At 46.2% G+C, this 265,557-nt stretch overlaps 2 protein-coding genes and 1 pseudogene across 4 annotated transcripts in view; 1 reads left to right on the top strand and 2 right to left on the bottom strand.

Moving 5' to 3' along the window:
* Window positions 1-22,595: 22,595 nt before the first annotated feature.
* On the bottom strand, window positions 22,596-152,785 carry mmd2a (monocyte to macrophage differentiation-associated 2a). 2 transcript variants are annotated; one of them, XM_070901284.1, is made up of 7 exons: window positions 152,747-152,785; window positions 84,579-84,660; window positions 50,982-51,142; window positions 46,853-46,927; window positions 31,300-31,401; window positions 23,586-23,655; window positions 22,596-22,799 (listed from the first exon to the last, which is right to left on the bottom strand). In XM_070901284.1, exons 1-7 carry the CDS (start codon window positions 152,776-152,778, stop codon window positions 22,596-22,598), a joined length of 726 nt encoding a protein of 241 aa, XP_070757385.1. In that variant the 5' UTR covers window positions 152,779-152,785. The 2 variants fall into 2 exon arrangements, with proteins under 2 accessions (XP_070757385.1, XP_070757386.1); XM_070901285.1 differs by lacking the exon at window positions 152,747-152,785 and adding an exon at window positions 86,503-86,516 and having other exon boundaries at window positions 84,579-84,678.
* Window positions 152,786-154,624: 1,839 nt separating this feature from the next.
* On the bottom strand, window positions 154,625-154,826 carry LOC139225983 (U2 spliceosomal RNA; annotated as a pseudogene).
* Window positions 154,827-223,067: 68,241 nt separating this feature from the next.
* wipi2 (WD repeat domain, phosphoinositide interacting 2) overlaps window positions 223,068-265,557 on the top strand; it is a 60,355-nt gene continuing 17,865 nt past the window's right edge. For both annotated transcript variants that reach the window (XM_070901283.1, XM_070901282.1), the window contains exons 1-5: window positions 223,068-223,341; window positions 254,337-254,419; window positions 256,670-256,839; window positions 260,204-260,300; window positions 261,061-261,158. In XM_070901283.1, the coding sequence (XP_070757384.1) occupies window positions 223,268-223,341; window positions 254,337-254,419; window positions 256,670-256,839; window positions 260,204-260,300; window positions 261,061-261,158 (522 nt within the window). In that variant the 5' untranslated portion in view covers window positions 223,068-223,267. The remainder of the gene's footprint in view (window positions 223,342-254,336; window positions 254,420-256,669; window positions 256,840-260,203; window positions 260,301-261,060; window positions 261,159-265,557) is intronic.

Here is a 265,557-nt window from a genome sequence, read left to right as displayed (position 1 = left end):
CATAGTCCTGTAATTTTTCCCCCTTCAAGTATTTATCCAATTCCCATTTTAATGTTACATTATTTCAAGTTTAAGAAACATTGGTGCAAATATTCTTCGACAACACCTCCCAAACCCGCGACCTCTACCACCTCAGGCACATGGGAAGACCAATACCTCCACATTCCCCTCCAAGTCACACCGGTACCGGTCCATCTTGGAAATATATTGTCATTCCTTCATCATCGCTGGGTCAAACCCCTGCAACTCGCTCCCTAACAGCACTCGGGGAGTACCTTCATCATCATCATAGGCAGTCCCTCGAAATCAAGAAAGACTTGCTTCCACTCTCAAAGTGAGTCCTCAGGTGACTGAACAGTCCAATACGGGAATTACAGTCTGTCACAGGTGGGGCAGACAGTGGTTGAAGGAAAGGGTGGGTGGGGAGTCTGGTGCTCAGCGCCCTCCCGGATGCTCTTCCTTCACTTAGGGCAGTCTTTGGCCAGGGACTCTCAGATGTTGGCGGGGTTGTTGCATTTCATCAAGGGGGCTTTGAGGGTGTCCTTGAAACGTTTCCTCTGCCCACCTGGGGCTCGCTTGCCGTATAGGAGTTCCGAGTAGAGCGCTTGCTTTGGGAGTCTTGTGTAAGGCATGTGAACAATGTGGCCCGCCCAATGGAACTGGCCGAGTGCAGTCTGTGCTTCGATGCTGGGGATGTTGGCCTGATCGAGGACACCAACGTTGGTGCATCTGTCCTCCCAGGGGATTTGCAGGATCTTACGGAGACATTGTTGGTGGTATTTCTCCAGCGATTTGAGATGTGTACTGTATATAGTCCGTCTCTCTGAGCCATACAGGAGGGCGGGTATCACTACAGCCCTGTAGACCATAAGCTTGGTGCCAGATTTGAGAGCCTGATCTTCAAACACTCTCTTCCTCAGGCGGCCGAAGGCTGCGCTGGCACACTGGAGGCGGTGTTGAACCTCGTCGGCGATGTCTGCCCTTGCTGATAATAGGCTCCCGAGGTATGGAAAATGGTCCACGTTGTCCAGAACCGCGCCGTGGATCTTGACGACTGGGGGGCAGTGCTGTGCGGCGGGGTCAGGTTGGCACACATGGACTGCAGCGGTTCAAGAAGGCGGCTCACCACCTCAAGGGCAATTAGGGATGGGCAATAAATGCTGGCCTTGCCAGGGACGCCCGCATCCCAGCAATGAATAAAAAAAATTGTTTGTAAATGAAGTGATTATCAAACCTATTGTTATTATGCCTGTTAGGTATTATTTACATTTCATATCATATTTATATTCATTCAAAATATTAAAAAAATTAGATCATAATTTTTTCAGTCTTTATTATTAGAAATATTTTAAATCCCTTCTCATATTTGTGTATAGTTTTTCTTTCTTTTAGTTTCCCCTTTTTAATCCTTTCTGTAAATAAATTCCGCTCAATATTCCAAATAAGGTGTTCCAATAAAAGATGGAATATAGGAAGACTATTTAACTCATCTTAGCTGGTCCAAGCAGAAAGCACTTGAGTGTTAGCCATGGATCAGTGGGCAGCACAAGGCTGACACTCCAGTGCAGTGCTGAGAGAATGCTGTATTGTCGTTAAACCGAGGCCCTGTCTGCTCTCTCAGGTGGACGTAAAAGATCCCATGACACTATTTCAAAGATGAGCAGGGGAGTTATCCCCGGTGTCTTGGTCAATACATAGCCCTCAATCAACACACTAAAACAGATTATCTGGTCATTGCTGTATGTGGGAGCTTGATCCACCTGTATAAAGAATCTCCTGACATCAGTCTTAAACTTGACTTTTGCTAGTTTGCACCTGTGTCCTCTGATTCTACTGTCACAGTGTGACAGTACTATTTAATACCATTAACTATCTTACATGATATCACCTCTCAGTCACCTCTTTTCAAGGCTGAAAAGTCCAGGTTTCTCCAAACTTGCTTCACAACTCAGCCCCCTGGTGCTGGGAATAGGGAATAGACGTGGATAGAGAAATGGTTGGCAGACAGGAAGCAAAGAGTGGGAATAAACGGGTCCTTTTCAGAATGGCAGGCAGTGACTAGTTGGGTGCAGCAGGGTTCAGTGCTGGGATCCCAGCTATTTACAATATACATGAATGATTTAGACGAAGGAATTGAATGTAATGTCTCCAAGTTTCAGATGACACTAAGCTGGGTGGCAGTGTGAGCTGTGAGGAGGATGCTAAGAGGCTGCAGGGTGACTTGGACAGGTTAGGTGAATGGACAAATGCACGACAGATGCAGTATAATGTGGATAAATGTGAGATTATCCACTTTGGTGGCAAAAACAGGAAGGCAGATTAATATCTGAATCGTGACAGATTAGTAAAAGGGGAGGTGCAACGAGACCTGGGTGCCATAGTACATCAGTCATTGAAGGTAGGCATGCAGGTACAGCAGGCGGTGAAGAAGGCAAATGGCATGTTGGCCTTCATAGTGAGAGGATTTGAGTATAGGAGCAGGGAGGTCTTACTGCAGTTGTACAGGACCTTGGTGAGACCACACCTTGAGTATTGTGTGCAGTTTTGGTCTCCTAATCTGAGGAAGGATGTGTTTGCTATTGAGGGCATGCAGCGAAGGTTCACCAGACTGATTCCCAGGATGGCAGGACTGACATATGAGGAGAGACTGGATCGGCTAGACTTATACTCACTGGAATTTAGAAGAATGAGAGGGGATCTCATAGAAATGTTTAAAATTCTGACGGGTTTAGACAGGTTAGATGCAGGAAGAATGTTCCCAATTTTGGGGAAGTCCAGAACCAGGGGACACAGTCTAAGGATAAGGAGTAATCCATTTAGGACTGAGATGAGGAGAAACCTTTTCACCCAGAGAGTTGTGAACCTGTGGAATTCTCTGCAACAGAAAGTTGTTGAGTCCAGTTTGTTAGATATATTCGAAAGGGAGTTAGATGTGGCCCTTACGGCTAAAGGGATCAAGGGATATGGAGAGAAGGCTGGGGTGGGTTACTGAGGTTGAATGATCAGCCATGATCAAATTGAATGGCGGTGCAGGCTCGAAGGGCCGAATGGCCTACTCCTGCACCTATTTTCTATGTTTCTATGAATCAGTCACTCTTCTTGGAAACATCTTATTTGTCTGTCTCAGTAACTAGAGCTGGGCAGAGTATGCAAAGGTGTAGTCTGACCAGAACACTCCACAGAGCTGTGCACAACAGCAGGCTTGCTAGCTTGGATCTCTGGTCTGTGCTGTGTAGCGAACTCACAGTGTGGGGACCCCAGGTGTAATATATTTACTTCATGGGTCAGCATGGATTTATGAAGGGGAAGTCATGTTTGACAAATTTGCTGGGATTCTTTGAGGATGTAACGAACAACTGGATAAAGGGGAACCAGTGGATGCGGTGTATTTGGACTTCCAGAAGGCATTTGACAAGGTGACACATAAAAGGTTATTGCACAAGATAAAAGTTCACAAGGTTGGGGGTAATATATTAGCATGGATAGAGGATTGGCTAACTAACAGAAAACAGAGAGTCGGGATAAATGGTTCATTCTCTGTTTGACAACCAGTAACTAGTGGGGTGCCGCAGGGATCAGTGCTGGGACCCCAACTATTTATAATCTATATTAACGACTTGGAAGAAGGGACTGAGTATAATGTAGCCAGATTTGCTGATGATACAAAGATGGGAGGAAAAGCAATGTGTGAGGAGGACACACAAAATCTGCAAAAGGACAGACAGGCTAAGTGAGTGGGCAAAAATTTGGCAGATGGAGTATAATGTTGGAAAGTGTGAGGTCATGCACTTTGGCAGAAGAAAAATCAAAGCGCAAGTTATTATTTAAATGGAGAAAGATTGCAAAGTGCTGCAGTACAGCGAGACCTGGTGGTACTTGTGCATGAAACACAAAAAGGATAGTATGCAGGTACAGCAAGTGATCAAGAAGGCCAATGGAATCTTGACCTTTATTGCAAAGGGGATGGAGTATAAAAGCAGGGAAGTCATGCTACAGCTATACACCTGGAGGCCACACCTGGAATACTACGTGTAGTTTTGGTTTCCATATTTATGAAAGAATATACTTGCTTTGGAGGCAGTTCAGAGAAGGTTCACTAGGTTGATTCCGGAGATGAGGGGGTTGACTTATGAGGAAAGGTTGAGTAGGTTGGGCCTCTACTCATTGGAATTCAGAAGAATGAGAGATGATCTTATCGAAATGTATAAGATTATGAGGGGGCTTGACAAGGTGGATGCAGAGAGGATGTTTCCACTGATGGGGAGACTAGAACTAGGGGGCATGATCTTAGAATAAGGGGCCCGCCCATTTAAAACTGAGATGAGGAGAAATTTCTTCTCTCAGAGGGTTGTAAATCTGTGGAATTCGCTGCCTCAGAGAGCTGTGGAAGTTGGGACATTGAATAAATTTAAGATAGAAAGAGACAGTTTCTTAAACGATGAGGGGATAAGGGGTTATGGAGAGTGTGCAGGGAAGTGGAGCTGATTCCATGATCAGATCAGCCATAATCTTATTGAATAGAGGAGCAGGCTCGAGGGACCATATGGCCTACACCTGTTCCTATTTCTTATGTTCTATGTAAAAGGTTTAACAATCACACTGCACATTACCAGTTCAACTATTTTAGTTGTGCACTTTAAACAAATGCCCCCTGCAAGGGGGGTCACACTCCAAAATACATTTTTTTTCCAATGCCCCCCTTTTTTTGCTTTTTTTGGAGGGGTTTTTTAGGGCACTAAAAACACAAATTATACAAGTGTCCCCTGGCTAAAAGGGGTGGGGGGGGCACTAAAACCGGCAAATTAAACAAATTAAACTTTAAACAAATGGTCAAATTAAAATTTGGTTGCCGGAGGTGATGATGCACTCCAGTCCCTCCGGCACCCACCTCTCGCAGAAGGCCCGAGCGTACTGATGGACACCGCCTGCTCCATCTCCAGGGACTCCCTGGCTCGGATGTAACCGCGGAAGAGAGGCAGGCAGTCGGGTTGAACGACCCCCTCGACCGCCCGCTGCCGGGACCGGCTGATGGCCACCTTGGCCATGCCTGGAAGCAGTCCTACGAGGAGGCCTTCCGACCTGCCCTCTCCCCTCCGCACAGGGTGCCCAAAGGTCAGGAGTGTGGGACTGAAGTTCAACCAGAATTTGAGTAGCAGCCCCTTCAAATATTGGAAGAGGGGCTGCAACCTCACACATTCGATAAAAACGTAGAACACGGACTCTTCCAGACCGCAGAAATTGCAGGCGGCCTGGGAGCCCGTGAACCAACTTAAAAACTTATTGCACGGGACTGCTCCGTGCAACACCCTCTGTCATGTATGTAACCTTCATGTAACTGTAACCTTCATGTAACAACACTATACACTGTATACACCTAAGAAATGCACACCTTGACCACAGGGGGTGAACTTGTGGGAGACACTCCTCACCTGGTCATCCAGGTATATAAAGGGAGGTCCCACGCAGGGTCATCACTTCTTGGTCCTGTGAATAAAGGTTCGGGTCACAGAGTGACCTTGTCTCTAGTATGTGCCTCGTGTTGATTTACAGTAGAGTGTAAGGACACAACACCCTCCAGGCCAAGTCCCCAATAAATAGAGGGAGGAATAAAATGGAGACAGAAGCAAAAGATAGAAAAGAGAATAGTAAAAGTGGAGGGCAGAGAAACCCAAGGCAAAAAACAAAAAGAGCCACTTTACAGCAGAATTCTAAAGGGTCAAAGTGTGTTAAAAAGACAAGCCTGAAGGCTCTGTCCCTCAATGCGAGGAGTATTCGGAATAAGGTGGACGAATTAACTGCGCAGATAGCAGTTAACGGTTATGATGTGATTGGCATCACGGAGACATGGCTCCAGGGTGACCAAGGCTGGGAACTTAACATCCAGGGGTATTCAACATTTAGGAAGGATAGACAGAAAGGAAAAGGAGGCGGGGTGGCGTTGCTGGTTAAAGAGGAAAGTAATGCAATTGTAAGGAAGGACATTAGCTTGGATGATGTGGAATCGGTATGGGTGGAGCTACGGAATACCAAAGGGCAGAAAACACTAGTGGGAGTTGTGTACAGGCCACCACATAGTAGTAGTGAGATTGGGGACAGCATCAAACAACAAATAAGGGATATATGCAATAAAGGTACAGCAGTAATCATGGGTGACTTTAATCTACATATTGATTGGGTTAACCTAACTGGTAGCAATGCGGTGGAGGAGGATTTCCTGGAGTGTATTAGGGATGGATTTCTGGACCAATATCTCGAGGAACCAACCAGAGAGCTGGCCATCCTAGACTGGGTGATATGTACTGAGAAGGGACTAATTAGCAATCTTGTTGTGCGAGGCCCCTTGGGGAAGAGTGACCATAATATGGTAGAATTCTTTATTAAGATGGAGAGTGACAAAGTTAATTCAGAAACTAGGGTCCTGAACTTAAGGAAAGGTAACTTTGATGGTATGAGGCGCGAAATGGCCAGATTAGACTGGCAAATGATACTTCAAGGGTTGATGGTGGATAGGCAATGGCAAACCTTTAAAGATCATATGGACGAACTTCAACAATTGTACATCCCTGTATGGAGTAAAAATAAAATGGAGAAGGTGGCTCAACCGTGGCTAACAAGGGAAATTAAGGATAGTGTTAAATCCAAGGAAGAGGCATACAAATTTGCCAGAAAAAGTAGCAAACCGGAGGACTGGGAGAAATTTAGAATACAGCAGAGGAGGACAAAGGGTTTAATAAAGAGGGGGAAAATAGAGTACGAGAGGAAGCTTGCCGGAAACATAAAAGATGACTGCAAAAGCTTCCATAGGTATGTGAAGAGAAAAAGATTAGTGAAGACCAGCGTTGGTCCCTTGCAGTCGGATTCGGGTGAATTTATAACGGGGAACAAAGAAATGGCAGACCAATTGAACAAGTACTTTGGTTCTGTCTTCACAAAGGAAGACACAAATAACCTTCCCGATGTAGTAGGGGTCCGAAGGACTAGTGAGAAGGAGGAACTGAAGAATATCCTTATTAGTTGGGAAATTGTGTTAGGGAAATTGACGGGGTTGAAGACCGATAAATCCCCAGGGCCTGATAGTCTACATCCCAGAGTACTTAAGGAAATGGCTCTAGAAATAGTGGTTGCATTGGTGATAATTTTCCAACAGTCTATCGACTCTGAATCAGTTCCTATGGACTGGAGGGTTGCTAATGTAACACCACTTTTTTAAAAAGGAGGGAGAGAGAAAACGGGTAATTATAGACCAGTTAGCTTGACATTGGTGGTGGGGAAAATGTTGGAATCGATCATTAAGGATGAAATAGCAGCGCATTTGGAGAGCAGTGATAGGATTGGTCCAAGTCAGCATGGATTTATGAAAGGGAAATCATGCTTGATAAATCATCTGGAATTTTTTGAGGACGTAACTAGTAGAGTGGACAAGGGAGAACCAGTGGATGTGGTGTATTTGGACTTTCAAAGGGCTTTTGACAAGGTCCCACACAAGGGATTAGTGTGCAAAATCAAAGCACATGGTATTGGGGGTAATGTACTGACATGGATAGAGAACTGGTTGGCAGACAGGAAGCAGAAAGTCGGGATTAATGGGTTCTTTTCAGAATGGCAGGCAGTGACTAGTGGAGTGCCGCAGGGCTCAGTGCTGGGACCCCAGCTCTTTATAATATATACTAATGATTTAGATGATGGAATTGAGTGTAATATCTCCAAGTTTGCTGATGACACTAAACTTGGTGGCGGTGTGATCTGTGAGGAGGACACTAAGAGGCTGCAGGGTGACTTGGTTAGGCGAGTGGGCAAATACATGGCAGATGCAGTACAATGTGGATAAATGTGAGGTTATCCACTTTGGGGGCAAAAACACAAAGGCAGAATATTATCTGAATGGCGGAAGATTAGGAAAAGGGAAGGTGCAGCGAGACCTGGGTGTCATGGTTCATGAGTCATTGAAAGTTGGCATGCAGGTACAGCAGGCGGTGAAGAAGGCAAATGGTATGTTGGCCTTCATAACGAGGGGATTTAAATATAGGAGCAGGGAAGTCTTGCTGCAGTTGTACAGGGCCTTGGTGAGGCCCCACTTGGAATATTGTGTTCAGTTTTGGTCTCCTAATCTGAGGAAGGACGTTCTGGCTATTGAGGGAGTGCAGCGAAGGTTCTCAGACTGATTCCAGGCATGGCTGGGCTGTCATCTGAGGAGAGACTGTATCAACTGGGCCTTTATTCACTGGAGTTTAGAAGGATGAGAGGGGATCTCATAGAAACATATAAGATTCTGACTGGACTAGACAGGCTAGATGCGGGAAGAAATTTCCCGATGTTGGGGAAGTCCAGAACCAGGGGACACAGTCTTAGGATAAGGGGTAGGCCATTTAGGACTGAGATGAGGAGAAACTTCTTCACTCAGAGAGTTGTTGACCTGTGGAATTCCCTGCCGCAGAGAGTTGTTGATGCCAGTTCATTGGATATATTCAAGAGGGAGTTAGATATGGCCCTTACGATTAAGGAGATCAAGGGGTATGGAGAGAAAGCAGGAAAGGGGTACTGAAGGAATGATCAGCCATGATCTTATTGAATGGCGGTGCAGGCTCGAAGGGGCTAATGGCCTACTCCTGCACCTATTTTCTATGTTTCTGTGACTCCCACGTAGAGTGCACTCCATTGGGGACCCCCGCTCCTCACGGATGGCAAGGTGGTGCACCATGGCGTGTCCGGACGACAGACAAGGATGGCAAAGTGGAGAGTGTGCAAGAGCAACCTGTACAGGAAACCCCTCCGTGCAGAACTGAAAGGCACGGAGGGGATTTCCCTGAGGAGGCTCAAGTTGTGAGGCGCCGGCTCCCGAGGAAGGTTTCAGGGCTTGGCGTCAATGAGGAATTCCATCCGGACGGGGGTCAGTTCGGACGGGATCTCCCCACGTGCTTGAGCCTCCTCGACGCACCTAATGGAGTCAGGGCCCAGCGCTGTTCTTAGCGACTCGATGGCATTGGCCGCGCGACGGACGTTGGCCCAGGATAGGTGCCATGCCAGCACGTCTGGCGTCATCCAGCCTGCTCCTCCACCATTGAACAGATCCATGACCCAGGTGCATACATTAGAGTTGTGTGCTGCTGGTGCAGTGGTAAGCATGGATGCCTTCCAAGCAGTTGACCTGGGTTTGATTCCCAGCCATCACATCTCTTACTTTGGCTGAAGTGAACAGGATGGGCCAAAATGGCCTCCTTCCATGCTGTAAATTTCTATGATTACACCAGGATGAAAGATGCGTCTGATCACTCCGTCACACGTGGCTCTGCACCTCCAAGCACAATAGCTTATTTTTCGTCTACTGACTCGCTGCTGTGTAAACTGTGACGGGGAATCATGGCGTTGGCAATGTGTTTAGATAGGCAGACAGCAATGCCACTTTCAATGAATTGGAAGAAATATAACTTTTTTAACCCCCTTGTACATTTTTATTTGCGAAAATAAGCAGCGTTCCACATTCGAGCTGAGACCACTGACTATATAGACCATGCTGCTGATTCAGCCCACTCCAGTCCCACTCCAACATGGTCGACTACTAACCTCTCTCCGAGTTGTATGAAACCACTGGATATAGAAGCAAGAAGCAAACTGGACGGACCACTCGACTGTGACCTAGGCATCGAATCAAGACATGACAAAGGAGGCACACCCAGTCCAGTCCACCCTGCAAAGTCCTCCTCTATGTGCTATGTCCTTACTATACAGTACAAATGCACACGGGGCCCATGCTTGAGAGAAGGTCACTCTGTGACCAGCAACTTTTATTCCAGCACTGAAGTGATGAAGGTGGGTGGAGCTTCCCCTTGTATACCTGAAAGACCAGGTTAGGAGTGTCTCCCACAAGTTTACCACCTAGTGGTCAATGTTCTCACAGTGTACAACTGGTCAGTTTATACATGGGTTACAATGACAGTTAAATACATGACATCACCTCCCCCCAAAGTCTTATTGGGATCACAGGTTAAGTCTCTCTGGTGGTTTACGCTCCCTTGTAGAGCATCTGAGTTGGGGCTCCGGTTGTTGGGCGCTGGCCTGAGTGTCTGCTGTTTGTGGTGCCTCAGGTCTGTCCGGACTGCCCACAGTGACTGGGCTCTCCTCCACTTGGTTCCAGTGTTCAGCCACCTGTGGAGGAGTGAACTCTACATCGTGTTCTTCCTCTGCTTCTTCTATGGGGTTGCTGAACCTCCTTTTTGTTTGATCCACGTGTTTGCGGCAGATTTGTCCACTGGTAAGTTTAACTAACAGAATCCTATTCCCCTCTTTGGCAATCACAGTGCCTGCGAGCCATTTAAGCCCTGCAGCGTAGTTGAGAACAAAGACAGGGTCATTGACATCAATACATCGCGCCTTCGCATTCCCGTCGTAGTCACATTGTGACTGGCACCTGCTCTCAACAATTTCTTTCATGGTGGGGTGTATAAGGGATAACCTGGTTTTGAGCGTCCTTTTCATTAGCAGCTCTGAGGGTGGGACCCCTGTGAGCGAGTGTGGTCGGGATCTATTGGCCAACAGGAGGCATGATAAGCGGCTTTGTAGGGAACTCCCTTGGATTCTGAGCATCCCCTGTTTGATTATCTGCACTGCTCGTTCCGCCTGGATATTTGAACGGTGCTGTTCTGACATGGTTGATACCATTACCTGCCATGAAGTCCTGGAATTCAATGCTTGTAAAGCACGGGCCATTGTCACTGACCAAGACGTCAGGTAGACCATGGGCGGCGAACATTGCCCGTAGACTTTCTACCGTGGCCGAGGATGTGCTTGAATTGAGAATGTCACACTCGATCCATTTGGAGTAGGCGTCTACTACAACCAAAAACATTTTTCCCATGAAAGGACCTGCGTAGTCCACATGGATGCGTGACCATGGTTTAACATGTTGCAACACACACCCGACCCCATAGGACGACATATCGCACGTAAAAACAAGTTTCTTACTTGGGTCATATAGCGTTAACAGATTGTTGGAGCATAGCAAATTTTGTGCTCTATCAAAAGCCTTTTCCTGGCTGTCCCCGCAGACCAATTCACAACCTTTGCGTAGGAGCACGTGTAGCAGCTCTAACAGCGTGCTCAATTTTGGAAGAAAGTTACCAAAATAGTTCAGGAGCCCGAGGAACGAACGCAGCTCTGTCGCGTTACGGGGTCTGGGTGCTCTCTGGATCGCCTCTGTTTTGGACGCAGTAGGTCTGATCCCGTCTGCTGCTACCCTCTTCCTCAGGAATTCTACCTCTGGAGCAAGGAAGACGCACTTTGCCTTTTTCAGTCGCAGACCTACCCGGTCCAGTCTGCGTAGCACCTCCTCCAGTATCACAACCCTGATGAGGATGTCGTCTTGAAAAACCACTGTCCTTGGAATCGACTTGAGGAGGCTTTCCATATTGCGTTGAAAGATCGCGGCGGCCGAGCGAATCCCAAACGGACATCTGTTGTACTCAAACAACCCCTTGTGTGTCATGATGGTGGTCAACTTCTTCGATTCATTCGCCAGCTCCTGGGTCATGTAAGCTGAGGTTAGGTCCAATTTTGAAAAAAGTTTGCCACCGGATAGCGTCGCAAAGAGGTCCTCCGCTCTCGGTAGCGGGTACTGGTCTTGGAGTGACACCTGATTGATGGTGGCCTTGTAATCACCACATATCCTGACCAACCCATCCGCCTTGAGCACCAGCACAATCTGGCTCGCCCAGTCACTGAATTCGACTGGCGAGATGATGCCTTCCCTCAGCAGGCGGTCCAATTCGCCTTCTATCTTTTCCCGTATCACGTACGCCACCGCTCTGGCCTTGTGGTGTACTAGCCTGGCGTCCGGGTTTATGTGAATCACTACCTTGGTCCCCATGAAAGTGCCAATGCCGGGCTGAAATAGTGAGTCAAATTTGTCCAGAACCTGTGAGCATGATACTCGCTCCACAGAAGAAATTGCATTGACATTGCCCCATTTCCAGTTCATGACAGCAAGCCAACTCCTCCCCAGTAGTGCAGGACCGTCCCCCGGAACAATGCAGAGTGGCAACCTGTTCTCCGAATCTTTGTGGGTCACGACTTCCGTGGCGCTGCCTAGCACCGGAATGATCTCTTTTGTATATGTCTGTAGCTGTGCGTCAATCGGCAATAATCTTGGCCTCCTGGCCTTGGACGCCCACAACTTGTCGAACTGTTTGATACTCATCAGGGCCTGGCTGGCCCCTGTGTCTAGCTCCATTGATACTGGGATGCCATTGAGGAGCACTTTTATCATTATCAGTGGTGTCCTGGTGTATGAACTGTATATGTGCTCTACATGAACTCGCTGAACTTCAGCTTCCAGCGATTTCCCCCAGTGTTCATTTGGCCTCGTAGGACTTACGTCGTCCCTTCCTCCTCGTACATCAACCTGGCTGCAGGCTTCCTGCACATACGTGACCGCTGACGTTGCAATTTCTGCAGGTATATTGCTGATACCTGCAAGCTCTGGCTGTGTGTTTGCCTCCACACCTCCAACATGAGCTGTTGTTGGAAACAAAAGGCCCATTACCAGTCGATCATCTCTGACGGTCTGTGTAACTGTTTTTAAGCACACCATTAACAGGGGTTGATGGCCCCATTACTGGCTGCATTGTCCCTTGTGATGGCGTAAATCGCCGTTCAGCTAGCCATTGTCTCTGTTGAATTCCCCCTTTGGGTTCGACTACATGCTCGGGCATATCTGATTGCCACTGTCTGCCTGGAGAACTGACTCCCTGTCCATTTGCTGCATTTAAACCAAGATTTTTGTCAAACATCATTCTGGTCTCTTCCTCCCTTGAGATAAATGTCTGGGCCATCAAAGCCGCTGTTTCCAGGGTCAAGTCCTTGGTCTCAATCAGTTTCCTGAAAACCCCAGCGTGCCCGATGCCCTCAATAAAAAAGTCTCACAGCATCTCCGCTCTGCATGCATCTGGGAACTTACATAGGCTCGCCAATCGCTGGAGGTCTGCCACGAAGTCTGGAACGCTTTGCCCTTCTCGCCGCCGGTGGGTATAAAACCGGTGTCTCGCCATGTGCATGCTGCTCGCCGGTTTAAGGTGTTCCCTGATCAACTTACTGAACTCTTCAAAAGTCTTGTCCGCCGGTTTCTCTAGCGCTAGAAGGTCCTTCATCAGGGAGTACGTCCTGGACCCACAAACCGTCAGGAGATGAGCCCTGCGTTTGTCGGCCGAATCCTGTCCCACCCATTCCTTAGTGACAAAACTTTGCTGCAGTCTCTCAATAAAATCGTCCCAATCATCACCAACACAGTACCTCTCGTCTGTGCTGCTAGTGGCCATGCTCGCGTGGTTTAAATCCCAGCTTCTCATCGCCAATGATATGTCCTTACTATACAGTACACGAGGTCCATGGTTGAGAGAAGGTCACTTTGTGACCAGCAACTTTTATTCCAGCACTGAAGTGATGAAGGTGGGTGGAGCTTCCCCTTTTATACCTGAAAGACCTGGTTAGGAGTGTCTCCCACAAGTTCACCACTTAGTGGTCAATGTTCTCACAGTGTACAACTCGTCAGTTTATACATGGATTACAATGACAGTTAAATACATGACACTCTGAGTGTCAGCCAGTGGCTCAGTGAGTAGCACTCTTGCCTGTGAGTTAGAAGGTTGTGGGTTCAAGTCCCACTCCAGTGACTTGAGCATGTAAATCTAGGCTGACATTGCGGTGCTGTTTTTCGGATGAGATGTTAAACTGAGGTACCGTCTGCATTGTCAGTTGGACATAAAAGATCCTATGGCACTATTTCGAAGAAGAGCAGGGGAGTTAACCCTATAGCCAATATTTATCCCTCAACCAATGTCATTTATCACTTTGCTATTTGTGGGAGCTTGCAGTGCCTAAATTGGCTGCCTGTTTCCTAGATTACAACAATGATTACATTCCAAAAAATTCATTGGCTGTATAGCACTTTTTGGGACGTCTTGTGGTCATGAAAGGCGCTATATAAATGCAAGTCTTTATTTTTATTTTCTCTCACCAGCACCTGGGGACTGGTGCCCAGGGTGGTAGAGCTTGTCCCACAGACTAGTCAAACAACACCTTGCATTATTATAATGCTCAAATCCAGAAATGGTCTCGGCCAGCCGGTAACTTGCTTTCTATGAAATGCGATTTTAACCCGACTTGCTCAGCAGAAACCTGGCGGGTGGGCAGTTAAAATCGACCTGGCTCTTACCTCTCCGAAAGCTGCCATGATCGCAACATCTGCAATTTTAACCTGCTCTCCTGAGCAGGCAGCAAGGACAGGCACCCGGAGCCAACGGGGTCCTTCTTTACATGTGCACATTGCAGCCCAATGACATAATTGAGACCCGACTGTAATTTTAACTCGGATCTGAGCGAGGAATCCACCTGGAGTTAAAATCGGGGCCACATGTCTCCGGGGAGAAGGTGCTGGTAATCAAATTCATCAAACGATCCTGATGGCAGTTTACATCACGGCCCAGTTTACTGGACGTTACGTGGAGTGGCTTCTACACCAGCTTTCTTTCTCCCCGTGTCCTGGATTGTGAGGGTGGAGGTTTTACACTATAGCCCAAAGCCAAAATTACCCCCCCCCCCTCCCCAAAGTCTGTGCGCCAATCCATTCCCACAGCCTCGTCCGAACCGCGAAAGAATATTCTTCGTGTAATACTGAACACTTTTCGCTCCCTTCAAACACCATCTCGGCAGCAGGAATTAGTGAGGTATTCAAGTTTAATCTCCGTACATTAATAGGAACAACTGTTACAAGAGCCATAAATTATCTTGAATATAAAATACACAAGTCACCAAAACAACATATACATGTGGTCGCAGAAAACATTCATCTCGTACATTTTAGTCAGGTCTGAAGTCAGTATCAAAGTTTCATAGGACATTCAGATCACACAAAGTTAAAATTCAACAATACCCTCTGGTCGACAGTACAAAACAGTAAAAAGCAGGGACTGCAGATCAGTCCAAGTTATAGGCAGCACGGTTAGAGGTTCCTGAAGTGAGTTACATGGACTGTATTAAGAAAATAAGAAATCGGAGCAGGAGTAGGCCATTTGGCACCTCGAGCCTGCTCCGCCATTCAATAAGATCATGGCTGATCTGATCTCCATTTCCCTTGACTCCACTATCGTTCAAAAATCTGTCTATCTCCACCTTAAATATATTCAATGACCCCGCCTCCACAGCTCTCTGAGGTAGAGAATTCCAAAGATTCACGACCCTCTGAGAGAAAAAAATTCCTCCTCATTTCCATCTTAAATGGGCAGCCCCTTATCCTGAAACAATGCCCCCTAGTTCAAGATTCCCCCACGAGGGTATTCTTTCATTTATCAATTTTTTCCTCTGGCCTTCGATGTTGATGGTGCATTATGGGATTGTCCTTCCTTGGAATCGTCAGTGGCTGGCAGGCTGAGATTCCCATGATGCACTGCGCAAGCTGAGCGCGCTCAGTCCCGCACAGGGCAACTACAGGCAGTTCTACACAGCATTCTCTTTTGCCGCAGTTCGATGTGCGATTCAGGGCAGTGTTGGTGCCGCAGAAACATTTATTTGTGTCCCATCAACATGTAATGACAACTTTTTAAGGAAAGCCGATTGCAATTTTTTTTATTGACACACATCTTTTATGTGTATTTTTTGCACGAGTCCTGTCAAGCCTTGACAAAAAAAATTGGACGTTCTCTCTTTTGCAGCACAGTGACATTTTAAGACAATCAGCGAATAAGACTCGAGAATAATTCTTCCAGAATGAATGGGTAAAATCCCAGAAACGTTGATGTCAAATTGATGAGGGATGGGATAATTCGGGGCCTTTTGAACTCAAAGGTCTGTATCAACTTGATCTGATAGCCCGACCCCAAACTACTCAGGACAATTGTTCACCATATGGTTTAAAGGTTCAAACATCAGGAGACATAGGATCAAATGGCAGAAGTTATAGAGTAAGCAGCATGTTGGTATGAACTCTTATGTCCCAAAGGGGAAAAGACTTGTGGGATACTTTACCAGGTAAAGTCACTGAAGTCGACAGTATAAACTGGCAGTTAGAGGTGTCTCTGGAGAGAAGGGGTTGAGGGATATGGTGTGATGGTGGGACTGATCTCTCAAAAAAAGTGATAGACATTTTGGGCTAAGTGGACTTTTGCCATTGCTAAAAGTTCTTATATACCACACAGGTTTTTCATAAGAGCGTTAGATTCCCGTGTAAATTTGTAGGTCAGCTAAATAGGTCCACATAATGATTTTGTGTTGTCTATCGGTTCACAGTTTCTGATCGAACCTTTTCACGCTGGGTTTTGGCAGCGAGGTAAAGGATTTACTAATCCTCAGAGGGCAGTGGTGGGGTCTGGAACTCACACCCTGAAAGGGTAGCAGAAGCAGAAGCCCTTACAGCATTTTAAAAAGTACTTGGAGATGCACTTGAAGTGCCGCAACCTACAGGGCTACGGACCAAGAGCTGGAAATTGAGATTAGGCCGGATAGCACAGACACAGTGGGCCGAATGGCCTCCTTCTGTGCCGTACAGTTCTATTATTAATCCCTACATTACTGGCTGGAAAGACGATTTCACTCCCTTGACAAATCAGGTAAACAACTCTAAATTAACTGGCCAGAATTAATGTTGGGGAATTCAGTGAAAAGTATGAACTATCTACATTATTAAAAAGCTAATGTTCTTGACTGACGCTTGAGAGACTTGTATACAGGAAAATTAATTCTGCTTCTCTGTGAACCAGATGTCGCAGTGTTCTAAATATTACTACTTCTTTTGAAGTAATTGAATCGAAATAAATCATAGCTCGGTAATTACTTATGTGGGGGTCTAATTTCCCCTGCTGGTACACTGATCCTGTTACACGCCTTTGTATATTACTTCAACAGAGTCATTAACCTGTTTTTTCTTTTAAATGGGCTAATGAGTGCATTAAAATTTTGCACAAAAGATATTAACCGGTGTAATGCTAAAGGGAATTCAAATCCTATGGGCTGGATTTTCGGGTTCGTTAGCGCCTCTGTTTTTGCTCTGGAGGGGCGGTAATGGCGGCGGGAAGGACTTCTGGGCAGGCGACCAGCTTCCAGTGCGCCGTCGGGACATTCGGTGCCGGGTTTGCGGAGCGCGGAGCAGTGCTGCCCGGGAGAGGCGAGCCGGTGTGCAACATCCCTGCTCGCGACACTGGCTCGATATTTGAAACTCCCCCCCCCCCCCTCAGCGCCCCCTAGTGGGACCGCCTGGGAAAGCTGGTGGTCCGAGCTGCAGTGAGGGAAGGAACGTCTACCTGAGGTAAGTGTCATCGTTTGTTTTTTCTTGCGATTAATGTGGGTGTGGCATCAGGAAATTATTGGGAATGTTTTTGGTAGGTGTTTTTCAGATTTTTTTTTTTCTTCCACGGACTGGTAATGGAGCCTGTTTAACTTGGGATTTTCGTTTGCTCAGCCGGCCAAGCGCCCTATGAGAGGTGTGGAACGCCTCCCTTAACGCTCCGCCCCACACTCAGGGCCCAGCTGGTGAATTTTGTGGCTGGCGACGCAAACCATTTCCCAGCACAAAATTTACCGCTCCGCCCGGGTTAACGTCGCCACAGAGGCGCGATCGAATTTCCAATCCCGAGTGTTTTAAGCAACACTGATAGGTCAATACTGTATGACCAATACTTCGGGTGATTTCAGCCCTCGATTCTGTAACAAAAATGCTCACCATCATTGAAGCTTTGATGGGGAAGAGGCCAGTTAAAACCAAGGACTGGTAATGGAGCCTGATTAAACAAGTAAAGCCATCGAGACATCAGAGGTTTGGTCCAACATCCCCGAGCAAAGATGAAGTCGGAAGTAACTAGAGAAGTTGGGATTATTCTCCTTCGGGCACGGAAGGTTAGGGGGAGATTTAATAGAGGCGTTCAAAATTATGAAGGGTTTTGATAGAATTAAAAGGTCGGTAACCAGAGGACAAACATTTAAGGTAATTGACAAAAGAACCAGAAGGGAGATGAGGAAATTGTTTTTTTTTTAAATACACGAGTTATGATGATCTGGAATGCACTGCCTGAAAGAGTGGTGGAAGCAGATTCAACATTAACTTTCAAAAGGAAATTGGATAAATACTTGAGAAGGGAAAATGTGCAGGGCTATAGGGAAAGGACATGGGAATGGGACTAATTGGATCGCTCTTTCAAAGAGCCATGCCAAGGAAGAAAATTATTAGGAGATGGCTTGGTCAAAGAGGTAGGTTTTAAGATGGTGGAGGAGACAGAAGTGGAGAGGCAGAGAGGTTTAGGGAAGGACTTCCAGAGCATGGGGCTTAAGTGGTTGAAGGTGCAGCTGCTAATGTTGGGCTAAAGGGGTGGATAGGATACACAAGAGGCCAGAGTCAGAGGAATGGATTATTCATAGGCGGGGTTGGGGGCGGGGGGAGAATTGTCAGGCTGGTGGTTGTTACAGAGATAGTGAGGGGCGAGGCCACTGAGGGAGTTTGAGAATTTAAATTGAAGGTGTTGAGGAACACGGGAGCCAATGTAGGTCACTGTGGATGGGGTGATGGGTGAGTGAGATTTGTGTAGGGTAGGATATGTGCAGCAGAGTTTTGGATGATCTGAAGTTTATAGAGGGCGGAGTATGGGAGCCTGGCCAGGAGAGCATTGGAATGTCACGTCTGGAGGTGACAGGCCATGGCCGAGGGTTCCAACAGATGGGCTGAGATAGGGGTAAAGGTGGGCGATATTACAGAGGTAGAAATTGGTGGTCATGTGATGGAGAGGGTATGGGGAAGGTCTATAAATGGGTCTAAGTAAAAGGTTCTCTATTAAAGAGACAATCATTTTTTTTTAAACTTGCTTACATTCTACCCTTCGTAAACTAGAGTTGATCCAAAACTCGGCTGCCCGTGTCCTAACTTGCACCAAGTCCTGTTCACCCATCACTCCCCGGTGCTCGCTGACCTTCATTGGCTTCCGGTTATGCAACGCCTCAATTTTAAATTCTCATTCTTGTTTTCAAATCCCTTCATGGCCTCACCCCTCCCTATCTCTGTAATCTCCTTCAGCCTCACAATCCTTCCCCCCCCCCCCCTCCCCCACCCCCGAGATATCTGCGATCCTCCAATTCTGGCCACTTGACCATCTCTGATTATAATTGCTCAACCATTGGTGGCTGTACCTTCAGCTGCCTGGGTCCCAAGCTCTGGAACTCCCTCCCGAAACCTTTGCGCCTCTCTCCTCCTTCAAGAATTTCCTTAAAACCTACCTCTTTGGTCACCTGTGCTAATATCTCCTTATGTGGCTTGGTTTGTTTGACAATGCTCCTGTGAAGCGCAAGCAGTCAGGGCTCCCCCTGGTGGAGTGGTGTGTAAAGGCACTGCCCGACACTGTGAACGTGTTGTTTCGTTAAAGGTGCTATATAAATACAAGCTGTTGTTGTTGCTTAAGCTGAAAGCTGCCATTTAAAAAGCACTTTGAAACATTTCATAGAATGTCAGAGTGATTTGTGAAGGTTTCTTCCATTTGTCAAACAAGTGAGCTTGTTCAGGAAATGGGGGCTATAACTGTGTAGGCCCAATTCTCTGACCTACCCTGGCTCCCGGTGAGGCCTAAGTGGCCATTTTCACTGCACTGCTCATGTAGGTATTTTCAGATTCGCTATTTTTAAGTATGACGGAACTCCAAAAAAAGTTCGATAAAAACTTATAGGAACGTGGCCAACTTCTGTGTGCTAAGGCAAGCAGGCAGGGCTCCCCCTGGTGGAGTGGTGTGTAAAGGCACTGCCCGACACTGAGCTGAACAGACCAGCATGTCTGTGGTTCGATTCCTGATCCGTGCTGCGTTGCCCAGGCTCATGGGTGTACGGCTGTGACTACTGGTACCGCAGAGCTGCTGAACCCAGTGCAACACTGCTGCAGAAGAACTGGGCCCTCTCAAGAGGGGAGAAAACTGGAAGCAGAAAGTAGGCGTTAAAAAGCCCCTGATGTTAGTCATCTCTTAAAGGGCCCAGGGCCAACATTCCGTCTAAGGAAGCCCGCCGGTTCCTTTTAAGGAAGCGTAACCCGGGACCGGTTTTTACCGCTTTGCGGAACACCTCCGTTCAGTCCGTAAGCGCGATCCCCAAGCTTCCGGTTGCCTGTCACTTTAATTCTCTGCTCCACTCCTACTCTGATCTCTCCGCCCTCAACCTCAACACAAGCTCGAGAAACAGCACTTCATCTTTCGTTTAGGCACTTTACAACCTTCGGGACTCAACATCGAGTTCAACAATTTCAGACCATAACCTCTGCCCCATATTTATTCGTTTTTTCTGGGGTTTTTTTCTCTTTCCCACAGCAGCTGTGGATGATTCTGCCATCTTCATTTAGACTCATCTTTTGTTTCCTAACTTGTCCCATTATCATCTCCTTTCGCCTTGCACCATCATCCCTTTTGTCTCTAATCTCTCCTACCTTCCACCCTATCACAGACCTTGCCTTTTGTTCTTTCCTCCCCACGCCCTTTCCCTTCCCCCACCACCCACATTTGCTTAAAAACCCTGTTACATCTCTAACCTTTTCCATTTCTGACGAAGTGTCATCGACCTGAAACATTAACTCGGTTTCTCTCTCCACAGATGCTGCCTGACCCGCTGAGTATTTCCAGCATTTTCTGTTTTTATTCCGGCTTTTCCAAAGTTAGGCTTGGCGCTGTGAATGAGGCCCCAAAAAAAGCAATTAGGGGGAACCCTGCCCAGGGCCCATTGAATCTCTCGGCTAAAGATTCATGATGGCCGGTTTTCAGCCGTTCTGGAAGCAGGAGGCCCGAAAGTGGGCCTCGGGCCTCACTTGAATAATGGGGATGAGCTGCCTCTGGAGGAGCGAGGGACCCCTGAGGCCTGATCCAATTAAGGCCACTTGCCTCAAACGGCAGTGGCTTGAAGGCAAGTCCTGGAAGTGGCTGGGGGGTGGGGCGGGAGATGAATAGGAAATGGGTGGGCAGAGGCTCTCAGAAATGCTCTGGGGCTGGGAGCAGCGCTGCCGCTCCACAGGAAGGCAAGAAAAACAAGACTATTTGATTTTTGGTGGCGGTCACTGGTCAGGCCACGGCAGTCCCACCAAATCCCGAGGGAAGGGGTGATGGCAGGGGGGCACGGAGAACAGGTTCAACGCCTGCACTGACGAATTTTGCCGCGGGTTCTCAATGGCACGTGCAATGGGACCCAACACCTTCTTAAGGCGGCCGCTCGAGATGCTCAAGAAAATTCTCTGAGGCCAACACAGAATCCGAAGTATTTTGGGTGCCCTCAAGACACAAGGCTCAGCCCTGGCCTGGAAAACAGCCGCACCAAGGACCAATATCTACCCTGTCCTTGTCCAGCCCGACAGCCGTTCTGGAGCCGAGCGTATCTACAATCGCCCACATCAATAACTGAAGGCCAGACTCCCCAACTCCGACAGTTACACAAAACGGTTAAGACGCCATAACAGGTTTTCAACGGCGCCAAATTTCTGGCAAATCCAGCCTCCGTTACCTGGTTCGTAGGTGAATAACGAATGTTCTAGAAAACACGATCTGCACTTGGTACTTTTCACAGAAAAATAATCTATCAAGGTGCAACTGTGTCTGGCAAAAATACACAGCCAACGAGAATTCAAGTTTTTGCGGGAGGAATCTGACTATAAAAACTCTGTGGTTAGTGGAATATTATTCAGACGGATGCAGCTCTGAAAGCTAGTCCGGTCAATAGTTCAAAGGAATGTGCGTGTGTGTGTGGAATGTGCGTGTGTGAGAGGAATGTGCACGTGTGAGAGGAATGTGCGCGTGTGAGAGGAATGTGCGCGTGTGAGAGGAATGTGCGCGTGTGAGAGGAATGTGCGCGTGTGAGAGGAATGTGCGCGTGTGAGAGGAATGTGCGCGTGTGAGGAATGTGCGCGTGAGAGGAATGTGCGCGTGTGAGAGGAATGTGCGCGTGTGAGAGGAATGTGCGTGTGTGAGTAATGTGTGAGAGGAATGTGCACGTGTGTGAAAGGAATGTGCACGTGTGTGAGAGGAATGTGCGCATGAGAGAGGAATGTGCACGTGTGTGAGGAATGTGCACGTGTGTGAGGAATGTGCACGTGTGTGAGGAATGTGCACGTGTGTGAGGAATGTGCGTGTGTGAGAGGAATGTGCGTGTGTGTAAGAGGAATGTGTGTGTGTGGAGAATGTGAGTGTGTGAGAGGAATGTGCGTGTGTGTGAGAGGAATGTGCGTGTGTGTGAGAGGAATGTGCGTGTGTGTGAGAGGAATGTGCGTGTGTGTGAGAGGAATGTGCGTGTGTGTGAGAAGAATGTGCGTGTGTGTGAGAGGAATGTGCGTGTGTGTGAGAGGAATGTGTGTGTGTGGAGAATGTGCGTGTGTGAGAGGAATGTACGTGTGTGAGAGGAATATGTGTGTGTGTGTGTGTGTGTGTGTAATACTGGCCTTAGGATTGGCAATTCACTGCTGAGAGACCTACAAAAGTTGCTGGAATGTTGGGCTTTGATCTTCAACTCCTCGGTATCATGGCCCAGAGATCCTTGCAATGTCCTTCGCTTTGCGATCATCTTTTGTTGTTGAAGATTTCTTTGTGCACTGCTCCGCACGGATCGCGATCCCCTCACTTGGAAGTCCTCATTCCCAGCATGCCCGGGCGGTACAGGTACCTCCAGATGGCGTAGTAGTGGACACCCGCTCCGATGGCCACGAAGAGGTGCCAAATCGCGTGCGCAAACGGAATCGTCCCGTCGCTCTTGAAGAACAACATTCCCAGGCAGTAGAAGAATCCACCCACCAGCAGCTCAAATAGTCCGTCAGTGTTCGGCTAAGGCAAGAGAAGCACATTTATTTCAATAAAGCACTTTGCTAAGCAACCCCCTCGTCAGCGCTTTGGGGGCCTAGATAGACTGGATAGGACAGACCTATTTCCCTTAGTAGGTGAGTCAACAACCAAGGGGCATAGCTTTAAAGTAATTGGTAGAAGGTTTAGAGGGGATTTGAGGGGAAATTTGTTCACCCAGAGTGTGGTGGGGGTCTGGAACTCACTGCCTGAAAGGGTGGTAGAGGCAGAAACCCTCACCACATTTAAAAAGTACTTGGATGTGCACTTAAAGTGCCGTAACCCACAGGGCTACGGACCAAGAGCTGGAAAATGGGATTAGGCTGGATAGCTCTTTGTCGGCCGGCGCGGACATTATGGGCTGAAATGGCCTCCTTCCGTGCTGTAAATTTCTATGATTCTATGAAGCCTTTATTTTTCTTTTACATAGGTGCCTTTGAGCAATTAGTTCCCAATTTTATTTTGTTGGCACTGGGGATGGGTCAAGGATATTCCTTCATGTGGTACCACATTTTAGGCGGTGCCTTTTATGGGTTTACAAATATTGACTGCAGCGGTTCAAGAAGGCAGCTCCCCACGACCTTCTCAAGGGCAATAAATGCTGGCCATGCCAGGGACACCCACATCCCATGAACAAATAAAGAAACTTTCAGACTTTATTGGTGTAGAATTTCACAGACCTCACTAAGAAAGTGCACTGATAACACTATCACACACGCGCGCGCGCACACACAGTAAGCACTTATATTAGTAAAATGAACCACCTCTTACCATCGATAGAATGACGAGTGCAGGAAAGATGCCCATTACCAGGTAACAGATCAACTCCACAATTTTATACCTACACAAAGAAAAGGATCAGAGGGGTAAGGGGAGTAGGGGAGAGAGAGGGAAGGAAAGTGCACAACATTGAGAAGGAGATCGTTACTATATCACGGGGGCAACGAAACACTAATTCCACCTTCCACAGAAGAACCGACTTGCTCTGCATCCATCGGAAGCTACCTAACGACGAAGGGTTAGGGTTCTGCGCGCTCACTGACTTTACTGACGGTTTCACACAGTGACTGCTTCAGCTGAGGCTCAGTGGGTAGCATACTCGCCAAAGGATTGTGGGTTCAAATCCCACTCCAGGCACTTGGGATTAGATTTTCCCCAGCCTAACGCACGATTTATTCCCGTTAAAAGTGCTTTTTGTTCTCAATTTGAATTGCACAAAATTCCCCAAACCTTAAGAATGGCTTTTTCAAAATATCCCCAAAAAGCGGGTCGCCCTGGTGCAACGCGAAAGAAAACTGCACCACCTAAGTTTGGCCGTTCGGCGAACCCGTTTATAGAAGGAAATAAAAACGCACGCGAAAAGCAGGCGTTGCAGTTTCAGCAAGGTCGGTAAGTAGGAAGACCTGCCAAAAAGGTAAGTTAAAGTTTTTATTTTTTAATTCTTTTGCAACAATTACTTAGTTAAGGGTCTTGTAAATGTTTTGTGATTTTTGATTTTTTGACGAATCGTCGGGGAACACCATTTTTTTAACGACAGGCGTATTTTGTGGCAAAATTTACCCCCTTCAAAAACGACAAAATTTGTATTCTTATTTATTCACTATTTTGTCGTTATTTATCAAATAACGAAAGGCTGGGGAATTTCTAGCCCATGAGCACAGAAAAATCTAGGCTGACACTCTAGTACAGTGCTGAAGGAGCGTTGCACTGTTGAAGGTGCCGTCTTTCGGATGAAACGTTAAACCGAGGCCCCATCTGCTCTCTCAAGTGGAGGTAAAAGATCCCACAGCACTATTTTGAAGAAGAGCAGGGGAGTTATCCCCAGTGTCCTGGCCAATATTTATCCCTCAATCAACAGAACAAAAAACCAGATGATCTGGTCATTATCACATTGCTGTTTGTGGGGGCTTGCCTGCTGTGTTTCCCACATCACAACAGTGACTAAACTCCAAAAAGTACTTAATTAGCTGTAAAGTGCTTTGAGACGCCCGGTGGTTGTGAAAGATGCTATATAAATGCAAGTCTTTCTTTCTATTTATTGTCGTGGTAGCAATAGAGGCTGATCTGAATAATTTAGTTTCTCATTGGCAGTGCCGAATTGAGGAATATTGCTGGCACACTTGGGAAGCGCCCACGCCCCCCCCCCCCCCACCCCCCTCCCGGCTCAGCATAATACACTGGGCACCCCCAACACATCATACTGCTCTGAGCTCAAAGGGCTGGCTGACTATCTGTGGCTAGCAAGTCTGGGGCACATCAAGTACACGTCTCCCTAACACTGGTTCCAGTGCAGACTTCGCACCACACTTGCTGTAACCTTTAATTCGGCGCAGAAATCAACCAGAAATCAACTAACTGGTCATAACCAGAACCAATCAGAATAACTGGGTCATAACAGTGAAGGAAATGGCTACCAGGCAAGGAGAGGCAATATAAACTAAAGAGGGTGCAGGAACAGAGAGACTGGGGGAGTATGTGTGCACAAATCGTCGAAGATGGTTGAGAAAGCGGTTAAAAAAGCTTACTGGGTCCTGGGTTTCATAAATAGAAACATAGAAACATAGAAACTAGGTGCAGGAGCAGGCCATTCAGCCCTTCTAGCCTGCGCCGCCATTCAATGAGTTCATGGCTGAACATGAAACTTCAGTACCCCCTTCCTGCTTTCTCGCCATACCCCTTGATCCCCTGAGTAGTAAGGACTTCATCTGACTCCCTTTTGAATATATTAAATAGAGGCATAGAGTACAAAAGCAAGGAAGTTATGATGAACCTTTATAATACATTGGTTCAGCCTCAACTGGAGTATTGTGTCTAATTCTGGGCATCGCGCTTTCGGAAGGATGTGAAAGGCCTTAGCAAGGGTGTAGAAAAGATTTACAAGAATGGTTCCAGGGATGAGGAACATCAGTTACGTGGATAGAGTGGAGAAGCTGGGGTTGTTCTCCTTAGAGCAGGAAAGATTGAGAGGAGATTTGATAGAGGTGGGGTACTGAAGTTGCATGTTCAGCCATGAACTCATTGAATGGCGGTGCAGGCTAGAAGGGCCGAATGGCCTACTCCTGCACCTATTTTCTATGTTTCTATAAAATCATGAGGGATCTGGACAGAGTAGATCGAGAGAAACTGTTCCCATTGGCGGAAGGGTCGAGATTTAAGGCGATTGGCAGAAGAACCAAAGGCGACATGAGGAAAAACCTTATTACGTAGCGAGTGGTTGGGATCCGGAATGCGCTGCCGGAAAGGGTGGTGGAGGCCAACTCAATCGTGGCTTTCAAAAGTTAATTAGATAAGTACCTGAAGGAAAAACATTTGCAGGGCTACGGGGAAAGGGTGGGGGAGTGGGACTGGCTGAGGTGCTCTTGTAGGCAGCCGGCACAGACTCGATGGGCTGAATGGTCTCCTACTGTGCTGTAATGACTCTATGATTCTAGGCGTTAGGTCCATTTTGAGTTAATTAATTCAATGACTGCCACTCCTGAAACGTGATGCAATTCTACTTCAGATCATCCATTTCCAATCACTGCAGCTTGTCCCATGGTTAAGAGAAATTCTGTAACACCAATCCCACTTGAGATCAACTTTTAAGATCGCAATGATAGTCCGCGGTCATTTTCCGATCAAGCTCTATCCCGACCTCTCCATATCACACTGACTCGTTTGTCACTGTGTAACCAGGCCTTGATATCAATCAAATGTAGAACTTTTGTATCTCTCTCTACACTGACCAACTGGCTACTGTTTGACTAATGAGCAGGTACAGGGATGTGCAGAGGCATCAATATCCATCTGGTGCCGTACTCATTCAGTTTTCATGTGTCTTTACTGCACTTTGAGGATTACTGACAGTATTTGATACCTATAAAGCGATCTAGCATTGTACATAGCTGTATTCAGCATTGGCTTCTAATTTATTATTCAACCATTACCTCTGGAAATCTGTGACAATTAAATCCTGCTTGAAGATTACGACACATCGGAAAAGATCAAATGAAGACGGGATCGATGCACTGGATCCGGGCCAAACCCATCCGAACACAAGCCTCTCCAGCAAACCCCTAATCCAATGGGATTTTCCAACAGGGATCCCTCCATCATTCTCACCCTCCCAGACAACTGTGCGCGGAACAGTCTCGAGGGGCTGAATGGCCTCCTCCTGCTCTTGTGTAATATTAAATCAGAGGGCAGCGATGAAGATTATAAAAGCAACAATTAAAAATAACCGTAAAAATCAAAGAGAAGGAAGTTACGTACTAAGAGACTGAAGGAAAGACTTACATTTATATAGCGCCTGTCACAACCACCGGACATCTTTACAGCTAATTAAGTACTTTTGGCGAGTAGTCACTGCTGTAATGTGGGAAATGCGGCAGCCAATTTGCACACAGCAAGCTCCCACAAACAGCAATGTGATAATGACCAGATAATCTGTTTTTGTTAGATTGATTGAGGGATAAATATCGGCCAGGACACCGGGGATAACTCCCCTGCTCTTCTTCGAAAAAGTGCCGTGGGATTTTTTATGTCCACTTGAGAGAGCAGGCAGGGCCTCGATTTAACGTCTCATCCGAAAGACGGCACTTGCGACTGTGCAACGCTCCCTCAGCACTGCACTGGAGTCTCAGCCTAGATTTTGTTGTGCTCAAGTCCCTGGAGTACCTGAACCCACAATCGTCTGACTCAGAGGTGAGAGTGTTACCCACTGAGCCGCAGCTGAGAGAGGAGGTTGAAATAATATTGGAAAATGGGAGTGAAGAAATGGTTAGGCTTATTCATGCGCTACTATTCATGAGAAAGCTGATAGTGCAACTCACATTTAAATGATGTATAAAGAGGGTAAGGCATGTTTTATAGTGATGTGTATTAAATTCAGGTTGGTTGTGATTACGATCCATTAACCTAGAAAATGCAGCATTAAAATGGCTCTATCATACGGTAGAATAAAATAAATTGCAGGAATAAATGGGAAATGGTTTTTATCATGGTTCTAATAAGAACTGAATTATAATCATTCTGGGTTGTTATCACTGAACGAGCCCCATGAGTGCAGTGATGTTTGTCCTATCCCACAATTCAAGAGGAGTTATAATTCAAAGGTATTGTCCCCTGGGGAATGCACTTTTACATAGACGTTTGGCTGCAGCAGGGATGATATCCTCTACCGGGACCCAAGATTGGTGCCTGAACATGACTGGTATTGGAACAAGTTGATGGTTTGGTTCCGCTGCGGTAATTTGCCATCAGAGTTATTTCATCAGGCGGTACTGCAGGAGCGTCAAGGTCGGGGCGAAGGAGCGGCAGGTAATTTGTAGAGGGACGTGATCGGGGCCCAGAAGAGGCGAGGGCCCAGGGGCAGCATGGACCAGCCCACACTGCGATATGTGTGCACACTAGGTCCGTGCAGCAGAGCTGGTCTCCAGTCGTCTTGATTAATCCTTGCCACTGGACCAAGACCTAGCTCTGTCAAGCCCGTGTGGTGGCTGGTGTGCAACGACCACCACACGTTAAAAAAATCCACGCACAGGCACCTTCCACCCTTCAAGATTTAGTTCAGGACCTGGAATTCTAGGTCCTTCATTGAAACACCTGTGAACTTTTTGACGTGGAAACAAGTCATCCTCGATTCAAGGGCCTGCCTATGATGACAATGGCAAAAGCCATTTCTACAGTGCACTTACAGAGCAACAAAGCAAACCAGCAATTGCAATCTTTTTGCCTTAAAGCAACGTAACAAAAAAGAGAGGTTCGACTGGGCGGTACAGTGGGTAGATGACAATGTGGTTTCACCTCTTGAACGGCACTCAGTCCAGCTCACAGAGGGTACAGGTCCCCGCGGGTACGGTAGCATAGTGGTTAAGTTATGGGACTAATAATCCAGAGACATGAGTTCAAATCCCACCATGGCAGCTGGGAAATTTAAATTCAGTTATTTAAATAAATCTGGAGTAAAAACTAGTATTAGCAATGAAATAACTGGATTGTTGTAAAAACCCCTCTGGTTCACTTTAGGGAAAGAAATCTGCTGTCCTTACCTGGTCTGGCCTATATATAACTCCAGACCCATAACAATCCTGTTTACCCCTAAATGCCCTCTAAAATGGCCCAGCGAGCCACTCCGTTATTGGCAGCTCATCATCACCTTCTCGAAGGCAATTGGGGATGGGCATTAAATGCTGGCCTTGCCGGTGACGCCCACATCCCATGAATGAATGCATTTTTTAAAACTGCAAGGGTCCTAAACTGAAAGACTTTGAGCTCGAACTCCTTGGGAACTAAATGGATCCAGTCAAACGTAAGCATAGCAGGTGAAGTGGGCTATCGAGCTCTGTTATAATTAAAGGGTTAAGAATGGATCTCGGAACTAAAACGAGCTGACATAGGGTTTTTTAGTGGTCAACTTTCCAAAGGTGTTTAAAGGGAAATTAAATGTGGGAATGATTAATTGCTATAAGATATGTCATCTGAGGACAATTACAAGGTGGCAAAACTGTTGAACCACAGGAAGCCCAGAGGGGCAGCTAAACAGAGCAGGGCACGTTGGAAAAACTCCATCTGGTACGAGATATAGGCGACTGATTGTGATGTGAAAGGGGATTCGTCAAGCAGCAATTGTGCATGCAGGCTTTGGGCCAATTAAATGGCATGGGGGGGCCGGGCACAAGGCTGGCATACATCATTAAGTGTATAAAAGGTTGCTTGGAACTTTGTATCACTGGAGAGGCCTGGCTACAGACAACCAGCAGGCAGGCTCTCCACCGGTGCAAAATAAAGACTACTTGAATCTTCGAACTCAGACCTGATGTTGGGTGTTTATTTTAAATACTCCACTACAGTGGGTATGGGAAATAGATGGCATCAGGCCATTTAAGGCAGAGTTGGTGCAAAGTGAAGAGTGCTTTACTCCACTGCCTAGACCATGCAACCTGGGAGAGCTTGCATTATGGCAAAAATGTGCTCCTATCCCCCAGCAACGAGATTCCCTACTTTGATGAGCTCAAAATTCTGTCTGCCCGCAAAATAAGTTTTAAACTCTTAGTTACTTTGTAAAATATTAATACGGTGCTGAAGAATTAGAAATGATTGTCCTCGCAGATGCACTATTGTTGCTCAAGAGAGAGGGGCAATGGAGAACAGTCAGTCTGCAGTGTCCACCACCGAGACCATCACTCAGCAAGGTGAAGTCCAATCAGAGGTGACCTAGTTAGTTATATAAAGCTCTGGTTAGACCCCATCCGGAAAACTCTGTTCAGTTCTATGCACCGCACCTCACAAAGGATCTATTGGCCGTAGAGGGGGTGCAGTACAGATTCACATTGACTAGACTTGTATTCCTTGATTATAGAAGATTAAGGGGCAATCTAATGGAGGCGTTTTGAGATGATTGAAGGATTTGATAGGGTAGATAGAGAGAAACGATTTCCTCTGGTGGGGGAAGTCCAGAACAAAAGGGCACAACAGTAAAATTAGAGCCAGGCGGTTCAGGGGAGATGTCAGGAAACACTTCTTCACACAATAAGCTGTTGAAGCTGGGGGTCAATTGAAAATTTCAAAACCGAGATCGATAGATTTTTGTTAGGCAAGGGTATTAAGGGATATGGAAGCAAGGCGGGAAGATGGAGTTAAGATACAGATCAGCCATGACCTAATTGAATGGTGGAACAGGCTCGAGGGGCTGAATGGCCAACTCCTGTTCCTACATCCTGCAGCTCATCCCATGCCGGAGTTCAGGCTTAGTGCCTGGTTGTATTAAAGTACCTGTCTGGTAACATTCAGCACGAGTTTCCATCTCCTCTGTGCTCTGCGCACCTCCGACACCTACTAGTGTTTACTGACTCCCACAAATGTAACTCCAGGAGAGGGCTGCCTGCTTTTTTTCCGATCCATTTTTATTCTTTTATATTCTCCTAGCCTTGTCATTCCAAATGGAAGTTCAAGTCTTGGCTTGGCTGCAATATATATTAGAATTCGGAAATTTTAAAGGAGTACATTTAAAAAAAAACTCTCCCCTTCTTTGAATAGCCCGCCCTCAACCTTCCCCACCAAGTGGAACCCGCTACTACTCCCTGGTTGGCAAGGCAGACTGATGTTGATAGATTTTTGTGAACCAAAGGTATTAAGGGATATTGGGCAAAGGCGGGTATATGGAGTTAGGCGCAGATCAGCCACGCTCTCACTGAATGGCGGAACAGGCTCGAGGGGCTGAATGGCCTCCTCCTGTTCCTATGTTCTGTGCCAGGTGCTGTTCCTGGGCCATCCACTAGGGGACACTGCAGGCTAGGCCTTCGGTTTGTGCTGTTGGGAGGCGGAGAGTGGACTGGGGGCTGGGATGGGATCAATATCCCACACGCCATGGAATAGTGAGTTAGCTGCGTTGTTAGTGAGTTTTAACTAAACAGGTAATAACTTTTGCACGGTTATAAATACATACCAGCTCCTCCTCACTATGCCCTTCATTTCTGTTTCACTTTCAGTCAGTCTAGGTACTCACCGCTCATGAAACAGAAACACATAGACGGTCCCTACACAGGCCATTATCCATATGATCCAACGCATGTGAGATGTCCAGGGGCCCAGCTCCCGCAGGTTCAGCCTATGGAAGGGAACAGCAGCACATTAGCTTGGTTCAATTCAACATGGGGTGAGGGGAATTGGGGGCTTGCAGGGCAAAGCCAGGGTCTTGTTAATGGAACGGGCGCTTATTTTAGAGGTTGCTGTGACACAGGAGTCACTCAGTCGGCTCTGAGCCGGTTAGGGGCGCGAGATTTGTTCATACGATGCCACGACCCGTGAGGGCAAAGTTCAAGTGATTCTGAACTCCATGATTGGACTGCTGTCTTATATTCTATGAGTGGCTATGGCAGTAGGTCTGTCAACTCTGGGGAAATAGGATAAGGCAATACCTTTAGCCCTGAGTATTTGACAGAGTGGCTGTAGATAGGAGTTGTGAGGGATGTTACCAACACTAACCCGGAAATGAGGAGGAATTTCTTCTCTCAGAGGGTCCTGAATCTTTGGAATTCTCTGCCCCAGAGAGCTGTGGAGGCTGGGTCACTGAATATATTTAAGGTCGAGTTAGACAGATTGTTGAATGATAAGGCAGTCAAGGGTTATGGGGAGCGGGCAGGGAAGTGGAGTTGAGGCCACGATCAGATCAGACATGGTCTTATTGAATGGTGGAGCAGGCTCGAGGGGCCAAATGGCCTACTCCTGCTCCTATTTCTTATGTTCTCATGTAACCCTTTTCACCTTTGATTAACAGCTCTATCGATTTAAAACTGTCGGTATGAAACTGAGGAGATATGTAGGGAGCAATTTGTTTATGTAGAGAATTGCTGGAGCAGGGAATGTGTTGCCACAGTTGTCGAGACCATTGCAATTTTTAAGGGAGCGGTGTGTTAATATTTGAAGCAAAGCAGGATAAAGTGCTATGGGGAGAGCGCAGAGCAGTGGGAGTGGTTTGGGATTGCTCTAAAATAGAACTGACACGCAATCTGACGGGCTGAATGACCCCCTACTGCGCTGTAAACTTTAGGGTCCTATGGTAGTCCTTTGCTGGCTGTCGCACTTTGTAACATTTGTCCCTGAGCTTACACTATCCCTCATCTTGCTCCTCTCATTTGCAGTGGGCAAGTACCCCAGATGGTGGCAGTACTGAGCCATGCACGCTGAGAATCCCAGTTCAAATTCCTGGTCTTCCCCGAGTTAGAGATCTCAGCCAGGGTGGTGGTAGGGAAGGCTTTATCACAATCCGGAGACCCCCCCCACCCACCCCCACCCCGCTGGAAAGCACAGACCGGGTCACGGAGCCAGAATGGGATTGGGCTCAGCTGCAATGCCTTCCATGGTCGAATAACCAGGTGAAGCACATCACATAAACGAACCTGTACCACCAGCACGAGTCAAGAACAGTGGGAAAATCCGCATAAAACCTCCTGGAATGGGACAGTGGAGACAAAAACCTTGGAATCATTCAAGAAGCACCCTGGGTGGGGGAGGGATTTTAACCCACCTCGCTCAGCGCCGTTAAAATCACTTTGAAAAACGTTCCATATCCTTCCCACTCCATTCCTGCCCAACTGGGCCCTAACTCTTTTTAGGCGGCCGACGTGCCCGCCTGACACGGTTGGGAGCTGCGGGCCGCCCCACTCAGGAAGAAGAGAACCCTCCCCCCTGCCGGCCCTGATTAAGGTTTTTGTCTCAACTGTCCCATTCCAAGAGGTTTTATGTGGATTTTCCCACTGTACTTGACTCGAGCTGGTGGTACAGGTTTGGGTCAGGAGGAGTAGGAGTGCTCCTCCGAGCCCCACAAGGAAAGTTTGGGCCTTTGCAGCCCACTCCCTCTTCCCACCTGTGAGACCCTACCTGGGCCCCAAGCTCCGGAACTCCCTCCCTAAACCTCTCCGTGTCGCTACCTCTCTCTTTCCTCCTTTAAGACGCTCCTTAAAACCTACCTCTTTGACCAAGCTTTTGGTTACCTGCCCTAATTTCTCCTTGCATGGCTCGGTGTCAAGTTTTTGGCCTTATAACATAGAAACATAGAAAATAGGTGCAGGAGCAGGCCATTCAGCCCTTCTAGCCTGCACCGCCATTCAATGAGTTCATGGCTGAACATGAAACTTCAGTACCCCCTTCCTGCTTTCTCGCCATAACCCTTGATCCCCCGAGTAGTAAGGACTTCATCTAACTCCCTTTTGAATATATTTAGTGAATTGGCCTCAACTACTTTCTGTGGTAGAGAACACTCCTGATTTTACTGCGTTAAAGGTGCTATATAAATACAAGTTGTTGTTAAACCCCCCCTTGCCCCACACGACTTACCTGATGACAAGCGGGCCACCTATTGGCTCCCATCTATCTGTAGCTGTTTCGAGCGGGCAGGCTGTAAATGAGGCCCAGGTGTTAAACTAGCCTGGACTTCACATTGATGACATCGGGGGGGGGGAGGGGGAGTTCTAAAGCTCACTCTGGCTCCCCCCCATCCACCTAAAACCCACTCCCAGTTAAACCCCCCCACCCGATGCTGTGGTTGGGGCCAGGATGGATAACTTAGATTGAACCGATTAGCCTTCCTCGCCTGCGCCAATCGTGAGATCCCATGGCAAGAAACGCATCCCTCGGCAATAAAATAAAAAGCCGGACGCGGCAGAGAACTTTACGGGCTCGCCGTTCAACACACTTCAAAACCTGCTGCCTGCTAAATTGAGCAAATTAATTCACATCCGCGTTTCCTAGGAGACCGGCTCGTACATTGTTGCAAATCTGAGTAACTCCTTAAATCGGAGAAGATGAGAAAGAACTCCTGCTGTAGATTCAGGGCAATCTCGCGAATTTAGCCTCAAACTCTTATTTAAATCAATTTGATAAATAAAACATTCCTTCCGCTGGTGACCGCTCCTGGAGCTGTGGGCGTTCATCAAATTCACACATTTAAAACAAAAATTCCCGTCCCAATAAATCACCGAATTCAGGCAACATTAAAAGTGGAAGAAAAAAACCAAGAAGAATGGTGTCTTATGCATAAATCTGCCCTCACGATCCACTCCAGCTGGTTCTCGAACTTGCTGCCCAAGAATGAAGCTGTGTGATACTACGTGTGAAATTATTTTAACAGGGTGTGATCCCGGGCTGGCTTTTTAGTTTAAATGAGTTAATGCCTTACTTAAAGGGGTACTCGGAGCTCCCTCACGGAAAACGAGCCAAAGGTGGGCAGCGGAAACGCTACAAGGACACCCTCAAAGCCTCCCTGATAAAGTGCAACATCCCCAGTGACACCTGGGAGTCCCTGGCTCAAGACCGCCCTAAGTGGAGGAAGTACATCCGGGAGGGCGCTGAGCACTTCGAGTCTCAACACCGAGAGCATGCAGAAATCAAGCGCAGACAGCGGAAGGAGCGTGCGGCAAACCAGTCCCACCCACCCCTTCCCTCAACGACTATCTGTCTCACCTGTGACAGAGTCTGTGGCTCTCGTATGGGACTGTTCAGTCACCAAAGAACTCACTTCAGGAGTGGAAACAAGTCTTCCTCGATTCCGAGGGACTGCCTATGATGATGAGGTCGGGACTCTGTGCGATCTTGTTAAACGGGTGATAGCGAGTGGGGAGTCCAATTTACAACTGCCCCTATTTTTATTTCTGTTTACGTCTGTGGGCATAAAAATGGGGAGAGAAGTAAAACAGGATGCCAACTCGCTTTCACCCGTGTCACCCCATCACACAAAGTCAAGATCTACCCCAAAGCATCAGACAGAAGAATCTCATACAAGTGTAATAAGCAGGGACGCATTAACCATGGGGCTGCAGCCAAATAAATGTAGGAAAAAAAATATAAGGCTTCCCAAATAGACTGAATAGAATAGACAATAAGATAGGAAAAACAAGACTGGGTAAAATAGATTCACTTGTTTGTACCTATATACAGAAGTACCGATATACACGAATGTACCTATATACAGAAGGATCTATATACATTAATGTACCCATATCCAGAACAGAGTATGTACAAGCCTGTTTTATTTCACATGTTATTGAGAGAAATTTGCATATATGTACAGAAATCTAATATTGCAATGTTGCCAGAACCAGAATATATACCTACTTGATACAGAATATATGCTTTCATCGTTGAATATACTGGCCTATGTTTTGATACTCAGAATCAGAATCATGTATGTAATGTAATGAACATGAACAAACATAACTATCGGCCCAGTTGGATCAGTTTGCCCCAGGCCCATCAGGCCCTTAGTCTGGCCCTGGCATTAAGTATATATGACAGAGTCATTACTAGACAATTAATCCTTACTACCCCCACTAGACCTGCCTATTCCTGAGTTTAGAAGAATGAGAGGTGATCTCATTGAAACATACAAAATTCTTACAGGGCTTGACAAGGTAGATGCAGGGAGGATGTTTCCCCTGGCTGGGGAGCCTAGAACCAGGGGTCAAATCTCAGAATAAGGGGTTGTCCATTTAGGACTGAGATAAGGAGACATTTCTTCACACAGAGGGTGATGAATCTTTGGAATTCTCTATCCCAGAGGGCTATGGAGGCTTGGTCCTTGAAATATAGAAACATAGAAAATAGGTGCAGGAGTAGGCCATTCGGCCCTTCAAGCCTGTACCACTATTCAATATGATCATGGCTGATCATGCAACTTCAGTACCTCATTCCTGCTTTCTCTCCATACTCCTTGATCTCTTTAGCCATAGGGTCACATCTAACTCCCTTTTGAATATATTTATCTAACGAACTGGCCTCAACAACTTTGTGATAGAAGATTCCACAGGTTCACAATTCTCTGAGTGAAGAAGTTTCTCTTCATCTCGGTCCTAAATGGCTTACCCCTTATCCTTAGACTGTGACCCCTGGTTCTGGACTTCCCCAACATCGGGAACATTCTTCCTGCATCTAACCTGTACAATCCCGTCAGAATTTTATATGTTTCTATGAGATCCCCTCTCATTTTTCTAAATTCCAAAAAATATAAGCCTAGTCGATCCAGTTGAGTATATTTAAGACCGAGATCAATAGATTTTTGGATATTAAGGGAATCAGGGATATGGGGATAGTGCAGGGAAGCGGAGTTGAGGTAGAAGATCAGCCATGATCTCACTGAATGGCAGTGCAGGCTCGAGGGGCAGAATGGCCTACTCCTGCTCCTGTTACATGTGTTCTTATGTTTGTCGCACATCCCTTCTCCCCCACTTGTTTCATGACTCCAGGCCCTTGCTCTCACCCAAATAACCAGTCTTCACATCTGAACCCAGGCAGTGAGTGATGGCAGTCGCTTTACCACCGCAGCCCAGCTTGATCTGCTGCTCGCCTGGAACCAACACACATGCACGTTTCCAGCAAGGGTTGTAAGATAGCAATCAAGAGCGTGAACCCTAGCTGATATGTATTCACCCCCCTGCCCTGCCCCGCTCAAGCCCAGCAACACTACTCAGACCAATTGTACGGCCCCCCCCACCCCTGCCCACCCCTTCACTGTCCTGGCTGAGGTAAGCTAACTCAGTATAGGACAGGGATTGAACATGGAACCTCCCTGGTCTTTAAGGCTCAGTACCACACCGTGCGGTTGATTCAGCATTGGGCCATTCCTGCTCAGAACCTGGTGGATGCACTTTTTCCTCTGTGTTCACTAGGTCTTGATGCAATGCACTTCTGAAGATGGAGTCCAAATGGGGTTGCTAACTCTGGTTGGACGGATTCCTGGAGGTAGCGTTACATGACCCTCCCGCCTCCAACTGCCCCACCCCCACACTCCCGCCATTGGTCGCCCGACATAATCATCCGCACATTACATCACCAATTGAAAGCCTGGGGACTCTTCCTTACCCGATTGGATGATTCTTGACTGTCAGTCAAATGGCTCCCCACCTCTCCCCAACCCCCCCCCCCCCAAATCTCCCAATACTTATATAACTAAGAAATTAAAGTGTACAAAAAAAATTTGGAAAAAAACTTTTTTTAATGCCCAATAACTGTTTCTCCAGGGCTGGTGGAAGCGGTATCCAGGAGATTAATCTTTAAATTCCTGGAGACTCCAGGACAATCCTGGAGGATTTGGAACAATGTTAAGAACATAAAAACATAAGAAATACGAGCAGGAGTTGACCATTTCCCCCTCGAGCCTGCTCCGCCATTCAATACGATCACGGCTGATCTGATCTTGGCCTCAGTTTCACTTTCCTGCCTGTTCCCCATAACCCTCAACTCCCCTATAGTTCAGGAATCTGTCTATCTCAGCCTTGAATATATTCAATGACCCAGCCTCCACAGTTCTCTGGGATAGAGAATTCCAAAGATTCATGACCCTCTGAGAGAAGAAATTCCTCCTCATCTCCGTTCTAAATGTGCGACCCCTTGTTCTGAAACTAAGCCCCCTAGTTCTAGATTCCCCCATGAAGGGAAACATCCTCTCTGCATCTACCTTGTCAAGCCTCCTCAGAATCTTATACGTTTCAATAAGATCACCTCTCATTCTTCTGAATTCCAATGAGTATAGGCCCAACCTGCTCAACCTTTCTTCATGTGACAACGCCTTCATCCCAGGAATCAACCGAGTGAACCTTCTCTGAACTGCCTCCAACGCAAGTATATCCCTCCTTAAATAAGGAGACCAAAACTGTACGCAGTACTCCAGGTGTGGTCTCACCAACACCCTGTACAGGTCCCAAGAAGGTGTGCACCGCGCGTGGCTGGACAGTAATCCGTAAGGTCCCGCGCAGGCCACTCACCGGTTTTTACATTGTAAATACTGCGCATGCGCAGAAATTTAAAGGGACCGCGCATTAAAAGAAACAGGCCGGGCAGAACAAGGTGCAGTTAACAGGGAACATTGGTTCCCAACCCTGAGTCCTAGGCATTCAAAGCCTTCATTTTCAACAGTATTTCAAGAGACTGTGAAAACAAAGAAAGAACTTGCATTTATATAGCGCCTTTCATGAACACCAGACGTCTCAAAGCGATTTACCAAAGCCAATGAAGTATTTTTGGAGTGTAGTCACTGTTGTAATGTAGGAAACGCGGCAGCCAATTTGCGCACAGCAAGCTCCCACAAATAGCAATGTGATAATGACCAGATAATCTGTTTCTTTGTTATGTTGATTGAAGGATAAATATTGACCAGGACACCTGGGATAACTCACCTGCTCTTCTTCAAAATAGTGCCGCGGGATCTTCCACCTGAGAGAGAGCAGACAGGGCCTCGGTTTAACATCTCATCCGAAAGACGACACCTCCGACAGTGCAGCGCTCCCTCAGCACAGCACTGGAATGTCAGCCTAGATTTATGTACTCAAGTCCCTGGAGTGAGACTTGAACCCACAACCTTCTGACTCACAGAGGAGTGTGCTACCCATTGAGCCATAGCTGACTGTGGGACTTTGGCTGAATGGCAGCAAAAAAACCCTGAGGTATTAACAGTGGTGAGAAAGTCATTTCAACTGCTGTGCCCATCAAGGGGATGCTGTCAGTGTGTCACAGTCGACAGCATTGATACATCCAGATGAGTTGAACTAGACGAGGGAAAGAGTCTGGGTAAAGAACAGAATTGGCAGGAACCTGCGAGCCAGTCAGTCATTCCCAGGGAAAAGTGCTGGGAAAACCGATAAGGGAAAGGGATCATTTACGGAAATGTGACAGGGAATTAGAGATGGGTGGGGTGGGGGGGGGGGGGGGGGGGAGGGGTGAGAAAGGCAGGAAAAAAATTAAACGGAGAGTAGGGAACAGAAGCAGAGTTTGAAAAGTGTAAAAGACATTCAATAAAGTATGTTAAGAAATGCATACATCATAGCAACATAGGACTACAGGATATAGTAAAAGCACTGCTGTCAAAAGTGGGGAATCCCATTCAGGGTTAGTTTTTGCCACTCTCCCATCCATATACATGTCTTTTGCTTTCATAAATCGTCACCCTTTTTTGTATAAAGCCTTCTTCACACAACAGTCAGTTTACCATGGCAACCAGGGTCACTTTTTATCAGGATGAAGATTTGGTAACGAAACCCAAATTGAAGGCTGGTTTGCTTTTTGTTGGGAGAATGTGATCATTTTGAGAAGTGTGATCAGAAATATTATGTTCCACTATATTTGGTGGTTGGAGTTTTAATCTGTGGTGTCATGGGTTTCAACACCTACAACTCCTACCTAGTAGGGCTCTGATTTAATCTGTTTTGTGTGTGCACGGATTTATGAAAGGGAAATCATGCTTGACAAATCTTCTAGAGTTTTTTGGGGATGTAACTAGCAGAGTGGACAAGGGAGAACCAGTGGATGTGGTGTATCTGGACTTTCAAAAGGCTTTTGACAAGGTCCCACACAAGAGATTAGTGTGCAAAATTAAGGCACATGGTATTGGGGTTAATGTATTGACGTGGATAGAGAACTGGTTGGCAGACAGGAAGCAAAGAGTAGGAATAAACGGGTCCTTTTCAGAATGGCAGGCAGTGACTAATGGGGTGCCGCAGGTTTCAGTGCTGGGACTCTAGCTATTTACAATATACATAAATGATTTAGACAAAGGAATTGAAGTTTGCAGATGACACTAAGCTGGGTGACAGTGTGAGCTGCGAGGAGGATGCCAAGAGGCTGCAGGAGGACTTGGACAGGTTAGGTGAATGGCCAAATGCACGGCAGATACAGTATAATATGGATAAATTGAGGTTATCCACTTTGGTGGCAAAAACAGGAAGGCAGATTATTATCTGAATGGTAACAGATTACTAAAAGGGGACCTGGATGTCATAGAAACATAGAAACATAGAAAATAGGTGCAGGAGTAGGCCATTCGGCCCTTCTAGCCTGCACCACCATTCAATGAGTTCATGGCTGAACATGCAACTTCAGTACCCCATTCCTGCTTTCTCACCATACCCCTTGATTCCCCTAGTAGTAAGGACTTCATCTAACTCCTTTTTGAATATATTTAGTGAATTGGCCTCAACAACTTTCTGTGGTAGAGAATTCCACAGGTTCACCACTCTCTGGATGAAGAAATTCCTCCTCATCTCGGTCCTAAATGGCTTCCCCCTTATCCTTAGACTGTGTCCCCTGGTTCTGGACTTCCCCAACATTGGGAACATTCTTCCTGCATCTAACCTGTCTAACCCCGTCAGAATTTTAAACGTTTCTATGAGGTCCCCTCTCATTCTTCTGAACTCCAGTGAATACAAGCCCAGTTGATCCAGTCTTTCTTGATAGGTCAGTCCCGCCATCCCGGGAATCAGTCTGGTGAACCTTCGCTGCACTCCCTCAATAGCAAGAATGTCCTTCCTCAGGTTAGGAGACCAAAACTGTACACAATACTCCAGGTGTGGCCTCACCAAGGCCCTGTACAATTGTAGCAACACCTCCCTGCCCTTGTACTCAAATCCCCTCGCTATGAAGGCCAACATGCCATTTTCTTTCTTAACCGCCTGCTGTACCTGCATGCCAACCTTCAATGACTGATGTACCATGACACCCAGGTCTCTTTGCACCTGCCCTTTTCCTAATCTGTCACCATTCAGATAATAGTCTGTCTCTCTGTTTTTACCACCAAAGTGGATAACCTCACATTTATCCACATTATACTTCATCTGCCATGCATTTGCCCACTCACCTAACCTATCCAAGTCGCTCTGCAACCTCACAGCATCCTCCTCGCAGCTCACACTGCCACCCAACTTAGTGTCATCCGCAAATTTGGAGATACTACATTTAATCCCCTCGTCTAAATCATTAATGTACAGTGTAAACAGCTGGGGCCCCAGCACAGAACCTTGCGGTACCCACTAGTCACTGCCTGCCATTCTGAAAAGTCCCCATTTACTCCTACTCTTTGCTTCCTGTCTGACAACCAGTTCTCAATCCATGTCAGCACACTACCCCCAATCCCATGTGCTTTAACTTTGCACATTAATCTCTTGTGTGGGACCTTGTCGAAAGCCTTCTGAAAGTCCAAATATACCACATCAACTGGTTCTCCCTTGTCCACTCTACTGGAAACATCCTCAAAAAATTCCAGAAGATTTGTCAAGCATGATTTCCCTTTCACAAATCCATGCTGACTTGGACCAATCATATTACCTCTTTCCAAATGCACTGCGATGACATCCTTAATAATTGATTCCATCATTTTACCCACTACCGATGCCAGGCTGACCGGTCTGTAATTCCCTGTTTTCTCTCTCCCTCCTTTTTTAAAAAGTGGGGTTACATTGGCTACCCTCCACTCCATAGGAACTGATCCAGAGTCAATGGAATGTTGGAAAATGACTGTCAATGCATCCACTATTTCCAAGGCCACCTCCTTAAGTACTCTGGGATGCAGTCCATCAGGCCCTGGGGATTTATCGGCCTTCAATCCCATCAATTTCCCCAACACAATTTCCCGACTAATAAGGATTTCCCTCAGTTCCTCCTCCTTACTAGACCCTCCGACCCCTTTTATATCCGGAAGGTTGTTTGTGTCCTCCTCATTGAATACCGAACCAAAGTACTTGTTCAATTGGTCCGCCATTTCTTTGTTCCCCGTTATGACTTCCCCTGATTCTGACTGCAGGGGACCTACGTTTGTCTTTACTAACCTTTTTCTCTTTACATATCTATAGAAACTTTTGCAATCCGTCTTAATGTTCCCTGCAAGCTTCTTCTCGTACTCCATTTTCCCTGCCCTAATCAAACTCTTTGTCCTCCTCTGCTGAGTTCTAAATTTCTCCCAGTCCCCGGGTTCTCTGCTATTTCTGGCCAATTTGTATGCCACTTCCTTGGCTTTAATGCTATCCCTGATTTCCCTTGATAGCCACGGTTGAGCCACCTTCCCTTTTTTATTTTTACGACAGACAGGAATGTACAATTGTTGTAGTTCATCCATGCGGTCTCTAAATGTCTGCCATTGCCCATCCACAGTCAACCCCTTCAGTATCATTCGCCAATCTATCCTAGCCAATTCACGCCTCATACCTTCAAAGTTACCCTTCTTTAAGTTCTGGACCATGGTCTCTGAATTAACTGTTTCATTCTCCATCCTAATGCAGAATTCCACCATATTATGGTCACTCTTCCCCAAGGGGCCTCGCACAACGAGATTGCTAATTAATCCTCTCTCATTACACAACACCCAGTCTAAGATGGCCTCCCCCCTAGTTGGTTCCTCGACATATTGGTCTAAAAAACCATCCCTTATGCACTCCAGGAAATCCTCCTCTACCGTATTGCTTCCAGTTTGGTTAACCCAATCTATGTGCATATTAAAGTCACCCATTATAACTGCTGCACCTTTATTGCACGCACCCCTAATTTCATGTTTGATGCCCTCCCCAACATCACTACTACTGTTTGGAGGTCTGTACACAACTCCCACTAACGTTTTTTGTCCTTTGGTATTCTGCAGCTCTACCCATATAGATTCCACATCATCCAAGCTAATGTCCTTCCGAACTATTGCCTTAATTTGCTCCTTAACCAGCAATGCTACCCCACCTCCTTTTCCTTTTATTCTATCTTTCCTGAATGTTGAATACCCCTGGATGTTGAGTTCCCAGCCCTGATCATCCTGGAGCCACGTCTCCGTAATCCCAATCACATCATATTTGTTAACATCTATTTGCACAGTTAATTCATCCACTTTATTGCGGATACTCCTTGCATTAAGACACAAAGCCTTCAGGCTTGTTCTTTTAACACCCTTTGTCCTTTTAGAATTTTGCTGTACAGTGGCCCTTTTTGTTCTTTGCCTTGGGTTTCTCTGCCCTCCACTTTTCCTCATCTCCTTTCTGTCTTTTGCTTTTGCCTCCTTTTTGTTTCCCTCTGTCTCCCTGCATTGGTTCCCATCCCCCTGCCATATCAGTTTAAATCCTCCCCAACAGCACTAGCAAACACTCCCCCTAGGACATTGGTTTCGGTCCTGCCCAGGTGCAGACCGTCCGGTTTGTACTGGTCCCACCTCCCCCAGAATCGGTTCCAATGCCCCAGGAATTTGAATCCCTCCCTGTTGCACCACTGCTCAAGCCACGTATTGATCTGCGCTATCCTGCGATTCCTACTCTGACTATCACGTGGCACTGGTAGCAATCCCGAGATTACTACTTTTGAGGTCCTACTTTTTAATTTAGCTCCTAGCTCCTTAAATTCGTTTCGTAGGACCTCATCCCTCTTTTTACCTATGTCGTTGGTACCAATGTGCACCACGACAACTGGCTGTTCTCCCTCCCTTTTTAGAATGGTAGATCAGTCATTGAAGGTAGGCATGCAGGTACAACAGCAGTAAAGAAAGCAAATGGCCTTCATAGCGAGGGGATTTGAGTATAGGAGCAGGGAGGTCTTACTGCAGTTGTACAGGGCCTTGGTGAGACCACACCTTGAGTATTGTGTGCAGTTTTGGTCTCCTAAGCTGAGGAAGGACGTGCTTGCTATTGAGGGAGTGCAGTGAAGGTTCACCAGACTGATTCCCGGGATGGCAGGACTGACTGGAGGAAAGACTGGATTCGGCTAGGCTTACAATCACTGGAAATTAGAAGAATGAGAGGGATCTCATAGAAACATATAAAATTGTGATGGGACTGGACGGTTAGATGCAGGAAGAATGTTCCCGATGTTCCCGAAGCAACTCTGACGAGACCATGAGTAAGATTGGCGGAGTTTATAAGGATCAATATTACCCGTAATGTTTTCTGGGCTGCGCGGCTCATTCAGAGGTCTGCGTTTTTTTCAATTTAAATCCGGCTCACCAGCTGCGACAGCACCCTGGAGCGCTACACAGTTAAAGGGAACATTGATAAGGATCGTATCAAACATATAAAGGTATGAGATATTGACTCATAAGTGTGGAGCCTGAATGAAAAGCTTAATTAAATCCGAAAGATTTGAAGATTTTGATGGAGACACATCTGCATGACTCCAATTGGACTGAATTCCCTGATTTTGCCTTTCAAAAGGGAATTGGATAAATATTTGAAGGGGGAAAAGTGACAGGGCTACGGGGAAAGAGCAGGGGGAGTGAGACTAATTGGATCACTCTTGCAGAGGCACAGGCACAATGGGCCGAATGGCGCCTTCTGTTCGTATCATTCGATGATTCTGGCAGTGAGGAGGTAGGTTCAAGAAATGCGTGTTTCTCCAACAACTAGAACATCATGTCTTGGATGTTATTTTAGGCACATTCATCACTAATGTGACGGAAATACCATCCAAGACATAAGGCTCTATTTTGGGTTTTGAGACAGGAAGATAAGAAAATGTGGAACAAGGGCTAGTGATGTGGCATGTTGGAGCAGCGGAGTGGTGTCATGGAATGGCTAGATGCAACATCCCCACCGACACCTGGGAGTCCCTGGCCAAAGACTGCCCTAAGTGGAGGAAGTGCATCCGGGAGGGCGCTGAGCACCTCGAGTCTCGTCGCCGAGAGCACGCAGAAAGCAAGCGCAGGCAGCGGAAAGAGCGTGCGGCAAACCTGTCCCACTCACCCTTTCATTCAACCACTGTCTGTCCCACCTGTGACAGAGACTGTAATTCCCGTATTGGACTGTTCAGTCACCAAAGAACTCATTTTTAGAGTGGAAGCAAGTCTTGCTCGATCCGAGGGACTGCCTAGGATGATGAGATGCCAGGCTCTAATCTCTACAGATGCTGCGGCAAACCAGCGAGAAAAAGGCAGGTGCTCTCCCCTGGCATAGAAACAGGTCACTGGGTAAAGTCATTGCTGGTCAGGTGTGAAACAAGTGGAAAAAGCAGATCCTGGGAGTGGGCCACCTCCTCAACTCTTCAGCAATAGGAACGGCTGTGTCTGGCGAGATCAGAGAATGAGATGGAGGGCAGAGTGAGCTACGAAGGGAACCTTAAAAAAAATACATAACAGGAATGTAAAACCTGTATTGGACTCTCAGACACTTGTTCAATCTCCAGTGGTAATGTGCTCTGACCCTGAGAAGGCGATGAGACCTTTGGTGGTGCCAATGGTGGAAACGAGTGTGCACTGGTTGTCCCAGCTCCTTGCTTAGCTGAACTCTATAACAAAACACTAAAGCAAACTTAGAAAAAGCTCCTTCAAGGATCTTGCTAACTATCCGTGTCAGCTGTGGCTCAGTGGGCAGCACTCTCGCCTCTTGATCAGACGGCTGTGAGTTCAAGTCCCACTCTAGAGACTTGAGCACAGAAATCTAGGTGGACACTCCAGTGCAGTGCTGAGAGAGTGCAGCACTATCGGAGGTGCCACCTTTCGGATGAGACATTAAACTGAGGCCCCATCGACTCTCTCAGGTGGACGTAAAAGATCCCCTGGTACTGTTTCGAATAAGAGCAGGGGAGTTGTCCTGGGATCAATATTTATCCCTCAACCAACATAACAAAAACAAATTATCTGGTCATTTATCACACTGCTGTCTGTGGGAGCTTCTGTACACAAACTGGCTGCCGCGTTTCCTATATTACAATAATGACGACACTTCAAAAGTAGTACATTGGCTGTAAAGCACTTTGGGACATGCGGTGGTCATGAAAGGCGCTATATAAATGCAAGTTCTTTCTTTCCTTTTCCTTTAACTCCATTAGTCACGACTAGAGTTGGTACAATGGTACACCGATACAGCATTACCCAGTTCCTAGGACAGGGACAATCTATTTATAAGCTGCATAAAAACCCAAAACTGCAAAGTAACGTTGCAACATCTCTCCATGTCCTCACCCCTACCCATCCCTAACCTACCTCTACAACCTCCTCCAGGCCTTTGCTTCTCTTTTCTTTTTTACAAAAAAAAAGACAAGTTATCGATTGGGTTATCTTGCACTCACCCATAGAGGATCTGTAGATCTCCTAGCAGCTGACTCTGGGCAGCAGTGGCATAGGCCTGGGGAGAGGTTGCTGCACCGGCTGCAGCTGGCAACTAGCTTGGGGAAAGCAAGGAACTGAGGAGAAAATAGAGGGATTTCATCCGCTAATAGTCATTTCTTTACCGTGTGCCCCATTTGCCACGATGAATTCAACTATCCGCGTGCAACCGAGGGAGGTGGGGGTGTGTTGCGAAAACGTTTTTCTGTGACACTATGTCGGTATATAATCATGCAGCACAGAAGGAGGCCATTCGGCCCATTGTGCCAGTGCCGTATTCTGAGCAGCGAGACATTTATGAAATATAACCCCGTCGAAATTACGTTATTCCATCATATCATGATCTCACAAAAAAATAAGTCGCAAGATGCTTTGGATGCCAGGGAACAGTTTTCACTGTAGAATCCGTTGCCTAGTGTTTGAAACGACCAATATAGTTGCTGCCCCTCCCGTGTACCAATCCCACCAAAAGCAGACTATTCACTGAATTTGCTGTCTGTGGGATCTTGCTGTGTGCAGATTGGCTGCTGTGTTCGCCGACATAACAACAGCGACTACTCCATGAAAATAATTTACTGGATGAAGCACTTTGGGACATCCTGGGGATGTGATGGATGCGCTATAAATACATGTTCTTTTCTTTCTTTAGGTCAATGGCATGAAATATCTGTTTTCAAGCACGATCAGTCAGTGCTGTTATGAATTCACAAATGTTACTTCTTTGTTGACTCACCAGGGGGCATAAGATGCAGCAATGAAGAAGTAGATCACCATCCTGTCGAACATGTGGAAGCAATGCTCTATTGTTCTGGATAAAGAAAGGAAAGAGTCGGGTAGAATTCCACTGGGTGCAGTAGAGGCACAAGCTTACATCGGATTCTAATACATCCACGTGCTTCGCAAAGAATACGTAGGGCATCCTCACTCTAAATGTAATCTTAGCTCCAACATAGGGTCATTGTCATTTGTCAGATTAAAACTCTTGTAATCAGAACCATATCCCCCCCACCCACAAAACAAAAATATCGGGCAGGCTCTTTTGTTTTTGGGTATGGCAACCGGGCTAGAACTTCTGAATTCAGTTACACATACACACATAATCATATACACACACACACACACACATAATCATATACACTCACACACACCCATACACTCACATACTCATAATCATATACACTCACATACTCATAATCATATACACTCACACACACAGACACACAATCATATACACTCACACACACACACACAATCATATACACTCACACACACACACATAATCATATACACTCACACACACACTCACATAATCATATACACACACATACACATAATCATATACACTCACATACACATAATCATATAGTCACACACACACACACAATCATATACAGTCACACACACACACACAATCATATACAGTCACACACACACACATAATCATATACACTCACACACACACACTCACATAATCATATACACACACATACTCATAATCATATACACTCACACATACACTCACATCATCATCATCATAGGCAGCCCCTCGGAACGAGGATGACTTGCTTCCACGCCAAAAAAGGATCAGTTCACAGGTGTTTCAATGAAGGACCCGAACTACATCCTGAAGGGTGAAAGATGCCATTGCGTGGATTTTTTTTAATGTGTGGTGGCCGTTGCACACCAGCCACCACACGGGCTTGACAGAGCTAGGTCTTGGTCCAGTGACAAGGATTAACTAAGACGACTGGAGACCAGCTCTGCTGCACGGACTTAGTGCGCACACATATCGCAGTGTGGGCTGGCCCGTGCTGCCCCTGGGCCCTCGCCTCTTCTGGGCCCGAACTCACGCCTCCCCTGGGCCCCGATCACGTCCCGCTTCAGTCTCTCGCCTCTCCTTCACCCCGACCTCGCCGCTCCTGCAGTACCTGCCCATGTTCCAATCACCGAGCTGGACCTCGCTGCCGTTGCCCTTGTGCACCAGCTCGCGCTGCTCCCTGGAGTGGTATACCGCCACGGACTGCCACTCGCAGCTCCTTTAATGGCCGCGACCTGCTGCTAATGGTCTCTCGCAGGTCCTCACATACACACATAATCATATACACTCACACATACACACACACATACACTCACTCACACACTCACTGCTCCAGAAATCAGGCCTGGGCTATTTTAACTCCTGGGCCTAATTTCAATCTGACCGGACGACATCCCAACGCATTCCAGATGGGAACCTGCAAATAATCGGCCAGCCTGGTGACCGCCCGATCACACCAGGTAGGTGGCAGGATTGGATTCAGCAGTCAGAAAGGAAGGGCGAGTCCATGTCGGGGGTGGGCCTATGCTTTCCTGGTGGAGCCCGGCGGAGCACTCTATTACCTGTTTGGGCTTCTCCTGGCCCTGGCTTTTCTTCACCACTGTCTTTACCTGAAGGGAAAACCACAGCAGTTCCCACTCAGGCCATTACAGTCAGGTTCCACTGACACCATCAGGACCTGACATGCGGTTGTAAAGAAGGACCCTGCCGGCTTTGGCCGGCATCCTTTGCTGCCTCCTTAGTAGAGCAGGTTAAAATTCAGAGCTCGGAGCCCCTGGCAACTTTCCAATGGGTAAGTAACCTGGGCGATTTTAACTGCCCACCTGCCCAGTTTCCACCATTCGGATAAGGTTAAAATTGCCATCCTTGTGCCTCAGGGTCAGAAAGTTGTGGGTTCAAGTCCCACTCCAGGAACTTGAGCACATTAATCTAGGCTGACACTCCCAGTGCAGTGCTGAGGGAGCGCTGCACGGTCGGAGGTGCCGTCTTTCAGATGAGACGTTAAACCGAGGCCCCGTCTGCTCTCACAGGTGGATGGAAAAGATCCCATGGCAATATTTCAAAGAAGAGCAGGGGAATTATCCCCAGTGTCCTGGCCAATATTTATCCCTCAATCAACATAACAAAAACAGATTATCTGGTCATTATCATATTGCTGTTTGTGGGAGCTTGCTGTGCGCAAGTTGGCTGCCGCGTTTCCCACATTACAACAGTGACTACACTCCGAAAAGAACTCCATTGGCTGTAAAGCACTTTGAGACGATCGGTGGTCGTGAAAGGCGCTACATAAATGCAAGTCTTTCTTCTTTCATAGTGGTAGCACGCTTGCCTCTGACTCAGAAGATTGTAGATTCGGGCCCCATTCCAGTTATTTGGGTATATAATCCAGGCCGACATTCCAGTGCAGTACTGTGAGAGTGTTGGAGGTGCTGTCTTTTCGATGAGATGCTAAAGAGGGGATCCGTCTGCCCTGCCAACCCCACGGCAATATTCAGCCAGGAGCAGGGAGTACTCCTGGTGTCCTAGCCAACATTTTATCTCTTAGTCAACATCGTTAAAAACAGATTAATCTAATTGCTGTTTTTGGGACCTTGCTGTGTGCGAATTGGCTGCAGCATTTCCCTACATTAGGCGACACTGACAAAGTGCTTCACTGGCTGTGAATTGCTTTGGGATGCCCTGAAATTGCGAAAGGGGATATATAAATGTAAAATTAAGGTATACCTGTCACTCAACAAAATAATACAGATTGTAGGAAAATATTAATTGCCTTTGTAATATATAAAAATTAAAAATATTTTCCAACAAAGATTTTAAAATGGCTTTATCTTCTAGAAAGTGACTATATAATGTTGATTTTTTTTAATACTATCTGAACAGAGATCTGCCTTTCTGTCATCTGCAGAGTGCACATGGAGGACATCAGTGGCCCTATTTACATAAACATCAATAAGGTTGGCTGCTTAGTCAGCGCAATGAAGTGTAGTTATTATTCTAGCCTATGCCCATGTAGTTGATGGTTTACGATTAGTATTTAATTGATCAATTGACAAGTGGCAGAATATCAATGAACAAAAACCCAGTGACCGACATTGGCCAGAAAACTGATAATCTCAGTGACTGGTTTCCATTTGTTGACACACTGTGACTTAGATTCTACTGCCTCCCACAGCAAGGGTAAGTGCGATCCGGTAATTCAAGGAGTGTGAGATGGAACCTGCATTTCCCACTCTGACAGCATAACCTCGGACAACAACCTGCATCCCCCCCTTACCCATGTCCCACCGAGACATACCGTCAATCAGATCTATTTAGTGGCGAATATGAGGCAGCTTTGTGAAGGACGTCGTCTGAAGAGAATCTAAACCAGCAACGAAGGTACAGTGCCCTCGTACACCATGCCACCAGTTGTCCACCTAAAAGAGGAGATCTTCAACTTGTCTGCCTTGGCTGGTTTTGAACCAACTCTTGGCACCCCATTTATCCACCGTCAACATTCATTCCCTCCACCACCGGCGCACCGTGGCTGCAGTGTGTACCAAGTACAAGATGCACTGCAGCAACTTGCCAAGGCTTCTTCAGCAGCAGCTCCCAAACCCGCCACCTCTACCACCTAGAAGGTCAAAGGCAGCAGGCGCATGGGAGCACCATCACCTGCAAGTTCCCCTCCAAGTTACAAACCATCCTGATTTAGAAATATATTGCCGTTCCTTCTTCGTCGCTGGGTCAAAATCCTGGAACTCTCTCCCTAACAGCACTGTGGGAGCACCTTCACCACACGGACTGCAGCGATTCAAGGTGGCGGCTCACCACCATCTTCTCAAAGGCAATTAGGGATGGGCAATAAATGCTGGCCTTGCCGGCGACGCCCACATCCCAGGAACGAATAAAAAATAAAGTGCTTTACACAGTGTTACTCAGCACCGCCCCCAACCTCAACTAAAATGAAACCCTTATGCTATGTGCTCTGTGTCTGGTAACTCGATGCACAGATGCCATTAAATACCCTGTGTCAGTGGTCAAATTGTGACAAAACGTGGCTTACCGCAAGTGGCTTTTCTTCCAGGAGATGGTGTGAAAGACGGTGGAGACAATGAAAAGGCCGCACAGCCCGAAACCGTAGATCCAGGCCGAGATCATCTCCCATTGGTCGTCGGAAAGGCCGTAGAGGATGGAACTGCCGAGGATGCTGGGAATAATCCAGAACTGAAAGCAAGAACAGGTGCAGTAAGGACACGCGAGGTCACTGGCTTGGTTGCTCACATATATTCCGCTGCTGCACATATAGGCAGTGAGATTTGGATGTAAAATGTGAGTTATGCCATCTATGCTTGTTACTTCTTTCTTGCTTAGTTCCTTTATGTTGTCCACCTTTCCCCTAAGGGCATGGCCTGCTCACAGACCTCTGCTGGCGTTGCCCCGCAACTGGGCAGGATGGAAGCCACACAACAAAGAGGATACCTGGACGAGTCACTGTCGCATTCTCCCTTCCCCACCTCCATCTCTGCGTAGAAACCTCACCACTAACATAACATAACCCACCCACTCGGGGCCTGCCTGAGATCAGAATCTCACTTGGTAAGGAATATATGCCGGTTTATGTCCTCTGGTGCTATTGTACCAATGCCCCCTAACGCTCGGCCAACCTATTATTTCCAAAGCTTTGTCGACATGCCCATGTCGAACAATTGCACATTGAAAAGCTGCCCAAGGCGACCTGAAGTTGTTGGCAGTCAAACAAAACCTGGGACGCCTTCTGTTCGTTTAGACCAGAATAGCTCGGAAGGAACATAGGAATTGCTAGACGAGAAAAGACTACCTAGTTCGCCTTCTACCATCCCAGTAGAGGCATGACACAACGATAATGGAGTGGTTGATTAATCATAGCAATCAATCTCTATCAATTAATCATGGCTGAACTGGCAAACTGGTTTCCTGTAAATCCTAAAACCTGCCAATCATGGAGTCTAGTTGACAGCATCGCTGATGTATCATTGGTGCATTAGCCAGGAGCAGTGGGCACGCCCATGTCTACAGTCTCGAAGCTGCTTGACAAAGCAAGTGTTTGCAAGTCAGGCATCTCTGTACTGACTGGCTCGCAATCAATGATTAGGAGCAAATCAGCTTGATTTAGCCTATTACAATAAAGTTCATGACATCCCCCACAGCTTAAAGTACTGATTAAGGGAGAGACACAGAGGCTAATGTTTAGAAAATGCGTCATCTAATTTGTTCATTTTTAGTCCAAATCTCAGTCTCGGTGCTCCAGGATGAATACATTTATTCCATTACTGGTTTAACCTAATGAACAATAGTTGCTGTGGAGCAAAGGTATTTTCTTAAAGGAAAATTCCAACCTCCAATCTGTGTCTAACTAATGCACCCAAAACTCCCAGGAATTAGTTCAATTTTATAACTTCATCTGGGCTTGAAGAATTTTTTTTTTTTTTCCGTAGCCAATCTTTCCAATTCTTTGTCAGATCACAAACGCCAGAGGTCACCTTGCACACATCAAGGATCACCCTGTGCTAATGCTCTTAGCCAAAAGGCCTAGAGCCCAAGCACCATTCCTGGAAGTACTGCAATACCAGGTTCGTGCCATGGAGGTGGATGGGTCAGCAACCCCACACACCTCCTATTTCAGAAGAATTAATTGAAAAATGTGTGAGTTAAGTTGCGACCTAGATATTCGGGAAGTGTTTAATGTGTACAAACGAGGGTTCAATCTTCTTTTAATATTAAATGGCTGAGGAGGATTTTCTTTTGTCTATTTATTAATGCAGGAATTGACTTCTTTTGACCGACTTAGGTTTCAACATTTCATATAAACCCATTGAAATTACAGACATTTCACAGAGGTAGTGCTTGGAAATGTGTATGAAAATATCCACAAATTATGTATTTGCATAACTCACAGAACAACAGACTGCTACAGGTTGAACCTCCCTGATCCAGAACTCCCTTATCCAGAACCACCCCTCGTCCAGAACCATTCCCGGCCACCGGGTGACGCATGCGCAGAACTCCGACATGAACAAATTGAAGTCCTTCCTTGCTGCCGACTCCCGCAATCGCTGGCCTGACCCCGCGATCCACCGACCCACCTCCTCACCCCCCCCCCCCCCAATTCCACAATCTCTCTGCCGCACTCCCAGCCCCAAGCCAGCCAGCTCCAATATCCCCTTGCTCAGTACCTGTACCATCCAATTTAACATGACCTCCCCTCGTCCAGAAAAATCCCTTATCCAGAACAGGCCAGGTCCCAAGTGTTCCGGATAAGGGAGGTTCAACCTGTACTGGTTTCAGTTTTTTAAAGTGTAAATAATTTTGAATTATGGGGTCTGTGGAGTAAAATATTCAGTAATGTCAGCCCTTCATTATAACACAAGTGTGAAAAAAATAGCAGGATAAACAGGTAAGCATGTCATACATTTCTTAACATGCAGGCTGGCATATGTTGTATGTGAGATTACATGCAGACTAGAATGTGTTACATGTGAGATAGCACGCAGACTAGAATGTGTTCCACGTGAGATAACACGCAGACTAGAATGTGTTACATGTCAGATAACACACAGACTAGAATGTGTTCCACATGAGATAACACGCAGACTAGAATGTGTTACATGTCAGATAACACGCAGACTAGAATGTGTTCCACGTGAGATAACACGCAGACTAGAATGTGTTCCACGTGAGATAACACGCAGACTAGAATGTGTTACATGTTAGATAACACACAGACTAGAATGTGTTCCACATGAGATAACATGCAGACTAGAATGTGTTCCACGTGAGATAACACGCAGACTAGAATGTGTGACATGTGCGATAACACACAGACTAGCATATATTCCATGCGAGATAACACACTGACTAGAATGCTTTATATAAGCTAACATGCTGCGATATTGGATGTGTGCAGCTGTGCCACTTTTGGTGTGGTTACAGTGTGTGAGGCTACAGCAAGTGCTGTAAAACAAGCATGTACAAGAGTGGTTTGAAATGATCTTTCCTTGTACCTCCCATTTTGCTGGAAAGTACCACTCCCTCCCTCGCAGGCAGTTTGGGGGAGATTGCAATGTAAGAATTGGTTTGCAATGTGGGTATTCATTAGCAGGAATCCCCCTGCTAGTAATCCATATCCCGACTTACCTACCGGAGGAAACCGGCCTATTCAAAGTGTTTGGTTCGCCTGATATCTTTAGTCTAAAGTTACTGTCAAATTCAATGCATAATTCATTGCCTATTTTCATGCCACTGTTTCTGATCTGTAAACCTGTGGTGGGAGCCACTTGCAGTAAAGTCCTTACACAATACCACAAATCCATACGAGGCACATTCTATGGACAAGGTCACTCCATGATCTGAACCTTCATTCACAAGACCAAGAAGTGATGACCCTGCGTGGGACCTCCCTTTATATACCTGGATGACCAGGTGAGGAGTGTCTCCCACAAGTTCACCCCCTGTGGTCAAGGTGTGCATTTCTTACATATATACAGTATTGCAGTGTTGTTACATAAAGGTTACATACATGACATCACCTCCCCCTCAATATCTTACTGGAATCATAGGTTAAGTCTCTCGGGTGGTCTGCGCTCTCTCATGGAGCGCCGCAGTTGGGGCTCTGGTTGTTGAGCCTTGGTATGCGTGTCTGTCACCTGTGGTGATTCCGGCCTGTCCGGGCTGGCCGCAGGGACTGTGCATGCTGTTGAATGTTCTTGTTGCTCGTTCACTGGCGGTGGTGTGAATACCATCTCATGATCTTCCTCAGGTTCCTCAGTATCCATGCTGAACCTTTTTTTTTACTTGGTCCAGATGCTTGCGGCATAGCTGCCCATTGTTAAGTTTAAACACTATGACCCTATTCCCCTCTTTGTCTATTACAGTACCTTCAAGCCATTTGGGCCTCAAAGCGTGATTGAGAACAAATACGGGGTCATCAATTTCTATACATCTCCCCTTTGAATATCGGTCATGGTACTCATTTTGGGACTGGCGCTTGCCCTCAAAAATGTCGGACAGGACTGGATGAATGAGGGACAGCCGAATTTTGAGTATTCGTTTCATGAGTAGCTCTGCAGGCGGGACCCCCGTGAGCGAGTGCGGTCGGGACCTATAGGCCAGCAGGAGGTGCGATAGGCGGCATTGAAGGGAGGGTCCTTGAATCCGGAGAATGCCTTGTTTTATGATTTGGACTGCACGTTCCACCTGGCCATTGGAGGCCGGCTTGAACGGTGCTGTCCTGACATGGTTAATGCCATTACCCGACATGAACTCCCGGAATTCGTAGCTTGTGAAACATGGGCCATTATCGCTAACAAGGATGTCCGGCAAGCCGTGGGTCGCAAAGACCGCACGCAGACTCTCCACAGTGGTGGATGTCGTATTCGAATTCAAAATGATGCACTCGATCCATTTCAAGTACGCATCAACCACAATGAGAAACATTTTTTCCATGAACAGGCCCGCGTAGTCTACGTGAATACGTGACCATGGCCTGGTGGGCCAGGGCCACGGGCTGAGCGGGGCCTCCCTGGGGGCATTACCCAGCTGGGCCCACGTCGTGCACCTGCGAACACAGTGTTCCAGATCTGAATCAATTCCTGGCCACCACACGTGACCGGGCAATGGCCTTCATCAGCACGATGCCTGGGTGCTCGCTGTGGAGTTCCCTGATGAATGCTTCCCTGCCCCTCTGGGGCATGACTACCCGGCTGCCCCATAGTAGGCAGTCGGCTTGGATGGAGAGCTCATCCATCCATCTGTGAAATGGTCTGACCTCCTCGGGGCATGCTCCGTGTGCGGGCGCCCAATCCCCAGTCAGGACACATTTCTTAATCAAGGATAGGAGGGGATCTCTGTTGGTCCAGATTTTGATCTGGCGGGCTGTGATGGGGGAGCCTGCGCTGTCAAAGGTATCGACCATCTCAGCGCTTTGCTCAGTGGTGGCCAGTGGGAGCCTGCTGAGCGCGTCAGCAGTTTTCGGTGCCGGGCTGGTGCCGGATGGTGTAGTCATACGCAGCGAGCGTGAGAGCCCATCGCTGTATGCGAGCTGACGCATTGGCATTGACGGCCTTGCTGTCTGACAACAGAGGTGTTAATGGCTTGTGGTCCGTTTCTAATTCGAACCTCCTGCCAAAAAGGTACTGATGCATCTTTTTCACCCCATCGAGTGCTTCCTTCTCAACCATCTCATATCCCCATTCAGCTTGAGAGCGAGACCTGGAGGCATAAGCCACAGGTTGTAGTTGGCCCTCAGCGTTACCCTGCTGCAGCACACACCCAATCCCATAGAATGATGCATCGCAGGTCAGAACCAATTTCTTACGGGTGTCGTACAGGGTCAACAACTTATTTGAACAAAGTAGGTTCCGCGCCCGATTAATAGCCCGTACCTGACAGTCCCCGCAAAACCAATCGCAACCCTTACGCAGGAGCATGTGTAGCGTCTCCAACAATGTGCTTAGGTTCGGTAGAAAGTTCCCGAAATAGTTCAAGAGTCCCAGAAATGAACGCAACTCCGATGTGTTGCAGGGCCTGGGTGCTCGTCAAATCGCCTCAGTTTTGGATTGTCTGCAGCAACCCTCCTGCCCAGAAACTCAACCTCGTGATCCAAAAACACACACTTCGATTTCTTGAGTCGCAGGCCTACCCGGTCCAGTCGGCGTAGCACCTCTTCCAGGTTGTGGAGTGTTCCTCGGTGTCACGACCCGTGATGAGGATGTCCTGAAATACGATCGTTCCGGGAATGGATTTGAGCAGGCTTTCCATGTTTCTTTGAAAAATAGTGGCCGCTGATTGAATGCCAAACGGACACCTGTTATAAACAAACAGTCCCTTGTGCGTGGTGATGGTGGTCATTAGTTTAGATTCGTCGGCCAGTTCCTGGGTCATGTAGGCTGAAGTGAGGTCCAACTCGGTGAACAGCTTGCCACCTGCCAGCGTGGCAAAAAGGTCCTCCGCTCTCGGGAGCGGGTATTGGTCTTGTAGGGACACCCGGTTGATAGTGGCCTTGTGGTCGCCACAGATCCTGACCGAGCCATCCGCTTTTAGGACGGGAATGATGCGGCTCGCCCAGTCGCTGAATTCAACGGGCGAGATGATGCCCTCTCTCAGCAACCGGTCCAACTCACTCTCAATTTTCTCCCGCATCACATATGGCACAGCTCTGGCTTTGTGGTGCACTGGTCTGGCGTCCGGGATGATGCGTATCACTACTTTGGTACCTTTGAACGTCCCAATGCCAGGTTGAAATAGTGACTCAAATTGCTGTAGGACCTATGAGCATGAACTTCGCTCCACAGATGACATTGCGTGCACATCCCCCCATTTCCAGTTCATCTCAGCTAACCAGCTCCTCCCCAACAGTGCGGGACCATTGCCCGAGACAATCCAGAGCGGCAGCCAGTTCACCGATCCATTGTGTGTGACTGCCAACATTGCACTGCCTAGCACTGGAATGATTTTTTTCGTGTACGTCCGTAATTGCATCTCAATGCGTTCTAGTTTGGGTCTGCTGGCTTTGAGTGGCCACAGCTTTTCGAATGTTGAACACTCATGAGTGACTGGCTGGCCCCCGTGTCCAGCTCCATGCGTACAGGGATGCCGTTTAATAGGACTTTCATCATCATTGGTGGCGTTTTGGTATATGAGCTGTGAATGTTTGTCACATGAACCCGCTGAACTTCAGCGTCCATTGATTTACCCCAAGTGTCATCCTGCCTCACAGACCCCTTTCTGCACATTCTGGCTAAATGGCCACTAAGGTTACAATTTCTGCAGACGAACTGTTGAAACCTGCAAGTCCTGGCAGCATGTCTGCCCCCACACCTCCAGCATGAACTGAGATTCCCATTGTTGTGAACAAAAGAGCTGTTACAAGGCATTCCTTGCTGATTGTCCCTTTGACTGCTCTTGAGCACCCTGTTAGTGGGTGTCAATGGCCCCATCCCAGGCCACATTGTCCACTGGGGGTTGCGTAAATGTTCGTTCAGCCTGCCATTGTCTCTGTTGGAGACTTACTCTTGGGTCTATTGCTGCCTGGGGTGTGTTGAACTGCCCTTGCCTGCCTGCGGGGCTCTGTGTCGCGTTTATGATATTGACTCCCTGATCAATAAAAATCAATCCCACTGTCAGCAAAGTTTGCAGACAGGTTTCTGCTACATTCACTGGAACGGAAGTCCTCAGCAGAGTCCAGTTGACACGAGGTGCTGTGCAACTGTATCACGGAGTTCTCTGTTAAAAAAAAACAAAACCAAACACAACAGAGAAGCATTACAGTTAAAAAAGGAATAAAGTGTATCCAGTGATAGAGTAGTGATGCTTTGGTTTACATTAAACCAGTCAAAAACATTGGAGGCAGAATTGCGCGCGTATATTATCTTGGTTTCCTCCTCCCCCGCCATAAAAGTCTGAGCCATCAACGCCGCCGCTTCCAAGGTCAAGTCCTTGGTCTCAATTAGCTTTCTGAAAATCCCAACATGACCGATGCCCTCAATAAAGAAATCCCTTAGCATCTCCCCCCTGCAGGCGTCTGTGAACTTAGAGGCTGGCCAAGCGCCGGAGGTCCGCAATGAAATCCGGTATGCTCTGTCCTTCCCACCATCGGTGGGTATAGAATCTGTGTCGGGCCATGTGTACGCTGCTCGCCGGTTTGAGGTGCTCACCGATTAGTTTACTGAGCTCTTCAAAAGGTTTTGTCTGCCGGCTTCTCGGGTGCTAGCAGGTCTTTCATGAGCGCGTAAGTCTTAGGTCCACAGCTGGTCAGCAGATGAGCCCTTCGCTTGTCGGCCGCTGCGTCTCCCAGCCAGTCCTTCATGACAAAACTCTGCTGGAGCCTCTCAATGAAATCGTCCTCACCAACACAGTACCGTTCATATGTGCTGCCGGTGGCCATTCTCGTGGGTCGTTGATTCCCGTTTCTCGTCGCCAATGTAAAGTCCTTAGACAATATCACAAATCCACATGAGACACATTCTATGGACAAGGTCACTCCATGACCTGAACCTTTATTCACAGGACCAAGAAGTGATGACCCTGTGTGGGACCTCCCTTTATATACCTGGATGACCAGGTGAGGAGTGTCTCCTACAAGTTCACCCCCTGTGGTCAAGGTGTGCATTTCTTACGTATATACAGTATTGCAGTGTTGTTACATAAAGGTTACATACATGACACTTGCGAATTTTCTCAACTGCTAAAAATAAATCTCAGATGGAAAATTGACACTACGTCAGATTTAGTGATGCGTTTTTAAAAATATGCTGAAAAATTGATACCTGACATTTTGAAACATATTCTCCCTTAATCTCTGATAATTTAGAACGTTATGTTTGTTTTAACATTTTTGCAAACTTGTCAGGAATTCTGAGTAATTCCCATGGTCTGCCGTGCCAACTCACTTTCATACAATCATTTTATAGCTTCTTTATCTTTTGGAGTTGGATTATGAGTTTAAATGAAGCAGCATTTTTAATTAGGTCAGAGGATTACTCACATTCGGGTATACTATACCTGGCTGAAATAAGAGATGGGCTCTAAGGTAGCTCTCACAAAAGAATGTAACTACTGAGCTGCTGCCAGTACTGGCTATTCTATCAGTTCTACACTTGTGAACACAATCAAATTATTAGGGTTAAAGTCAGCTCGGAGAATCATTCCCTTCCCACGTTTGGACTGCCAGCTAATCTTTCCTTGCTATCACAAGAGACAACAGGTAAGTAGAGTTTTGAAGCATTGGAAGGTTGGCATCTATTCCAACCCAAATATCTTCAGGCAAAAAAGAAACTCGTCCTAACTGAGGGGTTCCTCTCCTTGCACTCGTAGGAGAACCGTTAACACCCACCCCTCCCCACCCCCGCCTCCCCCCTCCATCCCACCGCCCCCCTCCGCCCCCCCTCCCTCCATCCCACCGACCCCTCCCTCCATCCCACCGCCCCACCGCACCGCCTCCATCCGCTCCCCACCCCTGCCTCCCCACCGCCCCCCTCCATCCCACCGCCCCCCTCCGCCCCCCCTCCCACCACCCCCCTCCATCCATTCCACCGCCTCCCCTCCATCCCACCGCGCCCCCTCCTACCCACCGCCCCCCCTCCTACCCACCGCCCCCCCTCCATCCCACCGCCCCCCCTCCATCCCACCGCCCCCCCTCCATCCCACCGCGCCCCCTCCTACCCACCGCCCCCCCTCCATCCCACCGCCCCCCCTCCTACCCACCGCCCCCCCTCCATCCCACCGCCCCCCCTCCTACCCACCGCCCCCCCTCCATCCCACCGCCCCCCCTCCATCCCACTACCCCCCCCTCCTACCCACCGCCCCCCCTCCATCCATCCCACTGCCCCCCTCGATCCCACGCCCCCCTCCATCCCACCGCCCCCCCTCCTACCCACCGCCCCCCCTCCATCCCACTACCCCCCCCCTCCTACCCACCGCCCCCCCTCCATCCCACCGCGCCCCCTCCTACCCACCGCCCCCCCTCCATCCCACCGCCCCCCCTCCATCCCACCGCCCCCCCTCCTACCCACCGCCCCCCCTCCATCCCACCGCCCCCCCTCCATCCCACCGCCCCCCCTCCTACCCACCGCCCCCCCTCCATCCCACTACCCCCCCCCTCCTACCCACCGCCCCCCCTCCATCCCACCGCGCCCCCTCCATCCCACCGCCCCCCCTCCATCCCACCGCCTCCTGCTTTATATCATGTGGTCATTCAGACATTGTCGCTCTCATCCCCAACACATGGCTTAACAAAAGTATTCCCTAACCCAACATGATAGAAAGACTTGCATTTATATAGTGCCTTTCACAACCTCAGGACGTCCAAAAACGCTTTACAGCCAACGAAGTACTATTTGAAGTGCTGTACTGTAGGGAACAAGGCAGCCAATTTGCGCACAGCAAGCTCCAACAAACAGCAAAGTGATAATGATCTGTTTTAGTGATGTTGGTTCCTTGATAAAATGCAACATCCCCACTGACACCTGGGAATCCCTGACCAAAGATTGTCCTAAGTGGAAGAAGAGCATCCGGGAGGGCGCTGAGCACCTCGAGTCTTGTCGGCGAGAGCATGCAGAAAACAAGCGCAGGCAGCGGAAAGAGCGTGCGGCAAACCAGACTCCCCACCCACCCTTTCCTCCAACCTGTGACAGAGACTGTGATTCCCATATTGGACTGTACAGTCACCTGAGAACTCACTTTTAGAGTGGAAGCAAGTCTTCCTCAATTTCGAGGGACTGCCTACGATGAGGACGATGGTTGAGGGATAAACTTTGGACCGTGTGCCAACTCCCCTGCTCTTCTTCAAATAGTGCCTTGGGACATTTTACATCCACCTGAAAAGGCAGACGGGGCCTCGGTTTAACATTTCATTCGAAAGACGGCACCTCCGACAGTGCAGCACTCCCTCAGTACTGCACTGGGAGCTTCAGCCTAGATTACGTGCTTAAATCTCTGGAGTGGGGCTTGAATCCATGACCTTCTGACTCAGAGGCGGGAAACATAGAAACATAGAAACATAGAAACATAGAAAATAGGTGCAGGAGTAGGCCATTCTGCCCTTCGAGCCTGCATCGCCATTCAATGAGTTCATGGCTGAACATGCAACTTCAGTACCCAATTCCTGCTTTCTCGCCATACCCCTTGATCCCCCTAGTAGTAAGGACTACATCTAACTCCTTTTTGAATATATTTAGTGAATTGGCTTCAACAACTTTCTGTGGTAGAGAATTCCACAGGTTCATCACTCTCTGGGTGAAGAAGTTTCTCCTCATCTCGGTCCTAAATGGCTTACACCTTATCCTTAGACTGTGACCCCTGGTTCTGGACTTCCCCAACTTTGGGAACATTCTTCCTGCATCTAACCTGTCTAAACCTGTCAGCATTTTAAACGTTTCTCGGAGATCCCCTCTCATTCTTCTGAACTCCAGTGAATACAAGCCCAGTTGATCCAGTCTTTCTTGATATGTCAGTCCCGCCATCCCGGGAATCAGTCTGGTGAACCTTCGCTGCACTCCCTCAATAGCAAGAATGTCCTTCCTCAAGTTAGGAGACCAAAACTGTACACAATACTCCAGGTGTTGCCTCAACAAGGCCGTGTACAACTGTAGTAACACCTCCCTGCCCCTGTACTCAAATCCCCTTGCTATGAAGGCCAACATGCCATTTGCTTTCTTAACCGCCTGCTGTACCTGCATGCCAACCTTCAATGACTGATGTACCATGACACCCAGGTCTCGTTGCACCTCCCCTTTTCCTAATCTGTCACCATTCAGATAATAGTCTTTCTCTCTATTTTTACCACCAAAGTGGATAACCTCACATTTATCCACATTATACTTCATCTGCCATGCATTTGCCCACTCACCTAACCTATCCAAGTCACTCTGCAGCCTAATAGCATCCTCCTCGCAGCTCACACTGCCACCCAACTTAGTGTCATCCGCAAATTTGAAGATACTACATTTAATCCCCTCGTCTAAATCATTAATGTACAATGTAAACAGCTGGGGCCCCAGCACAGAACCTTGCGGTACCCAATTGTCACTGCCTGCCATTCTGAAAAGTACTCATTTACTCCTACTCTTTGCTTCCTGTCTGCCAAACAGTTCTCAATCCATGTCAGCACACTACCCCCAATCCCATGTGCTTTAACTTTGCACATTAATCTCTTGTGTGGGACCTTGTCGAAAGACTTCTGAAAGTCCAAATACACCACATCAACTGGTTCTCCCTTGTCCACTCTACTGGAAACATCCTCAAAAAATTCCAGAAGATTTGTCAAGCATGAATTTCCTTTCACAAATCCATGCTGACTTGGACCTATCATGTCACCTCTTTCCAAATGCGCTGCTATGACATCCTTAATAATTGATTCCATCATTTTACCCACTACCGATGTCAGGTTGACCGGTCTATAATTCCCTGTTTTCTCTCTCCCTACTTTTTTAAAAAGTGGGGTTACATTGGCTACCCTCCACTCCATAGGAACTGATCCAGAGTCTATGGAATGTTGGAAAATGACTGTCAATGCATCCGCTATTTCCAAGGCCACCTCCTTAAGTACTCTGGGATGCAGTCCATCAGGCCCTGGGATTTATCAGCCTTCAATTCCATCAATTTCCCCAACACAATTTCCCGACTAATAAGGATTTCCCTCAGTTCCTCCTTCTTACTAGACCCTCTGACCACTTTTATATCCGGAAGGTTGTTTGTGTCCTCCTTAATGAATACCGAACCAAAGCACTTGTTCAATTGGTCTGCCATTTCTTTGTTCCCCATTATGACTTTCCCTGATTCTGACTGCAGGGGACCTACGTTTGTGCTGTACAATGACACCTTTATTTATTTGAATGTGCATTGGCTGCTGAGGATTCATTTTCCATAACTGTTTCTCATATCATTCATAGTTTATCTTCTCCTCTCTGTTTGGGTGTTCCCAAGGCATGTATCATTATGCAGCTCTGTGGATGGGTGACCTGCTCCTCACCTAAACCAATACATCTCCTGAATCAGTTACACAAAATCCGCCCCAGCTGAGATACACTTCCATCCCTTTCATCCTCTCTTCTTTCCTGTTGAAATGAGGAACGTATTAAACATTTGTTCATGGGATGTGGACGTCACTGGCAACGCTGGCATTTATTGCCCATCCCTAATTGCCCTTGAGAAGGTGGTGGGGTGAGCCGCCTTACTGAACCGCAGACATCAGTTAAGAGTCAACCACTTTGCTGTGAGTCAGCACTGCAAAGAACGGCCCATAAAGAGGTCTACCACAGCACTATGGAACTTTGCAAAGTTAAATTTGCATTTCGGTCACTGCACAATTTGTCACTTTGCATTGCCTGTCATGCAACCCTTTTCGGCATAGAGCTCATCAGAACATAAGAACATAAGAAATAGGAGCAGGAGTAGGCCATACAGCCCCTCGAACCTGCGCCGCCATTTAATATGATCTTGGCTGATCCGCTCATGGACTCAGGTCCACTTCCCCGCCCGCTCCCCATAACCCCTTATTCCCTTATCGGTTAAGAAACTGTCGATCCCTGTCTTAAATTTATTCAATGTGCTGGCTTCCACAGCTCTCTGAGGCAGCGAATTCCACAGATGCAGTTCATCGGAGAGGCGGGAGTGCGAGCAGCGGGAGTCCGGGGACAGCGGAGCGGCCTATAAAGGCCCAGCGGGAGTCCGGGGACAGCAGAGCGGCCTATAAAGGCCCAGCGGGAGTCGGGGGACAGCGGAGCGGCCTATAAAGGCCCAGCGGGAGTCGGGGGACAGCGGAGCGGCCTATAAAGGCCCAGCGGGAGTCCGGGGACAGCGGAGCAGTCTATAAAGGCCCAGCGGGAGTCGGGGGACAGCGGAGCGGCCTATAAAGGCCCAGTGGGAGTCGGGGGACAGCGGAGCGGCCTATAAAGGCCCAGCCGGTGCAGCTGCAGCAGGGAGGCAAAAAAGAAGTAGAAATAAATCGAAAGGTGACGTCACAGCCAAGAGGGTAAGTGATTGGTAAGTAGTTTTTTTTTCTATATCAGTAAGTAACATTTAGCATTGTTGTTGCCAATTTAAGTTTGTCTCGGGGTTAAGTCATGGCAGGACAGCTCGGACACGTGTTATGCTCCTCCTGTACCATGTGGGAAGTCAGCGATGCTTCCGGTGTCCCTGAGGACTACGTGTGCGGAAAGTGTATCCACCTGCAGCTCCTGACGGACCGCATTGTGGCACTGGAGCTGTGGGTGGATTCACTCTGGAGCATGCACGATGCTGAGAAAGACGTGAATAGCACGTTTAGTGAGTTGGTCTTACCACAGGTAAAGGGTACACAGCCAGATAGGGAATGGATGAGCAACAGGAAGAGCAGTGCAAGGAAGGTAGTGCAGGGGTCCCCTGCGGTCATCCCCCTGCAAAACAGATACACCGCTTTGGGTACTGTTGAGGGGGATGACTCATCAGGGGAGGGCAGCAGCAGCTAAGTTCATGGCACCTTAGGTGGCTCTGCTGCACAGGAGGGCAGGAGAAAGAGTGGGAGCGCGATAGTGATAGGGGATTCAATTGTAAGGGGAATAGATAGACTTTTCTGTGGCCGCAATCGAGACTCCAGGATGGTATGTTGCCTCCCTGGTGCAAGGGTCAAGGATGTCTCGGAGCAGGTGCAGGACATTCTGAAAAGGGAAGGTGAACAGCCAGTTGTCGTGGTGCATATAGGTACCAATGATATCGGTAAAAAATGGGATGAGGTCCTACGAGATGAATTTAGGGAGCTAGGAGCTAAATTAAAAAGTAGGACCTCAAAAGTAGTAATCTCAGGATTGCTACCAGTGCCACGTGCTGGTCAGAGTAGGAATCGCAGGATAGCTCAGATGAATACGTGGCTTGAGGAGTGGTGCACAAGGGAGGGATTCAAATTCCTGGGACATTGGAATCGGTTCTGGGGGAGGTGGGACCAGTACAAACCGGACGGTCTGCACCTGGGCAGGATCGTAACCAATGTCCTAGGGGGAGTGTTTGCTAGTGCTGTTGGGGAGAAGTTAAACTAATATGGCAAGGGGATGGGAACCTATGCAGGGAGAAAAAGGGAAGTAGAATGGGGGCAGAAGCAAAAGATAGAAAGAAGAAAAGTAAAAGTGGAGGGCAGAGAAACCTAAGGCAAAAAGCAAAAAGGGCCACATTACACCAAAATTCTAAAGGGGCAAAGTGTGTTAGAAAGACAAGCTCTGTGCCTCAATGTGAGGAGTATTCGGAATAAGGTGGACGAATTAACTGCGCAGATAGAAGTTAACGGGTATGATGTAATTGGCATCACGGAGACATGGCTCCAGGGTGACCAAGGCTGGGAACTCAACATCCAGGGGTATTCAACGTTTAGGAAGGATAGACAGAAAGGAAAAGGAGGCGGGGTGGCATTGCTGGTTAAAGAGGAAATCAATGCAATAATAAGAAAGGACATTAGCTTGGATGATGTGGAATCAGTATGGCTGGAGCTGTGGTATACCAAGGGGCAGAAAACGCTAGTGGGAGTTGTGTACAGACCAACAAACAGTAGTAGTAAGGTTGGGGACAGCATCAAACAAGAAATTAGGGATGCATGCAATAAAGGTACAGCTGTTATCATGGGTGACTTTAATCTACATATTGATTGGGCTAACCAAACCCGGGAGCAATACGGTGGAGGAGAATTTCCTGGAGTGTATTAGGGATGGTTTTCTAGACCAATATGTCGAGGAACCATCTAGGGAGCTGGCCATCCTAGACTGGGTGATGTGTAATGAGAAAGGACTAATTAGCAATCTTGTTGTGCGAGGCCCCTTGGGGAAAAGTGACCATAACATGGTAGAATTCTTTATTAAGATGGAGAGTGACACAGTTAATTCAGAAACTAGGGTCCTGAACTTAAGGAAAGGTAACTCCGATGGTTTGAGGCGTGAATTGGCTAGAATAGACTGGCAAATGATACTTAAAGGGTTGACAGTGGATAGGCAATGGAAAACATTTAAAGATCACATGGATGAACTTCAGCAATTGTACATCCCTGTCTGAAGTAAAAATAAAATGGGGAAGGTGGCTCAACTGTGGCTAACAAGGGAAATTAAGAATAGTGTTAAATCCAAGGAAGAGGCATATAAATTGGCCAGAAAAAGCAACATATCTGAGGACTGTGAGAAATTTAGAATTCAGCAGAGGAGGACAAAGCGTTTAATTAAAAGGGGAAAATAGAGTACGAGAAGAAGCTTGCCGGGAACATAAAAGCTGACTGCAAAAGCTTCTATAGATATGTGAAGAGAAAAAGATTAGTGAAGACAAATGTAGGTCCCTTGCAGTCGGATTCAAGTGAATTTATAATGGGGAACAAAGAAATGGCAGACCAATTGAACAAATACTTTGGTTCTGTCTTCATGAAGGAAGACACAAATAATCTTCCAGAAGTACTAGGGGACCGAGGGTCTAGTGAGAAGGAGGAACTAAAGGAAATCCTTATTAGTCAGGAAATTGTGTTGGGGAAATTGATGGGATTGAAGGCCGATAAATCCCCGGGGCCTGATAGTCTGCATCCCAGAGTACTTAAGGAAGTGGCCCTAGAAATAGTGGATGCATTGGTGATCATTTTCCAACAGTCTATGGACTCTGGATCAGTTCCTAAGGACTGGAGGGTAGATAATGTACCACCACTTTTTAAAATGGAGGGAGAGAGAAAGCGGTTAGCCTGACATCAGTAGTGGGGAAAATGTTGGAATCAATTATTAAGGATGAAATAGCAGCGGATTTGCAAAGCAATGACAGGATCGGTCCAAATCAGCATGGATTTATGAAGGGGAAATCATGCTTGACAAATCTTCTGGAATTTTCTGAGGATGTAACTAGTAGAGTGGACAAGGGAGAACCAGTGGATGTGGTGTATTTGGACTTTCAAAAGGCTTTTGACAAGGTCCCGCACAAGAAATCGGTGCGCAAAATCAAAGCACATGGTATTGGGGGTAATATACTGACATGGATAGAGAACTGGTTGGCAGACAGGAAGCAGAAAGTCGGGATAAACGGTTCCTTTTCAGAATGGCAGGCAGTGACTCGTGGAGTGCCGCAGGGCTCAGTGCTGGTATCCCAGCTCTTTATAATGTACATCAATGATTTGGATGAACGAATTGAGCGTAATATCTCCAAGTTTGCAGAAGACACTAAACTGGGTGGCGGTGTGAGCTGTGAGGGGGATGCTAAGAAGCTGCAGGGTGATTTGGACAGGTTAGGTGAGTAGGCAAATGCATGGCAGATGCAGTATAATGTGGATAAATGTGAGGTTATCCACTTTGGGGGCAAAAACACGAAGGCAGAATATTATCTGAATGGCGGCAGATTAGGAAAAGGGGAGGTGCAACGAGACTTGGGTGTCATGGCTCCTCGGTCTTTGAAAGCTTGCATTCAGGTACAGCAGGCGGTGAAGAAGGCAAATGGTACGTTGGCCTTCATAGCTAGAGGATTTGAGTATAGGAGCAGGCAGGTCTTACTGCAGTTGTACAGGGCCTTGGTGAGGCCTCACCTGGGATATTGTGTTCAGTTTTGGTCTCTTAATCTGAGGAAGGACGTTCTTGCTATTGAGGGAGTGCAGCGAAGGTTCACCAGACTGATTCCAGGGATGGCAGGACTGACATATGAGGAGAGACTGGATCGACTGGGCCTGTATACATTGGAGTTCAGAAGAATGAGAGGGGATCTCATCGAAACATAAGATTCTGACAGGACGGAACAGGTTAGATGCGGGTAGAATGTTCCCAATGTTGGGGAAGTCCAGAACCTGGGGACACAGTCTTAGGATAAGAGGAAGGTCATTTAGGACTGAGATGAGGAGAAACTTCTTCACTCAGTTGTTAACCTGTGGAATTCCCTTCCGCAGAGGGTTATTGATGCCAGTTCATCGGATATATTCATTGGATATATTCAAGAGGGAGTTAGATATGGCCCTTACGGCTAAGGGGATTAATGGGTATGGAGAGAAAGCAGGAAAGGGGTACTGAGGGAATGATCAACCATGATCTTATTGAATGGCGGTGCAGGCTCGAAGGGCCGAATGGCCTACTCCTGCACCTATTTTCTATGTTTCTATGTTTCTATCCACAACCCTCTTAGAAAATAAATTTCTCCTCATCTGAGTTTTAAATGGGCGGCCCCTTATTCTAAGATTATGCCCTCTAGTTCTAGTCTCCCCCATCAGTGGAAACATCCTCTCTGCATCCACCTTGTCAAGCCCCCTCATAATCTTATAAGTTTCAATAAGATCACCTCTCATTCTTCTAAATTCCAATGAGTGTAGGCCCAACCTACTCAACCTTTCCTCAGAAGTCAATCCCCTCATCCCCAGAATCAACCGAGTGAACCTTCTCTGATCTGCCTCCAAAGCAAGTATATCCTTTCATAAATACCCTGTATAACTGCAGCAAGAGTTCCCTGCTTTTATACTCCATCCTCTTTGCAATAAAGGCCATTTCCTGATCACTTGCTGTACCTGCATACTAACCTTTTATGTTTCATGCACAAGTACCCCCAGTTTCCGCTGTACTGCAGCACTTTGCAATCTTTCTCCATTTAAATAATAACTTGCTCTTTGATTTTTTTCTGCCAAAGTGCTTGACCTCACACTTTCCAACATTATACTCCATCTGCCAAATTTTTGCCCACTCACTTAACCTGTCTATGTCCTTTTGCAGATTTTTTGTATCCTCCTCACACATTGCTTTTCCTCCCATCTTTGTATCGTCAGCAAACTTGGCTACGTTACACTCAGTCCTTTCTTCCAAGTCGTTAATACAGATTGTAAATAGTTGGGGTTCCAGCACTAATCCCTGCGGCACCCCACTAGTTACTGATTGCCAACCCGAGATTGAACCATTTATCTCGACACTCTGTTTTCTGTTAGTTAGCCAATCCTTTATCCATGCTAATGCTAATATATTACCCCCAACCCCGTGAACTTTTATCTTGTGCAGTAACCTTTTATGTGGCACCTTCTCAAATGCCTTCTAGAAGTCCAAATACACCACATCCACTGTTTCCCCTTTATCCACCCTCTTCATTACATCCTCAAAGAATTCCAGCAAATTTGTCAAGCATGACTTCCCCTTCATGAATCCATGTTGACTCTGCCTGACCGAAGTATGCTTTTCCAAATGTCCTGCTCCTGCTTCTTTAATAATGGACTCCAACATTTCAACAATATCACTTATTTTCATCACACAACAGAGTAGTAAAATAGACTGCAATAACTCTTAATAAACCTCCTTCAGCATCTCACAGACTCTGAGTATCTCAGTCAGCAACGTAATGGGGTCAATAATGTGATGGCGGGCAGCTGCTCCCCATATTATGGGGTGCTGGAGCCTGAGGCCTTCAATGTGCTTGTTAGAGATTAAGATTTAAAAAAATATATATATTATTATTAGTTCCTGGGATGTGGGCGTCACTGGCAAGGCCAGCATTTATTGCCCATCCCTAATTGCCCTTGAGAAGGTGGTGGTGAGCCGGCTTCTTGAACCGCTGCAGTCCTTGTGGTGAAGGTACTCCCACAGTGCTGTTAGAGAGGGAGTTCCAGGATTTGGACCCAGCGACGATGAAGGAACGGCGATATATTTCCAAATCAGGATGGTGTGTAACTTGGAGGGGAACTTGCAGATGATGGTGTTCCCATGCATTTGCTGCCCTTGTCCTTCTAGGTGGTAGAGCTCGCGGGTTTAGGAGTTGCTGCCGAAGAAACCGTGGTGAGTTGTTGCAGTGCACCTTGTAGATGGTACACACTGCAGCCATGATCCATCAGTGGTGGTGGGAGTGAATGTTGAAAGAAAGATATGCATTTATGTAGCATTTTTCACGACCACCACATGTCTCAAAGCGCTTTAAAGCCAATGAAGTACTTTTGGATTGTAGTCACTGATGTAATGTGGGAAACGCGGCAGCCAATTTGCGCACAGCAAGCTCCCATAAACAGCAATGTGATAATGACCAGATCATCTGTTTTTGTTATGTTGATTGAGGGATAAATATTGACCAGGACACCGGGGAGACACCCCTGCACTTCTTCAAAATAGTGCCATGGAATCTTTTACATCACCTGAGAGGGCAGACAGGTCCTTGGTTTAACATCTCATCTGAAAGACAGCACCTCTGACAGTGCAGCACTCCCTCAGCACTGCACTGGAGTATCAGCCTATATTAATGTGCTCTAGTCCCTGGAGTGGAACTTGAACCCACAACCTTCTGACTCAGAGGCGAGTATGCTACCCACTGAGCCACAGCTGACACCCAAGGTAGTGCATGGGGTGTCTATCAAGCGGACTGCTTTGTCCTGGATGGTGTCGAGCTTATTGAGAGTTGTAGGAGTTGCTCTTATCCAGGCAAGTGGAGAGAATTCCATCACACTCCTGACTTGTGTCTTGTAGATGGTAGAAAGGGAGTCAGGAGGAGAGACAAGATAGAGGAATTTATCTTGTATGAAGAAATGTATTTATATAAAGCTCCATGTCATAATAAGCTCTATAGTTAAATATAGCTGACAGTAATGAACAATACAATTGCTGTACAGAGGTCGTGAGCAGCCTGCTTCCGGGTCAGGCTACACATTGTTTACATTTAGGGCTTAAGTTATCTGTGACTAACCACAATAATACATTCTGTGATTTAACACTAAACACCAGTCTTGGGACGTCAGATGGAGATAAATGTTTGGAATGCCAAGAACCACTGGATAAGAATGGTGAGAATTGGTGCATAGTTCATCCAGATCGTGTGAAATAATGTAGTTAGAAAGATATAAAAATGGCAAAATTGTAATGTGTGGTTGGAGATGAAGGCGGCAGACACGTGGAGGATTGAGTTCACGGGACTGCGATGTGCACATCTTCTGCGGCAGAAGCACCTTCTGTAATCTTGGAGTTTGCCGTGCATAGGTAACATTTAACTTTTAATAAACTGCAAGTGTGTGACTCCATGTCATAGAATCATAGAATGGTTACATTACAGAAGGAGTCCATTCGGCCCATCGATCCCGTGCCGGCTCTCTGCAAGAGCATTTCAGCCAGTCCCACTCCCCCGTCCTTTCCCCGTAGCCCTGCAAATTTTTTTCCTTCAGGTACTTATCCAATTCTCTTTTGAAAGCCACGATTGAATCTGCCTCCACCACCCTTTCAGGCCGTGCGTTCCAGATCCTAACAACTTTCCTCATGTCGCCAATGGTGCATCCACCTTAAATCTGTGTCGTCTGGTTCTCGACCCTTCCGCCAACGGGAACAGCTTCTCTCTGTCTACTCTGCCTTGACCCCTCATGATTCTTAACACCTCTAACATGTCTGTAAAACCCCCTTTACGCTACACTAGTTGATGCATGACTACAATGATCGCACAAATAACCATCTTTTACAGAACGGTCATGCAAGACTACTGAACAAATGTATTCTGCACAGAAATTGTTCTACAAGATTTTGGGGTCCAAGAACGAATTCTTGGCATTTAGGCAAAATATTATTACAAAAGTACATTTCTAACACGCTCCATACAGACAACTGTAGGTAGCCATCACACAGGGCGATAGGTTTCTGCACACAACATGCTCGCCAGGCTCATTAGGGCCATAAAATGTATTAAAATTAGGGGGCCACCCATTATGCAACTGGAGTACCTCAGCAGAGTTACACAGAAACAGGCCTTTCAGCCCGACTAACATAAGAACATAAGAAATCGGAGCAGGAGTAGGCCATTTGGCCCCTCGAACCTGCTCCGCCATTCAATAAGATCATGGCTGATCTGATCATGGACTCAGCTCCACTTCCCTGCCCGCTCCCCATAACCCTTTACTCCCTTATCGCTCAAAAATCTGTCTATCTCCATCTTAAATATATTCAATGACTCAGCTTCCACAGCTCTCTGGGGCAGCGAATTCCATAGATTTACAACCCTCTGAGAAGAAATTTCTCCTCATCTCAGTTTTAAATGGGCGGCCCTTTATTCTAAGACTATGTCCCCTAGTTTTAGTTTCCCCTATGAGTGGAAATATCCTCTCTGCATCCATCTTGTCAAGCCCCCTCATTATCTTATAAGTTTCAATAAGATCTGTGCTATTCTGCACTGGTGTGTATACTCCACACGAGTCTCCTCCCATTCCATCTGTCTCATCTCAGCCTTTCTGTTATATATGCATAGTATAGATATACTCTTTGTGTAGTCACTGTATAGTTGCATAAGGTGGAGACTTGTTTACCGGAGGTACCATCAACAAGGTGCGCACTGTATACACTATGCTGGCAGTACCAGAGGGCGCAACTGGTGGAGGCCCAGGGGTCACCTGTACCCCACAGGTACCCAAGTATAAAAGGGAGTCCACCATGTGGTATCCTCACTCTGGAGTTATATTAAATGGACTAAGGTCACTGCAGTTCAAGTGCAATACCGTGCCTCGTGGAGTCATTATCAGAGCATCTAAAGACATAACATTTTCAACATCTTTCTCTTCCCTTTTCTCTCATGTACTCGTCTAGTTTCCTTTGAAAACAGCTAAGCTATTTGGCTCAACCACTATCTGTGGTAACGAGTTCCACATTCTAATCACTCTCTGAATAAAGACAGTTCTCCTTATTTCCCTATTGGATTTACTCGTTACTATCTTGTATTCATGGCCCATAGATTTGGATTCTCGCACAAGTGGAAACATTCTCTCCACATCCAGAATTTTAAAGACTTTTATCAGATTACCTTTAAGTCTTCTCTTTACCAAAAAAAAAATTGTTCAATCTTTCCTGATAGCTGTAAACTCTCATTTCTGATACCATCCTTCGAAAAAATTTTTTGCACTTGCTCCAGTTATTCTATGTCCTTTTTACAGTATGGAGACCAGAACTGTGCACAGTACTCTGTGACCAGGGTCTTATACAAGTTTAACACAACTTCACGACTTTTGAATTCTATATCCCTAGAAATAAATCCCAGTGCTTTGTTAGCATTTTTAATTGCTTTGCTGACCTACAATATACTTTTAATGATTTGTTCACCTGTATCCCTAGATCCATTTTCTCTTCCACCGCATTCAGTTTCTTATTGTCTAAACAGCGGGTGATGTTTCTATTTTTCCTTCCAAAGTGTATCACCTCACTTTTATCTATGTTAAAGTTCATCATCATCATAGGCAGCCCCTTGGGATCGAGGAAGACTTGCTTCCACTCTTAGCATGAGTCCTTAGGTGGCTGTACAGTCCAATACGAGAACCACAGTTTCTGTCACAGGTGGGACAGATAGTCGTTGAGGGAAAGGGTGGGCGGGGAGTCTGGTTTGCCGCACGCTCCTTCCGCTGCCTGCACTTGCTTTCTGCATGCTCTCGGCGATGATACTTGAGGAGCTCAGCGCCCTCCCGAATGCACTTCCTCCACGTAGGGCAGTCTATGGCCAAGGACTCCTAGGTGTCAGTGGGGATATCGCACTTTATCAGGGAGGCTTTGAGGGTGTCCTTGTTGTGATGTATGTAGCACTCAAATCACTAAATCCACACAGTATGGTGTTGTAGTAACTGCTGTGACCTTAGTCCTTTATTGTGTAACTCCAGAGTGCCCCTCAGGTGTGGTGGGCAGCCTTTTATACTCTGTCTTGCAGGTACTTTCGGGTCTCCCCCCACAGTGCCCCTTGTGGCGCACCATTGTAACTATACATTTTATGTGCCTGGACAATACATGACATTTGTAATGTTTCCTCTGCCCGCCTTTGGCTCGTTTGCCATGGACGAGTTCCGAGTAGAGCGCTTGCTTTGGGTGTCTCGTGTCTGGCATGCGAACTATGTGGCCTGCCCAGTGGAGCTGATCAAGTGTGGTCAGTGCTTCAATGCTGGGGATGTTGGCCTGGACGAGGACGCTCCTGTGTGTGCGCATCTGTCCTCCCAGGGGATTTGCAGGATCTTGCGGAGACATCGCTGGTGGTATTTCTCCGGCAAATTAAGGTGTTTACTGTACATGGTCCACGTCTGTGAGCCACACAGGAGGGCGGGTATTACGACTTAATTTACCACTTAACTGCCCAGGGTTTGACAGGGTAGATACAGGGAGGATGTTTCCCCTGGCTGGAGAGTCTAGACCCAGGTGTCACAGTCTCAGATTAAGGGATCGGCCATTTAGAACTGAGAAGAGGAGAAATTTCTTCATTCAGGGAATGGTGAATCTTTGGAATTCTCTACCCCAGAGGCTCAGTTGTTGAGTATATTCAAGACAGTGATCGACAGATTTTTGGATATTAAGGGAATCAAGGGATAGTGCAGGAAAGTGGATTTGAGGTAGAAGATCAGCCATGGTCTCATTGAATGGCGGAGCATGCTCGAGGGGCCGAATGGCCTGCTCCTGCTCCTAATTCTTATGTTTACACAGGCTGTTTCCATTATAAACATGGATATAGAAACTTATCCAAGACAAAGGTGTAGTGAATGGTGACACATAAAAAGGTACTTGCCACAATGGTGACGAGTGACAAAGGGCCAGCAAACTCATCAAAAACTTGGTAAAATGGAAAGTGCCTGGTTAAAATCCTTTTAAATACCTTTAAAGTAACCGTTAAGCATCATAGTTGACTAGTCCGCCGCTTGCTGTCGGGTCCGCAATCCGCATGCAGACCTGCCACTTGAGAAACGGACACGGAGGTGGGTTCAGAGAAGACTTTCAACCCGCTGTCAATCAGGGCCATTTTGACAGGGGGCCCGCCTCCAAACCCACACTTGCGGGGCTGGTAAGTTTCCCGCCTGACAGCGGCAAACTGTCCCTCCTCGTCCTCCTCAACCTGCCTGCAGCCTTTGACATGGGTGACCACACCATCCTCCTCCAACGCTTCTCCCCCGGGTGGGACTGCACGGGCCTGGTTCCATTCTTATCTATTCAGTCGTAGCCAGAGAATCACCTGCAATGGCTTCTCTTCCTGCTCCAGCACCGTTACCTCTGGTGTCCCCCAAGGATCAATCCTTGGCTCCCTCCTATTTCTCATCTACATGTTGCTCCTTGGTGACATCATTCAGGAATTCAACATTCAGGAAAGATAGAATAAAAGGAAAAGGAGGTGGGGTAGCATTGCTGGTTAAGGAGCAAATTAAGGCAATAGTTCGGAAGGACATTAGCTTGGATGATGTGGAATCTATATGGGTAGAGCTGCAGAATACCAAAGGACAAAAAACGTTAGTGGGAGTTGTGTACAGACCTCCAAACAGTAGTAGTGATGTTGGGGAGGGCATCAAACATGAAATTAGGGGTGCGTGCAATAAAGGTGCAGCAGTTATAATGGGTGACTTTAATATGCACATAGATTGGGTTAACCAAACTGGAAGCAATACGGTAGAGGAGGATTTCCTGGAGTGCATAAGGGATGGTTTTTTAGACCAATATGTCGAGGAACCAACTAGGGGGGAGGCCATCTTAGACTGGGTGTAGTGTAATGAGAGAGGATTAATTAGCAATCTCATTGTGCGAGGCCCCTTGGGGAAGAGTGACCATAATATGGTGGAATTCTGCATTAGGATGGAGAATGAAACAGTTAATTCAGAGACCATGGTCCAGAACTTAAAGAAGGGTAACTTTGAAGGTATGAGGCGTGAATTGGCTAGGATAGATTGGCGAATGATACTGAAGGGGTTGACTGTGGATGGGCAATGGCAGACATTTAGAGACCGCATGGATGAACTACAACAATTGTACATTCCTGTCTGTCGTAAAAATAAAAAAGGGAAGGTGGCTCAACCGTGGCTATCAAAGGAAATCAGGGATAGCATTAAAGCCAAGGAAGTGGCATACAAATTGGCCAGAAATAGCAGAGAACCTGGGGACTGGGAGAAATTTAGAACTCAGCAGAGGAGGACAAAGGGTTTGATTAGGGCAGGGAAAATGGAGTACGAGAAGAAGCTTGCAGGGAACATTAAGACGGATTGCAAAAGTTTCTATAGATATGTAAAGAGAAAAAGGTTAGTAAAGACAAACGTAGGTCCCCTGCAGTCAGAATCAGGGGAAGTCATAACGGGGAACAAAGAAATGGCGGACCAATTGAACAAGTACTTTGGTTCGGTATTCACTGAGGAGGACACAAACAACCTTCCGGATATAAAAGGGGTCGGAGGGTCTAGTAAGGAGGAGGAACTGAGGGAAATCCTTATTAGTCGGGAAATTGTGTTGGGGAAATTGATGGGATTGAAGGCCGATAAATCCCCAGGGCCTGATGGACTGCATCCCAGAGTACTTAAGGAGGTGGCCTTGGAAATAGTGGATGCATGACAGTCATTTTGCAACATTCCATTGACTCTGGATCAGTTCCTATGGAGTGGAGGGTAGCCAATGTAACCCCACTTTTTAAAAAAGGAGGGAGAGAGAAAACAGGGAATTACAGACCGGTCAGCCTGACATCGGTAGTGGGTAAAATGATGGAATCAATTATTAAGGATGTCATCGCAGTGCATTTGGAAAGAGGTAATATGATAGGTCCAAGTCAGCATGGATTTGTGAAAGGGAAATCATGCTTGACAAATCTTCTGGAATTTTTTGAGGATGTTTCCAGTAGAGTGGACAAGGGAGAACCAGTCGATGTGGTATATTTGGACTTTCAGAAGGCTTTCGACAAGGTCCCACACAAGAGATTAATATGCAAAGTTAAAGCACATGGGATTGGGGGTAGTGTGCTGACATGGATTGAGAACTGGTTGTCAGACAGGAAGCAAAGAGTAGGAGTAAATGGGGACTTTTCAGAATGGCAGGCAGTGACTAGTGGGGTACCGCAAGGTTCTGTGCTGGGGCCCCAGCTGTTTACACTGTACATTAATGATTTAGACGAGGGGATTAAATGTAGTATCTCCAAATTTGCGGATGACACTAAGTTGGGTGGCAGTGTGAGCTGCAAGGAGGATTCTATGAGGCTGCAGAGCGACTTGGATAGGTTAGGTGAGTGGGCAAATGCATGGCAGATGAAGTATAATGTGGATAAATGTGAGGTTATCCACTTTGGTGGTAAAAACAGAGAGACAGACTATTATCTGAATGGTGACAGATTAGGAAAAGGAGGTGCAACGAGACCTGGGTGTCATGGTACATCAGTCATTGAAGGTTGGCATGCAGGTACAGCAGGCGGTTAAGAAAGCAAATGGCATGTTGGCCTTCATAGCGAGGGGATTTGAGTACAAGGGCAGGGAGGTGTTGCTACAATTGTACAGGGCCTTGGTGAGGCCACACCTGGAGTATTGTGTACAGTTTTGGTCTCCTAACCTGAGGAAGGACATTCTTGCTATTGAGGGAGTGCAGCGAAGGTTCACCAGACTGATTCCCGGGGATGGCGGGACTGACCTATCAAGAAAGACTGGATCAACTGGGCTTGTATTCACTGGAGTTCAGAAGAATAAGAGGGGACCTCATAGAAGCGTTTAAAATTCTGACGGGGTTAGACAGGTTAGATGCAGGAAGAATGTTCCCAATGTTGGGGAAGTCCAGAACCAGGGGACACAGTCTAAGGATAAGGGGGAAGCCATTTAGGACTGAGATGAGAAGGAATTTCTTCACCCAGAGAGTGGTGAATCTGTGGAATTCTCTACCACAGAAAGTTGTTGAGGCCAATTCACTAAATATATTCAAAAAGGAGTTAGATGAAGTCCTTACTACTAGGGGAATCAAGGGGTATGGTGAGAAAGCAGGAATGGGGTACTGAAGTTGCATGTTCAGCCATGAACTCATTGAATGGCGGTGCAGGCTAGAAGGGCCGAATGGCCTACTCCTGCACCTATTTTCTATGTTTCTATGTTTCATCCAAAAACCCAGCGTCAGTTTCCACATGTACGCTGATAACACCCAGTTCTACCTCACCACCACTTCTCTCAACCCCTCCATTGTCTTTAGGTCGGCAGACTGCTTTGTCTGACATCCGGTACTGGATGAGCAGAAATTTCCTCCAACTAAATATTGGGAAGACCGAAGCCATTGTCTTTGATCCCTGCCACAAACTCAGTTCCCGAGACACTGACCCCCATCCCTCTCTCTGGCAACTTTCTGAGATTGAACCAGACTGTTCACAACCTTGGAGTTGTATTGGACCCTGAGATGACCTTCCGACCACATATTCGCACCATCACGAAGACCGCCTATCTCTACCTCCGTCACATCGGCTGACTCGACCCTGCCTCATCTTATCTGGTGCCGAAACCCACATCCATGCCTTTGTTACCTCTAGACTTGACCATTCCAACGCTCTCGTGTCCAGCCTCCCATCTTCACCCTTTGTAAACTTGGGTTTATCCATAACTTTGCTACTTGCACCCATCACCCATCACCCCCTGTACTCGCTACATTGGCTCCCGGTTAAGCAACGATTTTAAAATTCTCATCTTTGTTTTTAAATCCCTTCATGGCCTCACCCTTCCCGATCTCTGTAATCTCCTCCAGCCCCCCAACATTCTGAGATATCTGCGTTCTTCGAATTCTGGCTCCCTGTTCATTCCTAATTTTAATCTCTCCACCTTTGGTGGCTATACCTTCAGCTGCTGAGGCCCAAAGCTCTGGAATTCCCTCACTGAACCTCTCTATCTCTCTTTCCCCCTTTAAGATGCTCCATAAAACCTACCGCTTCTGCCCTAATATCTCCTTATTTGGCTCATTCATAATCAAAATATGTTTGATAACGCTCCTGTGAAATGCCTTGGAACATTTTACTAGTTAAAGGCTCTTTATAAATACAAGTGGTTGAAATGCGTCAACCAATTTGCACACTGCAACGTTCCACAAACAGCAATGAGAGTCAACGACAGCAATATTGGGCAGGACACTGGGGAGAGTTCCTCTATTTTTCCTTCGAAATATTGATAACAGCTCATTTGAAAGATGGAACCTCCGACAGTGCAGCACACCACGGCAGTGTCAGCCTAGAATTTTTTGCATAAATCTCTGGAGCAGGATTTGAACCTACATACCTTCTGACTCAGAGGCAAGAATGCTACCAACTGAGCAATAGTGCTACTAATATTCGTGCCACATAAGTGCCAGGCAATGACTATCTCCAACAAGTGAGAGTCTAACCACCGCCCCTTGACATTCAATGGCATTACCATCACTGAATCTCCCACCATCAACATCCTGGGGGTCACCATTGACCAGAAACTTAACTGAACCAGCCATATAAACACTGTGACAATAAGAGCAAGTCAGAGGCTGGGTGTTCTGCAGTAAGTGCCTTATCTCCTGACTCCCCAAAGCCTTTCCATCATCTATAAGGCACAAGTCAGGAGTATGATAGAATACTCTCCACTTGCCTGGAAGAGTGCAGCTCCAGCACCATTCAAGAATCTTGACACCATCCAGGACAAAGCAGCCCGCTTGATTGGCACCCCATCCACCACCTTCAACATTCACTCCCTCCACCACTGGCGCACTGTGGCAGCAGTGTGCACCATCTACAAGATGCACTGCAGCAACTCGCCAAGGCTTCTTCGGCAGCACCTCCCAAACCCGCAACCTTCACCACCTAGAAGGACCAGGGCAGCTGGCGCATGGGAACACCACCACCTCTAAGTTCCCCTTCAAGTCACACCCCATCCTGACTTGGAAGTATATCACCGTTCCTTCATTGTCGCTGGGTCAAAATCGTGGAACTCGCTCCCCAACAGCACTGTGGGAGTACCTTCAGCACAAAGACTGCAGCGGTTCAAGATGGCAGCTCACCACCACCTTCACAAGGGTAATTAGGGATGGGCAATAAATGATGGCCTTGCCAGCGATGCCCACATCCCACGAACGAATAAGCCACAACTGACTGGCTCAGAGCTGCCAAGTGTTTTATAAGAGACAAGCATTTATTTCATATTTGGAGAGTTGTACATGGGTTTATATTTTAAATTGAGAAACCTGGGTGAAGGACCGATCTCCATAGTGACGGACACGGCCTAGACAGAAAAGGGCTGGGGAGCGACGAGGCAAATCGAGAGGCTCAGTGATGCCAAGCTGGGGTGTTAAGAGCGTACCGATTTTAGAAAGAAGGGAAGTTTGAGGGAAGTAAGCGGCGCTGCAGTTTTGCAGTCCAAATCAAAGGGTGAGTTAGAGCAGGGAATTGGTGCAAAGGATGTGGGATAATGGAATATTTCATGTCCTTTGATCACCTGGTTAAAAATAGGAAACGGATTCAAATGAGAGAGATGAGGAAGGACTTGCAGCTTATTGACTGATTTTTACCCAAAAGCGACAATCACAGTCGAGGCACAATTTCCTTTTGCTCCCCCACTACAAGCAATTTGGGACATAATTCCAACCACAACAATCTACTTAATGATAGGAGCAGACAAATTTTACATCACTATCACTTCAGTGCTGCCCGTGGTCTGTTGTTTATTCGCTCCAGCTTGTTCCAACTCGACAAATATAATCCACTTGATTAATATTAAATCAGTTGATTTGCTTTAGTCTTAAACAGAGCAGCGCTCATGCTTCTAAAGGTTAATAAATTATTCAGTGAGAATTTTGCTGAGAATTCTAATGTACAAACAGCTGCCTGATGGGAAGCACTGTGGTTCTAATGTTAAACCTTTCCATTATCTTTTCAGTCTCATACGCAATCGATCTGGGCTGTGCATCATTGGGTGGGGTGTGTTCGTCAGTACTGGGGTATCTGTAAGTCTCACTCATCTCCAGTGACTATCATTCGGTTGTGCCTTTCGTGAAAAATTATAATCCCTTTTCTGTGCGCCTCACAGTAAATCAATATATTTACCACCTGGCTTCATTTCATTTCATTTCAATGAGATTGTGATCCACCTCATTTTTTTCTCAAACTATTCTTCACTGCTTCTAGTTTGTGTGTCTGTGCAGCCAAACTCGAGTGCACAATCTCACTGTTTCCTGTGATATGACTTGTCAAGTATTTTTTTTATTCGTTCCCTAACTGCCACAAACTGCGATCCCTAGCCACTGACTCCATCCCCTCCCTAGCATCTATCCAAGGCTAAACCAGACTGTTCGCAACCTAGGTGTCATATTTGACCCTGAAATGAGCTTCCGGCCCCATATCCGCAGCATAACTAAAACCGTCAATTTCCACCTCCGTAACATTGCCCGCCTCCATCCCTGCCTCAGCTCATCTGCTGCTGAAACCCTCATCCATGCCTTTGTTGCCTCTAGACTTGACTACTCCAACGCACTCCTGGCCGGCCTCCCACATTCTACCCTACGTAATGCTGCCCGTGTCCTAACGTGCACCAAGTTCCGATCAACCAGTACCCCTGTGCTCGCTGACCTACTTTGGCTCCCAGTTAAACAACGCCTCGATTTCAAAATTCTCATCCTTGTTTACAAATCCCTCCATGGCCTCGCCCCTCCCTATCCCTGTAATCTATTTCAACCTCACAACCCCACGAAATGTCTGTGCTCCTCAAATTCTGCCCTCTTGAGCATCCCTGATTATAATCGCTCAACATTGGTGGTCGTGCCTTCAGCTGCCTGGGCCCTAAACTCTGGAACTCCCTGCCTAAACCTCTCCGCCTCTCTTTCTTCCTTTAAGACACTCCTTAAAACCTACCTCTTTGACCAAGCATCTGCTATAATTTCTACTTATGTGGCTCGGTGTCAGATTTATTTGTTTTGACTTATAACACTGCTGTGAAGTGCCTTAAGACGTTTTATTATGTTAAAGGCGCTATCTAAATAAACGTTGTTGTTGATGGCTGGTGGTTAGACTCTCTCTTGTTGATCATTGCCTGGCACTTGTGTAGCGCGAATGTTACTTGCCGCGTATCAGCCCAAGCATGAATGTCTTCCAGGTCTTGCTGCATGCGGGCATAGACTGCTTCATTATCGGAGGAGTACGACACATGTGTTTACTATCGTCTCTTTGAACACAAAATTTGTAAAGTCTCCCGCTGATCAGGATCGAAGGATCTAAGAGCTGAGAAATGGAGCACGTACTTGTTTCAGCATCAAGAACTGCAAAGCCAGGTATAGTGTAGAAAGAGCCAATTTTAACCTGACGGGATCGGGCGGAACGTTGGTTTTGCACCCCGCCCGATTTTCCTCTGCGTTAAAGTCAACGGAGTTGTCTTGTAGCTCACATTACTGTATATAACTGTATCTTAACATGCTATACATGACTGTAACTGGATATGACCTGTAACAATAAGCATACCTTACCACCAGGGGTGCACTTGCAGGAGACACTCCATACCTGTCTCACTGTGGTATATAAAGGGAGGTCTCAGGCAAGTGCAGCACTGGGAGAGCTGGAATTAAAGGTGCAGGTCCTGAGTGACCTTGACTTCAGCATGTGCCTCGTATAAGTCAGTATATTAGAGTCAGGACTTAACAGTAATATTGGATGGGAGTAAATTCAGCATTTCACCCATATCCCGGTGGTTTCCTGCCCGGTGAGCTCGGTTACAATGACCCCCATAAGATTCAGAGTAATTCTCCCTCTACATTGACCCAACAACATGCCTTAAACCCACCCTTAGATGAGAACATCTGCTGTACCCATGTGACATTTTCTGTTCCAATCGTCCTTATGACATCTCTGACTAAAATGGCCAATTAGAGCAAGCTATGCAGCTTGGGCCAACAATTAATAATAAACATTGTACGGATTAGCCAAATTAATTTCACACAGGGCCCTTACAGAGAACAATTGCTACAATTGTACAGGGCCTTGGTGAGACCACACCCAGAGTACTGTGCACAGTTTTGGTCTCCTTATCTAAGGAAGGATATACTTGCCTTGGAGACGGTACAGCGGAGCTTCTCAAGATTGATTCCTGAGAGATTGTGTAGAATGGGTCTGGACTCTCTGGAGTTTAGAAGAATGAGAGTTGATCTCATTGAAACATACAAGATTCTGAAGGGGATTGACTGTGTGGATGCTAAGAGGTTGTTTCCCCCTGGCTGGAGTGTCTAAAATGAGGGGGCACAGTCTCAGGATAAGGAGTAGGTCATTTAAAATTGAGAAAAGGAGGAATTTCTTCACTCAGATGGTTGTGAATCTTTGGAATTCTCTGCCCTAGAGGGCTGTGGATGCTCAGTCGCTGAGATAGATAGATTTTTGGAATTTAGCGGCATAAAGGGATATGGGATCGGGCAGGAAAATGGAGTTGAGTTCGATGATCAGCCATGATCTTATTGAATAGCAGAGCAGGCACGAGGGCTGTATGGCCTACTCCTGCTCTTATTTCTTATGTCTTATGTCTTAACAAGCGGAGGATTGTTCCATTCTATCAGCTGGATTTGAACCCAGGTTCCAGATGTGTGGCAGTCACCATCCCTTTCTTTAAAACCCAATTCATTGTTGTTGAATCTTGCCGAATTGTGCTGCATTTACAAATACCAACCCTGGGCTCCCATGGTTACGGTGTGCCAAGATGTGGACGAGTTGAACAACATAAAAATTACAACCAACATTGGCGCTCCTGACTTTGAATGTTGGTGAAAAGGAGCTGGCGTGGGGCAGACCTGCAAATGGGAAAGCTTATTTAAAACAAAATGATGACCTATCTGGGACTCACCTACATTACCATTTCTAAGCATTACCTCCTACAGCTAGCTTTCAACTTTAGAAATGGTTGGATAGTCAAATAGTTAAGCATTCAAAGAAAGAGCTTGCATTTATATAGCGCCTTTCCCGACCTCAGGCCATCCCAAAGCGTTTTACAGCCAAGATCCCCCAACAGTGTGGTCACTGTTGTAATGTAGGAAATGCAGCAGCCAAAGTGCCACAAACAGCAACGTGATAACAAACAGATGCTTTTTAGTGATGCCGACTGAGAGATAAAAATTGACCAGGGCACCAGAGAAAACTCTGCTCTTCATCCAATAGTGAGATCTTTTACGCCTCCCCCCCAAGAGAGTAAACGGGGCTCTCGATTTAATGTCTCATCTGAAAGACGGCACCTCCGACAGTGCTGGCACCAGGCGTGTTGGTCTAGATTATGGGTTCAAGTGCCTGGAGTGGGACTCAAACCCACAACCTTCTGCCTCAGAGGTGAGAGTGCTGCCAACAGAGCCCTGAGTGACATCTATTCTGTCAGCACTGATTCGATCTTTCAGAATACACATTTACTGTCAGTTTAACACAACATTGTTATACTTTTAACCAAACACCTTTCTGTTTGAATCATTTAGATGACATTCAATGAACTAGATTTGTCACCATACATGTAACTTACTGCATGAGTGGCACAGTTTGCTGCATGTTCATACTCTGTGGGTTCATACCTTCGATTGGCGGGCACTCTGTTATTCATAAACCTGTGAAGAAAAAGAAATCTTGGTCTGTGACAGGCCATCTCAGTAGCAGGTAGCTTTATCTTGCCTTAACTATCGTGCATTTCTGCCATTTCATAACTGCTCCCATTTTCTTCCTCCTTTTCGCCCACACGACTGCTCTCCTTCAAACGGACACTGCCAACTGAGCAGCAAGACGCTTTATTCTCCAGTTTGGTATGAGGTGCAGAGAAATGCCAATGCTGAATGTAAATTAGATGTTAATAGAGCTGGCCTGTGTGCTAATGCAACACACAAGAGACAGTATTACAGAGTGCGAGAGCATGAGTTCGGTACAAGTTCCCAATATCAGAGTACAGGTACTGCACTGAGATGCTCAAATTGAGGACCAGTTTGCCCTTTTCTGGTGGTTTGGGCTTCATTTTGTTTTATTACACTTGGAACATTCTCCGATGTTAAAGGTGCTGTATCAATGCAATTTGTTGCAGTAAAGATTTGAAGATGTGCAGGGAGTTCTTCTGGTGTGCTGAGCAAAATTCCTCTCTTATTGTACTTGCTTACTATGGAAGTGCTCTAATAAAGTGTCATTGAGGGGACAGGTCTTTACAGTGGAGAATGAAAGAAGAAAGAAAGACTTTCATTTGTATAGCTCCTTTCACAACCGCAGAATGTCCAAAAGTGCTTTACAGCCAATGAAGTACTTTTGAAATGTAGTCACTGTTGTAATGTAGGTATCGCGTAAGCCAATCTGCACCATAACCAGGTCCCACAATCAGCAATGAGATTGTGACTGGATCATCTGCTTTAGTGATGTTGGTTGAGGGATAAATATCGGCCAGGACACCAGGGATAACTCCCTGCACTTCTTCGAAATAGTGCCATGGGATCTTTTACTTCCACCTGAGAGAGCAGACAGGACCTTGGTTTAACGTCTCATCCAAAAGAGGCGGTGATTGTCATACAGAAATCTACATTGGCCCAGAATTCCCTTGGAGCCATTCCCGCTATTCCGACGTAACCTCTTGTGTAAATGTGGTTTCCGCCGCACTTCCGGCGCGGAGCGAGAGCAACTCCGAGGAAATTCAAGGCCGTTATCTCTCTTCTCTGGTGCAAAAGTCCTTAAAATGTTATCAGAGGCTGGGCCGACCTGCTTCCCATCAGGCAGGTCCCAAAAGTGAGAGAATGGATCCCGAACCCAGCCCCACTCTACTGAGTTCGGCTATTTAATCAAAAGTATCCCAAAAGGAAAGCTCCAAAGCATTCGGGTTAAGTCTGTTGACCGTGTTATTCAAAGCAAATAAACTGAGCGTCTTTTCGGGAGCATGACTGAATGAAACCAACTACTCCACATGATAACTCCAGTGAGGCTTACGGGAAAGCAATCCTTTTTGGTCAATCAGCACGAGTTATAGCTGCTTGAACTGCAGGTAGTGAGACTGACATTATTCCATGTGTCAAGCCACCTTGCTTCTAGCTCTTTAAATCATTGTCAAGTTAGTCAATACTTGCAGGCTGCCTAATGGCTGTGGTTGACGACAAAGTGAGACTGATCCTGCGATAAGTCTACAAAGTCATGACATTGAATTTCCATTCCTCGTGCCTTGGCTTTATATCAGGATGGTAGTTTTAGTTGAAAAGCTGTCTGCAAGAGACATTTTTCTTTTCCGTGAACTGTTTATTTTGCGGTAATGGCAGCGTGCCAATCCTCAGTCAAGAGTAGCCGGCCGATGTGTCACCCTGTAGCACAACACTCCCTGAGGGTGGTCAGGGGTTAGGAGGGAGACCTTCTATCTCAATCTGCTCCGTGCACCTCCTGTCCAGGATTGTCCTGGAGTCTCCCGGAATCGGAGATTAATCTCCCAGAACTCTACTCCAAGCATAGGATATATGACACAGAAACAGGTCATTCAGCCCAACCAGTCCATGCCAGCATTTATGCTCCACTTAAGCCTCCTCCTGTCTTTCCTCATTTATCTCTATCAGCATAACCCTCTATTCCCTTCTCCCTCATATGCTTGTCTAGACTCCCCTTAAATGCATCTATACGATTCGCTTCAACCACTCCCTGTGGTAGCGAGTTCCACATTCTCACCACTCTCTGGATAAAGAAGTTTCTTCTGAATTCCCTATTGGATTTCTTGGTGACTATCTTATATTGATGGCCTCAAGTTAGCCCTTTCCCCACAAGTGGAAACATTCTCTCTGTATCCACTCTATCAAAAGCTTTCATAATTTTAAAGACCTCTATTAGGTCACCCCTCAGCCTTCTTTTTTTGAGAGAAAAGAGACCCAGCCTGTTCATCCTATCCTGATAGGTGTACTCTTGTATTTCTGGTATAATCTCTCCAGTGCCTCTATATCCTTTTTATAAGATGGCGACCAGAATTGTACACAGTACTCCAGGTGTGGTCTAACCAAGGTTCAATACAGGTTTAGCACAACTTCACTACTTTCAATTCTGTCCCTCTAGAAATAAACCCTCGTGCTTGGTTTGCTTTTTATTAAATGGCCTTGTTAACCTGTGTCACTGCTTTTAGTGATTTGTGTTTTTGTACTCCAAGATGCCTTTGCTCCTCTACCCCACCAGGACTCCAAGCAATAAGTGACCTTCCTATTTTTCCTACCAAAATGTAATAACTCACATTTATCTGTGTTGAAATTCATTTGCCAATTATATGCCCATTCTGCTATCTTTGAACATTCCCATTGATTGGTTGTAAAAATATTGGAGATGGGGGGGAAAGGGCTGTTTCAATAACAGTCAAGGTTAATCCAATTGGGTAACAAAGCCTACTTTTCACATGGTCCTCACCAGGCTAGATATTCAACCAGGACCAATGTCTTTTGGTGTACATGGATATACTGCAGAAGGTTCTCAATAGGTTAAAAGATTATTGAAAGAAGTATAAAAACCTACAGCTGGGCACATCGGACAATGGAAGGGGATACCAGCTTTGGTTCCAGAATTTATTATGCAATCATTATAAACCCACTTGCTCTAACATAGGAACAGGAGCAGGCCATTCTGACCCTTGAGCCTGTTCCGCCATTCAATGATATCGTGGCTGATCTGTATCCTAACTCCATTCATCCACCTTGGCTCCATATCCCTTAATAACCGTTTTTGGAGAAAAATCTGTCGCCCTCCAATTAAAAATTATCAATTGAGGTAGCATCTACTGCTTTTTGTGGGAGAGTTCCCTTGTGTGAAGAAGTGTTTTCTAACTTCTCTCCTGAATTGCCTGGCTCCGATTTTAAGATTACATCTCTTTGTTCTAGACTCCCCTATCAGCTTGGCATGACTTTGTTGGCTGAAACCTCTAATGTCTTGAAATTAGACTCTTTTTCTTTCTCTCATCATCGATCATTGTCTCCCATTACCGTCTATTGGAGTTGTAAGACTCGAGCTGGGTGCCAGTGAGAGCAGCACAAGCTCATTATGTGGTGTGGGCTCCAAACTGAAGAGGAATTTGGCTTCAAGAGCTGACGTTTCTGACCTGAAGCCAATTCAATAATCCTCTGCTTGGATGCTGCAGTCAATGAACATTTCAGCTGGAGAGAGATTGGGTCCCGACATCTTACTATTCACAGAGATTAGCATTTTCAGCCTGTAAAAAAAACATCAATATTTGGGCAGATCAATGGTGGTAAAGGAAGGAAAATGGGGCAATAAGGCATTCCACCTCAAACACCGCTCTTTGGGAACCCGCCAGTGATGTTGGTCACCTGCCCTGGGTGGGTGGTCATGTTCAAATGGACCCCCACTACTATAATGCGTAATGAGTATAATGTGGAGAAATGTGGAATGATTCTTTGAATGCACGCTGAAGCCATATGAATATTGCTTTAATCAGAATATCTGCATTTGCATTTTTACTTTTTCACTAAGTTTATTTGGTACTTTGTAAAGGACATGACGGGTACATGTTTTGCTAGCAGTATGACTGATGTTCCTCTCAGTGCTGTACCCAAGCGATACTTAATACCAAACACCAAAGACAAAAATCTACCCTACTGAGTCACTTTGAAAGCTGTGGTGAGATAGATCAGCCCAGTTATCTCTCTCAGTGTAAGTGTTTATAAAGGCTAACTATAAACTAATAGTTTACATAAGAAATAGGAGCAGGAGTAGGCCATTTGGCCCCTCTAGCCTGCTCCGCCATTTAATAAGATATTGGCTGATCTGATCATGGGCTCAGCTCCACTTCCCCGCCCACTCCCCATAACCCTTTATTCCCATTTTGCTTAAAAATCTGAATATATTTAAGGCGGAGATAGACAATGACCCAGCCTCCACAGCTCTCTGGGGCAGAGAATTCCACAGATTTACAACCCTCTGAGAGAAGAAATTCCTCTTCAACTCAGTTTTAAATGGGCGACCCCTGATTCTGAGACTATGCCCCCTAATTCTAGTTTCCCCTATGAGTAGAAATATCCTCACTGCTTCCACCTTGTTGAGCCCCCTCATTATCTTATATGTTTCGATAAGATCACCTCTCATTCTTCTGAACTCCAATGAGTATAGGCCCAACCTACTCAGCCTATCTTCATAAGTCAACCCCCCATCTCCGGAATCAACCTAATGAATCTTCTCTGAGCTGCCTCCAATGTAAGTATATCCTTCCTTAAGTACGGAGACCAAAATTGTACGCAGTGCTCTAGGTATGGCCAATATCCTGTACAGTTGTAGCAGGACTTCTGTTTTTATACTCTATCCTCCTTGCAATAAAGGCCAACATTCCTTTTGCCTTCCTGATTACTTGCTGTACCTGCATTCTCACTTTGTGTTTCATGCACAAGGACACCCAGGTCCCTCTGTATTGCAGCACTTTGCAATTTTTCTCCATTTAAAAAATAATTTGCTTTTCTATTCTTTCTGCCAAAGTGGATAACCTCACATTTTCCCACATTATACTCCATCTGCAAAATTTTTGCCCACTCACTTAGCCTGTCTATATCACTTTGCAGATTTTTGAGTTCTGCTCACAATTTGCTTTCCCACCCATCTTTGTATTATCAGCAAACTTGGCTACATTACACTCAGTCCCTTCATCCAAGTCATTAATATAGATTGTAAATAGTTGAGGCCCCAGCATCGATCCCTGCGGCACCCCACTTGTCACTGTTTGCCAACTGGAAAATTACCCATTTATCCCGACTCTCTGTTTTCTGTTAGTTAGCCAATCCTCTATCCATGCTAATATATTACCCCCAATCCCATGAACTTTTATCTTGTGCAGTAACCTTTGATGTGGCACCTTATCGAATGCCTTCTGGAAATCCAAATACATCATATCCACTGGTTCCCCTTTATCCACCCTGTTCGTTACATCCTCAAATAACTCCAGCAAATTTCTCAAAGATAATTTCCCTTTCATAAAACCATGCTGACTCTGCTTGATTGAATTATGCTTTACCAAATGTCCTGCTACTGCTTCCTTAATAATGGACTCCAGCATTTTCCCAACAACAGATGTTAGGCTAACTGGTCTATAGTTTCCTGTTTTCTGTCTGCCTCATTTTTTAAACAGGGGCATTACATTTACTGTTTTCCAATCTGCTAGAACCTCCCCAGAATCCAAGGAAGTTTGGTAAATTACAACCAATGCATCCACTATCTTTGCAGCCACTTCTTTTAAGACCCTAGGATGTAAGCCATCAGGTCCACCCTTAGTCCCATTATTTTGCCGAGTACTACTTCTTTAGTGATGAGGATTGTTTTAAGTTCCTCCGTTCCTACAGCCCCTTGATTATTAGGATGTTTTTAGTGTCTTCAACGTGAAGGCCGATACAAAATATTTGTTCAAAGTCTCTGCCATTTCCCTGTTCTCCATTATTAATTGCCCCGTCTCATCCTCCAAGGGACCAACATTTATTATAGCCACTCTTTTCATTTTTATATACCTGTAGAAATTCTTACTATCTGTTTTTATATTTCGTGCCAGTTTACTTTCATAATCTATCTTCCCTTTCCTTATTATTTTTTTAGACATTCTTTGTTGGTTTTTAAAATGTTCCCAATCTTCTGGCCTCCCACTAGTCTTGGCCACTTTGTATGCCGTTGTTTTCAATTTGATACCATCCCTTATTTCCTTAGTTATGCACAGATGGTTATCCCTTCTCTTAAATTCTTTCCTTCTCATTGGAATATATTTTTGTTGAGAGATATGAAATATCTCTTTAAATGTCTGCCACTGTTCATCAACTGTCTCACACTTTAATCTATTTTCGCAGTCCACCTTAGCCAACTCTGCCTTCATACCTTTGTAGTCTCCTTTATTTAAGCTTAGGACACTGGTTTGAGATCCAACTAGCTCACCTTCCAACTGAATTTGAAATTCAACTATACTATGGTCACTCATTCCTAGAGGATCCTTTACTAGGAGATCGTTTATTAGTCCTGTCTCATTACACAAGACCAGATCTAAGATAGCCTGCTCCCTGGTTGGTTCCGCAAAATATTGTTCAAGGAAACTATACCGGATACTCTATGAAATCTTCCACAGGGCTTCCTTGGCCAATTTGATTTGTCTAATCAATATGAAGGTTAAAATCGCCCATGATAATTGCCGTTCCTTTTTTACAAGCCTCCATTAGTTCTTGATTTATACTCCGTCCAACAGTGTAGCTACTTTTAGAGCCCTATAGATTATGCCCACCAGTGACTTTTTCCCCTTATTATTCCTTATCTCCACCCAAACTGATTCAACATCTTTCTCTTTTGAGCCAATATTGTTTCTCACTATTGCACTGAACTCATCCTTTACTAACAGAGCTGCCCCACCTCCTTTTCCTTTCAATCCGTCCTTCCGAATAGCGCTGAAATTGCAAGCATTTATTACTTACCTATCGAGGGACTAGCTTATTATGAAGAGTGGAAAAGCAGAATATTTTTATAAAAGGTGAGAGACTAGTAAATGTTGGTATTCAGAGGATTTGTGTGTCCTTGTACACAAAACACAGAAAGTTAACATGCAAATATAGCAAATGATTAGGAAAGCGAATGTAATATCAGCCTTTATTGCAAAGGGATTAGAGTATAAGAGTCTTGCGGCAATTATATAGGGCCTTGGTGAGACCACACATGAAGCACAGTTTTGGTCTCCTTACCCAAGGAAGGATATACTTGCCTTTGAGGGAGTGCAACAAAGGTTCACCAGACTGATTCCTGGGATGGAGGGATTGTGCTAGGAGTTGGGATTGAGTAGAATGGGCCTATATTCTCTGGTGTTTAGAAGAATGAGAGGTGATCTCATTGAAACATAAGGTTCTGAGGGGGATTGACAGGGTAGATGCTGAGAGGCTGTTTCCCCTGGTTGGAGAGTTTAGAACTAGGGGGCATAGTCTCAGGATAAAGGGTTGGCCATTTAGGACTGAGCTGAGGAGAAATTTCTTCATTCAATGGGTTGTGAATCTTCAGAATTCTCTAGCCCAGAGGGCAGTGGATGCTCAGTCGTTGAGTATACTTAAGACAGAGATCAATAGATTTTTGGATATTAAAGGAATCAAGGACTATGGGGCTAGTGCTGTAAGGTAGAGTTGAGGTAGAAGATCAGCCTTGATCTTTTTGAATGGCGGAGCAGGCTCGAGGAGCCGTATGGCCTACTTCTGCTCCTATTTCTTATGTTTTTTTAACAGCATTGCATTGTGGTAGTATGGTGTCCCAGAGGTGGGACAATGGAGAGAATGCCATCATTTCAGGAAAACTTTCTTACTTGCAGTTCCTTCAGAGACTGAGAGGGCACTATGAATTTTGGAACCTTTTTTGATTACTAACCAGCCACTAATGGTTTGCGCCCCCAGTGGGCCTCTAATGAATTTTCCGTCAGGGCGCTAAAAGCTGTGCACTAGTCGCTAAACTCTAACGCTCGCGTTAACGCCGCCTCTGACCACTAACTGAGGCTATAGACAATCGAAAATCCAGCCCTCGATGCTTTACACAGCAGCAGATCTTCCCATTATTGCCTTGCTTTGCTTTTTCTGTTGCTACTGTTAAACGTACTAAATCAACAACGCATTAATGGACTTTATCAGAGGGTGCTCCGGTGTGACTGTGTAATATTCTACCGCTAAGGGACAAACCTTCTGAGCTTGCAGCCCTGGGCCAAGGGTCTTGCTAAACGGGAAGACAGATTGGACAGTCAGGCATGGAGACCAGCGCGCTCAATCCGATTTTCCGGTCATAAAATTTATTGACCGGAAAATCAGGAGGGCAGTGAACCTGATGTACTGCCTTTCACACCCCATTGTCCAATATACCCTGCTGTCACACAAGGCTCTGTGGCTGGGACTGCTCATTTATCAGAGGCACCCGTCCGTTTCCCTGATCTTTTCTCAGAGAGACGGTGCAAGAGGCGAGGAGGTGGAGGCGGGGTGGGGGATATTTCATCTGTTTGCTAAATGTTAACGGCATTGAAACGTATCGTTCCAGAGAATCATGGGGCGAGAAATTGCGCAGCGGCCCGGTTGGGGCGATAACTTTTGCTGGGGGCGTAGAAATACCGCCGGAGGTTACACAAGTGAATCTGACAAGAAATTCCGGTTTAGCGCTCCAGGAGGGAAGCGGAGCACTAAATCAATCGCTACCACTACCTGTGGAGCGTTAAACGGAGCAAGATGGGCGGTACCGGCAGAGCGCGGCACAATGTTCCGTGCAGCGCTGCCGGGATCACAGGCTCAATCCCTCCCTGAAAAGGAAGGGCCAATGCTGAGGTCGGTTCAAGGTAAGGCTGGGAAAGGTGGGCGACGGACCCTGCGATTGGCGAAGAGCGATCCTAAGCACTCCGAGAGCAGGGCTGATCAATCGCGGCATGGAAAAAATTGAACAGACAGCACACGGGTCAGGATAACATTTTGGCCTACCTGGCCACCAATGCCTTTAATTACCGCTCCCCAAGCGGGCGGCCGAGGTCACAACGCCTCCTGCAGCTGCCGTTGCTGACGCCCGGCGATGCTGCAGGGGGTGGAAGTGAATATTGCATCCGGGGCGGTAACGGGGTGCTGCGCACCGAATGACGTCACAACCTGCGGGGTGCAGGAGATCGCGGCGGTAAGGTGTGGCATCAGTACTAACTGGCCATGCAATTCATGGGCGGTGGTAATTTCGCTGCGCCCGGTAAGTAAGCCATCAGCGCCCCGTTATTGCCCCCCTCCCAGGAGGCGCTAAGGGGCGGCGCAAAGGAGGCCAATTTCTCCCTCATAGAATCATGGACATTTATGGCACAGAAGGAGGACATTCTGCCCATCGTGTCTGTGCCGGCCGAAAAAGAGCGATCCAGCTCTTGGTCTGTAGCCCTGCAGGCTACGGCTCTTCAAGTGCACATCCAAGTATTATTTAAATGCGGTGAGAGTTTCTGCCTCTACCACCTTTTCAGGCAGTGAGTTCCAGGCCCCCACCACTCTCTGGGTGAAAAATGTTCCCCTCAAATCCCCTCTAATCCTTCTGCCATCTGCTCACTATTCTAAAAGCGCTCTAACAGAACACGTTGATGATCTCAGTGGAAACAGTCTTCAGATGGAAAGTACCTGCTTTGCTCTCCTCCCCAGCTGAGTTACAACTAATTCTGGCTGAAGGGGATTTCACCCTCTCTCTATTTCAGGAGACCAAAGTTCAAGAATCAAGCGAGAGACACGGTCGTCATTTTCTAGTTCTGATGCGTTTTATTTGCCATTCAGACGCAACAGTTTTTACCGAAAGAGAAAGCATAGTGTTATGTATGTAATAACTCGACAGACTGAAGACTATAAACTCACACGTACAAATCTGGCTCGGCTTTATTGGTGCCCAAAGTGATTTCTTTACATGATGGCTTGCCTTTTATACCTGGGCCGCACACACGTGCGTACAGCCCAATGACCTTCGACAGTGGCGCCACCTGGTGGCTAGTAACCCCAAGCATACATACATGACACTATCCCCCTTTAAGATATTAGTAACGGTCTTTTTACAAATTGAGATGGACCGGGGCTTTCTGCTCCAGAGTTGATCGTCTCAGTTCAACTCCAGCCTTGGGTGAGCATTCTGAGTCTGTTATGACTGGGGGCTGGGTAGCCGATCTGATGGGAGTGGCAATGACCATGTCAGGGATTGAAAGTCCGGATTCATTGATGACAGCAGAGTCCTCTGATGACTGAGGGTAGGTTGGTTGATCACTGATTGTGTCTTCCTCAGACTGTTCCGCTTCATCCGTGTGCCGCAGCTTTATCTGATCAGCATGTTTCCTGCATGTTTGCCCATTATTGAGCTCGACGATAAACACTCTGTTACCCTCCTTGGCCGTAACAGTACCGGCGATCCACTTGGGACCTTGACCATAATTTAGTACATACACAGGATCGTTAACAAAAATGTCGCGTGGCATAGCAGCGAGATCATGATACCACTGCTGACTTTGACGTCTGTATTCAACATGATCGTTCAAGTCAGGGTGGACAAGAGAGAGCTTGGTCTTGAGACCTCTCTTCATCTATAGTTCAGCAGGGGGTACCCCGGTAAGCGTGTGGGGTCTTGTCCTGTAACTAAGCAATATGCATGACAAGCGAGTCTGCAGTGAACCTTGAGTTACACGTTTCATACTCTGCTTGATGGTTTGGACAGCACACTCTGCTTGACCATTAGCTGCAGGTTTGAATGGTGCTGACCTCACATGTTTGATACCATTGAGTTTCACGAACTCTTGAAACTCCAGACTAGTGAAGCAAGGTCCGTTGTCGCTTACAACGATATCGGGCAGACCATGAGTGGCAAACATGATACGAGGGCTCTCAATGGTAGCTGTGGATGTACTGGATGACATGATTATACACTCTATCCACTTGGAATATGCATCCACCACAACTAAAAATATATCTTTCCCAGGAAAGGGCCCGCAAAATCGATGTGGATCCTCGACCATTGTTTAGATGGCCATGACCAAAGACTCAACTGAGATTCCCCTGGTACTTCACTTAGCTGCATGTAAGTATTGCACTGATGCACACATGATTCCAATGGCTTTCATCATGACAATACCAGGATGAGTGCTATGTAGTTCACGTACAAATTTCTCTCTACCTTCCTTAGGCATAACAACATGATTACCCCACAGTAAACAATCTGACTGAATGGACAGTTCATCTTTGCGACGGTTGTAAGGTTTGGTCTCATCACACATCTCCATAGATATTGCAGACCAATCACCACTGAGGACACAACGTTTCACAACCGATAAAATAGAGAGTCATGGCTGGTCCAGATCCTAACTTGTTGAGCAGTGACAGGAGTTCCTTCACTCTCAAAAGCATCCATTACTAACAGTAGATCTGCAGGTTGAGGCGTCTCCACCTCAGGTGTGGGCAACGGCAGACGACTCAGTGTATCGGCACAATTTTCAGTGCCAGGTCTATGACGAATAACATAATCATAGGCAGACAATGTCAACGCCCACCTCTGGATACGAGACGATGCATTGGTATTAATCCCTTTATTTTCCGAAAACAATGAAATGAGTGGCTTGTCATCCGTTTGAGTTCAAAACGAAGACCAAACATGTACTGATGCATCTTTTTGACCCCATACACATAGGCCAAAGCTTCTTTTTCTACCATGCTGTAAGCTCTTTCTGCCTTTGACCAACTTCTCGAAGCATATGCAACAGGTTGTAGCTTACCCGACTCATTTGCTTGTTGGAGTACACAGCCAACCCCATATGAAGAAGTATCAAAGGCCAATACAAGATGCTTACGCGGATCATAATGAACAAGCAACTTGTTTGAACAGAGCAGATTCTTAGCTTACTCAAAGGCTCTATCTTGAGACACACCCCAGATCCATTTGTCGCCTTTTCTGCACGTGCAGTGGCTCTAACAAAGTGCTCAATCTGGGTAAGAAATTACCAAAGTAGTTGAGTTGTCCAAGGAATGAACGCAGCTCTTTCACATTCTGAGGCCTGGGTGCATTTTTGATGGCCTTGGTTTTCGAATCAGTGGGCCTGATGCCATTAGCAGCAATCTTTCTTCCCAGGAATTCAACTTCAGGTGCCATGAAGACACACTTCGCCTGAGTCCCACTTTGTCCAGATGATGTAAGACTTCAAGATTGTTCAAATGTCCAGTAGTGTCATGACCTGTGACCAAAATGTCATCTTGAAACACGGCAGTTCTAGGAACGGACTTCAGTAGACTCTCCATATTCCTCTGAAATATGGCTACAGCCGAACAAATTCCAAAAAGACACCTGTTGTAGACAAACAGTCCTTTGTGTGTGTTGATGCAGATGAGTTTCTTCGAAGTGTCGACAAACTCCTGTCATATAGACCGACGTCAGATCCAGTTTAGTGAATGACTTTCCACCAGCTAGCATGGTGAACAGGTCATCAGTCTTCGGTAACGGGTACTGATCCCGTTTCGAAAATCGGTTAATCGTAACCTTGTAGTCTCCACAAATCCTGACAGTGCCATCACTCTTCAACACAGGAACAATAGGACTGGCCCACTCGTTAAACTCGACCGGTGATATGACCCCTTCACATTGGAGTATGTCAAGCTCAATTTCAACCTTCTCCCTCATCATGTAGCGAGCCTTATAGATAAGCCTTGCATCAGATTCCAGGTGAATCTGCACCTTGGCTCCAGTAAAATGATCAATGCCCGGTTCAAACAAAGAAGAAAACTTCTTCAACACTTGAGCACACGAAGTATCATCACACTGATGACAACGCTTTAATATCATTCCAATTCAACTTGATTTTCTCAAGCCAATTCCTGCCGAACAGCGTTGGACCGTTACCTGGGACGATCCATAAAACCACACCATCATATGACACCTTGACTACTGCACTGCCAATCACCGGTATGAGTTCCTTAGTGTAAGTACGCAACTTGGCATTTACTGGACTCAGCTTAGGCTTCATAGCCTCAGTGTCCCACGACTTGTCGAATGTCCTTTGACTCATTATCGACTGAATCGCACCCTTGTCCAGCTCCATTGATGCAGGCACGCCATTCAGCTTCACATTAACGTTTATCGGCTGGCTCTTTCTCAAGAATGAATACAGGCCATACACTTCCTCCTCGGGTTGTGTATCCGGGCCAGCACTTGACTGGTCATCATCAGCAATGTGATGAGCGGCAGCACGCTTGCTCAGTTGTGGGCACATTCTCTGAAGATGCCCCACTTTTGAATAGCCATTACAGGAGTACTGTTTAAACTGACACTGATGAGGCTGATGATTGCCCCCACAACGCCAACAGGGTGAAATCGGATTCATACCAGTTGGCGGACTTTGAGCAGCTACAGGTTTCATGTAAGCAGTCGAGTAGGCCCTGCCATAAGCAGCTCTGCCAGACAACGACACAATCTTGTTTCAGTACTTTCCTTGGAGCTCCAGCTCTTCAATGATATCTGCCTCAAATTATCATCAGTAGTCATGCATGCCTGGGCAGTCGCGATGGCCTTGCTCAAATCCAGCTTCTCTTCGGCCAATAACTTCCGAAGAATCACATTATGGTTGATGCCTATCACAAAGAAATCTCGCACCATGTCTTTCAACAGGTTCCTAAACTTACACGGCTCAGCAAGAGGTCGCAGGTCGGCGACGCATCCCGACACATCCTGGCCCTCAGCACGAACATGCGTGTAGAAGCGATAGCGTGAGATGATGATCCCCTCTTTTGGCTTAAGATGGTCACGCACCAAAGTACACAAATCCCCATATTCTTTGTCCGTTGGACGTAAAGGCGAGAGAAGATTCTTCATAAGGCCATAAATTTTTGGATCACAAACGGTGAGGAAAACCTCTCTGCGCCGAACTGCGTCAGCATCTCCCTCCACTTTGTTGGCCACAAAATATTGATCCAAGCGGTCGATAAAATCCGCCCAATCCTCACCACCTGCAAATCTCTCCAGAATTCCAATAGTGCCCATTGTACATGCGAAGGTTCTTAAGTTACCTCGTCGCCAAATGTAATGAATGGTAATGACTTAAAAGACTGGTCACTGTAAACTGCCTCAGGTGTAAACCTGATCCAACTTTATTCACGCCCAAAGTAACCCACGTGACACATGGTACCCGCGCTTATATACCAGTGACCGTGCATGCGCGCGTACAGCCCGATGACCTCCGACAGTGGCGCTCCCTGGTGTCTGGTGACCCCAAGCATAAATACATAACAACTCTTAGCTGCATTACTGAGTGTTCTAAAGGACAAGGAGGAGAAATTCGGGGTGCTTGCGCCTCCCGTCAACGCCTCCGGTCACGCTAAAGGTGCGCAAATGACTTTTCGCCTGGATGCCGCTGCCGACTCTCACGAAATTCCACGGGAGTTTAGCGGCGGCGGTAACTGGTGGTGCCCCGCTCCACCAGCAATGACGACGTCATCACCGTGCACAGCGACCCGTTTTCGCCCCGAAACGTAAATTCATTAGCGCCCGTGAAGCTGCGTCTGTACCGGGGCTGTCGGCCGCTTGCGGGGCAAAAATTAAAGGAGAGGTGGGGAATTGTTTTTAAAATGTCCGACTTACCGGCCTTCTTCCTCCCACGATTGCAGGGTCGGTGCTGCGATCTTGCAGACTGGCACTCTGCCTGTAAGCCGGCCTGCTGCCACAGCACCCCGTTCCCTGGTGGTCCAGGGATGGAGCCCATTTCCTGCCTGCAGAGTCGGCAGCTTGGCCCTCCCCTTTAATGAAGGGGCGGGCCCTGTCTACACGGCAGCACTACGCGTCCCATCGCATAGCGCTGCTCCCTTCACAGAGTCCTTCCGCCCTGCTCCCACACCGCTCGCACCCCACAGCACAAGTGGAGCGCAACATTTTGCCGGGAGCGGTAAGCCGAAGATAGGTCGCGGGATGGGACAACCACACCTGCTGCAGAGACTCCTCCCTCACAGCTGTGACTGCCCTCAAATGGGACGCTATGTTTGAATATATGCCCAGTCTACTCAATCTCTCAATGTGAGGAAAAAATTGAAATTATTCAACAGTAAATTGAAAGCAGATATTAGGAAGGATTCTTTACTTGAAGGATGACAGATAAATGTTTGGAATCATTTGTCAAAGAAGGCTGTGGAGGAAAAATACCCATTAGGATTGCTAAAAAGGCAGCTGGTTGCTATAATGCAAGAGTCAGAGGACCAGGGAAGATGCATTTCTAAGGGCCTTTTCTCATTCTTGACTACTGTTCTGTGCCAAGTCTCTGTTTCTCAGTATTTAAGGAAGGATATACTTGCATTGGAGGCTGTTCAGAGAAGGTTCATTAGGTTGATTCCGGAGATGAGGGGGTTAACTTAAGAAGCTAGGTTGAGTAGGTTGGGCCTCTACTCATTGGAGTTCAGAAGAATGAGAGGTGATCTTATCGAAATATAAGATAATGAGGGAGCTCGACAAGATGGATGCAGAGAGGATATTTCCACTCATAGGGGAAACTAAAACTAGGGGACATAGTCTCAGAGTAAGGGGCCGCCCATTTAAAACTGAGATGAGGGGGAATTTTTTCTTCTCTGGGGGTTGTAAATCTGTGGAATTTTCTGCCCCAGAGAGCTGTGCAGGCTGGGTCATTGAATATATTTAAGGCGGAGATAGACAGATTTTTGAGCGATAAGGGAATAAAGGGTTATGGGGAGCAGACAGGGAAGTGGAGCTGAGTCCATGATCAGATCAGCCATGATCTTATTGAATGTGGGAGCAGGCTCGAGGGGTCAGGTTGTGGATATCTGAACGGAATATATGGAATTAAGGACAGTAAAGTAAACGGGATATATGAAAATGTATAAGCCATGGAAGAATAGCTGGGAGAATGTCAGATTGCAAATAGTGCAACATCAGCATAGCTAACAGTCTGTCTCAAGGTTTCAAGTCACTAATCCTGCCAATAATATATAATTGTAACATGAAATACATCTGCAGAATTGCAAGGTCTCAGTAAATAGTCACACCATTAGATTGAAACATTTAGAGGCAATACTTGAGCTTTCAAGAAGAACATCTCATATAGATTGACTAATGAGTGGCTGAGTTAGACTGTCAATCCATTTGTATTTTGTTATCTTATTTCAAAACTGTATAACTGTTAACGCTTTACGATGTAACTTCACCTATCCGTAGGGAGTGTGTACGCTCTATCCAGAGAGTATATCTTCTGTCTGATAGGTCTTACTGGCCGGTAATAAAGACTGCTTTGTTCAAAGCACAAGAGGTATTCGACTCAGTAATTTTACTGAACCAGATTGAAGTAAAAGAATCCAGGAATTAACATTTGGTGTCAGAAGTGGGATCTCAACGGACGACTGCCGAAAACTTGCGAATTAAGAGCCAGACTAGCCTTGGACGAGACGAGGGGAAAATGGCCACTGGAGTAAGTATGATTTCAATACTGCTCCAGTTTCCCCCGGTTTCAAAAGTCTGAGGAAAGTTTTGCCACTCGCTGGTTCTCAGGTAGTGTCTGAACGAGATCCAGGACAATCTGGTGAATACCTTTCAAACTTAGAATAGGGATAGAGATAGGGAAATTGCGCGATGACGCAAACCAAGCGGCGACTTGGAAAGGGAAAGATAGTTAGAGCTAGATAGGGATAGATGATCAATCATGGATCAAAAAAAAAAAATTAATAGGAAAGAAAAGAGACTCTTGTGAATGTCTGTTTAAATGCTTCTGTGACTTTTACTGTAAAAAAAAAAGCCGGGGAGTTGTGGTTTGTTTTATCTCAAACAGAATGAAAGTTTGTTTTAACCCTTCGTAGTGTTGTCCTGTATGTGGGAAGTTTAAGAGTGTGAGCCTTATTGAATTACGTATATTCGGATGATAAGTTACGGAGCCAGGAAATGCCCAAAGGATAGGTTTGTTAAAAAAAAAAAGAAAAAATTACATGGTCCCGGTGGTTAAAAAAAAAAAGAAAAACTTGTTGAAAGCAAACATTCAGAGAAGGCACAGCAAAACAACTGAGATGGATTCAAAAGGATTTAAAAAAAAAAATTATATTAAATAACACGACCTTGAGGCTGGAACAATTGAGATAACGAAAAGCAGTCCACAGCCTACGTGCCAGACTTCTCTCTAGTTATAAAAAAAAGTAACGTACTAAATAGGTGCTGAAAGAAAAAATTTTTCTGAGATTTTAAATTATGAAAAATATAAAATCACTCCTGTCCAATTGGCAGAAAAACTCCATTAAATTAGGGCTTTCATTGACTGATTGAATTTAAACTGCGCAGTAACGCGAAAGGATAGGGAAATTTGGAGACTGAAAGAAATTAATTGAGGCTCATAAGAAATCAAAATTAGAAAATTAGGCTCACAGGGAATAAAATGGGGATTTAAATAGAAGATAGGTGTTCAACTCAGGTACGACGTCGACCTTGTATATCACTTGGCCCGTCTAGGCTCTGATTGAATTTAAAAAAAAAACCCCGCAGCAACTCGGAAGGTAGGGCCGACGCGAACGCGCGGCCGAGAGGAGAAGGGCCGAAGCGAACGCGCAGTGACGTAAACGCGCAGTGAAGCGAACGCGCAGTGACGTAGACGCGCGGTGACGTAAACGCGCAGTGACGCCGACGCGTAGTGACGCAGAGGCGCAGCAACGCGAATCGCGAAAGTCAGTGCTAATGGCAGTAAGTCTGTAAGTCTTAAAGTGTTTAGAGTTTTAAGTAACGTTTTAAGTATTGAAATCGCGCGGCGACGCGAACCGCGCGGCGACGCGGGTAAGTGTTAGAAGTCTTTGTCTATTTTGTAAATCACGCGGCGACGCAAATCGCGCGGCGACGCGGGTAAGTGTTAGAAGTCCTTGTTTATCTTTTAAAGTTTAAAGTATCTTAACTCGCGCGGCGACGCGAGCCACGGGTCGACGCGGATTGCGCGGCGACGTGAACTGCGAGGCAACGCGGATTGCGCGGCGACGTGAACTGCGAGGCGACGTGGTAATTTAGTATTGAAATCGCGCGGCGACGCGGGTAAGTGTTAGCATTAGTAAAGTTTGGTTATTTGGAGTTAGTTAAAGTCCGTGTTAGTTCTGTAAAGTCTGTGTCTATTTTTAAGTTTGTTTAAATTGCATGACGACACGAACGCGTAGCGACACAGTAATACGAGGGGCAGTGTGAAAATGGGTAATCAGTTAGATAAAACCACGGATGCGGATAATCCGCTACAAAAGCTATGTGAGGAATTCCCTGAAAGAGCTGAAGACTTTAGAAAATTATCAGGAGCCCTGAACAAATTATTAGGGGATGACCAGTGGCCTCTAAGTGACACTAGAAGCGTAGAGGTAAAAAAAAAGCACAGGGATTAATTTGGAGAAGGGGACGAGGAAAAGGCGATAAAAAAATTTAATTGCAACCTGGCGACATTATTGTCAGAAATTAAAAGATGCATCACTTCTATCGAGTTGGCAAACAAATGCTATTAAATTAGGACTTGCATTGACAGAGGGAACACATGTTAAAACTGTAGACGTCTTTAAAAAAAAAGAATGAATGTGCGCACGAGAAACTTGCTAAGAGATCCTCTGGGACCTCTGAGAAAGGTATTGATCAACTACAAGTTAAAATGGCTGGCTTTGTGTTAACCGAGGCTGATGATGAAATTGATGAGTGGCCACTGACTCAGCGCCCAACGGCGCCTCCCGCACCCCCTGGCCTCTTGCTCCAGTCCTCTTCCCAACACCCTCCACCTAACACTCCGGTAAAAAGAGTTAGGAACAACCACATATCACCAAAGCAACAAACCCAAACTGACTCCTCATCCTCTGATAGCGATTCGGATCCCCAGTTCACAGGCAATATAGCCGAAAGGACCAGATCTCACACTCGAAAGGGCAGAACTATATCTCAACATCACAAACAGTCCCGTAAATCTTCTAGTCAACCTACCAGTCCAAGTTGTGAAAGACATAGCAAACACCCCCGCCGATCGAGACGCAGAACTGTCAAGCAGTCAGACAGCTCTGAAACATCCTCCGGCCTCGAAATGATTTCCAAGATCCCAAAGTCCCGACACCAATTCCCTGTCAGACCAATGCCAAACCCTGATGCACAACAAGCTGCAGACCACCTCTCTATAGATGTCTGTGATCTTCAAACAACTATTTGATTGCTCACGCTATCCGGACAGATGGAAAGGGCAGTTAGATATTATTGGCAGAAAAAGAAAGGGAGGGGGGAGGTGCGCCTCCAACCCGGGTCAAGACTGAATACGTGACTAGAAAGGAAGAGCCATCTCGGGAGGAAGGATCAATAGAACCGCAGTGTTGCATACAGGATTGGATGGATAAGCAAGGATACGGTTATACTAAACAACCAAACGGCCCGAGCCCTGCTAATAAACCTCCCTATTGTCCCCGGCATGGTATGGGAAGAGGCCGGGACTGGGTAAGAGGAATTGACTGTTTTAATTGTGGGCAGGAAGGACATTGGAATAAAAATTGCCCCTACCGTCAGCATGGAAAAGGAAGAGGAGGAAGAGGAGGGGGGCAAGGGGGGAGAGGAGGATCTTACACTAACTTCTCCCAGAACAACCCCTTTGGTCAATTGTCCCCCGATTGACTACGCAGCTTGATTGTGCAGGGATCCTCCCCGGACGACGAACCCATTCTGAATGAGTGGCAACCCTTTTTGATAGATACGGGAGCCTTCATGTCTTCTGTACAATCAAAGCTTAAACTCCCTGCTTCTACTGAAACACAGGAACTTTCAGGATTCCTGGGACAAATCTCGACATTCCCGGTGTCAGAACTAGTTAAAGTGGGTTACCAAGAAGAATTGGTAGAACATCGATTTGTCATCACTACCAATCTGGACTGTAACTTGATGGCTAGAGACCTCCTTTGCAAATTCCAGTTGCATTTGGAGTATGGAGATTATTGTAAAACAGGAAACCCTTAAGCGGCAGTATTATACCACTAGAACCCCTCAGTGGTGGTCTCTGGACCTGCCGCAGGCACCCTATCACGTGACCCTAGCATACGATCCCAGTGGAAAGAATCAGGACCTGCAGAACTTTTATCAGGATCACGAAGGGGAAGTGAAGGGAATTCTATTAAGGGCTAGAGTGACTGGACTGGAAAGAGAGGCAGATTTTGTGGAAGTGGATAAGAATCTGTGGAAACAGCCCCTAACAATGGCACCGTATATTGCTCGTGAAGTATTAGCCCCTCACCATGCTAAAGATTTGGGAGTTATGGTACGCAAGGCCATAGATGAGGCTGACCCTACCAGCCGGGATGTGCAAATTGTAAAACATGGCCGAACAGTCCAATTTAATGGGGACCCCGAGAAAGTATTAACAACTCTACGGCATCATACTGGCTCGGACATACCTGACTATGTGGATCCTCATGTGTGGGCAGAGGACCCCTTTCCAAGTGGGTTATACTCCCATTAATTGAGATCCCAGTGCAGGGCAATGTGGACTGGCCCTCTATCCGACAGAACCCACTGAAATCACAGGTAATCCTAAACTGACCTTTCGGCACTGTACTGCAATTAATCCGGCCTGTTTCCTTACTGAGCCACCCCAAGATGAGGAAGAATCCAGTCATGATTGTTTATGTTTGTTGACGGAAGTACTTCTATTAATCCAGAAGATACACGAATCTCAGGATAAGCCATAGTAAACCAGGAGAATCAGGTCTTGGAATCTGCTGCTTTGAAACCGCCTATTCTGCTCAACAAGCTGAACTATTCGCCCTCACCCAAGCCTGTATCTTGGCCAAAGATCTCAAAGTCAATATCTATACCGACTCTAGGTATGCCTTGGGGTGGCGCATGATTTCGGACAATTATGGAAAAATAGGGGATTCCTAACCTCACAGGGGAATGAGATATCTCATAAACAGCTAGTATCTGATTTGTTGCAAGCCCTCATGTTCCCCAAACGCATTGCCATTGTACCAAGAGGCCAAACAGGCCTCTCGTGACCAACAGATGGTAGTGCCCAAAATTATGAGTCAGACTAAAAATCCTGCGAAGGATAAGTTAGCCTCGGAAAAACCAATGCCAACCATCCAAGATGTTATAAAAGCACAGGGGGACGCTCCTGAAAAAGATAAACTGTTGTGGAAATATTATGCATGTACTTATGACAATGTTTCTAAACTCTGGACCACTCCCGCGGAACAGACTTGCATGTCTGACGAGTTGGCCTCATGGGTTATAGAATGTCTGCATTTTGCTACTCATTGTGGAGCAAGGACCACGAGTGACACACTTTTGGCTACTTGGTGGCACCCTAAACTCCAGGCGCTCACCCAGAACATCAGTAGTCGTTGCCTGGTTGGCCAGCAACATATTCCAGGGAAGGGAGTCCCCTGTGATTGGGGTAAAACGCCCCTACCCGAAGGTCCCTTTGAGACATTTCAGTAGAACTACATTGAGTTGCAAAAAGTTCAGTGTTACAGATATGTGTTAGTAATAGTAGATGTGTTTAGCAGATGGATTGAAGCCTACCCTAACCTGGACAATAAGACTCAGACTGTTGTTAAGGTGTTAATGAGGGAAATTGTTCCTAGATATGAGATCTCAGCTAGACTGATGACCACCTATGTTCTTTCTCTGACTCAGGCTCTGCGACTAGTTCACAACCAGGTTCAAGATGCTCACCTCGACCTCCCAGTTTTACCCGAATTGTCCCTCGTGGCACCAGGGAAGTATGGATTCGGAAGGGATTAGAGCCACAATAGGAGGGGCCTTTTTAGGTGTCACTCACTACCCCCACTGCAGCCAAGGTTGAGGGGAAAAGTGCCTGGGTTCACCTGCACCACTGCAAGCTCATCACCATTTAAACAAATTTTGCTGGTTAGTCTAATTCCTGTTTCTGTTCCAGATCTCCTCCTCCCTATAGCTGAACAAGGCAGTTGAAGGAGGATCAGTTTGAACTCTTACCTGTCAGACAGCCAAATACACTGACGGAGACCTGAAGGGAAACGTGAAAACAGAACTCTTTTTATCAGCTAAATAATTGGACTATTTATAAGATGAGACTGTGTCTGTATGCTACTGTCTGCATAATAGTGTTGATATATGACAGTTTTGGCGCACGGGAAGGAAGACAAAGGCGAGAGCTCCATGTAAACACCTTTTTGTATATGTCTTACGTTTATGCGGAAAAAGGGCACTTCGCTAGATGCTGGGTGTGTTCACATATCCCTATACATTCTAAAGGGGGAATTCCTTTGCGCACCGTTCCCCTGACCCTAACTGAGACTGTTAGATGGATTCAAAGAAACGATATTGGAACAGGTAGCTAACCGCACTGCTGAGGCTCTGGAGGGCATCACAGCTGAAATGCTAGCGATAAGGACCGTAGCATTACAAAACCGAATGGCCCTCGATTACCTGTTAGCTGAGAAAGGGGGAACGTGTGCCCTGATAGGATCTGAATGTTGCACTTACATTCCTGATAGTTCAGAAAACATAACCCACCTTGCCGATCACATAAGGAGGGAGGTGAAGAAGTTATCCACACCAGCAAAGGAACTTAGCAGGTTTGATTAGTTTCTGGGTGGATCTTGGAGATCCTATCTAATACATGGGGCAATTGTTCTCATCATAATAATTACCTGCTGTTTGATTGTTGGTTGCCTTAACCTCTGCTGTAAAGCAATGACAAGGTTAGCAGACCCTCTTGTGGTCAAGGGTTCCCGGGTTATGATCCAACAAACTAGAGAACTACTCAACAATGCAATACTCATAGAATGATCCTAAATGTTATCATAGAATGATAAAAGGGGGGATGTGGATATCTGAACGGAATATATGGAATTAAGGACAGTAAAGTAAACGGGATATATGAAAATGTATAAGCCATGGAAGAATAGCTGGGAGAATGTCAGATTGCAAATAGTGCAACATCAGCATAGCTAACAGTCTGTCTCAAGGTTTCAAGTCACTAATTCTGCCAATAATATATAATTGTAACATGAAATACATCTGCAGAATTGCAAGGTCTCAGTAAATAGTCACACCATTAGATTGAAACATTTAGAGGCAATACTTGAGCTTTCAAGAAGAACATCTCATATAGATTGACTAATGAGTGGCTGAGTTAGACTGTCAATCCATTTGTATTTTGTTATCTTATTTCAAAACTGTATAACTGTTAACGCTTTACGATGTAACTTCACCTATCCGTAGGGAGTGTGTACGCTCTATCCAGAGAGTATATCTTCTGTCTGATAGGTCTTACTGGCCGGTAATAAAGACTGCTTTGTTCAAAGCACAAGAGGTATTCGACTCAGTAATTTTACTGAACCAGATTGAAGTAAAAGAATCCAGGAATTAACAAGGTGGCCTACCCGTGCTCCTATTTCTTATGTTCTTATGTCAATTAAAGTGTTTCAAAAGTAAATTGGTCAGTTTGCCGTAAGTAAAACATTCCTATGTTTGACGGGGACTGAAACAGTAACAGTGCCATGATTAAATCCACAGTGCTACATGAGATAAGAACACCCACGTGACACAGGCATAAAAAACGAACTGTATAAGTTCTGGGATAAGCTTCAAGCAGATTACTAAATAACCGAAACAAAGCCTTTCCCCGTGGCAGGCACGGCAGCCTGGCAACAAACCCTCAGCGAGGCATTGGGAATTATCAGTAGCCGCTTTTAAGGAAGAAAAAATGGACTTGGTAAAAGAGCGGAACTTGGTTAAAGCTAAAGGAAAGAATGCAGGACGGTCACCTTGGCTCAAACCAGAGTGCTTGATGACCTTTGCATCCTGTCCAGGATGCTTTGGAGAGAATGCACAGTCAGCAAGCCTGACTGGAGGCCTCATCCGGCAACAAGACCAGGATATGGTACACACGCTGGCTGCTACAGAGATAAGAGACAAGGCCTGAAGATCTGTTAAAACCGGAAACCATACCCGAATATGAACATAAGGAACATAAGAAATAGGAGCAGGAGTAGGCCATCTGGCCCCTCGTGCCTGCTCCGCCATTTAATAAAATCAGGGCTGATCCGATCATGGACTCAGCTCCACTTCCCCGCCCACTCCCCATAACCGTTCACTCCCTTATTGCTCAAAAATCTGTCTATCTCCACCTTAAATATATTCAATGACCCAGCCTCCACAGCTCTCTGGGGCAGAGAATTCCACAGCAGAGAAGAAATTGCTCCTCATCTCAGTTTTAAATGGATGACCCCTTATTCTGAAACTATGGCCCCTGGTTCTAGCTTCCCCCATGAGGGAATACGTTAGTATGCCAGCAGCAGACCAAGCAAGGGAGAACATAGAAAAACAGCCCATTCTGCAAAGATTGTGATGAGAACCACATGCGACTTTTGAACAAGACGGCGTAAGGGGAGACACCTTATCGCCCCGAAAAAAATAACTTGATACTTCCTCCGTTCTCGAGTTGCACTCGCTGTAAAGGTTGTACGAGAAGCTAAGCTTTCTTTTTCGGTAAAAACTGTCAAGTCTGAATGGCAAATGAAACTCTTCAGAACTAGAAAATAGCGACAGTGTCTCTCGCTTGATTCTTGGTTCCCGAACGAGAGGGTGAAATCCCCTTCAGCCAGAATCAGTTGTAACTCAGCTGGGGAGGAGAGCAAAGCAGGTACATTCCATCTGGTGACTGTTTCCACTGAGATCATCAACGTGTTCTGTTAGAGCACTTTTAGAATGTCCCTGGAAAATAGTGTGAAGATGGCAGAGGATTAGAGGGAATTTGAGAGGAGCATTTTTCACCTGGAGGGTGGTGGGGGTCTGGAACTCACTGCCTGAAAGGGTGGTAGAGGCAGAAACCCTCACGCATTTAAACAGTTCTTGGGTGGGCACTTGAAGTGCCGTAACCTACAGGGCTACGGACCAAGAGCTGGAAAGCTGGATCGCTCTTTGTCAGCCGGCACAGACACGATGGGTAGAATGGCCTCCTTCTGTGCAGTAAATGTCCATGATTCTATGAGGGAGAAATTGGTCTCCTTTGCGCCTCCCATTAGCGCCTCGGGGGGGGGGGGGGGCAATAACGGGGCGCTAATGGCTTACTGACCGGGCGCGGCGAAATTACCAACGCCCGCGAATTGCATGGCCAGTTAGCTCTGACGCTGCATCTTACCGCCTCGATCTTCTGTGCCCCGGAGATCGTGACGTCATTCGGTGCGCAGCACCCCGTTACCGCCCCGGATGCAATATTCACTTCCACTCCCTGCAGCATCGCCGGGCGTCAACAACGGCAGCTGCAGGAGACATTGTGACCTCGGCCGCCCGCTTGGGGAGCGGTAATTAAAGGCATTGGTGGCCAGGTAGGCCAAAATGTTATCCTGACCCCTGTGTGCTGTTTGTTCAATTTTTCTCATGCTGCGATTGATCAGCCCTGCTCTCGGAGTGCTTAGGATCGCTCTTCGCCAATCGCAGGGTCCGTCGCCCACCTTTCCCAGCCTTACCTTGAACTGACCACAGCATTGGCCCTTCCCTTTCAGGGAGGGATTGAGCCTGTGATCCCGGCAGCGCTGTACGGAACATTGTGCCGCGCTCTGCCGGTACCGCCCATCTTGCTCCGTTTAACGCTCCACAGGTAGTGGTAGCGATTGATTTAGTGCTTCGCTTCCCTCCTGGAGCGCTAAACCGGAAGTTCTTGTCGCATTCACTTGTGTAGCCTCCGGCGATATTTCTGCGGCCCCAGCAAAAGCAATCGCCCCAACCGGGCCGCTGCGCAATTTCTCGCCCCATGATTCTATGGAACGATACGTTTCAATGCCGCTAACATTTAGCAACCAGATGAAATATTCCCCACCCCGCCTCCACCTCCTCGCCTCTCGCACTGGCTCTCTGAGAAAAGATCAGGGACACAAGACGGGTGCCTCTGATAAATGAGCAGTCCCAGCCACAGAGCCTTGTGTGACAGCAGGGTATATTGGACAATGGGGTGTGAAGGGCAGTACATCAGGTTCACTGCCCTCCTGATTTTCCGGTCATTAAATTTTATAACCGGAAAATCGGATTGAGCGCGCTGGTCTCCATGCCTGACTGTCCAATCTGTCTTCCCGTTTAGCAAGGCCCTTGGCCCAGGGCTGCAAGCTCAGAAAATGTGTCCCTTAGTGGTAGAATATTACACAGTCACACCGGAGCACCCCCTGATAAAGTCCATTAGCGCGTTGTTGATTTAGTTCGTTTAAGGGTAGTAACAGAAAAAAAGAAGACAATAATGGGAAGATCTGCTGCTATGTAAAGCACCCAAGGCTGGATTTTTGGTTGTCTGTTGCCTCAGTTAGCGGCTGGAGGGAGCGTTAACGCGAGCGTTAGAGTTTAGCGACCGCCGCGCAGCTTTTAGTGGCCCGACGGAAATTCATTAGCAGCTCACGGGGGGGGGGGGGGGGGGCAAACCATTAGCCTGGTTGCTGACGATCGCTCCGATCATAATGTATTCCTGATGCAAAGTGCACGCTTGCACCCCAGTTGCTAAATTCGGTGCGTGCGCCTCATTGAGCGCCCGTCAATGACAAACGTCTGGAAAAACAGTCGGTACAGGCTTGCAGAGTCGTTAATTGGATATATCCAAGAGGGAGTTAGATACGGCCCTTACGGCTAAAGGGATCAAGGGGTATGGAGAGAAAGCAGCAATGGGGTACGGAGGTGAATGATCAGCCATGAACTCATTGAATGGCGGTGCAGGCTCGAAGGGCCGAATGGCCTACTCCTGCACCTATTTTCTATGTTTCTATGTTAACTGGTGGCTACTTAAAAGGGATGAGAAAGCACTTCCCTCGGAGGTCACAGTCAGTGCAACGTTTACACACAGCGCGGTGCGGGAGCCTCCGAGTTTGCAGCAGCAGACAGACATAACAGTGCAGGTTGGAAACAAGTGATTTTGAAAACTTTAATGGGTGCATTACTATAAAAGACTCGGCTTTTCCCGGGATCTGATTCAGAGTTCTGCGCATGCGCAGTGGGTCTGCAAAATGTACCGACCAAACTTTCATTATCGCTCTCCCCCCCCCCACTCCCAGCCACCTCCCCCCCCCCCAAGCTCTGGTGTGCAACGGCTGATTTATCGCCCTCGTCAATTCTTTGACCAATTCTGACGAATTTCTAGGCGGAGACGCAAACATTTTCAAGGCACTAAAATGACCATTCCGCCTGGATTAATGATGGAACAGAGGCGCAACCGAATTTCTCCCCCCCCCCCCAATAATTCCAATATACAGCTAAAATCACATGGGGAAACTCGCACAGCAGCAGTGCATGCAAGTAGGGGTCGCCAACCCTCCAGGATTGCCCCGGAGTCTCCAGGAATTAAAGACAACCTGGGAGAAAACAGAGACATTGAAAAAAAAAAATTGCGCTTTTTCATTTTCTTTACATGCTTTATTTTATTATTAGGTATGTAAAGATTGGAGATGGGGAAAAAAAGACTGTTTGACTGGACGGAGCAGTTGGGAGGCAGGAGATCATGTGATTGAAACCTCCGGGAACATGTCCAAGCAGAGTTGGTAACCCTATCTGCCTTACATGTGTCATTGCACGAAGAGTAATTTTACACCTGCAGAGTTAAGTTGAATAATGGCTGCACAATGTACTCAGCAGAGGGGTATTCCTGCAAACTCTGTACTCCAAGGGATTAAGAGCTACCACAACATACGTATATGTGTCCAAACACCAGTTAATTTTCCCTTGGGGACCTCACTGCCTTCTGCGTTCAATTTGCTCAGAAACTAAGAGCTAAGCTTAGACAAAATTATTAACTTTTTGGCATTTACAGCAACCCTTTATAAGAGGAAGTTCACCTCTCAGTGGAGTCCATGGTGCAAAGAGGTGAGAGTTGGAGACAGTTACTGTTATGTTCAGAATAACTCCACAAGACTCTGTGCTGTAAGCTCAAACTGATGTGACCTTAGTCTCTTTAATCAAACTCCATAGTGAAGAATCAGCATGGCAGACAACCTTTTATACTTGCTTGCACAAGATGTGCAGGTGACCCTTGGGTCTGCAGCAGGTGCACCCCCTGGTGGCAAGTCTCACACTATTATAAAGTTTACATACATAACAGTTACTATAAAGCAGCGCCAATTCTCCAACTTAATTCTCCCTGCAAACTCCAACTACCCACTGGGAGCACAGAAGTGCTGAATTTTACCCTAACTTCCCAGTTTTACCCTTCCTGCCCGCACTCTGCCCCTATTCACCATTTTGGCCAGAGTCAATGCTGGCAATATTGACCAGCAGTTAACGTGCATTATGGTCTTAGACCTGTCTCGCTAAGCACTGATTACATAGAAACATAGAAAATAGGAGCAGTAGTAAGCCATTTGGCCCTTCGAGTCTGCACCGCCATTCAATATGATCATGGCTGATCCTCTCTCAACACCATATTCCCGCTTTTTCCCCATACCCCTTGATGCCTTAATTAAATATTCAATCCTCCTGTGACAAGGAGCCATTCGCCTTCCGGCTGAGAACTGGCAAAAGTTGGCCAAAAGTTGGAGAGTTGGAGAGTTGCCAAGTTTGATGGGGATTTCTGTTCCTCACCATTAGCAGGGAAACAGCAAACATGAAATGAAAGGGGCATCCTATTACCCCTCCATGTAGGGGTTACGGTAGCATAATGGTTATGTTATTAGATTAGTAATCCAGAGCCTGGCCTAATGATCTGGAATCATGAGTTCAAATCCCACCACAGCAGCTGGGGAATTTAAATTCAATTAATTAAAGAAATCTGGAATTTAAAGCTAGTATCAGTAATGGTGACCCTGAAACTGCCACATTGTCATTAAAAACCCATCAGGTTCACTAATGTCCTTACCCTGTCTGGCCTCTTTGTGACTCCAGACCCAGAACAATGTGGTTGACTTTTAACTGTCCTTTGAAAGGGCCTAGCAAGCCACTCGGCTGTATTCAAGAAGGCAGCTCACCACCACCTTCTCAAGGGCAATTATGGATGGGCAATGCTGGCCTTGCCAGCGACACCCACATCCTGGGAATGAATAATTTTTTTTTTTAAATGCCATAAAGGCACTGGTACAGCAATAAATTGTGGCATCAGGCCATAATGTGTCAGAGTTACTTTAAAATCAACATTTATTTTTCATCAGTCTTTTGTAGTGCTAGGTTTTCCTCTTGAACCGCTGCAGTTCATGTAATGAAGGTGCTTCCACATTGCTTTTAGGGAGGGAGCTCAGTATTTTGACCCAGCGACGATGAAGGAATGGCGATATATTTCCAAGACAGGATGGTGTGTGACTTGTAGGGGAATGTGGAGGTGGTGGTGTTCCCATGCACCTGCTTCCCTTGCCTTTTCAGGTGGTGGAGGTTGCAGGGTTGGAAGGCCTTGCTGACTTGATGTAGTGCATCCTGTTGACAGTACACACTGCAGCCACGGTGCGCCAGTGGTGGAGGGTGTGGATATATAAGCTGGTGGATGGGGTGCCGATTAAATGGACTACTTTCTCCTTGATGGTGTTGAGTGTTGTTGGAGCAAAGCTGGCTGATTCCAGTTAACAGGACGTTCCCATGTTACTCCTAACTCTTTCCAGCAGGAGAAGCACTTGACTGGTATTGAATGTCGATGAGGCTTCCAACCCATTCTTTCACTGGGAAGCTATCAGGAAGGGGAGACCCATGCCGGGGAAATACAAAAATACATGACAAAAATAGATGGACAATTTATTATTTTCATTCCTTCACTCTATGCTTCCCCGTTCCTGCATTATCCCTGTTGGAAAAGGCAGATACACTGGAGACAAAACCGTTCTACCATTGGCCATTAAATGGAGCATGAGAGCAGCTTTCATTCGCTAATCATCTCAATGAAATGGCCACCTCATTAACCTCAGTGGCCATTGGGCCAATCTACACCAATCAAAACTCTGAGACTTCTGCCAATCAGCCCAATTGCTCCAAATGGAAACCACTGCACTGTTTGAACCCAGAGTGGTCTAGAGTGCATCAATAGAAGTTCCAGTTCACACAGATTTCAAAAGAGTCAATCAGTGGAAATCAGATCAATGTGATGTCTCTTTAAAGTACTGATGCCGAACAGAAGGTTTATGAATCTGCATCAGTGTCTCCTCGAACTTTTTTTCATGCAAAAATTATGTTGTTCCCCATAGATTATTCCAGAGACTTTCTGCAGAGGCTATATTTATGATAATTACCCATAATTGTAGCAGGAAGAGAGTTCATGACAAGTAGGTGGCCCAAATATGCTCTGACAAAAGCAACGAGAGACTACTAAGAAAAGATCACAGTCACTAAACAGAGAAAAGCACAGTGCACAAAAGCAGTAATTATATCACTGTGGATTAGATTCCCTTTCAAAAACCTGAATTTGGGCAGAAGGTGATGCAGCGTTCTGGATTTCCAACATGCTCTGAAATCACGTGGTAATGTCGCTCGCTCATGGATGCCAACACCAGGGGGTAGTTGGGATTATGTTTCGGTGGAGGGGAGGGGTAGGAGGGGTGTTTGGATACAAGTTTGCCAGACCAAACAAACCACTGCAAAAGGTCTATTTTACAAACATGAATTTCACTGTAAGGTTCAAATAGAAGCATTATTACTTCCATTAGACACAGGTTAGCAAGGCCATTAAAAAAAGCAAACCAAGCACTAGGGTTTATTTCAAGAGGGATAGAATTAAAAAGTAGTGAAGTTATGCTAAACATGATTTCGAACCTTGGTTAGACCACACTTGGAGTACTGCATACAATTCTGGTTGGCATATTATAAAAAGGATATAGAGGCACTGGAGAGGGTGCAGAGAAGATTTACAAGGATGATACCAGAAATGCAAGGGTATACATATCAGGAAAGGATGAACAGGCTGGGTCTCTTTTCACTTGAAAAAAGAAGGCTGAGAGGTGACCTAATAGAGGTCTTTAAAATTATAAAAGGTTTTGATAGAGTAAACTAGAGGCCATCAATATAAGATAGTCACCAAGAAATCAAATAGGGAATTCAGAAGAAATGTCTTTACCCAGAGAGTGGTGGGAATATGAAACTCGCTACCACAGGGAGTAGTTGAGGCAAATAGTATAGATGCATTTAAAGGGAGGCTAGACAAGCATATGAGGGAGAAGGGAATAGAGGGTTATGCTGATAGATTTAGATGAGGAAAGACGGGAGGAGGCTCGAGTGGAGCATAAACGCCAGCATGGACTGGTTGGGCCAAATGGCCTGTTTCTGCGCCGTTTATCCGATGTAGCAATTCAAATAAAGCAAATGAAGAGAAAAACAGTCTTGTTGGACATAAGCTCTAAGGTCTACGTGCCAGCTACATGGTTGGCTATCAATAACTATCAATGCTACTAATCACTACAATAACCCAGTGGTCATTTGGAAGCGCAAGTCAAACCAATTGGATTTAATTTGTCGAATTGTAGAACTGACCAGCTCTGGAAGAACACCTGTTGTTTCTGTGTTCTAAGGTACGTTCTTTTGCAAGGAGGAAGGGTAGATTAGACTTTGTGCGATAATGTAAAATGGGTGGTTAGCAAGTCAGCAGCCCGTTTTACATCTCTCCCAATTTTTATATCCATTGGCATCAATAAATATCCATTGACTTTAATAAGCGGCCCTGCCTAAACCACTAACTAGCACTCGGCTCTTCTTTGCAAGAGAGTTAGGTTTACAACAATAATGTGCATTTATAAAGCACCTTTAGCATTGTAAAATGACCTAAGGTGCTTCTTAGGTGCATTATCAGACAAAACTGGACACCGAGGACAGGTGATGTTTCCTCTGGCTGGGGAGTCTAGAACCAGGGTCACAGTCTCAGAATAAGGGGTCGGCCATTTAGGACTTAGATGAGGAGAAACTTTTTCACTCAGAGGGTGGTGAATCTTTGGAATTCTCTACCCCAGAGGGCTGTGGATACTCAGTCGTTGCATATATTCCAGACAGAAAATCGATAGATTTTGAATATTAAGTGAATCAAAGGCTATGGGGATAGTGCAGGAAAGTGGAGTTAAGGTAGAAGATCAGCTATGATCTTATTGAATGGTGCAGCACGCTCGATGGGCCGAATGGCCTACTCTGGTATAATTCTTATGTTCATATCTGACCAAAAGCTTGGTCAAAGAGGTAGGTTTTAAGGAGCATCTTGAAGGAGGAAAGAGAGGCAGAGAGGTTTAGGGAGGATATCCCAGAGCTTAGGGCCCTGATTATTTGATGGTGTGGGCCACATGGAAGAAAAACATCCAGGCCTGCCGTGCCCATCTTGTAGCTCGGTGGAGCATTGGTATTGGGGGTGTGGGGAGGGCAGTAGAGGCCCACACTGTCAGCTCATCCATGGAACAGACAGAGGAGAGAGAGAGAGAGAGAGAGAGAGAGAGAGAATGGTCGCCTCCCCCTCGCTTTTACAGAGGATTTGCAGAAATAACGCTCAGGAATAATGAAAGCAATAGAATAAAAAAGTGGAAGGCAGCCAAAAGTAATGAATCAAGAACGAACAGGCGGGAGGCCCTGTGGGCGGGGAGGGGGGGGGGGGGGGGAGGAGAAACGATGTTGTAAATGGGGCAAGGCTCGAAAGAAAAATTAATATAATTATTGCGTCTTCTCCCAACTCGCTAAAAAATAAACCGTGCTTAAGTGACCTCAATGCATCTTGTTTAAGCCAGTTGGAGTCAGATCATAGGCTCAGCCAGGATTTAAGTGAATGTACACCATAATTGCAACCCACTATCCTTCTGCCAATCTGCAGTCTAATCACATAGCCCTCTCTCTATCTATTTAATACCAAGGCAGTAAGACAATTGCTCCCTCGCCCCTCAATCTGCGCTATTGTTGCCAAGCAACCGCTTTAAAACCCTGCTTCAGTTTCATTTCGGATCCAAGGTTTTTTGTTCCACCACTTTATTCAAGTGTCAAAAATTCTGAATTGCTGTAATTGTTGCTATAGTAACCAAGCTAAGGTGACTTTTTTTTCCCACAAGCCCTTTTTTTTGTGTACTTTATCTCTGAGTGGAAGGGTTTTGAAAGTGCAACAATAAACCCCCCCGATTAGATCTACACTTGGATTCACACTGCTTTGAACCTACCTTTTACTTCTTTTTAAGTTTGTTCCTGGGATGTGGCAAGGCCGGCATTTATTGCCCATCCCTAACTGCCCTTGAGATGGTGGTGGAGAAAGTTAGTACAGGTACAGCGTCCCAAATCCAGAGTTCAGAAAGACGTTCCAAAGTCCGGAAAATCGCAGAATCTGGAACGGCCTCGGTCCCGAGGGTTCCGGATTTGGGACGCTGCACCTGTATGCAGGTACAGCAAGTAATCAGGAAGGCAAATGGAATGTTGGCCTTTATTGCAAGGGGGATAGAGTGTAGAAACAGAGAAGTCCTGCTACAACTGTACAGGGTATTGGTGAGGCCACACCTTGAGTACTGCGTACAGTATTGGTCTCCGTATTTAAGGAGGGATATACTTGCATTGGAGGCTGATCAGAGAAGATTCACTAGGTTGATTCCGGAGATGAGAGGTTGACTTATGAAGAAAGGTTGAGCAAGTTGGGCCTATACTCATTGGAGTTCAGAAGAATGAGAGGTGATCTTATTGAAACATATAAGATAATGAACAGGCTCGACAAGGAGGATGCAGAGAGGGTATTTCCACATAGGGGAAACTAAAACTAGGGGACATAGTCTCAGAATAGGGGGCTGCCCATTTAAAACTGAGATAATGAGGAAATTCTTCTCTCAGAGGGTCGTAAATCTATGGAATTCCCTGCCCCAGAGAGCTGTGGAGGCTGGGACATTGAATATATTTAAGGTGGAGATAGACAGATTTTTGAGCAATAAGGGATTAAAGGATTATGGGGAGTGGGCAGGGAAGTGGAGCTGAGTCCATGATCAGATCAGCCATGATCTTATTAAATGGCAGATTTGCTCTGATTTCTTATGTTTTTGAACCACTGCAGTCCGTGTGAAGGTACTCCCACATTGACTTTGTTGTAGCGATTTGATACAACTGAGTGGCTTGCGAGGCCATTTAAGAGTCAACTACATTGCTGTGGGTCTGGAGTCACATGTAGGTCCAGACCAGGTAAGGATGGCAGGTTTCCTTCCTTAAAGGACATTAAAAACCCATCTGGTTCACTAATGACAAACCAGTCATTTCATGGTCCATTACTGATACTAGCTTTTATATTCAAGATTCATTTAATTAATTGAATTTAAATTCCCTAGCTGCCATAGTGAGATTTGAACTCATGTCTGCAGATTATTAATGCAGGCCTCTGGATTACTAATCCGCTAATATTACCACTATGCCATCGTTCCCGCTAATCTGTGGCACTCCTGAATGGGCAACCAAATCATCTGCTTTCTTTTAGCCTTCAGTTCTAGAACTCCCTCTCTCACCCTCTCTATCTCTCTCTCCTCCTTCAAGATGCTCCTTAAAACCTACTTCTTTGACCAAGCCTTTGGTCACCTGTCCTAATACCTCCTTATGGCGTCAAATTTTGTCTGACTGCACTCCTGTGAAGCACCTTGATCGTTTTACCACATTATCTTGGTTTACAAATCCCTCCATGGCTTCGCCCCTCCCTGTAAAGTCCTGTCCCTACAGTACAGACTTACACGAGGCACATGCTGAAGTCAAGGTCACTCAGGACCTGCACCTTTATTTCACAGCTCTGGAATACCACACTTGCCTGAGATCTGCCTTTATATACCTGTGTGGAACAGGTATGCAGTGTCTCCTGCAAGTGCACCCCTGGTGGTAAGGTATGCTTGTGGTTACAGATCATATCTAGTTACAGTCATGTATAGCATGGTAAGATACAGTAGTGTGAGATACATGACACTCCCCATCTCAAATCTCCTTCAGTCTCACAGCCCCCCACCTCCCTTCCCCCCCCCCCCCCCCCACCCCCACCACCACCACCCTGAGATATTTTCGCTCCTCAAATTCTGCCCTTTTGAGCATCCGTGATTATAACTGCTCAACCATTGGTGGCTGTGCCTTCAGCTGCCTGGGCCCCAAACTTTTGGTCACCTGCCGTAATTTCTTCTTATGTGGCTAGGTGTCAATTTTTTTTTGTCTTATAACACTGTTGTGAAGCGCCTTGGGACGTTTTACTTTGTTAAAGGCGCTATCTAAATACAAGTTGTTGTTGTTGAAGGTGCTATAAGGTAGGAGGAGGTGCTCCATTCCTACGGCTCAGACACTGCAGATGGCTGGTGGGAGGTATGAGACTAGACCACTAGACTTGCCTTCTCTCCCTATGGTAGGGGTTGTCAAGGATTGTCCTGAAGTCTCCAGGAATTGAAGACTAATCTCCAGGAAACTGCTGCCAGCAAACCCAGGGAGAAACATCATACAGGCATTAAAAAATTGTAGGTTTTTTTCATTTTCATTTAATTAGTTGCAAAGCTATTGGAGGTGTGGAAAGGCAGTTTGACCAACGGTCAAGATGAATCCAATGGGTCATCATCATCATAGGCAGTCCCTCGAAGCGAGGATGACTTGCTTCCATGCCAAAAAAGGACGAGTTCACAGGTGTTTCAATGAAGGACCTAATATTCCAGATCCCAAACTACATCCTGAAGGATGGAAGATGCCTGTGCGTGGATTTTTTTTTTTAACGTGTGGTGGCCGTTGCACACCAGCCACCACACGGGCTTGACAGAGCTAGGTCTTGGCTCAGTGGAAAGGATTACTCAAGACAACTGGAGACAACTCTGCTGCACAGACCGAGCGCGCACATATCGCAGTGTGGGCTGGGCCCGTGCTGCCCCTGGGCCCTCGCCTCTTCTGGGTCCCAGATTCACGCCTCTCCTGGGCCCCGGTCACGTCCCTCTACGGACTCTTGTGGCTCCTTCGCCCCTCCTGCTGTGCCTGCCCGCACTGCAACCAGCGACCTGGCTTCGCAGCCGTCGCCCTCCTGCAGCAGCACGCGCTGCTCCCTGCAGTGGTACGCCGTCGCACGCTGCTCCCTGTAATGGCCCCGGCCTGCTGATGGTCTTGCAGGCCCGGAGGATGGGCCAATGGCGGGAGAGCGGGAGCAGCGCAGCTCGAGGAGAGGGGTCACTTGATGAATCCTCCAGGAAAACATCCAACCAGAGTTGCCAACCCTACTCTATAAGGAATCACGGCACCTCCACGCTACAACTTCTCTGCTGGAAGAAGAGATTGCCTGGGGTGTGGGGGGGGGGGGCTGATTTCCGTCTTCGCCACCTGGGCAGTAATCTGGTTGAGCGCATCACCCGCCCATTGCAGAAACTGCCCAATTTCCGCTCCATTGAAAATCAACAGAATGAAAGTCAGGCGGGTTCTATAAAGGGCGAGCGATCCGCTCAAGAAGATTACTGCCCAGACATTGAGGACAAAATTCTACGAGCCCCCCGCCTCCACCTCCCGATCTCATCTGCCCGCAGGAAAGTCGCAGTGTGTAGGCGCCAATGTAGTTGGTCGTCCAGGAATTCCAGGGTTTCAGGCGCCAATTTATGAAGAGAAAATGCAGATAATGGCAGCTGTTTTTAAGCACCGTGAAGAAGCTCGAGAGGGGACACGATACACATCGTCTGTTGCTTCAGGTGGGTGAGGTTGCAAATGGGGAGCCCCATCGTAAGCTCGCTCGATTGGTCAAGACCAGAAAAATCTAAAAGCAGCTTTAAACATGCTGAGAGCCACGGGTCTTCTTGAACGTTAGCAGGTTATTTAACTTGGAGTTTGAGCTCAATGCTGGGACGACAAAGATACCAAAGAGCTGAGATTAGTAGGTCCCAATTAAAAAAAAACACTAAATGTCCACATTATCATCAATCATCTCATTAGTGTCAGCTGTGGCTCAGTGGCTAGCTGAGTCAGAAGGTTGTGGGTTCAAATCCCACTCCAGGGACTTGAGCACAAATAAATCTAGGCTGACACCCCAGTGCAGTGCTGAGGGACCGCTGCACTGTTGGAGGTGCCGTCCTTCGGATAAGACATTAAACCGAGGCCCTGTCTGCTCTCTCAGGTGGATGTAAAAGAACCCGTGGCACTATTTCGAAGAAGAGCAGGGGAGTTATCCCCGGTGTCCTGGGCCAATATTTACCCCTCAATCAACATAACAAAAAAAAAACAGAGTAACTGGTCATTATCACATTGCTGTTTGTGGGAGCTTGCTGTGCACAAATTGGCTGCCACATTTTCTACATTACAACAGTGACCACACTTCGAAAGTACTTCATTGGCTGTAAAGCGCTTTGGGATGACTGGTGGTTGTGAAAATCGCTATATAAATGCAAGTCTTTCTTTTACTCCCTCATTTACTTAATCAATCAGCTGAGAAATTCGGTAACGCCGCAACAGATGCGAGGCAGGACTTCCTGCGCCCGGCTGCGAAATTGGGTTCCCACATTGTCGGGCGCTCCATTTCCTTTCGGGGGGCAGGACCTGGTCACTAAGCGCGGGAATTTTGATGGAAGGGGAGGGGCGCTGTAGCGTGGCCTGCTCGGCATGGCGCTGGACTCAGCGGCACGCTACTGCCCCGGGAGCGCCCCTCAAAGGTATCGCAGCACCAGAGACAGCACTCGGCTTCCGTTGACTGGCGTACAGCCTAATTCCGTGTCGGGAGCGGGAAGTCCCAGCCCCGGAATGTTACCGGCCCCAGTCTGGGCGAAGGGCAAATAATTTCTAGCCCTCAGTCGGAACTTTTTTTTCCGTGTAAGATGTCTTACATGACAGGAAATATTGTATTGAAATATTTTTAGCAGTATTTAAATATAGCTTTTGTAGGCCACACACAAAATTATCCTCACCGTCTCTTATATAGATCACAATCTATCTTAAGCAATGCTCAGAGGTCAAGCACAGTCAACACTTCTCTGTTAAAAATGCTGGTATTTTAATGAGTTTGGTGTCACAGATTACAATGATTGAGAACCCGAGCTGTGGTTAAAATGGTGGTGAGTCAAAGACGACTCCTTCAGTTAATATGGGCTCTGAGTGCAAACTGTATCCGTCAGTATTCTCACACTGGTGTAATGGAGCTCAAGATATTATCTCGAGGCACAAGCCAAATTTGAAAGGGCAAAATCTATAATTGTATGGCTGGATGTTTTTGCAGTTCAACTGGACATAGTGTGAAAATTATTAAACTTTATTGAAGTTCCAATGAGAACACCATAAGACATTGGCCACAAGTCCTTCCCATTTACACCTAGTCGATAAATAGGTTTATGTCAAAGAACGTGTCTGGTTCCATGCATTGCAAGGAGTAAATTCATGAACGCTGGTCTAAGATATCGGGGTAAATTTTCACCTTGTCGCCCGGGCCCAGAGCTGATATTCGGAACATAGGAGGCCATTCAGCCCCTCAAATCTGTTTTGCCATTCAATGAGATCATGGCTGATCTGCGATCTAACTCCATATACCCACTTTTGGTCCATATCCCTTAATATTTTTGATTAACAAAAAGCTATCAATCTACGATTTAAAACAACAATTGATCTAGTATCAATTGCCATTTGCAGAAGAGAGGTACAAACTTCTAACACCCTGTGTGTAGAAGTGTTTCCTAATCTCACTCCTGAAAAGTCTGGCTCTAATTTTTAGACTATGCCTCCTAGTCCTAGAATCCCCAATCAGCGGAAATAGTTTCTCTCTATCTACCCTCTCTGTTCCACTTAATATCCTGAAAACGTTGATAAAATTAACCCTTAACTATCTAAACGCCAGAGAATACAAACCGATTCTGGATTGGCTGCCCCTCATAATAACTGCCCAATCTTCATAACTTCAGTGAAAATGTAAAATCGGGCAGTTTCTCTCACAGCAGCCGATCTGAACGCAGGGTTTACTGCCGAGCAGCAAGTTGAAAATCTACCCTTTGAATTCACTCGAACTTACTGAGCTGCCACTGTTTTGAGAATTCAAACCAGCAACTATAGACACTTTTATATGTCAGTCAGTAGTCAGTCATAGGCAGTCCCTCGAAACGAGGATGACTTGCTTCCACGAATTTATGATTGTTTGGGTGTCTGTCAAAGGAGACCATAATCTTTATGGACTCTTTTCCCCAATTTTCCTGTCTTCCTCCAGCTGCTCTTGTTGTAGGCCTGTGGGCACATCTGGGATCTGCCTACAGGCTGTGAGTGTGAGAGTGCAAACTAGACAATGTCACAGGCCCAGCCATGTTGGATTGCATGGTGTCACGTGAAGCAAGCTCAGATCGGGCCGGTGTAAAGCTAACGTTGCCCCCGATCCAGTCGGGTGGGTGAGGTTTAAATTATACCACCTGTCGCATTGTAACACAAGAACATAAGAATTAGGAGCAGGAGTAGGCTATTCGGCCCCTTGAGCCTGCTCCGCCATTCAATAAGATCATGGCTGATCTTCTACCTCAACTCCACCTTCCTGCACTGTCCCCATATCCCTTGATTCGCTTAATATCCAAAAATCTATCGATCTCCGACTTGAATATACTCAATGACTGAGCCTCCACAGCCCTCTGGGGTAGAGAATTCCAGAGATTCACCACCCTCCGAGTGAAGAAGTTTCTCCTCATCTCAGTCCTAAATGGCTGACCCCTTATTCTGAGATTGTGACCCCTGGTTCTAGACTCCTCAGCCAGTGGAAACATCCTCCCTGCATCTACCCTGTCAAGCCCTGTAAGTATTTTGTATGTTTCAATGAGATCACCTCTCATTCTTCTAAACTCTAGAGAATATAGGCCTAGTCTACTCAATCTCTGCTCATAGGACAATCACCCCATCCCAGGAATTCAGTTTGGTGAACCTATGTTCCACACCCTCTATGGCAAGTATATCCTTCCTTAGGTAAAGAGACCAAAACTGTATACAGTACTCCAGGTGTGATCTCACCGGGGTCCTATATAATTGCAGCAAGACGTCTTTATTCTTATACTCAAATCCTCTAGCGAGGATCTATGCACAGCTTGACGCAGCCGCATACAAAGGTGGCCATCAGGATGAGGGCGCCGTTGAGTACGTCCTTTCCCCCTTTATCTGGAGATTTGTACATTGTATCCCTGCTCTCGACATTATTAAGTGACGCGACAGGCACACATGAAGATGCAGGGAATGGAGTTCAGGTATTGAGCTGGCGAGACAGGCAATGAGGAATCACGTAGCACCTCATGGGGCCTGTGAACGTATGGCTTTCTTATACCATCAGGAATTAGGGGTTGGGACCTTTGTATTAGAGAGTGCTTCTGGCAACACTTTATGCCAAATACCAAGTGCTTTGTGCTTGGCATCGGCCGTGCTCTCTCAATGTGCATGCTGAAACGCCCCCCCCTCCAAAGCCCTTTTGTACTGGTGTGAAATGCCATTAGATGCCAATCAAGAGAAGAATTACGTTGCCAGGATGAACAGTAACTTCACAATTTTTTTAACAGTAAAGCTCCTTCCCTCCAGTCTGGGTGATCTTTACAACTCAGATCCATCGGATTCCTTGGACGTTAAAATACACAATGCATTCAATCTCAAACAATAGCGGCAGACAGTTGATGAATACCTCAACAGACCGAAATGCTATTGTTAAAATTGCATTAGCATAGTGCAATTGGATCAAGGTATTTTGTTCCTTCAATCAGCAACCATTATGTATCAGGCCTGCAACAATTGAGGAAAAAAAACAACCAAACTCGGTGCATACGTTACAATGGGGTGCAGCACGACATAAAAATGCTGTTTTATTTTTCTGGCAAAAGAATAACCAGCTTTTGCCAGGACCCACACAGAGAGGAGGTGGAATAGAGGGAGGCCAGGGGGTGGGATCCTGGATTGAATTCTGTGCTGTGCCTTGCTGATAATGAATATTCATTGAAAATCCCAACAACTTTTTGGGGGTTAAACCCAATAATCGCCCCCCCCCAAAAAAACAATTGCCAAAATTAGGGGTAAATCTGTTAAAGGCCAGAAACAACAATGCCAGTCTACTGCCATTCTGGCATTGCACAAGCAGCCAACTTCACTATTGGTGCGTAACGGCATTCATCTACTTGGTGCACTGACCTGCATCGAGGTGCAATGCACCTTTAATCATCTCTGTCAGCTACCAACGGCCAAATTAAATTCCATTGCTAAGGAGGCACTGAGGATCCTCGCAGCTTCTTTCTTGCATTATATTTAGCGCAGACTGTTATAAGCGTTTATTATTTCAAAGTATTTTACTTGTTGTTTTGCTGGTTAAACCCAAAGTTTTGCGATGACATGTAGGCCCTGATTTTAAAGGGCAGGGGGGTACAGTCCGCGTGAGCCCCTGTAGCGGGCGGTGAAACCCGGCGATTCCAGGAACATGGAGCCCTGTCCGATCATCACGGCTGGGCCTCATCGACATAAGGACATAAGAAATAGGAGCAGGTGTTGGCCATTTGGCCCCTCGAGCCTGCTCCGCCATTCAATATCATGGCTGATCTGATCCTGGCCTCAACTCCACTTCCCTGCCCTCGCCCCATAACCCTCGACTCCCCTATATTCAAAAATCTCTATCTCCGCCTTAAATATATTCAATGACCCAGTCTCCACAGCTCTCTTGGTGGAGAATTCCAAAGATTCACGATCCTCTGAAAGAATTCCTCCTCATCCCCATATTCTGAAATTTTGCCCCCTATTTCTAGATACCCCCACGAGGTACATCCTTTCTGCATTTACTTTGTTGAGACCCTCAGTATCGTACATGATCACCTCTCATTCAATAAGATCACCTCTCATTCTTCTTAACTCCAATGAGTATAGGCCCAACCTGCTCAGCCTTTCTTCACAAGACAGCCCCTTTATCCCAGGAATCAACCTCGTGAAACTTCTCTGAACTGCCTCCAATGCAAGTATATCCATTCTTAAATACGGAGACCAAAACTGTACGCAGTACTCCAGGTGTGACCTCACAAATACCCTGTACAGATGTTGCAGGACTTCTCTGCTTTTATCCTCTATCCCCCTTGCAATAAAGGCCAACATTCCATTTGCCTTCCTGATTACTTGCTGTACTTGCTTAAATTTTCCTGCCGTCCCGCCCAAACCTGGCTAGATCTTTTAACGGGCAATTTTTCCGACTTTCCACTACCAGCAGGGAGGGAGACTCGTCCACCAGCAAACAAAACTATCAGGAACTCCGGCGTGTGCTATCCATGAATTTCCAACCATTTAAACGAATGGTCAGAAAATGGCAAATTTCCAAAGTTGGAAAATATCCCCTTTATGGTGACCAGCTTGCATTCTTGAAGGCAGCAGACTCAAAAACAGACACGGTGTCTGAATGGACCAAGTATGACAGCAGCAGACCCCTGCCCTTTATCAATATTTGCCCCAGCATTTAATAATTTATGCTGATTATCAGGTGGGGGGCATTTTGCCATGCAGGGCTTGTGTCGAGAGTGGCCATTTCATCCCCTGCACTGCTGCAGAATAAATGTCACCAGAACATTTAAACTAAAAACTTGTAATATTCTTTCCATGGTGTGCAAATGCACATTATGCTGCCAAGTCAAACACAACTCTTTCACTGGGCTGCTAAGCAGCACTATTTGCTGCATCAGTCAGGCCAACACCAACAGTGAGAGCACACGGTTCCCGATAATGTCAGCCTGTCGCGTTATTGTAACACGCTGCCTGAACTCTCGAAACCTAATCTCAGGACCGCCGGACAAAAGACTGAGGTCCACCTACAGCGCCCTCTCATCATCATCATCATAGGCGGTCCCTCGAAACGAGGGTGACTTGCTTCCACGCCGAAAACGGATGAGTTCACAGGTGTTTCAATGATATTCCGGATCCCGAACTACATATTGAAGCGTGGAAGATGCCTGTGCGGATTTTTTTAAATACGTGGTGCCCATTGTACACCAGCCACCACACGGGCTTGACAGAGCTAGGTCTTGTTCCAGTGGCAAGGGTTAACCAACTGGAGACCAGCTCTGCACACACATATCGCAGTGTGGGCTGATCCGTGCTGCCCCTGGGCCCTCGCCTCTCCTGGGCCCCGATCACATCCCTCTACGAGCTCTTGCCGCTCCTGCGTTCCGATCTCGCTGCTCCTGCTGCACCTGCCCGCACTGCAATCAGCCGTCGCCCTGCTCAGCAGCACGCGCTGCTCCCTGCAGTGGTATGCCACCGCATGGTGCTCCCTCTAATGGCCCCGGCCTGCTGATGGTCTTGCAGGCTGGGACTGTGCCGATTTCTGGGCCGGGCCCCAGAAATTGGTGTGGTTCCGGCCTGCAAGACCATCAGCAGGCCGGGGTCATTAGAGGGCCCTCTACCATCCTGGTAGTCGCATGATGCAACGGCAATGGAGCTGTTGACCAATCGTAGCAATCAAACTCTATCACTGATTCTACAACAGACCCAGGCATGAGGCGAGGAAAAAATAAACTGTTAGAAAGCTTTGGCAACCATAGGTCCAAAGTGTTTGGGGTTATTTTCTTCCCACCAATACTTAAGAAATAATCAAACAAAAACAACAAATATTGTTCAAGGACAGTCAGCACGGATTTGTTAAGGGAAGGAAGTGTCTGACGAACTTGACTGAATTTTGAGAGGTGGTAACCAGGAGGGTCGATGAGGGCAGTGCGTATGATGTAGTGTATGTGGATTTTAGCAAAGCTTTTGATAAGGTCCCACATGGCAGACTGGTCACGAAAGTAATAGCCCATGGGATCTAGGGCAAAGTGGCAAGTTGGATCCAAAATTGGCTCGGGGGCAGGAAGCAAAAGGTTGATAGGTGTTTTTGTGACTGAAAGGCTGTATCCAATGGGGTTCCGCAGCGCTCAGTGCTGGGTCCCTTGCTTTTTGTGGTATATATCAATGACTTTGACTTAAGTGGTGGGGGTACGATTAAGAAGTTTGCAGATGACACTAAAATAGGTTGTGTGGTTGTCATCATCAAAGTAGGCAGTCCCTCGGAATCGAGGAAGACTTGATTCCACTCTTAGCATGAGTTCTTAGCTGGCCGTACAGTCCAATACGAGAACCACAGTCCCTGTGTTGTGTGGTGATAATAAAGAAGAAAGCTGCAGACTGCAGGAAGATTTCAATGTACTGGTCAGGTGGGAAGAACACTGGCAAATGGAATTCAATCCAGATAAGTGTGAGGTAATAGATTTGGGGAGGTCTAACAAGGCAAGGGAATACACATTAAATGGTGCGACACTGAAAAGTGTAGTGGATCAAAGGGATCTTGGAGTGCATGTCCACACATCCCTGAGGGTATCAGGCCAGGCAGATAAGGTGGTTAAGAAGCATATGGAATGTTTGCCTTTATTAGTCAAGGCATGGAATACAAGAGCTTGAACAGTATAAAACACTGGTTCGGCTGCAACTGGAGTATTGTGTGCAGTTCTGGTCACCACATTACAGGAAAGATGTGATTGCACTAGAAAGGGTGCAGAGGAGATTTACAAGAATGTTGCCTGGACTGGAGAATTTTAGCTATGAGGAAAGATTGGAGATGCTGGGTCTGTTTTCTTTGGAGCAGAGGAGGCTGAGGGGAAACCTGATAGAGGTGTATAAAATTATGAGGGGCCTGGATAGAGTGGATAGGAAGGATCTGTTTCCCTTGGCAGAGGGATCAACAACCAGGGGGCATGGATTTAAAGTAATTGGGGGGAGGTTTAGGAAAGATATGAGGGGAAAATTCTTAACCTAGAGGGTGGTGAGGGTCTGTAACTCACTGCCTGAAAGGGTGGCAGAGGCAGAAACCCTCACCACATTTAAAAGATACTTGAATGTGCACTTAGAATGCCGTAACCTACAGGGCTACAGACCAAGAGCTGGAAAGTGGGATTAGGCTGGATAGCTCTTGGTCGACCAACGCGGACATGATGGGCCGAAATGGCCTCCTTCCGTGCTGTAAATTTCTATGATTCTATAATTCTAATACTCTCCCAAGAGCCAAATGAGCCATAGCACATATATTTCGCTGGTGAACATAGTAGATTAAAATTAACAACATAAGAACTAGGAGCAGCAGTAGGCCATTTGGCCCCTCGAGCCTGCTCTGCCATTTAATAAGATCATGGCTGACCTAACCTTGGGCTCAGCTCCACTTCCCTGCCCGCTCCCCATAACCCTTCAAAAATCTGACTGAATATATTTAAGGTGGAGATAGTCAATGACCCAGCCTCCATAGCTCTCTGGGGCAGAGAATTCCATAGATTTATGACCCTGTGAGAGAAGAAATTCCTCCTCATCTCAGTTTTAAATGAGCGACCCCTTATTCTTAATCTATGCTCCCTAGTTCTAGACCCCATGAGTGAAAACATCCTCTCTGCATCTGCCTTGTTGAGCCCCCTCATTATCTTATATGTTTCATTCTTCTAAACTCCAATGAGTATAGGCCCAATCTGCTCAACCTTTCTTCATAAGTCAATCCCTTCATTTCAGGAATCAGCCTAGTGAACATTCTCTAAACTGCCTCCAAAGCAAGTATATCCCTCCTTAAATAAGGAGACCAAAACTGCACGCAGTACTCTAGGTGTGGTCTCACCAATACCCTGTACAGTTGTAGCAGGATACCCCTGCTTTTATACTCCATTCCCCCTTGCAATGAAGGCCAACATTCCATTTGCCTTCCTGAATACTAGCTTTTTGTGTTTCATGCACAAGGACCCACAGGTCCCTCTGTACTGCAGCATTTTGTAATCTCTCTCCATTTAAATAATTTGCTTTTCTATTTTTCCTGCCAAAGTGGATAACCTCACACTTTCCGACATTATACTCCATCTGCCAAATGTTTTCCCACTCACTTAGCCTGTCTATATCCCTTTGCAGATTCTTTGTGTCCTCCTCACAACTTGCAAATTGTGAATTGAACACTATTCTAAGACAGACAGGTAGACTTGGCATCCTATTATCGCGACCCAGAAAGGTGCACTTGTTCATTGTCAAATCAGCCAAGAGGACCCATGGCCTGTAATGAGGACGTAGATTAATGACTCTGGCGGTTAACGTGGCCTTATAGGGAGCAGTGTGCTCTCACTGCTTTGAGTGCTTGTAATCCGTGCACAAATTGGGGTTTACAAGGGCATACGTCAACTCCAAACAATTCGGCTAGAACCCTTGCAGTTGAGAAAGCATCAATGATGTTGCATGTGCTGCGAGAAGAGGAGGCTTAGCCACTCAGGCTCCGCCCTGCTGGCAACCGCCGAGACTTTGGTGTCAGTGCTCCAAGGTAAACAAAATGGCGTCATTGGAAGGCCCGAGTTCCACCTGAAGAGGCTATTTCTGCCAACACCTCCCGTGGGCACAGCATGTCTGGCAGCAAAGGCGAATCCTGGCAATGGAGGGAGAACCTGCTTTCTTTCCTGGTTGTTAGGACAGAAAGCTCAGCCTGCCATACAAGCCGGAGAGGCAGCCTGGTGGACCTGTTAACACAGTTGAGCAGGTATGAGCCTAAGTCACAGGGCTGGGTGACATTTGGCATGGAGGAGTTTGGTTTTAATTTGTGGCAATGTACCTCACCATGAGCAGATGCTCCACCTCCAAGCCTGAAGGGAATGACTGCTATTAGTTAACGACAAGGATGCTTCCTTCTCCGGCGAGAGCAGAAGTAGGCCATTCGGCCCTTTGAGCATGCTCCGCCATTCATGGGCGATCTTCTACCTCAACTCCACCTTCCCGCACTATCCCCACATCCCTTGATTCTCTTAGCATCCAAGAATCTAGCAATCTCAGTCTTGAATATACTCAACGACTGAGCCTCCACAGCCTTCTGTGGCAGAGAATGCCAAATATTCACAACCCTTTGACAGCTGGTGGCAACTGGAAGCAAATTCGCCACATGGATCGCCTCAAGCTCTTGGCTGATGGAGGTCGAGTTGATCCTATTGATCCTTAAAGCTGTGCTTAAAAAAATGTAGTGTTAACCTTTGACACGAACAGGTCTCTTTAAAGCAAGTGGAATCTGTCATAATATATCTGCTTCCTTAATTGATGAACCTCATCAGTCTGTGGTAATCACAGAATAATCACCGGTGGAAGCAGAACTGATCTTTGCAGAACTTCAATGAGAAATGAGTTAAAGGTGTCAAAATAATAGTGAAGAATTTTAGGATGAACCGTTAATGGAAGCATCAAGCTAGAGGGAGCATACTGAGATTGGGGCTGATTTCAGAACCCGAGAGCCTGAAGATAGAGAGGACAAACTCATGGGCTGCTCATGTACCTGGTATTGTGTTTGACTGCTAAATGCTAATGCACAAGGCATCAGCAGCAACAACAAATTTGCATTTATATAGCACCTTAAAATAGTAAAACGGCCCAAGATGCTTCACAGGAGTATTATCAAAACAAAATTTGACACCGAGCCACACAAGGAGATATCATGAAGGTTAGTCAAAAGCTTAGTCAAGGAGGTGGGTTTTAAGGAGCATCTTGAAGGAGAAAAGAGAGAGGTAGAGATGCGGAGATGTTTAGGGAGGGAATTCCAGAGCTTAGGGCCCAGGCAGCTGAAGGCACGGCCATTAATAACAGAGCGATGAAACACCAGGAGTGCGCAAGGGCCAGAATTGGAGGAGCGCAGAGATCTGAGGGTTGTGGGGCTGGAGGAACTTCCAGAAATAGGGAAGGGCGAGGCTGTGGAGGGATTTGAAAACAGGGATGAGAATTTTAAAATTGAGGCGTTCCGGACCGGGAGCCAATGCAGGTCAACGAGCACATTGGGTGACGGGTGAACGGGACTTGGTGAGAGTTAGGGTATGGGCAGCAGAGTTTTGGATGAGCTCAAGTTTACAGAGAGTGCAAGGTGGGAGGCCGGCGAGGAGAGCAATGGAATAGACGCGTCTAAAGATAACAACAGCATGGAGCATTACAAGGCACAGAGCAACCCCAGTCCACTTAGCTACTCTTGTGACATTGATAACTGGAAGTGTAGAACTTTCCCTACTGGAATGGAAATTGGTATAGCTTAAAGGGATAAAAATTCTAAGTTGGCCAAACCAACAGGTATAGTTTCAGTGGATCCTTCGGTATTTTGTAGGAAGTCACTCCTTACTCCGACAGTGAGAGATCAGATCAATGTTCCCCGTAAACTGAATGGCCGTGCAGCGTCCGGGGAACCCGCGCAGCCGGCTTCAATACATAAACTGCGCATGCCCCGTATTTTGAATGGCCCTTAAAGGGGCCGCGCAGGGCCAAACAAAATGAGAGAGAATAAAAACAGAAAATGCTGGAAATCTCAGCAACATCTGTGCAGAGAGAAACAGAGTTAACGTTTCAGGTCGATGACCCTTCGTCAGAAGTGGAAAAAGTCAGAGATGTAACAGATTTTAAGCAAGTGCAGGGGCAGTGAATTAGAGGGAACATTGGACTGGATGGACCCCACGAGTCGTACATACTTATAATTGCCACATAAAGCTCCTGTAGAACTTTAGAAGAGGTTACAAGACTAAGGTATTGCGTTCAGTGCAGTAAAAGATTTAAGGAGTAGCTCATGCAATAGGTCAAGATATACAAGACTCCTCAATCAACAGAAGTGACCGTTTACATCATATTTACAACAGGAGGTATAGTGTAAGTGTGTACGCTATTTTATAAAAAATTTACACACTTAGACGGATGCAGAGACTTGGACCATTTTCACATTTGTACCCAAGTAATGTTCACAATTGTGTCTCGTCCACCCACTTGTCCCAACTCCTCCCACAGCCCTCTTGACAGCTACATCTGAGAAGATTAGCGGAGTGAATTTTGGCAGGCTTACTTGTGTTCATAGTAGTTTTGAGAAACGATGTAACCTGGCCCTGTGATCCATCAGTAAATCAAGCTTTATTTGGGCTGAGGTGGCCTGGGTTAAGTTTGATATTTCATCCCTGTTTGGGAATGATTCAAAATAGTGTCTTGTCATTCTCTGGCGAGATGAGAGGCCATTCATGTGGCTTAATGGGGAACATTAAAGCACACCGTGTGCCTATAACTCATTAAAATCCAAAATGCCTTTTAAAATAATTGAATTATTTTAGACACATGACATTAATTGAATATATCTCAGCCAACTGTGAAGTATGATTCGTAACTCTGGTTTTTTGAGACTGAGCAGTAGGCTGCACTGGAAGTCACTGCTCCGGAGTTACTGGATGAGACGCACTAATTTCACGGCTGCTTATGAGCAATTTTCGGTTTGTTCTGGTCTGAATGTTGCTGATTTTACTGCTGCCGATACATTCATTCGCCAACCTTAATCCCTTCTCTTGGATTGGCGCCGGAAAATAATTTGCACCAACGTGTAGTTAATGATATAGGGGGGAGAAATTCGGGCACGCCTCTGTTGCGGCGTTAATCCAGACGGAGCGGTACTTTTAGCACCTTGAAAAAGTTTGCGCCTCCTGCCCAGAAATGTGTCAGAATTTTCAAAATCACTGTTATGTCTGTCTGCCGCTGCAAACTCGGAGCATCACACACCGTGCTGTGTGTAAACTTTGCACTGACTATGATCTCCGCGTGAAGCACTTCCTCGTCCCTTTAAGAATATAAGAAATAGGAGCAGGCGTAGGCCACCCAGCCCCTCAGCCTGCTCCGCCATTCAATAAGATCATGGCTGATCTGATCAACTCCACTTCCCTGCCTGCTCCCCATAACCCTTTATTCCCCTATCGCTCAAAAATCTGTCTATCTCCACCTTAAATATATTCAATGACCCAGCCTCCACAGCTCTATGGGGCAGAGAATTCCACAGATTTAAAACCCTCTGAGAGAAGACATTCCTCCTCATCTCTGTTTTAAATCGGCGGCCCCTTAGTTTTAGTTTCCCCCATGACTGGAAATATCCTCTCTGCATCTACCTTGTCGAGCCCCTCGTTATCTTTTATGTTTTGATAAGATCATCTCTCATTCTTCTGAACTCCAATGAGTATAGGCCAAACCTGCTCAACCTATCTTCATAAGTCAACCCCCTCGTCTCCGCAATCAACCTAGTGAACCTTCTCTGAACAGCCTCCAATGCAAGTATATCCTTCCTTAAATACGGAGACCAAAACTGTATACAGTAATCCAGGTGTGGCCTCACCAATACCCTGTACAGTTGTCGCAGGACATCCCTGCTTTTATACTCCATCCCCTTGCAATAAAGGCCAACATTCCATTTGCCTTCCTGATTACTTGCTGTACCTGCATACTCACTTTTTGTGTTTCATGCACAAGGACAACCAGGACCCTCTGTACTGCAGCACTTTGCAATTTTTCTCCATTTAAATTATAATTTGCTTTTCTATTTTTTCTGTCAATGTGGATAATCTCACATTTTCCCACATTATACTCCATCTGCCAAATTTTTGCCCACTCACTTAGCCTGTCTATATCGCTTTGCAGATTTTTTGTGTCCACTGATTTCAACTGTGCTCCGGCTAAATGGATACTCCAGTTTAATGTATATTTTTAGCTGGCAAAATCAACATCAATTTAAAGCATGTTTCACTGTACCACTCAGATGTTAATGTGGGAGGTCTTTTCTTTAATTGGAAATGACATAACTGCAGCCCTTTGTAACCGCTGACTAAGCAGAAGAGCTTTTTGTTAAAATTAAAACATACAAAGCCAGATTGTTCCCCCCCATTATCTAAAGGTCTGCAGCCTCCAGGACGCCTGCTTGGTGCAGTGACAGAAAGTAAGATGGATACGGAAGACTACCCCAAAGAAATGGGGATGTCCAGTCCGCTTGAGCGCCCCTCCTCTAGGATCCCACATGTCTGCATGTCATTTCCATTATATTTGCAGTATCTGTGGGAGGCCTGAGAGTCCACTCAGGCACTGAGACGCTTTCACATGCTCTCCCTATTGTTATGCTAAATGGCCCACTGCTTTGCCCAAACTGTTTCTGTGAGTTGCCCAGGGTTTCTAAGCTTCTTTTTTTTTTAAATTCGTAGCCAATCTTTCCAATTCTTTGTCAAATCACAAACGCCAGAGGTCACCTTGCACACATCAAGGATCACTCTGCGCCAATGCTCTTAGCCAAAAGGCCTAGAGCCACTGCACCGTTCCTGGAAGTACTGCAATACCAGGTTCGTGCCATGGAGGTGGATGGGTCAGGCCCCCACACACCTCCGTGGAGGTGGATGGGTCAAGCCACCCCACCCACCTCCTGTTTCCAAAAAGCATAGGAGAACCACCTTCCTGATCCAGGGAGAACCACTTTGGGGTCATGGTTACTCCCCTGTCAGGTCAGTTACGCATGATCTTAGCCAAAAGGCCGAGCTGAGGGGGGTGGCGGGTATTGTTTGCAACATTTTCTGCTGCTGTCTCTTGACTTAACCTGTTTGAAGAGCACTTTTACTCTGAGCATGGTGGCTAAAAACAGCCTAACTGTTACAGTAGCTGCATCAAATAGTCAGTCAGCTTTAACACCAGTCTGAATTGTTGGTTAAAAAGGAAGGTGGGGATGTGGCTTGTGACACCAAAGGACAACACTAACCATTTTATACCCCAAGTAAGACAAATTAAACTTAGAATCACAGCGGCAATCATGGTTCCCTTGCTCCATATATCTCTCTTGCACACGGGAATACGGTAGCATAGTGGTTATGTTACTATACTGGTCATCCAGTGGCCTGGACTAATGATCGGGACCAAAGAAGTTGGGAATTTTAAATTCAGCTAATTCAATAAAATCTGGAATTTTAAAGCAGCTAGCAATGGTGAGTACAGTATGAAACTACTGGGGGGGGTAAAAACCCAACTGGTTCATTTTAGGGAAGAAAATCTGCTGTCCTAACCCGGTCTAGCCTATGTGATTCCAGACCCACAGCAATGTGGTTGAATCTTAACTGTCCTCTGACACGGTCATCAGTTGTACCAAACCGCTATGGCAAAGTCAGAACTATGGCAGTACCCTCACCACAAAGACTGCAGCGGTTCAAGAAGGCGGCTCACCACCACCTTCTCAAGGGCAATTAGGGATGGCCAATAAATGCCGGCCTTGCCGGCGACACCCGTATCCTTAGAACGAATTTTTAAAAACACATCTGTAATGTTGCTCCCTCCCTCTCTCTGACAGCTCACTCAGACCAAGTCCAATGGTGTCCTATTTGACCCTGAACTGAGCTTTGAATCCCACATCCTAGACACTACCCATTTCGACCTATTCTACCTCCACAACGTTGCCTATCTCCACACCTACAGAGGAGGAGAGAGCGAGAGACTGACTTCCATCACTGGCAGGAGGTTGTACAGGGCTTGATAGAGTAGATGCAGGGAGGATATTTCCTCTGGCTAAGGAGTCTAGAACCAGGGGCCACAGTCTCAGAATAAGGGGTCGGCCATTTAGGACTGAGATGAGGAGAAATTTCATCACTCAGAGGGTGGTGAATCTTTGGAATTCTCTACCCTAAAGGGCTGTGGAGGCTCAGTCGTTGAGTATATTTAAGACAGTGATCGATAGATTTTTGGGAATCAAGGAATATGGGGATAGTGCAGGTAAGTGCAGTTGAGGTAGAATATCAGCCATGATCTTATTAAATGGTGGAGCAGGCTTGAGGGGCCGAATGGCCTACTCCTGCTTCTTATGTTTACACAGGCTGTTTCCATTATAAACATGGATATAACAACTTACGATTGAACCTATGATTTTATAATGGGGAGTCAATTGTGTCTGTGTACCCTGGTCCAATTGGTTTTCACTTGAAGACCACAATTGATGTTCCTGTGTGAAACCCCAACACAGATCGATCAGTGGCAACATAAGGACGAAATGTACGATTTTAAAATGGTGACAGCATTAAATCGGCACTGCCTGGTCCAATTATCCCTGGCCCTCTGACCTTATTTCACCTGAAGACTACTCTCGGTCTCAACTCTCAGTGTGCAACACTCAGGCAGATCTAACAGAGTATTTTGTGGATAATATAATACATTGGGCCCAAGTTTCCACATGATAAAAAACGGGCGCCTCTCCGAGCTGGGCGCCCGTTTTTCGCGCCTAAAACGGCGCCGGGAAAAAAACGAGCGATTCTGGAGCGTTCTGCAGCTCCTTGTCTGCTTGGCGCGGCGCCCAGGGGGGCGGAGCCTACACTCGCGCCGATTTTGTAAGTGGGAGGGGGCGAGTACTATTTAAATTAGTTTTCTCCCTGCCGGCAACGCTGCACGTGCGCGTTGGAGCGTTCGCGCATGCTCAGTGTGAAAAAAACATTGGCACTCGGCCATTTTTGTAGTACTTTGTAGCTGTTTAGTTTTTGAACATTTTTTAACAAAAGTACATTGCCATCAGCATAGAGGCTTCTTGTAGCAGTGAGAAGGGTGCAGGAAGCCTCAGAAAGTTGAGGCAGCCGTTTCCCGACGACCTCCCCCTTTTGCCGTCGGGAAATAATCCTCAATTTCTGAGGCTTCCTACAGCCTTCTCTCTTTCCCGCCAGCCGTCTGGAACGGCTCCATTCCCTTCCCCCCACCTCGCGTTCGGTCGGCTCCCTCCTCCCCCCTCCCCAGCCCGCGTTCGGTCGGCTCCCTCCTCCTCCCCCTCCCCCCCCGGCCCGTGTTCGGTCGGCTCCCTCCTCCTTCCCCCCCCCCCCCCCCGGCCCGTGTTCGGTCGGCTCCCTCCCCCCCCCCCCCTCCCCCCCCCCCCGGCCCGTGTTCGGTTGGCTCCCTCCCCCCCCCCCCTCCCCCTCCCCCCCGGCCCGCGTTCGGTCGGCTCCCTCGTTTTGTGAGGCTTGCTGCACCATTCTTCCTGGCTGAAGCACTTTCACACAGGTAGGAAGATGGTTTATTTAATCTTTTCTTGGCTTATAAATGTTTATTCAGGTTGGACTTATTTGTATAATATTTGTAGAAGTATAAATAAGGATTAATGTAGAATTTAATGAGTTCCCTTCCCCACCCTTCCCCCCCCCACCTCGTTCTGGACGCCTGATTTGTAACCTGCGCCTGATTTTTTAATGTGTAGAACAGGTTTTTTCAGTTCTACAAAAATCTTCACTTGCTCCATTCTACTTTAGTTTGGAGTACATTTTCACTGTGGAAACTTTCAAATCAGGCGTCAGTGGCCGGACACGCCCCCTTTTGAAGAAAAAATTCTGTTCCAAAGTAGAACTGTTCTACCTGACTAGAACTGCAGAAAAAAAATGTGGAGAATTGCAAATTCTAAGATAGTCCGTTCTCCACCAGTTGCTCCTAAAAATGAGGCGCAAATCATGTGGAAACTTGGGCCCATTATATCTGTATAGTCACTTCATAAACTATATCCTGCGCAAGATGCTTTATGAAATGTAATATATTATACACCATATTAAATGCTAAAAATGTAGTAGTATTCTGCACTATATAATTGAAAGAATAGTGGTCACTACTGATTTAGGTTTTACTCAATGTTTTGAATGAAGATTGTGCATGGTACAGTACAATGAAATAAGGACAAAAGGAGATGTAAAGCCATTTAACATGGGAATGTTACCTACTGAGTTGCTTCCCATCACAAAGACGACCTACTTACACCTCCATAACATTGCCCCTTCTGCCCCATCTCAGCCCATCTGCCAATGAAACCCTCATCCATTCCTTTGTTGTCTCCAGACTTGACTATTCCAATGCTCTCCCGGCTGGCCTGCCCTCCTCCACTCAAATTTCAGCTCATCCAAAACTCTGCTGCACACGTCTTGCCCCCCACCAAGTCCTGCTCGCTCATCATCCATGTCCTCCCTGGCCCAGTCCCTCGCCACAAATTCTCATCCTTCTGTTTACATCCTTTCATGGCATTCCTTCCCTATCTCTCTAACTTCCACCGACGCAAGAACTACTCCTTGAACTCTCCATTCCTCATACTCCAACCTCTTGTGCATGCCCTTTGCTCAACCCTTGACAGCCATGCCTGCAATGATTAGGCCTCAGCTCCAGAATCCCCTCCCTAAACCCCTTTTCTTCTCCACCTCCCCCTCAACCATTAAGTCTCTCCTTAAAACCCACCTCTCCAACCAGACTTTGGGTCACCTTCCTGATTTCGCCTTCTTTGGCTCAGCATCTATTTTTGTTTGACAATGCCTCGGCAAAGCACGTTGGATCAAAACGCAAGGCGCTATATAAATGCAAGCTGTGTTATTGGGCCTATTTTGCTACTTATATCACTTAAGTTAATCCATTCCCTTGACTTACTTTGTGTTCTTTTAGTTATTATAACTGGTTGACTCAGCCACTTTCACTATCATTGAATTTTCAGTATGAGGAACATGAGTAGGCCACTCAGCCCCACGAGCCTGTTCCACAACTCAATTAGGCTGATCTGTACCTCAACTCCATTTATTCGCCTTAGCTCCATATCCCTTGATATGGAAAGTGTATACAAGAAGCTAAGGTTCCTGTTATTCATTTAGGGAGAAACATGTTCTGAGCCTCTAAAAGCAGTAAAAGATTGGAAAGATCATTCACTAGCAGCTTGATCTATCTTCCAAAGAAGTGATTAATTTGGGTGAAATGTCAGTCCTATTTTGCCTAGTTGTCCAGTGAGGCGCTGTTGGTCAACCGTCCAGCCCACATTACTACCCGGGCTGCTTACTATGAGCGAGCGCCAGAAAATTAGCTAATGAGCAAATTGGTCACAAGAGATTTGGAGGGTCTGCAGAGACTCTGCATAAATTGTGTGGATTTTAATAGTGATGCACCTGTGAGCATGTTCACAGGCGTGTGGATCTGTTGCACTGTGAGTGGCTTAGCCAGTCACGTGATGTTCACAGGACTCAATGAAACCCCGATTAATTGAGTTCAGGTTCTCCACGATGAAGCGTGTTGTTGTGAGCCTGGTGGATGAACTGGTAGTGTTCAGTTTGATTGTTAAACCTTTGCTAATAAACCAGCTAGTTCTTTACAGCAAATGTGTAGCTATGAATTCTTAAGCAAAGAACCCATGAAACAAATACACTACAAACAGCTTCCTATATACCTGTTTAGATCAAAAAATGCCGTTGGTTTAAACGGCACAGAATTCCTGTTAAAATCTCCAAGATCATGTTCATGAGGGCGTAATGAAGATTTTTACTTACCTTGCAGACTTCAAGTATGAGTTGTACTGATGTCTGGGGCTGGTGCAGTTGTACAGGCACGTGCACGGTAGGGTTGTCAACTGATTGGACATATTCCTGGAGGTTTCATCACACGACCTCCCATCTCCAACCCCGCCTGCACCCCCACCAGTCAAACCATCCCCATTGTTTCTATAACTAATAAATGGAAGTGTTCAAAGAAAATGAAATAGAAAGTACACAATTCTTTTTACTTCCCCTATGATTTTTCTCCCGGGTTTGTTTGCGCCAGTGTCCAGGAGATTAATCCTGGAAGGTTGGCAACCCAAGTGATCCAGTGAGTTCTGGGTTTGGGCTCAAATCCAGTTGAGACTATCTGCTGGAAAGTGTACGTGTGGGTTCCAGATCAGGCTTGGCTGTGGTGTCCCATGGTTGATTGCCCATCGACTAGGCTGTACACATGAAGAATGGAAACATCAATGAACTGGAGGGTGGGCCATGTCTTTAGAATTGTAACTTGAGGAAAAGACAGGAAAAAATTGGGGAAAAAATGTTTTGGGCAAAATATTCATTGAACTGGTAATTTAATATGGCCAATAGAAAACAATGGACGTCGCTGGGAAAGCCAGCATTTATTGTCCATCCATGGTTGACCTGACCCGAGGTGGGCCACCTTCTCGAACCTATGCAGTCTAGCTGTTTGGAGGCTTGCTAGGTCACTTCAGAGGGCAGTTAAGAGTCAAGCACCTTGGCGTGGGGGATTGGTGTCATCGGCCAGACTGAGTAAAGACGGCAGGTATCCTTTCTAAAAGGGCATTAGTGTACAAGTTGGGTTTCTGCAACAAGCCAATAGATTCATTGGGATCTCTTTTTTACTGATATCAGCTTTTTATTTCCAAATTTTTTTAATGAGATAAAATTCTCAAACTGTCCAATTCTGGGCACTGCACTATCATAGGTGGTCCCTCGAACAAGGATGACTTGCTTCCACAAGAGTTCATAGATGTTTCAATGAAGGACCCGATGTTCCAGTCCTGAACTCCAGTTGAGGGGGTGGAAGATGCCTGTGCGTGGATTTTTTTAACATGTGGTGATCGTTGCACACCAGCCACCACACGGGCTCGACAGAGCTAGGGTTAACCAGGACGTCTGGGGACCTGCTCTGCTGCACGGACCTAGTGCCCACACACATCGCAGTGTGGACTGGCCCGTGCTGCCCCTGGGCCCTCGGCTCTTCTGTGCCCCGTACCCTCATTCACCGCACCTCCGCCCATGATGTTCCAGGGCCCGGCGCTCCAGCTCTATTTATAGCCCCGACCTGCGGTGGTGGTCTCACACAGGTCGGTGCGGCCCACAATGTTCCAGGGCCTGGCACAAGGGAATTATAGACCAGTTAGCTTAGCATCGGTGGTAGGAAAAATAATGGAATCCCTTGGTGGGAACTTCAGGAAGGATGTGAAGGCCTTAGCGAGGGTACAGAAAAGATTTACGGGAATGGTTCCAGGGATGAGGGACTTCAGTTACGTGGACAGACTAGAGAACATAACATAAGAACATAAGAATTAGGAACAGGAGTAGGCCATCTAGCCCCTCGAGCCTGCTCCGCCATTCAACAAGATCATGGCTGATCTGGCCGTGGACGTGAAGCTGGGGTTGTTCTCCTTAGAGCAGAGAAGGTTGAGAGGATATTTGATATTTGATAGAGGTGTTCAAAATCTTGAGGGGCATAGACAGAGTGGATAGAGAGAAACTGTTCCCATTGGCGGAAGGGTCGAGAACCAGAGGACACAGATTTAAGGTGATTGGCAGAAGAACCAAAGGCGACATGAGGAAAAACTTTTTTACACAGCGAGTGGTTAGGATCTGGAGAGAGGGTGGAGGAGTCAGACTTAATCACGGCTTTCAAAAGGGAATTGGTTAAGTACCTGAAGGAAAAGAAATTGCAGGGCTACGGGGAAAAGGCAGGGGAGTGGGACTGGCTGAAGTGCTCTCGAAGAGAACCGGCACGGGCTCAACGGGTTAAATAGCCTCCTTCTGTGCTGTAACCATTCTATTATTCTGCCAAGGTGGAATTTGAACTCATATTCTCTGGAATACCATTCCAGCCGTCTGGATTACGAAACCAGTAACAATTGCCGAGTCACAGAAAGTAGGTACCGGATTAAGCCAACCAACAGCAGACATTAATCGGTAAGTGTTCTGACTCTGTTTCTACCCCCGATGGCACATTTAATCCGTCCTTAACGTCAACAAAAAAAAGTCAGGGCATGGTAAAAAAAAACAGGCTTTGTTTTATATACACACTAACTTTGTGCACAAATTAGAGACTAGTGTAAAATATACCCCCAGAAACATCCGCTGCTTCTAAATCCTTGGTATCATAAACTAAAGGATGAAATATCTGCTCTATGTAAACATGGGCTGTCATAACAATTTGTCTGATTTTCCTGTTAGGGTTCGAACTAGTCAACAAAAACACACATTATTCACTTGATGTAAACAGAGGCACAGTGGCGAGCTGTTCAGCATAATATTATTCAACCAGATACTGAGACGAGGGCCTACACAACAGGAAGATACATATCTCAAAAACTTTCCTTAATATAAACCAATCTGTGGCTCCTGTCTGCGCACTGCATCATTCACTGCTCCAGAATCATCTCAAAAGAGAAAAGATTATCTCTGACTTTGTTTCTCCGCTACCTGCCATCTGCTTAAACCCCTCTCCCCTCCAACAAGTGCAAGGAACTCCTGGGCTTCTTGATACTATGTTTGAGATCTTCCATTCAGCTGCCTTTACCACATCCGCTCCTTCCTCTTGCCCACCAAGCGAAACATCCCCCAAAGGTTGTCCCCATCCCTGAGCTATGAACTGCATCTTTCTCTAGTTTCTCTCCTATCTCCCCTCATACTCTATCCAAGCTCGCCTTGTTCACTAAATCCACCTCCTGCTCCCTTGGCCCCATTTCCACTAAACTACCAATCACCCAACCTGATCATCAGTTCCCCATGGGAACACCATCACCTCCAAGTTCCGCTACAAGTCACACATCATCCGGACTTGGAAGTATATCGCCGTTCCTTCAACGTCATTGGGTCAAAATCCTGGAACTCCCTCCCTAACAGCACTGTGGGAGTGCCTTCACCATGCGGGCTGCAGCGGTTCAAGAAGGTGGCTCACCACCACCTTCTCAAGGCCAATTAGGGATGGGCAATAAATGCTAGTTGCCAACAATATCAACATCCCACGAACGAATAAATAAAGTTCCATATAATGTGGATAAATGTGAGGTTATCCACTTTGGTGGCAAAAACGCAAAGGGAAAATATTATCTGAATGGCGGCAGATTAGGAAAAGGGGAGGTGCAATGAGACATGGGTGTCATGGTACATCAGTCATTGAAAGTTGGCATGCAGGTACAGCAGGCGGTGAAGAAGACAAATGGTACATTGGCCTTCATAGCTAGGGGATTTGAGTATAGGAGCAGGGAGGTCTTACTGCAATTGTACAGGGCCTTAGTGAGGCTTCACCTGGAATATTGTGTTCAGTTTTGGTCTCCTAATCTGAGGAAGGACATTCTTGCTATTGAGGGAGTGCAGCGAAGGTTCACCAGATTGATTCCCGGGATGGCAGGACTGACATATGAGGAGAGACTGGATCGACTGAGCCTAGAAGGTTGAGAGGGGATCTCATAGAAACATATAACATTCTGATGGAACTGGACAGGTTAGATGCAGGAGGAATGTTCCCGATGTTGGGGAAGTCCAGAACCAGGGGACACAGTCTAAGGATCAGGGGTAAGCCATTTAGGAATGTCCTGAGGAGAAACTTCTTCACCCAGAGAGTTGTTAACCTGTGGAATTCCCTGCCGCAGAGAGTTGTTGATGCCAGTTCATTGGATATATTCAAGAGGGAGTTAGATATGGCCCTTACGGCCAAAGAGATCAAGGGGTATGGAGAGAAAGCAGGAAAGGGGTACTGAGGTGAATGACCAGCCATGGTCTTCTTGAATGGTGGTGCAGGTTCGAAGGGCAGAATGGCCAACTCCTGCGTCTATTTTCTATGTTTCTATGCTTGCTGACATTGTAAATAGTTCCCTCTCTGAAGGTACTGTCCCCCTCCCTTCAGAACCGCCATCATCACCCCCACCTCAACAAACCCACCTCGACACCTCTGCCCGTGCAAACTACCAATCCAACTCCAACCTCCCTTTCCTCTCGAAGTCCTTGAACGTGTTGTTGCCTCCCACATCCATGACCATCGTTCCTGCAACATTGTTTGAATCCCTTTCTGTTCCTTCACTGAAATGGAAGTCACAAATGACTGACTGTGATGCACTATCCACCCTCGCCCTTCTCAACCCATTTGTAGTCTTTGATGTGGTCAACCACACCTCTGTTATCTAGCTTAGTGGGGCTGCCCTCACTTGATTCTGCCCTTACCAACATGAACATAGCCAAAGCATCTCCAGTAATATCTTCTCTTCTTGCCCCCAGAGGGCTGTGGAGGCTCAGTCTAGAGAGTATAGTCAAGACAGAGATCAATAGATTTTTGGATATTAAGGGAATTAAGGGATATAGGGACAGTGCAGGAAAGTGGAGTTGAGGTCGAAGATCAGCCATGATCTTATTGAATGGCAGAGCAGACTCGAGGGGCCGAATGACCTACTCCTGCTCCTAATTCTTATGTTCTTATATTCTTATCCTATCCCACAGCAAGTCCTGCTCACCCATCACCGCTATATAGATGAAGTTGTTATTGTTGAAGCACATGGGATTATAGTTTACTTCTGACAACTTCAACATGTGTTAAATGTCAACTATAATAAACAGTTAGGAAACATTGCTCATTCTGGTGTCTGGATCCTGGTTGAGATGTTTAGTTGCCAAACTGACCTTTCTCTTTAGGACTTCAAACAGACAAATCTAAGCAATTATAGCTATTTATAAAGTAGGCAGTTGTAACAAAATGTAACTTTCGGGTTCAAGGTCAGTGAGTAACTTTCTTGTTTTTGTTAAGATTGTTTTGCCTGTGTAACAATGTGCGACACGTTGAAACCTGTCATCTGGTGTGTGATGGACACATACTATGTGCAAAATGTTTCGATGCTACAGAATCTCCCATGGTGTAGCTCAGAGGAAACGACGCACAGTCTTATAGGAGAGTTAGTGCAGTAATATATTGCACTGCTGTTCCGATGAAGCTGTGTCCCTTTAGGGCCGCATCGAATTGCTGTTCTCCACACTACATGAGGTGATATTTTGATTGTTCTTCTGGCTGCAGACGTCAGTGTGATTGTTAAGCCTGTCTGAGATTGCAGCTATAATGGGATAAATTTTGAACTTACTGCTGGAACGTAAAGGTGGTGCACCCGATATGGAAACCACTGATTATCCTGGTCAGTCCTGGTCATTGATTTTAATGGAAAGCAAAATCAGACGGTTTCTATAACGGGCGCCTGACAACGCTCCATCTTTTTTTCTTGGCATCGCACGGTCCCTTTAAGGGGCTGCGTGGGCCATTCAAAATACCGTGCATTCGCAGTTTTTGCATTGACAAGCCGGCTGCACAGGACCCCTGGAGCGCTGCACAGCTTAAAGGGAACATTGGCACCCAACTCCACCCCACCCCCAGTTTATCACTGCAGTGGCCAGTTGAAAATTACCCCCCACCGCCTCATGGCTCCTTCTGTCAACTGAAGTATTTTCAATTGCTGCTGGATGGATGGATAGTTAAGCATGCAGAAATCAAGCGAAGGCAGCGGAAAGAGTGTGCAGCAAACCAGTCTCACCCACCCCTTCCCTCAACGACTATCTGTCCCACCTGTGACAGAGATTTAGTTCTTGTATTGGACTGTTCAGTCACCTAAGGACTCATTTTTAGAGTGGAAGCAAGTCTTCCTCGATTCCGAGGGACTCCTGTGATGGATAGTTAAGCCTAGATAGAAATGATTGGCCATGTGTTCTTTATGGGTAAAATGATTTTAAAAATGGAGTAAATAAATAAAATGTTCTAATGAGCATTGCAGGTTGATAAGGAAATAAATGTGTGCCTCTTGCATAATGTAGTTTGTGTGTACATCTGCTCTGTTTCTGGTAATTACGATATATAATAACTATAAATGGAACCGACAGCATTATAAAATGCAAAACATATGCCAGCTTCTAAACAAAATATACATGATATAAAAATAATATATGTGTAATTGTGTAAATATATTGCTGCTTTTAGGATTTTAATGGGACTAGATAATTAACCAATCGCACTAACTAACGTCTGCAGCCAGAAGAACAATCAAAGCCTCACCTCATGTATGGCCCAAGTTTCCACATGATTTGCGCCTGATTTTTAGGAGCAACTGGTGGAGAACGGACTATCTTAGAAATCGCAATTCTCCACATTTTTTTTCTGCAGTTCTAGTCAGGTAGAACAGTTCTACTTTGGAACAGAATTTTTTCTTCAAAAGGGGGCGTGTCCGGCCACTGACGCCGGATTTGAAAGTTTCCACAGTGAAAACGTACTCTAAACTAAAGTAGAATGGAGCAAGTGAAGATTTTTGTAGAACTGAAAAAACCTGTTCTACACATTAAAAAATCAGGCGCAGGTTACAAATTAGGCGTCCAGAACGAGGGGGGAGGGGGGGGAGGGGGGCAGAAGGGAACTCATTAAATTATACAATAAATCCTTATTTATACTTCTACAAATATTATACAAATAAATCCAACCTGAATAAACATTTATAAGCAAAGAAAAAATTAAATAAACCATCTTCCTACCTGTGTGAAAGTGCTTCAGCCAGGGAGAATTCTGCAGCCGTTCGTTGCCGCTGAGCGCGGGGGGGGGGGGGGGGGGAGGAAGAGACAGCCGTTCGTTCCCGGGGGGGAGGGAGGAGAAGGAGACAGTGAGAAGGCTGCAAGAAGCCTCAGTGCTGATGGCAATGTGCTATTATTAAAAAATGTTCAAAAATTAAACAGCTGCAAAGAACTACAAAAATGGCCGAGTGCCAATGTTTTTTTCACACTGCGCGTGCGCGAACACTCCAACGCGCACGCGCAGCGTTGCCGGCAGGAAAAAAACTAATTTGAATAGTACCCGCCCCCTCCCACTTACAAAATCGGCGCGAGTGTAGGCTCCGCCCTCCTGGGCGCCGCGCCAGGCAGACAAGGAGCTGCAAAGCGCTCCAGAATCGCGATTTTATTTTTAGGCGCCGTTTTAGGCGCGAAAAACAGGTGCCCGGCTCAGAGGGGCGCCCGTTTTTTTTCGTGTGGAAACTTGGGCCCGTAGTGTGGAGAACAACAATTTGATACGATCCTAAAGGGACACGAGATGTCTCACCTTGTCCAGAACAATTTAGAACAATGAGAGCTGATCTTATTGAAACATATAAGACACTGAGGGGGCTTGACAGGGTAGATGCAGAGAGGATGCTTCCCTCTCGGGGGAATCTAGAACTAGGGGCATAGTTTCAGAATCAGGGAACTGAGATGAGGAGGAATTTCTTCTCTCGGAGGATCATAAATCTGTGGAATTCTCTGTCCCAGAGAGCTGTGGAGGTTGGGTCATTGAATATATTTGATGTGGAGATAGACAGAATTTTGAACGATAAGGGAGTGAAGGGTTATGGGACGCGGGCAGGGAAGTGGAGATGAGTCCATGATCAGATCAGTCATGATCTTATTAAATGGTGGGTTCGAGGGGCCGTGTGGCCTACTCCGGATTCTATTTTTTATGTTTTTATGTAACTGTAGAACCAGAGGATACGGCTTGTGCTTGAAAGGGGGTAAATTCAAAACTAATTGTGAAAATAACTGGGCTAATGTTGACCTACTGCCCATCAGGAAACTGACAGGAGTGGGTGCAATGCTGGTTTTACACACGGCCTGATTTCACTCTCTATTCAACTCAATGGATAGTATTATTAGTTTCCCAGCCTGTGGGTTAGTTTTAAATTATCCCCAATATTTCAGTGAGTGAGTGGTCAATCTATGGAACAGGCTCCAGAGGGAGATTGTGGAAGCAGATAGCATTGATTCGTTCAAGTATAAAATTAGATAGATAACATTTTGGGGCACAGCATGTGTGTAATTTGAGACATGACATGTGGTAACTATCACATGCTAGGGAGAAACAAGGTGACTTTGTACCTATGGTTCCCAAAGCTCTCATAAGAACATAAGAAATAGGTAGAGGTATTTCGGGCCTGTTCCGTCTTCAACAAGATCATGGCTGATCTTTTATCTCAACTCCACCTTCCCACACTATCCCATATCCCAAAATCCCCTTAGTTCCCAAACATTTATGGACCTCTGTCTTGAACATACTCAACGACTTAGCATCCACAGCTCTCTGGGGTAGAGAATTCCCAAGAATCACAATCCAACATCAATGAGCTAGACTTGAATATAGGGGGTATGATTAAGAAGTTTGCAGATGATACTAAAATCGGCTGTGTGGTTGATAATGAAGGAGAAAGCTGCAGACTGCAGGAAGATATCAATCAACTGGTCAGGTGGGCAGATGGAATTTAATCCGGAGAAGTGTGAGGTAATGCATTTGGGGAGGGCTAACAAGGAAAGGGAATACACATTAAATGGTAGGATACTGGGGTGTAGAGGAACAAAGGGACCTTGGAGTGCATGTCCACAGATCCCCGAAAGTAGCAGGCCAGGTGGATAAGGTGGTTAAGAAGGCATATGGATTGCTTGTCTTTATTAGCCAAGGCATAGAATACAAGATCAGGAGGGGTTATGCTTGAACTATATAAAACACTGGTTAGGCCACAGCTAGAGTACTGTGTGCAGTTCTGGTCACCGCATTACAGGAAGGATGTGATTGCACTGGAGAGGGTACAGAGGAGATTTACGAGGATGTTGCCAGGAGTGGAGAATCTAAGCTATGAGGACAGGTTGGATAGGCTGCATTTGTTTTCCTTGGAACAGAGGAGGCTGAGGGGAGACCTCATTGAGGTGTATAAAATTATGAGGGGCCTAGATATAGTGGATAGAAAGGGCCTATTTCCCTTAACAGAGGGGTCATAAATTTAAAGTAATTGCTGGAAGGTTTAGAGGGGATTGGAGGGGAAATTTCTTCATGCAGAGGGTTGTGGGTATCTGGAACTCACTGCCTGAAAAGGTGGTAGAGGCAGAAACCCTCACCACATTTTAAAAGTACTTGGATGTGCATCTGAAGTGCCATAATCTGTAGGGTTATGGACCTAGAGCTGGAAAGTGGGATTAGGCTGGATAGCCTCTTGTTGGCTGGCTTGGGCACAATGGGCCGAAATGGCCTCCTGCCGTGCTGTAAACTTCTGATTCTATGATTCTATGAAGAAATTTCTCCTCATCTCAGTCCTAAATGGCTGACCCCTTATTCTGAGAATGTTTTCCCTGTTCTAGATTTCCGCAGTCAGCGGAAACATTTTATCAGCATTAACCCTGTCAAACCCCTGAAGAATTTTGTATGTTTCAATGATATAACCACTCATTCTTATAAATTCCATGGAATATAGGTCCAGTCTGCTCAATCTCTCCTCATAGGACAATCCCCTCATCCCAGGAACCAGTCTAGTGAACCTTCGTTGCACTCCCTCTAAGGCAAGTATGTCTTTCCTTACGTAAAGAGACCAGAACTGTGCACAATACTCCAGGTATTGTCCACCCTGGGGTTTTCCTCGCATCATGTCTGGGTCTGTTGTAGACTATTTGATAGAGATTGATTGCTGTGATTAGTCAACAACTCCATTATCATTGTATCATACGACTACCGGGATGGTAGAAGGCAAACTAGATGGGCCTTGGTCTTTTTTCATCTAGCAGTTCCTATTGTCCTAGGTAAGGGTATCAAGGGATATGGAGCAAAGCCGGGTAAATGGGGTTGAGGTACAGATCAGCCATGATCTAATTGTATGGCAAAACAGGCTCGAGGGGCCGAATGGCCTACTGCTGTTGCTATATTCCGACTAGAGAGCCATGTGTGGCAACATAGCAGCAGGGTATGAATGGATTGTGCTCTGGAAAAATTTATAACCCTTCTATTTTATCTTCACCCAACTTCAAACTCTGACAAAGTCTCGCCCTTACTTATTTTGCCTCACAAAAATACTCAAGGGCCATTTGCTGCATATCCAGAATCTCTAGAAGCTATAATAAAAGCAGAAAATACTGGCAATGCACAACAGGTTAACCAACATGTAAATGAGAAAGGTAAGTTGTCGCTGAGTGAAGTTGGTTCTGATGAAAGTCCCATACGAAACATCGACCTGCTGTACGTCTCAAATAGTTTCTATTTTTAGTTCAGATTTCCGCCATCCACAATTGTCTCTTTCATCTGTAGAAACTAAAGCCCCAATTTTAACTCTGGGCGGGAATCAGGAGCAACCAAACGTTGAACCATCCAGTCCCCCTGGAGTCAACACCTGGGAGACTTTACTGCCTGAACCTCATTTCACTGAGTCAGTGTTGGGGATGTGAAATCAGGGGGGCGGGGGGGGGGAAGGGGGCAGTGGAATGCAGCGGCAGCCAATGTTCCCCATAATTTCCTTTTGGGTGGGCGGCCCCTTTATTGGGCTGCGTGGTCCATTCACAGGTTTGCGCATGTGCGAACTTTAACATTGCAAAAGCCGATTCCGTGCTGCGTGGGACCAGCAGAGAGCTGCGCGGCCGTGTAACGTATAGGGAACATTGGCACCAGCTCACCGCCATCTTAACCCCCTATCCTGTTCCATCGCAGCTGAACGGGAGGTCAGAATTCTCTTCTATGAACCTACCGATTAACTTCAAGCTGTCTTTAAACACACATTTGCTTGAGGCACACTGTCGAGGCAGAAGGTTGGGACCTTCACCCTGCTCTCCCTGACCTTGCACTACTTCATTCTGGCACTGGTGCACAAGCAAAAAACGATCCGAAATCAATAGTGCTGGCACCTCAAACTTTGATGAACAAATAAGGATACCCAAGTACGGAAACTATTCTCTATAGAAGGCTTAAAATAAAATTACATCAACTTGATACACAACTAACTGTTCCACATGATAAAGGAGTAATTTTACTTTTTGTGTACTTGATGCAGTGCTCTCGCTCAGAATGCACATTGGGATATTGGTGCATAAAGCAATGTGCCCATTATGCAGTGCCAGATTTACCAGATATTATTTCTAAGAGGAAGGGAAATTGGACAGGCTGCATATTGGGAGCACAATCCTTCATGTTGAATATTACGATGTGTCCTCCCAGTGTGTGCTGCAAATGCAAGAATGCGGGAAAAGTTACCCTACATTTCTTGATCTCAGTTGTGATTGCCTGTAGAAGTGCAAAGCACAGGTTAAGCAGCTCTTCGGATCTAGATGGATGGAAAGTGAGTGACCACCCCTCCACAACCAATTATGGATGCGGCAGATTGCCAGAGTTAGCGATTGAAGCAGGGACCATATCAACATTTAGCTGTTGGTCAAAGGAAAGGGGCATAATGGGATATGGGATTATGGTGGGCACTTGGAATTAGGAATACCGCTCATGCCAGGGACAAACACCAATATAGTTGGACAGTTTCTATGTAATTCTACGTAAACAACTGCTGATCCATTTGATCACATCCTTCCAGAACTCCAGCCAGTGGCTCAGTGGGCAGCACTCTTGCCTCAGCCTCAGACAGTTGTGGGTTCAAGTCCCACCCCAGAGACTTGAGCGCATAATCTAGGTTGACATTTGAGTGCAGTACTGAGGGAGTGCTGCACTGTCAGAGATTTTGTCTTCCAGATGAGACTTTGAACTAAGTCTGCCCTTGTCAGGTGGATATCAATGATCCCATGGTGCTATTCTATTACAGCAGTGACTACACTCCAAAAGTACTTAATTAGCTGTAAAGACATCGGATGGTCGTGAAAGGTGCTATACAAATCCAAGTCTTTCTTTTATTTTGAAGAGGAGTGGGGAGGAAGTTCTCCCTGATGTCCTGGCCAAAATTTACACCTCAACCAACAACACTAAAACAGATTATCTGATCATTATCACATTGCTGTTTGTGGGAGCTTGCTGTGCAGAAATTGGCTGCTGCCTTTCCTTCATTACAACAGTGACTATACTCTAAAAGTACTTCAGAGTGTAGTCACTGTTGTAATGGAGCAAAGGCTTTGGGACGTCCTGAAGGTGCTATATAGACGCAAGTTCTTTATTTCAATTAAAAGCAAAACTGGAAACATCTTCTACCTTTATCAAGGAAATGGTACAACACCTTCAAATTAATAAAGCAGAACTGTAAAATGGATCACGATTTAAATGGGCACACAGGCAGAAATAGTTATGTCCCATGTGTATATATATATATTTGAATGAACTCCAAAATAATCTTACCTTGCAAACTTGGTCTTCCGAAAGTTCATCATTTTTGAGGTGGGTAAGCTTTGCCGATCCCAGCAGCATCAGTGGTGTCGGCAAGCTCTCGCCTGCTCCAACATCCCTGCTCAGAGAAGGAAGAGGAGGAGGACCCGGACTCTCAGCTCCATCGTGCCCACTTTCGGAACTCAAATCCCGGCTCCTGACTTTAGACCCTGCCGCTCCTTCTTCCCACCTCCAGTCCAACCCTCTCTGGCATCTCGTTTGGCGGGTGGTCAACCCCTGGCCGATCACCTCGCCCCTGCAAATCACAATAGTTTGAGAAATCCCACCCTGTGTGGTTAAAACAAATAGCCATCTCCTTAATTTGGGGAGACCCGGTGTGCTGTCCAACTGCCCCAGAGCGGCAATACTTCGCAGCGCTGCTGTTTCTCTCCAAGCTGAGGTTAAAAATTCTCAAAGCTAAAGTAACCAAAAAGGCTCTCTGTTACAAAATTGCAAAGCTGCACCGCACCGCCCCCAAAAAACTGCATTCATTCAATTGCAAAGCTATTTCCTGCAGGAGGTCCCAGAATTTGATACACTTACCAATTGCAACTGAAAGTAACAGAATAACAAAAATGCAACACTTTCCCGGAGAGCGCTGCGGGGAAATCTGTGCTTTGCCGACACAATGGGCTTCAGTCCCGCTGTCTGCTTTTTGTTACATCCCCCGTGAGATTCTTTACGCTGCTTGTTTCAAATGAGAAATTGAACACGGCAGAAATCAGCATATTTCCCCACAAATTTCATGTTGATCCGGAAGTCTTGTATATATTGTACTCCTGGGGGGACATCAGTCCTTCCTGTGATACTTGCTATAAATGGGTGTCTTTAAATAACAGCTATTTTTTAAAAAACACACACACACACATAGAAAGGTGGGGTGACAGTATAGATCAGAGTTAATCCGCTATTTAAAGCGACCAATGCCTGGCCGGCGGGCATATGCGTTGCATTTGCCGTTTTAATGTGTTTGTTCATAGAAAATTTATACAATACATTGCGATCAGCAATTCCATCTTGAGTTTCTTTTCGCTTGCAATCAGGACGGCTTCAAAAATGTTTGTTCCCCCTTAAAGAAATAATAGCGTAGCATTAGAGTTCGTATCAGTTATAGTCCATGGACCAAAATTGTATCTGGTTACTTGGTAACTCACTTTAAATGCACAGATAAAATTAATATAGAAAGAAAGACTTGCATTTATATAGCACCTTTCACAACCAATTGATGTCCCAAGGCACTTTACGGGCAATAAAATACTTTTTGAAGTGCAATCACTCTCGCAATGTGGGAAACGTGGCAGCCAATTTGCACACGGCAAGCTCCCACAATCAGCAATGTGATAATGACCAGATAATCACTTTTTTGTTATGCTGATTGAGAGATTAATATTGGCCAGGACACATGGGATAACTCCCCCGCTCTTCTGCGATCTTTTACATCCACCTGAGAGGGTAGACGGAGCCTCGGTTTAACGTCTCATCCAAAAAACAGCACCTCCGACAGTACTGCACTCCCTCAGTACTGCACTAGAGTGTCGGCCTAGATTTACATAAGAACATAACAAATAGGAGCAGGAGTCAGCCGTTTGGCTCCTCGAGACCGCTCGCCATTAAGTAAGCTCATGGCTGATTTGATCATGGACTCAGCTCCACTTCCCTGCCCGCTCCCCATAACTCTTTACTCCCTTATCGCTCAAAAATCTGTCAATCTCCCCCTTAAATATATATATATATATTTTTTTTAAATTCGTAGCCAATCTTTCCAATTCTTTGTCAAATCACAAACGCCAGAGGTCACCTTGCACACATCAAGGATCATTCTGCACCAATGCTCTTAGCCAAAAGGCCTAGAGCCACTGCACCGTTCCTGGAAGTACTGCAATACCAGGTTCGTGCCATGGAGGTGGATGGGTCAGGCCCCCCGACCCACCTCCTATTTCCAAAAAGCATAGGAGAACCACCTTCCTGATCCAGGGAGAACCACTTTGGGGTCATGGTTACTCCCCTGTCAGGTCAGTTACGCATGATCTTAGCCAAAAGGCCGAGAAGCGATATCTCCCCCTTAAATATATATATATATATTTTTTTTTTTAAAATTCGTAGCCAATCGTTCCAATTCTTTGTCAAATCACAAACGCCAGAGGTCACCTTGGGCCCATTCAAGGATCACTCTGCGCCAATGCTCTTAGCCAAAAGGCCTAGAGCCACTGCACCGTTCCTGGAAGTACTGCAATACCAGGTTCGTGCCATGGAGGTGGATGGGTCAAGTCCCCCACACACCTCCGTGGAGGTGGATGGGTCAAGCCACCCCACCCACCTCCTATTTCCAAAAAAGCAAGCATATACCTTCCTGATCCAGGGAGAACCACCTTGGGGTTATGGTATGACCCAGCCTCCACAGCTCTCTGGGGCAGAGAAATCCACAGAGTCACAACTTTCTGAGAGAGATATTCCTCCTCATCTCAGTTTTAAATGGGCGGCCACTTAGTCTGAGACTATGCACCTAGTTTTAATTTCCCCTATGAGTGGAAATATCTTCTCTGCATCCACCTTGTCAAGCCCCCCATTATCTTATTTGTTTCGATAAGATAACCTCTCATTCTTCTGAACTCCAATGAGTATAGGTCCAACCTACTCAATCTATCTTCATAAGTCAACCCCCTCATCTCCGGAATCAACCTAGTGAACCTTCTCTGAACAGCCTCCATTGCAAGTATATTCTTCCTTAAATACGGAGACCAATACTGTACGCAGTACTCCAGGTGTGGCCTCACTAATACCCTGTACAGTTGTATCAGGACTTCTCTGCTTTTATACTCTATCCCCTTGCAATAAAGGCCAACATTCCATTTGCCTTCCTGATTACTTGTTGTACCTGCATATTAACATTTTGTGTTTCATGCACAAGGACCCCCAGGTTCCTCTGTACTGCAGCACTTTGCAATTTTTCTCTATTTCAATTATCATTTGCTTTTCTAATTTTTCTGCCAAAGTGGGTAATCTCACACTTTCACACATTATACTCCATCTGCCAAATGTTTGCCCACTCACTTAGCCTGTCTATATCCCTTTGCAGATTTTTTGTGTCCTCCTCACAATTTGCTTTCCCACCCATCTTTATAACATCAGCAAACTTGGCTACGTTACACTCAGTCCCTTCATCCAAGTCATTAATATAGATTGTAAATAGTTGAGGCCCCAGCACCAATCCCTGCGGCATCCCACTAGTTACAGTTTGCCAACCGGAAAATGACCCATTTATCCCGACTCTCTGTTTTCTGTTAGTTAGCCAATCCTCTATCCATGTTAATATGTTACCCCCATGAACTTTTATCTTGTGCAGTAACCTTTTATGTGGCACCTTATCGAATGCCTTCTGGAAATCCAAATACACCACATCCACTGGTTCCCCCTTATCCACCCTGCTCATTACATCCTCAAAGAACTCCAGTAACTTTGTCAAACATGATTTCCCTTTCATAAAACCATGCTGACTCTGCTCGATTCAATTATGGTTTTCCAAATGTCCCACAATTGCTTCCTTAATAATGGACTCCAGCATTTTCCCAACGACAGATGTTAGGCTAACTGGTCTATAATTTTCTGCTTCCTCTCTGCCTCCTTTTTTAAATAGGAGTGTTACATTTGCAGTTTTCCAATCAGTGAATTTTGATAGATTACAACCAATGCATCCACTATCTCTGCAGCCACTTCTTTTAAGACCCTAGGATGCAAGCCATCAGGTCCAGGGAATTTGTCTGCCTTTAGTCCCATTATTTTACTGAGTACTACTTCTTTAGTGATAGTGATTATATTAAATTCCTCCCTCCCTATAGCCCCTTGATTATTGGGGCGTTTTTAGTGGCTTCTACTGTGAAGATCAATACAAAATATTTGTTCAAGTGTTTCTGAGCTCTGTGTTCAAGTATCTGGAGTGGGACTTGAACCTACAATCATCTAACTCAGCAGCACGTTTGCTACCCACTGAGCCACTGTTGACACTCTATGCAAAATTTAATATGCAATATGGAATATCATTGAGAATGCTAATCCTTTGAATTGAAAAGATTTGGATTGTTGCAACATTTTCAATTTTAGTAATAAGTGCAGTGGAACATGCAGGATCCTATAATATTCCCAATGCATCATTAATTTAATAGGATTTAATAATAACCTAAGAACCACACACATCACTAACCTGTCAGATATTTATAATAAAAGCCTGCTGCACATTCTTATTGTTACATGTGTCTGAAATATTACATTGAAAGAGCTGCCATTTAAAAAAAATCAACTGTGTAATTTTCTATGCAAGACTTATACTAAAAAAAGAAATAAAGATAGAAAGATATTGAATTTCTATAGCGCCTTTCATGACCTAAGGATATTCCAAAGTGCTTTACTGCCAATTAATTACTTTTGGAGTGTAGTCACTGTTGTAATGTAGAAAATGCAGCAGCTAATTTGCGCACAGCAAGCTCCCACAAACAGCAATGTGATAACAACCAGATAATCTGTTTTTTTAAATGTTTGATTAATTTTGATAAATAATGGGCAGGACACCAGGGATAACTTCCCTGCTCTTCTTCAAAATAGTGCCATGGGGCCTCAGTTTAATACCTCATCCAAAAAACGATACCTCTAATAATGCAGCACTCCCTCAGCACTGCACCAGAGTGATACAGGCTTTTGATGCTCAGACACAGAAGATTGTGTTTAACTTGAGCAGAATATGCAATGTCATTGTGAAACTGTCCAAAATCGGCACAGAATGATAGCTATCACAGTATCATGGTACAACATAAATCACTAGGATCATTTCATTATTATCACTTGATAAACAATTTTTCATTTGTTTTCGACACTGATCTTTCACCTTTTGATCCCTGGGTTAGAATCCAATCAAAATGGGTTTGGCCAGTCCCAAGCTAGTCCCAAATGGCAGCAGGGCACAGCTCCGAACTCGGCATTGAACCGGCAATCTCACTCAGAGAGGCGACAAGGATTAGTGGTATGGGAAATGAAGAAAACTCACACGGCTGCATTCTGGGGGAAGGTTGGGGGTCATTTTAACATCCTGGGGATAGTGAACTGGCAGGCATTATATACCTCTCCCGATTCTTATTTCCATTGAAGCCCACATTACGGCCACGATTTTGCCTACCGTGGCAGGGGTGAGGCGGGCGACGTTAGTGGCGGGGTCCAACCCCACTCCTGTCTCCATCCCGGCTTCCCACATGACTTTCCCCTTGATTGGGCTTGTTAATCCCGCCCAGCGAGGTTCCTGGCCAACTAAAAGGAAGCGGGTCTGATGATATCATTTGATGACGTGTCATCAGCCAGTTTCTGTAAAGGGACCATGTTCACATTCATTTTGACAGTTGTGCTGTCAGTGTTCTGCAGCATTGAGGTGCTGCAAACACTGACAATGGCTGTACAGAGGTGCACAGCTTCACCCAGGCGCTCCCATGACTCCCTCCATATGCTTCTGAAGGGAGTCACAGCACACAGAGAGGTTCTCTTCCTTTCCAATGGGCAGAAGAGACCTCCCCAGGACACCAATGCAGCCTGGTTGCACATTGCATAGGAGGGCACAAGCAGGGATGTCATCAGGAGGAGCTGGCTGCAGTGGCGCAAACCTTTCAATGGTCTCAGTAGATCACGAAATGTTCCATCAAAGCCACATTCAATCTCATCCTGCTGTGCCACTCATCAGATCCCCATCACTCTGCCTTGTCTACTCTACTCCTGCACATCTTTACTCACACCAACTTACCTTGCATTTTCACCCATCTCTCTCTCTCTCTCTACCTAAATTATCACATTCCCATCTCACTAGCTACCCCTCACACTCACCCTCATCCTTGCCCAATCATACCAACTAACAATACACAAGGGTAAGCACTTGGGTCTTTTAGCCAATGTTCATATAAAGTTTCTGTTAATGTGTTGTCAAACATTGAAATCTTTATTTTGAACACTTTGCGTTCTTGGACAGATTTTTGTGGACCTTTGGAAGTGGCTTAGTGAGTTGCAGTGAATGGTGAGACATAACGGTACCCCCCGCAATGGTGATGAGTTGTGAAAGGAATGGCTTGGGCATTGCAGGGGTACTTTATGGTGCTGGTGTGAGGTTGTGCCAATCTGGTGCATCAGAGTGTACAGTCAGGGTGTACAGCATCAAGTGAAGTAAATGTGGCCATGGTGAGACAATCCCTGGCCTCCGGGCAGCAATGTGTTCGGGTGCTGATGCCCTGTGTCCTGTGCAGCATCAGGAGAAGGATGGTGTTGTTGTTAGTGATGCTGGTGTGCTTGGTGATGCTGGTGTTGGGGTTGATCGTGGTGGGATTCTGAGGACCAAGGTGAGAGAGTTTCAAGGGCACCGATGCTGATGCAGCAGATGCCAGCTGAAGTTGAGATGACAGAAGCAATCTGTCAATGGTGAGAGAGGTTGCTCCAAAGAGGTGACAGTGGACAGAGAGTTTACTTCAAACACACAAGCTGCAGATTGTAAAGTGAACAACTATGAAATGATAGCTTTTACACCACTTTTGCAACTGTCACCTATTCAAAGCAATGGCGAGACATTGAAAACCCGGCCTACTTACCTGATCCCCGAGCACCGTGAAAAAGCTGAAAAAATAGTAAGTACATGGTAAAGTGCTGTTTAAGTACCCTTTAACAAGCTCTTAACAATGTCAATGCCTCCCCCGCTGCTTGGTGTCAGGTCTGCAAAGCGCAGTTGGCCCCAACACTTGGGAAACTGAGGTGGAGGTGGGTTGTAAATGGGCTCCCGGCCCACTGTCAATCATTTTCATTTTGACAGCTGTCCTGCCTCCAAACCCGCCCTCTCAGTAAAATTCCGACCTATTTGTGCTACAAAATCAAAAGTTCTACCGGAGTGATTTAAGCACTAGCCTAATCCACAGATTGATGGGTGGGTGACAAATTGCTCAGATTTTGATCTTGAATTAGTCTATTTGTAGCCTAATTGTAGGAGTCAGATAACATCGTGACAGGAAAACGCTAACAATTTATAACAATCACTTGAACCCTGCGATTAGGTGATGACTTTTAATTCTTTACATGCTGGGACTGTTGTAGTTTTTTTACTGTATTTTAAAGGGACTATTATAGTGTTCCTGTTCAGGGAATGTCATTCAAGCAAGATTCTATTCACCGTTATGGCAGGTTTAAAGTAGCTTTGAGGATAATTTCACTCATAATATGTAGTACATCATGATTATGTTTCCTTTGTTTTCAGAAACTTTGTTTCTATTTTCCCCCTCGCCCATGCCACACACTAAAGTCTGGCTAAGACACAAGTTGGGGCCTGCTCGTCGTCCTCGGAGCCTGCTCTCACATGCCTCCTAGTGGCAGGTCACAGAACAACAACGGGAGAGATTGCTGAGGATTGGCAAGTGGTTAACACCACTCGCATTATATTAAAAGAAAAGACTTGGATTTATATAGCACCTTTCACGACCACCAGACGTCCCAAAGTGTTTCCCAGCCAATGAAGTACTTTTTAGAAGCATAGTCACTGTTGTATTGTAGGAAACGTGGCAGCCAATGTTTGCACAGCAAGCTCCCACAAACAGCAATGTGATAATGGCCAGATAATCACTTTGTTATGTTGATTGAAGGATAAATATTGGCCAGGACACTGGGGATAACTCCCCCGCTCTCCTTCGAAATAGTGCCATGGGATCTTTTGCATCCACCCGAGAGAGCAGACGAGGCCTCGATTTAAATATAAAGAACTCGCATTTATATAGCACCTTCAATACATCACAAAGCGCTTTATAGTCAATGAAGTAGTTTTGAAGTACAGTCACTGTTGTATTGTGGGAAACGTAGCACCCAATTTTTGCACGGCAAGCTCCCACAAACAGCAATGTTATAATGAACAAATAATCTGTTTTAGTGATGTTGATTGAGGAATAAATATTGGCCTGATAGCAGGGATAATGCCTCTGCTCGTCTTCGAATAGTAACTACAGACAATAAACAAGTCATTTTAACAGGTTGTAAGAGAAACTATTAAAACAATTTTGAGAGATGTAGTGGGTGAACACTGGGAAAAGGACAATTGGCACAGATTCAGGAAAGAGTTCCTGCCAGAATTCGTTGAAGGAAACCACAACACCAACTTGTATTTATATAGTGCCTTTAACGTAGGAAAATGTACCAAGAATTACTGACATTATGGACAAAAGGAACTTAGTTGATATATTCTTGGTTATCGACAAAGTTCCAAATCCGCAATTAATGGAATAGATAGAAGGAGAGAAAGAAATAATTGCATTTATATAGCACCTTTCATGACCTCAGGACATCCCAAAGTGCTTTACAGCCAATTAAATACGTGTTTTAAAGTGCAGTCATTGTTGTAATGTAGGAAACACAGCAACCAATTTGCACACAGCAAGTTCCCACAAACAACAATGAGATAATGACCAGATAATCTGTGTTAGTGATGTTGATTGAGGGATAAATGTTGGCCCCAGGGCACCGGGGATAACTCCTCTGCTCTTCTTCAAAATAGTGCCACAGGATTTTTTACATCCATCTGAGAGAGCAGACGGGGCCTCGGTTTAACGTCTCATCCGAAAGACGGCACCTCCGACAGTGCAGCACTCCCTCAGTACTGTACTGGAATGTCAGCCTAGATTTTTGTGTTTAAGTCTCTGGAGTGGGACTTGAACCTACAATCTTCTGAGAATGCTAACACGGCTGACACAAGTCTCTGAGACTATTGTTGGTATCAGAAGCTGCATGACTCTGAACGTTGCATAACTCTGAATGTCGTACACTGAATAGATCATAATGATAACAGCAGACCGTCGAGTTGGTGAAATGCAGCTCAGCAATCAAAGTTTTCCCATCAATAAATACTCCGTCTTGGAGAGGGAGCAAAACCTGTCGGCATGTCGAGTCAGGTCACTGTCAGTCTGATCATAGTGAGGGTCTCAAGAGTGGAGGAATGAGGAGTTGGCCCCCTTTCCACTCCTCACTCCCCCCCTCCCACCCCTTCACACCCTTCGCTCAACTAGGGATTAATACTGGAGCAAGGAGGGGAGAAAAATATATGTTAAAGGGAGAAGAAATGTACTGAATCGCAGAAGATGTCTTCTTTAATAGATCTCCTGTTGTTTGGTCTGTGTGTGGTTAGTTTGTGGTACATGTGGTACAAGGACACCCTCAAAGCCTCCCTGGTGAAGTGTAACATCACCACTGACACCTGGGAGACCCTGGCCGAAGACCGCCCGAGGTGGAGAAAGTACATCCGGGAGGGCATTGAGCTCTTCGAATCTCGACGCTGCGAGCGTGAAGAGGTCAGGCGCAGGTAGCGGAAGGAGCGTGTGGTAAATCAGTGCCACCCCCCACTTCTCCCGATGAATATCTATCCCACCTATGACAGGGTCTGTGGCTCTCGTGTTGGACTGCTCAGCCATCAAAGAACTCACTCTAGGAGTGGAAGCAAGTCTTCCTCTCAATTTCAAGGGACTGCCTTTGATGACATTTGTAAGGAGGTTCATTGCCCAATAGATTAAGCTAAAAACTGTAACCTTCTTGTGGCTTTATCTTGTTCCAAAAATGCTAACAGACCAATGCCTCTTGTATTTTTCTTTCGTTTCATGACAAGATATGAAGAATTATCAGTACTACAAGTGCTGGGATGAATGCAAGGCCATTTTCTTTAATTGGAAAAGAATGTGAATTGTAAGATGTAACTTTTTAAATTTATGTTGCATAAATTTATCTCAGCATAAAACGTATGCTGTACGTTCGCTGTAGATATAATGCATTAAGTGGCGATTCTGCAATCTCGCAGGCTACTAGCGAGCAAGGTTCAGAGAATTGGGGCTGCAATGTTGTAGCTGTATCTCCAATGAACACTTCATGTGAGCACGGTTTCTCTGTTGGGAGTACAGGATCAGAAAGTCACCCCTTGTACAGTACTCTCCACCTCTGTCTCCTCCTTTAAGACGCTCCTTTGAACCTACCTCTTTGACCAAGCATTTGGTCACCTGCCCTTATGTATAAGAACATAAGAACATAAGAACATGAGAAATAGGAGCAGGAGTAGGCCATTCGGCCCCTCGAGTCTGCCAAATTTTTGCCCACTCACTTAGCCTATCTATGTCCTTTTGCAGATTTTTTGTGTCCTCACACATTGCTTTTCCTCCCATCTTTGTATTGTCAGCAAACCTGGCTACGTTACACTCGGTCCCTTCTTCCAAATCGTTAATATAGATTGTAAATAGTTGGGGTCCCAGCACAGATCCCTATGGCACCCCACTAGTTACTGATTGCCAACCCGAGAATGAACCATTTATCCCGACTCTCTGTTTTCTGTTAATTAGCCAATCCTCTATCCATGCTAATATATTACCCCCAACCCCGTGAACTTTTAACTTGTGCAGTAACCTTTTATGTGGCACCTTGTCAAATGCCTTCTGGAAGTCCAAATACACCACATCCACTGGTTCCCCTTTATCCACCTTGTTCGTTACATCCTCAAAAAATCCCAGCAAATTTGTCAAACATGACTTCTCCTTCATAAATCCATGCTGACCCATGAAGTAAATATATTACACCTGGGGTCCCCACACTGTGAGTTCGCTACACAGCACAGACCAGAGATCCAAGCTAGCAAGCCTGCTGTTGTGCACAGCTCTGTGGAGTGTTCTGGTCAGACTACACCTTTGCATACTCTGCCCAGCTCTAGTTACTGAGACAGACAAACAAGATGTTTCCAAGAAGAGTGACTGATTCATAGAAACATAGAAAATAGGTGCAGGAGTAGGCCATTCGGCCCTTCGAGCCTGCATCGCCATTCAATATGATCATGGCTGATCATTCAACCTCAGTACCCCACCCCAGACTTCTCTCCATACCCCTTGATCCCTTTAGCCCTAAAGGCCACATCTAACTCCCTTTTGAATATATCGAACAAATTGGACTCAACAACTTTCTGTTGCAGAGAATTCCACAGGTTCACAACTCTCTGGGTGAAAAAGTTTCTCCTCATCTCAGTCCTAAATAGCTTACCCCTTATCCTTAGACTGTGTCCTCTGGTTCTGGACTTCCCCAACATTGGGAACATTCTTCCTGCATCTAACCTGTCTAAACCCGTCAGAATTTTAAACATTTCTATGAGATCCCCTCTCCTTCTTCTAAATTCCAGTGAGTATAAGCCTAGCTGATCCAGTCTTTCCTCATATGTCAGTCCTGCCATCCCGGGAATCAGTCTGGTGAACCTTCGCTGCACACCCTCAATAGCAAGCACATCCTTCCTCAGATTAGGAGACCAAAACTGCACACAATGGCCCCAAGTTTCCACATGATTTGCTCCTGATTTTTAGGAGCAACTGGTGTAGAACGGAGTATCTTAGAAATCGGAATTCTCGTCATTTAGTTTGCCTCAGTTCTAGTCAGTTAGAACAGAATTTTTTTTTCAAAAGGGGGCGTGTCCGGCCACTTACGCCTGTTTTCAAAGTTTCGTCAGTGAAAACTTACTCCAAACTAACTTAGAATGGAGTAAGTGAAGATTTTTGTACGCTCGAAAAAACCTTGTCTACACTTTAGAAAATCAGGCGTAGGTTACAAATCAGGCGTAGGGAATGGTGGTGGGGGGGGGGGGTTTAAAGGGAAGTTTACAAACATTAAACACTTCAGTTTTACAAATAAAGAGCCATCATCAATAATAAATGATAAATACATCAATAAATCAACCAATAACTCAATCAAAAAAAATGAATAGGAAATAATTTTTTTTTTTAAATCAATAAATAAAAATTTTCTACTTACCGACTGCAGCACCGGGAGCCCTCCAACAGCGTGCTGGGATGCCACCCCCCCCCCCCCCCCAGTGTGTCTCTGTCAATGTCTCCATCTCTCTGTCTGTCTGTGTGTCTCTCATTCTCTGTCTGTCAGTGTCTGTGTTTCTGACAGCGAGGGGAGGGGGAGGAGGGGGGTAGAGGGAGAGAGGGGGGAGCAGAGGGAGGGAAGGGGGAGGGATGGGGAGAAGGGGGAGGGGAGAAGGGGGGAGGGGGGGAAAGGGGATAAAGGGGAAAAGGGGGAGAAAGGAGATGGGGGAAAGGAGATGGGGGGAAAGGAGATGGGGGAAGGAGATGGGGGGAAGGAGATGGGGGGAGGAGATGGGGGGAGAAGGAGATGGGGGGGAGAAGGAGATGGGGGGGAAGGAGATGGGGGGAGGAGATAGGGGGGGAAGGAGATGGTGGGGGGGAAGGAGATGGGGGGGGAGGAGATAGGGGGAAGGAGATGAGGGGAAGGAGATGGGGGGAGAAGGAGATGGGGGGAGAAGGAGATGGGGGGGAAGGAGATGGGGGGGGGAAGGAAATGGGGGGGAAGGAGATGGGGGGGAAGGAGATGGGGGGGAGGAGATAGGGGGGGAAGGAGATGGTGGGGGGGAAGGAGATTGGGGTGGGGGGGAAGGAGAAGGGGGAGGGAGGTTGAATGGGCCGGGCCCGAGACTTCGGGCAGGGCCCATCCCCAGCACCAGATTTACAGGTAGGTGGCGTTGGGTCGGGTCGGGGGGGTGATGGGAGGGAGGGAGGGAGGGAGGTTTGGTTCGGGACAGGGGGAGGGAGGGAGGGAGGGAGGGAGGGAGAGGAAGGTCAGGTCGGGGAGAGGGAGGTCAGGTCGGATCCAGTCCGGGGGCGGGAGGGAGCGGGAATCGGGTCAGGTCCAGTCGGGGGGTCGGGGGGCAGCGGGAGTCAGGTCGGGTCGGGTCTGGGGGGGGGGGGGGGGGGTGAGCGGGAGTCGGGTCAGGTCATGTCCGGGGGGGTGGAGCGGGAGCGGGAGCGGGAGTCGGGTTGGGTCCGATCCAAGGGGGGGGGGGGGAGCAGGAGTCGGGTCGGGTCCAGTCGGGGGGGGGGGGGAGCAGGAGCGGGAGCGGGAGTCGGGTCGGGTCCGATCCAAGGGGGGGGGGGAGCAGGAGTCGGGTCGGGTCCAGTCGGGGGTGGGGGGGAGCGGGAGCGGGAGCGGGAGTCGGGTCGGGTCCAGTCGGGGGGGGGGAGCGGGAGCGGGAGTTGGGTCGGGTCCAGTCCGGGGGGGTGGGAGCGGGAGTCAGGTCGGTGTCGGGTCCGGTCCGGAGGCGGGAAGCGGGAGTCGAGTCGGGTCGGGAGGAAGCAGGAGCTGGCCATGGGAGGAGCCTTATTCACGCAGCCCCAGTGAGGCCATTTGGCCAGGGCTAGGGGCTGCATGCTTCGGGCCCCTCCCATACAGTTTCGGGCGCCTGAAGTTACTGCACATGCGTGCCCACTGTAGCGCGCATGTGCAGAGGTCCCAGCACTGTTTTCAGCGCAGGGACCTGGCTCCGCCCCCTACAGCTCCTGCTGCGCTGCGCCAAGGGCCAGAGGACCTGCAGGGAGGTGGAGAATACAGAGGGTTTTTTTAGGCGCACTTTGTGGCGCGCAAAACGGGCGTCCAGGTCGGGACTGCGCCGTTCTAGGCGCGGCTCGAAACTTGGGCCCAATATTCCAGGTGTGGTCTCACCAAGGCTCTGTACAACTGCAGTAAGATCTCGCTGCTCCAATACTCAAATCCTCTCACTATGAAGGCCAACATGCCATTTGCCTTCTTCACCGCCTGCTGTACCTGCATGCCTACCTTCAAGGACTGATGTACTATGGCACCCAGGTCTCGTTGTACCTCCCCTTTTACTAATCTGTCACCATTCAGATATTAATCTGCCTTCCTGTTTTTGCCACCAAAGTGGATAACCTCACATTTATCCACATTATACTGCATCTGCCATGCATTTGCCCATTCACCTAACCTGTCCAAGTCACCCTGCAGCCTCTTAGCATCCTTTATCCACCCTGTTCGTTTCATCCTCAAAGAACTCCAGCAAATTTGTCAAACATGACTTCCCCTTCATAAATCCATGCTGACTCTGCCTGACCGAATTATGTTTTTCCAAATGTCCTGCTACTGCTTCTTTAATAATGGACTCCAACATTTTCCCAACCACAGATGTTAGGCTAACTGGTCTATAGTTTCCTGCTTTTTGTCTGCCTCCTTTTTTAAACATTTGTAGTTTTCCAATCTGCTGGGACCTCCCCAGAATCCAGGGAATTTTGGTAAATTACAACCAATTCATCCACTATCCCTGCCGCTACTTCTCTTAAGACCGTAGGATGCAAGCCATCAGGTTCAGGAGATTTATCCACCTTTAGTCCCCTTGGGGTCAAGTTTCGGGCCGTGCCTAGAACGGCGCAGCCCCGACCTGGATGCCCGTTTTTCACGCCTAAAAGTGCGACAGAAAAATACCTTCTTAATTCTCCGGTTCCTTGCTGGTCCCTGGGAGCTCGGCGTGACGCGCGCACAGCAGCGGGGGGCGGAGCTACAGAGTTGCGCCAATTCTGCAAGTGGAGGGGGCGGGGCTAAGTTAAGTGAGGCAACGTCGTGCCGGCAGCCCTGCGTGTGTGCATTGGAGCATGCGCGCACGCGCAGTAGCCCAGAAACATTGGCACTCGGCCATTTTTAAAGGGACTTAAAGAAAAGTGTTGATTTGCCTCATGGACCCCTGGAAAGGCTTGGGATTGAATTTTGGAGATTTTTTTGTGTCTGAAGGAGTGCTTTTAGCAGCATCTTTGAATAAATCACCTGCTGAAATCAGTGAGTGCTGCTTTTCACTGCTAAACGTCCAGAACAGGTGCTGCATTGGTGCATGCAAATTAAGGACTGTGTGTTTTGAAAAATAAGAGGGTCAATTCAATACAGCAATGGAACAAGGTCCACCAAGAACAAAGAATTTCTTGCATGAGGAAGTGGAGATATTAGTCAACGTCATTGAGCAGAGATGGCAGGAGCTGCATACCAGCAACAGAAGTCGCATAAAAGTGCCACCTAAAGAAATGAAGAAACGCTGGAACCAAGTTGCAGAAGATTACTGCGCAGTGGTGCATACCAGGAGATCTGGAAGCCAGTGTAAAAAGAAATGGCATGACCTTGGTCAAGTAGTTAGTGTAAGTAATATTTTCCATTTTTAATGTAATCGTAATTGTAATGTGACTATCTGTATGTCCCACCCTGCAGAAAGACGCACTCTGTAAAAAGTTAGATTTTACTCTTTGCAGAAGAAATTGGCCCACAACAAAAGAGAAGCAACTCGAACAGGAGGAGGCACGCCCAATCTGCATCCACTGACAGCCTTTGAACAGAGGGTAGCTGCTATGATGAGTCGTACATGGAGAAAAGCAATCAGTACAGCACAAGCTGGGCCCGCACGCGAGGAAGAGGGTAAGTCCTGAAAATGCATCGTGGCCCTTCAAATCAACCTGCTGCCTGGCCTGCTATGTGTGAGAGTACTCATGCCACCCATCCGGCCCCCTCCCTTGCTGTTAAACATTTGACTGTTCTGATGTATTTTGCAGAACATGATAATGATGATGATGATGCTGCCAACCTGAGGATCCTGAAGATACAGAACAAGAACCAGTACAACCAGATGCAGACGATCCAGACTGGATGATGGCGGCGATGACTGAAATGTCTACAGGGGAGAGCTTCCAAATTAATGTTTATGAGCCCCCATTAAGGGGCATCAGAGTTTCAACCCCTTGCATAGGTTCTGGTTCCACCTTCCATGGTTTTGATTCCGATGTTGCGGGTCCCAGTGGTGCTGCTGGTGTAATGCAGCAGTTTACAGCCAGTGCACCACCATTCGAGCCTGCGCCTCCCACTCGTACAGGTTCTGGTTCCACCTTCCATGGTTTTGATTCCGACATTGCGGGTCCCAGTGGTGCTGGTGATATAATGGAGCAGTGTACACCCATTCACCCACCATCCCAGCCCACGGCTCGCACTCGAGTGCTGTCGTCTGGAACACCGAGCGCCCCACCATCCCAGCCCGAGCCTCTCTCTCTAGTACTGTCGTCTGGAACACAGACCATCTCATCATCCCAGCCCACGCCTCTCTCTCTAGTACTGCCGTCTGAAACACCGAGCGTCCCACCATCCCAGCCCGCGCCTCCCTGTGTAGTGGTGCCATTTGGAACACTGAGCTTCTCACCGTCCATGCCCGCGCCTCCCAGTGCAGTGGTGCCGCGAGGCAGACCCAGGCAGAGGAGAAGGAGATTGGAGACACGCTCTCCTGAGATGCAGCGTGCAACAGATGCGGCTCAGGTTGTGGCATTGGGTATGGAGACCAATGAGCTTACCCGATCACTCATCGGTAGCGTCAGTGCAGTGGGTGAAGAGGTGACGGTCCTGACGGGAGAAATAGCAGTAAAGACACGGGAACTTAGGGAGGGAATGTCCAAGGGAGTGCAATCGACGGCACAGGCCGTCAGGGAGGGCATGCAAGTGACGGCACAGGCCCTCATGGAGGTAGCTGCTGCAATAAGGGCACACAGCCCCGCCAATCAAATGACACCTCCATGAAGAAGTGAACATTCACTGAGATGTGGATGAGACATGGTTGCAGCCTTTCTTTGCTGCTTTTGTTCTTGTTCTTGATGTAGCTGTAGTAACGTTTTTCAAATTGAAATTGTTTTGTAAGTTTTGTAACTTTACAACTTATAAGTGATCTTCGGGTTTTTAAGTGATCTTATGGTGCAAATTCTCTCTCATTTTGAATCTTATTTAATTTTGCACCTAAAAAGTGATCCTGAAGTTTAAGTGATCTTGAGAGTGTAAGATTTTTCAAATTGAAATTGTTTTGTAAGTTTTGTAACTTTACAAGTTTATAAGTGATCTTAAAGTTTTTAAGTGATCTTCAAGAGTCATATTAAAAAGTAAAGTTTGATACAACAAAGATTTTATTACAGTGACGTTAACTTTTCAATAAAATATTTTTTCATTAAAACTGATTCATCTTACATCAACATAACACAACGTAGGAACAATTGCAAAGAATAAACGTGTCCATGCACAACAGTGGTCGCAGAGCCCCCAGGCATCAGTAATTGAAGCGTTCACGGATGAGCTGCTGGCGCAAGGCTCGAGCAATCGTTAAAGGAGCACGATGGATGGCCCTCCTCCGACCTCGTGCTCCGGCATCAGTCACTTGCATACTTTCCTGACCATCATCATCATCCTCATCCTGCTCTTCCGTAATACTATCATCAGGCACTGGACTCTCACGTGGGTCTTCTGGTTCCACTACCAGCTCCTGCTGCCTCATGATGGCTAAGTTATGGACCATGCAGCACACAACAGTGAAGTGACCGACAATCTGAGGAGAGTATTGCAAGTGGCCTCCGGAATGGTCCAGGCATTGGAAACGCTGTTTCAATATGCCAATGGTCCTCTCAATGATGCTGCGCGTCGCAATGTGCGCCATGTTGTATTGACGGTCAGCTTCTGTCAGTGGTCAGGCCGTACCCTTTGTCTCCCAGTAGCCAGCTCTGCCCTTCTGGCTGCTGCTCAAACATGTCAGATATAACGCTGTCGCGTAGGATGAACACATCATGGGTGCTGCCAGGGTATCTCGCATCGACTGACATGATGCGCTGCTTGCCGTCACACACGAGCTGCACATTGATGGAGTGGAAACCTTTTCTATTCCTGTACTGCTCGGGATCCTCCACAGGTGCTCGCAAGGCTATGTGGGTTCAATCAATGCAGCCCTGTACCTTTGGGAAGCCGGCAATCCTGAAGAAGCCCACAGCCACCTCATGGATCGCTTGTGCGGTCATTGGGAAATTGATGAAGTCATTCCTCCACACATAAGGTGCAGCCGTGACCTGGTAAACGCAGGCCCATATTGCACGTTGAGAGATGGCGCACACATTGTAGCCTGTTGTAGCCTGAAACGATCCCGAGGCATAGAAGGCAAGTGCAGCTGTTACCTTCACTTCAACAGACAAGGCAGTTGGCGTTCTGCTTCTAGGCTGCAAATCTGCTCTCAGCATATCACAGATCTCAACGACAACTTCTCTGCGGAAACGCAGCCTTTTGACACAATCAGCCTCGCTCATGTCCAGGTACGAGCGCCTGGCTCGATATTGCCGACGTGGGTAAGGTCTCCTGCCCATCAGCCTACGGGCTATGGCATTCTTGGTGCGGTGAGCTCTAATCAATTTTCTCCTATTCAGTGAATTTCTGGCGAACCATTGCATAATCCGTGGTGTTGACAATGCAGCACCCATTCTGCAAATTTAAGTTTCAACCTGGCTATCTGGCTGTCTCTCCCTGTCCCTGGCCGAATGGCCTCAGTCTCCCTTGCAGCTCGAAGGCTGCTTGCTGTGTCTTCGGCTGCCGTCGAGCCACTGACGTCGCCTCTGTCTCCTACATGGAAGGAAGGCCTGCCTGAAGCACCGCAGCTCGAAGGCTACTGCTGCTTCTCACAGGTCGGAATATTCAATATTTTGTCTTTGCTTTGTTTATAATTTTTTAGTCAGGATGGCTCTTTATTTGTATGTTGAATGTAAGACTGTTGAATGCTTGTAGAATTTAATTACTTCCCTTCCCCCCCCCCCTCGTTCCCTACGCCTGATTTGTAACCTACGCCTGATTTGTAAAGTGTAGGCAAGGTTTTTCTGAGCGTACAAAAATCTACACTTACTCCATTCTAAGTTAGTTTGGAGTAAGTTTTCACTGCCTAAACTTTCAAAACAGGTGTAAGTGGCCAGACACGCCCCCTTTTGAAAAAAAATCTGTTCTAAAATGAAACTGTTCAAACTCACTAGAACTGGAGCAAACTAAATGCCGAGAATTGCAATTTCTAAGATACTCCATTCTAAACCAGTTGCTCCAAAAAAATAGGAGCAACTCAGGCCGAAACTTGACCCCATTATCTTACTGAGTACCACCTCCTCAGTGATTGTGATTGTATTAAGTTCCTCCCCCTCTATAGCCCCTTGACTATCCACTGTTGGGACATTTTTAGTGTCCTCTACCATAAAGACTGATACAAAATATTTGTTCAGAGTTTCTGCCATCTCCATGTTCCCCATTACTAATTCCCCGGTCTCGTCCTCTAAGGGATCAACATTTACTTTAGTCACTCTTTTCCTTTTTATATACCTATAGAAACTCTTGCTATCTGTTTTTATATTTCATGCTAGTTTACTTTCGTAGTCTATCTTCCTTTTCTTAATAATTTTTTAAATCATTCTTTGGTGGCTTTTAAAAGCTTCCCAATCTTCTATCATCCCACTAGTTTTTGACCACTTTGTATGCCCTTGTTTTTAATTGGATACCATCCTTTATTTCTTTAGATAGCCACGGGTGGCTGTCTTTTCTTTTACACCCTTTCCTCCTTCTCCTTCGGTGTCAACCTTTGTCTGATAAAGCTCCTGCGAAGCGCCTTGCACGTTTCACTACATGAAAGGCGCTATATAAATGCAAGTTGTTATTGTTGTACTGTGGGAATGAAATTCAAAACAAACTAAATACACTAAAACTCACTGGGATTAAGCTTGTGAAACATTGTAAGAGTGGCATTAGACTAGAAGTACCTCTCTGGGGACTGCTATCTGCTTATATGGAGTCAGCTTAACCTGAGTTATGCAGGCCTCACTGCAAACTGATACAACACCAACTTACCTGTGCTTATACCAGCTGTGTGTCTCAGTGGAAACATAGCAACAGGAGTTGGCCATTCAGCCCCTCAAGCCTGTTCTGCCATTCAATTAGATCATGGCTGATCTGTACCTCAATCCTGTTTACCTGCCTTTGCTGCTAATTCCTCATCGTCCAGCATAGACTTGTTGGGCCACATGGCGTGATTTTGTGCTGTATGTTCTATATAACTAATAGCTGTGGCTCAGTGGGTAGCACTCTCACCCCTGGGTCAGAAAGTTGTGGGTTCCAATCCCACTCCAGAGACTTGAGCACAAGGCTGACACTCCCAGTGCGGTACTGAGGGAGTGCTGCACTGGCGGAGGTGCCGACTTTCGGATGAGACGTTAAACCGCGGCCCCGTCTGCTCTCTCAGGTGGCTGTAAAAAAAAAATCTCATGGCACGATTTTAAAGAAGAGCAGGGTGCCCTAGCCAATATCTATCTCTCAACAAACATCACTAAAACAAATTGCTGTTTGTGGGATCTTGCTGTGTGTAAATTAGCTGCCTTGTTTCCTACATTACAACAGTGACTACACTTAATTGGCTGTAAAGTGCATTGCCATGTCCTGAGGTCATAACAGCCGCTATATAAATACAAGTCCTTTCCTTATACCACATCGGGAAGGATGTAGTCAGAGCATGTGTGACGCTTCTCCCAATCTAAGGATATAGGGACAGAGTTTCTGGTTCCTGAGCCTGAGATTATTGGAGCAAATTTGGGGCAGTGATTACAGGAAACTTGGGCGGGCTCTGTTAGAGACATATGCTTCTCCCTATCAAAGATAAATGAGACTTGCATGTGTATAGAGTCTTTCACCATCTCAGCCAATGAAGTACTTTTGGAATGTAGTCACTGTTGTGATGTGGGAAACACGGCAGCCAATTTGCGCCCAGCAAGCTCCCACAAACAGCAATGTGATAATGACCAAATAATCTGTTTTTAGTGATGTTGATTGAAGGGAAAATATTGGCCAGGACTCCAGGGATAACTCCCCTGGTCTTCTTTGAAATAGTGCCATGGGATCTTTTATGTCCATCGGAGAGCAGACATTTTGGTTTAACATCTCATCCGAAAGGCAACGCCTCCAACAATGCAGCACTCCCTCAGCCTAGATTTTTGTGCTCAAGTCTCTGGAGTGGGACTTGGGCCCACAACCTTCTGACTCAGAGGTGTGAGTGCTACCCACTGAGTCACGACTGACACTATGGGACTAGAACCTCCACTTTGGTGCTTATCGCCCAAAAATGGACATTATTTCCGGCGTGGGTGGGAAAAAAGGGTTTTCAGATCGCCGGCTTCTCACCCATTCTCAAAACACCAGTTTACATTTTTGAAAATGGGCATTACCGTGAGCGATATCAAATGGACGAAAGCGGTAATTTTTTTTGACCATCTGCCGTAAAGTGTGGCCCTCCTTAGCAACGGCATGGCAATGCTCAATTCCCGAGATTCTGGAGGTCAAGGATCACCATGACATGTGAAGAAGAGGAGACAGAGACAAGGGGAGCTCAGAGGGACTGAAGGCATGGCTGGGTGTGGTGTGGCTGCTTTGGGAGAAAGGAGGGAGACTTTAGAGCTTCACAGCAAGTAGGCAAACAAAAAGTAGCTGTTACCAACCACATATTTGACCGAATTTGGCCTATAATGGAGGGAGAGGAGGAGGCATTACAGCACGCTGTGGAGACTGACGTTGGAGAGAGCAGTGAGATGGGAGAGGAGCACATTGGAGGCCGCAAAAGAGCCAGGAGGTTCTCGGACGAAGCAAATGCCTCCCTCCTGCAGGAGGTCGAGTCACGCTGGGGTGATTTGACACAGAGAGGGCTTGGGAAGCCCACCCCAAAGGCATACCAGATGATATGGACCGAGATAGCAGAGGTGGTCTCATCAGCGACCAATGAGGTGCGTGAGGGCAACCAATGCCGCAAACGATGGAACGGCCTTGTGGGATCCGCAAGAGTAAGTATTACATTGATTTACATGTACTTATGTATTTATATAATTTGATTTGTAACATTCATGAGTGACTATCATCAGATGTGAGGTCTTGCACTTTTACCGGGAATGTTTTACTCAAAGCCTGCGGTCACGGTGTACGCCTTTAGGTAAAGAATGAAAATAATCATAATAATCATGATTACATCTGTCAGTTATGTGTTGTATCAGTCTCTGTGACAGTACCGAGCAATGATCTCATGCCATGTCACCCTGTCACCTTTTACAGAAGAAGCTATCGCCGATGAGGTCCGTGCAGAAGCGAACGGGTGGGGGGACCACCAGTCCCCAGCGACATCACAGAGATGGAGGAGTGAGAGCTCACACTCGTGGGGAAGCACCCCCGGACAGCCATGGATGCACCTATAGACCCTGAAGTGATACCATGTGAGTAAAGCTTACACCATTGTGTGATGTAAAGTCAATAGATGCCACACCAACTCATATCCAAACAATCATATATGGTAGATGATTTCTAAAAGAGTCATAGGAATAATGCTGGCCTAATGAAAATCATTGCAATGCACAATGTGTTGATGGTCATGAAATGCGATGTCTGAGATGATTTTGAGAGTGGTGGTGCTTTTGTCGTGCATATGCTGTGTGTAGCGCTGGATTCAGTTTGTCACCCTAGCACCTCCTTCTCCTCTAATAACCTCATTTGTGCCTTGCACCTCAGCCAGCAGCGCCGCCCCAGACAGGGCCATAGAAGCCAGAATGTGGGGGCGCGGGGCAGGAGTCGGCGGACTATCCGACTACATCTGGTGCTGAGGAGCTCCGATTGTCGCCCGTCAATCCGCTGGGTCTGTTCTCCACGGATGAGAGCGCGGACTTCGAAGAACCTGCATCGCCACGCTCCAGAGCCCATTCTACCCCAAGGCCATCTAGTGGTCCTCCGGTCATTCCCGCCTCCACTCTGGAGGTGCTGGCCCCAAGCACCACTCCACAGGGCATCCCATTTGTCCCCAGGATGACGCCGAACCCATGCAGGCCTCGTGGACGTGGCAGGTCTGTTCCACGAGCGCGTCATGACAGCAGAGAGATGGTTCAGTTGTCCAGGAGAACTGTAGACATTGATGACCAGCTCATCGAAGCATTGGGGGGCATATCCCGACACCTGGCCACTATGTCCGAGTACATTCCGCGCATGGCGGAGTCCCTGGATGCAATAGCCAGAAACACTGCTGCCACAGGCCTCCCAGTGGTCCAGAGCGCACTCCACCACTAGGTTCCGCATCACCACTGCGAACGACAGATGAGAGCAAGGATCAAGATCCTGCTTCTGCATCAGAGAATGTTGCCCCCTCAGCACCCCCCGCTCCCGCACGTGCAACCAACGCATCTGCCTTCATCCCCACCAATGAGGCACCGCCTGAGGAGCAAGGAGGGGAAAGGGTAGAGGTGGGGAGAAGAAGGGGAGGGGGCGGGAAAGTGAGGTGCATGTCCGCAGGTGATGGCTGTGTTATATCTCCATCTGGGTGTATGCAATTTGTTGCAATGTATGGGGGCTGGGAATCACGCTCCTGCTTTGCCTTTGTATTCTGTGTTGCTGGACATGTTGAACATGTGATTTATGTCAATGGTGGAAAAAGCGGGGTGTGGGCGGGGGTTGGGTGTTATTGCCTGTGTTGCTTATGATTTCAGACCAATGTTTGTATTAAACTTTTGTTATTGAACATAACCTTGTTGCGCATTGTCTCAGATAGCTGGACCTGGTGATTCCTTACCATGAAAGGATTAACTGGCACCAAGGTGATGGGTACCATTGATGTCTGAGCTGCACAAGCACAGCATTGTGTCAGCGTTGTCATTCACATCAGCGCTCTTTCAGGCAAATCTTTCCGATATCAGCTCCTCATGTAAGAGTGGGATTTCACAAATGCCAGCTACGCCGCTGGCATTCGTTCTGGTTAGTTCCACTTTTTGTGGGCAGCTTTTTGAGCGAGCGGTATTGTGGGCGATATATATGCGAGGTGGTGAAATTGAAGATGGGCGATCTCCATGGCCGCTAGTTTGGGTAAGTATGCTCTTTACGACAAAAAACAGTGGGCGGGCGTTAATATTGAATCTCGGCATTAATTCCGTGCGGAAAGTAATGCTGGGCGATATTATAGGCTTTGAATTCGCCCATTCTGCTGATTCCACCCAAAATAAGTGGGCGGGCCATGATATTTTTTCTCGGTGTTAAGCCCATTGGGAAAATAACGCTCGATGATAAGTCTTCTAAAAAAAGCCCGTCAGTTTCCATTTTGTGCCAGAATGGGCGATACGTGGGCGTTATACGTCATTTCAGCGGTAAAATGGGCGTTAAGTGGGCATTAAGCACACAAAAAAAGTGGAGGTTCTAGCCCTATACCTTTCCAGATGGTTCCCACTCCCAAGTGTTTACATGTTGTTGTGCTTCTGACATGATCGCATTTTCGTGTCATGGTTTTGCTCAACAAACAAAAACATTTGACGTTAATCAGTCCTCACTTCTTCAACTCATCTTGCTTTTGAAACTGAGGTGCCGTCCGGGACTTGGTGTCTTTTGCCCGTGACAAAAAAAAATCTCAATTGTATTCTTTCTTGGTGGTGACGACACAATTGGGTTAAAATTGGTTGCTGGTCGGTATGTCCGCAGGCTGCGGTGAATACACGTCCCAGCCTGGTCGATGCGCGTAAATTGTCTTTGGATGGGAACCCATGTGAAATGTCACTCAAAAGTGTTTAGAACTGATCAATGGCTCAAGCTATTCCATTCAATTACGAGCAATTGTGAGGGCCTATTCACAGTACATGTTAATAGCGGCATTTATTTGGCTAAATAGGAAGAAAAAAAGACTTGGGGCCCGAATTTGATGGACTCACCGCCCCCTGCCGCCGACTGCCGCCGACTTTCCTCTTCGGTTCCGCCCAGTGCCACTTTTGATTTCAGCCGGAGTGGGCGGGAGGGGAGAGCCGCCAGGAACCGCCCGCTGACGTCAGCGGGCGGCCGAGTGGCGTAAGTGGACTCCCGCCCGCCGAGCTGCGATATTGATGCGGGCGGGAGTCGGCGGCAGAACGGCGGTGAACGGCTGCAAGGAGGCTGGTCTGTCTCCGACGGTCGGTATGAAGAGCTGGGAAAAAAAAAGGTGAGCAAACATTTTTTACTTTTTTAAATTTACAGGGACTTACCTGTATGGGGCGCCCTGAAGGTGCTCCGCTGTTTTTTTTTAATGCTTTTTCTTTGCAGGTCTTCGACCCTCCATGGGCCCTGAGCGGCATTTGGGTGGCAAGCGCCTTTGCCGCCAAGAATGGCAGCTCCCGCCGGCTGCCGCCCAGATTGCCGCCCGCCAACCTTCGAGGGACCTTTTTGATGAAAACCCCGCCCAAAGTTATGGGTTATGGGGAGCGGGTGGGGAAGTGGAGCTGAGTCCATGATCAGATCAGCCACGATCTTATTGAATGGCGGAGCAGGCTCGAGGGGCCATATGGCCTACTCCTGCTCCTATTTCTTATGTTCTTATGTAAAGTGCCGTCAGGTACCTCCGTGACCATCGGCGGTCCTTTGGACGGCACTTGGGCAGGCGGAGACCTTCATCAAATTCGGGCCCTTGGATTTATAAAGCGGCTTTCATGACCACCGGATGTCTCAAAGCGCGTTTGCAGCCAGTGAAGTACTTTTGGAGTGTCATAGGCAGTCCCTTGAAACGAGGATGACTTGCTTCCACGCCAAAAAAAGGACGAGTTCACAGGTGTTTCAATGAAGGACCCGAACTACATCCTGAAAGGCGGGAGATGCCTGTGCGTGGATTTTTTTAACGTGGGGTGACCGTTGCACACCAGCCACCACACGGGCTTGACAGAGCTAGGCCTTGGTCCAGTGGCAAGGGTTAACCAAGACGACTGGAGACCAGCTCTGCTGCACAGACCTAGTGTGTACATATATCGCAGTGTGGGCTGGCCCGTGCTGCCCCTGGACCCTTGCCTCTTCTGGGCCCGAACTCACGCCTCCCCTGGGCCCCGATCACGTCCCTCTTCAGTCTCTCGCCTCTCCTGCTGTATCTGCCCATGCTCCAATCACCGATCTGGATCGTGTAGTTTGGAGTGTAGTTACTGTTGAAATGTAGGAAATGCAGCAGCCAATTTGCGCACAAAGAAGCTCCTGCAAACCGCAATGTGATAATGACCAGATAATCTGTTTTTTTGTTATGTTGATTGAGAGACAAATATTGGCCAGGACAATCCTGCTCTTCTTCGAAATAGTGCCATAGGCTCTTTTACGTCCACATGAGAGAGCAGACAGGGCCTCGGTTTAACGTCTCATCCAAAATTTTGAAGCATGTGATTGGCCGACCATTAATTATATTAAAAGTTTTAAATTCCTTTTATTTTGGGACGTTTGGTGTTACAACCTGGCTGTATTGCAGAGGATAGATCACACCAACTATTCCCTGAAATTTAAAGGGTTAAGGGGTGATTCGATGAAAGTTCTCCAGATATTAAGGGAAACAGAGAGAGATAAACTATTTCCACTGGTTGGGAATTCTAGGACTAGGGGGCAGAGTTTAGAAATTAGAGCCAGGCCTTTCAGGAGCGAAGTTAGGAAACACTTCTGCACACTCTGGGCTAGAATTTCGTCAACTTTGCGACGGGTTTTCGCTGCGCTTTGACCCTCCACTAAAGTTTTTATTTTTTAATTATTTTTCGGCGATTTTGTGAATGTTTTGTGAATGTTTTTTGCAATTTTTTGTTTCTCGCCCCTCCCAAGGCCTCTCTCGCAGCGCTACCGGCCCTAGACTAAAGTTGCTGAAACTCGCGGTTTGCGCCGCGAATCTTCGTGCAACGCCAACTTTACTGATGGCGCAGACCTAAAGGCCGAAATTTAGGCCTAAAAACGGTAGCACATCGAAAACGGTAATTTTGACTTAAAACTACCATTTTCGCCAACATCCCAAATCTAGCCCAAAGGGCGGTAGAAGTTTGGAACTCTCTTCCACATACGGCAATTGATGCTGGATCAATTGTTCATTTTAAATCCGAGCTTGATAGCTTTCTGTTAACCAAAGGTATTAAGGGATATCGACCAAAGGCAGGTTACATGAAGTTAGATCGTAGATCAGCCATGATCTCATTGAATGGTGGGACAGGCTCGAGGGGCTGAATGGCCTCCTCCTGTTCTTATGGTCCTATGTTCCTAATATTATAATGGGATCATCAAGAATTAGATATTGAATCCTGCGTATGTATCCAGAGTATGTAAACTATGATTGGCATAATAGGGTCACATTCTTTCCTATTGTGTTGCACTAATATTTTGCTCCCTCTTTCCTTATTTCATCTTTTTCTCTGGTAGCTAATGGCAATAAAGTTCAATGGCCAGAGCAGTTTTGAGTTTAATTATTCAGTGCGATTTGAGTTTAATTATTCAGTGCGATAGTACGCACATCTGCCACTTGATGGTGTCAGTTAGCCCCTTATTAACAACCGGCAGTAATCGTGCACATTGTAACCGAACAGTACTTTGATATCAACATCATCATAGACCATCCCTCGGAATCGAGGAAGACTTGCTTCCACTCCTGAAGTGACTTCTTTGATGGCCGAACAGTCCAATACGAGCACCACAGTCCCTGTCACAGGTGGGACACATAGTCGTTGAGGGAAGGGGTGGGTGGGACTGGTTTGCCGCACGCTCTTTCCGCTGTCTGCGCTTGATTTCTGCATGCTCTCGGTGTTGAGACTCGAGGTGCTCAGCGCCCTCTTGGATGCACTTCATAAAAATGAACAAGAAGGCAAAGTTAATTTGTTAAGTATATTTAAGATGTAAGCACGGACGTAAAGCAAGTCGAACACAGGAGATGGAAAATACAACTTTCTTTCCCAAGTTATAACCAATGCTACGGAATTATGTGAACCTGGAGTTAGGTTGGTTCCTGAAGCTTTCGGATCGTGTGACAGTGACAGAGTGGTCAGAATGGGAACAGGACAGGGAGTGAAAGCGCTGAACCACACTTAGCTCGAGGTCGCACAAAGCTGTCCGGAAAAGTGGGCACTTGATTTGCGAGTCGTAAATACTCAGCTAGAGGAACAACCAGTAAATTGTTGTGTCATACACAAGAAGTGTTTGGGGCCCTGGACCATGTACAGTAGATGTGGAAGAAAATGATCTAAGCCCTATTTTTAAGGAAAGGGTTAAGTTCACTTCTTGCTGAGTTAATTAAATTAGTGGAGCTAGAAAAAAAAACACCCAAACCTCTCAGATCTTGGAACAAAGAATGTTGTAAATACATGACTGTCTAGTGTTTACATGAGTTTCCAGATACCCTGCTTATCAGAAAACGGACAGGGAGAAACTATGGAAGGACAAGATAAAAGTCTGCCTCCTGAAATTACCTTTGTATTTACAGGATGTATGATTAATGCTCATATGAGGTGTTTTAGATAAAGTTCTTGCTTTGATTGCATTTACAAGAATGTATGATTAATGTACTTGTGTGGTGTGTTTTAGATTCCTGTTTCAACTCTATAAAGATAGAGCGAGTTTTCCTGTAAAGGTCAGAGTTTTCTGCCTTGGTACGGTCCAAGCAGGCTCTCCGAGATATCTCGCTTTTTTAAATAAAATTCTCTCGAAGCACGGCTCTGAAAGCCTCCGCCTGAGTTAACTTAACTTAGAAATTTCCTCGACAGATTCTGGCATTGTCAGGCAGGATCTCTAAAAAACGAGATCCAAAAGAACTAAATTTAACTTTTAAAGAGAAAAGAGGAATTTTAAGGACCTTCCTAGCTGAAAGGAGGAAGGTGCCTAGGCCGTCCTAGCTGAAAGGGGGACGAGCTGCCGAGATCCCCTGGAGGGTGAGGCATAATTTAAGGTAGCTACCGCAAAGAAGCTAAGATAACAAAAAGGCAAAAGGAGACCCCGAGCTAAGCGGATAAGTGAGCGCTTTGTAAATTATTGTATATTTTGTAGGATTGTCCTAACTCTCATTTCAGAAAAGATCGCGAGACGTTGCACCCGGAAGAATGGGAAACGGCTCTAGTCGAGCCGGGCGCTCGCGCCCAGCTCCTAGAAAAGGAAAGAAAGACGACCTCTCGACTGAAAGAATGAAAGTACATCCTAAGACCGAGAAAAGAATCTGTAAGGTAGTAAAGCAACGAGAGAAGGTAGGAGATCCCATTGTGCCACCCGGCTCGCCGGCGGACACTGTAATTAAAGAAACAGGAGATGACAGATACGCGGTAACGTTTAGTAGCGATTTGTACGGTTGGTCTGATGGGGATTGGCCATATGGAGGAATTTTTAAGTTGTCTTTGATTGAAGAGTGGAGAAAAAAACCAAGGAAGGAGGGGGAGACCCCACTTGGGATAGGGACTACATGGAAAACTGTTTTAAAAAATGGACAGAGGTTGCTAAAAGGCATCAACCCCCTAAAAATAAATCAGAAGAAAAAGAAAGAGGGGAGAGTGAAAAACCTCCCTCTTATAGTCCTCCGGGTTTTCCTATCCCCTCAGCACCAGCAGTAGGACTCTATCCTCGTATAGAACCCCCAAAACAAGATAGCTGGCTGGAACTTATAGAAATAATCGCTGCCCATAGAAATCAAGCTCCGAGGGAACTAGCAGCCCCTCCAGATCAGCCACCTAGTGGAGGAGCCGATGGAGGAGACCCGGGAGCATCTGGGTCACGGGAAGCCAGAGCCTCCGGAGAAGAGGGCATAGACCACAGATCTGGGGTAACAACAAGAGGGCAAGTGGCTAAAAGAGAAGCCGCCGACTCTACTTCCCAAACCCCCGTCGGCCAAAATCCTAGGGTAATGATAGGAACTACGGCAGTCTTAAAACCATGGTCCCCTGGAGAAGCCAGAGATATGATCTCGGCCACCCCAAATCCGGTAAGGAAACCGGTAGCATTTCACAACTGGCTTGAGCAAACATGTACAATTTACAATCCACTCCCAGGAGATGTTAAATTATTATTGCAAGCGGACTATGGATCTTCCTGGCAGGGGGTAAAAGATATGTTCCCCATCCCAACAGGGGAAAATGGAGACTGGAGAGTTAATGATGACTTGCTGGATGCCGGCAACGAGTCATTAACCCATTGGCTGAAACACCGAGGAAAGAACGCAATTCTGCAAGGGGCTAAAAAGCATGGGGATATAGGGGAAGTCACCCGCTGCTTGCAGAAAGCAGAAGAATCAATAATAGATTTTGCAGGCAGATGGAAAAATAGTTGGGACGAGCATGCAGGAATACCAATGGATCAAAATGAACCTTTGGCAGTGCAAACCTTGTTAAATTGTATGTTGCCGCAACACGCGAGAACCTATAAAATTAAGGTTTTGGACTGGCAAGGAAAAAGTTGGAAGGAAACAATTACAGTCTTGGCCAACATGGATAGGGAGGGACTATTCACCTATAAGGAAAATAAGGCTTAAACAGCAGGTCAGTACTATCAGCAAAAGGGAAGAGGACAAGCACAGAATAATAGAGGAGGGTTTGGGGGACGAGGATGAGGAAGAGGGAGAGAACAGTGGCCCCAACGAGACCGCTCCCAAGATGAGTGTAGAAATTGCGGAAGGAAAGGGCATTGGACTCGCGATTGCAGATGCCCCCCGAAACAGGGTGGAGGGTTGCAAGGGGATTTCCCCGAACCTCCACCTTCATTGGCCCCTCAGTTTTCGTTCTCTAACCCCAACCCGCACCAATCAGCATAGGGATGCCCCGGAGGCTTAGTGGTACAGGCGGCAGCCCTCCGCTTATCAGCAGACATAGAAGAAAACCCTTTGGTAGTAGTAAAAGTAGGAGACACTTATGTGAAATTCCTGGTGGATACCGGTGCTACTATGTCTTCTGTACCATCCTCTGTGGGACTACCTGTAAGCAACACCACCGTCTTAAGTATGGGTGTGGCCGGTATCCCCATGAAAGAATTTTTATCTGAACCTACCAAATTGATAATTGAAGGACAACCAGTTAATGATGAGACTTTGATAGTCTCTAAAACAACACCTCTCCCTTTATTGGGAAGACAGACTTTGTGCAAACTAGGAGCCACAATTTATTGCACAAAGGAAGGAATGTTCATGGAGCTCCCTCCAAATAAAATTCATCAGTTCTTTAATGGGATTAAAGAAGAGAAAAGGGAGGATAACAAAGAAAAGGCTGCCCTCTATTGTTGGCAATTGAATGGCAACTTCTACTCCCCTTTGATACATGAAGTTATACAAAATTTAAAAGCTAAAATCGACCCCAATACTGAAGAATTGATGTATATAATTTTGACAAGCTTTGAGGCAGTTCAGCTTCATTGTACAGCCTGGTACACTCGACAAAAAGCTGAAACTTACCAGTGTCTGGTACAATCCTTTTTTAAAAAAAAAGAAGAAATAGTAGAAGCTACGCCCCGCATTTATTTTGGACCAGAGGTTGGGGGTAGCCATTGATTTGACACCCTTACAGCAGCAGCGGTTTAGAGAAACGAACTCGACACCCCATCTGACATTGGCTACAAAACCGCCAGCGAAACCTAAAGATATGGGTCCGATGATTGTAGGAATAGAAAAAGAAAAACAGCAACAAGGCTATCAACCTTGGGCAGTAATCAAGAAAGTCAGTATCTGTTTGCTTTCACTCACAAGAAGCAGCAGTACACATGGACCAGATTGCCCCAAGGATACACCGAAAGCCCCGCAGTATATGCAGCAGCAGTAAAAAGAGACCTTGAAGACTGTTCATTATCAGACCAGTCTGTGCTGTTGCAGTATGCGGACAATTTGCTTGTGGCTTCTAGCCACGGATACAGGTGCATGCAAGATTCCCTGAAACTGTTACAGCACCTATGTGAAAGAGGGCACCGAGTGTCGTTATCAAAGTTACAATTTTGTCAGACTCAAGTCCAGTACCTGGGTTTTCACATATCTCAAGGGCAGAGGCAGCTAGGACCAGAAAGAATTCAGACAATTCAAAGTGCCACCATACCAAAGACAACGAAGGATATCTTGTCATTTTTGGGGATGGTTGGGTACTGTAGACAATGGATCCCTGATTACCGAGAATGGGATGCAGTCCTAAGATCAGCTGCCCTGAATGATGCCCCACCCAAGGTGGAGTGGACCCCAGAGAGAGAGGAGGCATTTAAACAGTTAAAGAAAGCCATTACTAATGCTCCGGCGTTGGGACTTCCGAATTATGGTAAACCTTTTCAGATGTCTGTGAATGAGAAAGAAGGATTTGCAACCGCAGTGCTAACCCAAGAATATGGTGGGGGAAATAGACCAGTTGCTCATTATTCGGTTTTGCTGCCTCCAGTAGTAAGGGGAATGCCAGCATGTCTACGTGCTGTAGCTGCTACTGCGGTCATGGTGGAGAAGTTGGTATCTATTGTTTTGGACTATCCATGTACTGTCATTACAGCCCATGCTGTGTTACTTTTGAATTCAGCTGCCACACAATACTTTACAGCGTCTAGAAGAACAGGTTATGAAGTATTACTGCTGTCACACCCTAACTATACCTTTCGACGCGCACCGGTAGTGAACCCAGCCACCTTTCTCCCTACTAAAGAAGTAGAGGATCCAGACCAGCATGATTGTCTGTTAACAGTGGAAATAGCCACCTTACCAAGACCAGATTTGCTCACAGAGCCCATGGACAATCCAGATCTTATTCTCTATACGGATGGATCATCGTACAGGCCATTGGATGATTTGCTTTTGGCAGGCTATGCTATTGTAAACCCCCACGAAACTGTTGAAGCATTTGCCCTGCCTCCCGGAACCTCGGCTCAGGCTGCTGAATTGTTTACCCTCACTAGAGCTTGTATAATAGCTAAAGATCAAACTGCTAATATCTATACTGATTCTAGATATGCATTCGGTGTGGTCCATGATTTTGGACAACTGTGGAAAAACAGAGGCTTTATCACCTCTGGTGGAAAGCATATTAAGCACTCTCAACTGGTGCTTAATCTATTAGACGCCATTCAGTTGCCAAGTAAGGTAGCCGTTATCAAATGTGCAGCTCACACAACCGGTGAGGATGAAGTATCAGTAGGAAATAGGAGGGCTGACGCAGCAGCCAAACAGGCCGCTTCGGCACAGGCAGACTGCCTTCAAGCAGTCTCAATCTCCCCTCCACAGATGCTTGACATCCAACAACTTAAAACAGCCCAACAACAAGTTACTATACAAGAAAGAAGGACTTGGGAACACCGAGGTTGTTTTCTCAAAAACGACATTTGGTATCACCCTGATGGGCGAACTGTTTGCCCTAGGTCTCTATTTTTGCCCCTGTCTCGCCTAGCACACGGTCAGGCTCACATGGGCAAAGGAGGGATGATACATGCTATTAATGCACAGTGGTATGCACCAGGAATAACAGTAGTAATTGAAAAAATTGCTAGAACATGCCAAATTTGTCAACAAAATAACAGAGGTAAAACACCTGCTGAATATGATCATCTACCCCAGCCAAGTATGCCCTTTGAAAATTTGCAAATTGATTTTGTCCACATGCCTCCAGTATCAGGTCTCAAATATCTATTAGTTATAGTAGATATGTTCACAAGATGGGTAGAAGCGTACGCCACTAGGAGAGACGATGCCCGTTCAGTAGTAAAAATTCTATTTAAAGAAATAGTACCAAGATATGGGATACCTATGGGAATCAACAGTGACAGGGGAACACACTTCACAGGAAAAATAGTGCAAAATCTTGCAGAAGCATTAGGATTCCAGTGGAAGTTACATCTACCATATCAACCACAGTCCTCTGGAATTGTAGAGAGAGTAAATGGGATAATAAAATCTACCCTCACCAAGGTATGTCAGGAGACAGGACTAAAATGGCCAGATGCCTTACCATTGGTACTGTATACAATGAGAAACCAAAAAAAAACGAAACACTGGTTTGACACCACATGAAGCCTTGTTGGGAAGACCAATGCCTACCGGTGTAAAACCACCATTGGTGGCTGAAGAAATAGCATTAATTTGGAATGATGAAAAATCACTAAAGTATGCTCAAGCCATGTGTTAAATAGCGAGGAGTCTGCACGAACAAATAAAGCAGACACAGGTGCCCCAGTCAGAAGGAAATATGCACCCTTTCAGGCCTGGAGATCAAGTGTTAGTAAAAACATTAAATAAAGAATCCTTTTCTCCTAGGTGGAAAGGACCGTATCAGATAATTCTCACAACACGAACCACTTTGAAGTTGGAAAAACACCCGAACTGGGTGCATGCAACCCGCTGTAAATATTATTTCCCCGACGAATCACAGCCGAAAGAAAAGGCATTGAACCAGGACGAGCTACGGTCGCCCGACTAAGAAAACCAGCCATCTTCTCGCTAAAGAACTGTACCTGTCCTTATTTTGTGTTCACTCCCAATTGTGTATTGTGGACTTAAAAGTATCTATAGTTACTCAAAAATCCAGGGACGAATGTCAGAACTCATTTGTGCGCCAGCCTGGGCATTTATTATTTTGATTACGGTTACCATCGTGCTTGCGTGTTATTATTGTAACGAATTAGTTCAAGAGTGTTATAGAAGAAAACAGAAAAGAGAAGATGAGGTGGGACTTTTGGAAAAACTATAAATGGACATTGGGCGTTCTGATCATTTTAGCAGTAAGGAGAGTCAGACAGGAGGAAGAATTACTTGAAGAAGGAAAAGTATGGAAGGGAGATGTAAAGTGGGAGAAAACTGATAAGGCAACGCAGCAAGGTAACTTTACATGCCCAGAGGGAAAAAATTGTAAGATAGGGAATTTCACAGTGATGTGTAAAGCTTGCAGAGTAGGAATAGATCAGCGATCAGGAGAAGTGAAAGTGACCAGTGAGGAAGGATTTAATATATCCCTGAACTGGAAGGTGGACATGACTTGCCTGACCAGCACAGACCAGGGTGAGAGTCGGGAGACCAATGGAACATTGTATGACCCTGAAGAAAAAAGAACTTATACCTTTGGGCAATGGCAAAATGTAGAAAAATATCTGTCTGTGCACAAGATTGAACCCTTACCCCCTGTAATTAATTTGACCAGACTGCACAATTTGATACATAATGTCAAGCAAATTGAGGAAGCTCTGTCAAAAAGAGGCAGAGACATCCACCAATTTAGAGTCGAAATGAGTTACAAGAAGGGGCAGCTAGTAAGAATTGCAGATGAAGTTACCTTTTGACGGTACACCACTGGTGGGATGTGTTTTTCGGATGGTCCCCAAAAGCTTCCGCAGTACTGAAGCTAGCTATATACCACATAATAATCATGGGTGTAGTGATGCTTACATTATTAATAATCATTTGTGGAATATGGATAAAGTTGAAAAAATTAATTAGTCAAGTAATGAGCCTGGTATCCAAAGTAGAAAGGAAAAGTGCGTCCATAAAAGGAAGGTTAAATCGCATAGAGGGAAAAGTAGATGATTACAATGAAGAGGAATGTCTTAAAATGCGACCCTACCCTGAGCGGTATGAACCCCCTTTTAGAAACATAGAAACATAGAAAATAGGTGCAAGAGCAGGCCATTCAGCCCTTCTAGTCTGCACCACCATTCAATGAGTTCATGGCTGAACATGAAACTTCAGTACCCCATTCCTGCTTTCTCGCCATAACCCTTGATCCCCCGAGTAGTAAGGACTTCATCTAACTCCCTTTTGAATATATTTAGTGAATTGGCCTCAACTACTTTCTGTGGTAGAGAATTCCACAGGTTCACCACTCTCTGGGTGAAGAAGTTTCTCCTCATCTCGGTCCTAAATGGCTTACCCCTTATCCTCAGACTGTGACCCCTGGTTCTGGACTTCCCCAACATTGGGAACATTCTTCCTGCATCTAACCTGTCTAAACCTGTCAGAATTTTAAACGTTTCCATGAGGTCCCCTCTCATTCTTCTGAACTCCAGTGAATACAAGCCCAGTTGATCCAGTCTTTCTTGATAGGTCAATCCCGCCATCCCGGGAATCAGTCTGGTGAATCTTCGCTGCACTCCCTCAATAGCAAGAATGTCCTTCCTCAAGTTAGGAGACCAAAACTGTACACAATACTCCAGGTGTGGCCTCACCAAGGCCCTGTACAACTGTAGCAACACCTCCCTGCCCCTGTATTCAAATCCCCTCGCTATGAAGGCCAACATGCCATTTGCTTTCTTAACCGCCTGCTGTACCTGCATGCTAACCTTCAATGACTGATGTACCATGACACCCAGGTCTCGTTGCACCTTCCCTTTTCCTAATCTGTCACCATTCAGATAATAGTCTGTCTCTCTGTTTTTACCACCAAAGTGGATAACCTCACATTTATCCACATTATACTTCATCTGCCATGCATTTGCCCACTCACCTAACCTATCCAAGTCACTCTGCAGCCTAATAGCATCCTCCTCGCAGCTCACACTGCCACCCAACTTAGTGTCATCCGCAAATTTGGAGATACTGCATTTAGTCCCCTCGTCTAAATCATTAATGTACAATGTAAACAGCTGGGGCCCCAGCACAGAACCTTGCGGCACCCCACTAGTCACTGCCTGCCATTCTGTAAAGTACCCGTTTACTCCTACTCTTTGCTTCCTGTCTGACAACCAGTTCTCAATCCACGTCAGCACACTACCCCCAATCCCATGTGCTTTAACTTTGCACATTAATCTCTTGTGTGGGACCTTGTCGAAAGCCTTCTGAAAGTCCAAATATACCACATCAACTGGTTCTCCTTTGTTCACTTTACTGGAAACATCCTCAAAAAATTCCAGAAGATTTGTCAAGCATGATTTCCCTTTCACAAATCCATGCTTACTTGGACCTATCATGTCACCATTTTCCAGATGCACTGCTATGACATCCTTAATAATTGATTCCATCATTTTACCCACTACTGATGTCAGGCTGACCGGTCTATAATTCCCTGTTTTCTCTCTCCCTCCTTTTTTAAAAAGTGGGGTTACATTGGCTACCCTCCACTCCATAGGAACTGATCCAGAGTCAATGGAATGTTGGAAAATGACTGTCAATGCATCCGCTATTTCCAAGGCCACCTCCTTAAGTACTCTGGGATGCAGTCCATCAGGCCCTGGGGTTTTATCGGCCTTCAATCCCATCAATTTCCCCAACACAATTTCCCGACTAATAAAGATTTCCCTCAGTTCCCCCTCCTTACGAGACCCTCTGACCCCTTTTATATCCGGAAGGTTGTTTGTATCCTCCTTAGTGAATACCGAACCAAAGTACTTGTTCAATTGGTCTGCCATTTCTTTGTTCCCCGTTATGACTTCCCCTGATTCTGACTGCAGGGGACCTATGTTTGTCTTTACTAACCTTTTTCTCTTTACATACCTATAGAAACTTTTGCAATCCGCCTTAATGTTCCCTGCAAGCTTCTTCTCGTACTCCATTTTCCCTGCCCTAATCAAACCCTTTGTCCTCCTCTGCTGAGTTCTAAATTTCTCCCAGTCCCCAGGTTCGCTGCTATTTCTGGCCAATTTGTATGCCACTTCCTTGGCTTTAATACTATCCCTGATTTCCCTAGATAGCCACGGTTGAGCCGCCTTCCCTTTTTTATTTTTACGCCAGACAGGAATGTACAATTGTTGTAATTCATCCATGCGGTCTCTAAATGTCTGCCATTGCCCATCCACAGTCAACCCCCTAAGTATCATTCGCCAATCTATCCTAGCCAATTCACGCCTCATACCTTCAAAGTTACCCTTCTTTAAGTTCTGGACCATGGTCTCTGAATTTACTGTTTCATTCTCCATCCTAATGCAGAATTCCACCATATTATGGTCACTCTTCCCCAAGGGGCCTCGCACAATGAGATTGCTAATTAATCCTCTCTCAGTACACAACACCCAGTCTAAGATGGCCTCCCCCCTAGTTGGTTCCTCAACATATTGGTCTAGAAAACCATCCCTTATGCACTCCAGGAAATCCTCCTCCACCGTATTGCTTCCAGTTTGGCTAGCCCAATCTATGTGCATATTAAAGTCACCCATTATAACTGCTACACCTTTATTGCATGCACCCCTAATTTCCTGTTTGATGCCCTCCCTAACATCCCTATTACTGTTTGGAGGTCTGTACACAAATCCTACTAACGTTTTTTGCCCTTTGGTGTTCTGCAGCTCTACCCATATAGATTCCATATCATCCAAGCTAATGTCTTTCCTAACTATTGCATTAATCTCCTCTTTAACCAGCAATGCTACCCCACCTCCTTTTCCTTTTATTCTATCCTTCCTGAATGTTGAATACCCCTGAAAGTTGAGTTCCCAGCCCTGATCATCCTGGAGCCACGTCTCCTTAATCCCAATCACATCATATTTGTTAACATCTATTTGCACAATTAATTCATCCACCTTATTGCGGATACTCCTTGCATTAAGACACAAAGCCTTCAGGCTTGTTTTTTTAACACCCTTTGTCCTTTTAGAATTTTGCTGTACAGTGGTCCTTTTTGTTCTTTGCCTTGGGTTTCTCTGCCCTCCACTTTTCCTCATCTCCTTTCTGTCTTTTGCTTTTGCTTCCTTTTTGTTTCCCTCTGTCTCCCTGCATTGGTTCCCATCCCCCTGCCATATTAGTTTAAATCCTCCCCAACAGCACTAGCAAACACTCCCCCTAGGACATTGGTTCTGGTCCTGCCCAGGTGCAGACCGTCCGGTTTGTACTGGTCCCACCTCCCCCAGAACCGGTCACAATGCCCCAGGAATTTGAATCCCTCCCTGCTGCACCACTGCTCAAGCCACGTATTCATCTGCGCTATCCTGCAATTCCTACTCTGACTATCACGTGGCACTGGTAGCAATCCCGAGATTACTACTTTTGAGGTCCTACTTTTTAATTTAGCTCCTAGCTCCTTAAATTCGTTTCGTAGGACCTCATCCCTTTTTTTACCTATGTCGTTGGTACCAATGTGCACCACGACAACTGGCTGTTCTCCCTCCCATTTCAGAATGTCCTGCACCCGCTCCGAGACATCCTTGACCCTTGCACCAGGGAGGCAACATACCATCCTGGAGTCTCGGTCGCGGCCGCAGAAACGCCTATCTATTCCCCTCACCATTGAATCCCCTATCACTATTGCTCTCCCACTCTTTTTCTTGCCCTCCTGTGCAGCAGAGCCAGCCACGGTGCCATGAACTTGAACAAGAAAAGAATATATAAGAAACTGTGTTGATCTAGTAAAAGATCAACAAGGAGGGAATTGTGGAAGAAAATGATCTAAGCCCTATTTTTAAGGAAAGGGTTAAGTTCACTTCTTGCTGAGTTAATTAAATTAGTGGAGCTAGAAAAGAAAACACCCAAACCTCTCAGATCTTGGAACAAAGAATGTTGTAAATACATGACTGTCTAGTGTTTACATGAGTTTCCAGATACCCTGCTTATCAGAAAACGGACAGGGAGAAACTATGGAAGGACAAGATAAAAGTCTGCCTCCTGAAATTACCTTTGTATTTACAGGATGTATGATTAATGCTCATATGAGGTGTTTTAGATAAAGTTCTTGCTTTGATTGCATTTACAAGAATGTATGATTAATGTACTTGTGTGGTGTGTTTTAGATTCCTGTTTCAACTGTATAAAGATAGAGCGAGTTTTCCTGTAAAGGTCAGAGTTTTCTGCCTTGGTACGGTCCAAGCAGGCTCTCTGAGATATCTCGCTTTTTAAAATAAAATTCTCTCGAAGCACGGCTCTGAAAGCCTCCGCCTGAGTTAATTTAACTTAGAAATTTCCTCGACAGTAGACACCTCAAGTCGCTGGAGAAATACCACCAACGATGTCTCCACAAGATCCTACAAATCCCCTGGGAGGACAGACGCACCAACATTAGCGTCCTCGACCAGGCCAACATCCCCAGCATTGAAGCACTGACCACACTTGATCAGCTCCGCTGAGGAGGCCACATTGTCCGCATGCCAGACACGAGACTCCCAAAGCAAGTGCACTACTCGGAACTCTTTCACGGCAAACGAGCCAAAGGTGGGAAGAGGAAACGTTACAAGGGCACCCTCAAAGCCTCCCTGGTAAAGTGCAACATCCCCACTGACACCTGGGAGTCTCTGGCCAAAGACCGCCCTAAGTGGAGGAAATGCATCCGGGAGGGCGCTGAGCACCTCGAGTCTCATCGCCGAGAGCATGCAGAAATCAAGCGCAGGCAGCGGAAGGAGCGTACGGAAAACCAGTCCCATCCTCCTTTCCCACAACGACTATCTGTTCCATCTGTGACAGAGACTGTGGCTCTCGTATTGGACTGTTCAGCCACCTAAGGACTCATTTTCGGAGTGGAAGCAAGTCTTCCTCGATTCTGAGGGACTGCCTATGATGATGATGATTGGGGCCCTGGTGTGGGAGAAGAGTAACGGGTAATGGGCAACTGTTGCATCTCCTGCGATTGGACTGGTTTCCTCTCTGAAATCATCAGCACCATCTCCTACCTTAACTCATTGTTTCCCGGGACACCAGAACTGTGGTACCTGCCCACCTCTGTCTTTTCTTTGGTACAACTGTGGAATCGGTAGAAAGCAGTTTTGCTTCACACAGGTGTTGGGAAAATCTCGATCAGAGCCTGGGGAGGGGAGGAGGGCAGTTTTAACCTAATCCACCCACCTGGAAACTAGTTTAACACCCTGCTAGATTTTACTCCCCATTGAAATCAATGGAGAGCAATGTTCGCAGTAATTTTTTTGGGGTTCATGGCCCCTTTAAGGGGTTGTGTGGCCCATTGACAGAATCTTAACATTGGAAAAAGCTGGCCCTGCGCTGTGTGAGACCGACAAAGAGCTGCACGGCTATGCTGCCACGCAGCTCATAGGTGTAATATATTTGCTGCAACCTCGCACATTCCATTTTTCCTGGAACACGGACTCCTCCAGGCCGCAGAAATTGCAAGCGGCCTGGGAGTCTACTTAAAAATTTATTGCACGGAACTGCCCTGTGCAACACCCTCCAGGCCAAGTCCCCAATAAATAGAGGGAGGACTCCCGCATTGCGAACACTCCATTGGAGACCCCCGCGTCCTCCGGACAGCAAGATGGTGCGCCGTGGCATGTCCGGATGGCAGACAAGGATGGCAAAGTGAAGAGTGTGCAAGAGCAGCCCGTACAGGAATCTCCTCCGCACAGAACTGAAAGGCACGGTGGAGATTTCCCAGAGGAGGCTCAAGTTTTGAGGCGCTGGCTACCGAGGGAGGTTTCGGGGCTTGGCGCCGATGAGGAAATCCATCCGGACAGAGGTCAGTTCGGACAGGATTGGCGTGCTTGAGCAACAGCTTTACAACTATTTTGTTGATACTTAAATCAAATGCCCCCTTTTGACAAGGGCACTAGAATCCAAAAATTAACAATTTGAGACTGTAACGAAAACCTTTAATCAAATGAAAATGTGGTTGCCGTGGTGATGATGCACTCCAGTCCCTCGCCACAGCTCCACAACTATTTTAAGTAACGTTATTACAAATGCCCCCTTATTAAAGGGGAATGAGAACCAACAAATTAACAAATCAAACTTTTCGAACTACGGTCAAATTAAAATTCTGTTGCCGTGGGTGATGATGCACTCCAGTCCCTCCAGCGCCCACCTCTCACGGAAGGCCGCGAGCGTACCGGTGGACACCGCGAGCTCCATCTCCAGGGGCACCCTGGCTCGGATATAGCCGCAGAAGAGAGGCAGGCAGTCAGGCTCAACGACCCCCTCGACCGCTCGCTGTCTAGACTGGCTGATGGCCCCCTTGGCCATGCCCAGGAGCAGTCCTATGAGGAGGCCTTCCGACCTGCCCGCTCCCCTCCGCACAGGGTGCCCGAAGATCAGGAGTGTGGGACTGAAGTGCAACCAGAATTTGAGGAGCAGCCCCTTCAAATAATGGAATAGGGGCTGCAACCTCGCACATTCCATAAAAACATGGAACACGGACTCTTCCAGACCGCAGAAATTGCAGACGGCCTGGGAGCCCGTAAACCGACTTAAAAACTTATTGCACGGGACTGTCCCGTGCACCACCCTCCAGGCCAAGTCCCCAATAAATAAGGGGAGGACTCCCGCATAGAGTGCACTCCATTGGGGACCCCCGCCTCCTCCGGACGGCAAGATGGTGCGCCATGGCGTGTCCGGACGGCAGACGAGGATGGCAAAGTGGAGAGTGTGCAAGAGCAGCCCGTACAGGAAACCCCTCCGCGCGGAACTGAAAGGCATGGAGGGGTTTCCTCGAGGAGGCTCAAGTTGTGAGGCGCTGGCTCCCCAGGGAGGTGTCGGGCCTTGGGCAACAGCTCTACAAATCTGTGAGCATCCTCACAAATGCATACATTACAATAGGGAACGTTGATTGGAGAGTAATATTGGGCGGGATGTAAACCAGGCCTTCCACCCGAACCCATGGGTTTCCCGCTCGCCAAGCTAGGTTAATGTTACCCCCCAATTTCGCAGCTTTCTCCTAGGCACCCTGCAACCCTCTGGCCTTAACACTGACTTCAGTAACTTCAGACTTTAACTGTATCCTTGCTTTCATACCAATTTTAATTCCACACCCGACTCCCAGGGTTTCCACGTTTTCCATTTTCTTGCATGTCTCCAGCGCTCCCATTTCCTCGGCTATAGATATGCCCTTGTGTCTCTGTACCTTTGTACTATCTTAATGTTTCCATCCATTACTTGACTGAAATGATCTATTACACCATTCCACTTATGATTTCTTTCAGTGTTTGTCTGTGTTTTTATATATAATTTATTTTCCCCTCCCTTTTTATCCTATGGATTATATTCTTGTCCGCCCTCAGTTCTGAAGCAACCATCACCTTGTTCCCAACCATCACCTTGTTCCCAACCATCACCTTGTTCCCAACCATCACCTTGTCCGTTCTCGGCCGCAGATACTGCCTGTGTTTCCAGCATTTTCTATTTCAAATTTCCAGCATCTGCAGCATTTTGCTTTTAACTTGAAGACTGTTATGTATTTAACTCTTTGTAACCTGCATCACACCTGACTGTGGAGTGTGGGAAATTGCACTCCACTTCCATTGAGGGGTGGTAAGGCCAATTCTGCGGCAGGAGCAGGACTTTCACGCTGGGGGCTAAAATTCCCGGCCCCAGAAGGTTACCGCCCCCAAGATGGGAGCCTGTGCGGGGAGACAGAGGGAAGTGGAGGGGAGACGGGGGCGGGGGATGGAGGGGAGCGTGGTGGAGGTGGGGGTCGGAGAAACCCAGGGCGGGGGACGGGAGGGGCCACATTGCAGCGAAGGTTGGGGGGGGGGGCGAAGTGTGTTGGAGGGGCGGGCCTGGGGGCTCTGTGCCTCGGTGCGGGGAGTGTTCGGAGTGGGGTGGACGGGTTGACTGCGCAGATGGCGGTTGGTGGATGTGGTGTGGTTGGCGTCGCGGGAGCATGGCTCCGGGGTGGCAGGGGCTGGGGGCTCGACATCCGGGGGTGTTCGGCATTTGGGAAGGATTCTGACGGGACGGGGCGGGTTGGGTGCGGGGGGAGTGTTCCCGGTGTTGGGTGGGTCCAGAGCCGGGGTGGGGGGGGGGGCAAGGTCTTGGGATGGGGGATGGGCTGTTTGGGGCTGGGATTGGGAGAGATTTCTTCACTTGGGGAGTTGTTGGCCTGTGGGGATTCCTGCCGCGGAGAGTTGTTGATGCCAGTTCATTGGATGTGTTCGGGAGGGAGTTGGATTTGGTCCTTGCGGCTGGGGGGGGGGGGGTTCGGGGGGTGTGGAGGGGGGGGGAGGTGCTGGGGTGGGTGATCAGCCATGATCTTGTTGAATGGTGGTGCAGGCTCGAAGGGCCGAATGGCCTACTCCTGCACCTAGTTTCTATGTTTTCTATGTTTTTTTTCTATGACTACCAGTGGGCCCACCTGTTGGAGTCCCAAGGGATCGATCCCAGCATCCCTTGGGAGCACAGTCTATAAGCAGTCCACCCACGAGATACCTGCACTCTGGAATCTTAATAAAGGTGCTAAGGTCACACTTGCTCATTACACACAGTACTCAGTCGCACCATTTATTATGAGAGTAACAATTGGCAACGAGGTAATGAACAACCGTGCGAAAATGCAAAGCACAGTCGGCATCCTGGAGAAGTTCTCAGAAGGGGACAATTGGGAGGCTTTTGTGGAGAGACTCGACCAATACTTTGTGGCCAACGAGCTCGAAGGGGACGAGAACAACACCAAACGAAGGGCGATCCTCCTAACTGTCTGTGGGGCAACAATCTATGGCCTCACGAAGAATCTCCTGGCCCCGGCAAAACCAACAGAGAAATCCTACAAAGAATTGTGTACGCTGGTCCGGGAGCACCTAAATCCTAAGTGAAAGCATTTTGATGGGGAGATATCGGTTCTACACGTGTCAACGATCAGAGGGCCAGGAAGTGGCGAGCTATGTCGCCGAACTAAGGCGCCTCGCAGGACATTGTGAGCTTGAGGGGTTCCTAGAACAAATGCTCAGAGACTTTTTTGTATTGGACATCAGACATGAGACAATTCTTCGCAAACCGTTGACTGTAGAAACTCCGAATCTGAGTAAAGCCATAACGATAGCCCAGGCATTTATGTCCACCAACGACAACACCAAGCAGATTTCGCAGAACAAAGAAGTTTCAAGTGCATAAAATAACGTCGGTTTTGAGCAGAAATGTACATGGCAGAACGTACACGCCGGCTGCTGTGGCCCGACCTCAGTTGACCCAGAGTCTGCTATCATCTGTTAATGCGAGGCAGTTAACACCCTGTTGGCGCTACGGAGATGATCATCGGCCCCATCAATGCCGCTTTAAGCATTATGTGTGCAATGGTTGCGGAACAATGGGACACCTCTAACGAATCTGCAGGCGAGCTGCAAACCCTGCAAACCCTGCAAACCCTGCAAACCCTGCAAACCACCACATTGCAGAGGAAGATCGATCCACGGTGGATCAGACTGAATTGGAAACTCATACTGAGGAGGCAGAGGTGTACGGGGTACACACGTTCACGACGAAATGCCCACCAATAACGTTGAAAGTTAAACTGAACGGCATTCCAGTATCTATGGAGCTGGACACGAGGGCAAGTCAGTCCATAATGAGTAAAAAGGCCTTCGACAGACTGTGGGGAAAGAAGGCACACAGGCCCAAGCTCAGCCCCATTCACACCAAACTAAGGACTTACACCAAGGAACTAATCCCTGTAATTGGCAGTGCTGAAGTCAAAGTCTCCTATGATGGAGCAGTACACGAACTCCCGCTGTGGATTGTGCCAGGGGATGGCCCCACGTTGTTTGGCAGAAGCTGGCTGCAGAAAATCCGCTGGAACTGGGACGACATCCGAGCGCTTTCGTCCGTCGACAACACCTCATGTACCCAGGTTCTAAGCAAGTTCCCATCGTTATTCGAGCCAGGCATTGGAAGCTTCTCGGGAGCGAAAGTGCAGATCCATTTGGTTCCTGGTACGCGACCAATCCACCACAAGGCTCGGGCGGTACTGTACATGATGCGTGAAAAAGTGGAAATCGAGCCGAACAGGCTGCAACGCGAAGGCATCATTACGCCTTCAACGACTGGGCCAGTCCGATTATCCCAGTACTCAAGGAGGACGGAACGGTTAGAATTTGCAGGGACTATAAAGTAACGATTAACCGTCTTTCGCTGCAGGACCAGTACCCGCTACCCAAGGCAGACGACCTATTTGCGATCCTGGCTGGGGGGAAGATGTTCACCAAGCTGGACCTGACTTCAGCCTACATGACGCAGGAGCTGGAGGAGTCTTCGAAAGGCCTCACCTGCATCAACACGCACAAAGGTTTATTTATCTACAACTGGTGCCCGTTCGGGATTTGGTCGGCTGCAGCGATTTTCCGGCGGAACATGGAGAGCCTGCTAAAGTCGGTTCCTTGCACAGTTGTCTTCCAGAACAACATATTGGTTACAGGTCGGGACACCATGGAGCACTTGAAGAATCTGGAGGAGGTTCTTAGTCGGTTGGATTGCGTGGGGCTCAGGTTGAAACAGTCGAAGTGTGTTTTCCTGGCACAGGACGTCAAATTCTTAGCAAGGAGAATCGCAGCAGATGGCATCAGACCCACCGACGCCAAGACGGAGGCCATCAAGAGCGTGCTGCAACCATAGAACGCGACGGAGCTGTGGTCGTTCCTGGGACTCCTGAACTATTTCATAATTTCCTACTTGGGTTAAGCACCCTGCTAGAACCCCTACACGCGCTACGGCGCAAGGGAGATGACTGGGTATGGGGGAATTCACAAGAGGCTGCCTTTAAAAAAGCCAGAAATTTATTGTGTTCTAACAAACTGCTTGTCCTGTATAACCCATGTAAATGATTAGTGTTAGCTTGCGATGCGTCGTCATACGGGGTCGGGTGTGTGTTACAACAGGCTAATGAATCGGGGATTTTGCAACCAGTTGCATATGCATCCAGGAGTTTGTCCAAGGCCGAAAGGGCCGACAGCATGGTTGAAAAAGAGGCTCTGGCGTGCGTTTACGGGGTAAAAAAAATGCACCAGTACTTATTTGGCTTCAAGTTCGAGCTTGAAACTGACCACAAGCCGCTCATATCGCTATTCTCGGAGAGCAAAGGGATTAATACCAATGCTTCTGCCCGCATCCAAAGATGGGTGCTCACGCTGTTGGCTTACAACTATGTAATCTGCCACAGACCGGGCACAAAAACTGCGCAGATGCTCTCAGTTGGCTACCATTGCCCACCACCGGGGTGGAAATGGCTAGCCAGCGGACTTGTTCTTGGCATTTGAGAACGAGAAGTCCCCCGTTACGGCCCGCCAGATCAGGACCTGGACCAGCCAGGATTCTTTACTGTCCTTGGTAAAAAACTATGTCCTCCAGGGGAGCTGGTCCAGTGTCCCAGTGGAGATGCAGGAAGCGATTAAGCCGTTCCACGGACGCAAAGACGAGTTGTCCCTGCAGGCGGACTGTTTTTTGTGGGGCAATTGCATGGTCTTGCCCAAGAAAGGCAGAGACACATTTATTTGCGAACTGCACAACACCCACCCAGGCATTGTAATGATGAAAGCCATAGCCAGGTCTCACGTGTGGTGGCCTGGCATTGACTCAGATTTAGAGTCATGCGTGCGCCAGTGAAACACTTGCTCTCAGTTGAGCAATGCACCCAGAGAGGCACCGCTAAGTTTGTGGTCATGGCCATCCAAACCATTGTCGAGGATCGATGTAGACTATGCAGGCCCATTCCTAGGCAAAATGTTTTTGGTTGTCGTGGACGCTTACTCAAAATGGATTGAGTGTGCAATAATGTCTGTAAGCACATCCATGGCCACCATTGAAAGCCTACGAGCCATGTTTGCCATGCATGGCTTGCCTGATGACCTAGTCAGCGACAATGGGCCGTACTTCACCAGTGCTGAATTCAAAGAATTCATGACCCACAACGGGATCAAACACGTCACATCTGCCCCGTTCAAGCCCGCATCCAACGGCCAGGCAGAACGGGCAGTTCAGACCATCAAGCAAAGCTTGAAACACGTGTCGGAAGACCCGGTTGTCCCGAGTGCTGCTCAGCTACCGCACCAGACCCCACTCACTCACCGGGACTCCCCCAGCTGAGCTGCTCATGAAAGGGGTGCTTAAAACAAGTCTCTCTCTTGTCCACCCTGATCTCCACGATCACGTGGAGGGCAAGCGGCATCAACAAAGTGTGTACTATGACCGCGCAAATTTGTCACGCGATATTGAGATCAATGATCCTGTGTTTGTGCTCAATTATGGACATGGTCCCAAATGGCTCGCTGGCACGGTCACAGCCAAAGAGGGGAGTAGGGTGTTTCAGGTCAAACTGACCAATGGACAAATGCACAGAAAACATTTGGACCAAATCAAATTGCGGTTCACCAACAGCTACGTACAACCTGAAGAGGACACCACTAACTTTGACCTTCCAACACACACACACAAGTGGCAACTGACATCACAGTTGACCACGAAACAGAACTCATCAACCCCAGCAGCCCGGCAAGGCTGGCTGTCCAACAGCCCAATGAAGAACTGACCAACCCACCCACACCAACATTTGTACCGAGACGATTGACAAGGGAGCACAAAGCCCCAGATCGTCTCACCTTGTAAATAAATGTACTGTTGACTTCACGGGGGAGTGATGTTATGTATTTAACCCTTTGTAACCTGCATCACACCTGACCACCAGAGGGCCCACCTGTTGGAGTCCCAAAGGATCCCAGCATCCCTTGGGAGCACAGTATATAAGCAGGTCACCCACGTGGGTACCTGCACTCTGGAATCTTAATAAAGGAGCTAAGGTCACACTTGCTCATTACACACAATACTCAGTCTCACCATTAATTATGAGTGTAACAAAGACAACAGAGGCAAATAAGAGAGCGAGATGGAAGCCATATTCTCTGACTTATTGGGGGTAGTATTAACTTTGGGCGATAGTGTAAAATGGATGATATTGGATCAGCAGCCCGTGTACGCCTCTCCAGAAGTCAATGCAAATGGAAATCGAGAGGGACGTATAATGGGCAGCTGATCTGCAGTCACCCGTTTTACACAACGCTCGTCGCCGAGAGCATGCAGAAACCAAGCGCAGGCAGCGGAAGGAGCGTGCGGCAAACCAGTCCCACCCACCCTTTCCTTCAACCACTGTCTGCCCCACCTGTGACAGAGACTGTAATTCCCGGATTGGACTGTTCAGTCACCTGAGAACTCACTTTTAGAGTGGAAGCAAGCCTTCCTCGATTTCGAGGGACTGTCTCTGATGATGACTAATCCCCAAAGTCAAAGTGACCCCCAGTGTGTGCGAGGCACCAGAGATCCACTGGTATATAAATAAAATAAAGACCAGAATTTTTACATAGACAAGAGAGGTGGTTGTAGGTTAGAGCTGGGGGAAGGGTTGCCTACAGATAACAAACATTGGCTTCTAAGACGTTTATGGTTAAAAGAGAAGATGCATAATGTATGAGGTGTCCATTAGCGCAGACTTCGAAATCCCCCAACTTGCTACATGTCCACTAATTTGGATACAATCCAATGATCAATGAGAAACATTACCGACATAAATTTGAACAAAATTATTTTGTCGTAAAAGGAGAAACAGACTGACAGAAACCCGGGCTTGAGATAAACACTAACTTAACGTATTGTAGAAAAACATTTAGTTTGACATTCACAACTGTGCTGTGAAAGAAGAAAGACTTGCATTAATATAGCGCCTTTCATCACCTCAGGACGTCCCAAAGTGCTTTACAGCCAATGAAGTACTTTTTGAAATAATGTAGAAAACGCAGCAGGCAATCTGCGCACAGCAAGCTCCCACAAGCAGCAATGTGATAATGACCAGATAATCTGTTTTTGTTATGTTGGTTGTGGGATAAATATTGACCAGGACACCGGGGAGAACTCCCCTGCTCTTCTTCGAAATAGTGCCGTGGGATCTTTTGCATCTATCTGAGAGAGCAGGCAGGGCCTCGGTTTAACGTCTCATCTGAAAGACGGCACCTCCGACAGTGCAGCGCTCCCTCAGCTCTGCATTGGGAGTGTCGGCCTAGACTTATGTGCTCAAGTCTCTGGAGTGAGTGGAGGATAGTTCACAAGTGGCAACTTCCAGCAAATTCCATTGTTTGTCATTATTAAAGATGTCTTTCGTTCATTAATGTTTTTTGAAATATTGATTTTTCGTCCCTCTTCCCACATGGGAGTTGTGGGAGATGTGAGAAGAGAGCTCGGAGGCAACATTACAGTTGTAGAAGAAAGAGACGTTAGATATGGAGTGGTAGTTCCAGAGACCGGAAAGGTGAGCTCTTCTGGGGTTGGAAGGGGTGGGGGGATGGTGGTGATAGCAATGGCTTTGAAAGGAAGTGGGACACATACCAGAGCTAAGGTGAGCCATTTTGAATGATAAGAGAGTCAAGGGTTATGGGGAATGGGCAGGGAAGTGGAGTTGAGACCAAGATCAGATTACCCATGATCTTATTGAATGGCGGAGCAGGCTCGGGGGTGGCCAGATGGCCTACTTCTGCTCCTAATTCTTATGTTATGTTCTTATTAATCATGTCAGAAAGCATGGAGGTCAGGAAGGGTAATTGAGGAATCAGAGAAATGGCAAGGATCAGGTTGAGGAGTGGGGGATAAGACTGGGGGATGGTGATTGAGGGAAGCTTCAGAGTGGCGAGGGTGAAGAAAGAGCTAGAGGATGATCAGCGGCAAAAAGAAGAGGAGAATGAGGCAGCTGTGCAGATAGTCTCAACCTTACTGGCGGACCTACGCAGAATAGATGGACAGAAAAAGACCAGTTGGCCCATCAAATCTGTTGCAACTAAGCAACACAGTCCCCAATACACCCTACCTATCTGGGAGAGGCAAAGAATAGATACCTGGACTCCAGTGGTTAAGTTATGAGGAGAGATTACACAAACTACGATTGTATTCCCTGGAATTTAGAAGGTTAAGGTGTGATTTGATCGAAGTGTTCAAGATATTAAGAGGAACCGAAAGGGTAGATAGAGAGAAACTAGTTCCGCTGATTGGGGATTCCAGGACTAGGCGGGCATAGTCTAAAAATTAGAGCCAGACCTTTCAGGAGTGAAATTAGGAAACACTTCACCACACAAAGAATGATAGAGATTTGCACCTCTCTTCCGCAAACAGCAGTTGATACTAGGTCAATTGTTCATTTTATATCTGAGATTGATAGATTTTTGTTAATCAAAGCTATTAAGTGATATAGGCCAAAGGAGTTAGGTCGCAGATCAGGCATGATTTCATTGATTTGGCAGAACAGGCTCGAGGGGCTGAATGGCCTCCTCCTGTTCCTGTGTTCCTATGATCGAAAAAAAACCAGAGGCCTGTTCAGGGGAAAAAAGGGTTCCAGGAAATCCCTCTCCAGTCTCCGAAGTTGATCAAAAACAAGTTTCAAGCAAACCAAGAGCTCCTTGCATTTGGCGTTGGAAATTATGGTGGAGGAAGAGGCTTTAAAAGATAGTTTATCATGGACAAAAGGGAGCTGTAATTATCCGGCAGTAGTAAGAGGCTTTGGTTGCTCGCTGCCGAGAAAAACCTCCATAAAACCCATCTCTTCAGCCCACCCTTCAGTCGCTTCTCTTGACTCCCCCACAAAAGCGTGTGTCTATTCCTTTCTCCACCTGCGAAGCGCTTTGTGATATTTTTCTGTCTTAAAGGTGGAATATAAATCCAAGTTGTTCTTTAAAAAAAAGTCCTCTCCTTTTTAGCTTTGGGAAAGGACTTATGGGGAGAAATTGGGGTCTTTTGGGCCTCCCGTTCGCGGGGCGCTAACAGGTTTTCACCCGGGCGCTAAATTCCGCGGGAGTTTAGCGGCGGCAGTAACCGGTCGCGCCCCGATCTGCTGCGCCAGCGACGATGATGTCATGTCATCGCCGTGTGCGCCGCCCCATTTTCGCCCCGGAACAAAAATTGTCCCGGGCCCGCTGATGCCGCGCTGAGCGTCGACAGCGACAGCTTCAGGAGGCATGAACGAGGTGGCAGGAGACCGGCGGGGTGCTATTTAAAGGGGAGCCGTCGGCCATGTTGGAAGAAAATGTCGGCATTTTCCCGAGCACCACCGTGCCGTGATCTGGCAACCCTGCACTCCGCTTGAGTGCCGGACTGGTGGCACGGCTCCCCGCTCCCCGGTGGTCCAGGGAGGACCCTACAGAGTTGGTAGCTTGGGCCCTCCCCTTTAATGAAGGGAAAAGATCCTCCTACGCGGCCCAGTGCGTGGAGATGGTGCACACTGCTCCATCTGTTTCCGCCCGGTTGGCGCCCCAGAGAGAAAGTGGAGCACTTTATTTTGCGCAACAAGTCCCGTCTCGCGGCTGTTACCGCCCCCAAATGGGGCGCACCTGAATTTCTCCCCCTTAGCCTCTACTCAGTGCTTCTCCGCAATGTTCCAACCGAGATTGGGAACTCACAGCGGTGGAAGATCCCTACATTCACCATCAGTATCTGAAGATCCTCCTCAGCATCTGTGAATGTTCATTTGATGTGGAGACGTGGGAGTGGGATGTGCCTTGTGATTAACTTGGAACTCCTACACAGCAGGCAAACGCCTCAGAGGAAACATTTCAAGGACACTCTCAGAGCCTCCCTGATAAAGTGCAACATCCCGACCGACAACGGGGAGTCTCTGGCCAAAGACCGGCCTAAGTGGAGGAAGAACATCCGGGAGGGTGCTGAGCACCTCAAGTCTCGTCGCTGAGAGCATGCAGAAACCATGTGCAGGCAGCGGAAGGAGCGTGCGGCAAACCAGATTCCCCACCCACCCTTTCCTTCAACGACTGTCTGCCCCATCTGTGGCAGAGACTGTAATTCCCGTATTAGACTGTTCAGTCACCTGAGAACTCACTTTTAGAGTGGAAGCAAGTCTTCCTCGATTTCGAGGGACTGCCTATGCTGATGATGATGGTGATTAACACCAAGATGTATCAATTACCATTTGCATGCTGTGATTAGAGGATGAATTGTTCCAAAACAGTTGGGGCAGACTCAAAATCGGAACTGTTAAGTCCTGACTCTAATGTACTGACTTACACAAGACACATGCTGATGTCAAGGTCACTCAGGACCTGCACCTTTAATTCCAGCTCTCCCAGTGCTGCACTTGCCTGAGACCTCCCTTTATATACCTCAGTGGGCCAGGTATGGAGTGTCTCCTGCAAGTGCACCCCTGGTGGTAATGTATGCTTATTGTTACAGGTCATATCCAGTTACAGTCATGTATAGCATGGTAAGATACAGTTATATACAGTAATGTGAGATACATGACAGGAACCATTGAGAAACTGCTTCTGTTATAAAATTAGACTGCATAGGCTATATCTTCAAAGTGAAGCTCATATCAATTGTGCTCATTGCCATAATCAGAATTCTTACAATCTGGAAGGTTATATCTAATAGACTCTTCGAAGCAGCCTTTATTTGCAAATGCGAGCTTTTAAATTCATTAACACAAGAGGCTAAGCTGTGATTGAAATTGTTTAAAAGAACAAGAGTGTTATTTCAATTACCTCAAATGTTTCCTCTCTTATTAGACCAGAGATTGTGCTGAAACGCCAAAGGGCTCTGACCGTAACAGATATGTAAGCACGGCCTTGGTTAAATTATAGAGAAAATGATCCGAGACGTCATTTATTGCAACCTGTCGGGCCTATACTCTCTGGAGTTTAGAAGAATGAGTGGTGATCTCATTGAAATATGTAAGATTCTGGGGGGATTGACAGGGTAGATGCTGAGATATTTCCCCTGGCTGGAGAGTCTAGAACTAGTGGGCATAGTCTCACGGCAGAGAAAACGCTTCAAGGACACCCTCAAAGCCTCCTTGAAAAAATGTAACTTCCCACCGACTCCTGGGATTTTCTTGCCCAAGACCGCTCAAAGTGGAGGAGAAACATCTGAGAAGGCGGCGAACACTTCGAGTCTCTTCGCCGGGAGCACGCGGAAGCCAAGCACAAACAGCGGAAGGAGCGTACAACAGACCAAGCACCTCACCCACCCGTCCCTCCAACCACCACCTGGCCCACCTGTGACAGAGTCTGTAGATCCCGCATTGGTCTCATCAGTCACCTTAGAACTCATATTAGTGTGGAAGCAAGTCATCCTCGACTCCGGGGGACTGCCTAAGAAAAAGAAGTCTCAGGATAGGGGTTGGCCATTTAAGATTGCGATGAGGAGGAATTTCTTCACTCAGAGGGTTGCAAATCAAGGGATATGGGGATCGGGCAGGAAAGTGGAGTTGAGGTCGAAGATCAACCATGATCTTATTGAATGGCGGAGCAGGCTCGAAGGGCTGTAAGGCCTACTCCTGTTCCTAGGGGCCAAAATTCAGCAGCCCACCGCCCGCTGCCGCTGACTGCCGCCCACTCCCGCTGAGATTCCTCCTGCAGATCCGCCCAGTGACCTGGAGCGGGCGGGAGGGGAGAGCCGCCGGGAAGCGCCCGCTGATGTCAGCGGACGGCCGAGTGGCGCAACTGAGCTCCCGCCCGCCGAGCTCCCAGATTCCTGTGGGCGGGAGTCGGCAGCAGAACGGGGGCAGACCGCTGGCTGCAGGCTGGTCTGTCCCAGACGGTAAGTCTGGAAAAACCTGAAAAAAAGGGAAGTAAACCTTTTTATCTTTAAATTGCATCAACGACTTACCTGCATGGGGCCCCCTGGAAGGTCTTCGGATAGTTTTTGTATTTTTTACTGGGGTTTTTTTTTATCAGGTCTTCGACCCTCCGTGGGGCCCGACTCCATCCTCGGCCGCACTTGGGTGGCAAGCGCCTCTGCCGCCGAGAATGCGACCTCCCGCCCGCTGCCGCCCAGATTGGCGGCGTACGTCTTCCATTTGCCGCCCGCCGACCTTCGAGGAATATCCCACCCAAAGTGCCGTCTGGTACCTCGGCGGCCATCGGCGGCACTTTGGGCGACACTTGGGTGGGCAAAAGCCTTGCTGAAAATCGGCCCCCGAATTCTTATGTAACCCCCTTAACCCTTTCGTTGTGGACCAGTGGGTAAATGGTCAGAACGGATACCATCACTCACATTTGGTTTCCATGGTTGCCCTATTCTCTCCAGGGCAGCTGTTCTCTGCATTGCTGCAGGTATACAATCTATCTAAGATGCGCAGAGAAAAGGACTGGGTTTGAGCTTGTGAGACAAAAAGAGACAGCAACAACAGTGGCTGGCCCTGGAAAAGAAATTGTTGAGCACATTTCCACCTCGGCCCTGGTCTCTTGCCAGTGAGTGAACACTGTCGGCACATGTCGCCATCTGTATCCTTTTTCTCTCAATGCGAGCCAGGCAGGCTCACACGCGCTCATCAAACCTGGGAATCTGCCAGAAGTATTTGTAACCCAAGTCACGTGATTGTTATGTTAGTCCAGTCCTTTGGCCCTCTCAGCAGTGTGCTGGATGATTTTACCATAACTGCTCGGTCACTGGGATGGCAAAAAGCCATGTTGATTTCCACTTTGCGAACACGTGATATGTTTCAATATGGTTTTTTTTTAACAGTGTTCTGAGATCAACAGTGATCTTCTAACAGGAATCCACATATACAACAACAACAACAAAACCTAGTATTTGCATAGAGGCCTTTAACTAGTGAAACGTCCCAAGGTGCTTCACAGGAACGCTGCTTCCAGTATAGTAAAGAGAATAATATATAAAAAAGAAGCTTTTGTGTTAAGTTCGAGAAGAGAGAAACCAACAAGAATTGAGCGAATGCCTCCATGCAAAACAGCTGATAAAACAGCGTTATGCTCTGAAGAAATTATACTTCGCTTTTAGATTGCTTTTTTTATATTAAAGTAGAAAAAATAAAGTGATTATAACCATAAGATTGAATTCTTTACCACTCAACTGAACAATAGAAAATTGTTTAAAACACTACTTCCCGATATTACAAAAGCAAAATACTGCGGATGCTGGAATCTGAAATAAAAACAGAAAATGCTGGAAATCTTAGCAGGTCAGGCAGCATCTGCGGAGAGAAACAGAGTTAACGTTTCCGGTCGATGACCCTAAGCTCTGGCACTCTCTCCCTAAACCTCTCCGCCTCGCTACCTCTCTTTCCTGCCTTAAGATGCTCCTTAAAACCTACCTCTTTGACCAAGCTTTTGGTCATCTGCCGTAATTTCTTACGTGGCTCGGTGTCACATTTATTTGTTTTGTCTTATAGCACTGCTGTGAAGTGCCTTGGGACATTTTACTGCGCCAAAGGCGTTATACAAATAAAAGTTGTTGTTGTTGTTGTCAGAACTGGAAAGGTTCGCGTTGTAACAGATTTTTAAGGAAGTGCAGGGGCAGTGAAAGGGGGAGGGGAGGATAAAACAAAAGGGAAGGTCTGTGATAGGTTGGAAAGCAGGAGAGATTAGAGAGACAAAAGGGATGATGGGCAAAAATGAGATGGTAATGGCACAAGTTATAAAACGAAAGATGAGTCCAGATGGGGTGCGAATGGCAGAATCATCACCAGCTGCCATGGGAAAGAGAAGCTGAAAGGGCAGGGGGGGTGGGGGGGGGGGGTGGATTTGTTAAGAAAAGGAGGAAAAGGAAAAAAAATATGGGCAGAGGTTATGGTCTGAAATTGTTGAACTCGATGTTGAGTCCAGAAGGCCGTAAAGTGCATAAACGAAAGATGAGGTGCTGTTCCTTGAGCTTGCATTGAGCTTCATTGGAACAGTGGAGGAGTCCGAGGACGGAGAGGTTAGAGTGGGAGTGGTGCAGAGAATTAAAGTGACAGGTGACTGGAAGCTCGCGGTCACGCTTGTGGACTGAATGAAGGTGTTGTGCAAAGCAGTCACCCAATCTGCGTTTGGTCTCCCCAATGTAGAGGAGACTACATCGTGATGAGTAAGAGGTTCGAACTGTTAAGATGACATGCAGTGATACCGAAGTGTCACAACAGTGGATGCGATGACATCCATGCAACATGCGAGGCTCTGAGCAAAGTGCCAGTTGTGGCTCAGCTGGTATCACTCTCGCCTCTGAGTCAGAAGGTCATAGGTTCAAACCTTACTCCTGAGCACAAAATCCTGGCTGACTCCAGTGTAGTACTGAGGGAGTGCTGCACTGTCAGAAGTGCCGTCTTTCAGATGAGACATTAAATCAAGGCCCTGTCTGTCCTCTCAGGTGGATGTAAAAGATCCCATAGCACTACTCAAAGAAGAGCAGGAGAGTTCTCCTGGTGTCCTGGCCAATATTTATCCCTCAATCAACATCACTAAAACGAATGATCTGGTCATTATCACATTGCTGTTTATCGGTGCTTGGCTGCCGTGTTTCCTATATTAAACTGGCAACAACACTTCAAAAAATCGTACTTCATTGTCTGTAAAGCGCTTTGAGACATACTGAGATTGTGAAAGGCACTATATATATACAAATTCTTTCTTTAAAGGAACACTTCAGGGTTGGAGGTGTAAAGTGCACCCCATGATATGGCGAGCCTCCTCACATACAAGAAGCGTCCGAGTGATGGCATTCCTGCATACAGGAAGAGATTTCAGAGTGCTTTGTGTTATGTATTCTTCACAGAACCGGATAGTACTGTGCATAAAATAATGTTTTCAGCAGGCAGAACTGTACAGGGAAGGGCCCACACAACCACAGAGGCCAGACCTAGACCTAGAGTGACTCAGAGTCCGCCGTGGGGCGTGAATGCGTATTCATTAACACCATGTTGACGCTGCGGGGGCAGTCCTAGAGCTCATCAATGTCGATTCAAGCCCTATGTGTGCAAGGGCTGTGGAACAATGGGCATCTCCAGCGAATGTGCAAACGACCTGTGACTCACCACGTGGCAGAGTCAGGAGAGGACGACTGATCCAGTGAGGATCATGCTGAACGAGCAGGAGAGGCAACGCAACCTGAGGATGAAGAGGAAGTATATGGAATACACATCTTCACCACCAAAAGCCCTCTGATAATGTTAAAAATTGAACTCAACAGCACTCCAGTCTCCATGGAATTGGACACAGGGGCGAGTCAATCAGTAATGAGCCAGAAGGCATTCGAGAGGTTGTGGGGCGACAGAGCACAACGACCCAAGTTGATCCCGATTCAGGCAAAGCTGCGCAACTACACCAAGGAACTGATACCAGTTATTGGCAGTGTGGACATAAGAGTATCCCATGAGGGAACGGTGCATGATTTACCACTGTGGATTGTTTCAGGTGATGGGCCAACGCTGCTTGGTAGAAGGGGGATGGGAAAGATTCGATGGAACTTGGAAAATCTCTGCGTACCTTCTCAGGCGAATGACGTCTTCCTTGCTCAAAGGCTGAGCAAAGCCCCACCTTCAACTGAACCAGGCATCGTAGATCCATTTGCAGATCCCCGAGGCACATGCCGCTCATCACGACCACGAGGAGGTGAAGATCAACCGAGCAGCGGTACTGGCATGGTACCCACCACCAAAGCCGACGACCTCTTCGCGACGATGGAAGAGGCTCCGGGTTGACCAAGCAGAGTGGGACTCCGGCCGAAACGATCCGAATACATCATCCCAACCCCAGAGACAAAATCCCTGGATAGGAAGATCGCGGCAGTCGGCATCACATACACGGACGAGAGTGCGTCCAGACCACTGGACCCAAGAGCATCCAGACCACAGGACGAGAGTGCGTCCAGACCACGGGACCCAAGAGCATCCAGACCACAGGACGAGAGTGCGTCCAGACCACGGGACCCAAGAGCATCCAGACCACAGGACGAGAGTGCGTCCAGACCACGGGACGAAAGTGCATCCAGACCACGGGACGAGAGAATGTCCAGACCACGGGATGTTGCTGTAATGAAACAGTGGCATGTATTGCCCAGCAAGGAAGACGACTGGGTTTGGGGCAAAGGTAAAGGGGCGGCCGCTGAGAAGGACAGGAAACCCGCTACGTTCCAATAAGTTGTTTGCACTGTGTAACCCGTGGGAATGTTCTTTCACGGCCAATGATGCACTATCATATGGGGTCGGGGGTACCTTACAACAAACCAAAGTAGCGGGCGAACACCAACCGGTCGTATAAATATCTGTAGCAAGTGATGTATTATCACACAGGGTCTGGCATATTGTACAGCAAGCCAAAGTAGCGAGTGAACCCCAACCAGTTGTATATGTATCTAGCAAAGTATTTGTAGCAAGTGATGTGTTACCACATAGGGTCGGGCGTGTTGTGCAGCAAGCCAAAGTAGCGGACGAGCCCCAACCGGTTGTACATGTATCCAATAAGTTAACCAAGGCTGTAGCCTGGGTTCATGGGACAAAAGAGACGTACCAAAGAAGGTCCCAATACTTGCTCGAGTCAGACAAGCTGCCCATCCCACAGTTTTGGGAGACCTGAGACACCATTATCGATGCCTTGTTTCGAGAATGTCTAACACTGTCTGTGCACTGTAACATGATCCGCCACGGGCCAGGCCCTGAGAACGGCGCTAATGCCCTCAATTGGCGACCGTTGCCCACCACTGGGGTGGAACCGGCGCAGCCTGCAGACCTACTCGTTGTCGTGGAAATGTTGGAAAGCGAGGGGTCAACCGTAATGGCCCCCCAGTTTAGGACCTGGACCAGCCAGGATCCCACGTTACCGCCTGCCGACGGCGAACCGCTAGAAGGGATGATGCAGCTTATCCGTCGCAAAGATGGACGGCTCATCCCATCAGGTTGCTCCCTATGGGGCAACCCTGCAACATTGCAAAGAAAGGCAGGGAGGCTACACACAGTCGGTGGTCCGGGGCCTCCATACCATGGCCCAGGATCCACGGGGACTACGTGGCCTCCCGCCACTACTGAAAGTCTCAAGGCCATATCGGCCATCCTTGGCTTGCCAGACCTTAGGGTCAGTGACAATAGTCCGGAGCGGGCAGCCCAAATCACAAAGCCAAGCACCACACGTATCACAGTAGACTCCCTACAGACACGGCTCTCCCGAATGCTACGCAGTCACCAGACAGAGTCACTCAGAACCGAGCTTTCCGTATGCTATCAGCAGAGAAGGTACCATGATCGCGCGGCTCCTCCACGCGACATCAGAATAAATTATGTAAACCATGTTCAAGGCCCCAGATGGACTGCTAGCACTGTATTAGCCAAAGAGGGGAATGGAGTGTTTGTGATGAAAATGGAGCGTTTGTTGTGAAACCACGTACTGGGCAAACGCAGAAAGCATTTGGACCAGACCAAACTGCGAACTATAGATAACCAGGAACCACTGTGAAAGGACCTGTCCCCCAGCGACCCACTAACACAATCGACGTTGTCGTCAACCACGAGGGTGAATCCACCATGCCAGGACTTCAACTCAGGCGATCGACCCGGGTACGTAGAGTGCCAGATCGCCCCAACTTGCAAATAACTTGTACATAAGACTTTGGGGGGGAAGTGTTGTTATATATGTATGTAAACCTCACCAATGTGTAAGACTTGCCACTAGGGGGCACACCTGTGGGAGACCTAAGGGTCAACTGTGCACCCTGGGGCAAGCAGGTCTCAAAGGTGATTCACCATGCTGCTTCTCCACTCTGGAGTCTGAATAAAGAGATAAAGAGACCAAGGTCACAACAGTTTGAGCTTACAATACTGTCCTGTGGATTTATTCTGAACATAAAACTTTGCAGTGCAGGGGAACACAGGGAGAGAGAAGAGGTACAAGAGCAAAATACTGCGGACGCTGGAAATCTGAAATATAAACAGAAAATGCTGGAAACACTCAGCAGGTCAGGCAGCGTCTGTGGGGAGAGAAACAGAGTTAACATTTTAGGTCGATGACCTTTCACCAGAACTGGAAAAAGTTAGAGGTTTTTAAACAAGTGTAGGGGCAGGGAAAGGGGGAGGGGAGGAAAGAACAAAAGGGAAGGTCTGTGGTAGGGTGGAAGGCAGGAGAGATTAAATGATAAAAGGTAGGATTGTACAAAGCAAAAGGAGATGGTAATGGGACAAGTAAGGAAACAAAAGATGAGTTTCGAAGAGGTGTAAATGGAAATGATAGAATCAGCAGCAACTGCCTTGTGAAAACATAGGAGCAGAGGTTATGGAGCAAAGGGCATGGAGTATAAAAGCAGGGAAGTCTTGCTACAGCTATACAGGGTAGTGGTGAGGCCACACCTGGAATACTGCGTGCAGTTTTGGTTTCCATATTTACGAAAGGATATACTTGCTTTGGAGGCAGTTCAGAGAAGGTTCACTAGGGGGATTCCAGAGATGAGGGGGTTGACTTATGAGGAAAGGTTGAGCAGGTTGGGCCTCTACTCATTGGAATTCAGAAGAATGAGAGGTGATCTTATCGAAACGTGTAAGATTATGAGGGGGCTTGACAAGGTGGATGCAGAGAGGATGTTTCCACTGATGGGGAGACTAGAACTAGAGGGCATGATCTTAGAATAAGGGGCCGCCCATTTAAAACTGAAATTTCTTCTCTCAGAGGGTTGTAAATCTATGGAATTCGCTGCCTCAGAGAGCTGTGGAAGCTGGGACATTGAATAAATTTAAGACAGAAATAGACATTCTTAAATGATAAGGGGATAAGGGGTTATGGGGAGCGGGCGGGGAAGTGGACCTGAGTCCATGATCGGATCAGCCATGATCTTATTGAATGGCGGAGCAGGCTCGAGGGGCCATATGGCATACTCCTGTTCCTATTTCTTATGTTATGGTCTGAAATTGTTGAACTCGATGTTGAGTCCAGAAGGCTGCAAAGTGCCTAATTGAAATATGAGGTGCTGTTCCTCGAGCGTTCATTGAGCTTCATTGGAACAGTGTAAGAGGCTGAGGACGGAGAGATCAGAGAAGTGGTGGTGCATTACTAAAACGACAATCGCTGAGATGGGCCTTTAAGAGGCTTTTGAAAATGTTCGGGAGAGTGGGGGGTGTGGTGTTTACAGGCAGTGGTGTTGAAGGAGGGAGTTCCAAAGGGCAGGGGTATAATGTCTGTAAGAGCAGCCGTCAATAGTGCAGCTGAGGAAGCAGGGGGACGGGGAGCAAGCTGGTGTTTGGAGGATCAGGGCATCGACATAGGGACATAGAAGTGAAGAAGGTTGGTGAGGTGTATCCCAAGGAGGGATTGGCAGGCAAAAGCAGGGGTCAATTCATTGAGAAATGGGGTACCAGAGGAGCTGGGCCAGTAGGGAGGGCGTTGCCGGTGTTGGCCTTCATGTGAATGAGGACATAGCCGCAGTGTTCTGGATCAGTTGCAGTTCCACCCTACATAAACTTGTGCTCATCCAAAGCTTTACTGCCCGTATCCTAACTCGTACCAAGTTCCGTTCACCCATCAACCCCTGCGCCATCTGATCTACGTTGGCTTCCGATCCAGTAACGCCTCAATTTTTAAATTCTCATCCTTATTTTCAAATCCTTCTATGGCCTCGCCCATCTCTAGTTCCATAATCTCCTCCAGCCCTACAATCATTCGAGATCTCTGCGCTTCTCCAATTCTGGCCTCTTGAGCATCCCTGATTTTAATTGCTCAACCATTGGTGGCCGTGCCTTCAGCTGCCAAGGTCTTAAGCTCTGGAATTCCCTCCCGAAACCTCTCCGCCTCTCTACCTCTCTCTCCTCTTTTAAGATGCTCCTTAAAACCTGCCTCTTTGACCAATCATCTGTCCTAATATCTCCTTATGGGGCTCGATGTCAAATTTGATTTTATTTCGCTCCTGTGAAGCACCTTGGCATGTTTTACTACATTAAATGTGCTATATAACTTCATGTTGTTGTTGTAAAGCAATTAGTTTGGCAGAGAGAAAGTTACAGAAAAGCATATCAGCAGCACAGAGGGAGAGCTAGGCAGAGGTGGGTAACGTTTTGGAGGTGCAAGAAGGCAGTCTTCGTAACAGATTAATCCGGGACTCATTACCTGCTCTCATTTGTATTTTGGACCCTTTATTGGGCCCATGATAAAGCCTGCACCTGCTCACCGCAGGCATGGGCTCCATTGGCCCTATCAGGAGGCAGTATTTCTCAGGGAAGCTTGGTAACTTCCGAAAACATGCTCCCTGGACATGAGGTTTGGACAGAAGACGTATTGCGCTCTCTTTCCCAAACTAGAATTTCCTGGCCTCCTGAGCAAGGCAAAGTTCTGGTGGAACCATGATCCGATCCATTTTCCCGCTGCCTCTCAGGCACTTACATTGTAGAAACTCTGATCCCAAAACTATTGTGTTCCTAACACAGATGAGACTGCACACAGGGAGGTTAAAGTAACAATAACCTCAGTCTTTATTAAGACACTCTAGAGTGAGGAACAGGCCTTAGGGGCTGGCTTATATACAGTGCTCCCAAGGGATGCTGGGATCCCTTGGGACTTCAGGGGATGCACTCCCTGGTGGCGGAACATGGGAGTGCATGCTTTACACTATCACTCCCCCCCAAAGTCAAAGTGAAAGCTATTTACAAAGTGAGGCGGTCGGGAGCCTTTCTTTCCCTGGTGGACTGCCTCGGTACAAATGTCTGTTCTGGTGTGTTGGCTGTGCCCTCACTGAGCTGGCGTGTTGTTGGCCCTGCAGGGCTGCTGGGTGAGCCTGGCCTTGCTGGGTTGTTGGGCATGATGGGTTCGATTTCCTAGTCTGGGGTGGTGTCGTTGATCCTTTGGGTGTGTGTTGTGGGCTCGAAAAAGGTGGTGTCTGCTGTGGGTTGTTCAGGGCAGTCTGTGAACTGCAGCCTCGTTTGGTCCAGGTGCTTTCTGCAAATTTGTCCATTGTCTAGTTTGACTACAACCACCCTACTCCCTTCTTTAGCTATCACCGTGCTCGCAATCCACTTGGGACCATGTCCATAGTTTAGCACATACACAGGGTCATTCAGATCAATTTCCCGTGACACAGTGGCACGACCATCGTTTACATTTTGTTGCTGCCGCCTGCTCTCTACCTGATCATGCAGGTTGGGGTGAACCAACGAGAGTCTGGTTTTAAGTGTCCTTTTCATGAGTAGCTCAGCCGGGGGCACCTCTGTGAGCAAGCGGGGTCTTGTGCAGTTGCTGAGCAGTACTCGGAACAGGCGGGCTTGGAGTGAGCCTTCTGTTACTCTTTTAAGGCTCTGTTTGATGGTTTGTACTGCCCGCTCTGCCTGCCCATTGGAGGCTGGTTTAAACAGGGCCGAGGTGACATGTTTGATCCTATTGCGGGTCATGAATTCTTTAAATTCGGCACTGGTGAAACATGACTCGTTGTCACTGACCAGTATGTCAGGCAGGCTGTGGGTGGCAAACATGGCCCTCAGGCTTTCAATGGTGGCGGTGGCGGTGCTTCTCAACATTATTTCACATTCAATCCATTTTGAAAAAACATCCACCACCACCACCAGGAACATTTTACCGAGAAACGGGCCCGCATAGTCGACATGGATCCTTGATCATGGTCTGGAGGGCGAGGAACACAAACTTAGTGGTGCCTCTCCGGGTGCGTTGCTCAACTGAGCACACACGCTACTTTACCGTATACAGGACTCTAAGTCAGAGTCGATACCGGGCCACCACACGTGCGATCTGGCTATCACTTCCATCATTAGTATACCCGGGTGTGTGCTGCGGAGATCCGAGATGAACATCTCCCTGCCCTTTTTGGTTGCGGTTACCCCATAACAGGCAGTCTGTCTGAATTGAAAGTTCGTCCTTTCGCCGCTGGAACGGCTTGATTAGCTCTTTCATTTCAACGGGGATGCTGGCCCAGCTCCCATGCAGTACACAGTTTTTTACAAGGGACAGCAGAGGATCTTGGCTGGTCCAAATCCTAATCTGGCGGGCCGTGACGGGTGATTTATCATTTTCAAATGCTTCCATGACTATCAACGGCCACCATTGACAAATTTGCAGGCTGCGCCATTTCCACCCCCGTGGTGGCCGACTGAGAGCATCTGCACAGTTCTCGGTGCCTGGCCTGTGGCGGATGATATAGTTATATGCTGATAGCGCGAGTGCCCACCTTTGAATGTGGGCTGAGGCATTAGTATTTATCCCCTTGTTTTCAGCGAGAAGGGATATGAGGGGCTTGTGATCGGTTTCCAGCTCAAATTTGAGGCCAAACAGGTACTGATGCATTTTCTTTACCCTGAGCACACACGCTAATGCCTCTTTCTCAATCATGCTGTAAGCCCTCTCGGCCTTAGACAAGCTCCTGGAGGCATGGGCAACAGGTTTCAACATCCCCGCAACGTTAGCTTGTTGTAATACACATCGGACTCCGTACGACGACGCATCACATGCTATCACAAGTCTTTTACACGGGTTATACAATACAAGCAGCTTGTTGGAGCATAAAATGTTTCTTGCTTTCACAAAAACAATTACTTAGTTTTTTCCCCATACCCAGTTCTCACCTTTATGCAATAACACATGTAGGGGCTCTAAGAGGGTGCTTAACCCAGGTAGGAAGTTACCAAAATAGTTGAGGAGTCCCAGGAACGACCGCAGTTCCTTGACGTTCTGTGTCCTGGGCGCGTTCCTGACAGCCTCTGTCTTGGCGTCTGTGGCCCGAATGCCGTCCACCGTGATCTTTCTCCCCAAAAACTCTACTTCTGTTGCCATGAAGACGCATTTCGACCTCTTCAGCCGCAGCCCTACGCGATCCAGTCCTGGAGGACCTCCTCCAGGTTTTGTAGGTGCTCGATGGTGTCCCGACCCGTGACTAATATGTCATCCTGAAAAACCATGGTACCGACTTCAGTAGGCTCTCCATGTTTCTCTGGAAGATCGCTGCAGCCGACCGAATTCCAAACAGGCATCTGTTGTAGATGAACAGTCCCTTGTGCGTGTTGATGCTGGTGAGGCCCTTCGAAGACTCCTCCAGCTACTGCGTCATGTAGGCTGAAGTCAGGTTGAGCTTGGTGAACGTCTTGCCTCCTGCCAGCGTCGCAAATAGGTCGTCTGCCTTAGGTAGTGGGTATTGATCCTGTAGCGAGAAACGATTAATAGTTACTTTATAATCACTGCAAATCCTGACCGTGCCATCACTTTTGAGTACTGGAACAATCGGGCTGGCCCACTCGCTGAATTCCACTGGGGATATGATGCCCTCGTGTTGCAGCCTGTCCAGCTCGATTTCCACTCTCTCCCTCATCATGTGAGGTACCGATCGCGCCTTGTGGTGAATGGATCGTGCTCTGGGACCAAGTGGATCCGCACCTTCGCCCCGGAAAAGTTTCCAATGCTTGGCTCAAAAGCGAAGGAAATTTGTTAAGAACCTGGGTACATGAGGCCTCATCGACATGTGAGAGCGCTCGGATGTCATCCCAGTTCCAGCGGATTTTACCCAGCCAGCTCCTTCCAAGCAGTGTGGGGCCATCACCTGGGACAATCCAGAGTGGCAGTTCGTGCACCGTGCCCTCGTAGGTGACCTTGACCATGGCACTGCCCAGGACAGTGATAAGCTCTTTGGTGTACGTTCTCAGTTTCGTGTGGATGGGGCTGAGGGCTGGTCTGAGTGCCTTGTTGCACCACAGTCTCTCAAACATCTTTTTACTCATGATGGATTGCCCAACGCCAGTGTCCAGTTCCATGGCTACGGGTAAGCCATTCAATTTTACGTTTAGCATTATAGGTGGACATTTCATCGAAAATGTGTACTTCAGCATCTGCCTCCTCTCTCCGAGGCTCAAAATTGCTTTGATCCACCATGGACCGATCTTCCTCTGCCACGTGGTGGTTAGCAGGTTTTGCAGAGCTTGGAGCTCATCTGCAAGTTCGTTGGAGGTGCCCCATTGTTCCACAGCTCTTGCAAACATACCCTTTGAAGTGGCATGAATAGGCTGAATGGAAGCCTCCACAACGCCAGCAAGGTGTGAGTTGCCTTGCATTCATCCTTTGTTGTGGACTCTGAGTCATCTGGATCACCTTAGCCCTGCTGGCAGTTGCAGACTCGTGGCTTCTGCCCTGTACATTTCTGCTTGCAAACGCAGTTCCAGTTAATTCATGAACATTGCTAGCACTTGTGTGCTGAGAGATTTGTTTGGTGTTATCACTGGTGGACATAAACACCTGTGCTATCGCAATTGCCTTACTGAGGGTCGGTGTCTCTACAGTCAAATGTTTTCGTAGGATGGTCCCGTGGCCAATGCCCAGTACAAAAACGTCTCTGAGCATTTGCTCCAGGTAGCCATCAAACTCACATTGTCCTGCAAGTCACCTTAGCTCGGTGACGTAGCTCGCCACTTCCTGACCTTCAGATCGCTGGCACGTGTAGAACCGATACCTCGCCATCAGCACGCTCTCCCTCGGGTTAAAATGCTCCCGAACCAGTGTACACAGCTCCTTATATGACTTATCTGTGGGTTTCACCGGAGCCAGAAGATTCTTCATGAGGCTATAGGTCGGTGCCCCGCAGACCGTGAGGAGGACCGCTCTCCTTTTTGCAGCGTTTCCTTCTCCGTCCAGCTCGTCGGCTACAAAGTAGTGGTCTAGCCGTTCGACATCGGCTTCCCAGTCCTCACCTTCCGAGAACTTCTCCAGGATGCCCACAGTTTTCTGCATCTTTGCGTTGGATTCGTATACTTGTCGCCAGTTATTGTGTTCCTAACACAGATGAGACTGCACACAGGGAGGTTAAAGTAACAGTGACCTCAGTCTTTATTAAGACACTCCAGAGTGAGGAACAGGCCTTAGGTGCCGGCTTATATATAGTGCTCCCAAGGGATGCTGGGATCCCTTGGGACTTCAGGGAATGCACACCCTGGTGGTGAAACATGGGAGTGCATGCTTTACAGATACACAACAAAAACCACAACGGAATATCAGCCCCAGCGACTTCAGACAATGGAAGACATAGTTGAGATGCTATTGTGCACAATGATCACCACTGCGAAACTGTTAGCAGAAAGGTTTCTGACCAAAACAGTGTGATTCATTGTAAACCTATTGAACCATTTGGAGTTAAGTTCCCTTTTTAGAATGAGATAGCTTGAACGTAGGTTATATTTTTAAATACAATTTTCATTCAAATACCTGTTTATTAAAGCCACTATTATACATTTTAATTGCACGTTATGTATAGAATGAAACAGAATTTACAGCACAGAAACTCATCATTAGCCCAAGTGGTCTGTGCCGGTGTTTATGTTCCACATGAGCCTCCTCCCAACCTACTTCATCCAACCTTTTCTGCAAATCCTTCTATTCCTTTCTCCCTCATGTGCTTATTTGGCTCTCCCTTAAATGCATCTGTGCTATTCTCCTCAACCACTCCATGTGGTAGTGATTTTCACATTCTCAACACTCTCTGGGTAAAGAAATTTCTTCTGAATTCTTTATTGGATTTACTAGTGACCATCTTTTTTTTAATTCATTCCGGATGTGGGCGTCGCTGACAACGCCAGCATTTATTAGTAATTCCTAATTGCCCTTCAGAAGATGGTGGTGAGCCGCCTTCTTGAACTGCTGCAGTCCGTGTGGTGAAGTAACTCCCACAGTGCTGTTAGGGAGGGAGTTCCAGGATTTTGATCCAGCGATGATGAAGGAACGGTGATATACTTCCAAGTCAGGATAATGTGTAACTTGGAGAGGAACGTGCAGGTGATGGTGTTCCATTGCACCCGCTGCTCTTGTCCTTCTAGGTGGTAGAGGTCGGGGGTTTGGGAAGTGCTGCCGAAGAAGCCTTGATGAGTTGCTGCAGTGCGTCTTGTAGATGGTGCACACTGCAGCCACGGTGCGCTGGTGGTGGAGGGAGTGAATGATGAAAGTGGTGGAAGGGGTATCAATCAAGCAGGCTGCTTTGTCCTGGATGGTGTTGAGCTTCTTGAGCGTTGTTGGAACTGCACTCATCCAGGCAAGTGGAGAGTATTCCATCACACTCTTATAATTATGGATACTAATTTTGAACTCCACACAAGTGGAAACATCTTCTTTACGTCAACCCTATCAAACCCTTTCATAATTTGCAAGATCTCTTTCTGGTCACCCCTCAGCCTTCTCTTTTCTGGAGAAAAGAGCCTCAGCTTGTTCAGTCTTTCCTGATAGTTGTAACCTCTCAGTTCTAGTAACATCCTTGCAAATTTGCAGGAGTCATGCGTTGATATATGAGGTTTAATGTTTAAACCAAAAGGGAGATGTATAATAGTGTAAATTAAGGGTGTCCACTTTAAATTCAAACATATTCTTTTATTTACAAAATGCACAATTTTTCCACTTTTTTACATGACTATCAAAATAAAAACAGAAAATATTGGAAGGGCCACAGCAGGCCTATCAGCATCAATAAAAAGAATAGATCCTTCTTACACCCTTTGTTCTTCATGACAATGATTTTGGATAAAGAAAAACAAATCTATTAGTTGTAGAATTTTGGGAGTAATGTGATCCCATGCTTCCAGCATGGGACCATGCCGCAGGGAGCATGGGTCGGGGAACTGAAACTACAGTGCTGTCACTCTATCTCTGACCCATGCGCTCTTCAAGCCTGGCTATCTCCGCTGAAGCATGGGATTGTGGCATTTTCAGTTTGCTGAATTATGAATGCAAGTTTGTTTGTGTTCCTGTGTTAGCAAGGGTGTGTGGGGGTGAGGGGAGAGTGCTGAAGAGGCCTTTGCTCGAAGTGCATGTGTGTGGGCATCGGATGAGACCAGAATTGGCATTGCCCATGATGCCCACACTCCCCGCTACACGCCATCTGAGATGTAGCTGCACAACCTCACTGAGGTTGCACACGGCTGAATAGCCACTCAGAGGATTACATAGGATATGTAGCTCAGAAACAGGCCATTCAGCCCAGCTAGTCCATGCCGGCCTTTATGTTCCACTCAAGCCCCCTCCTGTCTTTCCTCATCTAACTCTATCAGCATGACCTGCTATTCCCTTCTCCCTCATATGCTTGTCTAGCCTTTCCTTAAATGCATCTATACTTTTGGCTTCAACCACTCCCTGTGGTAGCAAGTTCCACATTCTCACCACTCTTTGGGTAAAGATGTTTCTTTCAAATTCCCTATTTGATTTATTCGTGGCCTCTAGTTTTGCTCCTCCGCACAAATGGAAACATTCTCTCTGTATCCACTCTATCAAAACCTTTCATAATTTTAAAGACCTCTATTAGGTCAACCTTCAGCCTTCTCTTCAAGAGAAAAGAGACACAGCCTGTTCATCCTTTCCTCATAGGTATACCCTCGCATTTCTGGTATCATCCTTGTAAATCTTGTTTGCACTCTTTCCTGTGCCTCTATATCATTTTTATATTATGGCGACCAGAATTGTACAGTACTCCAAGTGTGGTCTAACCAAGATTCGATACAAGTTTAGCATAGCTTCACTACTTTTGAATTCAATCCCTCTGAAAAGAAACCCTAGTGCTTGATTTGCAAAGAGGAGGTGCAGGAGGCCATGAGCTTTCAGGAGAAGGGCAGAAGGAGAAAATTAGAATCAACAGGGGAGGGAAGAAATAATAAGAACATAAGAATTAGGAACAGGAGTAGGCCATCTAGCCCCTCGAGCCTGCTCCGCCACTCAACAAGATCATGGCTGATCTGGCCGTGGACTCAGCTCCACTTACCCGCCCGCTCCCCATAACCCTTAATTCCCTTATTGGTTAAAAATCTATCTATCTGTGACTTGAATACATTCAATGAGCTAGCCTCAACTGCTTCCCTGGGTAGAGAATTCCACAGATTCACAACCTACTGGGAGAAGAAATTCCTTCTCAACTCGGTTTTAAATTGGCTCCCCCGTATTTTGAGGCTGTGCCCCCTAGTTCTAGTCTCCCCGACCAGTGGAAACAACCTCTCTGCCTCTATCTTGTCTATCCCTTTCATGATTTTAAATGTTTCTTTAAGATCACCCCTCATCCTTCTGAACTCCAACGAGTAAAGACCCAGTCTACTCAATCTATCATCATAAGGTAACCCCCTCATCTCCGGAATCAGCCTAGTGAATCGTCTCTGTACCCCCTCCAAAGCTAGTATATCCTTCCTTAAGTAAGGTGACCAAAACTGCACGCAGTACTCCAGGTGCGGCCTCACCAATACCCTGTACAGTTGCAGCAGGACCTCCCTGCTTTTGTACTCCATCCCTCTCGCAATGCGGGGAGTTTGCTGCAAGTTTGTGCAGCTTTAAGGAGTGCAATGTTATTGTTGTGTTGGGGAGGGGGAGGGAGAATAATGCAGGGAGTTCGTTGCAAATTTGTGCAGCTTTAAGAAGAGCCATGTTATTAGTGGGTTGGAGAGGGGGGGTAATGCGGGGAGTTTGCTGCAAGTTTGTGCAGCTTTAAGAAGTGCAATGTTATTGTTCTGTTGGAGAGGGGGGGGGGGTAATGCGGGGAGTTTGCTGCAAGTTTGTGCAGCTTTAAGAAGTGCAATGTTATTGTTGTGTTGGGGAGGAAGGGAGCGAGAGAGAGAGAGAGAGGGTAATGACGCATGCGCAGTGCGGGCGCCGTTGCACAAACACCATGACAGCTGCAGCGACTGGTTCATTGAAGCAAAAGCCTCGACAAAGCTGATTAAAATCGACATCATAAAGCAGAGCGGATTTTGGGCCTCCCTCTTTCCCCATCCAAAGGGGTGGGGGGGAATTTTTTTTATTTTAAAACCCCCCCCCCAAAAAAAAAAATAATCTCTTCAGCCCCGAGGACCGATGAACCTGGCCAGTCAGAGCGGGGAGAGCGGCAGCAGCCAGCTCCTCTTCGCCAACTTCAACCAGGACACCACGTAAGGAAACCCCGGGGGCCGGGTCGCTGAGGGAGGAGGCTGGGCCTGCTGAGGCTGGGAAAGGCCGGGGATGTGCGGCCTAGGCTACAAGGGCAGAGTTGGGGCACCAACCAACAGTGGCTCTCATCCTCTGCCAACCACCTCACTGTTTGCTGGGGCCATTTTCTTTTTAATATGAGATGTTGATCCAAAGCAAGGGAAAAAAAAAATGTTGGGATTTAAATTTGTTTAAAAAAAAAACCCTCTTGGGATGCATTTTATTTTTTAAAGGTAATTGCATCGGGCCGGGGGGGGAATAATGTCAGCTTGGCTGACAGAATCCAGTGTGCAAGATCCAGTTTAAAGGGACACTGTCTTCCTGTTTTGTTTACTTTTAATAGTTTTTTTGAGGGGGGAATCATTTGCGTTAATCACTGTTTTGCACAACTAGGAGGCGATGTGATTTGTGTCATGTATTAGCAGCAAGTTTCTTTTTATGTAAGAAAGGCTTGCGTTGGGGACTGATACTGTTGTATAGGAATGGAAGGTTGTGCTGATAGACGAGGAAAGATGGGAGGGGGCTCATGTGGAGCATAAATGCTGGCATGGACAGGCTGGGCCGAATGACTTGTTTCTGTGCTGTGTATCCTACATAAAGGTTCAAGTTGGATCCAGGAATTGGAATAGAAGGATAATGTAGGAAGATGTATTTTCATTGTGGACTATTCCTGCAATATGGGGTGGGGATTTACTGTGTTGCAACTGTTTGTAATTTCATGCCTCTTTTCCGCCTTGTGTTGGGGACTACAGTTCAGGCCTCCGCTCGTGTTGGATTATCAAATAGTGACTGTAGTGCACAGGACTTGACTGGTGCCAATTGTTTTGGTTCTAGCATCTCTAGCCTGAGGTCCATTGTGCTGAATTCAGGCCTAGTCTATAGAACCTTGCCCAGATGCACTGGTAACCAACAACATTAGTGTGTTCCCATGGTGGACTAGTGATCCCCAGGGTCACTCTGGGGGCAGTAAGCATGGCGATGAATTGAGCTTTGTTCCTTTTCAAAGTGGGAGATTTTTGTTCCAATTTTCTTTAAAATTTGTGTGGACGAAGGAGTACTTTATTCTGAGTGGGTTCCTTCTCTACTGTCCTCTCATAGCTGGGAGTAATGCTAGATGATTATCAACAGGGTGAGCTTTCACAGCAGCTGAAAATGGTACAGAAGTTATCGGGCTGCATAGCTTGGAAGCAGCATAAATGAGATCACCTGTGACCTAATCCCCATGTGTGTATTACACTTGTGTCTTACTTGATTGAATGCTACTTGTATCATCTGGTGTGACACACTAGAAGCTTACAAAGAGTTGGCTAAGTGGGTAGCACATTTGCCTCTTGAGTGAGAAGGTTGTGGGTTCAAATCCCATCCAGGGACTTGAGCACATAAATCTAGGCTGATACTCCAGTGTAGTGCTGAGGGAGCGCTGCACTGTTGGAGGTGCCATCTTTCAGATGAGACATTAAACCAAGACCCTGTCTGCCCTCTTAAGTGGATGTAAAGGATCCCATGACAATATTTCTGAAGAAGAGCAGGGGAGTTATCCCCGATGTCCTGTCCAATATTTATCCCTCAATCAACATCACTGAAACAGATTATGTGGTCATTATCATGTTGCTGTTTGTGGGAGCTTGTTGTGTGCAAATTGTCTGCTGCGTTTCCTACATTACAACAGTGACAATACTTCAAAAAGTGCTTCCTTGGTTGTAGAGCGCTTTGGGACGTCTGGTGGTCATGGAAGGCGCTATATAAATGCAAATCTTTTTCTTTATAATAGTCTCCTTGGCGTGGTAGTGGTGCTGGCAGGTTTTGCAGCGTCCATGCAGAGCTTAGTTTGATGGGGATAATGGAGGAATCCAGTATCAGTTTGCCTGTGTTCAGACTATCCTTAGTAAGGGTGTTATCCACCTATGACAGTGAGTTTATTGCATTATAGATTGAAACAGGTTTAACGGGAAATAACTTGATTTCCCCTTCACTCTATGTCCCTGAGTACTTCTTTCAAACCCAGCTGTACCTTTCAAAAATAAAACTCCTTTAAATGATTTCTCTCTAAAGACCAACTACAGGTCATTTGTGGATACAAGCGGGTCCCACTGATGTTGCCCGCAGCCATCACAAGCTATTTATGACAACAACAACAATAACAACTTGCATTTATATAGTGCCTTCAACGTAGTAATATGTCTCGAGGTGCTTTATAGGAGCGACAAACAAACAAAATTTGACACCGAGCACATGAGCTATTGGGACAGGTGACCATAAGCTTGGTCAAAGAGATACTTTTTAAGGAGTGTCTTCAAGGAGGACGGAGGTGGCGAGGTTCAGGAAGGGAACTCCAGAGCTTAAGATCAAGACAGCTGAAGGCATGGCCGTCAACGGTATGGCGCTGAAAATCGTGTATGCGCAAACTTAGTCTGCTTATTCCGTATGGTCATACCATATGTGGGAAGGATTTGTTCCTTTTAAAGTGATTTCTGCCATTTATTTTGTATGGTTCATGCACTGGTTAATGTCACAACGCTACTCGAAGTCAGTATTGTGTTGTTTCAAATGCAAGTGATGTACCCCAGATATATACAGGGGTGGGGGAAGAGAAGTAATTTACATTGGTAGCATTTCCTCCTGGATTTGCCTTAATTTCCTGTAAAGTGCACAAATATATATTTATATTGTTTAACAGTATGGCTGTTATGCAGTACTATTTGAGAAGTATACAGAAGCAAAAATACTTTTTTTTGGAAAACTACAATAAATAGTAATCATGTTTAATTTTAGGTTTAGATGCAGAAATGAGTATCTCAGAGCTTTTTCCTTGGCCCTTCTCCATCATTTATGTGCTGCCCTCAACTATGTCATTCAGAAACATGGGACTTGCTTCCACAAGTGTGATGATGTCTCACTGCTCTACCTCTCCACCTCCTTTATTGATCCCAAGACTGGTGTTACATTCTTCAACTGCCTGTCTGACATTAAGAGCTGGATAAGTCGCAGTTTGATTCAACTAAATGTTGGGGCAAAGAAAAGCCACCTGCACCTATGTGGCTTTGGTCTTAACTACATTAATTATCCTGACTGTCACATCAGACTAAGTCCACAGGTATGGAGCCTTGATGTGTCCTGCCCGAGCCTGTTTCCTTCTAGATTGCTTTTCTCCATCTTCAAAACATTGCTGCTGCCTCCCTTCTCCGCCCCACCACTGTTGCCACAGCTATAATCCAAGTCTTTCTCACCCCACCGCCTTCCTTGCTTCACTTTCTTCCAACTACAGCTCATTCAGAGTGCCATGGCCTGTAACTTTAGTGTACTCCTATCACCCTTGTTCTTGACGAGCTCCTCTGGACCCCGTGCCACAGCAAATTGATTTCAAGATCCTTGTCCTTGCCTTCCGATCCTTACACAGCCTTGCCCTACTCAGTTGTAAATCTCTGCTTACCATTTCCAAACCTCTGTGTCCTCGTTCCCCACTTTTGTTGGCTCCAGAGCCTGTGGTTTCTCTTTCAGTCACTGTGCCCCTGCCATCTGAACCTCCCTTCTAAAATATCTCTCTCTTACAACATCTCTGCTTTCAGAAGTCTTCTAAATCCCCTTTCTTTTTTGTCCCCTCCATTCTTTCTGATCCCTCTCGCAAGTTGTTAGTCAGTCTCAAAAGGGTTTAGGAAAGTTCTGAGCTAGCGAGCAATTAGTTCTGACTATCTTGACTAATGCTTTTTGTCTGCGGTATCGATTCTGTAATGACTGTTTATGGACTCGCAGCTGGGCCGAGGCCATCTTCCATATTGTGATAGGTGGCTGTGAATTGGCTGATGATATTTTCCTCTGATGGTGATGTCTTTGCAGAGTGATAATTTTGTATTCTTGTGATGTCCCTCCTGCTCTTTGTATTGAACTGAGCTGCTGGATTTCCATTACACATCATGTCAAATGTTCTTGCTACTCTTCCAAATGTATAGCAGGTTCATTGGTGGCCGATAAGTGATTCCTTTTAGTTTGGGGTTTATATGTGAACAGTGAAACTTTTTTGTCTTCCCTCAGTCGCTTTCTAAAATGCTGAAGAAAAAGTATCCATTAAATAACTATATGGTACATTGATTTAGTTGCATCTGAGACCTGAGTTTGAATCCAGTTCAAAGTGGTGAATTAAAAGTCTCTCTCACCTGTAATTAACCTGAATAGAATAAGTTCCGTTGGGTTTTGACCAACTTCTTTATCGGGTGGAATCACAAAACATCACAAAACTACTCTTATAATTGCACAAATTGGGATGAAACTGGCTTCTCATCTAGAAAGCACAGGGAACACCTGTCCAGTGTGCAAATGTAAAACTTTATGCTGGTACAGTCAGGGTACTTCACCTTGCATTGGGCTGTTGTTGAGCTGAGAGGAAGAGGGTTTATTCTGCATCTAGACCATGAGGAACTGGAACTGCTTGATGCTGACACTGGTTGCCAAAAGTGTCCAATTCTCCAGCACTGGTATCCTTTCGCTTGCGAGGCAAATATATACACTTTTTTAAACTTAGTGCTGTGCCATAAAGGTGAGGGTGTAGACTTAATTTTTATTTCCTCCTACAACTAAGTTACAATTGTCATTCTCCAATGAGCTGGGCACAGCTACCTCTCCAGTGGGAGTAAGCTATGGATAGACTTCTTCCCATATTGCTGTTGCACACCTCCAAATGACAAATGTGGAGCAGGGGATTGAGAAAAGAATGCCCAACCTGCTTTTTAGCCACAGATAGCATCAGATTCGGAGCCCAGAAGACTGGAGAGAAAATAAAACGATGCAAGACCATCTGGGGAAAAAAAAAACCTTCAACAGTAGCTGAATCCAAAGAACAGCAACCTAGACTCATCCTTTACAGACTTTGATTAACTGTGCTTACTATCGTTGGTCAACTCTCTCTTTTAATTTGATTGTTTTACATGTGGGATAGGGTGGTCTGTACCAATATTAAAAGATGCATTTTGAGGTAAGAGTGTAACTGAGCAATGATTGCTTAGTGGAAAAGGGTAAAAGTATTGTGCACAAAGCTTAAAATACATTACAAACCCTTGTTTGAAAAATCGTTGCTGCGTTTGCAAGTCTGATACTAACCGTGCACTCTGGACATAATAGATAGCTTGTGTGCCGGTGATTGGTTGATGATAACATTGTGATTATTGAAGTAAAAGGTTTGAGATAACCATCCAGGAATCGCCCCTGTCTCTGGGCTGCATACGAATACAGCTCTTCCCTGTCGCATTTAGGTTCCACCCAGTTGGACTTGCTGTTGGATACACCAAAATGCAAAAGGTTAAATTGTTTCCTTCTCGAGTTGCAATTCGGTTGATTCCTGCAATACTTTTGGATGCTTCCTTTGTAGTTTTATTAGTAGTTGAACAATAAGTACTTGTCCTAGAGCCACATCACAGTGAATCTGTCCTAAGTTGCCCTGTTCTTTTGGTGGGCAGTCAGGCCACTGTTTTTATATACACAAGTATCACTAACCCATTAGTTTTATTTTAACTCCTATAATCTTTCCTGTGTCATGCACCATTACCCAGTTGAGAAGGTAATCTGTTCCAGTGAATCTGTCAGATGTCCCTTTTGAACCACCTGCAGACAGGAGTATGATGGTGACTTGTTTGCCTTTTCTGTTCTACAACTCCACAGCCTAGTTAGTGCATTGTGCCCCAAAGGAATTGTGACGCTGCACTAAACTGTAACCTGTGACGACTTCACTCGGAGAGTTGTGAACCTGTGGAATTCTCTGCCGCAGAGAGTTGTTGATGCCAGTTCGTTAGATATATTCAAGAGGGAGTTAGATATGGCTCTTACGGCTAAAGGGATCAAGGGGTATGGAGAGAGGGTGGGGAAGTGGTACTGAGGTGAATGATCAGCCATGATTTTGTTGAATGGTGGTGCAGGCTCGAGGGGCCGAATGGCCTGCTCCTGCACCTATTTTCTATGTTGCTATGTTTATACATTTGGTTCTCAGTGGATGCACATTTTGTTTTCCTTTTGAGGATTGTGACAATTAAATATTGTGGAAGATAAAACAGTTTTTTTTATGTACAAAATAATTGTGGTGCTGTAGACTTTCATAACCCCCTCTCCTAGATGTGTACAGAACCTTTGCACAGACAGGGAGTGAATAACGAAATAATTTGCATTTATATAGCGCCTTTCATGACCTCAAACTGTCCCAAAGCACTTTACAACCAACTTTGTTTTGTAAGTGTACTCACTGTTGTAATGTGGGTAAACGCAACAGACAATTTGCGCATAGCAAGATCCCACAAATAGCAATGAGATAAATGATCAGAAAATCTGTTTTTACTGATGTTAGAATCATGACAAATGAAATACACGGAGGCCTTTAAGCAGTTTGCTGGGGGTGAGGAGAGGAAGCTGTAAACTGCTTTCTAAGGTGCCAGTTTGTAATGTCACTGTGAAAAGAATCACCATTTATTTTTTGTCAGGAGTATAGAGTAACCTATGGAAATTAGTTAAACATTCGACAAAAAACTTCCATGGGTGCAGGGAAATAGGATCAGATTGCCTAGATGTGGCGCTAGCGTGATGGGCCAGATAGGCTTCTGTGCTGAGTTTTCTACAATTCTATGTAGATATTGGCCTTTGCTCAACGTGCACCCTTACTTCTGTTTCCCAGTTACAGTATGACTGTTCTGGAACTTAATTTTGTAGAAAAAGCAGAAATATTTGAGCATGCTTGATGTGATGTTTAGACGGTTTCTGGATATTGTAATGTAAGCACCTGTGAGTATGCTCACCGGTTTGTACAGCTATTGGTCCCACAATCGTGATCTTTGGGCACCCGGCGCGGAGGGGAGCGGGCACGTCGGAGGGCCTCCTCGTAGGACTGCTCCTGAGCCTGGCCAAAGTGGCCATTAACAGGTCCAGACAGCAGGCAGTCGAGGCTGGTTCAGCCTGACTGCCTGCCTCTCTTCCGCGGTTATTTTCGTGCCAGGGTGTCCACTGGTATACTCACGACCTTCCGTGAGAGGTGGGCACCAGAGGGACTGAGTCTTGTGAGCATCACGTGTGCACAAGACTCAATAAAACCCCAGCCACTTGGGTTTGGGGGATCCACGATGAGGCAGATGGTTGTGAGCCTGGTGGATGAACTGGTAATGTGTAGTGTGATTGTTCAACCTTTTGCTAATAAATCAACTAGTTCTTCATAGCAATGTGTTGCTATGAATTCTTAAGCAGAGAACCAAGAAGCAAATACATTACAGATATCATTTCAGCTGTGCCTTTGGTATCTCACTTTGGCTTCAGTCAAGTGCAAAACCAAGCCAGGTTTCCTTGACCAGTTTGGATCATAAAATTGAAGTTTGGACCTGAGCTTTGAACTGCACATTGTATTGACCATTTCTGACCCCCAAAATGGACCATTTCTGATCTCTTCTCCCCCCCCCCCCCCCCAGCCAAATTGACCAATCTCCTCAGTATCACATTGCTGTCTGTGGGGGCTTGCTCTGCGCAAATTGGCTTCCATGTTTCCCACATTACAACAGTGACTACACTTCAAAAGTGCTTCATTGGCTATAAAAGCGCCTTGAGACCTCCAGTGGTTGTGAGAGGTGCTAAATAAATCAAAGTCTTTCTTTCTTTATATATTAAACAATATAGGCCTGTTGTTAATGTTACAAACAAAAAGCCTCTCAATGGAAAATCAGTGCAGTGAGCATGTTGCTCCCAACGTTGAATTGTCCCTACTAACGTCTCACATGCAACCTGCTAACAGTAGTGTTCGCCACATAATATTACAGATGCCACACTGGAAATGTAACTCAGCAGATAGAAAACAAGGGGGTATTGTTGTTGGGTGGTCATTTAAAACTCTCTTTAAAACTTAGCAGGACAGCGAACGGCTCAAGTAAATGTCTTTTGGTAACTTACAGATCAAGTTTTTAAAGTCATTGGTGAAGTAGTAAGTTCTTACGTTTACCAGCAGTCTCGTGATTGTCAGCTGCAACCCCTCAACGATCCTTGTGCAGGATTGAGGCAGGCAATTGTTTTACAGCCACATCTTAGCCAGAGGTAAAGCACATTATTGCATTGTAGAACTTTCCTTCTTTGTTCTGAGATCTTGGACGTCTCATTTATATTACCAGAGAGCCCTATAATGTACAGTGGAGAGGAGAAATGGTTGGGAGGGGTGAGTGAATGAAGGGAGTGAGGACTCATGCTAGGCATTATCACATGATGTAGCAGCTGTTTTGTGTATCCGCCACTTGAATATATCCAAGTTGACCCCAGGATTTTTTCTTTGGCGAAATTACTTTTACAGCATTATCCCTGCAGTAATTCTGGGTTATGTCAGCACTGATTCAGAACCCGTAACCTCACTGATTCATAGTCACATGTTTTGGGGGCGATTCTGGCTTGTGAGCGTTTGTGGCAGTTTTTGTCTCCAATGCTTCAGTTATTGGGGTACGGAGCCATGCTCTAGAAAGTCTCTGATTCGACCATTGTTTTTTGTTGAGTTAGTTGATTTCAAAATAGGTTGCATTAGATTCTCTATATTCTGTACTAGGCAGGGGGACAACCAGCTATGGTTCATGGTCCTGATCACTACATTACAGGAGTAATTACCCTTCAAATAGTACCACTCTCGCCTCTGAGTCAGCTGGTTGTAGGTTCAAGTCCCACTCCAGAGACTTGAGCACAAAAATCTAGTCTGACACTCCAGTGCCGTACTGATGAAGTGGTGCACTGTCGAAGGTGCCGTCTTTCGGATGAGAAATTAAACCGAGGCCCACTCTGCTCTCTCAGGTGGATGTAAAAGATCCCATGGCACTACTTCAAAGAAGAGTAGAGGAGTTACCCCTGGTGTTCTGGTCAATATTTATCCCTCAATCAACATCGCTAAAAAATAGATGATCTGGTCATTATCACATTGCTGATTGTAGGACCTTGCTGTGCGTTTCTACATTACAACAGTGACAACGCTTCAAAAGTACGTCATTGGCTGTAAAGCGATTTGGGATGTCCTGAGGTTATGGAAGGTGCTACATAATGTAACTCTTTCTTTTCACTGTCAAATGACTGAAAAATGTATATGTGTGAACACTGGATGAGGATGAGATCAAGTTTAGCTGTGATGCCCATCACAGGATCCTGTCGACACTTGCTGTCTAGGTTTGCACTTGGAAAAATAGTCAGTTGGGCAAGTACCCATGAAACTACCGCAGCACAAGTCACGATCTTCAGGAGTGAAGGGAGAAAGTTTGAGGGCGTTTTTACATAAACAATCTTTCAAATTGCTGCTCTTCTGGGTTTTAACAGTAAATTTTAAGTAATGTGTCTGAGCAAGATTGCAGGAGGATGATAAAAATAACCGCTTGCTCCTTTATTTGGCTACTAAATGTTTAGTTCAGCCTACTTGCTGCAAAATGTAGGGGCCGAAATTCACCTGTTGTGCACCTCCTGTTAGCGCAGGCGGCGCGAAGGGTGCAAACGTTTCTTTGGGGGGGGGGGGGGGGGGGGGGCGATACCGACTCCCACGAAATCGCACGGGAGTTAGCAGAGATGTGAAAGCAGTAGTACTGTGACCCGCTGATAGTGCCCTGGGCTGCTGTGCCTCCGGCGATGACATCATCACTGTGTGTGGCGACTCCTTTTCTCCCTTCAGTGGAAATTGGGCAGCACCCCATGGGGCTGCTGTGGGTAATGCCCGTGCCAGCTACGCGTGTTGCAAACCAGGCCGCCCACCCTTCGCGGAGTGAAAGTTAATGGGGAGATGCGCCCGCGCCACGCCACCTTTTTTTACCGGTCGGGCCGTTGTCCGCTCCTTGCGTCTAGGTCGCCATCGTGCAGCCTGGCACTCCGTCTCGATGCTGGGCAGCAGTCACGACACTCCCCTAGCCCTGGTGGCCCAATGGAGGCCTGCAGAGCTTGCAGCCTCCATCCCCTTTAACGGAAGGGGAGGGGCGTGGAAACATGTCAGCGCTACGTGGAGGGGCCGTGTAACAACCCCAATCCAGCCCCGAAAGGAAGTGGAGCGCGCGACATTGCGTTCCACTTCCTGTGTGGGGCGGTAACCCGAATTTCGCTTCCGGGATGGGACTTCTGCACCGGGCGCAGAATATCTGGCCCTGGAGAGATTACCGCCCCCAACGGAGGCGATATCCAATTTCACATCCTTAATCTCTGACATCTTCCAGTTCTGATGAAAGGTCATCGACCTGAAATGTTAGCTGTTTCTCTCCGCAGGTGCTGCCCGACCTGCTGAGTGTTTCCAGCACTTTAATTTTATTTAAAATTAGGATTGATGTGAAAAGATTTTGAGAAGGTAGCCACCACTTGGGGAGAATGCAGGCTTCGTGCACTGAAATGGATTGCTGATCGAGCAAGTGTTCTAGTGGTGCAAGCAGAGCTGTATCTTCAAACCAGATCCTTTCCATTATACCATTTAGATATTTGTTTTAGCTAGGTTAATTACTGTGAATTTAAATTGGGATTCTGTTCGCAGTACTTTGTCTTTGTGTGAAAGCAAATACTCAGACACCATTTTTTAGGGTAAGTGGCCCCACTCTGTTTATGTCCTTGTCTGTAAACACAACCTAGTTAGGTCAAGCTTGTTTGGTTAATGCAAACTCACCACAGTGGGGACAGATGCTAACTAGTTGCCTGTGACTGCTATAACCATGGTGCCATGCCACATGGAAATTCCAAAGAGTTTTGTTTCAGGCTTGGCCTCGTAAACAACTTTCCATCCAGCAAGGGAGATAGAAAGATACTTATTGCTGGCCCGTTGGCTTCAAAGGAGGATACTGCGTGTGATAGGGCATCTGGAGTGTTGAAAACCTGCTTAGATGCTATAAATGCGAATGACTTTCCCTATTTTGCAGTTCAATGTTTGGTCTCTGTGCAGAAGGCAAGATCGTTCACCTCACCCACATACAGAGAGATACAAGGATGTTGTTCCATTTATTGGATTGTTTTATTTTTAACGCTTGGGACTGTTTTATAAGTATTCATAGTGTTAGTATATTGCTTCTGTGAAATCCTAATAGATAAACTTGATTTTCAATTTTACCATGAATGATACATTATATTTACTATCTGAGAGGTCAGGAGCAGTAGGGTGGGGGCAACTGTGCAACCTCTTGTGATGCATCTTGGTGAAAAGGGACATTGTTAATTCTGTGGCATCGTACTCATATTCACAGCACACACAAAGTTGCAAGTTTCAGGTTCTAGGGGGATGTGGGTTTGTTTATGGAAACTTCAATTCACTGTGAACACAAAGTGGGGAGAAAGCCCACATTGTAACAGTTCCCCTTTCCTTGACTTGGCAGGTTATAAGTTAAGAAGCTTTTATTGGAGGTTGAATAATCAACCGCTCAGCTTGTTTTCAGTTTAAATACTTGGTTATTTAGCCCAGTCGGAAATTGCACTGCTGTTTTAATGTTTGTGCGGAGTTGTGATGTGTGCAGTCTGGCTGACTGGCTCTGTGAAGCAGCAGGCACCAAACAGATCCCTACTACAGTGTTGTACTGTGCAATTTTAACCACATAATCAGGAATGCCTCCAGATTTTTTTGGTGGGGTTGGCATACTTGACTCCTGTCAACTTGTGTTCATTACTTATGGGAGCGCTGGCAGCTCTCTGGCCTTTTCAGCTGCTTACTGCGATGGATTAGTATTCCCGATCATCGCTCCAGCGCAGTAATTGGCTGATGAGATGTATTATAATGTCAGCAACAATGAACTGCCTGATTCTGTACATCAGGTTCCCAGCACTGCAAAATACAAAAGATGCCAGTTGTATAGTGCAAATAACATTAGTTTTGTGTGTATGGATGCCTGTGATTTTTGCTGATATAAGATTGTGCATTGTGTGAATATAATACATACAATGGGACAAAATTGAAATCAGAAAAGTGGTTTAGTTTTGAAGAGCTTTAAGAAAGGAAGAATTTTCATTTATATAGCACCTTTTGCATTCTCAGGATGTCTGAAAGTGCTTCACAGTCAATGAATTACTTTTGCATTGTAGTCATTGTTGTCATGTAGGTAAATGCGGCAGCCAATCTGCAATCTGCAAACTGTAAACTTCATTGAGATGAATGGCCAGTTGATCTGTTTTTGGCAGTGTGGGTGAGGGATGAATATTGGCCAGAGCACAAGGAGAACTCCCCTGCTCCTCTTCAAATAGTGTAATTGGGATCTTTTAAGTACACCTGGACAGGCAGAGGACACCTTGGTCTAACATTCCATCCCTTGGTTTAATATCCCACCCCGAAAGGTAATGGCTGGTAATTTTCTCCGAGCTGCTCCTGCTCTGAGGCTGTAATTTCACTTCCACCAAAGTTATGGTGGTTTAGCGGGAGCAACTCTGAGGAAATTCTCAGCCAATATCTCTGACAACGCAGCTCTCCCTCAGTATTGCACTGAAATGCCAGTCTAGTGAACCCACAATCTTCTAACTAATTAATATGATTTCATTAATATAATAAATATTCATATTCTGCATTATATAAAAATGCTCAAAGCACTTCATACAATGAGTTACCTTTTGAAGTGCAATGAGTATTCCCCCTAGCCAACTAATTTTCTTAATCTGGGATCTGCTTTGCATCTAACTGCTTGACTAAAATTAATGTTTCCTGCATTTGACCATGCAGGCAAGAACAAATCAGTTGGTAAATAAAATATAACTGAATCCTGCAGCTTCAAATTTAAACCTAAATTTATTCTTACTCTTCCCAGGAATTCATTATTTTATACTCTACTGGCTTCTTGTGTTCCAACTTCAAGAACCTTGCCTGGTTTTCAAAGACTTTGCTGTTTGAACATTCTGCCTTGCATCCTTGACACATCCTCAGCTCCTCTGAACCCACGTCCTCCCTTCCTCCCTTCCACTATTGGTGGTGATCTTTCAGGCACTCCACCACTGTGCCCTAGAATTTTCTCCCAGTCCTGCTTTCTCTCTCTCCCTGCTTCCAAAGAAAGTCCTTCTATTTGACTTTGCCTTTGATCTAATATATCTCTTCCCCCTCACTCTTGGCTCCTTCTGGCTTGATACTCACTATTTTGTTGCCCGCTGTTAAATACTCCGACATTTATACTGTACGAGGAGCATGCTATTCAAGCTCGTATTGATCAGGAAAATAATCTGTGGGAATCCAATGGACCATTATTTGAGAGTGCCTCCTGCTGGATTAATTGATAAATATTACAATGGTCATCTGTGGATACCCTCCCAACTGGGGAAGATATTGTAGCTGAATGCACTGAAGAAAAAAACTTGCTAGGTTCTTCAGGCTCGAGTTTAGAGGGGACATCTCTATCAGGTTTTCTCGAAGAATGGATGGAAGGATCTTGTCCAATTTTCAGGAGCAGATGAGAATGGAATAGCTGTTTACTAGGTTTTGGGAGAAAGGGATTTTGAGATAGTTGTCTTTTAATGAGTCTAGAAACATTAATAATTTGAGAAATTGCTGGCAATGTTTCATATTCCACCCTTGCCCCCCCCCCCCCTTCCATAGCCAAGGACACGGGTATTAGAATCTAGTACAGTTGGCATCAGCTGTTGTTGTTTCCAGGAACTAGGGCCATAACAGCATGTTTAGGAAGCCCTGATGCATTCAAATGCTCTCTGCAGAGGGAGACCAATTATAAATGATGGGTTTGGATATATTAAATTAAGAGCAAAAATTTTTATTAATATATAAGCACAGTCAGTATCACTGTGGTTGAGGAAGATGGGCATTCTTTTTTTCGAAGTCAGTTTTGTTGGCGCTGTTGACACTCGCAGTGGTTTTAGTCTGGCCCAATTCGTTGCCATACTATGACGATATTATATTACAGATACTAGTTTGAGACCTCCACCTGCCTGGAGTGATGCAGAGCCAGAGCATTGAATTATATACTGCCAGGTAAAACAGAGCTCTGTGAATGCATGTTTACAACCATGCACAGAGCTTTTCTGGTCAGTTTTGAAATGCTGTTTAAATTCTTAATGCTATTAATGAAGATGCAGCAAGTTGATGTTTTACTAAAAGTTAGGATTAAAAAAGTGTGTTTGCATAAGTTGTAATTACCTCCATGAAGTCATCTTGTAACACTTGAAGTTGGATTTGATCCCAGAGACTTTACCTGAAGTATGCTACAAACTATGTATAGATACGTAGCTACTCAATTGAGCCAATAGGAAACCTCTTTTTTTCACATTGCTGTAATGTGGGCCTCGTTTATTATTTGACTAAAGGCAACACATCATTGAAGCAAACAGGAATGCAGAACAGGTCAATCAGCACATGAAAGGGAAGAATGAGTTCATGTTTCGTGGTGGAGACTCAAGTGAGTTTGAACTTACCTGGAGAGTGGTGAGAATGTGGAACTTGCTGCCACAAGTAGTTGAGGCGAAGAGCATAGATGCATTTAAAGGGAAGCTAGATAAGTACACGAGCGAGAAAGGAATACAAGATTATACTAATAGAGTTAGATGAATTAAGATGGGAGAAGGCTTTTGTGGGGCATGGACCAGATGGGCCGAATAGCCTGTGCTGGAAAGTCTCTGTAATTCTATATAAAACTGCTTCACACTGGTGCAAAATGTACCGTATAACCGGGCTCGTAGTGTCATTTAGTTTTTGCTTAGTTTTGAGGTAAAGTCGTGTCTGGTTGATGGTAGTTTTGTGGTCTTATTGATTTGTGGTTTGTAAAATGTGACTGGGCTCAGGACATTCCCAGTTTGGTCTGGGATGGGTGGGGGGCGAAGATAACTTACTGAAGAATTTTGGCACCCATCCTTGAATTGTGTTTCAATATTATAGCACTCATTCTCCATTTATTATCTTCTGTCATCTTTCCAGCAAAATACGCAACTGACTTCCCCTTCAAGGCTGCACAGTCTCAATGCACAAGTTCTCTTGGTCACTTGTGATTATTGTTGCACTTTCTATAGTTCTGTCACTTACCACAAATTAACATTGCACAGTTAGTACTGCAAAACAACCCGGTGCAACAGCCGCTTCATGCTATTGTCACAAACTGGCCTTTTTTTGAACTCGAGTGGGGGGGGGGTTAAAGAACATCTTCTCCACGCAGTTGAGTAGCAAAACACGCACTCATTTTATTTTGCCTCCGAACGGATCAACAATTGTGCTGTGAAGAGTTACGTCATTCCAAGTCGTGGGAATGTGGTACTTGTAAGCTATCGGATCTCTTTAGTTATTTATTATTATTATTTAGTTGATAACGTCACTGTTTAACAGCTTCCAGTCAAGGAGCTTGTATTTATCTTCCTGTTTTTTTAGTCATGTCCTGTATTTTAGGTGAGGCCTTGAGATAAAGCTGCAATTTTATCCAAGACTTACGAAAATGAGCCTTGTGTGTTCGTTGCTAGCTGGCCTTTTGCACAGTTTTTGTTAATTTTGTCTGATAGGTCGCCTCTTCCTTATGCTCTTCCTAGCTTTTATAGTTTAAACATTTTAAATAAATATAGTTCAATGTATTTCTGGGTTGTGAGAAACCTATTCCTGTCGTAATTTTACATGTTTTTGGTTCCAATACTTGAACTTTTTTTTTATTGATCTGTGTGTGTATTCTGATCCTCTTTCCCCCCCCCCCCCCCCCCCGCCCCACCCCGCCACAACACTTCTGTTCTCCTTGGATCAGAGAAGGCTAAGAGGAGATTTGATTGAGTTGCTTAAATCATAGAAACATAGAAAATAGGTGCAGGAGTAGGCCATTCGGCCCTTCTAGCCTGCACCACCATTCAATGAGTTCATGGCTGAACATTCAACTTCAGTACCCCATTCCTGCTTTCTCGCCATACCCCTTGATCCCCCTAATAGTAAGGACCTCAACTAACTCCTTTTTGAATATATTTCTGTTGTAGAGAATTCCACAGGTTCACCACTCTCTGGGTGAAGAAGTTCCTCCGCATCTCGGTCCTAAATGGCTTACCCCTTATCCTTAGACTGTGACCCCTGGTTCGGGACTTCCCCAACATTGGGAACATTCTTCCTGCATCTAACCTGTCTAACCCCGTCAGAATTTTAAATGTTTCTATGAGGTCCCCTCTCATTCTTCTGAACTCCAGTGAATACAAGCCCAGTTGATCCAGTCTTTCTTGATAGGTCAGTCCCGCCATCCCGGGAATCAGTCTGGTGAACCTTCGCTGCACTCCCTCAATAGCAAGAATGTCCTTCCTCAGGTTAGGAGACCAAAACTGTACACAATACTCCAGGTGTGGCCTCACCAATGCCCTGTACAACTGTAGCAACACCTCCCTGCCCCTGTACTCAAATCCCCTTGCTGTGAAGGCCAACATGCCATTTGCTTTCTTAACCGCCTGCTGTACCTGCATGCCAACCTTCAATGACTGATGTACCATGACACCCAGGTCTCTTTGCACCTCCCCTTTTCCTAATCTGTCACCATTCAGATAATAGTCTGTCTCTCTGTTTTTACCACCAAAGTGGATAACCTCACATTTATCCACATTATACTTCATCTGCCATGCATTTGCCCACTCACCTAACCTATCCAAGTCGCTCATGTAGGATTTAGATACAGTAAATAAAGAGAAACGGTTTCCAGTGGCTGAAGGGTCGATAATGAGAGGGCACTGATTTAAGGTGACTGGCAAAAGAACTAGAGGCGACATGAGGGAAAACTTTTTTTATGCAACGAGTGGTTAGGATTTGGAATGCACTGCCTGATAGGGTGGTGGGTACAGATTCAATAGTAGCCTTCAAAAGGGAATTGGATAATTACTTGAAAGAGAAAGAGCGGGGGAGTGGGACTAACTGCATCGCTCAACGAGATCTGGGTGTCATGGTACATCAGTCATTGAAAGTTGGCATGCAGGTACAGCAGGCGGTGAAGAAGGCAAATGGCATGTTGGCCTTCATAGCGAGAGGATTTGAGTATAGGAGCAGGGAGGTCTTACTGCAGATGTACAGGGCCTTGGTGACGCCAACCTTGAATATTGTGTACAGTTTTGGTCTCCGAATCTGAGGAAGGACATTCTTGCTATTGAGGGAGTGCAGCGAAGGTTCACCAGACTGATTCCCAGGATGACAGGACTGACCTATGAAGAAAGGCTGGATTGACTAGGCTTGTATTCACTGGAATTTAGAAGAATGAGAGGGGATCTCATAGAAACATATAAAATTCTGACGAGATTGGACAGGTTAGGTGCAGGAAGAATGTTCTTGATGTTGGGGAAGTCCAGAACCAGGGGTCACAGTCTAAGGCTAAGGGGTAAGTCATTTAGGACCGAGATGAGGAGAAACTTCTTCACTCAGAGAATTGTGAACCTGTGGAATTCTCTACCACAGAAAGTTGTTGAGGCCAGTTTGTTAGATGTATTCAAAAGTGAGTTAGATATGGCCCTTATGGCTAAAGGTATCAAGGGGTATGGAGAGAAAGCAGGAAAGGGGTACTGAGGTGAATGATCAGCCATGATCATATTGAATGGTGGTGCAAGCTCGAAGGGCAGAATGGCCTACTCCTGCACCTATTTTCTATGTTTCTAAAGAGCCAGCACAGACTTGATGGGCCGAATGGCTTCCTTCTATGCCTGTATTATTCTAAGATTCTTGTATAAATCATTCTAGTATTTGGCATAGTTCTAATGAGTGGTGTATCATCCGTGTGCAGGTTTTCATTCTTGATTTCCTTAAAGATGTGTACGTCTTCCTTGGCTGTGTTCTTTAGTGTCCTGTTGCAGTCTTGCAGGTTCTGGCATATAATCTTGTTGCTCTTGTGCAGTTTATCCATATGTTTTTCCTGGGGTCCCTCAGTAGTTTGTCTCGGGCAGTCTTTTCCTGTCTGTGGCTGTAAAGCTTTGAGTGTCTTTTTTTTGTTAGGATGCTTTATACTATTTGTATTTTATAGGGTTTTCTCCCTAAAATTGTCCAACTGAAGATTAAGTTATAAAATCTGAAAATTTCCGATCCAAGTTTTTTGTATTTACATTGTTTGAAAAAAATAAATACTTGCAGAGTTTTGAAATACATCATGCTATATAAATGCAAGTGTGGCGAATGTAGTTAAGTCGGCAAATGCTACAGTTATTCTGAAGCATCAGTGTCTCTCAAGCAGCACCGAGGCGAATGGCCGATTAGCCTGTTGTTTATTATTGGTACTGGTTGAGGAAGGGACATTAGCCAGGACACCAGGATAACTTCCTGCTCCTCTTTGAATAGTCCCATGGAATTGTCAACGTGAAACTGAACAGGTCTTTGTGTGAAGCCATTAACAGCCAGCTACTTGGTGTCTCCTGAAGAAATCGCAAGTTTCCATGATGCCATAATCCCTCCTTTTAACCCTTAATATACTTTATTTTCTTCCTTCTTTGGTGTCTTCCCCTCTCCCCCTTTATATCGCTGCACTGCTGCTGGCTCCTGATAGGCGGGTCGTGTGCTGTCGGTAGCAACACGCATGCAACACCAAGAACTAACGCCTCACCACTGACCCAGCAGCAGAGGTCCTTGGCTTCGACCTCCCTCAAAGAAAGTGGACAGCACTCGACCCAATCCGCATAGGACGATGCGGCCACCTGCTCCACAAGTGGAAGATGAGGAACTACCCTGAGACCCAGACAGTAGAACATGTCACATCAACTCGTCCACTAAGATCAGTTGTGGGAGGCACCTCATTTCTCCATTTGGCATCTCCGGAGGTCATTGAATGGATAGCCAAGCTGGACATCTAAGCTTTTCCCCTCATACAAAGCAACACCAAAATAAACTTTGCACATTTTCTTGAGGCTGCTGGCCAGGAAGAGACATTTTTTTTAACCGAGTCTTTCTGCCGCCAGCCTTCTCAAATCTGTCAAGTTTACTTTGGTGTTGCTGTTGGCTGCGTAAGAACCATGCACTGGGTCCATGCAGTAATATCACGCCAGTACCGAAATATCAAACCAGCTGTACAGATAAGAAACGTAGCTGTGTGTGGTGAATGAACCTGTATGCTAATAATTCATATCTGCACCATAACTAAGACTGCCTATTACTACCTTCATAACATCGCCCGACTCCGCTGCGCCTCAACTCAGCTGCTGCTGCTGAAACCCTCATCCATGCCTTAGTTACCTCCGGACTTAACCATTCCAACACGCTCCTGGCTGGCCTCCCACATTCTACCCTATGTAAATTTGAGGTCATTCAAAAATCTGTCCATGTTCTAACTCTCTCGAAGTCCCATTCACCCATCACCCTTGTGCTCGCTGACCTACATTGGCTCCCTCATTAAGCAACACCTTCATTTTAAAATTCTCACCCTTGGTTTCAAATCCCTCCATGGCCTCGCCCCTCAGAGTAGGAATCGCAGGATAGCTCAGATGAATACGTGGCTTGAGCAGTGGTGCAGCAGGGAGGGATTCAAATTCCTGGGGCATTGGAACCGGTTCTGGGGGAAGTGGGACCAGTACAAACCGGACGGTCTGCACCTGGGCAGGACCGGAACCAATGTCCTAGGGGGAGTGTTTGCTAGTGCTGTTGGGGAGGAGTTAAACTAATAAGGCAGGGGGATGGGAACCAATGCAGGGAGACGGAGGGAAACAAAATGGAGACAAAAGCAAAAGACAAAGGAGATGAGTAAAAGTGGAGGGCAGAGAAACCCAAGGCAAAAAACAAAAAGGGCCACTGTACAGCAAAATTCTAAAGGGTCAAAGTGTAATAACAAGGCAAGCATGAAAGCTCGGTGCCTCAATGCAAGGAGTATTCGGAACCCAGGAGAGGGCTCTGAGCTAGTTAGAGCGGGTGAGAGCTCGGATGAACAGGACCCCAAGAAAGAATGCAAAAGGCAGGAGGCAACAGAGCAGAGTAGCACTGGGGTAAGTGTAAACCACAAGGTGATAGGAAGGGACAATATGTATGAATATAAAGGGGCTGCAGGAGGGGTCAAAACTAAAAATCATGGTTTTAAAAACTAGTATTAATACACTCTACCTAAACGCACGCAGCATTCAAAATAAAGTAAATGAGTTGACGGCACAAATCATTACAAATGGGTATGATTTGGTGACCATTACAGAAACGTGGTTGCAGGGTGGCCAAGACTGGGAATTAAACATACAGGGGTATCTGACAATTCGGAAGGATAGGCAAGAAGGGAAAGGAGGTGGGGTAGCTCTGTTAATAAAGGAAGATATCAGGGCAGTTGTGAGAGACGATATTGGCTCTAATAAACAAAATGTTGAATCATTGTGGGTAGAGATTAGAGATAGTAAGGGGAAAAAGTCACTGGTGTGCGTAGTTTATAGGCCCCCAAATAATAACTTCACGGTGGGGCGGGCAATAATCAAGGGAATAATGGAGGCATGTGAAAAAGGAACGGCAGTAATCATGGGGGATTTTAACCTAGATATCGATTGGTCAAATCAAATCGCACGGGGTAGCCTTGAGGAGGAATTCATAGAATGCATACGGGATTGTTTCTTAGAACAGTATGTTACAGAACCTACAAGGGAGCAAGCAATCTTTGATCTGGTCCTGTGTAATGAGACAGGAATAACAAACTATCTCCTAGTAAAAGATCCTCTCGAAATGAGTGATCACAGTATGGTTGAATTTGTAATTCAGATTGAGGGTGAGGAAGTAGTGTCTCAAATGAGCGTACTATGCTTAAACAAAGGGGACTACAGTGGGATGAGAGCAGAGTTGGCTAAAGTAGACTGGAAACACAGACTAAACGATGGCACAATTGAGGAACAGTGGAGGACTTTTAAGGAGCTCTTTCATAGTGCTCAACAAAAATATATTCCAGTGAAAAAGAAGGGCGGTAAGAGAAGGGATAACCAGCCGTGGATAACCAAGAAAATAAAGGAGAGTATCAAATTAAAAACCAATGCGTATAAGGTGGCCAAGGTTAGTGGGAAAATAGAAGATTGGGAAAATTTTAAATGACAGCAAAGAATGACTAAGAAAGCAATAAAGAAAGAAAAGATAGATTATGAAAATAAACTTGGGCAAAACATAAAAACAGATAGTAAAAGCTTTTACCGATATATAAAAAGGAAGAGAGTGACTAAAGTAAATGTTGGTCCCTTAGAAGATGAGAAGGGGGATTTAATAATGGGAAATGTGGAAATGGCTGAGACCTTAAACAATTATTTTGCTTCGGTCTTCACAGTGGAAGACACAAAAACCATGCCAAAAATTGCTGGTCACGGGAATGTGGGAAGGGTGGACCTTGAGTCAATCACTATCACTAGGGGGGTAGTGCTGGACAGGCTAATGGGACTCGAGGTAGACAAGTCCCCTGGTCCTGATGAAATGCATCCCAGGGTATTAAAAGAGATGGCGGAAGTTATAGCAGATGCATTCGTTATAATCTACCAAAATTCTCTGGACTCTGGGGAGGTACCAGCGGATTGGAAAGCAGCTAATGTAACGCCTCTGTTTTTATAAAAAAAAAAAGGGGCAGATAAAAGGCAGGTAACTATAGGCCGGTTAGTTTAACATTTGTAGTGGGGAAAATGCTTGAAGCTATCATTAAGGAAGAAATAGCGGGACATCTAGATAGGAATAGTGCAATCAAGCAGACGCAACATGGATTCATGAAGGGGAAATCATGTTTAACTAATTTACTGGAATTCTTTGAGGATATAACGAGCATGGTGGATAGAGATGTACCGATGGATGTGGTGTATTTAGATTTCCAAAAGGCATTCGATAAGGTGCCACACAAAAGGTTTCTGCAGAAGATAAAGGTACGTGGAGTCAGAGGAAAATGTATTGGAGAATTGGCTGGCTAACAGAAAGCAGAGAGTCGGGATAAATGGGTCCTTTTCGGGTTGGAAATCAGTGGTTAGTGGTGTGCCACAGGGATAGGTGCTGGGACCACAACTGTTTACAATATACATAGATGACCTGGAAGAGGGGACAGAGTGTAGTGTAACAAAATTTGCAGATGACACAAAGATTAGTGAGAAAGCGGGTTGTGTAGAGGAGACACAGAGGCTGCAAAGAGATTCAGATAGTTTAACTGAATGGGCTAAGGTTTGGCAGATGGAATACAATGTCGGACAATGTGAGGTCATCCACCTTGGGGGGGAAAAAAAAACAGTAAAAGGGAATATTATTTGAATGGGGAGAAATTACAACATGCTGCGGTGCAGAGGGACCTGGGGGTCCTTGTGCATGAAACTCTTTTTGGAGTTCACCTGCAAAACATAAAACATTAAACTGTGCCACCCGACCTGGGTGACACACCAGACATTTACAAGGCCCTTTTTTTCCTTTTTTTGGTTTTTTTTTGCACTAAAATCAAATTTTTTCCAGTGCCCCCTATAAAAGGGGAGGGGGACACTAAAAGCACCGGCAATTAAAACAAATTAAACTTTAAAACGTAAAATCAAATTAAAATTTGGTTGCCGGGCGTGATGATGCACTCCAGTCCCTCCGGTGCCCACCTCTCGCGGAAGGCCGCGAGCGTACCGGTGGACACCGCGTGCTCCATCTCCAAGGACACCCTGGACCGGATGTAAGAGCGGAAGAGAGGCAGGCAGTCAGGTTGAACGACCCCCTCGACCGCCCGCTGCCTGGACCGGCTGATGGCACCCTTGGCCGTGCCCAGGAGCAGTTCCTTGTGCATGAATCCCAAAAAGTTAGTTTGCAGGTGCAGCAGGAAATCAGTAAGGCGAATGGAATGTTGGCCTTCATTGCGAGAGGGATGGAGTACAAAAGCAGGGAGGTCCTGCTGCAACTGTACAGGATATTGGTGAGGCCGCACCTGGAGTGCAGTTTTGGTCACCTTACTTAAGGAAGGATATACTGGCTTTGGAGGGGTTACAGAGACGATTCACTAGGCTGATTCCGAAGATGAGGGGGTTACCTTATGATAGATTGAGTAGACTGGGTCTTTACTCGTTGGAATTCAGAATGATGAGGGGTGATCTTATAGAAACATTTAAAATAATGAAAGGGATAGACAAGATAGAGGCAGAGAGGTTGTTTCCACTGGTCGGGGAGACTAGAACTAGGGGGCACAGCCTCAAAATACGGGGGAGCCAATTTAAAACCGAGTTGAGAAGGAATTTCTTCTCCCAGAGGGTTGTGAATCTGTGGAATTCTCTGCCCAAGGTAGCAGTTGAGGCTAGCTCATTGAATGTATTCAAATCACAGATAGATAGATTTTTAACCAATAAGGGAATTAAGGGCTACGGGGAGCGGGCGGGTAAGTGGAGCTGAGTCCATGGCCAGATCAGCCATGATCTTGTTGAATGGCGGAGCAGGCTCGAGGGGCTAGATGGCCTACTCCTGTTCCTAATTCTTATGTTCTTCTGTTCTTATGTTCCCTATCTCTGTGATCTCTTCCAGCCCCACAACCCCCAGAAATGTCTACGGCTCCTCTAATTCTGACCTCTTGAACATCCCTGATTTTAATCGTTCCACCATTCATGGCCATGCCTTCAGCTGCCTGGGCCCTTAACTCTGGCTATCCCTGCCTAAACCCCTCTCTCACACACTCACACTCACACTCTCACTCTCACTCTCACTCACACTCTCACTCTCACTCACACTCTCACTCTCACTCTCACTCTCACTCTCACTCTCACTCTCACTCTCACTCACACTCACACTCACACTCACACTCACACTCACACTCACACTCTACCTCCACCTCTCTTTCCTCTTTTAAGACGCTCCTTAAAACCGCATTCTTGATAATTGAACGTCTGAATGCACACAAGATCCCATAATGCTATACATAACCGTGCCCATGCGTGAACCCATATAATTCTCGAAGATTTCCCAAAGGAACCCATAGGATTTTGATTCTGAAAGCACGCAAGTGCTTTGTCGGTGTGTGGTCAGTGATATTCTTGGAAGTGCTTCCATAATTCAGTTCTCAGTAAAGGGGCGCAGCAGGTGTTCACTGGTCATTTAATACAAATTCCCACCAAGTCATTTATGAATCTACTGCTGATCTGTTGCTAGATTTCCAGCACTTAATTTTGAACCTATTTCATCCCCCATGGCTGGAACAAAATGCACACATTCCACTGTCTAGCTGTGAAAGCAAAAAGACATGTGAACTCTTTGAGTAGCCTTTTCAGCTTTATTTTCTAACTTTATTTAGATAGATCTTTTCATGACCATTGCAAAAATAATCTGTATATTTTAACAGTATTTACTAGCTATATTGTTTTGATTTTGCCCTTATTTGCTGACTCTGGGATTCTGCCAGTGTCTGAATGTAACCAGCCAGTAATCTGCGAGTGTGTCGGAAGTGAATGAAAGGTCAAAACATGCCTTTATTCCCAATCTTTCCCTTTCCTCCTGTGGGGACTGTGCCTCACTTACACTTGGTGCCAGCCTATTGCCCAGGCTGAGCCAGGTAATCATTCCAAATTTTCAATATTTGGAAATTGTGATACCCGTGTCAAATATTCTCCCCTTCCATCAATTTCCCCATCTCATATACTGAGGTACCATTCTATAAGCACCACCTGCTGACTATTACGACTCCCTTATTCCTGTGTGAGCCTAGAGAGTAAGCATTGATAAGCTATTTGACCATGGAGACATCACAGACAAACCAACCCTGTCACAGACTGATGTCCACATAACAGTGGAGAGCTGTTGGGAGCAGGATGATGTCTGATTTTCTTTTAAACACCTCCCTACTCTGAGGCACTCTGGACCTTCCCCAACTTGTGTGCCATTAAGTTAGGGTTGAAGTCGGAACAAAGCTCTCGATCCTTGATTTTATTAAGTAATGGCCTGGAATTTGCGGTTCTAATGATGGTGAAACTGTCAGCATTTACCGTCATTACAACTGTGAAATTGATAGCGACTTCTGGCAATCCGCACGTGCGCAGTTAAACACGGAAATCCCGATGTTGCTGTCAGTCACTCACTGCTCCTCCACAGGGTGCGCTATTACTCCCCGCAGCCGGCAATCAATTGAAATCACTGAACTGACGAGAATTTTAGCTTTTGCGGCCTAATATCACTGTTTTAAACCACCCTCCCCCCCCCCCCCCCCCCCAAAAAAAAAGTTAAGCCTTGTTCAATGAGGTGTAAACTGGGTCTTTAACAGTGTACTGAGGCAGAACTATTGAACAACTGTTCTGGCCCTGAAAAACTAATTTTATATTTGTGGAATGTTAACTTTTACCATTTTGATAAAAATTCCATGGTTTCTAATATAATAAAAATGTAAAGTTTGTTGATATTTCAGTTTCCTTCTTAATCTCGTGTGTGTCCCAATCTTTATTTCGCTCACTGTAAAATGATTTAAAAAAATTACGGATAATCAGTGCATTTTACTTCTTGGTTTGCTGTCTGAGAATTCTTCAATGCAATTGGCTGCTTAGCCAGCTTAAACATAGAAACATAGAAAATAGGTGCAGGAGTAGGCCATTCAGCCATTCGAGCCTGCACCACCATTTAATATGATCATGGCTGATCATTTTTGCAATTTTAGTACCCCATTCCTGTTTTCTCTCCACACCCCTTGATCCCTTTAGCCGCAAGGGCCGTAAAGGAATATATCAACGAACTGGCCTCAACAGCTTTCTGTGGTAGAGAATTCCAAAGGTTCACAATTCTGAGTGAAGAAGTTTCTCCTCATCTCTATCCTAAATGGCTTATCCCTTATCTTAGACTGTGACCCCTGGTTCTGGACTGCCCCAACATTGGGAACACTCTTCCTGCATCTAATCTGTCCAATCCTGTCAGAATTTTATATGTTTCTATGAGATCCCCTCACATTCTTCTAAATTCCAGTGAATATAAGCCTAGTCGATCCAGTCTTTTTTCTTATGTCAGTGCTGCCATCCCGGGAATCAGTCTAGTGAACCTTCACTGCACTCCCTCAATAGCAAGAATGTCCTTCCTCAGATTAGGAGACCAAAACTGTACACAACTGTCACCAAGGCCCTGTAGAACTGCAGTAAGACCTCCATGCTCCTATACTCAAATCCTCTCGCTATGAAGGCCAACATGCCATTTGCCGCCTTCACTGCCTGCTGTACCTGCATGCCAACTTTCAATGACTGATGTACCATGACACCTAGGACTCGTTGCACCTCCCCTTTTCCATCTGTCATCATTCAGATAATCTGCCTTTCTGTTTTTGCCACCAAAGTGGATAACCTCACATTTATCTACATTATACTGTATTTGGCATGCATTTACCCACTCATCTAACCTTTCCAAGTCACCCTGCAGCCTCTTAGTATCCTTCTCGCAGCTCACACTGCCACCCAGCTTAGTATCATCTGCAAACTTGGAGATATTACATTCAATTCCTTCGTCTAAATCATTAATGTATATTGTAAATAGCTGGGGTCCCAGCGCTGAACCTTGCAGTACCCCACTAGTCACTGCCTGCCATTCTGAAAAGGACCCGTTTATTCCTACTCTTTGTTTCCTGTCTGCCAACCAGTTCTCTATCCACGTCAGCACATTACCCCCAATACCATGTGCTTTAATTTTGCACACCAATCTCTTGCGTGGGACCTTGTCAAAAGACTTTTGAAAGTCCAAATACACCACATCGACTGGTTCTCCCTTGTCCACTCTACTCGTTACATCCTCAAAAAGATCCTAGTAGATTTGTCAAGCATGATTTCCCTTTCATAAATCCATGCTGACTGAGACCGATCCTGTCACTGCTTTCCAAATGCGCTGCGATTACATCTTTAATAATTCATTCCAACATTTTCCCCACTACCGGTGTCAGGCTAACTGGTCTATAATTCCCTGTTTTTTCTCTTTTTTAAAAAGTGGGGTTACATTAACTCCAATCCATAGGAACTGATCCAGAGTGTTGTAAAATGACCACCAATGCACCCACTAATTCTAGGGCCACTTCCTTTAAGTACTCTAGGATGCAGACTATCAGGCCCTGGGGATTTATTGTCCTTCAGTCCCATCAATTTCCCTAATACAATTTCCTGACTAATAAGGATTTCCTTCAGTTCCTCCTTGTCGCTAGACGTTCAGTCCCCTAGTATTTCCAGAAGGTGATTTGTGTCTTCCTTAGTGAAGACAGATTCAAAGTATTTGTTCAGTTGGTCTGCCCTTTCTTTGATCCCCATTATAAATTCACCTGATTCTGACTGCAAGGGACCTACATTTGTCTTCACTAATCTTTTTCTCTTCACATAACTGACTGCAAAAGCGTCTATAGATTTTATGTTCTCTGCAAGCTTACTCTCATACACTCTTTTCTCCCTCCTAATTAAATCCTTTGCACCCCTTTGCTGAATTCTAAATTTCTCCCAGTCCTCAGGTTTGCTGCTTTTTCTGGCCAATTTATATGCCTCTTCCTTGGATTTAACACTATCCTTAATTTCCCTTGTTAGATACAGTTGAGTCACCTTCCTTGTTTTATTTTTCTGCCAGACAGGAATGTACAATTGTTGAAGTTCATCCATGTGATCTTTAAATGTCTGCCATTGTCTATCCACCATCAACACTTTTAGTATCATTTGCCAATCTATCCTAGCCAATTCACATCTCATACCATCGAAGTTACCTTTCTTTAAGTTCAGGACTCTAGTCTCTGAATTAACTGTGTCACTCTCCATCTTAATAAAGAATTCTACCATATTATGGTCACTCTTCTCCCAGGGGCCTCGCACAACAAGATTGCTAATTAATCCCCTCTCGTTACACAACACCCAGTCTAGGATGGCCAGCTCTCTAGTTGGTTCCTCGACGTATTGGTCTGGAAAACCATCCCTTATGCACTCCAGGAAATCCTCCTCCACCGTATTGCTACCAGTTTGGTTAGCCCAATCTATATGCAGCTTAAAGTCACCCATGATAACTGCTGTACCTTTATTGCACGCATCCCTAATTTCCTGTTTTATGCCATCCCCAACCTCACTAGTACTGTTTGGTGGTCTGTACACAATTCGCACTAGCGTTTTCTGCCCTTTGGGGTTTCCCAGATCTACCTATACAGATTCCACATCATCCAAGCTAATGCCCTTCCTTATTATTGCGTTAATCTCTTTAACCAGCAACGCTACCCCACTTCCACTTCCTTTTCCTTTCTTCCTGAATATTGAATACCCCTGGATGTTGAATTCCCAGCCTTGGTCACCCTGGAGCCATGTCTTCGTAATCCTAATTACATAATATCTGTTAACAGCTATCTGCGCAGTTTATTCATCCACCTTATTACAAATGCTTCTCGCATTGAGACACACAGCCTTCAGGCTTGTTTTTTTTAACACTCTTTTTGTCCTTTTATAATTATGTTGTAATGTGACCCATTTTGATTTTTGCCTTTGATTTCTCTGCCCTCCTTTTCTACCTTTTGCTTCTGCCCCTATTTTACTTCCCTCTGTCTCCCTGCATAGATTTCCATCCCCCTGCCATATTAGTTTAACTCCTCCCCAACAGCACTAGCAAACATTCCCCCTAGGACATTGGTTCCGGTCCTGCCCAGGTGCAGACTGTCCGGTTTGTACTGGTCCCACCTCCCCCAGAACTGGTTCCAATGTCCCAGGAATTTGAATCCCTCCCTCTTGCACCATTCCTCAAGCCACGTATTCATCTTAACTATCCTGCTATTTCTACTCTGACTAGCACGTGGCACTGGTAGCAATCCTGAGATTACTACCTTTTGAGGTCCTACTTTTTAATTTAACTCCTAGCTCCCTAAATTCAGCTTGTAGGACCTCATCCTGTTTTTTACCTCTATGCACCACGACAACTGGCTGTTCACCGTCCCCCTCCAGAATGCCCTGCATCCGTGACCCTTACGTCAGGGAGGCAACATACCATCCTGGAGTCTCGATGTGGCCGCAGAAGCGCATATCTATTCCCCTTACAAAAGAATTCCCTACCACTATAGCTCGCCACTCTTTTTCCTGCCCTCCTGTGCAGCAGAGCCACCCATGGTGCCATGAACTTGGCTGCTGCTGCCTTCCTCTGAAGAGTCATCTCCCCCAACAGTACCCAAAACGGTATATCTGTTTTGGAGGGAGATGACCGCACGGAACCCCTGCACAACCTTCCTTCCACCGCTCTGCCTGATGGTCACTCGTTCCTATCTGCCTGTGTAACCTTTACCTGCGGTGTGACCAACTCACTAAATGTGCTATTCACGACATCCTCAGCATCGCGGATGCTCCAGAGTGAGTCCATGCGCAGCTCCAGTGCCACAGTGCGACCTGTCAGGAGCTGCAGCTGGACACACTTCATGCACACATAGTAGTCAGGGATACTGGAAGCGTCCCTGACTTCCCACGTATCTCAGGAGGAGCATGGCACGGGTCTGGGCTCTCCTGCCATGACTTAACCCTTGAATTAACTTAATTTGCCAACAATGCCAAAGGTTACCTACTGATAAGAAAAGAAAAAGAAAACAAAAGAGATTGATGACATCACTGTTGCTGGACACTGGAGATCCCCTAGAATTGGTGCCAGAATCAAATTAACGTCAGGAAAGGTGAAATCTTTGCGGGTAGCTTTCTTCGCGGTCAGCGGCGATGTGCCATCACTTTGCCGCTGACCACAAAATCAGGACCATTATATATTTACCACTTGTACCATTGAACTAGTTTGGTTGTGGAATGTGACAAAATGAAGAAATCCTGTCATGTAGCTTTGTAGACACCAGGTTTGATAAAACTGGCTATAGCCAGAATCTTGTCTCCCATTTAACTTCATGCAGATGTTGCAAGTTTCGTCGGTTGTCTGCAAAATCCGAGGGAGGATCCATGGTACTTTCGAGCAAACACAGGTTGTGGGATTTCATAGAATCATAGAAATTTATGATACAGAAGGAGGTCATTCGGCCAATTGTATCTGTGCGGCCGAAAAACAGCTATCCAGCCTAATCCCACTTTCCAGCTCTTGGTCCATAAGTTACGGCACTTTTAAGTGCATATCCATGTACTTTTTAAATGTGATGAGCATTTCTCCCTCTACCACCCTTTCAGGCAGTGGGTTCCAGTCCCCATCACCCTCTGGGTGAAAAAAGTTCTCAACTCCTCTCTAATCCTTTTACCAATTATTTAAAATCTATGCCCAGTGGTTATTGACCGCTCTGCTAAGGGAAATAGGTCTATCCTATCCACTCTATCTCGGCCCCTCATAACCATATACACCTCAACCATGTCCCCCCTCAGCCTCCCCCGCTCCAAAGAAAACAAGTACAGCCCATCCAATCCCTCCTCATAGCTAAAATTCTCCAGTCCTGGTAACATCCCCGCAAATCTCCTCTGTATCCTCTCTAGTGCAATCACATCCTTCCTGTAAAGTAATGACCAGAACTGTACCGAGAACTCCAGCTGTTGTTTAGTTATGTGTATGATGGCTAGTTTTTTTTTCCAAATCCAGGACATCGTAACTTTACTTGAGGATATTTAAAGAACTGTACTGTTCAAGTCTGGGAGAGTCAGTTTGAAACTGCCAAGAGATAAAGTTCGAGCAGCACACTTCCTGTATGTAAGAAATACAAGAAGTGTATGTGCATAAAGGTTATTTACAAATGAAGGTCTTGGCATTTAGCTTGAGATCTTTTGTTGTTTAACTTTCAAGTACCTAGATACATATATTTACTGCAGAAATATTTCTATGTGCTATAATGTGATTCACTTATTCATCTTTTGTTAAGTAAATTCGCTTAATCATTTAAGCCTAAAACAAGGTCTGATGTGATGGTGTATCACTTATCGAGGATGAGAGAATGATTTATGGAGGCATAGAATACTTGCAGCTACTAAAATAATTAGCGGAAAGGTTGTTCTGTTTATTATGCTGGGGAAGTTACTGAATGCTAATCTAGATATCAAGCCTAATTATTCTTAAAGGCAGCTGTGAGAGTGAACCAAGATACAGGGGCTGAGAAAAAATGTGGAGACCACCCAAATATGTAACAGGAAAAGTCCTCTCCTCATCTCTTTAATTAGGTTAAAGTAGCTGTTATTTTTGAGCAGTATGTCGTTGATTAAAACTGACCCGCTTTCAGTTCCCTATTGAGAGTAATCTTTCTGTTTTTATTTTTAACAACAGGTCCCTCGCTGTTGGCACCAAATCTGGCTACAAGTTTTTCTCCCTTTCATCGGTGGATAAATTGGAACAGATCTATGAATGCAGTAAGTGACCCAAATTGGATTGTGATTGTCCAAAACACTTGTCAGATCGCAGTGTAAATGTAAAAATTGCATTGTTTCTCATTACTGTACCATTGTAATAAAAGCCCAATTACCCACCTCGAGGGATATATTCTCTTTCTGGATAGTGGAAATGGTGGCAGTGAGTTAATTAGACCATTCCAGACATGCTGTGTCAACAAAGTTCTCATTGTGGGGGGGAGGGGGGGGAAGATGCCAAACGTAACCAACAAAATATTCTTTTTAAATAGGCCTCTGTAGAAATTGCAACCATTGCATTTTACAGAAGTTTGTGGGCTTGGAGGGTGGGGCTGAAGTGGTTGTGGGAAGATGAATAAAATTTGTCTGCTTCTACCTCCATCACATCGCCTGGCTCTGTTCCTACCTCGGCCCAACTTCCCTTGAACCCTCATCTGTGCCTTTGTCACCTCATTCTGGCCAGCCTCACATCTTCCACACTCCATAAACTTCAGTACACCCAAAGCTTTGCTGCTTACATTCTATCCCGCATCAAGTATTATCCCATTCCCTCATCAACCCGTCACCTGCCCTCACTGAGCTACGTTGATTTCTGGTCCCATATTGCCTCAAATTTAAAATTCTCACCCTTGTATTTAAATCCCTTTAAGACTTGGGCTTGTTCCATCTCTGTTACCTCCTCCAGTCCCACAATCCCTGCAAACAATAATAACTTGGATTTATATAGCACCTTTTTAATGTGGTAAAATTTCCCACAGTGCTTCACAGGAGTGTATTCAGACAAAATTTGATACTGAGCCACATTTCCCCAATTGGCCTGGGTTTTTATCTGTTTTTTGCCTCTCCCAGGAGATCACGCGACTCCAGTTGGGGTGGAGGGTAGAATGTTTCAGTGCAAGGGGTGTCGCAGTTGTGTGGGGCGGACTGGTTGGGCTGGGTGCTCTTTACCTTTCCGCCATTGTTCATTGTTCATAGGTTGATATGTAACCTTCAGGGCTGCTGACCAAGGGCCGTGTGGCTCTTTGTCGGCCGGCGCGGACACGATGGGCCGAAATGGCCTCCTTCTGCGCTGTGAATTTCTATGTTTCCATAAGGAGATATAGGACAGATGACCAAAAACTTGGCCAAAGAGGTAGATTTTAAGAAGCGTCTTGAAGGAGTAGAGGGATGTAGAGAGACGCTGAGGTTTAGGGAGGGAATTCCAGAGCTTGGGGCCCAGGCAGCTGAAGGCACAGCCGCCAATGGTGGAGCGTTGAAAATCGGGGATGCGCAAGAGACTGGAATTGGAGGACGCAGAGATCTCGGAGAGTTGTAGGGTTGGAGGAGGTTGCAGAGATATGGAGGGCCGAAGGCATGGAGGAATTTGATAACAAGGATGAGAATTTTAAATTCGAGGAGTTGTTAGACCGGGAGCCAATTTAGGTCAGCAAGCACAGGGGTGAAGGGTGAACTGGACTTGATGCGAGTTAGGATATGGCCAGCATAACTCTGACTCTTGCCACTGGTCTGCATCAGTTAGTCCCAGATTAAGGTTCAGCATTAATTTTTAGATGCCGAATAAAGCTTCAGTTTTGCCCAGCAGTGCATTTTTACCCCAGTCGACAAAACACCCTCCTACATGATTCTTGCATTTCCACTTATACTAAATTTCCCTCTGGCTTCTCTGAATCAAATCTGTTAGTTCAGTTGATAATCTGGCCTGCCCCTTCAAACTCAGCGCTCAGGTATTCCCAGTGGGAATTCATGGAATTATAGATGCTTGTAAATTCTTCAAGTGGATTGGAAATCATTAAATTGGAAATTGTAGGCTCCCAGTTAGAAGAAACCAGGATGAGGTGCCGGGCTGTTAAGATCATTTTTCACCTGTAACACAGTGTAATGAACCTGTGCTAGATGCAAAACTTTTATCGTCTATATATGATCTGAATGGGGAAAAAATTATAATATAAAACAATGCATTCTTTGACTTGGCAGATTTGTTTCTATAATATAAATATAATACAAATTAGACTCAGACTTGTGTTTTAACTGACTGTGGCACATGCCCTAATGAATAAAATTCTTGTGATTAGTAATTGATATGCAATAATAAGTAAAGGAATGTCTTTTTTTTGGAGAGGGGAGTTTTTTTCAATTCAACCGAGTGAGCTACAGTTAAATATACCTCGCTGCATAAGTTTAATTTTCAGGAATTTTTTAATGTCATCAGATTTGTTTAACGTAACTTTTATTCTCCTTAATGTCTATATACAGCTGACACAGAAGATGTATGTATTGTGGAACGACTGTTTTCCAGCAGTCTAGTAGCTATTGTGAGCCTTAAAGCACCCAGAAAATTGAAGGTTTGTCACTTTAAGAAAGGAACGGAGATCTGCAACTACAGTTATTCCAATACAATCCTGGCGGTTAAACTAAATAGACAGGTGAGGATCCATGGCAAAAATTTTCAAAACCCCCTGTTGAGTGGTAGCAGGGCTTACGGAATCAGTCTTTCCAAAATATATCCTATATTGCTAAAATCTTGCATAAGCATACACCTTCCTATAAATATAACTATGTTGTAGCACTTTCCTATCATATGTCTGTCACACCTCGTCATGTTTAAGCTTGCATATTCATTTACATGCCTCTTCATGAGTCCTCCCAGCTTCATCTCTAAGGTGGATGCACTGTAGTGATGTCCTTCATAGAATCACCCACCCAAAATGTGCAAAAATTGTCCTCTTGCCCAACACTCACCGTTTTTGAGCCTCCCTCTGTGCCCAACTGCGGGTGTGTCTAACCTCTTTCCCCCTCTTCTGTTCCTGCCCATCACTTGTCTTGCCACGAGCGCTGGTGCCTTCCAGCCCTACCCACTATCCCTGTTGCTGAACTGCTCCTGTAATATTTTGCTGCATTCTGTCTTTCCATGGACCATAAACAATTAATTTGCTGAGTCGGAACTGTATACCATTGGCAAATAGACAATCTGTGCAGTTAAAAACAGTAGGAATTGCAGGATAGCTCGGATGAATATGTGGCTTGAGCAGTGGTGCAGAAGGAGGAATTCAAATTCCTGGGGCATTGGAACCGGTTCTGGGGGAGGTGGGACCAGTACAAACCGGACGGTCTGCACCTGGGCAGGACCGGAACCAATGTCCTAGGGGGAGTGTTTGCTAGTGCTGTCTGGGGAGGAGTTAAACTAATATGGCAGGGGGGATGGGAACCTATGCAGGGAGACAGAGGGAAATAAAATGGGGGCAGAAGCAAAAGATAGAAAGGAGAATAGTAAAAGTGGAGGGCAGAGAAACCCAAGGCAAAAAACAAAGGGCCACATTACAGCAAAATTCTAAAGGGGCAAAGTGTGTTAGAAAGACAAGCCTGAAGGCACTGTGCCTCAATACGAGGAATAAGGTGGACGAATTAACTGCGCAGATAGCAGTTAACGGGTCTGATGTAATTGGCATCACGGAGACGTGGCTCCAGGGTGACCAAGGCTGAGAGCTCAACATCCAAGGGTATTCAGCATTTAGGAATGATAGACAGAAAGGAAAAGGAGGCGGGGTGACGTTGCTGGTTAAAGAGGAAATTAATGCAATAGTAAGAAGGGACATTAGCTTGGACGATGTGGAATCGGTATGGGTGGGGCTGCAGAATTCCAAAGGGCAGAAAACGCTAGTGGGATTTGTGTACAGACCACCAAACAGTAGTAGTGAGGTTGGGGACAGCATCAAACAACAAATAAGGGATGTGTGCAATAAAGATACAGCAGTTATCATGGGCGACTTTAATCTACATATTGATTGGGCGAACCAAACTGGTAGCAATGCGGTGGAGGAGGATTTCCTGGAGTGTATTAGGGATGGTTTTCTAGACCAATATGTCGAGGAACCAACTAGAGAGCTGGCCATCCTAGACTGGGTGATGTGTAATGAGAAGGGACTAATTAGCAATCTTGTTGTGAGGCCCCTTGGGGAAGAGTGACCATAATATGGTAGAATTCTTTATTAAGATGGAGATTGACGCAGTTAATTCGGAAATTAGGGTCCTGAACTTAAGGAAAGGTAACTTCGACGTATGAGGCGTGAATTGGCTAGAATAGACTGGCAAAGGATATTTAAAGGGTTGACTGTGGATAAGCAATGACAAACATTTAAAAATCACATGGATGAACTTCAGCAATTGTACATCCCTGTCTGGAGTAAAAATAAAACGGGGAAGGTGGCTCAACTATGGCTAACAAGGGAAATTAAGGGTAGTGTTAAAGCCAAGGAAGAGGCATATAATTTGGCTAGAAAAAGCAATAAACCTGAGGACTGGGAGAAATTTAGAATTCAACAGAGGAAGACTAAGGGTTTAATTAAGAGGGGGCAAATAGAGTACGAGAGGAAGCTTGCAGGGAACATAAAAGCTGACTGCAAAAGCTTCTATAAATATGTGAAGAGAAAAAGGTTAGTGAAGACAAACTTAGGTCCCTTGCAGTCGGATTCAGGTGAATTTATAATGGGGAATAAAGAAATGGCAGACCAATTGAACAAATACTTCGGTTCTGTCTTCACAAAGGAAGACACAAATAACCTTCCGATTGTACTGGGGACAGTGGGTCATGTGTTTCTTGAGTATCATCTGATGAAGTTTCTATCTTAGCATTGAATCATCGAATGGTACAGCACAGAGGGAGGCCATTCGGCCCATCCTGCCTTTGAAAGAGCAATCCAGTTAGTCCCACTCCCCTGCTCTTTCCCCATATCCCAGCAATTTTTTTCCTTTTACAAGTATTTATCCATTTCTCGTTTGGAAAGTTGTTATTGAATCTGCTTCCACCACCCTTTCAGGCAGTGCATTCCAGATCATCATAACTCGCTGCGTCATTTTTTTTCCTTCATGTCCCCTCTGGCTCTTTTGCCCCCAGTTACCTTAAATCTGTGTCCTCTGATTGCTGACCCTTATAAAGTGCTTCTACATTTGTTGCTGTTTAGAAGTTACACTATATGTGTGGTGCCTTCAACTCTCTTTATGCCACAGTTTACTTAATAATAGATTCAATCTAAACAAAAGTACTAGAAAATCTTTTGCATTAAAAATGTACTGTATGGGACATTGATTGAATCAATGTTGTCTAGGTGAAATTGGACAGTGGCTTGATGACATTTAGCATGCTGACGTTTAAAGTGGTTAGGAGAACGTTTTATGCTGCATCGGGAATATTTTGTGGCACAGATGAATTCTTAAAAAAAGATCTGTTATGTTGGAATTCTACGTTCAGTTTAGGATGTTCTTGAGATCCACATGTCTGTAGAGGGCTGCTTTACAGTTTTAACCCCTTAAGCACTTTGTAACTTTCAAAATGTGCACATTTTTCGCTTCAATCCTCGAATAATTTCAGATGAGATGTTAAACCGAGGCGCCGTCTTCTCTCTCAGGAACCCATGGCACTATTTTGAAGAAGAGCAGGGGCATTATCCCTGGTGTCCTGGCCAATATTTATCCCTCAGTCGACGTCATTTAAAAAAAAAAAATCAGACTGGTCATTATCGCATTGCTGTTTGTGGGAGCTTGCTGTGCGCAAATAGGCTGCCACATTTCCTACATTACAACAGTGACTACACTTCAAAAAGTACATAATTGGCATTAAAACACTTTGGTTGTGACAGGCGCTATATAAATGCAAGTTTTTTTTAATAATTGCTCCCCCTACCCCAATTCTTTGATTTTAAAATATTAGTGGTATTAATATTTTTGTTTTGTGGTATAAATATGCTGTTTTAGTTCTCCAAGGCTAATATTGACTTGTTTCCTCCCTTGTAGAGATTGATAGTATGCCTGGAAGAGAGCTTGTACATTCACAATATCCGAGATATGAAAGTACTGCATACCATCCGGGAAACACCGCCAAACCCCACAGGTAATTCCTGCAGAGTGTCTTCCAGCAAACACCAGCTATTGTACAAAGCGCTCGGGGACTGACTTTATGTACCAGGTTTCTTCTCGAGCCATCAGCATATATTTTCTAGCCAACAACAGTAATTAATCTATTAAATTAAAAATGGTGTCCAGCATGCATCTGTAATGCTTGGGAAAATGATCCACCCCACTTGGCTGAAATATCATATTCATAAAATTGCAACAAATCACTGTTGAGATGAACAATACTGACCACCTCAAATGTTACTGAACAGGCAGAAGAGCTGCTAATCAGCAGCAGGTAGAAAAACTAGCAAAAAGAAAATGCCAAGCAGATAGTCTCCCAAACCCATAGGCAACTGCTGCTCATACATAAAATCGACATTGCACTATTCAGATTAATGATGTTTTGTTGTACTGTCTTGTATCTTCCATTACTGCTGTTAAATTGTGCCATTTTAATTTTTATCTTTATTGCTGGGATTTGAGGGAGTTCACTGAGTGCAGTGGCCTGATTGAGTAAGGTGGTTCTCTTTGTTAAGCTTTTTATTCTCTTGGATAAATTAGAAGTTGTGCTGCGTTGTTTTATTGCGCTATTCATATTTGTGTTCATTTAGTTCAGAAGTGTGTAAATTTAGCACCCCCCCCCTTCTCCCCTTCCCCCCCCCCCCCTTCCCTCTCCTCCTCCCAATATTACAATGCATATTCAATCCTAACATATTTATAAAACTCCTTACTAATGGCAGTTCTGTTATTTTCAGGACTATGTGCACTTTCCATTAATAATGATAATTGCTACCTTGCGTACCCTGGAAGTGCAACAATTGGGGAGGTGCAGGTCTTCGATACTATCAATCTGGTAAGAAGTTACATATTGAGCAGATAAATACTGTATTAACTGTGTTTATATATTTAACTTGTGCGATATTATCTGATGCAACTTTTAAAATAATGTATCAAATATTTTCAGCAGACATACAGGTTCCTTTTAAAACTGCCCAAGATTTCTGTTTAATGTGTGACTTATTTATCATCCAGCACTGCTGATTTGCAAATTACCTGGCTCTTTTCTCAGTTGAAACACCAATGCCTCAACGAGAAATATTAACGTGGAACAACAGATGAAACCTTTTACACAGCTTTATAGAGGGTGGGGATGGAATAGAACAGTTGTTAAGCAGGAGTTAGAAACATAGAAACATAAAAAATAGATGAAGGAGTAGGCCATTCGGCCCTTCGAGCCTGCACCACCATTCAATAAGATCATGGCTGATCATTCCCTCAGTACCCCTTTCCTGCTTTCTCTCCATACCCCTTGATTCCTTTAGCCGTAAGGGCCATATCTAACTCCCTCTTGAATATATCCAATGAACTGGCATCAACAACTCTCTGCAGCAGGGAATTCCACAGGTTAACAACTCTGAGTGAAGAAGTTTCTCCTCATCTCAGTCCTAAATGGCTTACCCCTTATCCTAAGACTGTGTCCCCTGGTTCTGGACTTCCCCATCATCGGGAACATTCTTCCCGCACCTAACCTGTCCAGTCCCATCAGAATCTTATAAGTTTCTATGAGATCCCCTCTCATCCTTCTAAACTCCAGTGTATAAAGGCCCAGTTGATCCAGTCTCTCCTCATATGTCAGTCCAGCCATCCCGGGAATCAGTCTGGTGAACCTTCGCTGCACTCCTTCAATAGCAAGAACGTCCTTCCTCAGATTAGGGAACTGAACACAATATTCCAGGTGAGGCCTCACCAAGGCCCTGTACAACTGCAGTAAGACCTCCCTGCTCCTATACTCAAATCCCCTAGCTATGAAGGCCAACATACCATTTGCCGCCTTCACCGCCTGCTGTACCTGCATGCCAACTTTGAATGGCAGAGGATTAGGTGAGGTGAGCAAATGCGTAGTCAAAGAAGGAGGGTTATGCAGAGGAATAACCAATGGATGAAGATTTTTTGGATGCTTTTAAAGATGGCGACGTTAATTCAAGACGGAGGGGTTGAGGAGGAGAATTTCCGAGGGCATATATATGATGGCTGAAAGCTCTGCTGTTAGTGGTAGAGCGAAAGGGATTGCAAAGTAGACAAAATTCTGAGGAGCAGTGGATTCAAGATGGGATGTAGGGCGGAAGAGGTTGCTTTTGTGGTGTGAAATAATGTCAGGGAGGGATTTACAAATATGAGCGAGAATTTTGAAATTAATGTGTTGGGAGCAGGAAACCAGTGAAGGTCAACAAGGATAAGGGAGAAGAACTTTGGATAGCAAGCAGGTAGCAGAGTTCTAAATGAGTTGTAGTTTGTGTCAGGTAGAATTTGGGAGGTTAGTGGGGAGAGTGTTGGTAAATTTTGAATCTTGAGTTGAAGATGTCGTCAATAAGGATCTTGCCAGCAGTGGAAGTAAGGTTTGGATGGAGGTAGAAATAGGCGATCTGGATCATGGCCTTGCTGTGCAGCTTGAAGCTCAGCTCCGAGTCACATAGGACACTCAGTTTACACATGGTTGAGTTCAGCCTGAGGTAGCTGCTGGGAAGGGGAATGGAATTGGGGCTAAGAGGTCTGTTTCCGGTGGAGACTGAACAGGATGTCTTTGGTCTTGCTGTTGAGCTGGAGAATGTCCTGACTTATCTGCGGCTTGATGGCAGATTGTCGGGTACCATAATGCTCGGTGTAATGGTGGCAGAACGCTAAAAAGGAAACCCAACATATCTCACTAAAGAGTTCCTGTTATCTCATCTTTCTTTAATTGCATATATGACACAAAAAATCCTTTTTTTTGTCTTTTTTAAACTTTTAAAACTTAGGGTAAATCTGTATTGAAATATTTACTTGAGAGTCACAACAGAAAGGCAGGTTCCACAAGTGCACGTACAATTGCTACAATCTGAAATTTACAATCTTCTGTGTGTCATGCATAGCAGGCCGCAGGACGAACAATTACCTGTTTAATGCTATCTTGAGTGTTGGAGGCCTGTGGATTACCTGCTCTGTGCTGTTGTCCATCTGAAAGATGGAAAACACCACATTCAGTCTGTTATGTCTCAAATAAAGCAATGTGACTGAGTACTGTAGACTTGAACAAGTGTGACCTTAGTCTCTTTATTCTGACTACAGTGCTGGCACAGCATGGGAGGCTTGCTTATAAGCTCCCAAGGGATGCTGGGATTCCTTGGGGCTCCAGCAGATGCGCCCTCTGGTAGTGGTAAAATGCTGGTTACAAGGTTTTGCATACATAACACAGCCCATATAACTGCGACTGTAACTAATACAGGTTGAACCTCTCTCATCCGGGATTCGCTTATCCGGCACAACCGCTCATCCGGCACCATTCCCGGCCACCGGGTGGCGCATGCGCAAAACTCTGACTCATCTCTCTCTTCCCCCTTCCCCTCCGCCCCCCCCCCCCCACCCCCCCCATCCCATTCCCTTTTTTGGCACAATGGTGATAACTTTCCTTTATTATTTAATTAAATCAGAAAATCCACACACTTACTGGAAAGAAACCTAGAACCCCTTGGGGCCCACCCACACCACACTGACTGACTGATTGACTGTCTGACTGACAGTCGTTCCAGCCAAAGGGGGAGGGCGGACAGAGAGGGGCACACACACACACACACACACACACACACACACACACACACTGAAAACACGTGACCTCCCCTTGTCCGGAAATATCCCTCATTCGGAACAGGCCAGGTCCCGAGGGTGATGGATAAGGGAGCTTCAACCTGTAGTTGCGTTTATTTACAAAATGTATAGTTATGCAAAAGCAAAAAAACCCAGTAAGAAACCATCAGTATAAAGATCGTCCTTGAGTTTAAATACCTTCACATTAAATATTTCTTGTGCAATCTGAGACTTTTGGAGGACACTACCTTTTTGTAAAGATGAGATGCTTGTCTGTGGGTGAAGCAACAGTCCATGTTTATTCATGTGTATGCGCAGGGACAAGAACAAACATGCACACAAACACATGAGTGGCACGATCCTGCACACAAGATTGCAAGAATTATGTCCCACTTGGCAAATGTGTTCTTACTGTTGAAGTCTATGAAAAACATGCTTGACTGTGTGTTGGCTTGTTTATCTTTGAGATTTAAATATCAAATGCCTTGGCTCCAAGAACAGCGTTAAAATGATCCAACAGGTTTGGCATGCTTTTAACATTTGAAAGACCCGAACTGCTGGCCAGAATTCGATTGATTGGATTCTGATCAGACAGTCTCCTTAATAAAGTTGGTCACCCCTCCACCTGAATGGATAGGTCCGAGGCGAGCCGTAGACACCTAATGAGTGTAACCGGGCACCTCGAAGATCAGGCTGATACTTTGCCCCTCAGGCAAATCCTTAAAGGGCCCTGGAGAGCGGGGGAGACTGGTAGTGGTGGCAATTGGGAGGAGTCGAGTTTGTGATGCGGGGGGGGGGGGAGCTCGAGCGGTAGCTGGCAGCACCATGCCGTTTTAATGTGGGTTCGGGTGGAACTCCTCCCGGCTCCACAGTCATGTAAGTATTTTTAACGAACTTGCCTTTTTGGTGGCGGCTTGCAGTGGTCCTTTTTATGGGACCTGGCCGTACACCTGGTTTTCCTTAATGAAGCCAGCAGCCTCTGGGCAAACCAATAATGGCAGATGGGGCCTCAAACGGGTGTTGGACCCTTGCATCTGTATATAGGAGGCCGATTAACTGCACCAATATTGTGACCACACTTCGAGCTAATCATGAGCATGTGTTTCCTGCCTACCATATTGGAAGCTCAGGTGTTCGTTTAGCGCCTGAAAAATGGCCATGGCACCGTCAAATTTCTAGGCCTGTGTCTTTTTTAAGAACTTGCTAAAAGAATCTGTTTTAACGACGGACATATTTTAAAACTTGTCACTCCACTTCTGAAGTGATGGATGAAAATGGTGGGCACCCTGTATATTCCCCAGTAAGTAATTTACTATAATCAGGGTTACATATTAGATCTGGGTTGCACAACACCCAATATAGTAAAGGATAAAGATGCGGGTTTGAGTTTATGGAAACTATTGTCTAACTGGGAACACAAGTAAAGGTGTTGTGGGAAAGGCCAGACTGTCTGGCTTTCACCATTACTGTATATACAAAAATGAAAATACATGTAAAATACCTTTACCTGATAAAATTTACCTTCAGTTACAAGAAACCGAAGATTCGATTAAGTCATTGCAAGTTTAGTGGTAATGTTATCTCCCAAAACTACCGATAATTATCTATCATTTTTCCAACTAATAGAAGGG

This window comes from Pristiophorus japonicus, chromosome 15 (genome assembly GCF_044704955.1).
Source record: "Pristiophorus japonicus isolate sPriJap1 chromosome 15, sPriJap1.hap1, whole genome shotgun sequence".
Lineage (NCBI taxonomy): Eukaryota > Metazoa > Chordata > Chondrichthyes > Pristiophoridae > Pristiophorus > Pristiophorus japonicus.
Note: the sequence above shows the minus strand (reverse complement) of the source record. Positions and strands in the feature narration are given on the sequence as shown.

Excerpts from the sequence above, each read along its gene's own strand:
- mmd2a (XM_070901284.1), bottom strand. The coding sequence starts at position 152,778 with ATGATGAACTTTCGGAAGACCAAGTTTGCAAG. Across the intron at positions 51,143-84,578 it reads CAAACTGTGCCACTCATGCA|TTCTGGATTATTCCCAGCAT; the intron begins GTAAGTTACATG and ends TCTTGCTTTCAG. Across the intron at positions 22,800-23,585 it reads CACTCGTCATTCTATCGATG|CCGAACACTGACGGACTATT; the intron begins GTAAGAGGTGGT and ends CTCTTGCCTTAG.